Below are 288358 nucleotides of genomic sequence, written 5' to 3' on the forward strand. Positions count from 1 at the left end.
CCGAACGATGACAGTTAGGGAGGGAGGAGCCTCTGTCTTCAGGCTGGCCCCTGATGGTACTGGGTCAGCCTTCTCTCTCCCCCAGAGGCCGAAAAATGACAGTTAGGGAGGGAGGAGCCTCTGTCTTCAGGCTGGCCCCTGATGGTACTGGGCCAGCCTTCTCTCTCCCTCAGAGGCCGAAAGATGACAGTTAGGGAGGGAGGAGCCTCTGTCTTCAGGCTGGCCCCTGATGGTACTGGGCCAGCCTTCTCTCTCCCTCAGAGGCCGAAAGATGACAGTTAGGGAGGGAGGAGCCTCTGTCTTCAGGCTGGCCCCTGATGGTACTGGGCCAGCCTTCTCTCTCCCTCAGAGGCCGAAAGATGACAGTTAGGGAGGGAGGAGCCTCTGTCTTCAGGCTGGCCCCTGATGGTACTGGGTCAGCCTTCTCTCTCCCTCAGAGGCCGAAAGATGACAGTTAGGGAGGGAGGAGCCTCTGTCTTCAGGCTGGCCTCTGATGGTACTGGGCCAGCCTTCTCTCTCCCTCAGAGGCCGAAAGATGACAGTTAGGGAGGGAGGAGCCTCTGTCTTCAGGCTAGCCCCTGATGGTACTGGGCCAGCCTTCTCTCTCCCTCAGAGGCCGAAAGATGACAGTTAGGGAGGGAGGAGCCTCCTTCTTCAGGCCAGCCCCTGATGGAACTGGGCCAGCCTTCTCTCTCCCTCAGAGGCCGAACGATGACAGTTAGGGAGGGAGGAGCCTCCTTCTTCAGGCTAGCCCCTGATGGTGCTGATAAAGCTCCTAAAGGAATGATGAAAACAATGCTCAATGGAAATGGAACAGATGGGGGAAATAGAACAGATAATGTATTAGAGGAAATGCGGCACAGAATAAGTAGAGAGAGTATAAGGTGTAGTAACCCTCCTTCAAGATGGTGGGGGCATGACCTGGAGTTTTTGCTCCACTGTGCAAAGTTTCTTCGCTCTCATTCAACGCCAGTTCACCTCCTCCTCATCCCCCAGCTGTTGTTGTGTTGAGCCTGTGTTCAATGGTGTGTGTGTGTGTGTTCTGGGAGTGGTGCAAAGGATGCCCGAAGCTGTCACCCGGTGCCATAACTCATGGTGGCACCCTTCCATCCCAAACCATACAGAATCCTCAGTCATATTTTATTAGTACTAACATTACCCATAAATCATAATCCCCATCTATCACCAAAAGTAATGGTAATTGGTTGTGACATAAATAAAGAGCACGATTGAAATGACTTGATCACAGCTGACAACAACAATGTCACTGATGGGGCTAATTAGTGGATGGTGGCAACTGGCTAGCATTCATTGGTGCCCTCTGCCACTCAAGAGCAGGCGAATGGCTCAGAAGCCATTACAATCAGACGACCTCCTTTTGCCATCGCTCCGGGCCGCTTAAGGCGCCAGGGCTGTCTTAGCGTCTCCGTGACAACCGCCTGAATGAGGACACTTCTCCTCCCCCCAAAAAGGATTGACGTCCGTTTCCACCAATGGGAGAACGGAGCTCTGGAGAAGCAGCCAATCAGTGGGCGCAGAGCAAATAGAAGGAGCCAGAGGGTTCTTTCGCTCCCCTCATTTCATGGCGACTGTCGCGCGTGAGTGTGACGTCATCCCTGCGCGCCTACAGGGAGAGAGGCGGGAGGGGAGAAGGAAGATGGCGGCGGCGGCGGCTCTGGGGAAGAAGGCCCTCGTCGTGTGTGGTACGAAGGGCTTCTTCCTCCCTTCTCCAGAGCCTCTGCCTGGTCCCTTTTACCTCCCTCAGCCATGGTTTGCCGTCCTACTTCGCAGGGTTGTTGTAGGACCAGGGCTGCTGGAGGAAGGGATGAGGGTGCAAGGGATGCCAGTCTGTGTTGGGATATGGGAAGGAGCTCTGCGCATGCTCAGTTTGCCTTTTCATGCTTATAGGCTCTTAGGGTCATAGAGTTGGAAGAGACCCCAAGGATGGCCACGAAGTCCAAATCCATTTTGCCATGCAGGAACTCTCAGCCAAAGCATCCAGAAGCAGAAAATGAGATGGCTCCATCCTCAGTATAACCTCACTTGAGGTCCATGGTCTTCAATATTCACGGAGGGGCCACCTCCATAATTTTCAATGGGGCATGCCCCCGTGGTGCACTCCCCATTCAAGCCTTTAATATTGGGGAGTCTCCATTTTCAGGGGGGCAGAATGGATCTCCGCGAAAACAGAAGTCCAACTGTAGATAGCACTTTCCCTTCTTCCTTGTTTAATCCCCCAGTATCCCCATGAGGTTGGTTAGACTCAAAGATGGGGACTACTCCAAGATCACTAAGTATGGTTACTATTTGTGCTGTTCTGAACCTGAGTCTCCTCACCTCCTGCTCTGACAGTCTGACATGCCATTGCAACGCTGGCTTACTTGATTCCACAGTTAACCCTGGCACTGAAAATAGCCAATGATGCCTGGCCTTTAAATTGTGCGGAGTAGAAGGTGTTGCCTGGTGCTGCTCTTTTTTCCCTTTATGTCACAAATCTCATATTTTGCAATGCTCAAGAAGTTGCTACGCATCAGGAAAGGACCATTTGTCCATAATGTTCCCTCTGACTGGCAGCTGCCTTTCCTGCCACACGCAACTTGATCTTTTGAAACTTCAGATGCCAAGGGTTAAACATGACATTTTGCATGAACAAGCTAATAAGCTTCAAGGCTTAGGGCTTCATCCTTTATATATATGCAGGGGAGGGCATCCAAAACAGTGAAATGTATGGAAACCATGCCCTATATGAGGAGCTGTGTATGTTAAAGCAGGAGAAGATGTTGATATGATAGCCCTTTTGAAAAACATTGGAAAGGATGTCATACTGAGGAGGAACATGTTTGCTTTCTGCTGCTCCAGAGAATAGGACATGGAACAATGGATTCAAACTACAGGAAAAGAGATTCCATTTCGACATTAGGAACAACTTTCTGATAGTAAAAGGTGTCCAACAGTGAAACACACTCCCTTGGTGTGTAGTGTCTCCTCCTTTGGAGGCTTTTAAACAGAGGCTAGATGGCCATCTGTCAGGGGTGCTTTGATTGTGAGTTCCTGCATGGCAGAAGGGGGTTGGACTGGATGGCCCTTGGGGCCTCTTCCAACTCTATATTAATTGATCAGGAGCATCCTGACTGCCTTTCATCCTCTTCTGCCGTATTCCAGGGTCCCCCTTAAACAGCCTACTGATGATTAATACTGCTATTACAAAGGCTGCTTTCCAGCTAAAGAAATCTTCCTTGGTTTATAACCTTGAATTAATTCATTGGTTTCATCCCTGAGTAAAGACAATAATTCTAAACTGGAAAACTTAACTTCAATGTTTTGTTTTTTTGGGGTTATGACGTACATGTATGTCATATCGTGCATCACTTTAGAAGAGGCATTTCCATTTCTTTTCACCCAGCAGCAAGTGCTTCTTTTAAGAACAAGCTTTCCATTTGCATAATGTATTATTACTGTATATAATGTGGTAATCATATTTAACATTTTAAAGATATGCCGCCTCATTCAAAGAAGCTCAACACTTTTGTTGTTGATCAAAATTGTTTTTATAAACAATTTCCAGTCATAATCATTCCTTCTATTAGTGCTGTTTTAAGTGTGATTGCAAGCTTTGTGTGCTAAAGCAGCACAACCCAGGCATAAGTAGGTATTAGTCTTGATGAAGCACTTTTTCAAAGGTTTAGCAAAAACAGATTTTATCAAAATCTGTTGATAAAAATTTGTGAGCAGCCCAGAGAGGACAGAGTTCTTGTTCTATTTCTCTGTTAATCAAAAGAGTGTGTTTTTGACAGGTGCAGGAGGAAGATGGGTGTTGCAGTCCATCTACTCACCTGTCAGATTTTGTGGTACTGGAATGATCATGGATAACATCAATAAGCCAGTTCTTGACCGCATAATCAGAGTGGATCATGCAGGCGAATATGGAGCAAATCGCATTTACGCTGGGCAAATGGCCGTGTTAGGTCGAACTTCAGTAGGACCGGTTATTCAGGTGCTTATTTACATGTTTATTTTCTGTGTATCTGATTTTTCTCATACATTTCATAGTCAACTTTTTCATAAAAGTAGGGGATGTAGGAAGCTGTGAAATAACTTGCCGGGCTCATGTGCTTGAGGCTTCCTTCAGAGGGAACATTCCTGTTCCCACAAACCATAACTTGAAAAACTCATGCTCATGAACTTCATGTTCCTCCCTCTCTTGCCATGCATTTGGTAATTTTATGGTTCAATCTAAACCATTGCTACTCAGCGGTGGTCCATGAACTGGTGCTTATCTGCAAGCCATTGGCTACTAGTTCATGGCATGTTTTCAAGAAAGAAAAAAAGCAGCTGTAGTCAATGGGCACAAATAATGTGCCAGTCCATCGTGTATTGGGAGGCAACACCCTGCTGAAAGCTTAAGAAGCACTGATCTAAACCATACTTTGTAGGTATATGTGAAATAGAAAAATATAGTTTGAAGAAGCCATCCAAAAGTGGTCTTAAATTTCCATTTGAACCTGATTTGCAGTCCAAATTATGCTCTACCCAAATTTTCTGATTCAGATGTAACTACAAATCTGGAAGGTAGAGCCTGATTGTGAGGCCATAGTCACTCTTGCGCAGCATCTGAAGCCAGCACCCCCACCACTTCGGAGCTGGGCTGTGGTGAACTGATTTGTTCTCCGTCTTCCAAAATTGCTGTTTACTTTCTAATGACAGTGTAAACATTGCAATCTAATTTGAGATTGTTGAAGGATAGGAGCATAGAAAGTGTGTTTGTGCACATGTACACGGTATAAGCCCCCAGCTGACACCAGATGGGAGGCAGGTCCACGCATACTGTACATCATGGTGTGGCCATGCCAGATAGTAATTTGTTAAGCTGGGCATTCAAGCATGGAATTTGTGATTGTTTGGAAGTTCAAAAGCGGTGTGTTGAAGTGTAGTGATAATAAAATAATGTTCAGACACATATATTTGTGTTAGTGTGTGACTGTGAGTGAGGCTGAAGAATTTAGCACCGTAATTATTCTCCTCCTAAGCCACCATACCTGTCATGCAGAATGCCATTTTATTTGACTACGTATGTTGTTTTTAAACAGCAAATGTGGAATCAGGAAAAGGAACATTTGAAAAAATTCAAGGAGTTAATGGTCATGTACAGAGTCCGGCCAACTGTTCTGTTGCCCTTTTGGAACATTACAGGATTTATGTTAGGTGAATTTCCCACTTTTTTCCTTCATTTTTAATCCAAATCTATATATGAGACACACGTTTGATTTTTCAAATGTACTTATTGCAGGAGCGGGCACTGCCTTACTTGGAAAAGAAAGTGCAATGGCTTGTACTGTAGCTGTAGAAGAGAGCATATCTGTGCATTATAACAATCAGATCAGGACACTCATGGAAGAAGATCCAGAAAAATACAGAGAATTGCTAGAGGTAACTCTTAAATTTGTTGTTAGGCGTTTTCAAGTTGTTTCTGACTTACGGTGGCCCTAAGGTGAACCTATCACTGCATTTTCTTGGCAAGATCTGTTCATAGGGGTTTTTGCCATTGCCTTCTTGTGAGGTTGAGAGTGTGTGACTTGTGCAAGGTCATCCAGTGGATTTCCATGGTAAGGTGGGATTTGAACCCGGGTCTCCCAGAGTCCTAGCCAAGGCTCAAACCACTACATGGTAATTTGTTTGTGGGAGGGCTTACTTATTTTTATTTCTACTCCAAAGGCTTGGAAAAAGGCAATGGGAATTCTTATCTGTAAGGTCTGTTTTTAAAAGGCTATAACCCTTTGAAGAAGCTTAATGTAGGATTTTCTTTTTAAAATGTGAAGCCATGTTTTTCCTCGACTATTTGAAGTACATATCATTCATAGAATCCTAGAGTTGGAAGAGACCACAAGGGCTATCCAACCCCTGCCATGCAGGAACTCTTAATCAAAGCATACCCAACAGATGGCCATCCAGCCTTTGTTTAAAGACCCCCAAAGAAGGAGACTTCACCAATCTGAGGGAGTGTGTTCCACTGTCGAACAGCCCTTACTGTCAGGAAGTTCCTTCTAATGTTGAGGTGGACTCTCTTTTCCTGTGGATTGCATCCATTATTCTGGGTCCTGTTCTCTGGAGCATCAGAAAACAAGCTTGCTCCCTCCTCAATATGACATCCCTTCAAATATTTAAACAGAGCTATCATATCACCTCTTAAATGTCTCTTCTCAAAGCTAAACATCCCCAGTTTCCTAGGTCATTCCTCATAGGGCATGGTTTCCAGATCCTTCAGTTTTTGTCACCCTCCTTTGGACATGCTCCAGTTTCAAATAATTCCATTGTCTTGCATCCAGTATAAACACTTATTCCTCTTTGTTTTTAAACCAGACAATAAAGAAATTCAGAGATGAAGAATTGGAGCATCATGACACTGGACTTGACCATGATGCAGCACTGGTAGGTATACAGCATGAACTTTGCTAGCTAGTAATGAGGGTACTCATTAGATATTAACACCCACCATTATTGGGCAATGAGCCCTCTTGCAGGGCCACCACTGAGGCAGACCCTGAGCCCTTCAGAGAGAACTATGTAAAAGCTGTTCACCATTTTGATTACCCACAATACTCCCAGTGTTGTGTCACTCCAGCTGTCTGGGGCATTGTTGGCAATTCACAATAGATCTGCAAGGTTTTCTGACTCCCACTTGCTAAGCAGCAGCTGCAGCAGAAAGCTCCTGCTGTAAATTGGGCTGCTGATAAAAGTGCTCCAGTTGGAGGGATTTTTGTGTGAGAAGTCATCAGACGTTGTTCTAAAACTGAGAATAAATTTGTGATTTGGCATCTGTGCTCAGGATTGTGTCTGCCATGACTTCGCCCCAGAGGATTTATGTTTGAGGGGTGGGGGAAGTAGATCACAGAAACTTGTCCTCCTCTCTCTACATTTATACGTATGCAGGGGCCCTGTCTACAGCCCATTGGGCCTTGCTGTCCTCTCCCCTCTTTTCCCCTAATAACCCAAACCCTGAGGCTGAGAGAGACTGATTGGCCCACAGTTTCTTGGCTCAATAGGGACTAGAACCTGGATCTCCCAAGTCCCAGTCCAACACTCTAACTATTATACTACATTGGAAACACATATGTTTTGCATACGGAAGGTTCCAGCTTTGATCCTCAGTTAAAAGTTGACCCTGAAACACCATGGCCCATCAGTTTTTACAGTACTGCCTATGTCATCCTGCAATTCAAGGAAACATTTGTGTGTTCTTCTTATGCCATGAATGATACACATGTAGTCCTGAGATTTTGGGCTGCATCTCCTGTCATGCCTCCCCTTTGGCTAGATGCCTAGAGCTGATGGGAGTTGCGTTCCAACAATACCTGGAAACGCACATGTTCCCCACCTTTGCTGTTCATCATTCTTCACATCCCAGCATTTATCTTTTTATGCATCAAATTAAGTTGTGACATATACTAAACATTGTGTCTTTGTCTTCTTTTTTTTAAAAACAGGCTCCAGCATATTCAATTCTGAAAAATGCAATACAGATAGGATGTAAAGCTGCAATATATTTATCAGAAAGAATATAGTGAACATTCTGGCAATAATATAATAACAAGTGTGAAGTGTGAATTAAGGAATTATCAGTTCATTTTAATAATATAAAATAAAAGTTATAGTTGTACAGTAATCAGTCTCTCTTTCCATTCTGTCCATATGAATTGTATTATATTGTGCATATTGTAGCACCAGAGAAGCCTAAGATTGAAGGAATGGCATGCTACTTAATATGACAAATAATAATGCTATCTTAGCACATCCATTCAGATGTTTAAAATTGTTAATACTAATTACATTTACACATAAGGCAGCTGATTGAGTTTGAATTCCAGCAAATATCAGGATAGTTGGAGTCACTCATCACTACTACATCTCTCCTTTCTGAGTGTGTGGTCATCTGTTCTAGAAAGGCATCATCCAATTCCTCCATCTGACTTGGAGAGCTGTAGGAGACTCCCACAATAACATCCCTGTTGTTTTCCTCCCCTTTAATTTTTATCCATATGCTCTCCGCCCGGCTTCCAGTTTTGATGTCCTGGATCTCTTCACTGGTGTAAAGATCCCTGACATATTATGCTATTCCTCCTCCTTTCCTATTTGGCCTGTTTCTCTTGAAAAGGTTATACCCTTCTATTTCTACATTCCAATTATGAGACTCATCCCACTAGATTTCAGTGATGCCTATTATATTTGCTTTGTTGTACTAGGAGTTCAAGTTCATCTTGCTTATTTCCCAGGCTCTGTGCATTAGTGTAGAGACATCGAAGACCACGTGTCCTCTTTACTTGCTGCCTGTGCAAGATTTTTTGCCTCCCACTTTTGGGTCCTTGCACTATTTGCCTTGTTCCCTCTATGACAGTTTGGCTATTTTCTCCAGCCCTTTTGCTTTCCCGAATATGGTCTCCCACCCCCACATAAATCAGTTTAAAGCCTTCCTAACCAAATTCTTGAGACTGTTGGCAAAAAACGTTTCTGTCAACTGGCGTGAGATGCAACCCATCCCTTGCCAGAAGTCCCTCCTCATGGAACCGCAGACCATGACCATAACAGAGCCAGTTATTCACCTCGGCTATTTCCCTCTCCCTTCCTGGACCATGGCCTTCAACTGGCAGAAGAGACGAGATGACAATCTGTTTATCCATCTCTTCCAACTTCCTACCCAGAGCCTTGTAATCCTTTATGATATTCTGAAGGCTGTGCCTTCAGTATCATTGGTTCCCACATGAACCAAAAGAAAGGGGTGACAGTCAGTGGACTTGACAAGTCTTGTCAGCCTCTCTGTCACATCACGGATCTTTGCCCCAGGGAGATAGCACACCTCCCGAGACATCTTGTCAGGCCCACAAACCACTGCTTTGGTACCCCTCAGCAAGGAGTCCCCACGAACACCACACGCCTCCTCCGAGGCTTAGCAGCAGCTGTTCTCTCTGGTGGAACTCTCAGGGTCCCTTGCTCTGTCCCCTAAGTCAGTCCCTGCTGCTGTTCCTCATCATCCTTGATAACAGAGAGAGATTCAAATCAATTCTGCAGCTTCCCTGGTTTCCCTACTTCTGTGTGTGACATTCCTCCAACTATCTACTTCTGTTGTGTGTGAAGTGACCTCCTTCTTCCCAGCAACTTTCTCAGTCCGGCCAGAGAGAGGAGAAGGAGAGGAGCTGCTTGGCAGCCATTTTGAGACCGTGTGCTTGAGACCGTGTGCTCGTTGCTGAAGGGGTGGAGCTTCTGTGAGTCACATCTGTGAGTCACAAGGGGGCGGAGCTAGCAGACTAGCTTTATATACCACCTTCCAGAGCCTTCCAGAACAGTCTGGCCAGAGAGAGGAGAAGGAGAGGAGCTGCTTGGCAGCCATTTTGAGACCGTGTGCTTGAGACCGTGTGCTCGTTGCTGAAGGGGCGGAGCTTCTGTGAGTCACATCTGTGAGTCACAAGGGGGCGGAGCTAGCAGACTAGCTTTATATACCACCTTCCAGAGCCTTCCAGAACAGTCCGGCCAGAGAGAGGAGAAGGAGAGGAGCTGCTTGGCAGCCATTTTGAGACCGTGTGCTTGAGACCGTGTGCTCGTTGCTGAAGGGGCGGAGCTTCTGTGAGTCACATATGTGAGTCACAAAGGGGCGGAGCTAGCAGACTAGCTTTATATACCACCTTCCAGAGCCTTCCAGAACAGTCCAGCCAGAGAGAGGAGAAGGAGAATTTTCATTTTCTTTAACTCAACAACTCTGCTCAAGTGGCATCAAGTTAGAATCAGATATTGAAACAGAACCTTCCCTTTAAGTGTAAGATAGCAGCCAGTACTTACCTTTAAAGAAGTATTCCCAGTAGATTGACTGTTATATTTATTACTAAAGACTTTGCAGTATGGACAACGAGGGATCTGCCGCAGTCACCTGCAACTCTTGTGGGATGTTTCTTTTCTTGCCTAGAGAAGTGGAGAACTTCACATGCACCAAGTGCAAGTTGGTAGCACTCTTGGAGGAGAAAGTGCAGCAGCTGGAGTCCAGAGTAGCTACTGTGGTGGAAATATTCCTTGTTGAAATAAAAAGCTATAGAAAGATGGAGTCACCTTTGTCAGCCAGAGAGATGGTTTTTGAAATAAAGGCTTGGAGTTTAGAAAAACTAGAGCAAAGGAATAATGAGTGCATCTTGACCTGGATGGAAGCTGGCACCAGTAAAAAGACATAACATAAACTACTGAGATAAGGACATTCAGAAGCAAGGTTAGGAGGAAAGCCACTGAATTCCTACAGGAGGGGGTAAGGAGTGATGATGCAGTTTTAATGTATGCATGTATTTCTGTTCTGATTGTAAGAATTCTGTATGTTTAAATTGTAATTAGCCAACCAGGTGTATTGAAGAAGCTTCTTTGTCTTGAATAATATAAAAAGAGCCATTTTGTCTTGTTCAGGGTCTCAGCTTTTGGAACTTGAATTCCACTGAGTTCATTGTTTTCCTTTGTCGACAATTGGAAATAAACTTATGGATTTTTAATTACTAGGTCCTCTTGCCAATCCTATTGCTCTGCCAATCCTAGAAATTTAAGTTTCCTGAAATTTCTGTTACACTACACTTCAGCATATTAAGGAACAAGAGGATTTCCTGGACACAATAGAACTAACCATCTTGGATGAGTACCACGCAGAGGAAGATGCTAGGGTGGAAGAGGTCACTTGCCAAACAGAGGAGGCAGACAGCTGGAGGAATGTCACAAAGAGAAGTAAGCCAAGAAGGAATTGTTCGGGGAGCTTGCAGCTAGAGAATCGATTCGAAGCTCTTTCCCTTATCAAGGAGGATGAAGAAGAGCAGCATGGACAGACTTCAGGGACAGAGCAGGGGAGCCTGAGAGTCCCACCCGAGGGAACAGTCGCTGCTAAGTCTCGGAGGAGGCGTGTGGTTGTAGTGGGGGACTCCTTGCTGAGGGGTACAGAAGCAGTGATTTGTAGGCCTGACAAGATGTCTCGAGAGGTGTGTTGTCTTCCAGGTGCAAAGATCCGTGATGTGACAGAGAGACTGACAAGACTGGTCAAGCCTACTGACCAATACCCCTTCCTTTTGGTCCACGTGGGAACTAATGATACTGCAAGACACAGCATTCGGAACATCAAAAGGGATTACGAGGCGCTTGGTAGGAAGCTGAAAGGAATGGATGTACAGGTTGTCATCTCGTCTCTTCTGCCAGTTGAAGGGCATGGTCCAGGAAGGGAGAGGAAAATAGCAGATGTGAACAACTGGCTTCGCAGATGGTGCCACCGAAAAGGATTTGGATTCTTCGATCATGGGCTGCGGTTCCATGAGGAGGGACTTCTTGCAACAGACGGGTTGCATCTCACGCCAGTTGGAAGAAATGTTTTTGCCAACAGTCTCAAGAACTTGATCAGGAGAGCTTTAAACTGAGTTCTGAGGGGAAGGGAGACAATATTAAGGAAGGCGAAAGGGATGGCGAAAATAGTCAAACTGACATAGAGGAAACAAGGCAAACAGTGCAAGGACCCAGCAGTGGGAGGCAAAAAAACTTGCACAGGCAGCAAGTAAAAGGGACCCATGGTCTGCGATGTCTCTACACTAATGCACAGAGCATGGGAAATAAGCAAGATGAACTCGAACTCCTAGTACAACAAAGCAAATATGATATAATAGGCATCACTGAAACCTGGTGGGATGAGTCTCATGATTGGAATGTGGAAATAGAGGGGTATAACCTTATTAAGAGAAATAGGCCAAACAGGAAAGGAGGAGGAATAGCACTATATGTCAGAGATATTTACACCAGTGAAGAGATCCTGGACATCAATCATGAAAGCCAGGTGGAGAGCATCTGGATAAGAATCAAAGGGGAGGGAAACAACAAGGGTGTTACGGTGGGAGTCTACTACAGACCCCCAAGTCAGACTGAGGAATTGGATGATATCTTTCTAGAACAGATGACCACACAGTCAGAAAGGAGAGATGTAGTAGTGATGGGCGACTTCAACTATCCTGATATTTGCTGGAAGTCAAACTCAGCAAAATCCTCAAGGTCTAGCAAATTCCTCACTTGCCTGGAAGACAATTTCATGGTCCAAAAGGTGGAAGAGGCAACAAGGGGATCAGCTATTTTAGATCTGATCCTAACCAACAAGGATGACTTGGTTAAGGAGGTGCAAGTGGTGGGATCATTAGGTGGAAGTGACCATGTTCTACTGGAGTTTGTAATACAGTGGAAAGGAGAAGCCAGGCAGAGTCAGACACGCATCCTAGACTTCAGGAGAGTGGATTTCAGTAAACTTAGAGAAGTATTGAGGGCGATTCCATGGTCAGAAATACTAAAAGATAAAGGAGTTCAGGACGGATGGGACTTTCTCAAAAGGGAGATACTGAAGGCACAATTTCAAACAGTTCCAGTGAGAAAGAAAAATGGGAGGTGTCTCAAGAAACCAGGATGGATGACTAAGGAACTTTCAACCGAGCTAAGTTTGAAACGGAACATGTATAAGAAATGGAAAAAGGGGGAAATCACGAAAAAGGAATTCAAAGAAATAGCAGGCATGTGTAGGGGTAAAGTCAGAAAAGTTAAAGCGCAGAATGAACTCAGGCTTGCTAGAGATGTTAAGACCAATAAAAAGGGCTTTTTTGGATATGTCCGCAGCAAGAGGAAGAAGAAGGAAACGGTAGGGCCACTGCGTGGAGAAGATGGCAAAATGCTAACAGGAGATAGAGAAAAGGCAGAATTACTCAACACCTTCTTTGCCTCAGTCTTCTCAGAAAAGGCAAAGGGTGCTCAACCTGAGGATAATGGAGCAGAGGACAGAATAGGGGAATTTCAGCACAGAATAAGTAAAGAGATAGTAGAGGAACACCTTGTTAATCTAAGTGAATTTAAGTCTTCGGGACCAGATGAACTCCATCCAAGGGTATTAAAAGAACTGGCAAATGTAATATCGGAGCCATTGGTAATCATATTTGAAAACTCCTGGAGAACAGGAGAGATCCCAGCAGACTGGCGAAGGGCAAACGTTGTCCCCATCTTCAAAAAGGGGAAAAAAGAGGATCCCAACAATTATCGTCCAGTTAGTCTGACATCAGTTCTAGGAAAGATTCTGGAGCAGATCATTAAACAGAGAGTCTGTGAACATCTAGAAGGCAATGCCATAATCACAAAAAGTCAACATGGGTTTCAGAGAAACAAGTCATGCCAGACAAATCTAATCTCTTTCTTTGATAAAATTACCAGCTTGGTAGATGAAGGGAATGCTGTGCATATAGTATATCTTGATTTCAGTAAGGCCTTTGACAAGGTTTCCCATGACATTCTTGCAAACAAGCTTGTAAAATGTGGGCTAGACAAAGGAACTGTTAAATGGATCTGTAATTGGTTGACCGGCCGAACCCAAAGGGTGCTCAACAATGGCTCCTTTTCATCCTGGAGAGAAGTGACCAGTGGGGTCCCACAGGGCTCTGTCCTGGGCCCAGTGCTATTCAACATCTTTATCAATGACCTGGATGACAGAATTGGGAGCATACTTATCAAATTTGCAGATGACACCAAATTAGGGGGAATAGCTAATACCCCAGAGGACAGGATCAAGATTCAAAATGACCTGAATAGACTAGAAAGCTGGGCCAAAGCTAACAAAATGAAATTCAACACAGAGAAATGTAAGGTATTGCACTTAGGGTGGAAAAATAAAATGCACAGATATAGGATGGGTGACACCTGGCTGAATGAAACTACGTGTGAAAGGGATCTAGGAGTCCAAGTAGACCACAAGTTGAACATGAGTGAACAGTGTGATGCGGCAGCTAAAAAGGCCAATGCTATTTTAGGCTGCATCAATAGAAGTATAGTGTCTAGATCAAGAGAAGTAATAGTGCCACTGTATTCTGCTTTGGTCAGGCCCCACCTAGAATATTGTGTCCAGTTCTGGGCGCCACAATTCAAAAAGGACATTGAGAAACTGGAGCGTGTCCAAAGGAGGGCGACAAAAATGGTGAAGGGTCTGGAAACCATGCCCTATGAGGAACGACTTAGGGAGCTGGGGATGTTTAGCCTGGAGAAAAGAAGGTTAAGAGGTGATATGATAGCCCTGTTTAAATATTTGAAAGGATGTCATATTGAGGAGGGAGCAAGCTTGTTTTCTGCTGCTCCAGAGAACAGAACCCGGAACAATGGATGCAAGCTACAGGAAAAGAGATTCCACCTGAACATTAGGAGGAACTTCCTGACAGTAAGGGCTGTTCGACAGTGGAATGCACTTCCTCGGAGTGTAGTGGAGTCTCCTTCCTTGGAGGTCTTTAAACAGAGGCTGGATGGCCATCTGTCAGGGATGCTTTGATTTGGATTTCCTGCATGGCAGGGGGTTGGACTGGATGGCCCTAGTGGTCTCTTCCAACTCTACGATTCTATGATTCTATGATTCCCGTCCAAGACCGTCTGGTCCGTTCTGGTCAGAAAAACCTCTTGTTCCCTATGATGCTGAAGTGTAGCAACCTGTGCCTCCAGCTGCTGTACTTTCTCTTCTAAGAGAACTTGCACTTGGTGCAGGTGAAGTTCTCCACATCTGTGGGCAAGAAGACAAACATCTCACAAGTGTTGCAGCTGACTGCAGCAGGTCCCTCAGTGTCCATACTGAAAAGTCTTAAGAAGGCACTGAACAAGACTGTAGGCTTCCTCTGTTAAACACCGATGCAAAGAACCTCTGTGGGCCTGGCCTTTGTCCCCAAACGCTGTTAGTGAGCTCAACCAACTGGAACTCTAGTTATGTACAGAGCTCCTGGCTACTAGCTCCTTCCAGAGGCAAGTCTCTGGCTCACTTCCTCTGAGCAAGTCCCCACAAGCCCCTTAAGGGAGTAGTGAAAAGTAAAGTGTAAAACTGAAGGAGATGTCCTCCAGCACAGCAGCCCAGGTGACCTTCTCCTCTGTACTCCAAACCCTCCTTGACTATAAAAAATAAACATGAATGCGAAAAGAAAAATTTGCACGCTGTTAGGCCTGTGCCTCTAGCAGCAGTTCTGTAGAATGAGGCTTCTAGCTCCTCCTCCTCCCAGTGACCAAAAGAAATGGCTCCCACTTTAAAATTTTAAGCTGTTACCCAAGCAAAGTGGACACAGAAAACCAGTGTTGACTGGAGAAATCTGGAAGCTGCAGTTCAAAAAGATAATCTTTCCAGTATTTAGCTAGAGCATATTAAGTATCAGATAGTTTGCTTCCAGTGTTCTTCTGTTACGAATGCAGCACATCTCTTTATTGGATTGGATGCAACTGAATACCAACTGTGTGGTACATAGAATTGCATTGACCTGGTCATTCTCCATATATTTTGTGAGAATTTGTGCAAGGGCAATTGTTCTCATTTGGTTTTTAATAAGTGCCCCCCCCCCCATTCTATCTCTTCAGTCTCTTGCATTGGCTCTCCCATGTGTTGCTCTTTGGCAAGCTTTCCTGCCGACAGACAGATGGATGCTGCCGCTTCCAGGAGATGCTTCCTCCAGATAACATCACTGAGGATTTAAACTGATTATTTTTTTAAAAAAAGCATATTTCAAGCAAACATGTACTGAGAGAAAAGGATCCAAGAAACTAACAATGCACATGGTGCTGTTGATATCTTCCACGTAACTAAGATGGGAGAATGTACTGCTTGCCAAATATAAGAAAAAACATTTTGGTATATGTGTGTGTATTCAGAAATCACATGGCAAGTGACAGGCTGAAAAATAATCCCTCTCTTCCAGAAGAGAGAGCCATCTATACAGCCTTCTGGGTTGGCATGCAATGAAAATAGGAGGAATGGACCTCAATGCTGGCACAGGGCTCACCATACTCCACACACAGTCTGCTCTCTAACATCTTGCTGCCACCACTTGGCCTTTGCCACAGAAAGCAACCATTCCTTCTGCCTCAATGTAGAACTGGCCCTGGTGATGTCCATACACACACACACATAGTTCTGACTTTGGAGAGCTGTGAGGAGGAACCCAGGAAATGCAGTGGAGTTGCTGGCCCTCTCCTGTTCTTGCATGTTTCTGTATGAGGACTTGTCTGAAACATGCATACCCTTCTATGTGTGAGAGAGAAAGGCAAGGCATGAGCATGCTCAGTTACACAAAAAGCATTCAGCCAAATCAGAGAAGCATGCTTATTTTGTGCCTCCGCCTTGGCTTCTGGGACAGAGATCTCTAGATGTCTTCTGTGCTTGAAAGAACTGGCATTGTGAGTACTCACTCTGACCTAGAACTGTGGCAAATTGTTTCTAATGTGTGTTTCTAGAGAGTGGAAGGAGAGGGGGAATTGCAACACTTGTGTCTTTGGAGAAGGAAAGGGGGTAAAGGAAAGGGTATATTTGTCTTTGTTTTGCCTCACTTTATTGTTGCTCTTATTCCCACAAAGACCCAACTTCATCTTTCCCAAAACATAGCTGCCTGGTGGGAATGAGAGACATTCTGCTCATGCTCAGAGGTTATATCTATGTGAGTAAATTACAGCATTCAAATCAGAATCTGGGATTAGGCTTTGGGGAACTGAGCTGAAAGCCTCTTCTTGCGTTAGCCAAAAACAGCACCTTATAAGAGTTTGCCATTGTTTTGAGAACTAACTATAGCTCAGGGGTAGAGTGCTTTGCATGCAGAGGATCCAGAGTTCAGTATTTGGCATCTCCAGGTAGAACTAGGAAGAACGTGATTGAGGAAAGAAATAGAGATCTTTTGCCACCAATGCTCTACCTGGAGCCCTCCCTAGGTGTTAGTAGTAGGTGGGTTGGATGGGAGTAATGAAAGCTTTAGGAATCAGCTTACAGGAGGGTAATGTAAACAATCCTAAGCTTTTGGTCTAAATACCATCATGGGATTCCTGCCACACACTTCCCTATGAGTAAGCTGTATTGCAATGAATAGGACTCACTACTGAGTAGGCATACATATGTAGGGCTTTGAGAAATTGCAGTACAAATTATTGGGAAGGAGAAGTCAAAGATTCTGTTGAGTTAGAGAACAGTTACAACATGAAAGATACTGTTTATTTTGTGGCTTTTTCCTGCCTGAAAAAGCACGGGATAATAACTAGGGGAACTTCTGCACGAGATAATTTTCTAGGGGAACTACAGATCGAAGAATCTCCCAGCTACCATGGCCACTGGACTTGACAGAAATGATCACTGAAGTGAGGTAAAGATTGAACTGATGGACAAGATGGATGGAGGAGGTTATGTCCAAGCATGCATGGGAAGAGTAATGCCCATTTTTCTCCAAACAAGTCCTGCTTGAAAAAACAAAACCTAAACTCAGCCATGGAGAAATCATAGCATTTTGAAGGTTTTTTTTTAAAAAAAAAAAAAGGAAAGAGTGAATTTACATATTATTTCTATCACTTAACACCTTGCTTGTTATTCTTTTTGTAGTCTAGAAAAGTAATTCAAAAGTTACCCATTACTAATGCATAAAGTTGAACTGTTGTTACAGCTGCCCCTCCGTTTTCACGGACTCGAAGTCCATGGTCCCAATTTTTCATGGAGGGGTGAGCCCCATTGGCTAAAATGGCATGAGTGCCCATGGCGCACGCACCGGAGCACACAGCCATTCAAGCCAATGGGTCTTGAATATATGCGAGTTTTCATTTTTTCAGGGTGTGTGTGTGTCTGGAACAGACCCCCTGCAAAAGCAGAGGGGCGACGGTTTTGTGCCATTGGAAAATGCAGCAAAATGATATCCCCCAAGTGGCCAACACAAATGTTGTACCCTAGGAACTCTGAGAAAAATGCAAAAGACATTGCAAAGCCATCCTTCCCTAGCACTTTCTTCCAAGGTGCTATGCAGTATTATTTACGTATTATTTTTAACAGTTTCTATCCTACCATTTTTCATGGTATTCCTGGGCAACATAGAAATAAAGAAACAACTGAAAACAATTAAAATAGCTTACACAGGATTGTTGTTGCGTGCCTTCAGGTTGCTTCTGACATACGTACATATTACACTTGACAACAAGTTAAAGCAGCTTAATGGATTACGATAATTAAAAACCATGTGCTTGCGCATGTAATATAATTTAAGTTCCAAACCTTGATGTTAATTGGGGTTCCAAGGGGAGGGCATGCCATAGTCAGGGTGCCACAGCTCCCTCACACATTGTATTGTTCCCACGACAGAACTCAAACTTCAGGTATGCACATCTATGGAAAGGTATGCCTTCAGTTATTGAGATCCTTTGCAATAAATGTTAGTTATTATTTTATTTTACCAGACCAGTAGTAGCAAATTGGCAGCCAGTGCAGCTTTTTAATACTTTGTTATGTGTTGTCTATATGATATGCCAGTCAGCAATAGTAGGATCATAGAATCATAGGACTTTTTCACACAGGGACCACGTGCTTCCATCCCAAAAATGGTTAAAGTGCTGGCATCCTGGAAAAGCAAGCCCATTTGCTAATGGTTATCACACACAGAGCCCAACAAGGAGTTAAAAGCACATTAAAGCGGGTCCAATGCAAAGTTAGGTATCAAACGGGGGAGGGGGCTGTCATTTCCACAAGCCCCCCCCCCCACATGCTCCAGGGAGGGCAGGGTGGCTGAAGCGGGGCTCCTGAACTTACCTTCCTCTCTGCTGCCGGACCCCCCTTTGGGGAAAGCTCAGCCAGTGGGGAAATAGATAGGGGCCACTGACCTGGTGCAGCCCTGAGGAAGACCCTGTGTGCCACCACACTCCCAGTCTGTTGACAAACTAAACCTTGCCAGTTTGATGGCAGCGGCAGGAGGCAGCCCACAATCTTGCGGGTGCCCAAAAGAATCGGGAGGGCGGACCGAGTTTCTGGGAGTGGAGGGTCTCCATCCCCATCCTCCTCCTCCTCCTCCTCCTCTGGATCTCTATGACCACCAGACATGCTATTTCCCTCCACTTTCTTCACTTCCCAATCCAATTTTAAGACCTTTTCTCTTCCTCCTCCTCCTCCTCTAGATTTCCCCTGACCACCAAACACCCCATATCCCTCCAGTTCCCAATCCAAAATTAAAACCTTTTCTCCTCTTCCTCTGGATTTTCCCTGACTACCCCCATCATCCTCCACTTCCCAATCCGATGATAAAAACCTCTACTCATCCGCCTCCTCCTCCTCCTCCTCCTCTGGATCTCTCTGACCACCAAACAACCCCATTCCCCCCCCCCCCCGCACTTCCTTCCTTCTCAATCCAATGTTAAAACCCTCTCTTCCACTACATTTTACCCTTGGCTTATCCATGAGTCACATCAAAATCTATGGTTTTAGTCCTAAAACCTTCCCTTGACTTATACATGAGGTCAGTTTATACACAGGTATATACTGTAGTTGATCTTCTCATTGCCTCAGATGCATTTGGAGGAGTGGAAAGCCAGGGACAGACGTGTGTGTGTGTGTGTGTGTGAGTGAGTGTGTGAGGGTGCCATTGGTGTGTGAGGATGCCGATACAAAGTGTAAGTCCTTTGTGTATGGAAATGGAATCGCAGGTCCATTTTTAATGATGATTGTTAATTCAAAAAAGACATAGTCCACTGGTTTTTGCACTTATGTTACTCGTAAATTGTAGTTCCCATACATATACTGCTGAATGTCATGCTAATATTTGTGACATAAACAACCAGCAAAATTATTATTATTATTATTATTATTATTATTATTAACCTTTATTTATGAAGCGCTGTAAATTTACACAGCGCTGTACATACAATCTTTTTAGTTAGACGGTTCCCTTCCCTCGGGCTTACAATCTAAAAAGACACGACACAAAAGGAGAAGGGAGTGGAGGAGGGAAAGGGTAAGAGGTCCAGCAGTTCCTCTCTACCTCCAAGGCCTGGACCAAGGCAGATGGACTGGAGGGAGGGATAATTAAAATTATACCTTCAAATGACAATATCATATGCACAACTTAAATGTATTTATGTATACATAGAATCATAGAAGAATAGAGTTGGAAGAGACCACAAGGGCCATCCAGTCCAACCCCATTCTGCCATGCAGGAAATCCAAATCAAAGCATCCCCGACAGATGGCCATCCAGCCTCTGCTTAAAGACCTCCAAGGAGGGAGATTCCATTACACTCTGAGGAAGGAGTGTGTTCCACTGTTGTGATGTTTTTAAAAGGGCTGGAGCATTCACCTGCTTCCCTTTAGAATGCTTGAAGAAATGGTGGGAGTGGGATCAATCTCAGTGGGAGGAGAAAGGAGAGGCCCCAGGATTGTTTCACATTGCAAATTGCATATTTCAAATTTCAAAATTTGATATTTTTTTTGGGGGGGGGAGGGAGGGAAATATTAAACATTTGATTTAAAATATATCATCATCATCATCATCATCATCATCATCATCATCATCATCATCATCATCATTATCTTTTAAAAATATCACATTTCAACCAAATGTTCACTATGTATGAATTCAAAGAAACACCTCAGAGTCTGGTGGGGTTCTCCTGGTGAAGGGTCTGGAATCCATGAATCCCTATGAAGAACTTCTTAGGGAGCTGGGGGTGTTCAGGCTGGAGAAGAGAAGGTTAAGAAGTGATAGATAGCCCTGTTTAAATACTTGAAGGGATGTCATATTGAAGAGGGAGCAAGCTTGTTTTCTGCTGCTTCAGAGAATAAGACACAACAATGGATGCAAACTGCAGGAAAACAAATTCCACCTCAACATTAGGAGTAAGGGCTGTTCGACAGTGGAACAAACTCCCTCGGAGTGTAGTAGAGTCTCCTTCCTTGGAGGTCTTCAGAGGCTGGATGGCCATCTGTTGGGAATGCTTTGATGGAGAGTTTCTGCATGGCAGGAGGTCGGACTCGACGGACCTTGAGGTCTCATCCAACTCTATGATTCTATGATTCCTTCCTTGGAGATCTTTAAGCAGAGGCTGGCTAGCCATCTGTTGGGGGAGCTTTGATGGTGAGTTCCTGCATGGTGGAATGGGGTTGGACTGGGTGGCCATTGGAGAGCGATGGGATCTGAGGGTCGGCTCATCCATATAGGCGAACTAGCCAGCTGCCTAGGGCAGCAAAATTTAGGGGCGGTTTGGCAGCTTTTTTGTATATACATTTTTTTCCATAATTAAACAATATTAAAGTGAAAACTCATTACAGCAAGTGCCATAAAAGCAAGCTACGGTATGATGGTTTCTTTGTACAATGGCCAAAACGTAAATGTGCGCTCTCCCCGTGTCTGTGGTACGGTCACATGTTACATCATCCACCTTCCGCATGCGCCTTGAATGTAACCTCAAGGTCAACAGCCCCCTCTCCTCTGGCCGCTCCTAAACCCACCTTACCCTTAGTACCACAACACACAATGCCAGTCGCCAGTCGTCTTTCGCTTACTGATTACAACAAAGAAACTGATTTGATTTTGAATGTTTGCCTGGTACGTTTAATACTGTGTTGCATTCTTACAACAAGTTTTAAATAAAGAGGAAGTTTTACTTGTTTAGGTGAGTACTGTATTATTACATTCCTATGTCTTTTATCATTTCGTAATCAGAAATCAGAAATAATAGCCACCTGTTGATATATTGTTTTTTTATGGTTTTGCATTAAAAATACTAGTTTCCTGCATTTCTGTGTTGTTGTTTTTTAATGGAAACTGCATTCCAAACAGTGGTAAAAAAGTCTTTAACCTGTAAAAACCGAAGTGGCTTTTTGACTAACTCTCAATACTATGACGAGAGATTGGAACCTAAGTTTTATGTCATGGTTAGCGTCAACAAACGAAACAGTGGAAATCATGGGGTGAAAGTAATTATGAGGGACGACAGGGGTGCCAAAATATTTCTCGTCTGGAGTGGCAAATGCCCCACCTGGAATACTGTGTCCAGTTCTGGGCAACACAATTCAAAAAGGATGTTGAGAAACTGGAGCCATGTGTCCAAAGGAGGGCAACTAAAATGGTGAAGGGTCTGGAAACCATGCCCTATGAGGAACAACTTAGGGAGCTGAGGATGTTTAGCCTGGAGAAAAGAAGGTTAAGAGGTAATATGAAAGCCCTGTTTAGATATTTGAAGGGATGTCATATTGAGGAGGGAGCAAGCTTGTTTTCTGCTGCTCCAGAGATTAGGACCCAATGGAGCAATGGATGCAAGGTCCAGGAAAAGAGATTCCACCTCAACATTAGGAGGAACTTCCTGACAGTAAGGGCTGTTCAACAGTGGAACACACTCCTTCCTCGGAGACTGCGGTGGAGTCTCCTTCCTTGGAGGTCTTTAAACAGAGGCTGGATGGCCATATCATGTCAATGGGGATCCTTTGACTGAGAGTTCCTGCATGGCAGAATGGGGTTGGACTGGATGGCCCTTGTGGTCTCTTCCAACTCTACGATTCTATGATTCTATGAGATAGAATTATAGAATCATAGAATCATAGAGTTGGAAGAGACCGCAAGATAGATAGATGATAGATAGATAGACAGATAGCTAGATAGATGACAGAGATAGATAGGTACGGTAGGTGGATAGATAGATGATGGAGATAAATAGGTGGATAGATAGATAGATAGACAGACAGACAGACGGCCCTTGAGGTCTCTCCCAGTTCTAGGATTCCTTCCTTGGAGGTCTTTAAACAGGGGCTGGATGGCCATCTGTTGGGGGAGCTTTGATGGAGAGTTTCTGCATGGCGGAAGGGGGGTTGGACTGGATGGCCCTTGGGGGTCCCTTCCAAGTCTAGTGGGACCCTATGGACTTTATCCCGGGGGGGGGGTTAGGGCCAGGGGGTGTCCCTGGTGCAGACCACAGCCTCCAAACCGAGGGTAGGGCTGGGCTGGCAGAGGGCGAGGGGCGCTGAGGCCTCTTGACCAGTCCTCCCTCCTTGCCTTGCCTTGCCTTCCAGCCCCGCGGGGGAGGCGTCTCCTTCTTCAGTCCGGGGAAGAGGGCGGGAGAGCCGGCCTGGGTCCTCCTTGGGCAAGCTGGGCAGCAGGTCGCCCTCCCCCTCCGGCGCCCTCCATGCCCTGGCTGCAGGAGGAAGAGGAAGGGGAAGAGGAAGATGGCGTATCTACAGGTAGGGAGGGCCCTGTGGGGCTTCGAGAGAACCAGACTCCCCCCCAGGAGGGATGCATCTACATTGGAGATATGACCCGCTTTGGCCCCGCTTTAAGTTGTTGTCTGGCTCAAAGGCTATGGAATTCTGGGAGATGGAGTTTGTTGTGGGGCCCAGAGCATCCAGCCCAAGTAGCCATAAAGTGGGATGCTGGAATAAGAGGGCTGGGTCAGGAGGGGTCTGGCTGGGAAAAGCAAGCGGAGCAGGATTCGCACTCAAGAGCCTGGACCGCCCAGGCTTCCCTTTTGCTTCTGGTTCTGGTTCTCCCTCTGAAGACTGAAGCCCTCCCTCCACTTTGGCTGGGGTCAGGGGCACAGGACCCTCATGAATGTGGGAAAACCCCAAATGATAAAAGCACCATGTTTTTACCTGAGAGGACCCCTCTCTGAGCATCTCCAGGTCCTCCAGGGCGACTCTGTGATCAACATTTGCCAGACATTGACCATAGAGTTGCGCTGGAGGAGCTACAAAGGCCTAGCGGAGGGTCCTCTCTAGGCATCTCTAGGTCCCTCAGGGAGACTTTTGGCTCAACTTGACCATAGAGTTGCACTGGAGGACCTAGAGATTCCCAGAGAGAACATATTAACCAAAGCCACTTTTCACTTTTCCCTTCTCCTCTGCAGTTCTGATTTGTAATATATATATGTAATATATATATATATATATATATATATATATTGCTTTGTCTATTTACTTTGGATATTTTATTTACATTGTCATATGAAAATGCAGACGCACTCTTCCTTTTCCTCTAACACGGTTTTCTCATTGCAACTTCCTGATCCTAGAATCCTAGAGCTGGAAGACAGACCCCAAAAAGGGCCCTGATCCAATCCAACCATGCAGGAACTCTCCATCAAAGCATAGAATCATAGAATCATAGAATCTGCTCTAGAATCTTTCCTGGTATTGATGTCAGACTAACTGGACGATAATTATTGGGATCCTCTTTCTTCCCCTTTTTGAAGATGGGGACAACGTTTGCCCTCCTCCAGTCAGCTGGGATCTCTCCTGTTCTCCAGGAGTTTTCAAATATGATTGCCAATGGCTCCGATATTACATTTGCCAGTTCTTTTAATACCCTTGGATGGAGTTCATCTGGTCCCGAAGACTTAAATTCACTTAGATTAACAAGGTGTTCCTCTACTATCTCTTTACTTATTCTGTGCTGAAATTCCCCTATTCTGTCCTCTGCTCCATTATCCTCAGGTTGAGCACCCTTTGCCTTTTCTGAGAAGACTGAGGCAAAGAAGGTGTTGAGTAATTCTGCCTTTTCTCTGTCTTCTGTTAGCATTTTGCCATCTTCTCCATGCAGTGACCCTACCGTTTCCTTCTTCTTCCTTTTGCTGCGGACATATCCAAAAAAAGCCCTTTTTATTGTTCTTAACATCTCTAGCAAGCCTGAGCTCATTCTGCGCTTTAGCTTTTCTGACTTTACCCCTACAAATGCCTGCTATTTCTTTGACTTCCTTTTTCGTGATTTCCCCCTTTTTCCATTTCTTATACATGTTCCGTTTCAAACTCAGCTCAGTTGAAAGTTCTTTAGTCATCCATCCTGGTTTCTTGAGATACCTCCGATTTTTCTTTCTCACTGGAACTGTTTGAAATTGTGCCTTCAGTATCTCTCTTTTGAGAAACTTCCATCCGTCCTGAACTCCCTTCACTTTTAGTATTTCTGACCACGGGATCACCCTCAATACTTCTCTAAGTTTACTGAAATCGGCTTTCCTAAAGTCTAGAATGCGTGTTTGACTATGGCTTCTCCTTTCCACTGTATTACAAACTCCAAGAGAACATGATCACTCCCACCTAATGATGCTACCACTTGCACCCTATTGACCAGGTATTCCCTGTTGTTTAGGATCAGATCTAAAATAGCTGACCCCCTGATTGCCTCGCCTACTTTTTGCACAATGAAATTGTCTTCCAGGCAAGTGAAGAATTTGCTAGACCTTGAGGATTTGGCTGAGTTTGACTTCCAGCAAATATCAGGATAGTTGAAGTCGCCCATCACTACTACATCTCTCCTTTCTGAGTGTGTGGTCATCTGTTCTAGAAAGACATCATCCAATTCCTCAGTCTTGGATGGCATCCCTAACAGACAGCCATCCAGCCTCTGTGTGTATGTGTATAATGTATACGTGACTTTACAAAAGTCACGCTCTCTCAGCCTTAGGGGAAGGCCATGGCAATGCCACCCCCAAGAACCCTTGCCAAGAAAACCCCAGGATAGGGTTGCCATTGGACTGAAACAACTTGAAGGCACACAACACACACACACACACACACATATCCTGCTGCGTATTGCCATGAAACCCACTGGGTGAGCTTGGGCAAGAAGTCACACTCTGTGAAGTCGAAGGCTTTCGTTGCCAGCATCCATAGTTTTTTGTGGGTTTTTCAGGCTTTGTGGCCATGTTCTAGAAGATTTTCTTCCTGACGTTTCGCCAGCATCTGTGGCTGGCATCTTCAGAGAATGCTGGCATGGAAGAGGGTCACACAGTGTGCGTGTGTATGTGTGTGTGTGTGTGTATATATATATATATATATATGTATACACACACACACACACACACACACACACCCCACTCTCTTCCATGCCAGCATTCTCTGAAGATGCCAGATGCCACAGATGCTGGCGAAACGTCAGGAAGAAACTCTTCTAGAACATGGCCACAAAGCCAAAAAAAAAAAAAAAAAAAAACACACACAAAAACTAAGTCACACTCTCTGAGCCTCAGAGGAAGGCAATGGCAAACCTATTGGGTGAGCTTGGGCTCCCAGCCTCAAGGGAAGGCCATGGCAAACCCCCTCTGAACAAATCTTGCCAAGAAACCCCCATGATAGGCTTGCCTTAGGGTCACCATAAGTCAGAAAAGACTTGAAGGTACACAATACACACAAACATACACAACACATCCTTCTGTGTATGGCCATGAAACCCACTGGGTGGCCTTGGGCAAGAAGTCACACTCTCTCAACCTCAGAGGAAGGCAAAACCTGCTCTAAAGAGACCCAAGAAAACCCCCATGATAGACTTAAGCCATATATATATAGCATTATATTTGTTTGTTGACAATATCTCAGATTCTCTACAGTGTTTGTTTTTATACTTCAATCCCCCTTTTACTATTATTACTTAATGTTACAATAAAATGATGTCTCACATATGCAAGCACTGTTCTTTCTATGTTACTCCGTGTTTCAGCTGAATCTTGTGCCCAACTGTCTTATAAACGCCTTTATTCTTCTTATTATTTCTTGCTTTGGGTATTGTATGCTTTCTTTTCATTGTAAGCTGCCTCGATGGTCTTTCTGACAGAGAGGCAAGGTAAAAATAAAGCTATTATTTGTTCTTATTATCTCTTGCTGAGCGCCTATATCTTAAGATTGCTTTTTTCTTCTTTGTCCATTATGAGGTTTTGTTTTTTATTTCTGTTGCCCTTGCCCTCTCTTATTTAACCCATGCTTTTCTATTTTTAAAAAAAGATACAATGGGGATTGCTGTTTAAAACAAAAGCAGGTCTGCAATTCTGAGCAGAACTGTTGGGGAGTAGAGGTCTTTGGGCCCCATACAGACTGCCAAAATAAAGCTGCTTTGGGTCACTTTGGAGGTATGATATTTAAATGATGCATGCGTCTGAAGAAAGTCCGGAAGCTGCACCAAAGCTGCGCTCCAGTCCTTAGGACTAGATTATGGCTTCGGTGCGGCTTCCATACTCTTAGGACGCATGCAACATTTAAACAGCATACCTCCAAAGTGACCCGAAGCAGCTTTATTTTGGGCTTTCTGTAATGGTCCGATACCCAGAAAGAGTGTGAACAGGGCTTCTGCATTGGGCTGGCAAAGGCAGATGAGGGAAACAAGAACAGCAGCTTAAAGGTGATGATCTTCACATTGCACCCTCTGCTTTTGGTTGCCATTGCCTTGGAGCGTCTGCCAAGGACCCTGCTTGCTTGTCTGTATTTGACATCAGCACCTTGCCTTGGTCTAGTGAGCTTAAGGACATTATCAGACAAGGGAAATTGGAAGTATAATCCAATGGCAATCCGAACACAATCATGGGGTTTAACGTTATTGCGTGATAGCCTACCACACGCAATTTCGGGCAAAGGGAAGTCAGTCCGAACGCAATCATGGGGTTTCATGTTATTGCGTGAGGGGGGATCACATGCAATTTTGGGCAACGGCAAGCTATTTTCGGGCAATGGGAAGTCAGTTATAATGCAATTCGAATTCACGTAAATTGGCTGAACTAGCGAATTCACGTGAATGCGTTCTGGCCCCACTTTCTTTTCATTCGGAATTAAGAGAAACTCCTCCTGTGTGATAAGCTCTTAAGGCAGTGGGCCTAGTCCCCTGCACTGCTGAGCCTCACAAGAGGAGGGCTTATGTTGGGAGAAGAGCGACTGCTTTAGGCAAAGGTAGGTGGAAAGTGGATTGTCTTCTGCTGGTAAATTTAAAGATAAGTTGAAGTTGAGCAGGGAAGCATTTCTAATTTTTGTGTGTGGGTTTTTCAGGCTATATGAGGCCATGTTCTAGAAGAGAGAAAAAGAAAGGGAAGAAAAAACCTCTTCTAGAACATAGCCACAGAGCCTGAAAAACCCACAAAAAATTCTAAATTGTTGCTGTTGCTTGTCTTCATGTCATTTTTGACTTGCTGATTGGTACCCAAGTTCTTTCTTTAGTTAGTTTCAAGGGTGCTACAAGAGCTCCTACATACTGATTCTACAGGCTAACGTGGCTATGTCTTCGAATGCTAATCCAAAGTAGGTATTGCAAGCCTGAAGTCTACTTCTGCAGGTTTAAAGACCCCAGAGATATGAAACTGTGGGTCTCACCAGTCCTATTCTGACATTTTAACCACTGGCCATGCTGTCTTTCCAATACTGAAAGCCAGGCTACAAAAAGAGGTGACTTGAGTCTTTCCAGTACGCGATACAAGGTCCTGATGGGTAGAAAGTACACATTCTGAGATAGCTAAGGAGGTTACAAGTTGAAAAACCTCTATTGTGGTTCACAGGAAAGCTAAAAAGGAATGCAGATTTGCTAGATCAATATCCAGTATAGTGTATTTTAACTGTAACATAGTTGTTGTATCTCTCTCTTTTTAAAGAAAAATGTCAGAGAAATGGAATAAAAAGTGTCCTAGAAATAGAATTATTGGTCATTGTAATCTAGATCAGATATGATTCTCTCCCCTTCCTCTTTTTTCTTCCCCTTTGCTTTGTCACGGATATCTAAAAGGACAGTTGGAACCAATAAATGAGGTGAGTTAATCTGATGATTCATTCCTTCTCCTCTTGCCTCACTCTGTGCAGAAAATGGTAGCGCTTTTCAGTCTGCTTGCCTTGCTTCATCTGCCTTTGATTTTCTGAGTTTTGTAAAAGGCATGGCCGGCCTCTTTGTTACTGAATTGCATTGGTTTATTAAAGGTCATTTTTGTTAAGAAAAAAGCAGATCACACACTTTGTCTTTGCCAACAAATCTGTGACTGGCTAGTTTTGATCATTTTGACTCCAGGTAATTAACAACAACAACAGCGATTAGATTGCAAATCTCACCTTTCACTTTCTGAAAAATTTTTCTAGCCTTTGGGTTTTGGGGGAGAATTTGGATGAACATCTTGGTGCATGTAAATCTCTTGCAAATCAAAAGAAGTATAGTGTCTAGATCAAGGGAAGTAATAGTCCCACTCTATTCTGCTCTGGTCAGGCCCCACCTGGAATATTGTGTCCAGTTCTGGGCACCACAGTTTAAAAAGGAAGTGGAGAAACTGGAGCCATTGTTAGGGAAGCACCCTCAAAAGTTCATTTGAAAGGGGAATCCTTAAGTGAAGACACAGAAGACCAAAGAAGTCCGAAGCAAAAACGCAGTTTATTCAGCTGAGGCGACAGCACACCAAAATAGTGTTAAACAAACTGTCGCGCCCTTTGGCACAGGCACAAGCATTTTATAGTCTTTTTGTTTCACAATGCCTACAGTAGGACCCGGGACAATGGATGTAAGGTAGAGGAAAAGAGATTCCACCTCAACATTAGGAAGGAACCTCCTGAGAGTAAGGGCTGTTCAACAGTGGAACAAACTCCCTTGGAATGTAGTGGAGACTCCTTCCTTGGAGGTCTTTAAACAGAGGCTGGATGGCCATCTGTCGGGGATGCTTTGATTTAGATTTCCTGCATGGCATAAGGGGGTTGGACTGGATGGCCCTTGGGGTCTCTTCCAACTCTATTGTTCTATGATTCTATGAATAAAATAGAAACATTCCATTACCTCTTTAGGGCATCCCCCAGAACAACAGAAGGTGGGAGATTGGCAGGGCTTGGTCCAACTCCATATCTTGAAAGAGGGGGGGACCATGGCTTCATAAGACGGGATCAGAAAGCTAAAGGGATGTCTGCTTTGTTTTCTCTGTTTCCTTTTACTTTCCATCCTTTTCCTACACAAGCTTAACATGCATGTTGCTGTTAAGACGGATCTCTTTCGGAAGGCCTTTCCTGAATAGACACCCGGACACCAAAATGAAAAACTACTTGTTGACCCCTGATTTTGCTATAGTCACTGTTTATTGTTTATTGTTGTTATTAATTTAAGTATGTTTTTAATAGTAAATGGTTTAATTGTATTTTAAGGTGGGTTGGATTGGATGTTGTTATTATTATTATTAGTAGTAGTTTTTTGTGGGTTTTTTGGGCTATGTGGCCATGTTCTAGAAGAGTTTATTCCTGATGTTTCACCAGCATCTGTGGCTGGCATCTTCAGTGTGTGTGTGTGTGTGTGTGTGTGTGTGATCCTGAGTATTATTATTATTCACATTATTCTCTTAAATGAATGCATTTTTCTTGCATTTCTCCCCGACCAATGCCTTTTTTTGAACAAAGGATAGCATTTCTTTTGAACATCAGATAACATGTTTGAGGATTTCTAATATAAAAAAGGGAGGGAGGGGTAAAGAAAAAAACGAACGAAGGATAGCATTTCAAAATTCAGAGAAGAATGAAAACCAAAAGGATGTTCCTCTTTGCATGTTACTGTGAATTAATTTGATTTGTGCTAAAATGTAAATTAAAGGAAATTCCTTGCAAAACGATGGAGCTCAGGAAAGTTACTTTAATGGCTTAATTCTCCTTGCATTCTCCTGGCTGGCAAACAGTAACTTGTGAAGCACTGAGAAGGAACTGCCCACAGACCCAACCTTTAATGTTCCCATTGCCCTGAAAATTCAAGCACAAGGGTAATCCAGATTTCCAGCATCTTTCCCATTCCAAGGATTCTGGTCTGAGAGGTTTCTCTAGCATTATGTAAGTCGGTGTTTGTTGAAGAGAAAGGTAAGCTAGCAATCCGTATTGTTCTGGAGCTCTATGTGAATACGAGTTGCCTGTTGCTGAAGCAGCATTTCCCTCTTGCTTCCCTGAATGTATCCACTGTGCAGAAATAAAGCAGTTCGACACTACTTTAACTGCCATGACTTTACAGTATGCTGGGATATGTAGTTTGGAGACAAGGCTGAACACCTCACCAAACTACAAATCTCAGAATCCAACGGGATTAAGCCATGACAGTTAAAATGACATCAAACTGCTTTATTTTTTTGCGCTGTGGATTCAGTCTCTGAACCTCTGGGTTGAGCTCCTTTTGGAGCTGTCCAAAGTGCTGCATCCCGAACTTCTGCTCTGCCATACTTTACTTTGATCGACTTTGCTTTGCAGTCATTCACACTTCATTTTGCCCTGCTTCATCTTCCTTCATTCCTTCTGTTTATAGTCCCAATTTTCTCCCAAGGCACTTCACATAATTAACAAATAAAGGTAAAGTACAACAAGTTATAATATCATCAGCTAGTTAATTGCCAAATGCTTGCCTGGATAGAAAGATCTTTGCCTGTTAGTGGAAGGAATGGGAACAAGCATCCTAAGCCGTCCTGGGAAGAAGGTTTTGCAATCTGTAAAAGTGGCAGGACAAAGAGAACAACCTCCCCAATGATTTTAAAACCCAAGCAGGCTCATACTCATATCTGTTAATTAAATTATGTGCAACCTGCTCTATATTAGAAAATTTGCGAGTCACTTAATAAATCAGTTCAAGCCATTTAAATTTAGAACAATAAAGGTAATATAAATCTTCTAAAAATATATTGAATAATCAAATAATTTAAAGATTGAATAATTTAGAATATTAACAGAGTTTAAAACCTAGACCATGTACAAATTAGGAGGACTGGGGTGAAAGAACCATGGTGAAAAGGCAGCACATAATCCAGAGATTCCTGTCTATTAATTCACAAAACACCATACTCTGGTGTGAATTTGAAGGCTTTCATGGCCGGCGTCCATAGTTTTTTGTGGGTTTTTCAGACTATGTGGCCATGTTCTAGAAGATTTTCTTCCTGATGTTTTGCCAGCATCTGTGGCTGGCATCTTCAGAGAATGCTGGCATGGAAGAGGGTCACACAGTATACACACACACACACACACACACACACACACACCCCACTCTCTTCCATGCCAGCATTTTCTGAAGATGCCAGCCACAGATGCTGGCAAAACGTCAAGAATAAACTCTTCTAGAACATGGCCACATAGCCCAAAAAACCCACAAAAATACACAACTCACAAAGTGGATTATTTCCCCCCTTTCCAGCTTCAAGTGGGAGTGTGCTAATGACTACCTTGTAATTTCATCTTTTATATCACTGGAAAAAATAGAATTCCAGATCTATTGAAATATAAATTAGTAGAAACACTTCTACCTTTTCTCTTTCCTCCCTCCCTCTCTCTCTTTCTCCCTCTCCACCTCAACACTTGCAATCTGAGCTGTACATATAATTTACAAGTGTGTTTATTTCTGCCTTTATTCAATTGGTTGTAATTTTTGCTTTCTGTTTTCCAACGGCCCCAGGGCCTTTTGTCTAGAATCTCCGATCTCTTACTGTGCAGATGGACTTGCCGGAATTGTTGTCAGAAGTGTTACGATTGCAGTTGTTGCCAGTCCAATGAAGATGAAGTGGAAATCCTGGGGCCTTTCCCAGCACAGGTGCCTCCCTGGTTGTAAGTTTGGATGCTGCTCTTAGGATCCTGTCTCTTTCATTTCGCAAGGAACACTTTGAGGATATGGAAGTCTTGTTTGTTTACCAGTCATAGCTGACTTTTCAGCAAGCAAACTTTTCATGATCTTCTACCCTGCTTTTCTAGGAAAGCTATTTCAGTTTCGTTTTGGGGGGGGGGGGGCAGGAGGGATGGTTCCTAGCATAATTAAGGTTCTACACTCACAAGTTAATTGCAAAAAGCAATTCATTTTTAAAGTACTTGCTTGGCTATTACTTAATTTTATAATACAGGAATAAATAAAAACAAAACCATCATTTAAATAAATACAGTGGGCCCTTCCCTTACGTGGGGGATCCATTCTGGATCCCCCCACGTAAAGGGAATTCCACATATGCTCAAGCCCCATTCAAAAGAAAGGGGGTTGTGCCCATGGCGCAGTGCCGCACATGTGCCATTACCCCTTCCAGGGTGCGCCGAGGCTTCTTCCAGTGCAGCTTTCAGCATACGCTGAAGGCCACGTAAGTCGCACTCACTTATAATGCGGGTGTACTGTAATTCCATAAATATAAGGTTATGGTGGAAACTACGAAAGATGAAAGAAATCTGCTCTCTCCAGTATCTAGAAATCACGTTGGAGCAGGATGTAGATTCTGAACATGTTGAACCTCTTCCCTTTTTATGCATGTCAGAAAATGTTGGGGACTTGTGTAACTCAGTCTTCTGCATTTTAACAGCAAGCTTTATTTCAGTAACCAAAGAAGTTAAAAGCATGACTTCTGCAGACAGGACTACCATAATCCCCATATATCCATGTAGTGTTACCAATCTGCCTCCCCTGTACATTTATGAGCTTTGCATCCATTTGTCCACAAACCGAAAAATATGTACATTTTATTTCATTTCTGTGACACCTTTCTCCCCAAAAAGAATCTCAAGGTGGCTCACAAGATAAAACATTAATAAAACATCACAATAAAAATATTAAAACAATTAAAATTATCTAGATAAAATAGTGTAAACTTAATAAAAACATACAAAGTAAAAAACATCACTAAAACGTCCTAACCAAGCGAGCCTACAATGGTGGCGGGACTGAGAGAAAGCCTTCCCCAGAAGGTCATAGGGCTCTAGCAAGTTTATATTGGGAGATGCAGTCTCTCAAATAGTCTGGAGCTTTACCTTTTCCTTTTAAGCCACACAAGGCTTTATAGGTCATGACCAGCACTTACAATTGTGTCCAGAAATGAACCAGTAGCCAGTGAAGCTGTTTCAACAAGGGAGTTACATGCTCCCTATAACTGGCCCCAGTGAGCCTTCTAACTGCAGCGTTTTGCACCCGCTGGAGTTTCTAAACAGTTTCCAAAGGCAGCCCCACATAGAGTGCATTATAGTAGTACCGATGTTTTGTTTTATTTATTTATTTACTGTATTTATACCCCACCCTTCAGCCCTAAAGACTCTCAGAGTGGCTTACAATTATTATTATTTTTAACTAGACAGTTCCCTGCCTGCAGGCTTACAACCTAAAAAGACATGACACAAAAAGAGAAGGGAATGCTGGTGGGGATGAGGATCAGGTCCAGCAGTTCTTCTCTTCCTCTGAGGCCTGAACCATGGCAGAAGGACTGGAGGGAAAGCTTTTCCTCTTAGTTCAGCCAGGCCCGATTGAGCTGGGCCTGTATCTCTCCCTCCATGGCCAGATTGGGCTGTAATCAAGGCATGTGTCACCATAGCCAGATCTGACATCTCAAGGAACAGGTGCATCTGGTGCACTAGTTTTAACTGTGCAAATATACTCCTGGTTACTGATGGACTCTGGGCATCCTGCCTAAAATGGTGAAGGGACTGGAAACCATGCCCTATGAGGAACGACATAGGGAGCTGATATGATAGCCTTGTTTAAATATTTGAAGGGATGCCATATTGAGGAGGGAGCAAGCTTGTTTTCTGCTGCTTCAGAGAACAGGACCTGGAACAATGGATGCAAGCTGCAGGAAAAGAAATTCCACCTCAACATTAGGAGGAATGTCCTGACAGTAAGGAGTGTAGTGGAATCTCCTTCCTTAGAGGTCTTTAAACAGAGGCAGGCTGGCCAGGAAATCTCAATCAAAGCATCTGTTGGGGATGCTTTGATTGAGATTTCCTGCATGGCAGGGGTTGGACTGGATGGCCCTTGCGGTCTCTTCTAACTCTGTGATTCAGGCTCAGAGTAGAGTCCAGAAATACACCCAAGCTGCAAGCCTGAGATTTCAGGGGAAGTGTAACCCTATCCGGCACAGGTAAAGTCCTTTTCCCTGATCTGGCTTACAACTGACCAGGAGCAGCTCTGCTTTTTCCTGCCCATCTGTCTGCTCAGACCCTTGGAGGGATGGAGTTGACTACTTGTCAGCCTTCATAAAGAATCTGTTGGTTTTTGCTTCCTGCTGGGACAACCTCCTCCCATTGTCCTTGTACCAGAGAGTCATAACCAGCTAGCAAGGTGTATTTGGACCTGTCTAAGCTTGTGATTTCTTCTGCTTTTTAATTAATTGCCATGCTTAATTAGCCTGCTTTGACCAGACTATTTATTCAAAAAGCCTTTCTTATTTAGACCAACTCCAACATCTATTCCTCTAACGTCAAACAGAATTTGTATGTTGTATTCTGTGTAACTGTGTTGTATTGTGTCAGTTTTACATTGTATTGATGTTAGGCCCTTTGAAGTTTTTGGATATAAGTGGTAAATAAATATTTGCAAACAGGTAAATAAACAATAGATCCGGCCACAAAAAAGGAAAGTTGTTTTTGCAACTATGAGTTGCTCAAAAACCCTGTCCCTCCCAGGAAAATGTTTTAAAATGTAAAAGAGGACTCTAGGGCTGCCAGGGTTGTAATTTAAAAAGGATGGAGAGACCTAGCCATTATCAGAAATCGGAGAGAGAGAGAGGGGGGGGGCGGGCTTTATGTATTCTTTTTATTTTTTTCTAGTCTTTTTCAACCAATTGATCCAGATGCACTTTATTTCTCACCTGGATGATAACTTTCATCTCCAGCATCAGAGAAGAATATAAGGATTGCATTGTACAACACTGGCACTTTGTCTGTCTTACTGCGACAAATCTAAATGTGTTGACTTAGCACACATGGCAACCACACCTTCCTGTCATTTCCTCTCTAATGTTTGCTTTCTTGCCTTGTTGAGTAAAAAATTCTTATTAATTTTCTTTTTACAAAGACTAGCAGGGGCTTTTCCATTCTACAGATTACAGTTGTACAAAATGTCCAATGCGGGCATGGCAAAAAGCAAATGATTCATGCTCTGTGAAAATACACCTTGATTTTTTTCTTTCACATTACAAGCAAACAAAAGGTCCAGGGTGTTTATCTAAACAGAACCAAAATTTAGAAGAGGAAAATAACTATAAGTCTTGATGAAAGGAAATCTCTTGTTCCCTTGCTTTAACTTGCTGTCCTCTTTGCGAGCTGACATCTTTTAAATGATTCCTCTTGGATCCCGTTTAGTCTTTCCACTCAACAGGAGTTTTTCTTTTTAAGATGGCTGTCATTTTAGCATACTGTGCAGGAATTTAAGCCAAAAAACAGTAAATCCTGTGAAAGGAGACACAGTTGAAAATGTTGGAGATTGTATTTTGCCTTACTGAGGTCCTGCAGCTGCAGGATCACACACTAGACTTCTACATACGTCTTTCTCTGCTATTTGTTTTAAGAACTCCCAAGACTGTCACTTTCCCCACTTTTCCTTAAACAAAGTGATTATTGTACATACAAATATGTCAGAATTGATGGCACAGACTGATTAATAAAGGTGTAACTTAAGGGAGCCTTTAGTAGAGAAGTACAGTACTGTACTCTTTCTCTGTGCATGAAAGGGTATTGGGCAGTGGAGTTTCATATAAAAAGGGTTAAAGTTCTGTAAAGAAGAAGAAATGTTTATTGATTAGCCCTTAGGCCATTTCAAAACAACACAAAATAACACTCAAGCAGGTAAAACACACTATAAAATCTTATAGAAATTCTATAGCAATGAGGACAGAACTAAAATGTAATAACACAGAATCTGAAATGTATATAGAGTACTGTATGGGTGTCATAAGTACATTAGAAGTACAGTACCTAAAAATGTGACATAATCATAAAACTGATCATAAAAATCTATGATACAAAAATGGGTAAAAAAAATAAAAACGAATGTATTACAGCATTAAGATGATAATACATAAAGTAATAAAATTGAACATGAAGCATCACACATCAGGATTCTTCATCACCTCTGCAATTTATCCCAATTGACCCCATGTATCTAACTCTTGACTGTATGGCTTTACGTAAAAATCGAGCTGTGATAATAGATATTTTTGAATCTTGGCCACTCATGAAGTAAGAGATTCTGACATGTTCTGCAAATGTAATTTATTGTTTTCTCTTTCATTTCAACTTTCAAATGTATCCTGCTTTAACTGTGAAAGCAAAAATGGCTCTTGTGGGGAAGGCAGACAGATTTGCAAAATGAGTAGTATTAATATTTATTAGAACTAGGGCGCTCACATTGAGAAAATAAAACAAAGCACCTGCCTCCAGATTTTCAGTGTAAATAAGAAGGTACAGGGAAAGTTCCAGAGTAGACAGGCATTTGTATGCATCTAGATTAATCTGTTGTTGGAAATTGATGTTATACACTTTTGTTTAAAAAAAAGTTGTATTTATTAGAGAAATTAAGGTAAAGTATGGTTATGTATGTGACATACAGTATATGTAATATGGTAAGTACTTTGTTGGGAGAAAAGGAGAACATGGGGTGATGGACTGATTGTTTAAGTGCAATTTTAAGACTGAGATAGGAATTAGACTTGGAGACTGTGAAGTTTACCACACCGTGCATAAAACATTCCCCAATGCGTTCTAACGTGCATGAGCAGGGCCGCGCACGGAGCGTGATGGGAACCCGATGGGGCCCAGAACACTAGTTTACCGCACAGGGAATGCTGCCGCCACCGTCGAGCATTCCTATCGCGTTCCCATCAGGTTCCAGAGGGCACCATTCGACGCCATTTCTGGGAACTGTTTCGAAACCGTTCTCAGAAATGGCACCCTCTGGAACCCGACGGGAACGCTTCATAGCCATGTTAGTCTAGAGGTTCTCAACCTTCCTAATGCCGCGACCCTTTAATACTGTTCCCCACGTTGTAGTGACCCCCAACCATAATATTATTTTCATTGTTACATGCAAATAAATATGTGTTTTTCAGTGATTTTAGGCGACCCCTGTGAAAGGGTCATTCGACCCCCAAAGGGGTCCCGACCCACAGGTTCGGAACCATTAGTATCATTATGCAAAAGGATTATATAGAGATATAAATTAGGGTTACTGAATATACCCATGAATAAGTCTAGAAATTTTAGTTAAAAAATTGACCCCCAAAACTGAGTCATGACAAAATGCATATAGTCGAATACATGAACATTGGTTAGATAAGAGACAGCAAAGAGCAGAGTGAGAGATGAGATAGTGAAGGGAAGGAATGTATGTTTTGGTTCAGTTAGGATAGTTAGTTTCCACTGTGATTATGAAGAGAGATGGAAAGAGTCAGTCACCTGTGTTTGAGTCAGGATTTAGATGAATTAAATAACAATGAAGCCTTGAAATTCTGTAATCATGAGTCTGTACACCAAGTACTCTTTAACTGTATGTTGGACTTCTGTTTAATAAATTATTCCTGTGATTCACTAACATAACTTTGGGAATGTTGTGATAGTCCTGTTGGAGTGGTTGAGTTGAGATAGATGGTGTTGTAGTGGCAGCAGGTATTCAAGGCTGGGGGTCACTTTGGTGCCATAGTGTTGTGTAAGTTAAAGTCCGCACAGGAGACAGTAACAGATGCCTGTGATAATCTTCCTAGCTGACTCTGAAATACAAAGTCAATTTCATTTCAACAGAATAAGCAACAGAAATGAGGACAAAGATGGTGACTCTGACAACATGACAGCAAGTGAGCCTCCTCCAACTCCTCAGGATGTTTCACCAAGTAGAAGACGATCCTCTACAGATACATCTCGATCCACTTACAGCCTGACAAGACGAATCTCAAGTATGTTATATAGCATCATAGAGTTGTTTTGTATTCATATTTTTCCCCAGGGCCATTGCCACACGGTGGGTGTATACACATCTTAAATAAATGAACAAATGTAATGTTGTGCTATCTGTAACATTTGTCCTTTGTTTCTCTTGAATAGGTCTTGAGCTGAGGCGGCCAAGTTCTCCTCTTGTTGACCTCAAACCTATTGAGTTTGGCATTATAGGAGCCAAAAAGGAAATTGTTCAGCCAAGCATCCTTAGGAAAACGCATACTCCTGATGACTATTTTAGGAAATTTGAACCAAGATTGTATTCCCTTGACTCAAATAGTGACGACATGGACTCCTTGACAGATGAGGAGATCTTGATGAAGTACCAGCTGGGTATGCTGCACTTTAGCACGCAGTATGACCTTTTACACAATTGCCTCACAGTCAGGGTAATTGAGGCAAAGGACCTGCCTCCCCCAATCTCCTATGATGGTTCAAGACAGGACATGGCACATTCAAATCCATATGTCAAAATTTGTCTGTTGCCAGACCAGAAAAACTCCAAGCAGACTGGGGTGAAGCGGAAAACCCAAACCCCAGTGTTCGAGGAGAGGTACACCTTTGACATCCCGTTTTTAGAAGCCCAGAGGAGGACTTTGCTCTTGACCATAGTAGATTTTGACAAGTTTTCACGCCACTGCGTCATTGGGAAAGTATCCATGCCCTTGAGCGATGTGGATCTTGTCAAAGGTGGGCATTGGTGGAAGGCTCTGGTCCCTAGTTCTCAGGTAATGTTTTGTTCATATGTCAGTGGACTCCCTAGGGGTCCCAGTTGTTTTGTTTTATTTCCTTTCACATATGTGGTATGATTTGACATTAACTGACGTCCAGCGGGTGGGTACCAAAAATAAGGGCTTTCAGGTTGTTGCCTTGAAGTTCTGGAATGTCCTCCTTAAGGACACTTATATGGACCTTTGGAGTTTGTTGTTGTTGTTTGCTTCATCATAGGTGGCCCTATAAATGAGAGACCTCCAAGAGCCTTGTCATCACCTGCCCTGCTCAGGTCTTACAAACTCAGGACAATGACTTCCTTGATTGAGTCAATCCACTTGTATTCTGATCTTCCTCTTTTTCTATGCCTTCCACCTTACCGTTATGGTATTTTCCAATTAGTAGTTTCACCTGACGATACTTCCAAAATATGACAGCCTCAGTTTAGTCATCATAGGCGCATTACAGACTACCCGTTTGGGGCGGCCTGTAAGTGGCCCTTTCCCCGCTGTATTGGGGCCTCAGTTGCCACAACGGCAGCCTCCGAGGACCCGATCTGCTGCTTTCCAGGCCGCGGGGAAGCGGCCTTTTGCCTGGAAAGGGGTGTCCTTGGGTCTTCAAGCCCCAAGGACACCTGGCGATGGCGGGGAGGAGGGGAAAGGGGCCGCTCAGCCCCTTTCTCCTCTGCTTCGCTGGTGCAGCTGTCTAAAGGCTGCGCCAGCAACACAAACCTCAGAAGGAGCTCCGTTTCAGAGCTCCTTCTCGCGCCGCGGAAAGGGCACTCTAGGCGCCCTTGCATGGCATGATGACGTCATGTCCACACTACCTCGTTTGGAGGCGGTGCATTCGTGACGTCATAATGGCGGCCCCCGTGTGGAATGGGCACCGCCATTTTGTACGGACTGGGTCCGTACTAGGGTTAGGGGCGTCAGGAAGTGACGCCCCTTTCTAACCCTAGTACGTCCCCAGGACGTACTTTTATGCCCGTTTGTAATGGGCCTTTGCTTCTGATGAGAGTTCTAATGGCCTTTGGGGACCTGGTAAATATCTGTTTAAGGAGGCTTCTTGCAGGGACAAGTCAATATGAACCAGCAATGCAATGAGTTCTGGTGTAGTGGCTGAGATGTAAAGCTGCAAACCACCCAGTTCAAAGCACATCTCTCCCAGTCGGAATATCCAGGCAGGCTGCTCTTTCTTAGGATGTTACCAGACAAGGGAAATTGGAAGTACTGTATAATCCAATGGCAATCCGAACACAATTATGGGGTTTAACGTTATTGCGTGATAGACTACCACATGCAAATTCGGGCAATGGGAAGTCAGTCCGAACGTAATTCGAATTCATGTAAATTCGCTGAACTAGCAAATTCACGTAAATGCGTTCTGGCCCCACGTTCTTTTCATTCGAAATTAAGAGAAATTCCTCCCGTGTGATAATGTCCTTAGTTTCATTCTCCTTATCTACATTGCAGGGATAGATAATATAGAGCTTGGAGAAGTTTTCTGTGACCACAACTCTCAGATTACTTAGCCAATATGGCCAGTAGTGATCCTGAAGTTGGTAATTTGACACAGAAAGGCACCCTGGGAAACAAAGTCATCTGAGGCTTGCTTTCTAAATGGCTGGCATTGCTTGAAGGGAGTCAATTCGGAAGCAAAATGGACACGTAAATCCAGTAGTTTTGCTAATTTACTTATTTCCTGATTGACCTCACATTCTCCCTGGATTCTCTTCTGATTGCATGCAGCGTCATGCGAAAAGCAGCTGCGAATTTGTCCCTAAACCCTGGATGACCTTGCATTGGCCCCACTTTAAACTTCCAATTTTGCCCCATGTGATAACATCCATAGAGAGTTGGAAGAGACTCTTAGGACTCTTTCACACGAGGGAAAATTGGAGAGTTAAAGTGGTCCCAATGCAGGGTCCTCCAATAGCAAATGGGCTTGCTTTTGTGGGATTCCAGCACTTTAACCATTTTTGGGATCGAAGCACATAGGTTGACGTGTGATAAAGTCCTTAGAGAATCCTAGAGTTGGAAGGCTGCCATGCGGCACATTGATTAAATGCCTATACTGCAACCACTCACTCACAAACCACAAGGTTGTGAGTTCAATACCAGCCAGGGCTCAACCTGGCATCCTTCTGAGGTTGCTAAAATGAGTACCCATCCTGTTGGGGGAAATTAGCTTACACATTGTAAAACGCTTAGGGATTGCTTAAGTGCATTGTTAAGAGGTACAGAAAAGCTATTACTATTTCATTCACATCTAACCCCTTGCCATGCAGGAACAAGCAATCAAAGCACTCCCAACAGATGGCCATCCAGCCTCTGTTTAAAAACCTTCAAAGAAAGAGACTGCATCACACTCTAGGACAGCATGCTTCATTGTTCTTACTGTCAGGAGGTTCTTCCTAACGTTCAGGTGGAATCTCTTTTCCTGTAGTTTGAATCCATTGCTCCATGTCCTAGTCTCTAACTCACAGGGCATAGTTTCCAGACCTTTCACCATTTTGGTTACCCTGCTCTCCAGAGGGTAACTAGCTTGTCCTGCTTGTCAATATCCCTCTTGAATTGCAGTGCCCAGTACTTGACTCAGTATTCCAGGTGAGATCTGACCAAAGCAGAATAGAGTGGTACTATTACTTCCCTCAATCTAGACACCACACTCCCACTACACTTCAGATTCAGCTGCTGCATCACACTGTTAATTCACGTTTGGCTTGTAGTCTACTAAGACTCCCAGAACCCCTTTGTATGTACTATTGTCAAGCCTCCATATATGTGCCTTTCATTTTTCCTGCCTAAGTCTAGTGCCTTACATTTCTCCCTGTTGAAATTCATTTTGTTAGTTTTGACCAAACTCTCTAATCTATTAATGTTATTATGAATTCTGATCCTGTCCTCTTGATTATTAGCTATATTTCCTAGTTTGGTATCATCTGATTTATCTTGCATGTTTCTCTTGCAGAATGAAGTTGAGCTGGGAGAACTCCTGCTGTCATTGAATTACCTTCCTAGTGCAGGAAGACTGAATGTAGACATCATTAGAGCAAAACAGCTGCTTCAGACAGATATGAGTCAAGGTTCAGGTACAGGCCTATGCTTTGTTCTGAATGATCAGCATCCATTATTGGTGGTGCACTGTGCATAGTTACATGTGTACAGCATACAGCTGGCAGATTCCACAATTTCAGCTCCATACTTTGGAAGCCCATGTTATTAGAAGGGTGCTGATTTTAGATACGGTTAGGCATAGTTGGTGGTATAGTAAGCATGCCTTCTATGCCTGCACTAAGATCATGGAGTATTTGGAAGATGTGGAAGCTTTAACAAGGACTGGAGCTTGATATTTAAGGAACTGAAGTCTCTAAAATACAGTACAGTGGGCCCTTCCCTTGCATGGGGGATCTGTTCCAGATCCCCCCGCATAAGGGAAAATCAGTGTATGCTCACAATGGGGCATGTGCTCACGGCGGTGCATGCGCCATTTCTTTTACCGCTGTGTGGCTTCCGCGTAAGCTGTAAGCTGCGTATAGTGTGCCCGCGTATGGTACAGGCGCACTGTATTTTGAAGATCTTTGATTTCAATTATATGGGTAGCCTTGTCCACTGATGCAGATGGCAACTATTCCATGGCTACTTGTTGTGGTCACATTTGTCACTTGGTGGCCATCCTGGTGCTGAGCCTTTGTACTTAGCCTGTACACACTACCTACTTCCAGGGCTATATTGAAAGCCTTACCAGCTTTATAGAACTTACCAGAATATATGTTTCACTGGTATAGCCTTTAAGAACCTTGCTCTGTCATGACACCATGATGAGGCAGCATGTTAGGATTTAGTGGAGTCTCTAAAGTAGTTCTGAGGAAAAGCCTCAACCCTAAAGATGTATCTATTCATGTCCTGATTTGACCCAAGGCTTAACCTTATGCATCTACAGATGATGTCTTTTCCTCACCACTCTTCTTGAAGGAAGGGAAACAGAGCAGCCAGAATGGAAAGATCAGGTTTCCAGGAAGGTTTCAGCATCTGCTGTGGAGACATTATTTATTTTTATTTATTTAGGTATTTATATCCCACCCTTCAGCCCTAATGGCTATCAGGGCGGCTTACATTTATTATTTTTTAACCAGACAGTTCCCTGCCCACAGGCTTACAATCTAAAAGACACGACACAAAAGGAGAAGGGAATGGTGAGGGGGGAGGGGATCAGGTCCAGCATTCTTCTCTCCCTTTGAGGCCTGGACCAAGGCAGATGGACTGGAGGGAGGGCTCTGCTTCTTCCAGGCAGGACTGGTGGAGCTAGCCTGCCTCTCTCCCCTTCAAGATGGTGGCTGAAGGGAGGGCTTGTCTTCTTCCAGGCAAGGCAGTTGGTGCTCGCCTGCCCCTCTCTCCCTTCAAGATGGTGGCTGAAGGGAGGGCTTATCTTCTTTCAGGCAAGGCAGTTGGTGCTCGCCTGCCCCTCTCATTGACGACTCTGCATTTATTATGAAAGAAAAATACCATTAGCAAATCATTTCTGTGGGTATTGATGGTTGTTTTAGTCTTTTGATTTTTTTAAAATGCACATATCTTACTAATAAGACAATGGAAAGGTAAAGAGTAAAATGCTTATTTAAAATATGATCAGATAAATATAAATATGGAGGAGTTTTAAAGATGTTTTGGGTGGTTGGCTTAAAGAAAAGAAGGGAACCAGGTGGATTTCCCCAGAGACATTGAATAGAGGTAAAGTGTGCAAGGTAGGTGTGATTGGCCGCCTATCATCAAGGTGGCACCTTTCCATTTAGGAATTAACCAGGGTGAACAGGTATGCTATGTTCCAAGCAAGGTATGCTCCTTTAATACTTGAAGTTCTCCATTGAGATAATTGAAGCCTTCAGTTCAAGATTCCATTCAGTCTGGTTGCTCATTCAGAGCTCTCCAGAGTGCTTGCCGTGTCTCATTGTGTGCAGTGGGCTTCTGATCAAATTCAGGATTATTCTGCACATGTTATATTATGTAGCATGTAAATCATTCCTCAGAGTGTACCTACACTGCACTGTTAAACCATGTTGATACTAGTTTTAACTGTTCTGTCTCCATCCTGTGGGATCCTGTGATTTGTAGTTGGTAAGATCCTTGGAATTCTCTATTGGAGAGTTCTGATGCTTTTGCTCAAGGGCACTAGAGCTCTCAAGCAGGGAAGTCATAAAATCATAGTATAATAGAGCTGGAAGAGACTGCAAGGGCCATCCAGTCCAACCTCCTACTATGTAGGAAGACACAACCAAAGCACTCTGAACAGATGGCCATGAAGCCTCTGTTTAAACATTTCTATAGAAGAAGACTCCACTACTCTCTGAGGCAGCATGTTCCACTGTCAAACAGCTCTTACATGTGGGTTTGGCTCGTCAACCAATTATAAACTCACCTAACAGTAGCATTGTCTAGGTCACATTTTACTGCCTTTTTTGCAAGGGCAAAATGAGGAAAATTGTCAAAGGCCATACTGAAATCAAGATACACTACTTCCATTAGCATTTCCTTCATCTACCGAGTTTGTGACTCTCAAATATATATATTTCACTTTTACAAGATGAGGACAACATATGACCTCCTCCAGTCTGCTGGCACTTCTCCTGTTCTCCAGGAATTCACAAAGATTATTAACAGCGCTTCTGAAATTACTTCTGCCAGTTTTTTTAATGCCTTAGATGTAATTCATCTGGCCCTGGATACTTTAATTTGTTTAGAGTAGTTAGAGAAGTCTAAAGGCCTCACTAAACTACAAATCACAGGATTCCATAGAATGAAGCCATGATGGTTAAAAAGGTATCAAATTGCTGTAATTGTCATGCAGACTCCCTGCCAGTCTGTCTCCTTTCATTGTAATAGTATTTCCTGCTCTCTTCAGCTGTTGTTTCTGTTGAGCAAATTCCTCACTTGCCTGGAAGACAATTTCATGGTCCAAAAGGTGGAAGAGGCAACAAGGGGGTCAGCTATTTTAGATCTGATCCTAACCAACAAGGATGACTTGGTTAATGGGGTGCAAGTGGTGGGATCCTTAGGTGGAAGCGACCATGTTCTCCTGGAGTTTGTTATACAATGGAGAGGAGAAGCCAGGCAGAGTCAGACACGCATCCTAGACTTTAGGAGAGCGGATTTCAGTAAACTTAGAGAAGTAATGAGGGCGATTCCATGGTCAGAAATACTAAAAGATAAAGGAGTTCAGGACGGATGGGACTTTCTCAAAAGGGAGATACTGAAGGCACAATTTCAAACAGTTCCAGTGAGAAAGAAAAACGGGAGGTGTCTCAAGAAACCAGGATGGATGACTAAGGAACTTTCAACCGAGCTAAGTTTGAAACAGAACATGTATAAGAAATGGAAAAAGGGGGAAATCATGAAAAAGGAATTCAAAGAAATAGCAGGCATGTGTAGGGGTAAAGTCAGAAAAGCTAAAGCGCAGAATGAACTCAGGCTTGCTAAAGAGGTTAAGAACAATAAAAAGGGCTTTTTTGGATATGTCCGCAGCAAAAGGAAGAAGAAGGAAACGGTAGGGCCACTGCGTGGAGAAGATGGCAAAATGCTAACAGGAGACAGAGAAAAGGCAGAATTACTCAACACCTTCTTTGCCTCAGTCTTCTCAGAAAAGGCAAAGGGTGCTCAACCTGAGGATAATGGAGCAGAGGACAGAATAGGGGAATTTCAGCACAGAATAAGTAAAGAGATAGTAGAGGAACACCTTGTTAATCTAAATGAATTTAAGTCACCGGGACCAGATGAACTCCATCCAAGGGTATTAAAAGAACTGGCAAAAGTAATATCGGAGCCATTGGCAATCATATTTGAAAACTCCTGGAGAACAGGAGAGATCCCAGCAGACTGGAGGAGGGCAAACGTTGTCCCCATCTTCAAAAAGGGGAAAAAAGAGGATCCCAACAATTATCGTCCAGTTAGTCTGACATCAGTTCTAGGAAAGATTCTGGAGCAGATCATTAAACAGAGAGTCTGTGAACATCTAGAAGGCAATGCCATAATCACAAAAAGTCAACATGGGTTTCAGAGAAACAAGTCATGCCAGACAAATCTAATCTCTTTCTTTGACAAAATTACCAGCTTGGTAGATGAAGGGAATGCTGTGGATATAGTACATCTTGATTTCAGTAAGGCCTTTGACAAGGTTTCCCATGACATTCTTGCAAACAAGCTTGTAAAATGTGGGCTAGACAAAGGAACTGTTAAATGGATCTGTAATTGGTTGACCGGCCGAACCCAAAGGGTGCTCAACAATGGCTCCTTTTCATCCTGGAGAGAAGTGACCAGTGGGGTCCCACAGGGCTCTGTCCTGGGCCCAGTGCTATTCAATATCTTTATCAATGACCTGGATGACAGAATTGGGAGCATACTTATCAAATTTGCAGATGACACCAAATTAGGGGGAATAGCTAATACCCCAGAGGACAGGATCAAGATTCAAAATGGCCTGAATAGACTAGAAAGCTGGGCCAAAGCTAACAAAATGAAATTCAACACAGAGAAATGTAAGGTATTGCACTTAGGGCGGAAAAATAAAATGCACAGATATAGGATGGGTGACACCTGGCTGAATGAAACTACGTGTGAAAGGGATCTAGGAGTCCAAGTAGACCACAAGTTGAACATGAGTGAACAGTGTGATGCGGCAGCTAAAAAGGCCAATGCTATTTTAGGCTGCATCAATAGAAGTATAGTGTCTAGATCAAGAGAAGTAATAGTGCCACTGTATTCTGCTTTGGTCAGGCCCCACCTAGAATATTGTGTCCAGTTCTGGGCGCCACAATTCAAAAAGGACATTGAGAAACTGGAGCGTGTCCAAAGGAGGGCGATAAAAATGGTGAAGGGTCTGGAGACCATGCCCTATGAGGAACGACTTAGGGAGCTGGGGATGTTTAGCCTGGAGAAAAGAAGGTTAAGAGGTGACATGATAGCCCTGTTTAAATATTTGAAAGGATGTTATATTGAGGAGGGAGCAAGCTTGTTTTCTGCTGCTCCAGAGAACAGGACCCGGAACAATGGATGCAAGCTACAGGAAAAGAGATTCCACCTGAACATTAGGAGGAACTTCCTGACAGTAAGGGCTGTTCGACAGTGGAATGCACTTCCTCGGAAGGTGATAGAGTCTCCTTCCTTGGAGGTCTTTAAACAGAGGCTGGATGGCCATCTGTCAGGGATGCTTTGATTTGGATTTCCTGCATGGCAGGGGGTTGGACTGGATGGCCCTAGTGGTCTCTTCCAACTCTACGATTCTATGATTCTATGATTCTATGATTCTATGAGTAGTATTTGCTTTCTGTCCAAAAGATCAATGTGTGGCTTTCCCTCAAGCAAGCTGGCATTTTAATTTGTTCCTCCACTGAAGGTAAACAGCATACATTTTGACCTCTGCTGATGAGGAACAGGAGTGAGTCATTGAATGCTTCCAGGAAGGTATGGAACATGGCAGCTTTCAAATACCAAACAGAGTTGAGCTGTTTCTGAGAACATATGCTTTTCTTGAGAACGTTTCTCTCTCGATTCCGTCTCCTCGCCCCCAAGCAGAAAGAAGACCTCTGCGCAGGATTATATCTTAATATTATCCATAATTTCTCCCAGTTTTCCCCAACCATGCCTCATCCCCTGGTAGGACTGCTGGAAATAAGGAGGGTGTTACTGGAGAAGAGAATTTGTAAGACAAAGGAAGGCTTTGGGCCTGGGGAGAGGCTGTAGTGTTCTCCCAGGACCAGACAAGGAGCCTAGATGGAGAAAGCTTTCCTTCCAAGCCCCCACCTCTATAAATGGAGATGGCAGTGGGATTTCCCCAACACTCACCTTCCCAGTTAGAAAAGCAAGCAAGACAGGTTGGGATTATTAGGATCTTAGGCTTCAGGAATGGGGTGGAATTTGAGGAGTGGCATGTGCTGAAGCCCCCACTAGCCAGTTGGGTTCACCTGTAGCCAATACTATGAACACAGGATGAAGGTTCTTCTCGTGTGCCTTATAGAATCATAGAGTTGGAAGAGACTGCAAGGGCCATTCAGTCCAACCCCCTGCCATGCAGGAAATCTAAATCAAAGCATCCCTGACAGATGGCCATCCAGCCTCTGTTTAAAGACCTCCAAAGGAGACTCCACTACACTCCGAAGGAGTTTGTTCCACTGTCAAACAGCTTTTACTGTCAGAAAGTTCCTCCTAATATTGAGGTGGAATCTCTTTTCCTGCAGCTTGCATCCATTGCTCCGGGTCCTAGTCTCTGGAGCAGCAGAAAGCAAGCTTGCTCCCTCCTCAATATAACATCCCTTCAAATATTTAAAAAGGGCTCTCATATCACCGCTTAACCATCTCTTCTCCAGGCTAAACATCCCTAGATCCCTAGGTCCTTCCTCGTAGGGCATGGTTTCCAGACCCTTCACCATTTTAGTTGCCCTCCTTTGGACCTGCTCCAGTTTCTCAATGTCCTTTTTAAATTGTGGTGCCCAGAACTGGACACAATTAAATTAAATTAAACTTTATTACAGCCATTTGACCAGCACAATTACAAAATTCTAATTTGAAACATAACTTAGTTTTATACCATAGGTTCATATACAGGCAGATTGGAGAATATAAACAAATGATAGTTTATAAAAAGTAAGGATAAAAAGTAAGGATAGGACTGCACGATCAGGTAAACACACAACAATGAGTAGGCTGCCATCACCTCACAAACAACTCTATCATATTGTGTAATAGAGCACCACATTCAAGACATATTAGTTCAAAACCAGTCATATCCCCTGTCCAAGCAAGTGTTAAACTACAAAGTGCCATTAATCAGATGCAACTGGTTCATTAGACTTTAGTCCCCAACTAGGTTAGTTTGATGGCATGGTAAAATACAGCCATACCATTTACAAATTTTACCGTTAAATCAAAGATAAATCCTCTTTGATAACAACTCCAATCTCGAAAAGTGACAGGGATATCATGTACAGATCTGCAATAAGCTCAAAGAAGGGTCGCAAAAGGAAAAACTCAAAGGTGGAAGGGTCTGGAGCTCCAAAAAAAGCTTTGTAAAACAGGGAGAAATATAACATCAGAAAATGGTAGGAGATCTGATGGGGAAATTAATCATGAAGAATCTAATACAGCTCAAACATCTAGATTAATACAAATTACATTAGATACTGAAAAGTCCAATCTCAAAACTAATAAACACTTAGGGAACTGGACACAATTTGAAGCAGACATCCAGCTAATGAAAATCCATTTGCACATTTGGAATTGTGCTCATCTTTCTTCCAGATCCCTTTGTAAAAATCCAGCTTGTTCATGGGTTAAAACTGGCAAAAACCAAGAAGACCTCTTGCAAGAAGGCCACAATTGATCCATTCTACAATGAGTCCTTCAGCTTCAAGGTGCCACAGGAAGAACTTGAAAATGCCAGCCTGGTCTTCACAGGTAGGTTCTTCAGTCTCTTTCAAATGTGGTCCTCAGATTTATGAAGAAGTCTTGATTACATAGCTGATTAAAGACATCTTAATGAATATATTGATAAAGTACATCTTGTGATTGGTTTGCTGTAGGGTCGCCATAAGTCAGAAACGACTTGAAGGGACACAACAGCAATATCTTCATACAGTTGCATGTTAAAAAAAACATCTCAAAGGAACAATTAGGCTTCCTCTTTTAGGTGATAAGAGGGAAGATCTCTTTTTAGAAGGCACTTGTAATCTGTATTGCATTAAAAAGTTTAAACACTATACTACTGTTGATGCACCCTAGAATTACATTGGTTATTAAAGCTGCCTCATTACATTGTTGATTCATGTTCAGCCTGTGGCCCAGGACACAATCCTGTGGCACCCCTCCAGTCACTTTTTTCCATGATGAGGAGCCATGAGGTCCAGGCATCAGAGGGAGAGAAGATCTGCTAGATTTCCCCCTTCCCCACTGCCGTTCCTTTTGTGTCTTGTCTCATTAGATTGTAAGCCTGAGGGCAGGGAAATGTCTAATTAACAATTTGTAAGCTGCTCTGATAGCCTTTTGGCTGAAGAGCCAAGTATAGACAAACAAACAAAAATCGTTGAGTACCCTTTGGGTTTGGTTGGTCAACCAATTACAATTCCACCTGCCCATGCATCCAGACCCTTCAGCTTCCTATCCAGAGCCTCATAATCCCATTTCTTTTGCTAAAGTCTATTTTACTTGCTGCAGACGTTGCCTGCCCTTAGTTTAATATGAAGTTTTAATCTGCAAACCATAGTTGCATGGTACTTTCCCACAAACATGCATCAAAAACCATAGTTTGAGTATGTTTTGATGTGTGTGTGAATTGATAAACCATAGTACAGGCACTGATCCTGTGGCTGCTCCTTCATGGAAATGGGGGAAGAAAGTTTAGGATGGAAAGTAGGAGCAGGTAAGTACGTAGTTTGAAACCAGTTGTATCTTTGGGAGATCAAACTGTGGTTTGGAATCTGAATGAAGGACAGTGGAAAATGTAACTGAGGCCCAAAACACACAGTCCAAATAAAGAGCTTTCTGGGTACTTTGGCAGTATGACATTCAAACAACGCATGCTCCAAGACCACCTGGAAGCTGTCCCAAAAAGGAGTGGCAAAAGTGTATCCATTTAAAAGCAAATGGAAGGGTGGGAAATGATGTTGTGGCTTTCAATACATGAGAGAAACAGATGTTATGCTTGAGATGGGAAAGTAAAATTTATCCATTAGGTTGTTTCCAAACATTTCATAGTCAATGTTGCTTATCAGCAATTCAAATCTCAACCTTCATGCACAGAAATTTTCCTCTTCTGAAAGGCAGTAATTAATTGAAACACTCTATGCACCTTCTTGAATATACAGTGTCAGGTGTGATTTGCCATCCACTGAATGGCTTTATTATGCACAAGAGAAAATTGAAACCTCCCCAAGTGACTTTCTTCCCCTTCTGACTCTCAATGGAGAAAAATCACGAGCTGCCTGCTACCAGCTGCCTATTTATTAAAAAGGATTGCTTCAGATGCACTTGGTTGCATTTGTTTGTTTGCTTAGAGCAGAGGATGAGGAACCATGTCCAAATTCCAGTTCTGAAAGGGTCTTGCAGGCACATTCAGGAAACAAACCAAAGTGTGTGTGTGGGAAGATCAGATGTACTTCTTACACATTTGGACATTTTATGCAAAACACAGCTCAGTTCTGTGTATGTCTATTTTAAGAGTAGGCTTCAGTACATCAGTTCCTATGCACCAAAAATACAGTTCAAGTCTATGCATGTCTTCTCAGGGGTAAGCCTCAGCACCATTCCCCAGGATACTAACTAGAGCTCATTGCTGTACCACAGTTTCCTAGGTGTCAAATAGCCCGTTTCCAGTTACTGATAAAAGGTAATAGCAAAAGAGCTTGCAGTCTGGATTCAGACCCCTGTAGTCTCCAGACATCCTGAAGGGAGAAGATTCTCCACCCATTACTTAGAGAATTTCAGGACCCCAAAACATGGAAGCCCAGACTACCTAGTGCAGAATCTGATCCCAGATTCAAAAATCTTCTGTATCAACACAGACTTGTTGCATCCCCTCTCTTTCCCATTGCATTCCTGTTACACCTGATTCTCATGTGAGTGTGCATGTATAGTCTGTTTCTTTTGACGTACTGCCTGGCCTGCAGTGTACTGTGTCACAGTGTTCTGACTTAGAAGAGTAGTTCTCAGACTAGGCCTTTGGAGGTTTTGGATTTCAACTCCCCAAAGTCTCAGCCAATGTGGCCAGTGCTCAATAATTCTGGGAAGTGAAGTGCCAAACATACAGAAGACCAAAGTTTTGAAAACCATGACTAGAAGACGGGAAACTGCAGCCAGTCAGCCAAGGTGGAATCAGGAGACTTGAGCAGTCAGTGAGGTCACTGTGACTGTGAATCTATGCCTACCTGCTCCAGAAATTGACCACTGACCTCTCCAGGCCATGAAATTTTCTTCTCATCCCAGTAGGCCCTAACATAATGAGCTGCGTACCAGTTCCAGTGGGTTATTTCTATATACATGCAGGCAGCATTCCCCATTACTCTATTACCTGATTCCTGTCAGTTTTAGTCAGTCGCGTAGCAGAAATTTTGAAGTAAAGGCACTTAGCAGGAAAGTCCCAAAAGTCATACTGAGCAAAGGGAGTCCAAAAATTCACGCAGTTGTGTTGATCTGTATCTACTAAATGTGTATCTACCATTCCCATGGACAGCTTGGGATCTTTACATGGCCTCTGCAGCAAGTTTTCAATATCCAAAGATATTCCAAAAATCACCAAATGAAGAAAGTATATAATTGTCAGAACCAAGGTTAATTGGATGGTTCTGTCGAGAAGTGACCAGTGGGGTCCCACAGGGCTCTGTCCTGGGCCGAGTGCGATTCAACATCTTTATCAATGACTTGGATGACAGAATCGGGGGCATGCTTATCAAATTTGCAGATGACACTGAACTAGGAGGAGTAGCTAATACTCCAGAGGACAGGATCAAAATTCAAAGTGACCTTGATAGATTGGAAAGCTGGGCCAAGGCTAACAAAATGAACTTCAACACAGAGAAATGCAAGGTACACTTAGGGCGGAAAAATGAAATGCACAGATATAGGATGGGTGTCACCTGGCTGAATGAAACTATGTGTGAAAGGGATCTAGGAGTCCAAGTAGAGCACAAGTTGAACATGAGGCCAATGCAATTTTAGGCTGCATCAATAGAAGTATAGTGTCTAGATCAAGGGAAGTAATTGTTCCACTCTATTCTGCTTTGGTCAGGCCCCACCTGGACTATTGTGTCCAGTTCTGGGAACCACAATTAAAAAAGGATGTGGAGAAAGTGGAGTATGTCCAAAGAAGGGCGACTAAAATGGTGAAGGTCTGGAAACCATGCCCTATGAGGAATGACTTAGGGAGCTGGGGATGTTTAGCCTGGAGAAGAGAAGGTTAAGAGGTGATATGATAGCCCTGTTTAAATACTTGAAGGGATGTCATATTGAGGAGAGAGCAAGCTTGTTTTCTGCTGTTTCAGAGATTAGGACCCGGAGCAATGGATGCAAGCTCCAGGAAAAGAGATTCCAGCTCAACATTAGGAGGAACTTCCTGAGAGTAAGGGCTGTTCGACAGTGGAACACACTCCTTCCTCGGAGTGTAGTGGAGTCTCCTTCCTTAGAGGTCTTTAAACTGGTTGGATGGTCATCTGTCAGGGATGCTTTGATTGGGAGTTCCTGCATGGCAGAATGGGGTTGGACTGCATGCTCCTTGTGGTCTTTTCCAACTCTATGATTCTATAAACCAGGGAGCCAGTGTGGTGTAGTGGTTTGTGTATCGGATTACAACTCTGGAGACCAAGGTTCAATTCCATGCATTACCATGAAATCCACTGGGCAACATTCTCTCACCCTCAGGGGAAAGTAATGGCCTGCCCTGAACAAATGCTCCCACGCCTTAGGATCTACATAAGTTGGAAATGACTTAAAGATGCACAAAAACAACAGCAAGCCTTCAGACAATTATTCAGTAGTATTGCTCTGAGAGGAGAATATTATCTATTTCAAAAGTCCACACCAGGAGGTTGGCAACCCAGTACTCTAGATATTTTGGACTAAAATCCTGGCTGGGGCTTGTAGAATCATAGAGTTGGAAGAGACCTCAAGGGCCATCCAGTCCAACCCTCTGCCATGCAGGAAATCTCAATAAAAGCATCCCTGACAGATGGCCATCCAGGCTCTGTTTATAGACCTCCAAAGAAGGAGACTCCACCACTCACAATTACAATTATGGAAATTGTAGTCCAAAATACCTGAGTACAAGGTTGTGTCCCACTTGATCTACCTGATATTTCTTGTCCATGTTTCAGTATAATCTTATCTGGTGCTGGTTTCAATTTCTTTTAGATTTAGTAGGAATGTATTCACTTTCTGTGTGCTGGCAGGATTTCTGCAGATCTGTTTGTTCTGTTCATTTAAATCTACCATCTTAGTTTTCTTCAAAACAGCAGGAAACTCTCCTTGCAGTTGATGACCAATTGCTGAGTACAAACCGATTTTGCACTAAGTTTGTCACCTATTTTTAATTTTATTTTTTATTATCTTTAGTTTATGGCCACAACATGAAAAGCAGCAACGACTTCATTGGAAGAATCGTGATCGGCCAGTACTCGACGGGCTCTCCAGAATCCAAACACTGGAGAAGGATGCTCAGCTCCCATCGCACTGCTGTGGAGCAATGGCACAGTCTCCGGTCACGGGCTGAATGTGACCGTGTCTCTCCAGCTTCTCTGGAGGTGACATGAGGATGGCAGTGACAATGCTGCCAACATGCTCCTGAGCAGATATATATACAACTACACTTGTATATGATCACTATGGAATAGACAGCAACTGTTGTGACTACTGGTAACAAAACAGTTGCATTAGCCTCTGTGCCTCAACTGTCCTTCACTCATTTTTATTTGTTTCACGCTCATGGACCATTCATCACATGTGGCTTCCTACTACTCATGTCAGCCACTGCATTCACATTTGTGTAGCCAACTGTTTGGAACTGTTCCAAAAGTAATTCATTTTAAAATTCATTTTAAGAATTTCTTTGCTGCCTGTTATGTTATTGTCTAGTGCAGATCACAGACTAAAAATGCCGAGTTACCTGGAAGCTTTTCATTTGCCTTTTCTAAACTTTTAACTCTACAACTCTGTGAGCCAATGTATTGGAAGATGTCTGTTCCCGTGCATTCTTGTTGATGAATGTTCAGTAAATAGGATAGAATGTAGGACATTATTTTAGCAGTAGAACATATGGTACTATCAGTCATGTCTCAATTCAGTCCTTTGTCCATGTACAAGCTTAACGTATATACTATGTGTTTATGTCTCTGGAATTGAGTGTGCAGATGGAAAGCAACCATCTCTCTTCTCTTCATCTTGTGTGTTAACATTTTATTACATGAATCCAACCTTATAGTACTGAAGACCTTCTTGGCCACTGCTGTTAAAAGTATCATTCTGCAACTAGCCTACACTTATGTAAGCCTGTTAAAGCCAAAATTTGAGGTGGGAGGTTCTGGATTACAGCCTGGCTCTGGAATGCCATAGATCAGTGGTGGTGACACTCAGAGTCCTCTCTGTGGGCACACACACCATCACCCCAGCAGAGTTTGCCAGAGTTCATTACTAGAAAGCCAGAGGGATGTGGCACTTTGCGATAAATAAGTGGGTTTTGGAGGGCAGTTTGGGCACTCGGCCTCTAAAATGTTCACCGTCACTGCCATAGATCCACAGCAGCTTGATATACATGAGCTGTGTCATTTGCTTCCACCTCAGCAAATGTGAGGTGAATGGGGTATGTCCCTCTCCACTTAGTGGTGGAGGACATCCATGTATAGCAGGAGGTGCAGAGGGAGACCTCTGGCCCTCACAGTATTCTGATTTCAACTCCCTAAAGAGCCAGCCAGTATGGCCAAATGATACTGGACTGTGGGGAATGAAGTCAATAACATCTAGAGGGCCAAAGGTTTCCCATCCCTAATGTATGAATTGGAGCTCCTGTTCCGACAGCACACCATTTGAATGGGACATTTAGAGACCATGACCAAACTGGAAACTGAAAGAATCTGGGACTTTGAGAGGGCCATTTGTGTATTGTGTTAAATAATCTTTTTTGGAGCCTTTGGGGGGCAGCATTCACCCAGAAGCTGATGCCAACTAATTTCAGTTATTTGTGATATTAGCATAAGATGACTCTTCCCCTCCCCTTTGGACTATCATGTGTTGAACTGTTCTTGTGTGTGAACCAGCAAATGATCTGCTTTTTTGTCTTACCATATTAAACAAAAATGCAATTTAAGTCTGTATCAATATTCTTCTAGCAAATCCAGGTTGAGCCAAATGAATTCCACATTCAGTGATGACTGCTGGAGCTATTTGCTTAATGTTCATTGGAGGGATCCTGTTGTTGTTTCCTTCTGAGTATCAGTTTTGAGTAACATATTAAAGACATAACAGGATTCTGCCCAGAGTTTGGAAAAGTTAAGGGGCTTTGTATTAGAGTTCCTAGAAAAAAGTGAAAAGAAAACCATTTTGTCTGTTCTAAGTTCTGATTTTGGACCATTAATAATAGTCTTTTTTAAAAAAATAGTTGTGTTGAAAGACTTTAAAATGCACAAGCGGTTTTAGATGTGGGAAAACATTAAGATACTACCAATATAGATATAAAGAGTTTGGAAGGTGGAACTTATGGTAAAACCGTGTGTGTGTGTCTGTATCTGTATCTGTTTGTGCTTTCAAATCACCTGTCAACCTATGGCAACCCCATGAATACCATAGGTTTACTATAGGGAATATTCAGAGGTGGTTTTGCTACTTCCTTCTTCTTAAATATAGCCTAAAGCATGTGGTATTCCTTGAGGTCTAATCAGGTCTGATCCTGCTTAGCTTCCAAGATCAGACAGGATCTTGTGCCAAACTAACCAATGTTGAATACCACACCAGATGTAACGATTTTATGAATGGAGGTTCTTGATATGTAATGACTGATACTTCGCATACTTTTATCTGTGGTTAGCCAGCCCTGGGCCCTTTCACAGTTCACAATTCTAGCAGTGGGATTCCACTTTAACTGCTATGCTTCAATCCAATTGAATGTTAGAATTTGCAGCCTTGAAGGGTATTCAGGGATATTTCCAATCTTCAGCCAGAGAGCTCTTGTTGTGTTCCACCAGACTAGAGCACAGAATATAACAGATGGGCTTAAACATTTAGAAAGGGATGCTATAATCACTAAAGGTCAACATGGGTTTCTCAAAAACAGGTAAAGCCAGATTAATGTGATATCTTGTTATAATAAAATTACCAGCTTGGTGGATGAAAGGAATGCTGTTGACAAATCAGTTTACAAAAAAGTCAGACAGAACACTCATAAAATAAAGACACTGAAATTGTTGATCAATATGAAGAAAACACATACTGTACATACTTAAAACCAGTGCCCTGGTTTTGAAGACTTCCTGCACTACTCTGTCTATGATCTCCTATTATTTTATGCCTCTATAGCTAAGCCATCTTTTACAAAACCAACTTTTCTAAATCTTTGCAACTTAATGAACAATAACAATCATTATATAACCAACATTCTTCTGTTTAGAAAAGCCTTCCTATCTAGACATCAAAACCTACAATCACATCATCTCTGGTTCTTTTTCTTTTGATATAATTCACAAAGGTTGCCATGTTTTCAAATCTGTCTGTATTGGATGTCCCTTCAACAGATTGGTCAGCTTGTCTGATGTAGCCAGGTTCCATAATTTTTCTATCCACCAGGATATCAATATTTAGTATACAATATTCTTGCTGCTGTAGTCATATAACAAATGGATGTGTTTAATGTGTTCATTCTCTGTTTTCTCACTAAAATCCACCATATTTAAAATAGTTCCGGTCTAATTTCTGCTTCTGACTGAAAAATCGTAATTATCTGTTTCCCTATAAAACAATGCCAAAAAACCTACAATATTATGACAGGCATAACCATTCTGGCTCACACTAAAGGCTGGATGAAAGAGAGAGTAGAGGGAAGTCAGTGCTTTCAGGACAGATTGCACTCTTGCCTTTCACCAGGGGATGGTTCCCTTCTTTTTAATAAGAGTTAAAGTATAGTATTTACATTGACCTGTGGATAAGTTGACCTAGGTTTTGGGGGTCAATTTTTGGACTAAAATTTCTGGACTTATACATGAGTATATACAGTACTTCAGTCTCCTTCCTCAGGTGCATATAGTGGGGTAGAAACCAGGGACCTGGTACTTAATTTCCACACACAAAGGATTTTGAATTTGAATTGACATTCTCACACACCAATGGCATATATATGACTGTCCATGGTTTCTACTTCCTCCGATATATATATATATGTATCGGAGGAAGTAGACAGAAGACCATGAAAGCTCATGCTTTCAGTTAGTCTCAAAGGCACTATAAGATCTGTTTACATACTGATTCTATATCTTCGAATATCCAAAGGCAGTTCACTGAAATCCAGCCTGAAAGAACATAGTCTGACATCACCACTTGATGACAATTCATGCCAGTTGGTCTTGGGTACAACAGAAGGGTTTCTTTAAATCCTTCCCTTGAGATTTACATGTCTTCAGTGTATTTTAAAACCATGGTATTTTTTCCAAAGTGGCAAACAGAACATACCAGTCCTTAAACCATTGGTTCTGCTAGATGATTCTGTGCAAAATTCCACATGTACAACAAAATAAGGAGATATATTTAAGGAAAATACATATATGTATATTTGTGTGAAGAATCAAGTGTGTGGGGTTTGTATACATGTTTCCTAACAAATTATCAGCATTTTTATCTTCTTACAATAACAGTCTGAGATAAAATAATAAGTGAATAGCCCTAAACTACCCAAGATTATATCTACAGATTGCACATAGCACGTCTTAGATGGAATATGTCAACCTGAAGGACCCTACAGGCCAACAGCTAAGGAATGTCCAATCGGCCCTTCTTATAAACTGATTTTTTATACACAGATTCAAGCATCCACGGTTTGAAAATGTTCAAAAAAGGTATAAATTCCAAATATCAAACCTTGATTTTCCATTTTTTATCAGGGCCACCATTTTGCTATGTCATTATATTTAATGGGACTTGAGCATACATGGATTTTGGTATCCACGGGGGATCTTGGGACCAAACCTCAGCGTATAAAAAGGGTCTGCTGTACTTGCTATAGTGTACCTGTTATAATGTACTTGTGCATGCTATAATGGAACAGGAATCTCCCATCACCACCTTCTGAGCTCCAGGATGGATCAAAGACAGTAAAGAACAGTGCCTCCAAATCCCATTCTAGAGAACTGTTCCAGAAGAATACCAGGGTTGGTTCAAGGGTGGGATCCCTGCAGAATCTCTTGAGTCCCAGCGAGTATAAGCTCCACATGACACTGACCTGGAACTATAAAAAGTACATCCACTCAAAAAGCAGTACACCGAGAGAATCCCTGTTCTTTCCCAGACCAGATTTCTTCTGTGCATGACAGAAAACCCTGTCAGCCAAAATTGGAAGAGATTAACAGCCCTGGCTTCATCCAGCCAGTCTTTGGGCATTATCAGACAAGGGAAATTGGAAGTATAATCCAATGGCAATCCGAACCCAATCATGGCGTTTCACGTTATTGCGTGAGAGGTGATCACATGCAATTTCGGGCAAAGGCAAGCTATTTTCGGGAAATGGGAAGTCAGTTCGAACGCAATTCGAATTCACCTAAATTTGCTGAACTAGCGAATTCACATGGGTGCATTCTGGCCCCACTTTCTTTTCATTCGAAATTAAGAGAAATTCTTCCCATGTGATAAGCTCCTTTGTGATACATGCCAAGTCAACATGATTATCTGGAATCAAATCCTGGATAGCTGTTTTCCTCTTCACTTTCCTGGCATCCAACAGCAGCATTTGCAACCCAGTGAACTGTCACCAGTGCTATCCAGGGTATATAGACTGGAGGTTGGTTCAAAGTTGTAGGCTGGAGTCTTTATTTTTGTGGAGGAGCAAGCAGCATCCTGATGAACCCCCCTTTTTCCATGATAACACAGCTGTATTTCCCCTCCCTATCTTCCTTTGCCCTCCACAACTCCACCAGCAATGTACCATTGTGGCCTGTCAGGGGTGCTCAAGGTCCAAAATTGGCACGCCCCTAATGTAACACATGGATGAGCAATTAGACTACAGTTGTAATCAGCCCTAACCAACTTTTTTTTAAAGACAAGATGGTATCCCAACTTTCTTCTGCATTGGTTGTCAGTCTTAGTATGATGAACTGGTAATACTGCTAGACAAAGGACGTTATCAGACAAGGGAAAGTGGAAGTATGATCCAATGGCAATCCGAACACAATCATGGGGTTTAATGTTATTGCGTGATAGATCACCACACGCAATTTCGAGCAATGGGAAGTCAGTCTGAACACAGTCATGGGGTTTAACGTTATTGCGTGATAGAGCTCCCTCACCTCCAACTACCACTGTTCTTACATCCAACTTTAGACTGAGGAGTTTATCAGACAAGGAGAATTGGAAGTCTAATCCAATGGCAATCCAAATGCAATCATGGGGTTTCACGTTATTGCGTGATAGACCACCACACGCAATTTCGGACAATGGGAAGTCAGTCCGAATGCAATCATGGGGTTTCACGTTATTGTGTGAGAGGTGATCACATGCAATTTTGGGCAATGGCAAGCTATTTTCAGGCAGTGGGAAGTCAGTTTGAACGCAACTCGAATTCACGTAAATCCGCTGAACTAGCGAATTCATGTGAATACGTTCTGGCCCCACTTTCTTTTCATTCGAAATTAAGAGAAATTCCTCCCGTGTGATAAACTCCAAAGTGAGATGGCTGTCTTGGGGCTGGCGCTGAGAGAAACCTCGAAGGAAATTGGTGTAGCTTGCCTTGCAGTCCGTAAAACTTATTTCTGTCCTTAGGTGGAATGAAGGATGCTGTTCTATCTCCAGTGTTGAATGAGATTCATTACTTTGTTTCATTTTCTCCAGTGAGCTCAAGGGAGCATAGATGGCTTTCTTCTTCCTCGGTTTATTTTTCTTCACATCTATCCGATCAAGTAGGACTTTATCTGTCATGTGGCAACTCAGGGCAGACTTTACCTGGCTCAGTGCAGACGAACCTGGATCTCTCAAATCCCTGTCCAGTCTGCAAACTACTGGATCATGCTTGGTCATGTTGTTGCATGAGAATAAGTACAGATATCTCGCTGAGAACCAGCAGGAAACATGACGGAGAGAAAGATCCAGATGTAGACTTGAACAAGGATGAGACTGAAGAAGAAAATGAAGAATTAATGGGAGTGACGGCAAGCAAGTTAATCATTAGACAAAATGATGAAGATGACTCGTCAGTGGAAGAAGATCAGGAAGAGACGGAGGAAAGGAAGAAATGAGACAAGACTTGAGTGACCTTTTATTTAATATAGAAGACCAATTATTAGACCCAGAAGAGTTGGAGGTTGGAATAGACTGGAAGACTGGTCAGGAAGAAAAGAGGGATGAAGCACTGTTTGGAGAGTACTTTGACAACTAGCATAGAAATAGCAGAGGAGTGGGACTCTTAGATTAAATATTTGGCAAGGACATAATGGGTTCACACATTAAGTTAAAAATTTGTACATGGAACGTACAGGGGTTGAACACTCCCCAAAAGAGAAAGAAAATATTTCATTATCTTCAGAAATTGAAATTAGATATTTATTGTATACAAGAGACCAGAATTAAAGAAAAAGATAAGCAATATCTTAGATGTTATAAGTTAGGACAGGAATTCATCTCAGCTGCTAAAGTGAAAAAGAAAGGAATCGCAATGTATGTAAATGAGAAATATGAAGCAAAGGAGATTTGTAATGATCCAAATGGCCATTTTTTAGCAGTGGAAATTCTATTCAATTCGCAAAAAATTTTAATAATAGGTATTTACGGCCCGCATTCAAATAAAGCCAGTTTTTATAAAAAAATTCGTGAGAAGTTAACTGACTGGGACTATGATTCTCATATTCTGTTAGGGGATTGGAATGGGGTGGTGGAACCGAATTTAGATAGACATTCCAGTAAACCATTAAAAAAAAATCAAGGGAAACTACCAAGAGAATTTTTTGAGTTGACAGACGAATTAACTGTATATGATGTGTGGAGAGCTAAGTATGGAGAAACTAAAGAATATACTTTTTTTTTCGAATCATCACAAATCCTGGAGTAGAATTGATATGATCTGGGCTTCGGTACACCTGATTCCAAAAATTAATAATGTAAAAACACATCCAAAAATTTGGTCAGATCATAACCCAGTAAGTGTAGAATTTAAATTTGGAGAAAAGAAATATAACTGGTACCTAAATCAAAATTTACTAAAAGACGATAAAATTGTGGAGGAAATTAAAAAAGACATTGAGAATTATTTTGTGAACAACCTCAATGGAGAAACACCAATGTAGATAATCTGGGATGCAATGAAAGCAGTAATAAGGGGCAGTTTGATTAAGAAAGGGGCAGAGTGCAAAAGAAAAAAAGAAGAAAAGTTGGTAGAATTGAATAGACTTCTAAAGAAGTGGGAAGATAAATTAAAGGTTAATGGGAATGATTGTGAAGCTAAGCAAGAAATTAAATATACACAAAAACAAATAGACATAATAATGATGGAAGAAGTGAATAAAAAAAAGAAATTTATGAGACATAAATATTATGAGTTAGCTAACAAACCGGGGAAAGTTTTAGCACACTACCTGAAAAAAGAGAGAGCTAAGAGAACAGTGCTGAAGTTAAGAGAGGAAGGGAGGATCATAACAACAAAAGAAGGAATTAAAAAAGCTTTTCACAAATTTTATTCGGAATTGTTTAGAGAGGGGAAATACAAAAAAAGCAAAGTGGAGAAATATCTGGATCGGGCAGAGGTGCAAGAAATAACAGAAGAACAAAGGATATTATTGAACAACCCTATCACAGGGGAGGAGGTTTCGCAAGCAATTAAAAGTAGTAAATTGAATAAATCGGCGGGGCCAGATGGGTTCACAAATGAATTTTATAAAACATTTGAATTGACATTACGACACCACTTAGTGGAGACCATGAATCAAATAAAGGGAGGGAGACTACCTCAAATATGGAATCAAGCCAATTTAATTCTAATTCCTAAAGAGGATAGGGATAAATTAGATATTAAAATTATAGACCAATCACTTTATTAAATGCAGATTATAAAATATTAGCATCAATTTTGGCAAATAGATTTAAAAAAATATTAATAAATTGGATACACTCGGACCAAAATGGCTTTCACCCTGGTAGAAAAATTAAAGATAACATGAGGATTTTAATTAATTTAATTGAATTGCATGAAAAAAATATAGATAGGAAATTGGCACTAATTTTTCTAGACGCGGAGAAGGCTTTTGATAACATACGATGGGACTTCATGTTTGGGGTATTAAAGAAAATGAAAGTGGGAGACAACTTTTTAGCTTTGATTCAAAGTATTTACTCAAATCAAGAAGCGTATATTTTAATTAACGGTGAAAAAACGGAAAAATTGGCCATAAGTAAAGGGGTTAGACAGGGATGTCCCCTCTCTCCTTTATTATTTATAATAGCCTTAGAAATACTTCTAAATTCAATAAGAAAGGAGAAATCAATTGAAGGGGTGAGAGTTGGTAAGGAAACTTTTAAACTAAGAGCCTATGCCGATGATTTGGTGTTGACAATCGCTAACCCTAACGAAAATGCGGACTCGCTAATGAGAATATTGAGAAATTATGGAAAGGTAACAGGTTATAAAATCAACCCCACTAAAACTACATTAATGACTATGAATTTAACTAAAAAGGAAGAAGAGGAACTCAAAAGGAGGACAGGTTTCCAAATCAAAAAAGAAGTGAAATATTTAGGAATTAAGTTGACAACTAACAACAAAAATTTATTTCAAAATAATTATGATAAACTTTGGAAAGAAATAAAAGGAGATCTGGAGAAATGGAATAAATTAAAATTATCTTGGATTGGTAGGATAGCTACGATTAAAATGATGTTATTACCCAAAATGATTTTCCTTTTCCTAAATCTACCGATAATTATGAACAACGCAGTATTTAATAGGTGGAATAAAGATATAGGGAACTTTATTTGGAAGAAGAAAAAAGCGAGAATACAAAGCAAAAATATGTATGATAAAATAGAAAGAGGGGGATTAGCATTACCAAATTTAATGTGGTATTATGAAGCATGTGTATTAGAGTGGTTACATGATTGGTTTGTATTAGAAAATAAAAGATTAATTACATTGGAATCACAGGAATTAAGATTTGGAATTCACGCATATTTGTTTTATGGGAAATTAAAAGTTGATAGAAACTTCAATAACCACATAATTCGAAGATCTCTCCTCAGGATTTGGACAAAATATAAATGGAAATGGTGCAATAAAATACCACTTTGGGCATCTCCGGCAGAGGCACTGTTTAGAAGAGAAGAATATAGGCAAAATAATTGGATTAGGTATGCAGATATTACGAAAAAGAAGCAAAATAAAATTATCATTAAAACACAAGAGGAGTTAAAAAAGGAAGGGATCGAATGTAACTGGTTTTCGTATAGACAGTTAGTAGAAAGATTTAAGATGGATGACAAATTAGTTGGAATAGGGAAGAGCAATCAAGAATTTGAAGAGGTAATTAGAATAGATGAAAAGAAAAGAATTTTGAAATTTTATAACTTAATTTTAAATTGGGAAATGGAAGATAAAATAATAAAAGATTATATGATAAAATGGGCCCAAGATATAAACCAAACAATAGATTTAAGTCAATGGGAAAAAATTTGGAAGGTTAGAATCAAATACTCAACCAGTATGGAGATCAGAGAGAATATTTATAAAAGTATGTACAGGTGGTATTTAACCCCATTAAGAATTTCAAAGATGTTTAAAAACACCAACGGAAATTGCTGGAAATGCCGAAAACAGTTGGGATCTTATATGCACGTTTGGTGGAACTGCGATCCAGTAAATAAATTTTGGAGGTCGATTCATAAAGAATTAAAAAAGATAATTTGCATAAAAGATGGTGTGAACCCAAAGATGTACTTGCTAAATATTATTGAAGAAGAAAATTTGGAGAAGAACGGAGAGAAAGTAATTTTTTTTGCCATTATTGCGGCTAGAACAGTATTGGCGAAATATTGGAAGAAGAAGGAAGTTCCGTCAATAGAAGAATGGAGATTAAAAATGTATGAATTTTTTAGTCTAGAAAAAATATCATGTTTAACTAAAGGGCACTCCCTCCAATCCTTTTATAAGGATTGGGAACTATGGGTGAACTATATTAAGGGAGAGGGGATAAGTTCAAGATGGATAGCTCTAGTGGAATAAAGTGGGAAATTGGAGTATTTATAAAGATATTTAAGCAATGGGGAGAAAAGGTAACCGATTACATTAAAAGGGAGGAATTTTAATTATCACTACTGTATTGAAAGATTTAACAGCTAATTTTATAGAAACACGGTAAGACTCATAAAAACTGCATCTCTAGTAAGTTCAGCATAAGATAAGATAAGGTAAAATATAGCACCCTTTAGAAGCTTATTAAGTTAAGATAAGAGAATGTTGTAAGTAATTAGCTAACTCATCTAGCAGAGCAAATTATGATAGGAAGTTGTTTTATTTTGTACTTGTATGTATACTTGTATGTATGTTATGTGATGGTGGTTGTTTCTTTTAATTCGAAATAAAAAATTAATAAAAAAAAGAATAAGTACAGATATCTCATAGGTCAGTCTTGCTCTGCGGTAATGAGAGTGCTTGTTTGCTACAGAAAGTCATGCCTCAATAAAGAAGGTAAGTGCCATATTTTGTCATCCCGCTGTTCTGGAATTCTGCTTCTTTCAGCTAAGCCCTTTTTATCATGAGTCTGCCTGAGGGCCCCAAAATATGAATTGGATGTGCTTCTCTGATGGTTGCAAGGTGAAAGAGCTTTGACCCATCTGTTATTCCCAGTCACCCTTGTAATCCTCTTCTAATAATCACTGACCTCCTAAACTTAGCTGACCAGTCTTGTAACCCAAAAGAAGGTAAAGGTGTTTGGCTGTAAAGGAAACAGGTTTTATTCACAAATCTGTTTTAACTAGGATCGGAAAAGAAATCAACTAGATTTGAATTACCATACAAAAATATTTAGTCTGTCCCCTTGCCTTGCAAATCATTTCCTGGGGGAAAACCTGCACAAAACCACGTTGTAAATTTCAAAAATGTGCATCACTCAACGCATACATTTTAAAACGTGCACAAAGTCAATGCAAAAACAAGTTGTTTGAAAAATGCATACAATCATACAATTATTTGGGGAAAATTTGGGAAAGATTTTTGGGGGGAAACGATACAAACTGCACAATATTTGAGTGTGGGGGGAAAGAGCCAGAAAAAGGGAGAAACAGCGATGTATTTGTGTACATGTGTATCCAAAGTGTTTGTGTGTGAAAGTGAGAGCATTGTATATTTATGTGTCCCTTTATGTCTATGTGAGAATGAGAGAAATGGGTGTATGGAGGGATTCTCTATGTGTGTGCTTGGCAGAAATGTTTGTATGGGTATGTGAGTCTCACTGTGTATGGAAGGGGATGAGAGAGGTATTTGTGCATGAGGGAAAAGAGAGAATGGTGCATGTGAGAGATGGGGGGCAGTGATGCGATGTGATGTGAGGTGATGTGAGGTTATGATGTGAGGAGCCAACAGTTATTGTTGAAAGCTTTCCGTTCAGAGGAGGGAGTTGTCCACCAAGCCTCTCGGCAGCTGCTCCTCTAACTTCAGTGGCACTACAAAGGGACAGGGAGCTGCGGGAAGGCATTGGAAAGCCTGCTCTCGGCTTCTCTGGACTTGGAGAGACTTCTCAATCAACAATGATATTCAATTGGAATATTTATGCTACCCTCTCTGGGGTTTTCCTCATCACTCAGGCTTTCCCACACACCAATATTAAAATCAGTCAAGGTAAGTTAAAGTTTCTGATTTAAGTATCTCCAAACTGGGTCACCATAAGCTACGTTTCATTGCTTTTGTAATCAAGCTACACACTCCTTCCTCAGAGTGTAGTGGAGTCTCCTTCCTTAGAGGTTTTTAAGCAGAGGCTGGAAGGCCATCTGTCGGGGATGCTTGGATTAAGAGTTCCTGCCTGGCAGAAGGGGTTGGACTGGATGGCCCTTGTGGCCTTTTCCAACTCTATGATTCTATGGTGCGTTAAAGACCGCCTGTTTGGGGTGGCCTGTAAGCGGCCCTTTCCCCGCTGTATCAGGCTTCAGCTGCCACAACGGCAGCTTCCGAGGCCCCGATCCGCCGCTTTTCAGGCTGTGGGGAAGCGGTAAAAGGCCGCTGCCCCGCGGCCTGGAAAGGGATGTCCTTGGGGCTTCATGCCCCAAGGACACCCGATGGCGGAGGGGAGAATGAGAAAGGGGCCGCTCGGCCCCTTTCTCCCTTGCGTCCCTGGCGCAGCCGTCTAAAGTCTGCGCCAGGGATGCAAACCTGAGAAGGACCTCCATTTCGGAGCTCCTTCTCACGCCGCAGAAAGGGCGCTCTAGACGCCCTTGCACGGTGCGACGACATCATGTCCGCGCCGCCTCGTTTGGAGGCAGCGCGTTCGTGACTTAATGGCGGCCCCCATGTGGAACGGGTGCTGCCATTTTGTATGGACTGGGTCCATACTAGGGCTAGGGGTGTCAGGAAGTGACGCCCCTTTCTAACCCTAGAATGTCCCCAGGACGTACTTTTATGCCCGTCTGTAACGGGCCTCAGATTCTAAACTGAAATTTAAATTTAATCCTGCACATCAGCTCCTGCTTTTCCTTCCTTCCTTTTGTACTGGATTATTAAATGATAACTGTTGGTATTAACTGGTGGCTAGGTAGAAATCAATAAATGTTGATAAAAGAAAATTTTGAAAGTTGATTTAGGCCTGGAAGCTCTGTGTCGGCACCAAAATTAGGGTGCAGTCGAAGGCGTGGCAATCGCACACTCTGCAACCCTAATACATATGGACGGTGCCATCTCTACATGGCGCTGTCCATACATGGCATACGTTGATGATGTTACGTGTGCACCGCGTCCAAACAGCGTGGCGGATGCATGACATCTCCAATCCAGTGTGGAAAGGAGCGGCTGCAGGCCTGGTCTGTACTGCCTCTTAGAAACTTTATCCAACTTTTTAACTAATTTCAATTCTTATGGCACGTACACCAATTGTGCACGTTCTCCCATTTAAAAAGATGAGAGGTTCCTGTAATTGACATCATAGGTAGACCTCAACTATGAGAGACAAAATGAGAATACAAATCTAGAGAATCATTTTGTCTTGATTTGGAAAGAATTTATTTGCAAATGATGGTGGAAAATAAGTATTTGGTCACCGTCAAACAAGCAAGATTTCTGGCTCTCACAGACCTGTAACTTCTTCTTTAAAAGGCTCCTCTGTCCTCCACTCATTACCTGTATTAATGGCACCCGTCTGAACCCTTTATCAGTATAAAAGACCCCTGTCCACAACCTCAAACAGTCACACTCCAAACTCCATTATGGTGAAGACCAAATAGCTGTCGAAGGACACCAGAAACAACATTGTAGACCTGCACCAGGCTGGGAAGACTGAATCTGCAATAGGCGAGCAGCTTGGTGTGAAGAAATCAACTGTGGGAGCAATAATTAGAAAGTGGAAGACATACAAGACCACTGATCAACACCCTCGATCTAGGGCTCCACACAAGATCTCACCCCGTGGATTCAAAATGATCACAAGAACGGTGAGCAAAAATCCCAGAACCACACGGGGGGACCTAGTGAATGACCTGCAGAGAGCTGGGACCAACGTAACAAAGGCTACCATCAGTAACACACTACACCGCCAGGGACTCAGATCCTGCAGTGCCAGACGTGTCCCCCTGCTTAAGCCAGAACATGTCCAGGGACATCTAAAGTTTGCTAGAGAGCATGTGGATGATCCAGAAGAGGACTGGGAGAATGTCATATGGTCAGATGAAACCAAAGTAGAACTGTTTGGTAGAAACACAACTCGTCGTGTTTGGAGGAGAGAGAATGCTGAGTTGCATCCAAAGAACACCATAGCTACTGTGAAGCATGGGGGTGGCAACATCATGCTTTGGGGCTGTTTCTCTGCAAAGGGACCAGGACAACTGATCCGTGTACAGGAAAGAATGAATGGGGCCATGTCTTGTGAGATTTTGAGTGCAAACCTCCTTCCATCAGCAAGGGCATTGAAGATGAAACATGGCTGGGACTTTCAGCATGACAACGATCCCAAGCACACTGCTCGGGCAATGAAGGAGTGGCTTTGTAAGAAGCATTTCAAGGTCCTGGAGCGGCCTAGCCTGTCTCCAGATCTCAACCCCATAGAAAACCTTAGGAGAGAGTTGAAAGTCTGTGTTGCCCAGCAACAGCCCCAAAACATCACTACTCTAGAGGAGATCTGCATGGAGGAATGGGCCAACATACCAATAACAGTGTGTACCAACCTTGTGAAGATTTACAGGAAACATTTGACCTCTGTCATGGCCAACAAAGGATATATAACAAAGTATTGCGATGAACTTTTGACATTGACCAAATACTGATTTTCCACCATAATTTGCAAATAAATTATTTCCAAATCAAGACAAAGTGATTGTCTGATTTGTTTTCTCATTTTGACTCTCATAGTTGAGGTCTACCTATGATGTCAATTACAGGCCCCTCTCATCTTTTTAAGTGGGAGAACTTGCAAAATTGGTGGCTGACTAAATATTTTTTGGCCCCACTGTACATAGATATATAGATATATCTGTATATAGATATAATCTAGATTTTTGTTTAGTACAAAAAAGCTATAAATAAATATTGGCTGCAGTCTAGGAAAAGTATGTGTCTGAGCTGCACTTCAGTAAATCTTACTTTGGAAGCTGTCTTGAAAAAGTATATCTATTTATTAGTTATTTTTTTATCCTGCCATTCTCCATTGAATTCAATAGTCAAGTCGAGAGAGAGGGGATTATAACCTAGATCTCCCACATCCAAGTTCAACATTTGATCTATATCCCATTTGATATCCATCTCAGAATAGCATTATTTTCACCTCCATTTTGCACATTTATTTACAGATTATAATGAGTGCAATCTAGGGAATGCAAAATGCTTCTGATTCCTGTTGAAATACAACTTAATAAAAATGAATTTGGATGTAGCCTAGGGAAAGTATGTGGATAGTTTCACACTAAAGACATCACAGATCCCCTCTTTTTCCATAACTGCAATATCTGTAGTTTATTTCTGCATGGTGAGGGTTCTGAAAGAAGAATATAGGTCCAAAACACATTGCAAATATAATCCCATTTGAGACCACTTTAACTGCCCTGGCACAGTGCTGAGAATGGTAGTTTATTGTGGCACCAGAGCTCTTTGACAGACTAGACAAAACGACAGTTCTCAGAATTCCCTAGCACTTAGCCAGTTAATTCCCTAGCACTTAGCCAGTTAAAATGGTCTCAAACTGGATTATTTCTGCAGTATGTTTTGGATCAAAGATCCCTCACTTTAACTGCCATGGTTCAATGCTATGGAATCCTGGGCTGTGTAGTTGGTTTGTGGCTTCAGAGCTCTCTGACAGAGAAGGGACGTTATCAGACAAGGGAAATTGGAAGTATAATCCAATGGCAATCCAAATGCAATCATGGGGTTTAACATTATTGTGTGATAGACTACCACACGCAATTTCAGGCAATGGGAAGTCAGTCCAGACGCAATCATGGGGTTTCACGTTATTGCGTGAGATGTGATCACACACAGTTTTGGGCAATGGCAAGCTATTTTTGGGCAATGGGAAGTCAGTTCGAACGCAATTTGCATTCACATAAATTCGCCGAACTAGCAAATTCACGTGAATGCCTTCTGGCCCCACTTTCTTTTCATTAGAAATTAAGAGAAATTCCTCATGTGTGATAAACTCCAAGGCTAAATAACCTCAGAATCCCATTGCACTGAGTCATGGCAGTTAAAGCGGTGTTAAACTGCATTATTTCTACAGCGCATGGGCAGCCTCTGATCTGACTCCTACTGACCCTCCGTTTTCATTTTAGAATAGAAATAGCAAATAATAGCAAAACCCAGGGACAATTAAAACACCTTTGATCATTGTCAGTTAAAAGCCTAATGACTGTTTTCCCAAAGAATAGGCTGAAGCCTGCCACTAGCAACTTAACAAGAAAGGTGCTAATGAGGGATTGGCCTGTTCTCCCTTTTTTCTCTGTCACGTTTAACCTCAGAATTCCTGGCGTCACCTCTTGCGCACTGGAGCTAATCAGATTAATGTTACCTGCTGGGATAACTGGGTACAGCATACCAAAAAGCTGAGTAGCTCTGATTATTTCATTTTTCCATGAGACGTAGACTTTAGAGGCCATTTGCTGAAGAGTTATTTAGGCCCGGTACACACAGGCAGGAAGCAGTGTGGCAGCGCTGATTCTAGGGTTCTAGAGTGCATTGTAACTGAACGCTCCGGAACCCTAGAATGTGCCACCGTCATCATTGTGCTGGCCTCCCATCCATACGAGGGCTGCCATGATGACGTACGCAACATGTAGCATCCACACGTCACACACAGGAAGCGGCATCATAGGGCTGTGTATCATTTGCACACGGTTTGGCTGCTCCGGGTATGATACGCAGCAAACAGGGGTGGCATTTCGCCACCCCTATGTACAGCCGGAACTCATGGACACATAGCAAGGAATTATACTACCATATCTCATCACCAAACTTACCAAATTGTCACCCCCAAATTTCTTATTCTTTCCATACATGAACAGACACAGGTGCCAAACCTTGGCTCATCTATTCAAACCACCTTCTCATCATGTCTATTCCAGAGCTTGCAGAATCCTCCAGTCACAATAGGAATGACAGCTTGACAAATCAGGTACCTACAAATCCTACAAATAGGATTATTTGGTAACTTACATATGTATATGTTCCATAGGGCTGCCAGACGGAAAACTGAAAAGAGCTCCTTGAATGGTTGTGCAGAAGAAGGAATTTCGGCAAACTTATATGAGAAAGCTTTAAAATTCTGCAGTTAGTCTTTTGCAATTTGTCTGCTCTCTCAAAAGTTTTCTTGAGCATAATATAGATTGTTCTCTAAGGGACAGTTAGCACTGCCTTGCAGCCTGTTATGAATGTTTGTATCAAAAGTGAAACGGTTTATATTAATGTTTTGTATGGAAAGGAAAATGGTTTCCTACGTAATGGATTGGCACAGCTGGTTAAAGCAAACATATATGGCAGGTTATATATTGCTTTAATGATTTCTTTAAAATGCCATGCAAATTTGTGGTGCTATATAAATAAACATTAATAATAATAATAATAGGTAATCCTTGTCACACAACTCGGTAACAAGGAACACCTACTAAAATTCATTCTTCCAGACAACAAGAGCCCTTCTAGTTTTCACTCTGGCACTAGGAAACAGTTGGACACTTTTATCTGATGTAAAATGACCACATTCCCTTCAAATTTGCGGAAGAGGAGTGCCATTGTACATGCAGACACATATGTCTCTGTGTGCACATGTACATATTTTTTCAATTGCACATTTGGGTGTGCATTCAGCTGTACAGCTTCACCATTTAACACAAGGGTGGAATAGCACTGTTAATAGATATCTAACTCCACATGCGGAGATTTACACTACATAATCCCAAAGCAATGTGTGTTGCATATCAACAGCATGAATTAGGTCTCAAACTAGATTTTCCTTTTTAAAAAAATAATAATTATGATATTTATTGATTTTACATCACATTAAAAACATAAAATAACACTTAAACAATACAAAATAAAACCAACACATAATAAATGTACTTATTATACAATAATATCCATACATAACATATTATATACTTGAACACATAGATTAAAACAGACTTCCAAGTATCTATCTCATTAAATATTTTTAATTATTGACTGGCTGGTGTTTGTGGTTTCTTCCAACTCTATTCTGTGATTCTATTAATATGGGAGAAAGGAATCAAATAAATACATAAATAAATGAAATGCTTCCAATAGCAATTGACTGTACTTGTTATAGGGTCGTCATTGCTGCCCTGAAGATGCACATGAATTTTAACTATCTAAAAAGGCTTTATCTAATCTATAGTGTAGAGGATTGGTGTTGGTGTTTCCATTTGCTTCTCCTTCTCCCTTTCCCATATGTTGGCCATAACCAGGGGTGTCAAGACACAAGGGTATGACAGCTGCTGCATTGACAACAGGACTGGCTGTGGTTGAGGCCTCTATGCCTCTTGACCCTTGTAACCTTCTGGTCTCCCAGGACTGATAGTAAATTAATCTAACAGCTACTCCAAGTGAGAGGTTTTGAGTTAGTACATACCTCTAACCAGTTTCTGTTTTCCCTCCAGCTTTGCCAGAACCAATCATGTCCTACTCCTGTCCTCTCTTCTGGACTGAATATGAAGGGTATTGCTACAGATACTTTCCCATCAATAAAACATGGGCAGAGGCTGACTTATACTGTGCAGAGTTTTCCATTGGCCTCAAATCAGCCAAATTAGCATCCATTCACAGGTAAGAAACAAACAACAGATATTTCAATCCATTTTCTCCAGTCTGACATCTTCCTCATTTCTATGGTATCTGAGTTGATGTTTGTGGTGGTACCTGTCCTGAAGTGATGCTCTTGCTTTCCTCCTCTTCTCACTACTCTGATTTAGGCCCCATACAGACAGGCCAAAATAAAGCTGCTTCGGGTCACTTTGGAGGTATGCTGTTTAAATAATGCATGCGTACTAAGAGCCCGGAAGCCGCACCAAAGCCATGATCCAGTCCTAAGGACTGGTGCACAGCTTTGGTGCAGCTTCTGGACTCTTAGGACGCATGCATCATGTAAACAGCATACCTCCAAAGTGACCCGAAGGAAGCAGCTTTATTTTGGCCTGTCTGTATAGGGCCATTCAGAAGAGCTGTACTGTATCAGCCCAAACATCTCTCTGGTCTAGCATTCTGTTTCCACAATAGTCAACCAGATTCCTATGGGAAAGCCAAGAGTGGGGTGTAAATACAATAGTGTTTATTTGCTCCTGTTCTACAGCCATCCTAAACAAAAGCATGTTCCTGGGCTTTACATATAGATGTTGTGAGCAATAGCCATTACTCCCCTTATGAATTTGCTTGTCTGTTTCCCTTATGTGGGCATCACAAGGGGGTATGGGCCATACAATGATACCACTGCTCCCCAAACATCTGCCTTTTGGCAGAAATAGGCTGTGGCATTTACCTGCATCCCTTTACTGAGCTCCAGGTCAGTAAAAAAAATGTCAGTGTTGGTGGGATGGGAAGAGAAAGGAAAAGTGCCAGGTTTTTTTAAAATTAATTTTTAATCTAAAAATTATTATTTTTAAATTTTGTTTAAAAACATCACATCTTACCAAATTTTTACTTTAGCCACGTGAAACTATATACATGTAAAAACATTTAGGCTGTCACTCCATAATTTAATTTTAATTTTGGTAGTTCTTTATGTCAAGACCGTTGCCATTCCAATATGATTTATTGGTAACATTTGTACAAAAAACATTACTAAGAATTGTGTATGGCGTGGTATAGGAGGAGGTCAATGGGGACTGACACCATGAGTTACCACACTGGGTGACACTAACCCTTGGGATGCCACTATTCCCTTATAAAGCAGTCCAGGTTCAAGGCCACCATTATTTATTCCAGCATGGATCTGTGAAAACCTAACCAGTTCTGTCTTCTATATTTTAATGGGAATGAGGAGGAGTGACATGCAGGGCAATCCTGTGCTTATCTGTTGTTGAGGATAATTTTAAAATTAAAAACAAAAGAAAATAAACAAAGTACAACATCCAGGCCTGATCAGGAGAAGGGTGACTTATATTATGGTTAGATGGTGGTGGTGATCATGATGATGATGATGATTATGATTGTTCTTGTAAAATACTGAATGCTGTGGACATAATATATCTTGTTTTCAATAAGGCCTTTGACAAGGTTCCCCATGACATTCTTGCAAACAGGCTAGTGAAATGTGGGCTTGACAAAGTAACTGTTACATGGATTTGTAATCGGTTGACTGGCCGAACCCAAAGGTTGCTCAACAATAGCTTATTTTCATCTTGGAGAGAAGTGACCAGTGGGGTCCTGACTTGGATGACAGAATTGGGGGCATACTTATCAAATTTGCAGATGACACCAAACTAGGAGGAGTAGCTAATACTCCAGAGGACAGGATTAAAATTTAAAATGACCAGAATAGACTAGAAAGTTGAGCCAAAGTTAACAAAATGAAATTCAACATGGAGAAATGTAAGGTACTGCACTTAGGGCGGAAAAATGAAATGCACAGATATAGGATGGGGGACACCTGGCTTAACGAGATTTATTTGTGTGAAAGGCATCTGGGAGTCCAAATAGACCACAAATTGAACATGAGTCAACATTGCGATGCGGTAGCTAACAAGGCCAATGCAATTTTAGGCTACATCAATAGAAGTATAAGTGTCTAGATCAAAGGAAGGAATAGTACCACTCTATTCTGCTTTGGTCAGGCCCCACCTGGAATATTGTGTCCAGTTCTGGGCACCACAATTTAAAAAGGATGTGGCGAAACTGGAGCATGTTCAAAGGAGAGCAACAAAAATGGTGAAGGGTCTGGAAACCATGAAGCCCTTTGAGGAACGCCTTAGGGAGCTGGGGATGTTTAGCCTGGAGAAGAGAAGGTTAAGAGGTGATATGATAGCCCTGTTTAAATACTTGAAGGTATGTCATACTGAGGAGAGAGCAAGCTTGTTTTCTGCTACTTCGGAGACTAGGACCCGGAGCAATGGATGCAAGCTCCAGGAAAAGAGATTCCAGCTCAACATTAGGAGGAACTTCCTGACAGTAAGGGCTTTTCAACAGTGGAACACACTCCTTCACCGGAGTGTAGTGGAATCTCCTTCCTTAGAGGTCTTTAAGCAGAGGCTGGATGCTTTGACTGAGAGTTCCTGCATGGCAGAATGGGGTTGGAGTGGATGGCCCTTGGGGTCTCTACGATTCTATGACTGTATGATTCTATTATTTACCCCAAGGGTGAGGATTCTTTTCAACCCAAGGACCAAATTAAATATCTGAGAAGTCTCTACAGAGCATATTCCAAAAACAAATGGGTGGGTTCAAAGATAAAAAATTGTAATGGGATTCAAAATATAGTGGGACCAAAGATAGCCGTGTATTTTACTGGCAAAGAGGCAAAACGGGGACTCCAGGAAGGCCAGATTCAGCCCTGGGGCCTGAGTTTCCTCACCCTAGAATTTATCCCTGGTGAAGTTGTGAATATGAATTTTTACAGCTGGGAAGAGAACGTATTTGTATATGACCTGGTGAACAGCCGAGTACCTGGAATACCTACTGATATCTGGACAGGTCTTAATGATCTAAGACAGGTGAGAAAGCCTCTTTTTGATTACTTTCCAAATCACACAGAAAACCAAAAGAGCTATTGGCTATTAGAAAAAATCCAAAAATGCTTACCTTTCTGAAGCAAACCCAAAGATCACAAAAGAGCGTGCAAAGTTTTGCATTTTAGACAATGCTTTGTCAAACTAGAGGACAAAAAAAGCAAAAATGTGGGATGATACTAATGGTGAAGACACAGAGTTTAATAAAGAGCTGCCTATTGATCTCGGACTATCTGTTGCTTCTTTTCCCACTGGATGATATATAAAGACAGCAAATGTTTAATGTCAGGTCAGATGTTTTGCTTAGCAATTGCCATCAAACTCAGACAGCATGAAGTATAGTTAGGGATCTGGAAACTACAGTTCAAAATACCCAGAGAGCCAAAGCTTTCCCACACCTGATTTAATGCATACCATTTATCATATATTCTGCTAACATGAGGCTGGAGAATCTTAGGTCTTCTAGATATTTTTAGACTGCAGTTCCCATACTACTGACCATCTTTGCTGGGTCTGGCAGACATTGTAAAGCTAAACGTGCTTTCTGAGATCCAAACATTCCCTTGCTTGCCATGATACTCATCTCTCAGTGATGCCTTTGGCAGGAAAGCAATTTTGAATGGACAGATGGCTCTTCCTATGACTATAACTACTGGGATGGTAATCAGCCAGATGATGGGGTCCACTCTAAACCCGAGGATGAAGACTGTGTTCAAATCTGGTACAGATACAGCAGTGGTAAGTGGAGTGTGTGGGTCCAAGACTGCCTATCCTCCATGGAATTTCTTTCCTTTCGAAATAAATTGAGGATTATTTTCTCATGATCCTGCTTCCTCAGAATTCCTCTTTTAAGGGCAAGGTGGGAACAACGACCCTGTGTTGGAAAAGTAAAAGACAAGGAGACCTTGCAGAGTATAATTCTACCACATGGTTCTACCATGTATTTTGGTAGTTGATGCATGGTAAAAATATCTGCACATTTTGCAATGAGAATACTTTTTAAAATTGGTTCAGAGTAAATGTCTAAGTAAAGGGGAGGGATGTGTGCAGATCATGCCAGCTGCCATTGGGACCCCAGCTGCTTTCACCTGCAGCCATTAATGCTTGCTGGGGAACCAAGCTGCAAGCCTTGTTCAACAGTATCTGGAGGATCCTATGTGCCCCAGGCCATTCTGACTTGCAGTTGAGGTGACATGAACACATCGTCTATGTGTTCTCCAGAGGTTGGAGACCCACATTGCTATTTTTAACCCACTTTCATCCATTGAATTCTGAAATTCAGTGACATGGTATGGCAACAGAAAGAAAAGGCTCCGGTGTTGCCATTTATGAAGGCCCATTCCTCCCTAAAACAACTTGCATGAAGAATATGTGCTCCATTGAGGAGCCAATTAGTTCTTCAGGAGGAATCTGGAAGTACTCTGTGGCTCCCAGATAAGGCCTGTGCTCCTCACATGAGTTATGTAACGAGAAAGTGCATTTCTAATGTTCTTGGCAGCACAGTGCCAGTTGTAATGGTATTTGGGTTCCCTCCATAAGCTTGTTTTGAGATACTTCAGACTTCAAACTCCACAAGGTTGGCTACAGTCAATAGAGAATGCTACTTTTCTGTGTGCAGAGCTTTTTTTAATCATATGGTGAAACACAAAGGATGCCTACACTGACAGTTAACATGCAATTTCTTTCTATTTTTGTCAATTAGCTTTCCTCTAACAGTGCTTAAAATTCCACCCAACTGTTCCTCTATCACTCCATCCTTTTTTCTTCTCCCCATCTTTTTCTCTTTTTTTAGCATTACGGTCCTGGAATGACAATAGCTGCAGCAGAGAATTCCCATTTGTGTGTAAGATCCCATCCCTGGCAGCTGACTAGCTCTTGCTCCTGGAACAGAAGAGACAACCAGCATTTTCAAACACAGGCATCAAGGGAAATGAATGCATACTTTTCTCTTAGACATCATTCTCACAACTAATAAATCTCGTTCTAGATCTGACTCATCAAATCCTCTGGCTAGCCATCCCCCAACTATTGTCTGTGTATATTCTAAATGTCTGTGACTGAATCTCATCTGTGTGTTGGGTTGTCTAAGAGTAAAACACTGGGTTATACATGTACAACTCTTTTTAAAAATGATGAATATCCACTCAAAAGGATGGGGTCAAATCCAACAATTTATGAAAAACTTATTGGGAATCTAGCTTAGCCATGTTTTTTTCAAAAATCCATAAGGGAAGGTGGCTCCAGATGTCTCATGGTGATGAAGAACTGCATACACACCGCATAGAATCTCAGGTGTTTATCACACGGAGGTTTTTGCAGCTTTTTGCAGCTCAGATCCAACATGACTGCAGGTCCAACGATGCGAATTCACGCTATAACATGATGTGTTATCACATGTGATTCCTTTCTATGGGGGCCCCTTCCGTGGCGCTTCTGCAGTGATTCCAAAGTGACCCCTCATTTTGGTGAAATCGGTAACAAGCAAATTCACAGAAATCGCTTCCAAGCTCACTTCGATTTCACCCCGAATTGGTCTGGTGTGGAATGCAACTTTGCTTCTGCTCTGGTACACCACCGCAAACCCCCGGTTTGCAAATTTCCACATCATGCGGCGCTGCAATTTCTCCCCATTTCCTTTCGGTGCTTCTTTCACTTTCAGGGCAACTCATTTTATGGGAATATATATACAATATGTGTGTATGTGCGTGAATGTGAATATACAGATATGTATGTATATCTACAGTATCTATATATGTGTGTGTTGAAATTGCTGAAATGGAAGGGAAAATAAAAAGGGGGGTGAAGAAGACACAGAAATATTCACAAGGCAAATATTCATGAAATCACGCAATTACGCGAAACAGGGAAAAAGAACTTGCGCCCCTTTTCACCCCAGAAACGTACAAGGTCACGATGCGTTCAGATCCCCACTGAGCATGCGCAAGGGTGCTGATTCAAATAGTTGAATCCCACCTGTGTGGTAATACAATTTGCACTCACTCCGCTTTGCTTGAATCCGCATCATGTGACTTGCCTTGGATTTGATTCCCCCTCGATTCGGAAGGGCAACGGAAGGACAACCAGGTGTGATAAAGCATTCAAGTTGCAACGTGAATTCGCATAGCTGAACCAGGAGTCACCCCGGATCTGAGCTTCAAAAACCTCAGTGTGATAAACACCATAGAACTGTAGAGTTGGAAGAGACCACAAGGGCCATCCAGTCCAAACCCCCTGCCTTGCAGGAACTCTCAATCAATGCACGCGTGGACCAAGCAGTGATCATCATTCATAGTACTAAAACATTTGGGCTTGACTACTGAAATACACTTGTTATTATTGACATTTGTATACCATAGTTCATCTTTTGCAAGGGCTGAATCATCTGGTGACACTTTGGGGGTGGCTCTTCTCTGCCTGCCCTAATTCATCAAGCACAGTTGGCTCCAGTGTCAGTTCAGTTGTGAATTTGCTCTGGGCTTTGATCTGGACTTTGAAGAAGTTTTGGTGATTCAGCGCCTTGTATAGTTACTTTAATGTTCAGACTAAAATCTGTAGTGGGTTCATCACACTGTTGACATGGGGCTGGCAACTTGGAATATCACAAAGAGATCATGGTATCCATAGACATATGGCAGCATTTAAGTCACGGAGAAATTGGATGAATGCTCCCCTTCTGTATCGAAATGTGGTTGATGCAACTTTTAAATTAGTGTAGTCTTATTATTGGCCTAAAGAAGGTGGCATTTATTAGAAGCAGTGTACAGTTACTGTACACTTAATTAGCACTCCTTGAAAATGACTTCTCCTTCTATGCGCTTATTAATGCGTTCAGTATGTTATTTATTTCCCAATGGTTTTGGAAATATCACGTCATTTGCGAACTTGTACTTTTTGAAAGGAAAAAAAAAAGGTCTTTAGTAAGAAGAAAACATTATTTTAGCACCTTGTTTTATTTCGTGCACACGTGTGTGTGTGTAGAATCATAGAGTTGGAAGAGACCACAAGGACCATCCAGTCCAACCTCATTCTGCCATGCAGGAACTCTCAATCAAAGCATCTCAGACAGATGACTATCTAGCTTCTGTTTAAAGACCTCCGGGGAATAAGACTCCACTACACTCCGAGGGAGTTTGTTCCACTGTTGAACAGCCCTTACTGTCAGGAGGTTCCTCCAAATGTTGAGGTGGAATCTCTTTTCCTGGAGCTTGCATCCATTGCTTCAGGTCCTGTTCTTTGCTTTCAAGTCAATTGCAATTTATGGCAACCCTAAGGTGAACCTATCATGGGGTTTTCTTTGTAAGATTTGTTCAGAGGAGGTTTGTGATTGCCTTCTCCGCAGGTATAGAGCTTATAGCTTGCCCAAGTATCCAGATCCCTGGTCTAACACTTATACCTCTAAATAACACTGATTGAAGTGTATTATAACTAGGATAACTGTTAAAAATGCCACAAGGCTAGTTAATATGTTTGGACTTTCCTACAAAATATAAAAACCTTATTCAGTTGAAATAGCCATTCCGAAGAGAAGTTGAGGATCTTATCTTTTGATATACTGCCTTTGAAAAAATTGAGATGGTTCAGACATATGAGCCATCCCCTTCAGTTCAATGTGAAGTGTAATGCTCAGGCATAGCCCAATTTCCTATATCTTCTTCTCTGTGTTGTTTATTTCTAAGCACCAAGTGGCTGAGATCAGTTCAGGCCAGTAGCCAGTCTATTTTGCTGAAATCACTTTAGAATAATACAAGGATGAGATAATGCTCTGAAATAAACACCTGCAGGCTTGTTTTGAAACTGAACAGCAACTCCAGATGGATGAAATCATGGCATTTCAATCATGATCTGTGAGATCATCGAGCCAAAATGGAGATCTGGGAATATATTTTTCTCAGATCTGAGCTTTATTTTTATGTTTTGCAACTCAAAGATATATGTTTGTTAGCTAATCCAGCCTACAATGACAACGAGAATACATATGGAAGGAAAAAAAGTATTAGTAATAGCTAGAGATGTGAGTAAATGAGACAAAGCCTCAAATATCTTTAAATGCTTGTTTCCTTTAATGGGTTTATTGAGTCCTGAAAGTGATCTCACCAACACTCTCAGAGACAGAGGTTCTGAGGGAAGGGCACTCTCTGCCTTTGGCACCTGCATGGTCTGCATTCAGTTTCTCCAGCTGAGGCTTCATTTCTGTTTGTCGATTTCAATTTTTAGTTATATGTATATCTTCATGTTTAGGAGAAGCAAAATCAGCTATAGACTCTTTGGTTGTCAGCAAGTAGTACAGCAATGCAGTTCCTCAAGGCAGTCTGTTAGTCAGGAGTTTATCACACAGGAGGAATTTCTCTTAATTTCAAATGAAAAGAAAGTGGGGCCAGAATGCATTCATGTGAATTCGCTAGTTCAGCGAATTTATGTGAATTTGAATTGCATTCAAACTGACTTCCCACTGCCTGAAAATAGCTTGCCATTGCCCGAAATTGTGTGTGGTGGTCTATCACGCAATAACATGAAACACCATGATTGCGTTCGGATTGTCATTGGATTAGACTTCCAATTCCCCTTGTCTGATAAACTCCTCAGTCTAAAGTTGGATGTAAGAACAGTGGTAGTTGGAGGTGAGGGAGCTCTCAGCCCAAGCCGGCCCCAGACACAATTGATGCTGTCTATGTCTGATTGCTGCTTTCTCTTTGAGTGTCTTTTCTAGTTTATTATGAAATAATATGTTAGGGCCAACCCCCCAAATCTTGCTGTGTGAAGCAGCATACCAAATGGCATCCTGGCATCCCCACCCATGCCAAGGCACATTGTACCCAAAGCCAAAAATGTGGTCCAAAAACCCCTCTTGCTATCTTTGGTAGTATTACACTAAATAACTAACAATGTATATTATTTTATACATTTCAACCGGCTGCCTGAGGCAGCTGCCTCTCTCTACATAATGATAAAGCTGGCCACAGTCTCAAGGTGTGTACTCTAGTTACTCCTTTCCTTCCTGCTTCCTGACTTACAGTATCTTTCACTGGACCTTAAGTGTTCTGTTGCACTCAATGTTCAAATCACTTGACTTCAAAGGAGACATGCTGTTAAAGCCATGCACCCAAACAACAAAAACTCTAATTGCTTATTTTCTATTATGGCATGCTTCTGTGCACAGGACATCATTAGCAAATATTAGCTTGACAAACTTCTCAAGTGGAAACCAATGATTTAGTGTCCCACATTAAAACAAGAACTTCATACAAATTAATGAAATTACCACCAGTCTGCCTTACTTTATTTACCATCTACCCCTGGCTATAAGTCAACCTCATGGATATGTTGAAGGGAACTAAATCCCACTACTGTCTCTCATCTTAATACTGAGAAGCAAAGTAACAGGTCATGGGGGAAACTATCCATGCATGGTTACCACATAGATTACTCCTAAAATGAAGCTAGGAAAGGATTTGCTTTTAAAACTTCCCATACTCAAGGGGTTCGCAATACAAAATGATGATTTCTTTCTGCTCCCTGGCACTTTCTGCTCTCTGGCATTTAAAACAACTACCCAAAAGGTTTTGCTTCCTGACTGCTCTGCAGGTTGCCATGCCCTAGATGTTTTCCATCAGCTTTGCTTTCCCTCAGGTTCATGCACATTTCCAGTTGGGGATAAGGAGGAACTGGATTATTTCTGCAGTGTGTTTTGAATTTTATGGATACTATAGAGGTACTATAGGTACTATAGAGCAATGTTCCATATTGTCATAGCATAATGAAGTATACTAAGGAACATCAGAAACATTTCTTTGCTACTTTCATTTATATTTCTGTTGCTATTGATTCTATCTACAGAAATAGATTATGGGGAAAACTACAGAGCTTTGGGATTGATTATACATTGTTAAGACTGATACAGGATACAGCCCCACAGAAATGTGGATTAGAATTGGCTTTAATAGAATCATAGAGTTGGAAGAGACCACAGGGGCCATCCAGTCCAATCCCGTCATGCAGGAACTCTCCATCAAAGTATCCCCGACAGATGGCCATCCGGCCTCTGTTTAAAGACCTCCAAGGAAGGAGACTCCACCACTCTCTGAGGAAGGAGTGTGTTCCACTGTCGAACAGTCCTTACTGTCAGGAAGTTCCTTTTAATGTTGAAGTGGAATCTCTTTTCCTTTAGCTTGCATCCATCGTTCCATGTTCTAGTCTCTGGAGCAACAGAAAATAAGCTTGCTCCGTCCTCAATGTGACACCCCTTTAAATACTTAAACAGGGCTATCATATCACCTAAACATACCCAGTTCTCTAAGTCGTTCCTCATAGGGCATGGTTTCCAGATCCTTCACCATTTTATTTGCCCTGCTTTGGACATGCTCCAATTTGTCAGCATTCTTTTTGAATTGTGGTGCCCAGAACTGGGCACAGTATTCCAGGTGGGGCCTAACCAAAGCATAATACAGTGACACTATTACTTCCCTGGATCTAGACACTATAGGCATTGGCGTTTTTAGCTGCGGCATCACACTGTTGACTGATGTTCAACTTGTGGTCTGCTAGGACTCCTAGATCCCTTTCACACGTAGTCTCCTTAAGCCAGGTGTCCCCCATCCTACACAGTGTGCCCTTGCCTTATGTGGAGGATCTGTTCCAGCCCCCACCGTGTAAGGCAAATAGTGCATATGCTTGAGCCCCATTGAAAATAATGGGGCTCATGCATGACGTGTGGCATAGTGCATGCATGCTATTGCAACACTATTGCGTGGCTTTCAGCTGAAAGCTGCGTAAAAGGCGCCCGCATATGACACAGGTGCACTGTATCTATGCATTTCAATTTTTTTGCCCTACGTGCAGTACCTTGCCAGTTTTGGCCCAGCTTTCTAATCTATTCAGGTCATTTTGAATTTTGATCCTCTCCTCTGGGTTATTAGTTACTCCTCCTTTGGTGTCATCTGCAAATTTCATAAGCATGCCCTCTGTTCCTTCATCCCAGTCACTGTTAAATATGTTGAATAGCACTAGGCCCAGGACAGAACCCTGAGGTGCCCCTCTAGTCACTTCTCTCCAGGATGAAGAGGAGCCATTGCTCAGCACCCTTTGGGTTCGGCCGATTCGGCCGATAAGCCAATTACTATTCCACCTAACAGTTCCATTGTCCAGCCCACATTTTACTAGCTTGTTTCCAAGCTGCAAGAATACCATGGGGGATCTTGTTAAAGGCCTTACTGAAATCAAGATATATTATATCCACAGCATTCCCTTCATCTACCAAGCTGGTAATTTTATCAAAGAAAGAGATCAGATTTGTATGGCATGACTTCTTTCTCTGAAACCCATGTTGACTTTTTGTGATTATGGCATTGCTTTCTAGATTCTAGATGTTCACAGACTCTCTGTTTAATGATCTGCTCTAGAATCTTTTCTGGTATTGATGGACGATAATTGTTGGGATCCTCTTTTTTCCACTGTTTGAAAATGGGGAAACCAATTGCCCTTTTCCAGTCTGCTGGGACTGTTCTCCTGAGATTCTCAAAGATTATTGCCAATGACTCTGAGATTACATTTGCCAGTTCTTTTAATACTCTTGGATGTAGTTCATCTGGGTCCGGAGACTTAAATTCATTTAGATTTCCCAGGTATTCCTGTAGTACCTCTTTACTAAGTCTGTGCTGCATTTCCCCTATTGTGTCCTCTGTTCCATTTTCCTCAGGTAGAGCAGTGTTTTCCTTTTGTGAGAAGACCGAGGAAAAGAAATGTTGAATAGTTCTGCCTTTTCTCTGTCCCCTGTTAGCATTTTACCATCTTCTCCATGCAGTGGCCCTATTTCCTTCTTCTTCCTTTTGCTACGAACATATCCAAAAGGCCCATTTTATTGCCAGGTGTCCCCCATCCTATACAGTGGGATGTCTTTTGTCCTTTTGCACTATTGTATTTTTGCCTTAAATGTTTTACATAATTTAAAACCTTTTGTCATGGCCTTTGGCTAGCACAATAAATGATGATGATGACGACGACACTGGATTCTAACTGAGACTTTGGGCAATAAACCACCTGGATCACTGGGCTGTTTAACAATCTGAAATGGCAAAACAACGAGAACATGTTCCTCCACAATGTATTTCTCATTCGTTATAAACAAGGAAATAAGTATCTGCCAAAAGAAAATGGGAAAAAGCTGGGGGGAAATTCCATTACACTAGCTCTGAATGAAAGTGGGAGAGAAACTCCTCAATAAACCTAGAGCTGTCTGGAGAGTCTTTATTCCACAAGGAGTGAGAACAGCTGCACTTCACTTGGAGGTAATTTGGATTCTACTGAGCTTTAACTTCCCTTTCCTTTGGATGCCTTCACTCTCTTTGAAATCCAGCACAATCTTTAGCTAAGATTTCCTCATGGCAGAAGATCCATTTGGCATGACAAGAGAACTATGATGAGACTTAAGGGGCCACCAAAGCCAATTTCTGTGTCCCAAACATCCAAACTGTAAAAATGCAAAAGCAGAGAACAGAAAGTATTAGGAGAGCTGAGGGTTTGGTGGTGGGGGGGGAGGGGGAGATACCTTCTGATTCTTTCACTGGGACATGTTTTATAATTTGTATACATGCAGTTTTGAGGTTTAGAGATAATTGAGACAATTGCATTACATTTTGGATAAGTCTTGGCTTTTGGCAAAGCTGAAATTGGGAAGCCTTGTCAAATAGGAAGTGACTAATTGCATCCTGGTTGAGGTAAAGGCCTCTCCTGGGCTTAAAACAGGGCAGACAGGTCCCAAAATATGGCAAAATAAATTGGACTCTTTGGGCCCATACAGACGGACCAAAATAAAGCTGCTTTGGGTCACTTTGGAGATACAGTGTGCCCGCGTTATACGTGAGTGTGTTTTACGTGGCTTGCAGCATATGCTGGAAACCACGACAGAAAGAAGGGAGCCACATGCCAGAAAGAAACAATAGCATGCGCTCCCGTGGTGGGCGTCCCGGGCGCTGCTGTGGGCATGAGCCCATTCATTTGAATGGGGCTTGAACATCAGCGTTTTTTCCCTTCTGAAATCAAATGCAGTTTTAGCAAAATTCAAACTCAGCCCTCAGTCCAGAGAGAACCAAGTCATCATAGTGGTTGGGGTGCTGGACGTCCAAGTGCCAAGTGAGCCATTAATTTCACTGCTTAACCTTGGGCAAGACAGTTTTTCAGTAAGCCTGATTTACCTCATAGGGTTGTTGTTGTAAGATAAATAGTGAGGAAGGGAATGTGTCAAAACCTAGCAGTCTGCCTTTCCCCTTACTCAATAAACAGCCCCTGGATTTAACAGGACAGTGCTTTATTGAAGGATTGAAAGACTAGAACGTACCAAGAATGTGTTTCAGACAGATCTGAGTTCAAACCCAAAAGTACAGATAGATACAGTTACAGCTCCACCCTCATAGTCAAAAGCCATTACAATTGGTTTATTTCCACCCAAGAGTTCCCACTCAAACATTTCCCCCAAACAGTATTGTTTATCACACAGGTTTCTAAGCATCCAGACTTTCCCACCAGATCATTTCACATCTCCCATAGACTTAGAATAACAAAGGCTATTTTCCCTCTTTAGTTCTGGCAGCTAACAACCTTGAAATACCTCCAGACTATATACAACTCTATTCTTCCCAGCCTGGTTGCACCTAATTTTAACAGTGAAATGGATTTTATTTTCACACATATACCAGCTCTCATACTTGAATGCCCAGCATTGAATTCCCAACAAGAGATCAGTACAAAGTAACATTTGATTTCCTTAATACATTTAACACAATCCCTTTCAGTTAAACATATAGGTGCTTTCTAATACATTTAAATGCTAGTCAGTATATTCATAAAGCTGAGGCCCTGTATAGACCACCCAAAAAGGGCAGTCTGCCGGCGCCCTGGTTTGCTCCGTGACGAAACCGCAGCGGACAAACTGCGTGGCTTCCTTGCGGAGCAAAAAGAACCCACGAAAAGAGGGTTCTTTTTGCGGCGCCATAATGATGCCACAGTGCGCCAATGGTGCACTCACAATGTCATTATGGTGCTGCGACGTGCAGATGCTAGGCGTCTGTCGCGTCAAAATGGCGGTGCCCATCTGTACAGGGTGCCACCATTTTGATGTACAGAAGACGTGCTAGGATTGCGGGGCGTCTGTAAGCGACGCCCCGAGGCAACCCTAGCATGTCATCAAGATGTGCCACAAGGCCCATCTGTACCCCACCTCAGTTTCTAGTAATGTAACAGTTTAACTGATCTTAACATCTTTATCCTCAACTGTATGTCATTAACTCTATATTCCACCCATCTTGTAACAATGTAACCCCCCCAACACATCATTACTTCAACCCATTACATGAACGTAGGGACTGTACATCTCTCTCTACACCAGATTGGGGCCGCAATAACTGCACACCGCAGCTCTGATCTCGCCTTTATGTGGGGCAAAAAGGAATCACAAAAAGCATCTCCTTTCTGTGCTGTGGAAAGGACAATGTAGCCACCAGCGCTGCAGCTTTTTGGTGCTCGTTGGCCACTGTGTCATCTAGACACAGCTCCAGAGGAGTGTGCGGTGCAGTGTGCAGCATCACACCAGCCTATGGGAATAGTCAGGGCATCTTATGGACCCCATGCCCCGACTCCACCCCCAGGCCAGCTTTAATGGCCGGTCTGTACAGCCTCTTAGGAACTTAGGCCCAGTACATGGGGCCCATTTTAGGGTTTTTTAGGACTGGGCATGTGCCCAGCCCTACTATTGCCATGTGGGCACCATGGTTACCGTGCCACACGGATGTCATCATTGCGTGCGAGCATGCCAATGGCACCTCACGCATGGCAGAAAAAGAACCTGCTTGTTTGTCTGCTGCGGCCTCCATCCGGGGGAGAAAGGGGCAGCGTTTTCCCGCCCCTTTCTGCCCATCTGTATCCCCCCCCCAAATTGCTTAGATATCTAAAATCTTCAAATATTAAAACTTTAATAACAGTTAAACCAAACTTAACTTGTAACAGTATGAAAGATAACAGGCTTAGCCACCTCTTAACCTAACCACATCATAACAGTAAAAGAAACTTATAATTATGTAATTCAATAACACATAACATATGATCCATGTTTATAACATCTAACATACAACTTTATAACCTTATAGCTGCTTTAATGGAAGGGCTGGCCCTGTTTCTGTGCAAAGCAAGCCTAGAAATACTTCATTATAGTCTCTTGTGCTCACGTGATTCTTTCGCAATCTATTTTCACTCATGGATCTCCCTCTTCCCCCTCCCCTCCCCTCCATCAGTATATTAGTCATCCAATGATGTCAGTGCTTGAGTCTGTACATGTTTAAGCCCCAAAAAGTAGTTTTCTACGTACAAATACAAATTATGTACAGCTACCAAAAAGAACCTTAAAACCCCTACGCTCCCATTTTGGATGACTCATTTTCTGGTTGCCTGGTCTATTTTAAGCTATATCTCCCATCTAAATCTTCTCCAGGGTTCAGTTGCTTAGCAGCCACCTTTTCACTCCTGATTAGTTTGGGAGCATAATGCTCACTCCCTGGGAAATTACCTGCAGGACCTATTGAATGACTGATACTTGAGGGGTAATGGGGTACTTTTCAAGTGCCCCTTGTGATGAAGTTTTTTAAAGCATTTTTTTTTTGGCGGCACAAGGAATACAGTCAAGGAAACACCAGGACTGACTATTTATCTGCAGATGGTGCTTCAGTGCGATATGAAAGTGGCACTTGTCACTTCCACTGCTATATGGAAGTGCTGGGAAAATTTCCTTGTTTAGACTACAGCTCCTAGGCTCCCCTGGCCAGAAGGGCTCCAGCGGCTGGAGAATTCCAGAAGCTGTACTCTAAAAAAGGAGCATTCCAAAACTCTGCAATATCAGATTGTAGGTTACAGATAATTCATTCTAAATACAGTGCGCCTGCGTCATACATGGGCACCTTTTTATGCGGCTTCCAGCTAATGCTGGACACCTCGCATCATTTAACGAATGGTGCGTGCCACCGCACCACCATATGCACGAGCCCCATTACCCTCAATAGGACTCAAGCATAGGCGGAACGGATCCCCAGCATAAGGCAAGGGACCACTGTACTACTGGAAATGATTGTAGTCTAACTAGAACTCCCTTTTTAGAGACTCATTTTGTCCCTGCCTTTTGTTTCTTCCACTGCAGTATTACCTCTCCTTTTGTTCAGAATACCCTCTGGAGACATGACAGTACCACTGTACCTTAGCTAGGATGAAATTAATCTAGTTTTCAATGGTCTTTTATTGATGTATGCTTCAAGTAGTGTGACCCTGTTGGTGCTCCTAGACCTCTCAGCGGCTTTCAACACGATAGATCACGGCATCCTCTTGGACCGCCTGAGGGGGTTAGGTGTCGGAGGCACTGCACTGCAGTGGTTCCAGTCCTTCCTCTCAGGCAGGTCCCAGAGGGTGCTGCTCAGGGACAGCTGATCCAGTATAAGGGAGCTCACCGGATTCCACAGGATGCTATACTGTCCCCGATGTTATTTAACATTTATATGAAGCCGCTGGGTGAGATTATTCGGAATTATGGAGCTGGTGTTATCAGTACACTAATGACACCCAGATCTATTTCTCTGTGTCTCGTTCGTCGGCCTCGAATTCTAATGGCATCTCCTCTCTCAATTAATGTCTCCGGGCAGTAATGGGCTGGGTGAGGAAAAACAGATTGAAACTGAATCCGGACAAGACGGAGGAGCTCACGGTAGCGGCCCCGAAACCAAGAATTGGGTTGCAACCTCCAGTCCTGGATGGGGTCACACTCTCCTCTAGTGACTGTGTTCGCAGTCTGGGGGTGCTCCTTGACTCATCGCTCCTGATGACAAATCAGGTAAATGCGACAGTCAGGAGCGCCTTTTATCAGCTTCAGCTGATACGCCAACTGCGCCCTCTTCTGGAAGTAAGGGATCTCGAGACTGTTGTACACGCGCTGGTAACCTCACGTCTAGATTTCTGTAATGTGCGCTACATGGGGCTACCCTTGTGCATTCGGAAACTGCAATTAGTGCAGAACATGGCGGCCAGAGTAGTGTCAGGAACATCGAGGAGGGACCATATTACTCTGGTATTAAAGTCCCTCCACTGGCTGCCTATTAGTTTCCGGGCCCAGTACAAGGTGTTGGTTATCAACTTTAAAGCCCTAAATGGCTTGGGTCCAAACTATCTCAGGGACCGCCTCCTCCCATATAATCCTCCCCGCACACTCCGGTCCTCTGGGAGGAATTTGCTGCAGCCTCAAAGATCTAGGCTTTCGGCTACCTCCCAGAGGGCTTTTTCTGTTGTCGCCCCCAGATTATGGAACGACCTGCCGGACGAGATCCGTCAATTGACATCTTTAGACAGCTTTAAAAAGGCTGTCAAGACGGATCTCTTCCGGCAGGCCTTTCCTGGATAGATAATCCCAGCCTCAGGAACCCTCTTCTCATGAGAGTCCCCAAGGTCCTCCCTGGAAATTTAAGTAGAATGCTACCGCAGTTTACTGTTTTGTCTTGTTTTGTTTTGTAATAATGTGTATGTGTTGATGTTGTTTTAATTTGTTGGTTTTAATTATAATTAATTTAATAACTTTTTAAGGGGAAGAGGGAAGTAGATTTTGATGTATAATGTATTGTATTTTATTACTGTTAGCTACCTCGATTGACCTCAAAGGGACGAGATATAAATAAATTATTTATTATTATTATTATTATTATTATTATTATTATTATTAAGTACAGCGCGCCCTTCCCTTATGCGGGGATCCATTCCGTACACACACACCCCATGTTAGGGGGGAAATGCATATGCTTGAGCCCCATTAGAGGTATTGGGGTCGTGCACACGCCGTGACACGGGTTGTGCCCCACAGGTGCGCGCCATGGTCACGTGCCCCATTATTCCTCCTGGGACGCGAGGGGGTTTTACGGTGTGGCTTCCAGCATATGCTGGAAGCCGCATATGGCATGCCCACCTATAACACAGGCACGCTGTAATATCTGCCTGATGGTGGCCCTCTCACAGGGTTTTCTTGGCAAGATTTATTAAGATAGATGGGGCTGACATTTACAGGGTTGTTAATGTGGTTCTGAAAGAAATACCATTCAAAAATTACAAGCCAGGAGTTTATTCTCAATCCACCAAATGAACAGAGATCCCAACATTCCTCAGCATTGGCTACATCAGTTAGGGGATGCTGGGGCTTATAGTCCAACAACAGCTGGCCTACCATTTCCTCCTTCTTCCTTTTGCTATGGACATACCCAAAAAGCCCTTTTTATTGTTCTTAACCTCTCTAGCAAGCTTGAGCTCATTCTGTGCTTTTCTGACTTTATCCCTACATGTGCTTGCTATTTCTTTGAATCGCCCTTTGGTGATTTTCTCCATTTTTCCTTTTCTTATACATGTTCCATTTAAAACCTAACTCAGTTGAAAGTTCATTAGTTATCCATCCTGGTTTCTTGAGACACCTCCCATTTTTCCTGTTCATTGGAACTGTTCAAAACTGTGCCTTCAGTAGTATCTCCCTTTTGAGAAACTCCCATCTGTCCTAAACTCCATTCTCTTTTAGTATTCTTGGTCACAGGATCACCCCCAGTATTTCCCTATGTTTTCTGAAATCAGCTTTCCTAAAGTCTAGAATGTATGTCTGACTGTGCCTGGCTTCTCCTTTCCATTGTATAACAAACTCCAAGAGAACATGATCACTCCCACCTAATGATGCTACCACTTGCACCCTATTGACCAGGTATTCCCTGTTGTTTAGGATCAGATCTAAAATAGCTGACCCCCTGATTGCCTCGCCTACTTTTTGCACAATGAAATTGTCTTCCAGGCAAGTGAAGAATTTGCTAGACCTTGAGAATTTGGCTGAGTTTGTCTTCCAGCAAATATCAGGATAGTTGAAGTCGCCCATCACTACTACATCTCTCCTTTCTGTGTGGTCATCTGTTCTAGAAAGGCATCATCCAATTCCTCAGTCTCACTTGGGAGTCTGTAGTAGACTCCCACCATAACATCCTTGTTGTTTCCCTCCCCTTTAATTTTTATCTGGATACTTTCCAGCTGGCTTCCAGCATTTGGGTCCTGGATGTCTTCACAGGTGTAAACATTCCTGACATATAATGCTATTCTTACTTCTTTCTTGTTTGGTTTCTCTTAAAAAGGTTATTCCTACACATCAATCATGAGCCCTGGTGGCGCAGTGGTTAAATGCCTGTACTGCAGCCATTCACTCAAAACCACAAGGTTGCGAGTTCAAGACCAGCAAAAGGGCCCAAGCTCGACTCAGGCTTGCATCCTTCCAAGGTCGCTAAAATGAGTACCCAGACTGTTGGGGGCAAATTAGCTTACTTGCTAATTAGCTTACTTGCTGTTCACCGCTATGATCTTTGGAATAGCGGTATATAAATAAAACAAATTATTATTATTATGAGACTCATCCGACCAGGTTTCAGTGATAATTATTGTATCATATTTGCTTTGTTGTGCTAAGAGTTTAAGTTCATCTTGTTTATTTCCCATGCTCTGTGCATTAGTGTAGAGACACCTAAGACAGAGCATGGGAAATAAACAAGATGAACCAGTTGGCAAAAATGTTATTTCCAGTAGTCTGAAAAATTTGATCAGGAGGGCTTTAAACTGAGTTATCTGGGGGAGGGAGACAGTATTTTGGAAGGCAGGAGTACATCAAGGGCTGGAAATAATAGTCAAACTGTCATAGAGGGAACAAGGCAAATAGTGCAAGGATCCTACAGTGGGAGGCAAAAAACTTTACACAGGCAGCAAGTAGTGCCAACTGGCATGAGACACAACTCATCTCTTGCCAGAAGTCCCCCTTCATGGAACTGCAGCCCATGATCCAAGAATCCAAATAGTTCTTGGTGGCACCATCTGCAGAGCCTTATTGGTCCATGCCCTTCAACTGAGAGAAGAGATGAAATGACAATCTGTGCATCCACCTGTTTCAACTTCCTACCTAAAGCCTCATAATCCCTTCTGATATTCTGAAGGTTGTGCCTTGCAGTATCATTGGTTCCCACATGACCAAAAGGAAAGAGTAATGGTCACTAGGCTTGACAAGTTTTGTCAACCTGTCTGTCACATCATGGATTTTTGCCCTAGGGAGACAACACACCTCTTGAGATGTCTTGTCAGGCCCACAAACCACTGTTTCTGTACCCCTCAGCAAGGCGTCCCCACCTTTTTGACCCTGGGACAAAAAGTGGTCCCTATGCCTCCTCCTCGGCTTAGCAGTGGCTGTTCCCTGCACTGTCCCTGAGGACTGTCCTTGATGCTCTTCCTCATCATCCCTGATAAGGGAGAGAGCTTCAAATTGATTCTGAATTTGCAAGCTCTCAGTCAACAGTGTGATGCGGCAGCTAAAAAGGCTAATGTGATTATAGGCTGCATCAACAAAAGTATAGTGTCTAGATTAAGGGAAATATTAGTGCCACTGTATTCTGCTTTGGTCAGGCTTCACCTGGAATACTGTGTCCAGTTCTGGGCACCCAAATTCAAAAAGGCTGTTGACAAGCTGGAGCGTGTTCAAAGGCGGGCGACTAAAATGGTGAAGGGTCTGTTTAAATGACGCATGCATCCTAATAGTCTGGAAGCCATGCCAAAGCCACTGCCCAGCCCTAAGTACTGAAACACAGCTTTGGTGCAGCTTCTGGCCTCTTCAGATGCGTGTGTGATTTAAAAAGCATTTAAAGCATTTAAAAAGCAAAATGACCTGAAGCAGCTTTATTTTGGCCTGTCTGTTCAGGCCCTATATTTTATATATGTAGGGAAATGTAGCCATCTACTGGTGAATGTAGGAACAGAATCAGAAAGAGTTGCAAGCTATTTCCTGTTGTGCTTATCCCTTACATCAAAAAGATACAAAGGCAGTAAACAATAAGACATATTCACTAAGGGACGCCCTTTCGTAACCCTAGTATGTGCTGAGTACGTACTTTTTGCCCATGTGGAACGGGCCATAGTTTCAATTGACTAATTAAAGTTTGGTTCAGGAAATGACGAATTAAAGGGGCAAAACTGGCCATTCTCACTGTTTGCACTTCCTGATGTTTTTAGGCTTCAGCTCCCAGAATTCATGCTTGGGTTTTGGGATGTGAAGTCCAATGCATTTAGAGGACCAAAGATGGTGAGCTATTGCTTTGAATGGATTTGGACCTGGTATCTAAAGAACTTGTTGCTTCCCCATGAACCTGGCTGCTACAGTAGTCAACAGAGGTGTAGTTTCAAGACTACATTCAAAGAGCCTCTGGCATTCTTTGAGGCAGTGATCAGGGACATTGTTTTTACATTTTCTCTGCTAAGATTTTTGTCTCAAATTATGCAAACTGTTGTCAAGGAGACATGTCTCTGCTAGCCTGTACATTCTCATGTGCTTAGTATCGAGACACTATTATCACCATGGTGACCATCAGAAAAGCATATAGGCTGTGCTATACAAAAGGCAGGCAAACCATCTGGGCTTCTGAATCACATGGCTAGAAATATGGCAACCTGCTGCATAGCTGTATCTATTTTTAAACAGGGCATATTACTGGGGTAGGCTATGTGCTCTATCTATGCTACAGAGTGCAGTTCTCTAGCTGAATGGCTCTCAAAGGGGAGTCCTCAGTTTGAAGACATCATCTATTTCAGTTGTGGTCAACTCCAGCTGTTGTTGGATTGTGCTTCTCACCATGTATCACCACTAGGTATTCTGGGTAAGGCTGAAGTTCAGCTTAGAGACTGAGAACCCTAATAGGAAAAGAAAGCCTTAATGAGCCTATCTGTCATTATCACCTGTTAAAACAGTAAGAAAATCATCATCACTATGGTGATGTGTATTATATTTCTATTCAAATTACAGTAACAAGCTCTTAATGTGCATCTAGATATATATGCATCAGCATTTGCCCATGTGTAAATCTGTGACCTCCTTTTTGGCAAGAGGTACAATGGAAATTGTACAAATTCTTGGCAAAGATAACATTAACATTACATTTCTCGCTGTGTTTAACTAAGCTTGGAAAGTAATGTATTACAAGTAAGTGACTTAGGGGTCTTGTTGTTGTTGTGTGCCTTCAAGTTGTTTCTGACTTTTGGTGACTCTAAGGTGAGCCTATCACAGGGTTTTCTGGGGCTGAGAGTGTGACTCCCCCAAAATCAAAGGGAATCCAAACCTGATTTCCAGAGTGACAGTCTGACACTCAAATCACTATGGACCTTACCACACAGGGCACAGAAGTAGGGTCAGTTCGCATTGGTTGATGCGTATTCGCATTATAATGCATCGTTCATTCACACTCGCACTCTCTGAATACGCTTTGCCGATTCGTATTCGCGTCATATCGCATCATTCATTCACATCTGGGCAGCCTTCCGCATCGACGTTTTGCGAATCGGCCAATGCGTATTCAGGCAAAGTGAGGCAAGTGCAGATTGGATAACCACACCAACCCAATACAATGTGGATTGGCCGATGCGCATCGGCAGCTTTGCGCATGCTCTGTGGGGCTCTGAACGGGGGCAACATTTTTAACTTCCGGGGTGAAGAATGAGGTCACTGTTTAGCGCGTAATTTCGCGAGAATTGCTGCCTTTAGCAACTTACGAAAGGGGTATGCACCATCTGTATATGTGTGTGTGTGTATATATATATATATATATGCACACACATAAATACATACATACATACTTATATATATACATACATACTTATATATATACACATAGTGGTACAGCCAAAAGTGTGATGCCTTTTTTATGTGTACACACACATTTGTCTGTATGAGTGTTAATATATATATATATATATATATATATACACACACACACAAACACACACATATATATACAAAAACACACTTGCCACAGCCAAAAGTGTGATGCCGTATTTATATGTGTACACACACATCTGTCTGCTTGAGTGTTTATATATGTGTGTGTATACATACATATATACACACACACACATATACACACACACACAAGCTGTGGAGCAGCCGAAAGTGTAATGCTGCATGTATATGCTTACATACACATCTTTGTGTGTGTGTGTATATATATAGATATAGATATATATAGATATAGATATAGATACATATACATCCCCCCTCCAACACAAAAGGTTTCCACTTTATCTCGTTCAGTGGAAAAATCGCTCCCCAGCCCCGGCAGTTGTCCTGAAAGGGGAAAGGGCCAACGGAAGGAGAAGGGGGAAATTCCAGCACAGCATCATGGGAAATTTGTAACCCGGTGGTCTTCAGGAGAACCAGCAGATTGGATGTACACACCAGCCAAAGCAGCAGAGGTTTCGCACTGGCCATCAATACGGATCCCCTAATGTTGAGGTGGAATCTCTTTTCCTGGCGCTTACATCCATTGCTCTGGGTCCTAGTCTCCGGAGCAGCAGAAAACAAGCTTGCTCCCTCCTCAATATGACACCCCTTCAAGTATTTAAATAGGGCTATCATATCACCTCTTAACCTTCTCTTCTCCAGGCTAAACATCCCCAAATCCCTAAGCCTCTCCTCAAAGGGCTTCATGGTTTCTAGACCCTTCACATTTTAGTCTCCCTCCTTTGGACACATGGCTCCAGCTTCCCCACATCCTTTCTGAATTGTGGGGCCTGGAACTGGACTCAGGTGGGGCCTGAACCGAGCAGAGTGGGAGTTCCTGCATGGCAGAATGGGGCTGGAGTGGACCGGGGCCCTTGTGGCCTCTCCCGACTCTATGGTCCTTCTGTGGGACCAGAGCGGCGGCGTGACTTCCTTTGATGGAGGACGGAGGCACTACTAGACTTTGGGTTTTGAACCAAACCCGCGGCAGCGAAGCAGAGCCCTGGCTGCGCAGAGGGCGCTTCGTACTTGCGCCGTGGCTGCTTGGCCAGTCCTTGGGGGGCGGAGAGGGAGAGAGAGAGGCCTGGTCTGGGCCCGGTGGCACTAGGCCTCACCCGCGGCCCTCCCATGATGCCCCGCGCGGCGCCTCTTCCTCGCCGCCGCCGCCGCCGTCCTTTTTCCCGTGATGCCGCGCGGCCTCGCTCTGCCTGAGCCTGAGTCTGACTGGAGTCAGCAGCTGGGCCTCAGTCGGTGGCCGCCAGGAGGAGCCGGAGGAGCGCCAGGCGGGGCCTCCGCTGCCGTCGCCCTTCTCTTCCGCGTGAGGCGCCGGAGCAGCGCCCCAGGAGACGCCCGTTGCCGCGCCTCTCTCCGCTCCTGCGATTATTATCACCGTCATCATCCTCATCCTCGCCAGCCCTCCTCCTCCTCCTTCCTGGCGCCCCCCGGCCGGCCATGCCGTCTCGGGCAAGGTAATGAGCCGCAGAGGCCCGGGGTCTCGGCTGAGCGGCGGCGCCTCCTCCTCCTCCTCCTCCTCCTCCTCGGGGCCCAGGCAGCACTATCACCCGCGGAGCTGGAATGACTGGCAAGCCAGGTGAGCCAGGCCTACAAGCGGGGGCAGGGCGAAGGGGAAGAAGGGCCCCGCGGGGCCTAGCAGCGGCGGCGGCCCAGGCCCTCCCTGGCTGCTCCTGCGGCTGGGCTCTGAGGCCTAGACAGGGAGAGGCTCGCTCTTCTTCTTGAGCCCTCCCTCCCTCCATTTTAATCACACTCTCCTTCCCTGGAGGCCTTTAAACAGAGGCTGGATGGCCATCTCTTTTGGGCGCTTTGATGGGGAGTTCCTGCATGGCTGCACTGGAAGGCCCTTTTTGGGGTCTCTTCCAACTCTAGGATTCTATTATTCTATGATCCCTCCTTAAAACAAATCGACATCATAATAATGTGAAGTCGAAGGCTTTCGTGGCCGGCCTCCATACTTTTTGGTGGGATTTTCGGGGGGCTCTGTGGCCAGGTCCTAGAAGAGGTTCTTCCTGACGTTTCGCCAGCAGATGCTCTTCTAGGACATGGCCACAGAGCCCCCCGAAAATCCCACCAAAAAGTATGTTGTTAATGTTTTCTAAAACCCTCTCTCTTTCTTCCATCCGCCCCTTCCTTGCAGATGGGTCAAATTGGCTGTGGCTTTCTCCTGGGTGTGTCCCCTTGCTTTGCCTCTCCTCCTTTTCCAGGTGGTTGAGAGAAAATGGGGTCTTGAGGAAGGAGTAGAGCCTTTGAAATATGCTGCCAGTAGGTATAGAGGAGAGGAGAGCATGTGAGATACGTCCCAGGAGTTGTGGGCGTGGGTGAGGAGATAAGAGGCCGAACCAGATGGCCTCCCCGGATACAGCGGCCCCTCCACGTTCGCAAGGTTTAGGGGCGAAGGGCCCCTGCGAATATGGGGGAATTGCAAATAAAAAATACCATTGTTTTTGGTGGGGTTTTGGGGCTCTGCGGCCGTGTTCTAGAAGAGTTTCTTCCTGATGCTTCTCTGAAGATGCCAGCCACAGATGCTGGCGAAACATCAGGAAGGAACTCTTCTAGAACACAGCCACAGAGCCTGAAAAACCCACAAAAAACTATGGATGCCGACCATGAAAGCCTTCGACTTCGCACTTAGAGAAGTGTTTTCTCTAGGAACTTTTAGCTTCTCCAGTACAACTCTATGGTCAGCGTCTGGCAGAGTTGCGCTGGAGGAATGGGAGGTTCCTAGAGAACATATTAATCAAAACGACAAATAATCACATCCACAAAGTCAAAACTGCAAATGTGGAGGGATAACTGTATTTCCATCTTGATAGGATGCAAAATCTGTGTGTGTGTGTGTGTGTGTGTTTTTATGAAGTGCATGTATATTTGACAGTCTTTGATAGTACTTAATGCCTTTCATAAAGTACACAGACTCTAGACCACAGTCTTGTAGCATTAGAGGTGTCCTTCTTTACAGTGTCACAAGATTCTTTGTTGTTGCAACAGAGAAATGTGTGAAATGTTTGTACGTGCAGCACACTGCCACTAAACGTAAATACCTCCACGTTCTTTTCTCTTCTGAATTCATTCCCATCTCTTGGGATTTTTTGTATTCATTTTCGTTGTATGTTTTCATCCACTGTAGAAAGATTTTTGAATGGTAACTTTTGTTGCCTAGCTGGTAACTTGTTAATGCTTTTCAAGAAGGGAGAAAGTCATGGATGGTTTATTTGAGGTTGGGTCTGTGGCTATAGATTCATTAAGTTAACTTCATCACAGTTGAGCCTCCATAGCCACGAATTCTGGATCTGTGGCATGAAAATATTCCACACACACACAATCCCCAAAAGCAAACCTTGATATTGTCTTTTTATATAAGGGATACCATTTTACTGAGCCATATACTAGGACTGAGCAGCTATAGATGTTTGTGTCCATGGGAGGTCCTGGAGCCAAACCCCAGCAGATACTGTATTTGTAAATTTGCCAGTTAATAGAAAGAGGAGTATTTGAAGTTGTAAACCCTTAAATTTGATGCTTCTGGGTTACTTAAGATTGAATTCCATGAATTATTTAAGCCTTCATGTATTTCTTTATGCTTGGTAAGACTCACTTCACCTCAGATTTAATGGGCTTTCTTTTCTGACAACAATTGTACCCATACTGTGGCTTTATACATGACAGAGTTCATGTATGATAAAGCTCTAAGATTACACTTAACATCCCAGGACAGTATTCATGCCTCATGATAAGCCATGGTTTGTGTTAACCATGTTTTGCTGATGAGTAGGAGATGACCAAACTCTGGCTTTTCTTCCCGCATTTTGTGTGTGCTTTTGCCCTTTCCCTTTTGGCAGCACCTGTTTGAGGGTGGGCAAATGGGCAAACAGAGTTTATGAGCCAGAGCTGATAAGCCATCAATAAGCCATGGGTTTAGATTGTGGTTTGTGAAGCTTAGCAAATAATTGCAGAGGCAAATTTGCATACCAACAACATATGTCCTGAAAATATAATCATTGTGTCCATGCAAGTGTGCATAGCACGATAGTTGTAAAGAACAGAGTTCCTGGATATGAAAATGTTCTCAAATCGTGGGAATTTGTATCTGTATGTAGTGCAATGATATGAGGCTGCTCTTAAAACCAGCATTAAACCATAATAGGCTCAGTTCTGTTAGTTTGAAAGTCAGCTTTGCTAAAGAGGGTGGTGTTAAAAACTTTTTGAGAAATAGAAGGCATCTTACTTGTTCCTGTAAATTAATGATGAAAGATTAAACCACAAGCATTGTATCAACATTATTTATTTATTGCAGTTATATCCTGCCATTCCCCCAAAATGTGATCCCAGGCAGTTTACAATAGTTGAAAAAACAATGCCAGCGAAAACGTTGTTGAGTGCCTTATGGCAACCCTAAAACGGGGTTATCATGGGATTTTCCGGGCAAGATTGGTTCAGAGGAGGTTTGCCATTGACTTCCCTTGAGACTGAGAGCCTGTGACTTGCTCAGGGTCACTCAGTGGGTTTCATGGCCGAGTTGGGACTCGAACCCTGGTCCATGTTCAGCATTCAAATCACTGGCACAAAACATTGATTATAAAAGTTATAAGAGAATTAAATAACAGTGTTACTAAAAACATGATTAAAAACACTTAACGTTATGACTCCATCAGCATAATCTGGAAAGCAGCTGATCAGTTATATGATTGAAAACAAAAAGCAAATGCTTTAGACAAACTTATGTCATCAGTACTTGAGAACCAACTTTATCTTTCAGATACCTAGATAATATTGGTATGAAATTCACAGTTTACTTTGAAAGTTTTATAAAACATGCCTTCCCTTTCAGTAAATGTGGTGCAAACTGATGTCCAGTCCATTGCGTTTTCCCTGAGACAACACCATTTAGTTGCACAGACTTGAGTGCATAAAAGGGTAGGGCTATAGGTCAGTGACGAAGGAACTGTTTTGTGTATAGGAAGTCCCAAGTTCAGTTCCCAGCATCTCTACACAGAAGCTCCTTTTTGAAACCCTGAACTGCTTCTCATAAATATCAGTGAACTAATTGGATTAATGGTTTCATTTGCTGTAAGGCAGCTTCTGATATATTGGAGAATATATTGATAACCAGCCCATCTGATATGGATGAACTCAATGTCTATTTGATAGCAACATCTACAATTGATCTTGTAAATAATTTGGCAATAGCCAACCCTTAACAACTGTAATGTAATTATATGCTGTGACCATCTCTGCCTGAATTCTAACTCCTTTCTGACACCAGGTGTTGTTTGGTTTGTTACTTTTTTGTAACTCCTGCTACTGTAGCAGCAGCCTTACACAGGCTATAACCCAGGGGTAGGCAACCTTTTTGAGCCGGGGGCCGGGTTGCTGGCCTTCAAACAACTGGGGGGCTGAAGCCAAAAAATAAATAATTAAATAATTTTTTAATATTTAAAAAAAAATTAAATAAATAAATAAACCAGGACAAATGTGGGACAAAAATTTCAAATGGAGGATACTTTTTTTAAAAAAAAATGGAGGACACGCTAAAAATTTGCTGATTTTTTAAAAAAATGTTAATATATAGACAATTGCCCCCCTTGCCCACCGCTTGCCCCCCTTGCCTGCCGCTTCCCCCCCCGCCCACCCGCCTCCTCCTGATAGGCCAAAGGCCCCACACCCTCATGCGAGAGGCCAAAGGCTCCGTCGGCAATCGGCGGCCGGACCGGGCTGCCTACCCCTGCTATAACCTTTCTTAGGTTCAAAACACACTGCAGAAATAATCCAGTTTGAGACCGTTTTAATAGCCCCGGCTCAGTGCTAGGGAATCCTGGGAATTGTAGTTAGAATGGAGTAATTAAGGAAGGAAGTCTTGCTGAAGAAAACCCTATGAAATTCATGGGGTCACCTTAAGTTGACAAACAACTTGAAGGTACTTACATAAGCAGATGAAGCTTTCTCCAAAAATTGTCAATGATAGCGCAATAACAGCTCCAGATGTTGGCTGTTTACACCCAGAATTTGGGGCCACGTTTTCTGACCTTCATCTCTCATATCCAGTTTTGTCATACAATATTTACTTCACTTTTTGAGTCCCCCATTTTAGCCTTACACTTCTCAACAGCTGCAGGCAAATTAGGTTTGTGTCTGTTGGCTCTATGCAAATACAGTCCAGATTATTAAAAGTGTGCTTGATATGGAAACCTCATCTATCTCCTTTTTAGAGACCTTCTACCCACATGTAGAGGATTATTGTAGAGGATTATTTTAATTATTTTTATTTAGATGATTATTTTAATTAATTTTTGCTATTTACATTTTTTAAAAATGTTTTGTTAAAATAATAAAAGTAAGTTTCTACTTTGTTTTATATATTTTTACAGTAATCTTAGAGAGACCAAATCAATCTCCACCCAGGTTACAGTCTTTTAAAAAAGTATACTTCTGGGTCATCTTATGCCATCTGATAGTATGAAGCATGCTCACATCTTCATTTAGGAAAGGAGAAAGGTGTATCACGTGTGTGTTAGATTTAAGACAGCAGTTTTCAAAGATTATGGTCATGTACTCTTTTGTCTTTGAAAATATGCTGTGTCCTGGTTTCTTGAGGGCATAAAATGACTGCTCTTGAAGAATAGAATCACAAGTGTTGGAAGAGATCACAAGGACCATCCCTCCATACAAGAATACACAATCAAAGCACTCCCGACAGATGGCAATCCAGCCTCTATTTAAAAACTTCCAAAGAAGGAAACTCCACCACACTCTGAGTCAGCATATGCCACTGTCTTAATAGCTCTTACCATCAGAAAAGTCTTCTTAATGTTTAAGTGTAATCTCTTTTCCTGTAGTTTGCATCATAGAAGAGTTGCAAGAGGCCTCAAGGGCCATCCACTCCAACCCCCTGCCATGCAGGAACTCATAATCAAAGCACCCCCAACAGAAGGCCATCCAGCCTCTGTTTAAAAATCTCCAAAAAAGGAGACTCCACCACATTCCAAGGCAGCATATTCCCCTGTCAAACAGCTCTTACTGTCAGGATCTTCTTCCTGATGTTGAGGTAGATTCTCTTTTCCTGTAGGTTGAACTCATTGCTCTGGGTCCAATTCTCTGGCGCTGCAGAACAAATTTGCTCTGTCTTCAGTATGACATCCCTTCAGATATTTAAACAGGGTTATCATATTACCTCTTAACCTTCTCTTCTCCAAGCGAAATATACCTAGCTCCCTAAGTCGTTCCTTGTACGGCATGGTTTCCAGACCTTTCTTTGGGGTAATTTAAGGTTCCTTTTGCTAAGGAAACAAAAAATATTTAAATATTAAAAATAACAAAGCCAAGCCTGTTAGGATCTAGCTTTAAATCAGCAGAGTAGCAGAGGATGATTCTTTGTCTAACTATGGGGCTAAACAGGCAGGCAAAAAGAGGTTTAGGCTGACTTGAAGGTGTGGCGTTTGGATGACACATGCCTTGAAGACAGCAGGAAAGTGCCCTCTAGGCGCCTTATACATAGAAAAGCCATTTCAAAAAGAAGCAGCTTTTTCCACTTCTTCCTGGCTTGAAGCCATTCATGTGGTCATGACTTGAGCACTCCAGTTGCCTTGGGAGCCGGTGATGTGGTTGGTGGGGTTTCCATGTGGCTTCAGAAAAGGCAGCTTCAAGCCACATTTTCCTGCCCATCTGTTTCGCCCTGTGATTCCCTAAGAACTGAGACTGACTCAAACAACATGTAGCTTGTAGTTTAAAACAAAAGTTTACTAATGGCTTTAATCTATATTTACATAGAACCTAATCCTAAACTAGTGAATAATTCAGGTAAAAATAAATCTTTATCTCACTATCTTATTTATCAGAACTTCTTTCTCCTCACCTTCCCACTCAGGCCCTCCGCTCTGCTAGTCAAGGTCGGCTGTCCCAGCCCAGGATTTCCTCTGCCCCATCTCGGATTTGCCCCCTTTCACTTACTGCCCCTCACTCCTAGAGCCTTCTTCCCCCACGAGCAAGAGCCATCACTTCTTTAACCAGCTTCAAAACGGAGTTGAAGACCATCCTGTTCAGAGAAGCGTTCCCAGGCATTGCGTGATTGTCACTTGCTATTTGATGTTCTTTTGTTGCCTGTTTTATTGAACCCTTTCCTGTATTGCTATGTATTTTATATATATTATCCTATTATTTCTTAGATTGTACGCCATAGGCAGGTTTACTCTTTTATATTTATTGTTTTTATGTATAGCGCTGTGCAAATTACAGTGCTATATAAATAAATAAATTATAATAATAATAATAAAGTTGGGAGAGCAGGAAGGTGTAAACACAACAGCTCTCTGTGTCCTAGTCTCTGGAGCAGTAGAAAACAAGCTTTCTCCATTCTCAGTATCCCTTCAAACAGTGGTTCCAAACTTTTTTGGGCAACCATCACTTGCTCTTAGGCAATAATCCTAGTGCCACCAAACACATATTTTTTTGATATTAGCTCTACTCTTTTGTACAGCAGCAACCCAGCGAGCATCGTCTGTTTCAGCCATGCCCAGATCTCCACCACCTCCTCTTCTTCCTCAGCCTCTTGTGTGTGAATATAGCTGCTGTGGCAGTAGAAGCCCAGATCTGCTCCTCTCTCTTGTCTGCACCAGCCTTACAGCAAATGGAAGGCCAGCTGCTTGGCTTCAAAAGAAGCGGTGACTGTGCAACTGACTGAACAGTGACCAAGAAGCCTATCGCTAGGTGAGAGCCACTGCTTGACCAGCTGCTCACTCACTGTGGCCTTTGCATTTGGTCACCTTGAGAGTAGCAACTGAGCAGCTGGCTGAGCAGCAACCAAGAAGCCTCTCATCCACATTGGCCTTGTAGCAAAGGCTAGCATGAGTGAGAGGCTTCTTGGCTGCTGTTTGATCAGCTGCTCCCCAGGTGACCGGGTGCAGAGGGAGAAGCTTCTTCCTGATGAGGAAGGACTCTCAATCAGAGAGGTGAAGAATCGACCCTGGATACTCCTTGTTCTTCCCCAGAGCTGTTCCTTCTCCACACAGCTTTACATCATCCCCCCCCCCCCCGACCAGTATTGTTTCTTCTGCTATCTCTTTTCTCAGCCTGTCCAATGCAAGAAATCAGGAGCAGCAGTGCAGCTCCAACCTGCCAGCCAAGTCTTGGCAAAACTCAGAGATCTTAAGCAGGGTCCCATATGTGAAAGCTTCTTTTTGCCACCACTTCTAACCTGTGCCTCATTCCTCACCATTGTTCTAAATTCTTGGACTGCCTGAAGGAAGAGGCCCCTCCCTCCTCAACTGTCATCTCGGCCTCAGAGGGAGCGATCAGGCAGACCCAGCAACATCTTGGACTGCCTGAAGGAAGAGGCCCCTCCCTCCTCAACTGTCATCTCGGCCTCAGAGGGAGCCATCAGGCAGACCAGCAACATCTTGGACTGCCTGAAGGATGAGACTTCTCCCTCCTTTAACTGTATTTTTATTGTATTAATGATTTTACTGTACACCGCTATGATCATCGCGGAATAGCGGTCTATAAATAAAACATATTATTATTATTATTATTAAAGGCCAGTGGTCCCTTTCTTGAGCTCCAGTACTTTGACCAAAGACCCTCCTTTTTTCCTCATCACCACCTACTGTCCCATTTCCCCTCCCATCTCCCCATTATCTTTCCAACACCTCCATCAGGGGCATACCACCTTCTTTGGGGATCATTACCTTCAAATATTTAAGCTTGGTTATCATGTCACCCCTTAACCTTTTCTTCTGCTGGTCCATATACTGCACCATATTGCCTGTTTTATATTTTAAAGCATTGTCCATCCATGCACCAATTCTAAATTTCTATTCTTTTCATTTTAAACAAGCAGAGACCCTCTGGAACATTTGTTATCTGTCCCACAACCATCACACTCATGGATAAGAGAGTGGGGAAAAAAATCTCTTCCCTGAATTTGGAATCTAGGACAAATTTGAAGCTACAGTATACTATAAGTTGACCTCGTATATAAATTGAGGGTAGATTATGGGGCCAAAATTAGGGATTTTGTTGTGACCCATGAATAAGTTGAGGGATGGCTTTACAGACCACCCCACCTTACAATCCACCTCCCTGCCACTTCCTCCATTCTTCCTGCAGCGATGTGGTCTTCAGAGGAGCTGTTGAGGCTGCTGAGAGTCACGGGTGGGTTTGTGGCCATACTGTCCAAGGATGCCTTCCAGGATCCAGAACTGGAAAGGGTGCTTGGGAGCCAGGCGAGGGCAGCCTGGAGGCTTTGGCAGGGTGTTTGTGTGTGTGTGCGGGGGGGGGGGGGGGCAAGGCAACCCTGGGCCAAGCATCTTCGGTGCCTGAGCCACTGCTGCTGGGAAGTCTTTCTGTCTTTTCTTTCTTTCTTTCTTTCTTTCTTTCTTTCTTTCTTTCTTTCTAAATTTAAAAAATAGAGCCAAGCAAATGGTGAAGGGTAGGGATCCTCTCCCCTGCACTATCCACTTTTGCTGCCCTCAGTCTGGAGCTTGGCCGCCATTAGCTGGGGGAGATCCAGCTAGCGCCTAGCTACTCTTGGCATTCCTTCTTCCCTCCACAATTTTTACGAGTGTCCTTAGCTTTGCACATCCATCTAGAAGCAGGCAGTGCCCCCTCTCCCCTGGGCATCATTGGCATTTTTAGTTTTGGGTAAAGTACTTCTTCCAACTGCAGCAGTATAGTTATTCTGGCCAACAGGAACTCAGCCTGAGTTTCCTGCCTCCTCTGTCAAACCACCACTAAGAATTTTAGTTTCTGATAGTTTGATGTGAACCTGTAAAACATATTTCACCATTGATCAGGTGCTTTAGGGTTGAAGAGAATTGGTGTTCAAATTTGAAAGAAGAGCCACAGGATACTCAGTGAAGAAAGTAACCCTCCAGCCCCCAATTGAAGAGTGACTAACTGGAAGACTTGATATAGTAGTTGTTATATTTGGAGGAGAGGTAATTCCTCTTAGCTTTTCCTCTTATACTTGTTTTGCTGTTTCAGGTTCTTCAGTTTCCTTCTGCTGCTTCTGAAACAAGACTTTGCATGTTTCACTTGTATTATATGATGTCTGTTAAGCCTCTTCTAAACAGACAGGATATATGGTAGGTTGTGTTGTCACTGAGTAACATACTGCCAAGTTGGCAAATTAAGCTAGGTGCTGCAAAACATAAAGCATGGAGCTGAGAAATGGGAGGAGGTTTAATCTGATAGATTTCAGTGTGTGTTTAGAATTTGGAACAGTGGCAATTAATTTTTTTAAAGTTTATTAAATGAATGAGGGTACTGCAGGATTGATATTTTATGATGGTTTATTTCATAGAATCATAGAGTTGGAAGAGACCCCAAGGGCCATCCAGTCCAACCCCCTGCCATGCAGGAATACACAATCAAAGCACCCCAAACAGGTAGCCATCCAGCCTCTGTTTAAAAACCTCCAAAGAAGGAGACTCCACCACACTTCAAGGGAGTGTGTCCCACTTTCAAACAGCTCTTACTGTCAGGAATTTCCTTTTAATGGGGCTTTCTACACGGACATTTGGGACGTCCTCCGGACGTCCCATTTTAAAAAAGGGGCGTCTCTTTTAGACGCCCCATGGTCTAGTACGGACTCCGTCCGTACAAGATGGCGGCGCCCCTTCTACATGGGCGCCGCCATCTTTACGCATCGGACGCACAGCGTCCAGACGCGTCGCGCCGCTGCTGACGTAGCGAGCGCGCCCCTGGCGCCTCGCTACGTCGCAAACGCGACGCAAAAAGAAGCTCCATTTTGGAGCTTCTTTTTTCGGTCCGCGCGGGAGTCGGGCCGTTTGAAGGCTCCGGCTCCCCCGCGGACCTTCTGGCGGCGGTGCCAGACCGCTGCAAAGCGGCGGTCTGTACCCCGCCATAGTTTAGATGGAATCTCTTCTTTCCCATTTCCTTCTTTGTCTATATTGTTTCCTGAAAAGAGGATTTCATAAAGTTTGCAGAGCTTATAGTCTCATATGTTTGTTTTAATTTACCTGCTTTGGGATCTGGAATAAAAAAAAGTATGATAAATTTAAAAAATAAAGTTCCCATTTTGCTTTATTTAGTTTGGTGAAGGCTCACAACTGCATTTCTTTGTTTTACTTTCGGTAATTGAAAATTTTCAGGCTTTTGCAGACCTAAATGCGTAAAAGTTTTGCAGTCAGCAATATTATGTGTGAGCATGTGTTACTGTGAGAAGAATTTCCCAGTTTTAAATTACTACAGGATGTCACGAATTATATTGCTCTTATTATATGACAGTTATTAGAAAACTTTGATAATCCTTTGCATACCGTATATACTGGACTATAAGTCAAGAAATTTATGCCCAAAAATTGACCCAGAAATCTGGGGGTCAATTTATATATGGGTCAACACAGTCACCATGGGTTGAGATCAACTGGAGGGCAGTTAACAACAACCAGTAATATTGCTCATAAAGGTCTTTTAAAAAGCAGCCCCGATGCCCAATTCTCTGTGCCACGGCAGTGATTTCTGAAAGCGCTGCCAAGGCAGGAGTGTGAGTGTGTGTGTGATGTGTATTGATTCCCTTCGCAATCTGATCTCCAAACCTTTCCTTCTCCTTGCATTTTCCCATTTTCCCTCCACTTTAACCTGATCTTAAAATCTTTGCTCCTCCTCCTCCTTGCTCCTCCTGATGACCAAACTTCTCTTTTTCCCCCTCCACTTCCAATCCGATCATAAAACCTTCCGTCTCCTAAATTCTACCCTTGACTTATCCATGAGCCATATCAAAATAAATGATTTTGGCCCTAAAAACGTTGCTTGATTTATACATGAGGTCATTTTGTACATGAGTATACAATATTTGGTTGCAGCCACTTGATCATGTGTAAGATTAAGGTACCAAGTGTAAATCCACTTTTCTGGGTGTAAGCATCATAGAGCTAAGTGGGTCTCAACACTGAGAAGTGTTTTGATACTATTTATATACTATTTTATATTTATGTATAAAATAGTATGTAAAATACAGTATTTTATACTATACTGTTCTGCACCCTCTTTTCTTTATGTAAGCGCCATAGATCAAAGTGGGCCTTATAACATAAGCATTACTCAGAAGTGTTTTTATACTATTTAATGCATTTGTTAACTTCCTTATACAATGTGTACACCTTGGTCGCAGTTAGTTTGAGACATGCTGTTTTCACATTTCCACTCAACTTCCCAAACAGATTCAAGTTTATGATGTTGCCTTTTCCCGCTGTTCTTACTGTGTTTGTATAGAATCCAAAGGCACAGCTCTGTTGGTCTAGAAAATCAGTATTTAAAGGGATCTTGAAGCATCTTTGAGACTAAGGAGATTATCGCACTACACTCCTGTAGAGTTGCTTTTCCACGTTTACTGCTCTGGCTGTCTCCTGTTGCATTCTAGGTTTTGTAGTTCAGTGAGGCCTAAGAGCTCTCTGTCTGAATCTAAATGCCCCTCCCTAAACTGCAAATCCCAGAATGCAACAGGTAGCAGCTAGAGCAGTTAAAAGTGGAATAGCAACGCTATAAGAGTATAGAGCAAGAATCTCCTAACTGAAAGAAAGAGGCTGGTAGCGTGAGCTTTTGTAGACTTGAGTCTACTTCTACTCTCCATCACTTCTACTCTCCACTGCCTCCGCTGGCTCCAGTGTGGTCTCTCTCCTTGGTGCTTATGCATCTCATCAGACCTCCCTTTGAGCCCCTGGGCTCATCCTCTCTGAGGTTGCTTACACTTGGAAAGTGTCATTTCTCGTGGCCATCACATCGGCCAGGCGGGCCTCTGAGATGACTGCATTGTGCTTGGATGAGCCCTTCACCATTTTCCACGAAGAAGAATGTCCTCAGATTGGACATTTCATTTCTTCCTGAGGTTGTATCCCCCTTCCACCTTTGTCAAGACATGTTCTACCCAATATTTATCCAGACCCTTCTTTGCATTTGGAAAAGACTATGCACATGCTTGATGTTTTATGTTCAATGTTCTGCTGAGTTCAGGTTGACCAACAAGTTGTTTGTTTGTTATGGTGGATCCAGAAAAGGCCACCCAGTTTCCGTTCAGAGATTCTCAAATGGATTGCCTAGACCATTGTACTGGCTTATGAGCTGGCCAAACACTCTCTTCCTCTTGGTGTGCACCCACACTCAAGCAGGGCTGTTTCCTCATCTGCTGCCTTCCTTAGAGGCATCCTTCTTCCTGATGATTGCAAGGCAGCTATGTGGTCCCAACCTTCCACGTTTGTCCAGCATTACCGGCTTGATTCCAGGTCTCATCGAGATGCCAGTTTCAGCCGTGCTGTGCTTTCTTCAATTCTGCAGTGACCTTCCTGTCATCCTACTGTGTGAGGCACAGAGACCAAGAAGAAGTAGAAGAGTTTGCTTACCTGTAACTGTGGTTCTTCGAGTAGTCTTCTGTGCCTTCACACAAACCCGCCCTACCTCCCCTCAGTCAGGTCCCTGCTGTTTTTTGCGACGGACTTTGAAGGAGGAGCTAGATTGGCAGGATTGGACATGCTCAGTGCCTGGAAGTGAGCGGGGCTTTTGCCAATCTGTTCAGCTTTTCAGCTATCCAAATGGAGTCTCTGTGCAGGCGCAAAACCCTATTGTATGAGGGCACAGATGACCACTTGAAAAACCACAGTTACAGGTAAGCAACCTGTTTTTATTGTGGCATAAGAGCTCTCTGACAAGAAAAGGCTAAATGTCTCACAAAACTACAATTCCCAGAACTTCGCAGCACAGTGTCATGCAAGGGTGGCTTTATTTGGGAGAGTTGTTTTAGATTTTTAAACGTTTCTATGATTTAAAGTTTAACTTGAATCATAGAATCGTAGAGTTGGAAGAGATCACAAGGGCTATCCAGTCCAGCCCCCTGCCATGCAGGCACTCTCAATCAAATCATCTCAGAAAGATAGCCATCCAGCCACTGTGGAATGGCGCCATTTGGCGGCTGAGGCTTCCCTCTGGTGGAAAAACAGGCGTCGGCAGTCCGCCTTTTTTGGGCGGTCTGTACTGCGCCTTTGTTTCTCAATTGCTGAGTCCTCAGCCTAATTGATACATGTTTGCACCTGTCATTTGCTAAGCCATGGTTATATCATACGGCCACCTGTCCTATGTGATACAAATGTGTGACACAGATGGAATAATCTACAATTGGAAAAAAACCTCAATGGCTTTACACATTGGAAAAACATCCCTATTGTTATTCAAAAACTATTGTCTAATTATTCCAAGTGTGCCTCCCATATTTATTGGTAACAGCAAAGGCCAAATTTGAATTCTTGAGTAGAACACAATTTTTTCTCTTGCAGAACTGACAATCCATCAACAGACCAAGAGAATTTAAAATACACTGCATCCCGAGATAGGAGTAGTTCTTCATCCTATGGATTACAACCTTCAAATTCAACGGTGGTGTCTCGACATAGACATGATGATATCAGAGTCCCCACTGACATACAGAATGAAGAAAAAGGTACATATCTATCTTTCTATGTAAAAAAGAGAAAGCTAGGAGATGGTTTGGAAAGAGTCTGAGCTTCTTTCAGTTCTGGTAAAAAAAGCAAAGTTGATTCCACAAACCTGAGGTCTGTCCATTCCTATTATGCTTGCAGTGCATGGCTTTGCAGAGAAACTTAACATGACTCTTCCTTTATTTCCAGGTGGCTACAGTGTCAATGGAGGATCTGGGGAAAATACTTATGGTCGGAAGTCGTTGGGGCAAGAGCTGAGAATTAACAATGTGACCAATCCTGATTTTACCAGTGTTCAGCATGGCAATCGTGCTTTAATCACAAAAGACATGAGGAAAGCACAGGGTAAGAATTGTGTTGAGTGTTTTAATGGCAATGATTTTCCTGTTATTATAGTAGGTCCAAGGGGTACCTATGAGAATTTTAGAGTCCAGTTTAGTATTTGAACATTGAAATATTTTAACATTAGGTACAATTACACTGTAGTTTATGAATAATTGAATATGCTGACTATTGTAAAATCAGAGGCTTTTCAGTGGAAAGGTTGGATCTTGGTCAATTACTGGGTATTTGATCTGTTTCAGAGCAAAAATGTTTGTAGCAAAGATCCTACAGATCAGTCTTTAGTTTTTTTAAAGAAAACAAAACAATTGGATTGGTCTGTACTTGTCAATTTAGGTGTTAAAACTGCTTTGTTTTTGAATAATTTTAAGAGCCACCTTAACTCCCAGGATATGTCAGATAGAAGGATTTAAAAAATCTATTATGTGTATTTTGCTTCAGAGTAATTTATTGATCATTTTTTACTGCTATATGGATTTAAACCTGATATTTGGAGGAGGAAAAAGTATGCACACATGTTAATAATGTCTTCCTTTATAGATCGTTCATTGTCTTACTCTGATGAGTCTCGACTGTCAAATCTTCTTCGGAGGATTACTCGGGAAGATGACAGAGACCGAAGACTGGCGACTGTAAAGCAGCTGAAAGAATTCATTCAGCAACCAGAGAACAAACTGGTGAAGTATCATGTGTCTTCTGTTAGCATCGTATTAATACAGGTTCCTTGTTGTGACCTAGGAAGAATATGGGACACCCTGTTGGGGAAAGGAATGGCAGTTTGCCAGATTATGGTCAATGGCAGAGCAGTTGCAGGATTGCTCTGGCATAAAATCAGTCCTCTATATAACTTCACCTCGTGTTAAAAATACAAAGGAAGGAGCCAGCACATTCCCACCCAATATCTTTACCCTGTTAGTGATTATCACTTCTACAGCAGATGACAAAAATGCGGACGGTCCACCTCATATTATGTGTGCATGTCAGTGCATCCAGATGCATGCACCATCATGGAATAACATGGCGTATGGCGATCCATGAACAATCAAAGCCATGAATCACCAGGTCACCACTAGGAAGGGTCCATTGTACTACAAACTAGAAAAGTGTTGATGAGTGTGCTGCTGTATTCAGCCTGATGTGGCTGATGTGGCATTTGGGAGATGTGGATAAATATCTTCAACATTACAGCTAAATGAAAATTTGCAGACTAGCTAATCATTAGTATTACTGATCTTTGAAAAAGATCAGTATCGCAGCTAAAGAAAGGAGAAAATCTGCTGACTGTTCTATCTCCCCTTTTGCGATTAGCAGCTCTGCTGAGAATAACCTTACTGTAGGTGGTTGCAGTGGGGAAAGTACTCTTTATAAGCAGGTGTCAGGCCAGTCTTTCAAGTATTCTTTAACTTTTACTGACAACTGAAGTCATAATTAAGAAACATTCTCCATTCTTCCAGGTTCCAGATAGTCCCAAAAGGTGGGGAAGCTAACTTTCTTGTAATTGCTTATTGAGACTATTTAATCTTAATGTTAACTGTGCCAAGTGTGACTACTTCATAAATCCCAATAAAATAAACGTGAGCCTCTGAACCAGCCCTAAAGTTGTCATCTTAAAATTATTGATGTATTTCTAAGTTTCTTTAGCCTGAGGGACTGGATCCTCCCAAACAAGACGTTCTTTCTTTATCTCACTGCCCCCTCCATCACATTAGCCATGAGGCCCTGCCCTAATCCCTACTGATGAACCATCGTAGGAGTAAATAATAGAGTGCCCCAAAGGTTTCCTTGACATTGTAGGTGGCATCTATGGTGATTTATGTATTAAATTCCTGCCTGTATGTGAAACTGGATTATTTCTGCAGTGCAGGTGCATCCTTTGTTGCTTGCATAGCAGTCTTGTTTCATTGGCAGATGAAGGCAGCCAGAATGTTCTTCTTCTTGCTTCTGCAGTCTATAAAGAGATGTTGTGGATGACCAAAAATAACATCTAGTTCAATTAACAGAATGACTTAAAGTTACACATAACTGATGTGTTGTTTATTGATGGCATATGCTTTCTGTTCAGTCTTTCATAGGGTTAATAAAGGAATTCTTAATGTATTTGCTGTACACCTAGATTTTGAAATACATGTAGTCCAGAACCTTCTGATAGACAGAATGTATTGAAGCATTTAAATGCGATTGCTACAAATGCCTCACAAGGGTATGCAAAACTGTCCATAGTGTCACGAAACTAATAAGAAATACTTTGAGGTGGGCGCAAGCATGTTTACACTTTTAATGATAAGGCAGCTTGTACTTAAATTGTGACAGCATTTTTTAAAAAAATGTATATGTCAACTGTTTCAGGTACTGGTTAAGCAACTGGATAATATCCTGACTGCAATACATGATGTGCTTAATGAAAGGTAAGTTGGAATGAGAAAAGTTTTCAGAGGCCACCAAGTTGCCAGAAAGCATCTTCAGCCTGGGAGTTGAAGACAGCGGACAAGTTAACATCTAGTCTACAGGAGGATCAGCAAAGCATAGCCAGAGTTTTTCAATCACTGGAAATCTAGGTTACAATGAGAGGTCGTTAGAGGTCCTACAATAGATTGTGATTGGGGACCCCCACCTTTTTTTTTTTTTTTTTTTTTTTTTTTTGAACTGTGGATATAATAAATTTTATTCAGGGGTTTCCTAAGACCTGAAAACTATTTCAAGGGTTCCTCCAGGGTAAAAAGGTTGAGAAAGGCAATAGGGAGCAGGAAATATACTATAGTCAGCCCTCCACATTTGGAGGTTTGACATTTGTGAGTTTGACTATTCACGTTTGTAGCTGCTGCTTAGCTAACTTGACCTCTTCCCTTTCTCCTCCTCTCAGTCTTCCATCCGTCCAAAAGTGGATTGGAAAGAACAGGAATGAGATGAGAGTTTGATAGGGTGGAAGGTGTTTTAAAACCTGATTGGCTTTTTTCAAAGGATGGGCAATTAAGAGGAAGTGGATTTGGGGTGAACAAGAGTTGGGCAAGGAGATTGATGGGCTGGAAAGGGGTTTAAAATCTAGTTTACTTGTAGGCATGCTGGTGGCCAGATGGGAAATGGAATGATGGGCTATTGTTGTTGACAGGAGTCAGTAGCATGCATGTTTGGGGACCTAGAGATACTTGCGATTTTTTACTGTTGAATGTTTCTAGTCCCAGAAGTAATCACTAGGGGTTTTATTTGGATTTTGGGTCTTCCCAATCTCTAGGACAGATCTGTATCACTAGCGACTTGCCTTCAGGATTTGACTTGTATTTGAAGGAGTGCTTTGTTGTATGCTTTCTTCAAAGTCAAGCTCAGTAAATGCTTTTGGAAGTCAGGGTATGCAGAACATGATTAATTGCCCCTGCCCTTCATTCATTATGCACTGGGTTGTTAGAATGCAGTAACAAATGTGGGTCACAGCCTAAACCAAGCTGATGGATGCAATCAAAACAAAGCAGAGACTATAAGAAGGCCTCACTTGGAATTGAAGGGAGACCATTCAGCTTCTCTAGAGTGTGGGAAGCCTTGCTGATGGCAACCTAGTTTCCTCAGATAGTTTTGAGCTGACTACAATGGCAAGAATAGTAAGAAAATTGAGGCCTGTTACAGACAGCCAAAATAAAGCTGCTTCGAGTCACAGTGGAGGTATGGTGTTTCAATGATGCATGCGTCCTAAGAGTCCAGAAGCCACACCAAAGCCACGCTCCAGTCTGGAGCATGGCTTTGGTGCGACTTCTGGACTCCTAGGACGCATGCATCATTGAAACACCATACCTCCACTGTGACTCGAAGCAGCTTTATTTTGGCTGTCTGTAACAGGCCTGAATGTAGTAGGACAAGTTGGACAGAATGCAAAAGGTGAAATTTTCTCTCTTGCTTACCATTCAGCACTTGCTGTATAGTGCTAACAGAAAATGGTTTCAGAAGTCCCTCTCTTTACTAAACTGGTTCCCATTAGCTAACATGCAAGTGCAGAAAAAAGATATAAAGGAACCCTGTATCACTTTAGGGACCTAACTAAGCAAAAGAAATTTCTACCATAAGCTTTTGTGAACTGTATTCCACTTCATCAGATGCAACTGCTTATGAAGTTTGGGGTGTCCGCAGGTATGTTGGCAGGGATCCCTCGATAAGTACAAGAATATAAATAAAAATGTTTCTATAAAAATGGATGTACATTTGTCTGTTATCTCTTGATTTGTGCGTATGTGAGAGAGTGTGCTTATAATAAACTGAAGGACAGAAGAGCACAGCTGGAGAGAGGAGACTTTTTGGTATGCATTTTTAGGCAAACAGAAATTCTATAGGCTTCCCCATGTGGGTTCTTGGAGGCAAGTTTTAAAGGACTGCTGTGGCTTTGGTTTGTTGTGACTTGATGAAACTAGCCCCACTGCACATTATGTTTCTGCTTTTTTCTCTCAAAATAATGTTATTAATAGAGAGTGATAGCCAGAGCATAGCTTTTGTTTGTTTTTGTTTTTGTCAATAACTAAAAATTGTTAACACTTTTTTCCTCCATAAATGCAGTAGCAAATTGCTTCAGGAACTGAGACAGGAGGGAGCTTGCTGTCTTGGCCTTCTTTGTGCTTCTTTGAGCTATGAAGCGGAGAAGATCTTTAAATGGATTTTTAACAAATTTAGTTCATCCACTAAAGATGAAGTCAAACTTCTTTATTTATGTGCAACTTACAAAGCGTTGGAAACTGTGGGAGAGAAGAAAGCCTTTTCATCTGTGATGCAAGTAAGAATAAAAGTTGGAGCATTATGACTTATACACTAAATATTTTTAATTAGCATGCTGTAGTGTAAACAGTGTAACATACACTGTTAGAAATACTAAGTGTTTCTAACACTGATTAGATTATTTTCTAACATTAACAAGATTAGAAATACTTTTTTTCTGAATGCATTCTTTTTTCTGAAAGGCATTTTATTCTGCCAAAAATATATTGTAATAACCCACTAGAATTCAAATAGATTTTCTGAATCAAATAGTCTGTACAATTTTGCACTGTTAGAAACACAAAATAGTAGAATTTTAATCTGGTTATGGAAGGTTACAGTTTTCTTTTTGCGACAAAGGAGCCATCCACCAATGGGTTAATTCTTATTGCTGTCCAGGCAGGACATGTGTCTTATGACTTACATACTTTTTTGCATACCTGGACTGTTCTTCAGTTTTCCTCCCTGGCTTACCCCAGGTCAAGTAGTCTATTTTTCTCTTCTGTTTTTCCTGGCTCTTCCTATTTATTTTCTCTTGTCTCTACTATTAAAACAACCAACGTTGGTTGTTCTTTTCTCATCTCAGTGTGCCTTTTCCTTGTCCTGACTGTGGATCTGGTACGGAAATCCAAACAAATTGGCAAGGGTTCCAAAGCCTTTGGCTGAAATCTGGAATCTCATACAAACATGTCTGACATAATCCTTATTCTTTCCTCTGGGAGATGTCGGGCAGTGTGCCAAATCTTCTCAGCAATAAAAACTTTGTGACTGCTGCTCAGACAGAACTTATCACAGAAAGCACAGTTTGTTGCTTCTGAAGACTTGTTGATACATTGATTTAACCCCAAGCAGTTAGATCCTCAGTGAATGGTGATTTTGTAGCTCTTCTGTTAAATTTTAATGGCAGTTTGCTGGTACCTGCTAATGAAGTGTCAGTACTTGCGGAAGAAGAATAGGGAAACCTGGAGTCACCCATAGCTCAAGAGACAGCAGTTTGGAGGAGGGTGCCAGGTAATATAGGCCCCATACAGACAGACCAAAATAAAGCTGCTTCAGGTCACTTTGGAGGTATGCTCTTTAAATGATGCATGTGTCCAGAAGCCACACCAAAGTCACAATCCAGTCCTAAGGACTGGAACGCACCTTTGGTGCAGCTTCCAGACTCTCAGAACACGTGCATCATTTAAACAGCATACCTCCAAAGTGACCCGAAGCAGCTTTATTTTGGCCTGTCTGTATGGGGCCATAGTCTGCCCCTCCCCATACACAGGGGATCTGTTGGTTATATTATGTATGTTGGTTATATCAAATATAACCAAGTAAATATTCTTTTGAACAATTCAAATAGCACTAAATATGAAGTTTTTAAAAGTTTTTGCTCAGTATGGCTTTCAGCTGTGTGTGTTTTTCCCTCTTAAAGCTCGTCATGACTAGCTTGCAGTCTATTCTAGAGAACGTAGATACACCAGAATTGCTATGTAAATGTGTCAAGTGCATCCTTCTTGTGTCCCGATGTTATCCTCACATTTTCAGCACTAACTTTAGGGTAAGAGAGTTTTTTTTCCTGTTTTCTTTAGATCAGTATAGATACATCATCAATTATAAGTGGATTAATTTTTTGTTTTGCTTTCCAAGGACACAGTTGACATATTAGTTGGGTGGCATATTGATCACACACAGAAGCCTTCTCTGACACAGCAAGTGTCAGGTAAGTCTGAAAAAAATAAAGTAATGTGATGGCTGTGTCTAATGTCTCCTTTGCTTGGATCATGACTAAGAACATCTGTTATTCCCAGGGCATCATTTAACAGAACTGCACTATGTAACAAGTAAAGAATGTCTTGCTACTCTAAAATATAATGCTGTTATCAGGATCTCGCCTGCTTTACAAGGGAAAAAGACTTTCAATAACAATTGGATGGGAGACACCCAATAACCTATTCTTCACAGTGAATCACAGGGAGATTTTTCTTTTCTCCTTGTTCCTTCTGACTTTCTGTTTCCTCTTCTGTCCTTTCCCTCCTTCCCGGGGGCTTCTTCTCAGTGGCAGCTTAGCCCCGGAGCCATGGACTCACTCAGGGGGACCAGAGATTTTCTTTCATGTGAATCTCCCAGTCACGTGCATGTGGCTTCAGGGGAAGTCTCCTTGTCCCTAATGGTGGCACTGCCACATGCATGCAACACCATTGGGGATAATGGAACTTGAGCATCCACGGATTTTGGTATCTGCCAAAGGGGGGTCCGGAACGGATCCCCCATGGAAACCAAGGGCTGACTGTAGCACTCTGAATTCTGGTCTTTGTGTAGTGAAAATCACATTGTGCGTACAACTGGAAGAAATAAGCATGCTGGGAGAAAGTACAAAATATAGAAGTGTCCCAGAACAGGCTAAGAAAAACTGATTCTGCATCCACACTGCAGAAATAATCTAGTTTAACTGCCATGGCTCAATTCTGTGGAATTCTGGAATTTGTTGTTGTGGCACCAGAGCTCTCTGACAGAAAAGGCTAAACACAAACACTTCCCAGAATTCCATAGCATTAAACCATGACAGTTAAAGTGGTGTCAAACTAGTAAGTATTTCCCAATGCTTGTGGACATTCTTCAGTAGAATCCAGAAGTCTAATAAATTTTGCTTTTTTATTTCTTAGTCCAGAATTTTAGCATTGTTTAGTAGAACAAAATTTGTGCCATGACCCCAAGTCTAAAATAACTCTTTTAGAAACTCTTTTATTTATCAATCTTATTTAGTTTCTTAAGATAATTAGTACTGCTGTGTGTTGCTACTTGATTTTTACATTTTCAGATAGGTGCCATACAGTATTACAGGTTCACTGTTTAAAACAAAAGCTGATTGCTTTTATGCATGAAGAGTTGATGCAATTAAATCTCCACATTTTAAACTCTGTTTTTGCTGGTTGTTCACTGTGTTTAGGTTTTTGTGTCAGGCAAACAAAGCAATATTTTGCTCTCAAGGTTTTCATTGTTCTGACACTTTATACAGGTTGGTTACAGAGTCTGGAACCATTTTGGGTAGCCGACCTTGCATTTTCTACCACACTTCTTGGTCAGTTTTTGGAGGACATGGAAGCTTATGCGGAGGTAACAAAACATTAAGCATGATAAAAGTTCAGAAATAATTGGGATATTTGGTGTGCCATATATTGTTTCTTCTTTGTGGTCTCTCTGAATCACACGAATGGGTTATCGTGTGTCTGCATAGCGCTATCAGCTCGCTTTTTGCCGACACCCTCAGTTCCCTTTTATCCACCTCAGCAGCAGCGTCTTCATAGTTTATTTTCCTGTCATACTTTAATTCTGTGCTTGACAGGATCTGTCTGCATTTTGGTGGTTGTTTCTTCATTCCACTTCATTCTTCATTCACCTTGGTTAGTTTAAAGGAGCACTGCAATTTCTGGTGAAGTATCAGAGTTACGTAGCCACTCTTCTTGCCTTTTATGCTTAGTATAGGCTGATGGTGATACTGAGGTGAGGTTAACAGCTCTACTGTATGAGCAGGGCCTATCAGAAGTTTCTCAGGCAATTGAAAAATACATTATTAATGGTGTGTTTTTCATGGAGACATTTTCTGTATGTAGAAAAATAAACAGACAAATATATAATAGGCACATGAAGATATAAAAATGACAATATATTTCTATTGTTCACTAATACAATTGGCCCTCCGCATCCATGGATTCTTTATGCAGAGATTCAACCATCCACGGCTTGAAAATATTAAAAAACCACTAACATAGTCTAGCTTTTTCTTCTTTTTTAAAAAGAATTCATAACACAATTAATTCCCATCCTGTTATCTCTACCACACTGATGTTTCCTGGCATTTATAAAAGGGGCTTGTGCAAGATGCAAGTTCTGAAGACACATCTAAGGAGTTTATCAGACGCGAGTTTTTGGCGATTTTTCCTGCCTATCGTGCAATGTTAGCGTCACCAATGTTGCGCAATAACGTGAAAGCGCGATGTTCTTCCAGACGCCATTCATTTCTATGGGAGCCCGTTGCACAACGCTCCCGTAGTTTTAGCATCATTCCTCCCCTTTTGGGGCATTACGGAAAAAAAGGGAAGTCAGGTTTTTGTCTCCCGTTATCCTTGCTAATGTGTTGTGAAATGGTTTGGTGTGGTAGGCAGCAACGCAACGCAAAACTTACTGATTGCAAAGTTCCCATGATGCTGGGCTGCTTTTTCACCCCATTCCCTTCCGGTGGCCTTCCTTTTTCAGGATAACCCCGGGGGAGGGGGGGTTGCTCTGTCCTGCATGAACACCTAGGAGGCTGCAAATATAAGGGACCCCAAAGGGTCATCCATTCCAGCCCCATTCCTCTGCCCCGCATGAACTCTGAGGAGGCTAGGAATTGAAGGGTCCCCTAGGGGTCATCCATTCCAGCCCCATTCTTCTGCCCCGCATGAACACCTAGGAGGCTGCAAATGTGAGGGTCCCCTAAGGGTCATCCATTCCAGCCCCATTCCTCTGCCCTGCAAGAACACCTAGGAGGCTGCAAATTTAAGGGACCCCAGGGGCCATCCATTCCAGCCCCATTCCTCTGCCCTGCATGAACACCTAGGAGGCTGCAAATGTAAGGGACTCCTAGGGGTCATCCATTCCAGCCCCATTCTTCTGCCCCACATGAACTCCGGGGAGGCTAGGAATTGAAGGGGCCCCCAGGGGTCATCCATTCCAGCCCCATTCTTCTGCCCCGCATGAACTCCGAGGAGGCTAGGAATTGAAGGATCCCCCAGGGGTCATCCATTCCAGCCCCATTCTTCTGCCCCGCATGAACTCCGCGGAGGCTAGAAATTGAAGGAGCCCCTAGGGGTCATCCATCCCAGCCCCATTCTTCTGCCCCGCATGAAACAGGAAACTGGAAGGGGCTTCTCCCCTTTCCCCTCTCCCTCCTGGAAGCACAAAGGTCAGGATGCCACCAAAACCTCCAAGGAGCATGCGCAAATATGTTGATGCGAAATGTTCAAAACAAAATGAAGGCACTGGTGTAGTAAAATGTTCCGCTATGCATGGTTTCGCATCACGCAAATCGCAACTTTTGCTCAATTGTAGTGCTAACATAACATTACGGGGGAATGACGGAAAAGCAAGCAATGTGGTAGAACATCGCGTTATAGGGTCATTGCGCAACGTTTGTTTCACTTCCTTAGCGAAATTGAGGGTCCAAAATCTCGCGTCTGATAAACTCCTAAGTTTTATATGTTTCTACGACTGTAGAATGCCTCATGTTGTTATGTGAAAACTCATTAAGTAGTTGTGAATTTGGATTCAGTACACACCACTATATTTCTTCTTGTAGGACCTTGGTCACGTAGCATCTGGAGAATCAGTTGATGAAGATATCCCCCCTCCTTCTGTTTCATTGCCCAAATTGGCAGCGCTACTTCGCGTTTTCAGTACAGTGGTGAGGAGCATTGGGGAGCGATTCAGCCCCATTAGAGGACCACCAATTACTGAAGCCTATGTAACTGATGTAAGCCTCATCTTTTGTTTCATACTGGTTATGTCTTTGACTGGCAAATTAATGGTAGTTAATGTAAACATTTATTTACAGTGAGCCAATAATTTAACATGAAAATGCTATATTCTTTCTACTTGTCATCCATTGTGAGAGCAAGTGCTGCTTACCCTTCATCCTTTGCCTTAAGGGGCAATTTATTTTAAGACAAGCTTAACTAGAGCCAGGAATTATGACTGCAGTGTTTCCATTTTGTCCATTTTCAGCTGTTCTGAAGAAGGAGTTCCTATCTCTTTGAGTGCTCAAGATTTCTGTTGGGTGCCAAAACATTGTATATCAGCCCTTGAGAGAACATTCATCTTGCAATTGGCCTCTAAACACACTATTGTGTATGAAAAATAAAATGGGATGTCCCCCAGGACCCCCTCAAAGTGAATTCTGTATCTACTATATAGTCTGTATTTTTAGTCAGGCCATCCCAAACAGGCCCTCCAAGTTGGATGAAAATCTTTTTTTTTTTTTTTGCATTATGTAGTAATGAAAATCCAGACAATTATTTTATTTATATAACTCTTTTCCTGTTGGAAGTGTGAGCACAATAAACCTAAAGAGGCTCTGTGACATGTGAAATTGAAAAAATTAAAGAGTCACTGTTCTTTCTTTCTGTCACAGCAGAGAAAACAAAACAGTATGTCCCCTGTGGGACATAATTCCAAACAGAATTAAGCTTTTAATCCCATTACTTTCAATAGGGGTCCATTGGTGTAGTTCTAATGGGCCCCACTGCTTCTATCAGAATTGGCAACTCCTCTTGAAAACTTCTTCGTGTTACATGAAAGCTTGTGAGGAAAGTGGGGAAGAAAACTCTCACTTCTGCTAGTGTTGGATACTGAAGTACACTGTTGAGATCTTATCCAAGTTACAGATGTGCTTAAATCTTTTCCGCTTAAAACCAATGGGAAATGTAATTAATTATCTCTGACTAATTATCTCTGATTCTGGTTACATCGTATCTCCAAAGTTCTCTGGACTTGATTCTTCTAGACTTCAAATTTTTCTGTTTGTTCCACTGAATGGTGTTATTATTAGCTGAGATCCTACAGAGTGTAACATTCTGCCTGCACAATTCTGTATTGTCCCCCTCCTTGGTCCCAGTGGATGGTGATGCCCTGGGAGTATTCCCTACTGTCCTGGGAAGGGGAAAGGTGGGATGTAAATGAAGAGGCAGCTAGGTCTCAGCTTGGGAGGAGGGCAAAAAATTAAAGTGCACTCCTTTTCTTTCCCTCTGAAGTTAAGAGCAGCCACATATTGATAGTTTGAATTGCCTTTCCGCTCTCTCCCATCCCTACTGGTAGGCAGCAGCAGTGACCAATCCAGGAGGGGTTGACAGCTCCTTGGAAGGGGGAGGTTTTGGACAGGACATAATAGGCTCTGTCCAAAAAGAGACATTTGTTCTGTTAAAATAGTAACCTATGTTTCTTCTTCGTGGTCTCTGCGAATCACACAAATGGTTTATTCTGCGCCTGCGCAGCAATACTCGGAAACTTCTAGAATCTCTGGGCAGAAAATAGTTTGCAACTTTTTGGCGGTAGCTCCGCCCACCCCTATATATGGCCCCTAGTGGTCCCGCTCTCTCCAGTTCCTTCATTCCACCGCGCAAAGCAGCTCGAGGAACTTCGCTTGCATTTGCTGCAATTTACTGTGTTAGGATCTCTGGACATTGACCAACGGTACGACTGACCTTTCTTAACGGACTCTGTTTTAACTAGGACCACTCGGTACGGCCTCGCTAATGGTCTCTTTAAAGAGGTGTACCAATTGTGGGGTGAAGATTCCCATGGCCGACGGCCACGACAAGTGCGTGCTCTGTTTGGGGGAAACCCACATCCCAAGCACTTGCCCCCACTGCAAGGCCATGTCCACCCAGGCCCTTAAGAACCGGGACCGGACCTTGAAGGCCACCTTGTACGACAAGGTTTTGGGCCAACCTTCTACTTCGGTGGCCTCTGGAGAAGGAGAAGATAAGTCCTCTAAAGTCTCCAAAAAGAAGTAGGGGGACAAACAAAAAGCTCCCAAGTCTTCTTACCCCGACTGGGGTTCCAAGCGAGCTCGTTCGGCCTCACCTCCCGCTAAGGTACGGCGTAAAGGACCACCGAGCACAGTCTCAGTGGCCCCACCGGACTCTAGACCGACGACCATCCCTTCCCCTGACCCTAGACCAGCGGCAGCTCCCACGCCGTTAGTGGCCCCGGCATCGGTCCCAGTCCCGCTGGAACTGAGGATTTTCATATCTAGCCATCTGTCTGTCCCGGCTGATGACCTCCAGATCGTGAACCTGGACCACTCTTCTGAATCCTAAGGAGAGATCCCAGACTCAGATGTTCCACTTTCTCCACAAAGACCGAGGCTTAGGTCTCGCTCTCCATTACAAGGCAGGCCTCGGACTCACTCTCCTCCTCGCAAGGACAGAGCCGCCCTCGGTATGGAGGCAGATGAAGCATCGGCCTATGACTTGCCAGACAAGGGCATGCCAGACCGGGACCTTTTTGATTCCTACCCGGACCTGGTCTATGATCACCATTCTGGTCAATACCTGCTGTCAGTTGCGGCCTCACACCTTCGCCGCAACATCCCTGGACCAACAAGAGTCAAGCTGGCGTCATCACACCATCTCGATGCAGCCCTTGCCACTGATACCAACCGACCCTCGACACCTCACAGGGACACTTCCCCGGCTGGTGGACGTGTGAGCCGATCCCGATCCAGATCCTACTCACGATTTCGGTCTTGCTCTGAATCTCCGCTTTCGGGCATGGAGTCCCCATTGACCTTCGTGGAGCCCGCGGTGCCTTCTCCCACCGATGATGTGAGGGCCTTTGCGGATCACATTATCAGGATGGCTGACGCCCTCAAGCTAGAGGTTGCCCATCCCAACGAGGATGCTCTTGATCCGGTCGAGAGAAGGATCCACGGTTCAGCACCAGCACCACCTGCTTTGGCCTATCTCTCTTCATTGGAGAAAATTGCTAAGCGGTCGTGGGACACACCTCCCACCATAGTGTCCACATCCCGCAAAATTGAGAACCTTTACAAAGTGACGCCATCAGCTCCATCATGGCTATCCAATCATCCTAAACCGAACTCAGCTATTGTGGAAGGTGCTCAGGCGACATTTGCTCTTCGCCCATCTTCATCACCTATGGACAAGGATAGCAAGAAGCTGGACGGCCTTGCTAAAAAGTTCTATGCTTCCGCGGCGCTGGATATGAAAATCACCAACTATGCTGCTTGCATGGGGGCTTACATCCAGCTGTTGATTGAGAAGATGGACCCCACCATCAACAAGCTCCCAAAGGATAGGAGACGGATGATGATCGTTCTTTGCAATGAAGTCCATCTCATGGCAGGCCAACAGATCATCTCCGCCAGGCCCTCGACAGACTGTGCTTATAAAGTGCTCTCTGGATCCATAGCCCTCCGACATTATGCTTGGTTGCGTGCGTCTGAGCTCACCCCTCAGGCTAGAGCGGCGATTGAGGACATGTCCTTTGACAACTCAGGGCTGGTCAATAAGGACACCGACGAAAAGCTGAGCTTCCAGTACTGCATGAAGACTGCTGCCAAGAAGCATGGTATGTCAGCCACTTCAACCAAGTCCCCGCGCTAGAAATATGGTACCCAGTGGCCTTGGTATCTCTCAACCCAGTACCGCTACCAATCGCAGAAGCAGCCATACCAGGTCCCAGACAGGACGCCTCAGGCCCGTCCATCTCATTCACCTTCTGCTCCTCCAGACCAACGCCAGTTCTCCCAACCCAGATACCAGCAGAGTTATAAAAAGGACTCTCGAGGCAAGAGGAGGTTCTGAGGCTCCCCCACGCACCTCGTCACTACCTTTGGGGATAGATTAAGACCCTTCCTTGACACCTGGGCATCTATCACTGCAGACTCTTGGGCACTTAACATTGTCCGCAGGGGTTACGCCCTTGAGTTTTGCGAGCTCCCACCCACCGGAGCTCTTATTTCCACCGTCCCCTTGGACATCCTTCTCGACGAAGTGCGCACCCTTTTAGTCAAAGGCGCCATCAAACCCGTAGACCCTTCTCAGGCCCGATACTGCTTTTTCCCCAGATACTTCACTGTTACTAAGAGAGACTCAGGCCTTAGACCCATAATGGACCTGCGCTGTCTAAATTCCTTTATTGTGTGCAAAAGTTTTAGGATGGTAACCCTTGCTTCTATCTTACCACTCTTGCAGAAGGACGCCTGGTTTGCGACGCTGGACTTAAAAGATGCGTATTTTCATATCTCTATCAGAGAAGATCACCACAGATTCCTCGCCTTCGCCATCGGGACCGAAATCTTCCAGTACAAGGTCCTTACTTTCAGCCTTTCCACAGCTCCAAGGGTCTTCACAAAGTGCAGAGGGATAACAGTCTTCCCATATCTAGACGACTGGCTCTTCACAGCACCATCCCAAGAGACCCTTCTCTGAGACGTTCAGTTCTCTCTTTCCCTTCTCGATGCCTTAGGGCTCCAAGTCAACTTCGACAAGTCCAACCTGACCCCTGACAAACGTATGGACTTTATAGGAACCACATTGGGCTCTGTCGTGCTAAAAGCGTTCCTTCCCCAGACGAGGTTTCAAACCCTATGCACGACGATGAGGTCCTGCCTCCGCCAAAGGCACCTACAGACCCGACTCGTTCAGGTCGCGATGGGACATCTGGCTTCCACCACCTTTGTTACCCCATGGGCGAGACTGCGTTTCAGACCTCTTCAATCTTGGTTCCTCTCCGTGTTCGATCCCGTGCAGGACCCCTCCCTCCAAGATCGCCGCCCCGGCCCTTTGGAATACGCTGCCCATAGAGCTCCGCTCAGCTACCTCCCTGGCCCAATTCAGACGGGATCTGAAGACCTACCTGTTTCAGAGAGCATTCCCCGAATAAGGCCCATAGCCCCCCCCCCCCCCCCCCGCCGCACAGGCAATGGATTGGCTAACCCGGGGGCTTTTTGTTTTTGTTTCTATTTTTGCTTGTTTTATTGTATGACTTATGTAATTTTTCTGGGGTTTTAATGAATATTGTGTATTTTAAATGTTGTAAACCGCCCTGATCTTATGGAAGGGCGGTATATAAATAAAATTTTTATTTATTTATTATTTAAGATGCTCACCATCCCGAGACACGTACAAAGGTCCTTACGATGGTGGCTCCAGTCCGACAATGTCTGCTTGGGCATGCCCTTCTCTCCGCCTCAGCCAGACCTCACTCTCACCACAGACGCATCCCTCCAAGGTTGGGGCGCCCATACCCTGGACCTCACTATAAAAGACAAATGGACATCCACAGAGGCTGCGCTCCACATCAATGTATTGGAGATGCTATCCGTAGAGAAGGCGCTCAGGGCCTTTCAAACAGTTCTCACCAACAAGGTAGTTCTTCTACTCACGGACAACACCACCGTGATGTACTACTTAAACAAACAAGGCGGCACAAAGTCAAGGACATTATTGACTGTTACTCTCCGGATTTGGGAATGGTGCATTCTTCACAAGATATTACTGCAGTGCATCCATCTCCCTGGAGACCAGAACGACTTAGCAGACCAGCTCAGCAGGTCGTCCACCACTTGCCATGAGTGGAGGCTGCATCCGGACGTGGTCAACCACTTGTTCTCCCGATGGGGAATGCCGCAAATGGACCTATTCACCTCCACATCAAATACCCACACCCCAACTTTTTGCTCACGAACTCGAGCACTGGGCTCGAGAGGAGACACCTTCCAATTCATATGGTCACAAGGACTAGTGTACGCCTTCCCTCCATTCCCACTCATCACGAGAGTGCTCTTGAAGATGCTGGCGGACCGCTCGGATGCGATCCTGATCACCCCATGGTGACCCAGACAGCCCTGGTTCGCCCTGCTTCTCCAGCTCACCCAGGATCATCTCCGGCTCGAGTACCGCCCCGATCTCCTGTCATTACACGCCAGACAGGTTCTCCATCCCGAGATGCGCTCCCTCCTATTGGTGGCATGGAGGATTCGATGTTGACAGCGCTACCTGCCAACGTCCACGCTGTGTTACTAGCGGCACAAAAACCTGCCACACAGAAGTCCTATAGATACAAGTGGGACAAGTTTCTTGCCTTTTTGCAGGACAAAGATATCCTCCCATCCCAGGTTTCCATCCCAACAGTTCTAGACTTTCTCATGACCCTGGCTGACACGGGTCTTTCTTTAAGTTCTATAAAATGTTATCTCTCTGCCATTTCTTCCCATTACCTGTTTGATGGCAAGCCTTCTTTGTTTGGGGACCCCCTCGTACGGAGGTTCCTTAAGGAGTTCAACAACCTGCATCCACCGGCTTCCTTTCCGACACCGGCTTGGAATCTGGACATAGTTCTGGCTCGATTAGCCTCCAAGCCCTTTGAACCCATGGCTACCACGGACTTAAGACTGTTGACGTGGAAGACGGCGTTTTTAGTGGCTATCACTTCTGCCCGCCGTGTGGGCGAGTTATGCGCTCTGCGAGTTGACCAGCCCTTTTTGCGCTTCCATAAAGATAAGGTGGTTCTCCATACCGACATTACCTTCCTGCTGAAGGTAGTGTCTGCTTTTCATATGAACCAGGACATTGTTTTGCCTACCTTGGCTCCGAACCCAACCACGGACTCTGAACGCCAGATCCATACTTTGGACGTCCACAGGGTCCTAGCCTTCTACCTGGATAGAACAGCTGATGGAAGGCGTTCTGAGAGACTGTTTGTCTGTTATTCTAAGGCCAAGAAAGGATTACCGGTCTCAGCTCAGAGGTTCTCTAAATGGGTAGTTAATACTATACGCCTTTGTTACGAGCTGTCTGGTAGACCGGTTCCAGGTCGGGTTCGAGCCCATGCAACATGGGCGATTTTCTGACTGGGGTCCCGTTGGAGGATGTTTGTAAGGCTGCTGTCTGGTCTCAGCCACTGACTTTCATAAGACATTACAGGTTGGACGCTAGAGCCAGACAGGAAGCAGCCTTTGGGAGGGCAGTGTTACTTTCTGCTATACACTAATCCTGTTCGAGTGTTAATAGACAGTACGTCTATTTTATTTAACCTTTTATTGTTATTGATCATTGAAATTGGTGCTTTCAACCACTATGTTATGACACTCCCTCCTCCACTGACTTTAGCTTGCTAATCTAAACCCATTTGTGTGATTCGCAGAGACCACGAAGAAGAAAGACAGGTTGCTCACCTGTAACTGTGTTTCTTCGAGTGGTCATATGCGAATTCACACAAACCCGTCCATCTTCCCCACAGTGTCTTGCTCTGCTAAACTCGCTGCCGCGCTTTGCGACTCATTCAGAACTGGAGAGAGCGGGACCGCTAGGGGCCATATATAGGGGTGGGCGGAGCTACCGCCAAAAAGTTGCAGAAAGTTGCAAACTATTTTCTGCCCAGAGATTCTAGAAGTTTCCGAGTATTGCTGCGCAGGCGCAGAATAAACCCATTTGTGTGAATTCGCAGATGACCACTCGAAGAAACACAGTTACAGGTGAGCAACCTGTTCATTTGCAACCCACACTTGACATCCATGAGTATGCCACTAACAGTTTACCGCCCACTTTTTAAATATTGGTGTGATCAGACTGATGGCAAATGAGTTTCTAGTTTTTGGCTGAATTGAGAGGGATGTAACACACCAGTGTTTACGCTGAATGAGATCTCACCCTCCATCCCCCTCACTTTTGTTTCAGGTTTTGTACAGAGTAATCAGATGTGTGACAGCAGCGAACCAAGTTTTCTTTTCTGAAGCTGTATTGACAGCTGCCAATGAGTGTGTTGGTGTCCTGCTTGGTAGTCTGGATCCCAGTATGACTATACACTGTGACATGGTTATCACCTATGGATTAGAACAACTGGAAAATTGTCAGATTTGTGGTACTGATTATATCATCTCGGTGTTGAACTTATTGATGCTGGTAATACAACCCTCATAATATGCAGATTTACTTATACAATTCTGTGTGTTTATTACTAAAAAAAACTAAGGTTAGGTTCTATTTTGAAAGATTAAATTCTGAATTAGGCTAGATTAAATACTTTAGGTTATATTCCCAAAATCTAAGAATTGCTAAAAGTGGACTGGAGGAACATATGTAGATACTCTAGCTTCATTTTGAGTTATAGAGTTATTTATAATCTTGAACAAATTGCTGTACGCTTCTAGTCCCAATTTTATTTGAATAAAAAGCGGGGAAAGGTAACTTGCCTATAAGAGTTGTTCTGGGGAGGAGGAAAGGTTAAGTAGCCCTTCTAAACTACGTGCCTTCTAAATGGGATTTCTAAAAATTTAAAAAGTAATTGAGATTTTTCATGTAAAAATAGTAGTAAAGCTTATGCTAAATTGCTTTGGTAAAAGTTGCGGAGTGGTACAGAGATTTACTATCAGATTATATGTTTGACATGTCTTTGATTATTTAGGATTATTTAGTTCACTGTATATTTTTCTAAAAAGTTACATACTAATATATGCTTAATGGAACAGTTATTTTATATACATCTTTGAACCAAATATTTTACAAATCAAAATATACTGACACACGTGTGTTTTTTTTAGATTGTTGAACAAATAAACACAAAGCTTCCATCATCCTTTATAGAGAAATTGTTTGTACCGGAGTCTAAATTACTTGTGCTCCGCTATCACAAGGAAAAAGAGGTAAGCAGTTAATTATTAATTCTGATACTACATTAATTTAGAACAGTGATTCCTAAACTTTGCTCCTCCAGGTGTTTTAGACCTCAACTCACAGAAGCTCCGGACAAGTCAGGAATCCTGGGAGCTGAAGTCCAAAATAAGGAGAATTCATACATATCTTTTTGATTGTTGTGCTAATTTATTATAATTATAATCTGAACGGGACCCTTCATCTTGTCCCTGAATTGATGCTCTTAAGCATCTTCTTTAGAATCTGTAGAATCATAGAAATGGAGGAGATCTCAAGGGCCATCATGTCCAACCCCCCCCCCCCCCCGGGTCATGCAAGAATACACTGTGGAAGCACATTTAACACATGACCATCCAGCCTCTTTTTAAAAACCTCCAAAGGAGACTCCACCACAGTGCTAATAAATAAAGCAAACCCCCTCTTTTTAATTTTAGCAGCCTAAGGATGGAAAGATACCCTTCAATCTTATGGTTAATGACATATGACATTGACTTTTCTGTTTTCAAGGTTGTTGCAGCAGCACATGGTGTGTATCAAGCAGTGTTGAGCTTAAAGAACATTCCTGTTTTGGAAACAGCCTATAAATTGATTCTTGGAGAAATGGCATGTGCCTTGAACAGTCTTCTTTGCAGCCTACAGCTTCCAGAGGCGTGTTCTGAAATCTTACATGATGCTTTCAAAAACCATATATTTGATGTGGCAAATGCAAAATTTGTGGTTATATTTGACCTTAGTGCTCTAACTACAATTGGAAATGCAAAAAACTCATTGATTGGAGTGAGTATCTCTACAATATTAATTTGAATGGATGTTGTTTTTGGCTCTTGGTATCTGTTAATTTTATACAAGAAAAAGTTGAAACATTTCATTTGCCTGTGGATTCTTTTGGAGAGGGCCAGCTTTTTGCACTCCATGTATGACAGCATTGAGGGAAGGGGCAAATGTGTTGTAACAGTGCATTCCCCACTTAACCAACAAATACATATAGCTTTGAATGGCTGCGAACGGAAAATAGGTATTTTTACCCTAAAATGTCTCTCTTAATCTCCTGTCCCACTTCTTTGTCCTTGTACTGTACTTTACAAGATATTTTCACATACGTCACATGCTTTAGCACTTTATGTCTAGTAATTGTCACAGTAATAACAATAATAATAATTTATTTCTATTCCACTTTTTTCTTGTGAAATCAAAGCAGATTACAACATTGAACAGCATTTGTAAGAAGTCATAACAGTTTTGTTTTCCAGTTGCTAAAATGAGATAAGATAGCTAGGAGAGCAATGTCCATAATGTTTTGTTCTTTACATTTGCTTTCTTTGACAGATGTGGGCTCTGTCTCCAACGGTGTTTGCATTGCTCAGCAAGAACTTGATGGTTGCACACAATGATATAGCTGTTCACTTTCCTGCTGTCCAGTATGCAGTGCTCTACACACTCTATTCACATTGCACCAGGTGTGAAGGTGTTCATTATATGTAATGCAAATGAGAAAATAATAGATGTATGTGTCAGGAACCATTGCTTTTTTTTTTCTAGTTGAATTACTTGCTTATGTGATAAAAGATGATGTAGGTCAATTTAAAAGTTAGCATGTTGACAAGTGTTTACTGTATTTGCAACACAGCCAGTACTGTTATTTCCATCATTTTTGGTAGGCTTTCACATATTTCACATATTAACCACTATCTAATGTGGGAAGCTACACAGTGAAATAGGTTGTAATGTGCTAAAAAGCAGTTCTTAATCTGTTCATTACCATTTTATTAAATATCTTTTGTTGCTGCAGACTACCAAGACTTAACTCAAGATTTAAAACCCCAAAATGCATCAGATATTTATTTAAAGTTGCTCATCAAAGCTCTTCAGACTTTGAGAGAAGGGAGAATTAACTAAATGCACACACTCCTCTTATAATAGTTTTGCTTGCTGAGTGTATGTTTGTGTACACATGAGATGTGGCGGGATCAAGCTGGCTTCTCATTCCTCCATTCCATGTGCTGATTTGAAGAGTGTGTGTGTGTGTGTGTCAGAGAGAGGGGCGTGGGTTCCTGAAGGCAGAGCCACACACATGCCAGCGAGTTCAGGTGCGCATACACACAAGCAATGGATGTAACAGACATCCAGAGCACATCTCCCTCTGCTGTGGAACTCCTGCTGCTGTTCCTCCCATTGCTGCTGGTTGCACAATCTAGCCTGCTGGCCCTCCTTCCTTCCTGCCTCTTGTTGTCTCCCTGTCATTCTGCAAAACACAAGTTTTTGGCTCTAACAAAAGGAGATGGGCAGGAGGGAAGCCAGAGAGTGAGGAGGGACCCTAGGCCGGGGCAGCAGTGATTTCTTTGGCCAAGACGTTTTTGCCACAGGGTGTCACCTTGCCCTTATTTTTCAGAGTTGCTGGAGGAATCAGCCAAGGCAAAACGAGCTAGGAAGATGGAGGTGAGAGAGAGAGAGCACCTTGCTGGTTGTGCTGACAGGAAGGATGGAGCTCTCTCTCCTCTTCTTCCTCCTCTCTCTCTTTCACTTTCCATTTTTCAGCATGAGTATGAGCCCTACAGGCCTTGGGAGGTTAAAAGGAGGAGTGTTGGCCTTCATGGATCTCCTGTGAGGACATCACAGGTTAAAAGCTACTATACTAAAGTAGTTTTTTTTTGGCAGGAGTATTAACAAAACGTCTGCAGACAGAGAATATGTTAATAACTGTGTATTATTCTATAGGCATGACCACTTCATATCAAGCAGCCTTAGCTCCTCATCTCCTTCCTTGTTTGATGGAGCTGTCATTAGCACTGTAACTACAGCTACAAAGAAACATTTCTCTATCATATTGAATCTCTTAGGCCTTCTGCTTAAGAAGGATAACCTGACACATGACACCAGGTAATTAGTGTTTTCTTCTTGTCAAAAAAGATTATCTAACAGGATGATGAGTAAATTTATATATGGAACTTCATGTGCCTGTTTCTCATAACAGAATATGCGATTAGTTGTATCTTATACGAAGGCAATTTCTAAAAAATAATCATTTATAGATAGATACCTAGGAAAAGACATGTAGTGTAGTGGATTGAGGTGTTGGACAAGAACTCTTAGAGATCAGTGTGTGAATCACTATTCAGTCAAAGAAACCCATTGGATAATCTTAAGCAAACCACATACTGTCTGCTCCAGAATCACATATTTCCTTAAAAATGAGCCATAAAGTCTAATGGAGTGAAGTCGAAGGCTTTCATAGGCAGCATCCATAGTTTTTTGTGGGTTTTTCAGGCTATGTGACCATGTTCTAGAAGAGTTTGTTTCTGACATTTCACCAGCATCTGTGGCTGGTATCTGCAGAGAATGTATTCTCTAAAGATGCCAGCCACAGATGCTGGTGAAATGTCAGAAACAAACTCTTCTAGAACATGGTCACATAGCCCACAAAACCCACAAAAAACTAAGTGGAATGGAGTTTGCATCCAAATATATGTGCATAACATTGTAGCCTTAATTGATAGGTAACGTGACTGTTAATTTCTGCTGTTACAAGTGTGGGGGGTTTGTATTTCAAGGTGAAGTTGCCTCACTCCTGAATATTTCTGATATTTATGTATTGTGTTAAACAAATCTTGACTACTGTACATAAACTTAAAGAGACTTTGGAGAATAGGTGGATGTATAGTTTGTAATGTGAATAAATGTAAATAACATAACTGTATAATTGAAATTTACATTTCTAGGAAGCTGCTAATGGCCTGGGCTTTGGAAGTGGCTGTACTAATGAAAAAATCAGAGACCTATGCGCCATTGTTCTCTCTCCCATCTTTTCATAAATTTTGCAAAGGACTTCTAGCAAACAGTAAGTTTTATCCTTCTCTCTATCAAGTGATTAATTGAAATTCTTCCAGTTTCATTGTCTCTGCTTTGATTAGAAGTATACTGACTTCTTGTTACCCAGCCTTAAATCCGATTGTTTTAAGTAACAAAATCTAGAATGGGAGCCATCTTTATTACAGCAAAAACAACAGAGACTCCACTGTGCCACCTTAAAGAATATTATATATGATTGTGCTTTAGTAAACATATTAAATCTTAAGGTGTCACACAGAAGTCTTTCAGGTTTAAATAAATGTGCTTATAGGAAGTAGCTTAAATTTTAAAATTAACTGTGTAGTGTAATGAGGACTTGAGACATAGCATGGCACCGGAAAGACAGACAGTGCTAAATTATAGTGAATTATTGTCCTGTATGTAGACATATTAACATGTAGAGGAAAGTGAAATAGAAAGTTGAAAGAAAATTAGGGCTGAAACAGATGGCCCTGAAGGGCTGGCTTGATGCCGTTCCTTTGATTGAAAGCCACTTCTTTTTGAGCCGGTAAAAAGCTGGCTTTTCCGCCACGACTTTGTGGTGCTCCTGCAGCCTGCTGCCTATAAATGCTGGAGCTCTGCAAAGCTGTTCACGGCAGCTTCCTGCTGGCTTGGGGGTATGTGTTGTCAAAACAACATGCCCTCAAACTGCCGGGAAGCCGCCACAAAGGGGCCATCTGTTTCGCCCCTTCATGCCCTAAACCTTATAGGATTTTTTGATTGTTTGAATTCCATCCCATTCCATACTGTATAAAAATATTCTGTTTCAAAAAGAGTTGGTGACACAATATGGGGGTACATTCAAATGATAAAATGGAATTCTTCTGACTTTGAGCAAGTTACTAGAGTCTCAGACTGAATGTATATTAGTAGTATATTAGATTGGTATGTTTAACCTGGAGAAGAGATGGGTAAGAGGTGATATGATAGCCCCGTTTAAGTATTTGAAGGGCTGTCAAACTGAGGATGGAGCAAGCTTGTTTTCTGCTGCTCCAGAGAGTAGAACACGGAACAGTGGATGCAAGTTACAAGAAAAGGGATTCCAGCTCAACATTAGGAGGAACATCCTGACAGTAAGAGCTGTTTGACAGTGGAACACACTCCCTAGGAATGGGGTAAAATCTCCTTCTTTGGAGGCCTTTAAACAGAGGCTGGATGGCCATCTGTTGGGGATGCTTTGATTGTGAGTTTCTGTGTGGCAGGAGGCTAGATTGGATGACCCTTGTGGTATCTTCCAACTCTATGATTCTATGATTCTGTAAATTATAGATACTATTTATACTGGAGAATGTGTGAAACTAAATGGTAGGGATTCTACTCTTAGAGCAGAATTCCTCAGCTTCATATTAAAACAGTCTAAGTTACTTTATTCCAGTGGAAAATAACATTCCTTCCTTGTTATCCAATTCACAGCTCTTCTGGAAGATGTTAATATTTGTCTTCAGGCATGTAGTAGTCTACATGCTTTGTCACCTTCTCTACCAGATGACTTGTTACAGAGGTATGCTGTTAATTCACTCTGTTTTGAAGTCAAATGTCACATTCAAATTTATGTGTGTTCCTTGTTTATTTATTTTCTTTACTTTTTACAGATGTGTGGATGTGTGTCGTGTTCAGCTAGTTCACAGTGGTGCTCGTATAAGGCAAGCTTTTGGGAAACTGTTGAAGTCTGTTCCTTTAGATGTAGTATTAAGGTAAGAACCTTGGTTGAATTATAGAGAATGAAGTAAATTAAAAACCAAAAACTTTATCTAATTCAGTGTGAAGTCGAAGGCTTTCACAGCCGGCATCCATAGTTTTTTGTAGGTTTTTGGACTATGAAGAGTTTATTCCTGATGTTTTTCCAGTAGCTGTGGCAAAGATGGCAGCCACAGCTGCTGGCGAAACATCAGGAATAAAGTCTTATAGAACACAGCCTCATAGCTCGAAAAACGCATAAAAACTATTTATCTAATTCACTTACAGCATTGTAAGTGGTTCTCAAATGATGTGGGGACTTCCAGTGAAGTTGCTCAAGGAGGGAGCATGAGACTTGGAGCCTCTGATTCCTCCTTTTCCTCTTCTTCCCAAACTTTTTTATTTGTACACATATGTTGAGTTAAATATAGAATTTAGTTAAATAAAACTTGAACAATGTTATTTTCTTATAAAATGCTAAAATATCAATATATATGAATGCGCAAATGAACATATGGAAACTAAATAAAATATTTTTATTCATATACTATATAAGGTTGGGGATGCAACATCCTTATGTAGCTGTAAACAGGCATCCCAAGTTTCAGTACCATTGCTGTAAACAAATTCTTTCATGTACCATATCCTATCATTTACGTACCATATCCTGTTTCAGAAAGTTAGTCTCCCGTGTTGACATATCTAACTAGAAATTGGGGCATTATAGTCAACAGGACAGTGGGCCTACTGATGGAAAAATAACAAGGAACTGAGTGACACACTACCTCCTTTTACATTGCAGTACAAATATCTAATAGTGCATTAATCTTGCTCTGAGGTGGGATGCTTTAGGATGTTGTCCTGTCACCCACCTCCTGAGTACAGGGAAAGTCTGGTGATGGCATCATGTCCCTGTTGGCTTCATAGGCTGTAGGCTATAGAGCTGTGTCAGGTTATTAGTGCTCTTGATGCCTACTGGTCAAAAGGAATGCAGTGATTTCCCTGCATCCTTCTCCCTGATGGCTCAATAGAGTAGAAAAGTAGCGGTTTGTTGGAAACCACTATGATCTACACAGGAATAGTATTATTATTATTATTATTAAATACCAGGCTAGGCTGCTACCAGATTCAATCCCCTCTCCTTTTTCAAAAGTACAGACAAACCCAAACGTAAGCAACTTGTATTTATAGTATGCTTGCCATCCATGGGACTTGCTAAAGCCACTACCATAACATAAAATTAGCCACAGGCTGTTCAACTCCTCACTCCTGGTAATATCCCCATGGGTCCATGCTTTTCCTTTCTCTGTTCTAAGATTTCTGAAGATGTGATGGGAAGAAGAGGGGGAAGGAATTCCCTTTTACCTGTGAGAAATGTATGACAACACAAGACAATAGGACAGGATTCCTTTCCCTTTGCACTGCCTCTATTGTGAGTTATGCATTGCGTTATGGATATCGATTAAGAGTATGCTGAACTGGGATGCCACTCATGAGTGAAGAAAGGGCTGGAGAGTTGTTGGATTTGTTGTAAGCTTGTAAATGGATTATAGCTGGTAGGAGGTTTCAGCCAAAACCACATATTCCTCTCTTTTGGTAGTAACAACCACCACACAGAAATACAAGAAATTTCTTTAGCCATAAGAAGTCATATGAGCAAAGCTCCAAGCAATACATTTCACCCGCAAGACTTTTCTGATATCATCAGTTTCATCTTGTATGGAACCTCTCACAGAACAGGGTAAGGACATTTATGGATTTTAAAGAGTGAATAGTAATGTAGAAGATTGCTTTTAAAATATAGATATGCTTGTTTGGCTGTCGATTCCCTAGAGAAGAGTTGGGAAAGCTGTACGCTTCAGATGGTCTGTGCCCCCAGCTCCTCCACCATTTTGAGTGGGGAAAGGGGAATTTTCCTGAAAATGTTCCCAAACAACCCCAGAAGCTATGGGGAATGTTTGCAATTTGCCCCAGGTCCCCACATGTGGTGAAATTGATCTTTATGCCCTTGAGGAGAAATTTTGAGGCAGAAATGGGTGAGGGTGAGTAGATAGATGTGAGCTCTCCATGGTTTCCTGGGGACTCAGTTAAGCCTCCTTACCCTGACATTTGCCCACCTGTGGCATAGAGACTTTTAAAAATAATGTTAAATAATTTAACCCATTCAATGCACACTTTGATGCCTCCTAGGGAGCCTGGGAATTTCCTCTGTCAGTTTTCCCCTGCTGCTAATCATATTAACCTCTAGTTGTTTATTATTATTATTATTAACCTTTATTTATGAAGCGCTGTAAATTTACACAGCGCTGTACATGCAATCTTTTTAGTTAGACGGTTCCCTGCCCTCGGGCTTACAATCTAAAAAGACATGACACAGAAGGAGAAGGGAGTGGTGGAGGGAAAGGGTAAGAGGTCCAGCAGTTCCTCTCTACCTCCAAGGCCTGGACCAAGGCAGATGGACTGGAGGGAGGGCTTGTCTTCATAATGGATGGTTAATCATTTTCCAGGGAAAATACATACTCTCAAGTAGGATAATGCATATACAGTACATAGCAATACAGGAAATGGTTTGATAAACAGGCACCAAAAGAACATCAAGTAGTAAGCGACAATTATGCAATGCCTGGGAAGGCTTCTCTGAACAGGATGGTTTTCAACTCCGTTTTGAAGCTGGTTAAAGAAGTGATGGCTCTTTACTTTTACTTCATGATTGAAAAAACACCTCTTCTGGGACTAAACCAACTTGTAGCAGCTCCAGAACCTATCAAACCAGCTCTTGATGTAGGTGGCCTGATCAATCAAAAAAATAAATCTGGCAATATTTTGGTGTGGGTATAGCCCTCAAGGATTCCAAGGGAGGCCAGCCTGGCCCCCAACCTTCAGCAGACACCTACCCCTTCTGTAAGGCATGTAGGGGGCATTTTAGTTTAAAAAATAGTGGAGGGCATAATGGGGCATGCATGTGACTCCATGCTCTGGCAATTCCTTGCTAAACCATAGTTACAGTTATACTTCAGTGCAGCCAGGTGTATATAGACCATAGATTAATTGTCTACATAAGTAATAGTTTATAAGTTATTCTTACATTATTACTCCATGATTCCAAGTGGAATTGAGAGAGAGAGAGATTAACAGTTATGCCTGGTTTTTGTTTCAGGAAGGAGAGTTGGTTAGAAAGGCTATTTTACAGTTGTCAAAGACTGGATAAACGAGACCACTCAAGTATTCCACGCAATTTGTTGAAAACTGAAGCAGTTCTGTGGCAGTGGGCTATCTGGGAAGCAGCTCAGTTTACTGTCCTGTCAAAGCTGAGGACACCACTAGGCAGAGCTCAGGACACATTCCAGACGATTGAAGGTAATATTAAAGATTCTGGTGCTTGTGTTAAAAAGTATTTTGCTTGTAGGAGTTCTTGCAGTATTTCCCTAAAAGAAGCAAGTTTTTGTGGGGCAGGGGTGCTAGACAATATTTCCATCATCCCATCTCCTTTTTTTCTTTTGAGCATTTACATTCCTTGGAATAAGCCTCCTCTTGCTGCTTGTCAAAATATAAAGATGTACTTATAAAATTAATAAAGATTTGTGTAAATATGGTTACTTTCATTAACATGAGCATGCATTGAATTGAGTCTAGTTTAAGGACATATTACTTAAGATACACATTAAAATGATGAATGCAGATAACTTGTTACTCTGTTTGAAATTTAGGGATTATATTTTAGAAGGTATTAGTTTTCAGGGATTTGGGGAGGTGTTAGTCTGATCTACTGTACTTTGAAATGTTCTGCTGAATGGATATTTTCAGGCATCATCAGAAGTCTTGCAGCCCACACATTAAACCCTGATCAAGATGTCAGCCAGTGGACTACAGCAGACAATGATGAAGGACATAGTAGCAACCAGCTGAGATTGATTCTGCTTCTGCAATACTTAGAGAACTTGGAAAAACTGATGTATAATGCTTATGAAGGATGTGCGAATGCACTCACATCTCCACCCAAGGTTTGTAGAATTGTATAGTAATAGAGAATTGCATAATGATTCTGTTATCTCACACAACTCATGCTAATTCTTGTGGAACATATCTGTTGGCTGAAATCTTGTTGGTTAGTACTGTGTAGAGTAGACCTAATGAACCATAATAAGTCAACTGATAGATAAATGCAGTTGGTTTAATGGGTTTACTCTTCTGTTGTTGTTGTGTGCCTCCAAGTCAGTTCTTATGGCAACCTTAAAGTTACCATGTCATTGAGCTTTCTTGGCAAGAGTTGTTCAGAAGAGGTTTGCCATTACCTTCCCCTGTGGCTGAGAGCATGTGACTTGCCCAAGGTAAAAAAAGATTAACCAGGAAAGTCTGGTACTTGTGAATGTTTAATAATGCAAGATTTTTGCTGTTTTATTATTTTCTAGATGGTTTATATCAGGGGTAGGCAACCTTTTTGAGCCGGGGGCTGGGCTGCTGTCCCTCAGACAACTCGGGGGGGGGGGGGGCAAAGGCGCGGGGGTGGAGCTTCCATCCTCCGGGGGCGGGGCCGCACGCCAGGGGCGGAGCTTCCACCCTCTGGGAGCAGGGCCGCACGCCGGGGGCGGAGCTTCCACCAAAGCCCCACGGGGAGGAGGAGGCGTGTGCCCGCCCTCTCCTGCTCGGTCCCTTTCTGGCCAAACACCCCCAACCTGCATTCCAAAACACACACAACAGCACATTTGTGCATTTCACATGGCTTTACTTAACATGGCCTCTTGCATATTTCAGAGGCTTATTCCATAACCAAATCCCTTGGGTTTAACACTTAGCATGGTTTAACATGGCTATGCATATTGAACATGTCAAGGTGGTTTCACCGTTCTTGCACCAAGTGTACTTCTCAAAAGGGTGTACTTGGTCAAGGGACTTTGGTTTTTCTTCACTGCGCATGAGTTTGTAAAAATCACAGCAATTTACATTGGCCTTGCCTCAGAGGCTTTCTGATATCAATATCACCATTAAAGAACCAAAAACACACAGAAAAGGCACTTTGGAAAGTCACACTCTCTTGGCTTCAGAAACAGTGCATGCATGCCTCTCAAGCTGACTCATATAATCATCATCATCACCACCACCACCACACTATCACTGTCAATGCAAGGGAGACTTGTTGGCATTAAAAGCACACAAAACACACTTTGGAAGGTGACACTCTCTCGGCTTCTGAAACAGTGCTTGCATGCCTCTGAAGCTGAGTCATATCATCATCATCACCACACTATCACTGTCAAAGCAAGGGAGACTTGTTAGCATTAAAAGCACCCAAAACACACTTTGGAAGGTGACACTCTCTCGGCTTCTGAAACAGTGCTTGCATACCTCTGAAGCTGACTCATATCATCATCATCACACTATCATTGTCAAAGCAAGGGAGACTTGTTAGCATTAAAAGCACACAAAATAAAATTTAAAAAAACCTTGAGGCCTCTGGCCACTCACCACCTCTTCCTTCCTCCTCTTCCTCCTCCTGCTGCCCCCTCCTCCTCTTCCTCCCTCCTCTTCCTCCTCCTGCTGCCTCCACCTCCTTTTCTTCCTCTTCCTCCTTCTGCTGCCCCCTCCTCCTCTTCCTCCCTCCTCTTCCTCCTTCTGCTGCCCCCTCCTCCTCTTCCTCCCTCCTCTTCCTCCTTCTGCTGCCCCCTCCTCCTCTTCCTCCCTCCTCTTCCTCCCTCTGCTGCCCCCTCCGCCTTTTCTTCCTCTTCCTCCTCTTCCTCCTTCTGCTGCCCCTCCTCCTTTTCTTGCTCTTCCGCCTCTTCCTCCTTCTGCTGCCCCCACCTCCTTTTCTTCCTCTTCCTCCTCTTCCTCCTTCTGCTGCCCCCTCCTCCTTTTCTTGCTCTTCTTCCTCTTCCTCCTTCTGCTGCCCCCACCTCCTTTTCTTCCTCTTCCTCCTCTTTCTCCTTCTGCTGCCCCCTCCTCCTTTTCTTGCTCTTCCTCCTTCTGCTGCCCCACCTCCTTTTCTTCCTCTTCCTCCTTCTGCTGCCCCCTCCTCCTTTTCTTCCTCTTCCTCCTCTTCCTCCTTCTGCTACCCCTCCTCCTTTTCTTCCTCTTCCTCCTTCTGCTGCCCCTTCCTTCTCTTCCTCCCTCCTCTTCCTCCTCCTCAACCTCTCCCCTCCTCCATGCACCGCGCAGCCTGGGGAGGCAGGGAGAAGGCAGAGGAGAAGGAGGTGGGCGGCGCTGGGAGGCAGGGAGGGCGGCGCGGGGCCCCACGGGGCTTCCCCCTTTGCCTCCTCTTCCTTCTCCTCCTTTTCCTGCGCGGCCTGGGGGCGGGGCGGAGGAGGCAGAGGAGAAGGAGGTGGGCAGCGCTGGGAGGCAGGGAGGGCGGCGCGGGGCTTCCCCCTTTGCCTCCTCTGCCCCAGGCCGCGCGGCCCTCCTCTTCCTCCCCCACGTGGTGGAGGAGGAGGAGGGCCGCGTGGCCTGGGGAGGAGGAGGTGGTGGCGGCGGCAGAACCGGGCTGGGACCGGTCCTGCCGCCTCCGCGGGCCGCATCAGGCCCACGGGCCGGGGATTGCCGACGCCTGGTTTATATAGTTTCATTATTTCATTGGATGTTTTAATTGTATTATTGTAGCAAACACGTGTAATTTATGAATTCAATAAATTTTTGCATTGTTAAATTCACAAGTAACCAGAGTTTTGTGTTTAGTCCTTTTTGTCACTCTGTTTAGAAACCTTCTCTTTGTAGGGATATATTGCCCTATACCTTTGACTGGTCATCCAGTGGGTTTTATGGCAGAGCTGGGAATTGAACCCTGGTCACCAGAGTAGTAGTCCAACATCAAACTACAACATTACACCAGCTCTGAGTTTACTCTAGTTAAGGGTTTACTTTAGTTAAGAGTAACAATAAGATTTTGGTGATCACCTGTATCCCATTGATATTTAGTATCTGGTCCTTCTATTTTCAATCTTCATTTTTTTCCCCATTTCAGACCTACTTCTAGCATAAGAATCTGACTTATATTGAATTTGTTTGTTGTTGCAGTGCTTCATAACTAAAGCAATGGAAACTGAAGTAACTTTTTAAATTGAAAAATATTTAGTTGGAAAACCTGCTTTCAGTTTAGCTTTATGGCCAAACTCAAAATATTTAAAATTAAAACAAGTTTATTTTCCAATTTATCTCCTTTTTTAAACATTGCTGTGTTATGCTAGCATACCAAAAAGGTTTTAGTGTATGAATATGGTCTGCATAGTGTTGGTGTTTCAGGATTTTTGCCCTTGAAGGGGGGGGGGGGGGAATTGAAGAGTTAAAAATAATTTTAAAATTGATGTTTTGCAAATCATTTTGTGGCTTTGTTCCACTGAATTAATAAAACAATCATGCTGTTTTTCTCTCTCCATTTATTAAGGTTATCAGGACATTCTTTTATACTAACCGACAAACTTGCCAAGATTGGTTAACCCGAATTCGACTTTCCATCATGCGTGTGGGTTTATTGGCTGGTCAGCCAGCTGTGACTGTCAGGCATGGCTTTGATTTACTAACAGAAATGAAGACCAATAGTATATCTCAGGTATTGTATTTCCATATAAAATTATTTTCATAATATTAATTAACCTCAGTAAATAAGAGTGGGTTTAATCTTAACAAACCCATTGTTTACTTATATCCTCCTAGTTTATTTTATTAAAGTGAAGTACAGTGGGACCTTGGTAACAGCTGTGATTTGATTCCAGGATACCAAAATTGGCTTTCAGTTCATTGTTATTGTGTTAATTCCAAATAACAATAATTTATTGTTTCCATATTGGAGCCAGTTGCTTCAGTCTTAAATGTTTCCTGTAAGGGGTTGCTGTAATGAGGAAATCTGATGTCTGCAGTTCAGGGATGTCTATAAGTAGCCTTGCTGAGTACATACATACTAATATATTCTTGAGTATAAAAGGGGGTCGTGAGGTTAAAGTCAGGTTCTTTTTATCCTAAGCTGTAAATTGAATTATTATTTCCCCCCTTTCTACTAACAGGGAAATGAATTAGAAGTAACAATCATGATGGTTGTAGAAGCACTATGTGAGCTGCACTGTCCTGAAGCAATTCAAGGAATAGCTATCTGGTCCTCTGCTGTAGTTGGAAGGAATCTCACCTGGATTAATTCTGTAGCTCAGCAGGCTGAAGGACGGTAAGGTACTCCATATATGTGACTTCTTTAGGAACCTGTTTGTTTGGTGTGTTTTTTTTAAAGGAGGAATATGTTTTTAATTATAGTTACAATGGGTCAATAAAAGCAGTCAATTTATTTGAATTGATTTGAAGTTTCCTTTAACCATTGACACTTAAATCTTCTAAGGTTTGAAAAAGCAGCTGCTGAGTACCAGGAGCATCTTTGTGCCATGACAGGAGTGGATTGCTTCATCACAGGGTTTGATAAATCTGTCTTGAAATTGGCTAATTCAAACAGTGGCAATAATGCAAGCCCAAAGCACACTCTAAATGGTGAGTATTACTGAAGATACATTGAATTTTTTAAAAATATGGGACAACTAACTAAAAGCCCATGTATTTTCCTTTGCACACCCGTGCCAGACTGAGTAAATGAGGTCTCACACTGTTTGCTTAGCAGGCCCCCTGTCAAGGGGTGACTTCAAAATAGAAAGGGATACTGCTTCTCCAGTTCCATTTCTCATCTTGGAGGTATTTGTCTTCCTGTCCCCTCTAGAGCCTAAGGGAAGGGGTAAATTCTCACTGAGACCTAGCATGGCAGTTCAGAAAATGACATTAAGACTAGATGAGAGATGAGTTAGACTCCTGAGCAGTTTGGTTGGGCACTGTGAGTTTTTTTTATAATGCAAACAATAGATGGTTTAAAAATTCTAAATTCTTACATGCATGCCTATGTGTGCAGGTAAAACGGGCTTAATTGAATGGACAAAATTTGCCAGAAGCACTAATATTTGAACCTGTATTCCCATAGGGGATGCCCGAAAAACAGTACTGGCTAAGCCAAGTGACTCTTCACCTGAAGTCATAAATTATTTGGGTAATAAAGCTTGCGAGTGCTATGTCTCCATTGCTGACTGGGCTGCTGTGCAAGAATGGCAGAATGCAGTCCATGATCTGAAAAAAAACACAAGCACAGCTTCAGTCAATTTAAAAGCGGACCTCAACTACATCAAGTAAGTGTCACTGATTACTATAGTGATAGGTTGCTGCAAAAACCTGTTTCAGTCTGTTAAAAATGCTTGAGGAGGAAAGAGAAACAGGCGTAAGGAAAGCAGTCTTACAGAGTTAGCTGTTCTTAACTGGAAGGCAGATAGTTGGACAGTTCTAAATTAGACTGAAGCATGCAGGACAGTACACAGAGAAACTAGCTCAAATATTGTTTGTCATGTCCTGGAAGGAATGTTGAGTTGGGAGAACGCAGCTGTTTCTGCAGGTTGGTTGTTGGTCTTGAGTTGTTCTCTGCAAATGGGGAGAGATTGTGAGTTTCATTTATAATTGCTTCCAGGAGAATATATCAATAATAATAATAATATGATTTATTTGTATACCGCTTTTCCTACGATCAAAGCGGTTTACAGCATACATATACATATACAAAACAAAGCAAGTAACAAAAAAAAAAACTCTGCTTCTCTCCCCTCAAGATGGTGGTCGGGGGGAGGGCTCTTCAACTTGGCAGGCGGAGGCCTGTTGTTTCTTGCCTGCTTCTCTCCCCTCAAGATGGTGGTCGGGGGGAGGGCTCTTCAACTTGGCAGGCGGAGGCCTGTTGTTTCTTGCCTGCTTCTCTCCCCTCAAGATGGAGGTCGGGGGGAGGGCTCTTCAACTTGGCAGGCGGAGGCCTGTTGTTTCTTGCCTGCTTCTCTCCCCTCAAGATGGTGGTCGGGGGGAGGGCTCATCAACTTGGCAGGCGGAGGCCTGTTGTTTCTTGCCTGCTTCTCTCCCCTCAAGATGGAGGTCGGGGGGAGGGCTCTTCAACTTGGCAGGCGGAGGCCTGTTGTTTCTTGCCTGCTTCTCTCCCCTCAAGATGGTGGTCGGGGGGGAGGGCTCTTCAACTTGGCAGGCGGAGGCCTGTTGTTTCTTGCCTGCTTCTCTTCCCTCAAGATGGAGGTCGGGGGGAGGGCTCTTCAACTTATATCAACCTGCATAGAATCATAGAGTTGATAAAATAAGAAATGTATTAAAACTGTATTGCAGGTCTCTAAGCAGTTTTGGATCTGGAGAGCTTACAGAATGCACAGAACAACTAGAATTGCTTCCAGGAGAAGATATCAACCTGCTTATTGGAGGAGCCAAAGAAAAAATAGGTATAAATAGAAAATTGCTAGGCATACAGACATTTGCAAGTCTTTACTTTTGATTTTCATCCTTGCGTATATATGGTGTTAGCTATGCATATTGCACGGGAACAGAACTGAATGATAATGAAATGTCAGCAACTACTGTTATATGTTGGTAATACTTACAGATATGAAGAAGCTTCTTCCTAATATGCTATCTCCTGATCCAAGAGAACTTCAGAAAGCAATTGAAGTTCAGTTACTGCGAAGTTCAGTATGTCTGGCAACAGCAATTAACCATATTGAACAGGAACAAAAATGGCAACCAATTACTGAGTAAGTTTTTAAAATGCTAATTTCTCATGTCTGTCTGTTAGAAGAGAAGGTAAGAGATTGTAGTATGCTTCTTTATTGAAGCAACAATAGGTAAGGACTAGTTATTTGATCTCTTTTCTCTCCTAGCCCCCACCTCAAAGTAGTCAGTGCTGTCTGCTCTGCCCATTAGAACATATACTGTATTTATATTTCACTGCTACACTAGTATTCAAGGTAGAGTAGAACCTTGTACTGTTCTTACTTCTATAAACTAAAGTAGATTTATATTGCATCATTAAACCTACTTGAATATCACCATAATTCAACAACCACAGAGGCAGAACAGGAAGAAATTGAAAGATTCTGTGAAGGAGTACAGGAAGAAATTGACGGCATTTCAAACAAAGGACCAAGGCACTATCACAATAAAAAAAAAATGATAATTCAAGACCAGAAAGGAATAAAAAGATGCTAGATGCAATATACAAAAGAATTATATAAAAGAGATGACAAAATGAAGGACACATGGAATGAAGAGCCATATGAAGATGAACTCCCAAGCTTCAATAAGGGAAATGGCGAAAAACAAATCCCCAGGAACAGATGATATTCCAGTTGAACTGCTGCAATCCATTTGGATAAAGCCAACTATAATGCTAACTAGCATATGTCAACAGATATGGAAAACAAAACAATGGCCAACAGATTGGAAACAATCAATATACATCCCCATCAACAAAAATCGAGGCACGGAATACTTCAGCATCTATAGGACCATAGCACTAATCTCCCATGCAAGCAAAATTATACTCAACATTCTGCAACATAGACTGCAACCATACATGGAAAGAGAAATCCCAGAGGTCCAACCGGGGTTTAGGAAAGAAAGAGGCACTAGGGACTACATTACAAACATACGATGGCTAATGGATTGCACCAAGGAATTCCAAAAGAAAACTAACATAGGCTACTGTCAGAACAGAACACAGAGAAACAAACTGGTTCCCAGTTGGCAAAGGGGTCAGACAAGGATGCATCTTATCACCCTACCTGTTCAACTTATATGCAGGACATATTGTCAGAAAAGCAGGCTTAGGCATGGGAGGAGGAGGAATGAAAATAGGAGGAAGGGATATCAGCAATCTGAGATACACAGGTGAGAGCGTACTGCTAGCATAAAACCTCACATATCTGGAACTAAGGAAGACCAAAGAAGAAAAGACAATGAAGGAATAGAAGTATAGAAATTGGGACTGTAGTCAGGAAATGAGAAAAAGATTAAGAATGGGGAGGGTGGTTATGAAAGAACTGTAAAAGATTCTAAAATGCAAACATAGAACTGAACACAAAAGTCAGAATCCTACAAGCTATTTTCTTTGTTACCATGTATGGATGTCAGAGCTGGACAGTTCTGAAAAAAGATAAGAAGAAAATCAATCCATCTGAGGTCTGGTGCTGGAGAAGAAAGTATTCTGAGGATTCTGTGGACAGCCAAAAAGACAAACAAATGGGTCCTAGAGCAGATAAAGCCAGAAATCTGCATGGAAGCCAAGATGACAAAACTGAGGCTGTCGTACTTCGGACACATCATGAGAAGGCACAACTCATTGGAAAAAACATTGGAAAGGTGTAGGGAAGCAGAAAGAGAGGAAGGTTGCATGCTAGATGGATGGACTCTATTAAGGTGGTCATGGGTATGACTTTGCAGGAACTAAGCAGAACAGTGTAGGACAGAGAGTCTTGGAGATGTCTCATCCACAGGTTTGCTATGAGCTGAGATCGACTCGAGGGCAGTTAACAATAACAAAAATATCGTCTATTTGTAAATCTTATGTTTTATAGTAAAAATACTTTCTTTATTGTACACATAGATTTATTTGCTGTTGATAATACAATATAAACTTTTATTTCAGAAACCTTATAAAATACTTGAAACAGACTTCACGAATTGCCATTGGACCTCTAAAACTTGCCACCCTGACAGTGTCTCAGTCTTTGCCAGTACTGAGTACACTACAGCTGTATTGTTCATCTGCCTTGGAAAATACAGTGTCAAATAGGCTTTCTTCAGAGGTATATTTCTCTGCATTCTCAAAAAGCATTTTATGAATTCACATAGTAAGTGTGTGTGTGTGTGTGTGTGAGAGAGAGAGAGAGAGAGAGAGAGAGTTGCCTCACATGGAAAGTGACACATCTGAAGTGGAGAAGTTCCTGTTTTTGTGGAATCTTTCCACCTGAGCAAGAAAAAATTTATTTCCATAGAAAGGTTCTAAAAGAACAGGACAATTTCTATGGATGGATCAGTTTACCTGAGAGGCAAGTGATGGTTGTAGGGGGTAAGGTGAATTAACTAGGTACTCCTGTCAAAAATGTAGTGAGCAATGGCTGAACAAGTTGTTTGCTCTCTCTCTGCATGTGTGCATGCATTTTTTCAGAGCAGTTGATGGAAAGATTTCTTACTATAATCAAATATTTGTTTTGTTAGTTTGATCTAATGAGAGAGGGAGAGGGTGTGTATATGTACATACATGTTCACACATGGAATGCTCTTGCAAACTGCATGAACTGGTACTTTGAACTCAAGATCCCCTCTTGACATATTTTATCAGGTTAGAATAAGTCAACCGCCTCAGTATAATATATCAGAAGGGAAATTAACTTAATACCCAATAGAATTATTATTTGAGACAGCAGTTAGGATGATTGTATCTTCATTAATTCTTCAAGTAGGACTGTTGTGAAATGGTCACTGTGTTTCTTCTTCGTGGTCTCTGCGAATCATACAAATGGGTTTTACTGCACCTGCGCAGTGCTGCTCGGAACCTACTGGAATCACTGGGCAAAGTTTACTTTGCAACATACAGTGGTGCCTCGGGTTACGAAATTAATTCGTTCCGCTGTCAATTTCGTAACCCGAAAGGCTTTCGCAAGCCGAATCCCCATAGGCGCTAATGGGGAAAAGCCGCGATTCCGTGTGAAATCGCGCCGAAAAGCACCAAAAGTTTTTTCGTAACCCGAAAAAACTTTCTTAACCCGGAAATTTTTTTTTAAATTATTTTTTTTCGTATCCTGAAAATTTCGTAACCTGGGTATTTCGTATCCCGAGGTACCACTGTATAGAAACTTTTGGGCGGTAACTCCGCCCACCCGTTATAAGGCCCCTGCCTTCCCACTCTTTCCCCAGTTCCTTTTTTCCGCCGCGCTAGCTGCTTCAAGGAACTTTCGCTCGCTCTTGCTTGCTTGGAATCACTTTCGCTTTTGACCTCGGACTGTTTTTGACCATTCTCTTTCTCCCGCCCCGGTAACTTCGGACTTCTCGACTTGTTTGACTTCGCTTGTGGATTCTCCCCTGAACGTGTCGACTTTGGAAGGATGCCTGCGCCCTTCAAAAAATGCGACGTCTGCGGGGGCAAGGTGCCCGTCCAAGACCTGCACTCTTCCTGCCTCCTGTGTCTGGGCAAGGACCATGATGCCAGAGCCTGCCCTCTCTGCAAGTCTCTGTCTTCCCAGGCCAGGAAAAACCGTGAGTCCCAGTTGACTTCGGCTATTGCCTTGGGCAAGGTTCAAGAGGGACGTCCCCGCTCGTCGTCGGTTCCCCCGATCGCGCCACCTGCGTCGTCGTCCCGGGCTAGTGTTTCGAGTGTGGTGTCTGTCCCGGCCGGGACACGATCTCCCGCCACCTCCGATGTGACCCGTGGTCCCCCAAGACCCAGTGTCACCGACGAACCCTCCAAGCGCCCCAGAAGACCCCGGGGACTGAGGGTTCCGAGCCCAAGGATAGATCCAGGAGGAAGCCATCCCCGGAGGGCTTGCGCGCAAAGGAGCGCGTGGAGGCGGAGGTCCGGCTCGCTTCGCCTCCGTCCTCCAAGGTGGCGTCGAAGGCATCCCGACACGCATCCAAGTTGCCCGAGACGGAGGCATCTTCTTCTGGGAAGGCTGCACCAACGGAGAAGGTTAAGCCGGCCAAGGCTCACTCCAAGGCGGCTGCTGTCCTGCACGACCTGCCGGACAACCCCTTCTTCCCCCCCGAAGAACAGGCTGAGACGCCGAGATCTTCCAAGAAGAGGCGTCATAAGGAGGCAGCCGATGCTCCCGCACCCAAGAGGTCCAAGTCCACCAAGGACCATACCGGGTCGGAGCGTCAGCCCAAGGCGAAGGAGCGCGCCCCACCTAAGCAATGCTCCCCTTCTAAGAAGGCCTCGAGGTCAGCCCCCTCGCACCCGGAGACCTCTGCCTCTTCGCACGCGGCCTCCGTGCTGGTCACACCGCTACCGCCGGCACAGGACCCCTCTGCCATCGGTGACGACGCTCCAGCTTCTCCCCAGAGGGAGCCATCCCCTCTCTCCTTCCACTCTGACGTTGAGGAGGTTGAGCCTGGTTCTGACATGGACGAGCCGCAGGAGCCAGACACTGACATGTTCTTCGATACCGAGACCCAAAGGTACTACATGTCAGTCCTGAAGGAGACGGCCTTCAGGGAGTTCACGAGGCTGAACCTGCGCCCGGTGGCTTTCCAGGGAGACAAACCCTCTTCCTCCCATGCAGTGGCTTCGACTTCTATACCCCGTCGCCCGCCGTCAGAGCCCCGTCGCCCGCCTTCAGAGCCAGTGGTCCCTCGGATTCCAGCTCGCTCTCCATCCCGAGCCAAGGTCCCAGACATCCCCGTGTCTTTTGACTCTGACTCCGACCGGGATCCCTTGCAGCCATCGCGGGAACCGTCGGACGAAGACGAGGGCCCATCCGACCCGCCTTCACCTCAGGGGATGCATCATCCGGGCCCTTCATCTCCGACTGATGATGTCCGCTCCTTCAGCGAGCACATCATTAAGATGTGCCAAACCTTGAACATCGAGCTTTCCCCTCCCGAGGAGGAGGCTCGTGATCCTGTGGAGCGCCGAGTCCTCGGTCGAGTCCCTACGCCACCCTGCATCCCTATGTTGCCATCTCTGCAGTCCATTGTCTAGAGGTCATGGGATGCTCCAGCTTCGCTCGCCGCGTCCTCCTGGAAGGTCGAGATGCTGTACCGGATCTCCCCGCCGAGTTGCCCATGGTTGACCGACCACCCCAAGCAAAACTCGGCAATTGTTGAGGGGGCCCAACAGACCTTCGTACCGAAGCAGGCGACTTCCCCGGCGGATCAAGAGGCCAAAAAGATCGATGGCCTCGCTAAAAAGGCCTACTCTTCAGCTGCCCTCATCGTTAAGGCCATAAACTACAACGCCTGTATGGGGGCATACATCCAGGCCTTGATGGAAGGGATCTCGCCCATCGTCCCCGATGTCCCAGACGAGGTCCAACGCCGCCTGGTTGAGATCCGCGATGAGGCCCACTCGATTGAGAGCTGGCTCATCACCGCCTCCACGAATGTCGCCGACTGTGCGGGACGAGCCATGGCAGCATCGATGGCCCTGCGCCAACATGCTTGGCTGAGGGGGTCGAACCTCAATGCCAACGTCAAATCGGCGATCGAGGACATGCCCCTGGATGGTACCGGCCTCTTCCACGCCGACACCGACGAGCGTCTGAACCGCAAGTTCAGAATGAAGGCGGCGGCGAAAAAACACGGGATGTCGTCGACTTCCATCTCACCCTTCAGAAGGAGGCATCGTCCTTGGCCACCGCAAGGTCAGTCCCAGGGTACCTTCCCACAAGACCGGCAGCCTCAGCAGCAGGGCTCCCAGAGGCGCCGCTACCCCTCACAGTCTTCCTCCTCCTCTGGCCGTCGCAACTTCCCGCCTCGGTACCGCAAGTCCCGTCGGCAGGATACCGACCAGGGGAAGAAGAGAGCCTGAAGGGACGCAGCGCGCTTCGTCTCTCCTCCACCCCTCTTCTTTTTGGACATCTTGAAGCCCTTTGTTAACACCTGGGCCTCAATAACATCGGACTTGTAGGTTCTCAACATCGTCCGTAGGGGATATGCCCTCGAGTTTCAAGAGCTCCCTCCGACCGGAGCCTTCATGTCCACCCTCCCCTCGGACACCCTTCTCAAGGTGCGTACTCTGCTTGAAAAGGGGGCAATCTCCCCTTTACCGCCCGAACAATGCTCCAGGGCCTTCTTCTCCAGGTACTTCACGGTACCGAAGGCGGATGGTGGCATCAGGCCCATCCTGGACTTCAGACAACTTAACTTGTTCCTCGAATACCGTCGCTTCCGAATGGTAACCTTGGCCTCCATTCTGCCTCTGCTCCACCAGGGCCTGTGGTTTGCAACTGTCGACCTGAAGGACGCCTACTTCCACATCGGGATCCGGGAGTCCCACCGGAGATTCCTCGCCTTTGCCGTGGGTGCCGCCTCGTACCACTACAACGTGCTCCCCTTTGGCCTTGCCACGGCTCCAAGGGTCTTCACGAAGTGCATGGCACCGGTAGTGGCATACCTCCATCAAAAAGGTTTCATGGTCTTCCCGTATCTGGACGACTGGCTGTTTGCCGCCGAATCGCAGGTAGAGTTGCAGGAAGCAGTCTCATTCGCCTTGCACCTTTTGGACTCTCTCGGACTGGTCATCAATCGAGAGAAATCCCACTTCATGCCGTCCAGACAGGTCAAGTTCATCGGGGCCATCCTCGACTACGAAACATGCTCCGCCTTTCTCCCTCTGGACCGTTTCCAGGCACTGATGACATCGATCAAGCCCTGCATCTCCCACAGAAGGGTGAGAGCCAGAGATGTCCAAGTCGCCCTGGGCCACATGGCATCGACGACGTTTGTCACGCCATGGTCAAGGCTTCGCCTTCGACCTCTGCAGTCCTGGTTCCTCTCGGTCTTCTCCCCGATGGAGGACCCCCCGTCCAAGTGGCTCACGGTACCGACACCGGTAGCGGCTTCCCTGAGATGGTGGTTGGATTGCCGCAACGTGTGCACCGGGATGCCCTTCCATCAACCGCAGCCCCAACTGACTCTGACAACAGATGCTTCCCTAGAGGGATGGGGCGCCCACCTGCTCGACCTGGTCGTCAAGGACAAGTGGTCTGCCCAGGACAAGCTTCTCCACATCAACGCTCTCGAGATGCTGGCAGTGGAAAAGGCGCTGAGGGCATTCGAATCCGCTGTTGCAGGCAAGGTGGTCCTCCTGAGGACGGACAACACCACCATGATGTACTACATCAACAAACAAGGAGGCACCAGATCCAGGACCCTGCTCAACCTCACTCTCCGCATCTGGGACTGGTGCATCCAGCGACAGTTCCTCCTCCAGGCGATTCGTCTTCCCGGAGAGGACCACGAGTTGGCAGATCGCTTCAGCAGATCTCCGTCAGTGTGCCACGAATGGAGGCTCCATCCCGAGACGGTCAGCGACCTCTTCGACCGGTGGGGAACTCCCCGGATCGACCTCTTCGCGACCAGATGGAACAGCCACTGTCCCCAGTTCTGCTCCAGGAAGCGAATGGATGGATCCCTCGGAGACGCCTTCGCCTTCCTTTGGACGGGAGAGCTCCTCTATGCCTTCCCTCCGTTCCCTCTCATCATCAGGGTGGTGTCCAAGATGACAACGGACCGTCCGCATGCGATCCTGATCACCCCGTGGTGGCCGAGACAGCCTTGGTTCACATCCCTCCTCCATCTCTCCAGGAGATGCTTCCTCCGCCTCGATCCCCGCCCGGACCTGCTGTCGATCCAGGACGGACGGATTCTCCACCCGGACATCAAGAGCCTACCGCTGGTGGCCTGGAGGATACAGCCCTAACCGCCTTGCCGGAGGCGGTGAGGACGGTGATCCTGGCTGCGAGGAAACCTTCCACCCAGCGGTCCTACGTCCTGAAATGGAGGAGGTTTAGCCTCTTCCTTGATCGAAAGGGCTTGTCTCCTGCTCAAGTGTCCACTCCAGTCGTTCTGGAGTTTTTGATGGCGCTTTTGGATGAGGGGTTGTGCCTCGCATCCATCAAGTGCTAGTTGTCTGCCATTTGTGCTAAGTACCAATTCAGGGGGAGGGCTTCCTTTTTCAGGGATCCCTTGGTGAAAGGGTTCCTTAAGGGATGTGCCAACTTGCATCCTCCTGTGTCGGTACCAGCGCCGTCTTGGAGCTTGGAGGCAGTACTGTCCGCACTCCAATCCAAGCCCTTTGAACCGATGGCCACAGCGGACTTGAGACTTTTGACTTGGAAAACCGCCTTTCTTGTGGCCATCACCTCTGCCCGCCGTGCGGGCGAACTCTGTGCCTTGCGGAGGGACCAGCCCTTCCTGAGGTTTCACAAGGACAAGGTGGTCCTTCGGACAGACATTACTTTCTTGCCTAAGGTTGTGTCTGCTTTCCACATGTGTCAGGACATTGTGTTGCCTACTCTCGCTTCCAATCTGACTTCGGATGCAGAGCGAAGCCTGCACTCTCTTGATGTCAGGAGAGCGCTGGCGTTTTACCTGGACAGAACTGCTGCCTCCAGTCGGTCCGAGAGACTTTTCCAATGCTACTCGGAGCCGAAGAAGGGGTTGCCTGTCTCTGCGCAGAGGTTTTCCAAATGGGTGGCCGGTACCATCCACCTCTGCTATGAACTGTTGGGCAAACCTCTAACTGGCAGGGTTCGGTCCCACTCCACAAGGGCAATGTCAGCATCCTCTGCATTCCTGTCGGGGATTCCCTTGGAGGATGTCTGCAAGGCTGCTGTCTGGTCCCAACCTCTGACTTTTATTAAGCATTATAGGTTGGACACCAGAGCCATCCGAGACGCAGCTTTCGGGAGGGCTGTGTTGGTTTCAGGGTTGCATTGATTGCACTACTGATGGTTTGTTTTTCAGCATTTATGTACTTAATGCCTCTCACTGTTTTACATTCTGTTGAATGTTGTTTGCACAATTCGATGGGACTGGTCTTGCACGACCCTTGCTCCCTTCTCAGGTTTACCAAGGTTATTGCTATGTTTGGTTTGTGCATGAACAAAAAGACTGACTCTTTTATGGTTCAAGGTGTTTATTGTTGCAATAAATATACCTTTGGTTTACCATAACTTGGTTTCAGGACACTCCCTCCGCCGCATACCTAAGCTTGTCAGTCTAAACCCATTTGTATGATTCGCAGAGACCACGAAGAAGAAGGACAGGTTGCTTACCTGTAACAGTATTTCTTCGAATGGTCATCTGCGAATACATACAAATCCCACCCGTCCATCCCCTCAGTGTCCTGCTCTTATTGGCTCTTCCATCGCCTGCTTGGCGGAAAAATTGCGTTACTGGGGAAAGAGCGGGAAGGCAGGGGCCTTACAACGGGTGGGCGGAGTTACTGCCAAAAAGTTTCTATATGTTGCAAAGTAAACTTTGCCCAGTGATTCCAGTAGGTTCCGAGCAGCACTGCGCAGGCGCAGTAAAACCCATTTGTATGTATTCGCAGATGACCACTCGAAGAAATACTGTTACAGGTAAGCAACCTGTCCTTATCTGGTACAAGGCTCCATCCATTGTCTTGTGATGGGACTTTCACTTGGTGACTTATTCTTCTCCCTGTTGTACTCCCACGTCCTCCAAATTGTTTTTAGATAGTCTTCTAGTAAGGTACTCAGAGATGGCTGCAAGGAGAGTAGGAAAAAAAATATTTTTTTTCATTTTCCATTTGAACAGACACCATTGGTTACATCTGTAAGCTTTCCATAAAATTATTGCATATTGTAATGCCTCTTTTTTGTCAGTTTGCCCCTTTTTTGCCAGTGCAGCTCAGTATCTATAGCGAAACATATGGATCTGCTAATTACGGTAACATTTTACATTCAAAAATATGGACTCAAGGCAGAGCTTCTTAGACAGCTTAGAGACCTAGCAAGCACTCATCATTTGTGTTTTTACAGGATTGTCTCATTCCTCTCTTCAGTGAAGCACTGCGTTCATGCAAGCAGCATGATGTAAGACCATGGATGCATGCTCTAAGATATACCACATATCAGAATCAATTGCTGGAGAAACTTAAAGGTAATATATGTTAAAGTGAATTACCTGTATCCATTACAGGTTTAATGGATAATCAGCTTTAGATTTCTGTTTCTTGTTCATCCATATAATATGATTTCTTAACTTTTCTGTTTTTAATCACTTGTTTGTAAGCTAATTTTCCACAGACTAGTAAAATAAAACAAAACTCAGTCTTGATTTAGATTTTACTTCTTCCAATTAGAATGGAAAAGCAGATTCCATCAGTTCCAGATATTTTAGATTTAAGGAGGCGTTTTCACATTGGCATAAAGGAATAGTATATATAAATTGAGTCCAAAGCAATCTGTGTAGAATATACATGGTTTGTCAAAAGTGAATGCTTTTTGTTTGATTGAATATTTCTCACTCTGTGTACTTTCAGAGCAAAGTATTCCAGTTAGAAGCCATTTAATGGAATTGGGACTTACTGCTGCAAAATTTGCTAGAAAACGCGGGAACATTGCACTGGCTACACGGCTCCTCGCACAGTGCAGTGAAATTCAGCTTGGAAAAACCACAACAGCCCAAGATTTAGTCCATCATTTTAAGAAAGTGTCAACACCTGTTCAGATGGATGAAAAATGGGGTCCTGAGCTAGAAATTGAAAAAACAAAATTGTTATATACAGCAGGTAAGTGCCATTTATTTCACTAAAATCTCCTTTACCTTTAGTCATGTCATCTTAATGCCATTTTTAGATCAAAAAAATGGAACCTGCTTCTTTAAAAGTCTGTGTATCTGCTAATGTGTTATATGCAGCTTCAAAACATGTCTTTCTAATGCAATTTCTTTAGATTAAAAGGATGGAACCTGCCTTTGGTCTGTGTACCTGCTAGTTTTTTATATGGAGCTTCAGAACAGAATGAAAATTAAAAATTTAAGCCTGAATAAGCTGAGAAGATTGTGTACCGGGTATCTCTAGAGCAGTGATGGTGAACCTTTTCGAGGCCGAGTGCCCAAACTGCAACCCAAAACCCACTTATTTATTGCCAAGTGCCATGTCCCTCTGGCTTTCTAGTAACAAACTCTGTGCTGGGGCAATGATGGCACATGTGCCCACAGAGAGGGCTCCGAGTGCCACCCCTGGCACGCGTGCCATAGGTTTGCCATCACTGCTCTAGAGCCTCTCCCTATACCATGTTACAATCCAGGTTTCTAAAATCTCTGCAGTTGGTAATAATAATAATAATAATAATAAGAATAATAATAATAGGTTTGGTAATAGCTGGGAACAAAAATAAGAATTATTTGAGAAAAAAGTTGAAATCTGTTTGTTCTTATGGGACTAGTAATGCAGTTTTTGGGCTTAGTAACTCAGACACAATATAAATAAAAGCATAAAAACATTTATTATTAAAATATAATTAAACTATAAGTAACATTTTAAAAAATCATAACTACAAAAATAAAAATTAAAGAAGTTAAAAACAATATAGCATACTATCAAAGCACTTTCTTTTAAAATAGTTTCCGAGATCCTGTCAAATCTTTTTTAAAAGCCTTTGCCTACTTTTGTGGGGATAGAAATGTGGAGGTCACTCTGCTCTGAGAAGAGAGTTCCAGAGCCTACAGTAGGAGCAACTCACTGAGAAAGCTCTTTCTTGCATTCCTATTATGCATGTATGTGAAGGTAATGGGAATGAAATAAAGATCTCTCCTGAAGATGTCAGGGGTTAGATAGGCTCATGTGGGAGAATACAGTCCTTAAGATAGCCTTGACATGATCTATATAGGGGTGAACCTGGAAACAGGCTGATAGCCAATGGAATTGCTGTAAGAAGGGAGACGTATCCATCCAACAATCAGCCCTAGTTAACAGTATGGCTGTGGCTCTTTGGACCCACTAAAGTTTCCAAACACTCACATGGTAGTCCAAAAAGAATGTGACTAAAGCATTTGTCTCTGTGACAAGAGCTGCTACTTTGATGTGCAGTTAGTTTTCTAGTTTTAACCGTGCAGATACATTCCCAGATGCTACAGAAACTTAGCCATTCTCAATTCAGGAGCACCCCAGACTGAAAACGCATTTCTTCAGGGGAAATGTAGTCCCATCCACAGGTGACAGTTTTCCTATTTAGTTGCCTGTTGTTTGCTTGACCAGGACTATTTCTGTCTTATTTTGGACTAAGCTTCAGTTTTTTCAGTCTGACACAGTTACTGATGCCAAACATTGGTTTAGAACCTGAATAGCTTATTGAGAATTTACTCAAAAGGAGTTTGAGTTGGGTGTCATCAGCATACTGGTCAAATGCATCAAATGAAAGCCAATTTTTGGTATACCTTCTATTTCAAAAGGCTTTTCCTAGGTCTAAAATGCCTCAGGAGAGGACATGGTAAACCCTCCTCCCGCTTTCAAGTGGATTGTGGGGAGTTATTGGGGTGGCTGGGTTCTGAAACTGGATGAATGTTTCAAGCTAATCCATCTTATCTGAGAGCCCCTGAAGTTGGAATGCTACCATATGGTTTAATATCCTCCACAGAAATGATATATTGGACACTATCTGGATCAATCAGCCTCTGTGATGAAACATCTCCATCAGCTCCCCATCTCTCCAGAGGTTCATGTACTAGTGAATTTAAATCCCACTCGCTAGTGATCAGTTTATGACAATGGAGCTATAGAATATCCTTCCACTCCAAGATAACCATCATCCCAGTAAGCACGGAAAACAAGGCCCCGAGTGTGCCATGCAGTATGAATGGGCCAGAAACCATTAATATGAGCCACTTACAACAAGGCATCCTCATTGTGAATGTTGATGTCTCAAAGCAAAACAAGCTGCTTCATAGACAATTCCAGCTAGTTCAGGATGGAGAAAGTTGAGCAACAGGGTGTGTAACCAGTAGAATTCCTATACTTTCCAGGCTACCCACCTTCAAATACACGTTCTCAAATCCTAGAAACTGTGAGATAGGGCACCTAATGAGTGAGATAGATCATAGATCACTACAATCTTGCCTTCCTACCCTCCAGGTCTTGTCTGTAGCTATGCTTGTGAGCAAAACTGAGAAAGTTTATCCCTGGCCCAATGCTTCATCTAGCCAATTGTGATAAAAGCCAGGTCTGCATGCTCATCTGAAAACATCCCCTGGATAGCTACTGTTTTCTCATTTGTTGACGCAGCATTCAGCAGCAGCATTTTCAGCAGTGGGTCTGTCACCAGTGCTGTCAGCGCTGGGGGACAGTTTAAGACCAAGTAGCAAAATAGCCAGCAAAATGGCAGCCAGCAGCAGACACTTCCTTTCTTTGCCTTTTGGATAATATTATCTATGGTTCTACCTGTCTCCACAGGATGCTGCCGGTAAACTTTTGCTCAGTATACAGTAGAAATTGTTTTAAAAGATTTTTTTCTCTCTCTGAAACATGCTGAAATAAAACACAAGCGTTAAATAAAAAACTAATTACACTACTAAAATGGTAACTTTCCCTTTCAGGCCAGTCAACCCATGCATTGGAAATGCTGAGCTCATGTGCCATATGCTTCTGCAAATCTGCCAAAGCTGAATATGCTGTAGCTAAGTCTATTCTTACGTTAGCCAAATGGATTCAAGCTGAATGGAAAGAGATTTCAGGACAGCTGAAGCAAGTATTCAGAGCACGGCAGCAACAAAATCTTGCTGGTCTTTCGACATTATCTAAAAACATCTATAGTTTGATTGACTTGCCATCTGTTAATACCATTGAAGAGGACTATCCCAGAATTGAAAGTGAATCCACAGGTATTGGGGGGGGGGGGGTCCCATGCTGATTTTGTGTTTGTTTACATATATATTTGACATGGTAGCTCTAAAAATCTGAGTAACAAGCAGTATTAATACCGTACAGAAGCTTAATATTGGAGAACTACATTACTGAACCAGAGAGATCATTCCAAATGTAATCATATTTCCACTACACATGTTACAGTTCATAGTGCTTAAGATAAATTGAGCTAACAAGTCCAATTGATATCAGTGAGTTTACTGTATGAAGTCTTGTGTCAATCCAATATGTTTAAATGGAGGAGATTGACTTCAGGGTCATTTCTGAGACAATAAATATTGCCTGTAAAAAGGGACTAGACTTCACCATTGAGTGACCACTCATGCTCTGCTCTATAGCAGAAACACTGCAAGAAGAAAGGCATGTAAAAATCTAGTCAGTTAGGCTTATTCTAAGTACAGTGGGCCCTTGGTATCCGCTGGAGTGTGGTTCCAGGATTCCCCAGTGGATACCAAAATCCATGGATCATCAAGTCCCATTAAATACTATGGATAATAAAATGGTGTAGCATATATAAAGTGGCAAAATCAAGGTTTGGTTTTTAGAATTTATGTATTTTTTGAGTATTTTCAAACCACAGATGCTTGAATCCATGAATAAGGAGAACCAACTATATCTTCATAGCAATTACCTTTTTAATATAACCACTCCATATTTTATTCATCATTCTAGTAAACATTGGTGTTGGAGAACCTGACTTCATTTTGGGACAGCTCTACCGCCTGTCTTCAGCCCAAGCTCCTGAAGTAGCTAAATCATGGGCTGCACTTGCTAGCTGGGCTTACAGGTGGGGCCGAAAAGTAGTTGATAATGCCAGGTAAATCTTATTCTTGAAAACCAAATGAATTCCAAATATGTTTCAAGAGAATAACTTCAAACAGGTGTCTTTCAGATTGAATCACTATGTCGCTTTCCTATTAACCTTTGAACTTGTCTTGAGAAAGCCATATTTGTTCACTAATGTCTTTGGAGAGCAATACAGCAAGAAAATTAGTGAGTTTGTCTTCATGAGCCAAGAGGAGAAGAGTGCCCCAACGATTCCTTTTACTCTCAGCTCAGGCAGTATAAATATGCATGACTATAGTGGTTGAGAGAACAAGGCACCGTCATCTTCATCCTGTTGGCTGATAAATCAGAATTCCTCAGATGAAAATGATAAGATCTCTTTAAAAATGGTTCTGACCCAGTGTATGTCTTTCTACATGAAACAGAGTTTATTTACCCAAATACTATATTTTTCTCTATCCTAATATATCAGGATGTTGAAAAATTTGTTAAACAGGTCAAACATAAAATCAGTTGAAAGCATGAAAGGGCTTATAAAGTTGTTTAAGAATCAGAACTTGATTATTAAGCCAAGAAATAAGGGACAAAAGACAGAATAGGTATTTTATGACAAGCTGATTTGGCAAGTGAAAGGATTTCTATAGGGTTGTCATCTGACTCTTGAAATAATACTCAGTATTCATGGTATCTGGTCTGGACCCCCTCATGGATACTAAAATCTGTGGATGCTCAAGTCCCGTCCCCAATGATGGTGGGGCCACACGGCCGTGGCCCCATTGGGGACAATGGGACTTCACCAGCCTTCACATGGGGATGTCTTCTTTCCTCCTTCACCTGCGACAGATGTTTGGCAGGGGGCCACCACTGTTTCCTCCTCCTTCTTTTCTTCTCTCCTCACCAGTGGCAGGTGGGCTGCTGGAGGCATGGGGCCACTGCTGCCATTTCCACCTCTTCCTTCCCCTCCTCTTCCTCCCTCCCGGCTCTCGGGGGGTGGGCAGGTGGCTGGCGGTATGGGACCATTGCTGCCACCGCTGCTTCCTCCTCCTCCTCCTCATCTTCCTCTGCCACTGGTGCTACCTCGACACAGGCTTGCCGCAGACAGCAAGTCTGTGGATACCGAGACTGGACTGTATATCGGACAGTTTGTAACTTTTAGTCTGTCACACTTTGAGAAGCAATAATTGGTATTATTATTATTATTATTATTATTATTATTATTATTTGCAGAAAAGATCATTTTACTTAATGTAGCAAGTAATTTGAATACTAAATTGTAAGGAGATAAAATATGTGTTTTACAGTCAGGGAGGTGTTCGCCTGCTGCCAAGGGAGAAAGCTGAAGTTCATAGCCTGCTTCCAGAAAATATTACAGAAGAAGACAGAGAGAAAATCTATGGAATTCTGGGGCAAGCAGTGTGTCGGCCAGCTGGGATTCAGGTTAGTATAAACAATTCAGATTATTTGCTGATGAGCTTGTAGAAATTGCTGGGTAGGTTAAAAAAGGTTGACTGTTCAGAAATTAAAAAAAAAAGATGTTGAAGAAGTAAATTCCTTGGTGGAGAGGAGAGTATGATATAAGCTAAAAGAAGAAAATGGAAAAGAATTCCAAGATATAGCCATGTTCGTCTGTGGGAATCAGTATGGAGAGAAATGTTGTAGTACCTTTGAGATTAACTGAAAGAAAGAAGTTGGCAACGTGAATTTTCGTAGACTTCAGTCTACTTCCTCAGATCCAGAGGAATGGGGAGAAGAGCAGAAGCAGGATGTATTCATTGCTTGTTTTACATATTAAAAAAAACCCTCCCTGAAATCTTTGCACCCTCTTTCATATATAAACGCTTTTAAGAAAACAAGTCAGAAATCAGGGAACACAAGGGGACAAAGTGGTGCCCTATGAGCAGAAACTGATAGAGAGGTAAGGTTAAAGTTCACATTAATCTGAAATAGATGATAGCTGCACTCTTCTTGTTGATGGTATATACTTGTTGATGGTGTACAGTGAAGCTAAACATTTGGTCATATCTTCTATTATATGTACTTGCATTGTCATTTTGATTATTTGTATCATGTTTTTTAAGTTTTAGCCATCAGTAATCAGTATCAGTATCCTTGGAAATAAAATATATGGTAGGCAAGAAATAATAAGTGTCTGTTTATTTTTGATTTGTATTTAGGATGAAGACATAACCCTTCAAATTGCTGAAAACGATGATAATGAGGAAGATGATATGGTTGATGTCATCTTGCGTCAGTTGTTGACAAGCTGCCCCTGGCTTTCAGACCTTGATGAAAATTCAACTGAGGGCCTAATCAAAGTTTGGAGAAAAGTTGTAGACAGAATCTTCAGTCTTTATAAACTCTCATGCAGTGCCTATTTTACCTTCCTTAAGTTGAATGCTGGTCAGGTATGATGAATGTTTTGACTCCTATTGTTTTTGTTGCATTTTAAATCTAGGAGAAAAGCCATGCAGAATTGTTCTTTTTTTAATGTGCAGGTTCCTCTGGATGAAGATGATCCCAGGCTGCATCTAAGAAACATTTCAGAACAGAGCACTGATGATGTAATTGTGATGGCAACATTGAGGTTATTGAGGCTGCTGGTGAAACACGCTGGAGAACTTAGACAGTATTTAGAACACGGATTAGAAACCACTCCTACTGCTCCATGGCGAGGTATGAAAATCTTTAGCAGTTTAGAATTATGTGGTGGTGTCAGGTTTATCTAATATGTAAACATTTCCCCTAGATAATAAACAGCTCCTGGAGTTCCACAGGGCAGTTTTACTGAAAGTTTTAAAAAGTAGAATGTATTAGCACTGCGTCCCTGCGTGTATTGAAATCAACTTTTCTAAAGTCTAAAATGTATATCTGATTATGGCTGACTTCTCCTTTCCACTGTATAACAAACTCCAGGAGAACATGGTCACTCCCACCTAAGGATCCCACCACTTGCACTCCATTAACCAGGTCATCCCTGCTGGTTAGGATCAGATCTACAATGGCTGATCCCTTTGTTAGCTCTTCCACCTTTTGGACAATGAAATTTTCTTCCAGGCAAGTGAGGAATTTGCTAGACCTTGAGGTTTTGGATGAGTTTGCTCTCCAACTAATATCAGGATGGTTGAAATCTCTCATCACTGCTACATCTCCTCTATCTGAGTGATCATTTGTTCTAGCATCCTCCAATTCCTCCATCTGACTTGGGGGTCTGTAGTCGACTCCCACAATAACATATTCTTTGTTTCCCTCCCCTTTAATTTATATCTAGATGCTCTCCACCTGGCTTCCAGGATTTAAGTCCTGGATCTTGTCATAGGTGTAAACATCCCTGACATATAATGCCACTCCTTCTTTCCTGTTTGGCCTATTTCTCTTTAAAAGGTTATGCCCGTCTATTACTATAGTCCTCCCTCCGTTCTCGCTGTCTTTACATGATACTACTCCAAAAACAGACTGCTGCCATTGCTTCATTGTCGGCAGGAGCCCCCTGCAAGAGTCTGCTTCGTGTGCCACTGCTTCTGCTGAGCTGATAATGGGTTGTCTCACCATGTGCTCAATGAGGGAGCCATTATACCTCCTTGCCGATTGTAGGGGCATCCTGTTCTGACTTCACAAAAGTGACAGTGTGCTGGGCAGACTGTCACAGCAAGCAAAGAAGTAGTGGTGGCAGGGTTGAAGCAGCATCAGACCAGCTAGCCTGTGTGTACAATACACAGTATCGGACTGGATCAGAATGGTCATATGATTGCCATTTTAGCCAGTCTGGAGCCATAATACTTTGGACTGGCCTTGGATTAAGCGGCCAGTATAGATATGCCCTAGGTAAGCACAAACCAGGTCAGTGCCCTTATCTGTGGGCATGTTCTGAATGGCTGTTATTTACCTGCTCACTGACTTTGCTTGTAAGAGCCATATTTTCAACCTGGGGATGATTATCAACACTATATATGCTATTTGAATTGGGGGACAGTTTGGGAGCAACCAACACCCCGTTGCACTCTTTCTGTCATATCACTATAGTTTTCACCCTATTACTGATCTCCTCCTGTCACACACACACACACACATATATATATAATATTTTGTTCATGGGTAGAAGTGCAATCCGCATTCTGTTTGGTTATGCACCATTCTCTAGGTTGTCAAGAGCAGCTTTTTAGTTCTGCATCGCAGAATGTTAGGTAGGAAAGCCCATTACTTGAACAGAATTCTGCTGTCAGTTGTCAGGGTTCAGTTTAGCTGTTGAAGAATATGAAAATAGTTTCATGTTACATGGGATTGTCCGAGATAACAATTATACTCCTTACTTAAATGGAGTAACAGAAAATTGCATTTGACACTGTAAAATAGAAATGTGGGAGTAGTGTTATAGTGTCTAATTTTAATTCTGGGCATTATCCACGTTTATCTTTGTAAAGGTATCATTCCTCAACTCTTTTCACGACTGAATCACCCTGAAGTATATGTTCGTCAGAGTATTTGTAACCTTCTCTGTCGTGTAGCACAAGATTCTCCTCATCTTATACTGTATCCGGCAATTGTGGGTACTATTTCACTTAGCAGTGAGTCTCAAGCTTCAGGTATGTATATTGGCTGCTTTTTCAAGTGTTTCATTCCCTAGGCTAGTAGCTGTTTTTGTTAATTAGTATATCCACTTTATTCGTGACAGAGCTATTTAAGTGCCTCATGTCTTGATTGTAGTTTTTAAAATTCTATATGCAAGGATGGAACTATGGCTAATTTGTACAGGTGGGGTGTCGTCATAAGGACATTATACTTAGGTTTCTCCATATTGAATTACGTAGCTTGGGTTCAAAGGAGATAGTGAGTGCTTATTATGTAGTGATTCTGCCCCATTTCAGATAGTCATCCAGTTTGTAGCTCTCCAGTGTAATCATAGGTTCTTCTATCTTTCGCTCTTTTTTAAGCAGAAAATATATTTTGCGCGGGGCATCAGGAGAAGATGATGAAATAGCTACCATATGTCTTTGAGTGATAGCATTAGGATCTCTCCATCTAGAATCATCCAGTGTGAGCAGAAGGGAGGGGAAACTAAAAAATGTGTTTTCCTTCCCACTGCATCCCCATGTTACATTCCACTCCTTTCTAAAGAGTCCACCAACCCTCAGATATAGATTATCCAGGAATACAGTGGGAGGCAGAAAGGCTACATTGATCAAGTGGAATTTCACTCTGAGGCTGAATCCAAGCCAAGAGGAAGCCATGAACGTATGAGGATTTTGCCTTGTGATACGATTTCCTCCATTTCTGATGTTCAACCTTAAATCTTGTTACTTTATGTAGCCAAAGCAGCACAACCCACAAACAAGAGGAAGATTTCCGCATTTTGGGAAGATGCCCCAACATTTAAAGAAGCCGGGGGGAAACTGTAGAACAAAAACTAAAGGAATCCTCTGAATAGCCCAGTGAGGACTGAGAATATTCAGTTTCCATGGAATTTTACTCAACTTTGTTGTGGTTTTGGTGGCTGGAAAGCTTTGTGGGGGAAGGGAACAGAGTATTGTGGAGAAGGACATGTCTGACTGACTACAGCAGTGGTCCCCAAATTGTGCTCTTTAAGGGATTTTGGGCTTCAGCTCCCAGAGTCCCAGACTATTGGCCAACATGGCTGAGGTTTCTGGGAACTGAAGTCCAAAATCTCTTAAATGGCACAGTTTGGGGACCACTGGTCTAGAGGAATACACAGAAGCATGCAGCACCACAATCCCCTTCCCCACCACCATTCCCTTCTCTTTTTGTGTCATGTTTTTGTCCGATTGTAAGCCTGAGGGCAGGGAACTGTCTTAATTAAAAAGTGTATGTACAGCACTGTGTAAATTTACAGCACTATATAAATAAAGCTTAATAATAATAATAATAATAATAATAATAATAATAATAAGTTAGAAGTCTCACCTCTAAAATACATAGGCAGATAAAAGCATTAGCTTAAACATTTTTTTGAAAAAAAATGCTTTACTTTAATATGTTTATAATTTAGAATTTGTAGTAGCTGCAACTCAACTATCTTAACCATGGATCTGCCGCTTCGTTGATTTTTGACTCATACCTGAATTGAATTTCCAGCAGTGAACTGGTGTCACAAAATCTATGGCTCCCAGATTCAGCTCAGCATAGTATACCATCTGACATATATAGAAGTGTTACTGTTGTAGCATTCATATATTTGTGTCATTATAAGAATGTAAAGGTATTATAATTAGCAAAAATGAATTTTGAGCTAGCAGAAATAAACATCTTTTCCCTTTAAAACCTAGGGAGCAAGTTCCCATCAGCAATACCTACCTTTTTGGGTAACATTCAAGGTGAAGAATTACTGGGCAGTGAATGTGATGGAGGAAGCCCACCAGCTTCTCAAGAGAGCCTAAAGGATGAACCAAAAATGGGTTTAAATGAGGACCAGGCAATGATGCAAGACTGCTACAGCAAAATTGTAGAGAAGTTATCAACTGCAAATCCAACAATGGTTTTGCAGGTATAATTGGAACTGTAGTTTTATTTATGCTATGTATGTTTGCAAACGGATGCACAATTAAGTATTTAATGCATTATCAGTTTATGCAGGAGGGAATTACTTTTACTTATTTTGGGAATGCATCCCGAGGTATTTGAAACAACTACTGTACAGTCATAATTTATACAACATAGTAAGTTTTTGTATTGATGTCCATCCAGGTTCAGATGCTTGTTGCTGAGTTGCGCAGAGTCACTGTTCTTTGGGATGAACTTTGGCTAGGAGTCCTTTTGCAACAGCATATGTATGTCCTTAGACGGATTCAGCAGCTAGAAGATGAAGTAAAGAGAGTCCAGAATAACAACACTTTACGCAAGTATGATTTGCATAGTGATTTGTGCTGTACATGAGAGTTCTTTATTCTGAGAAACCAGGATTATAAAACTGGGAGGGTCATTTAGCCCAATTCATTACTAATATATCAATTACTAATGTAATTACTAATTGCTAATCTATCAGCATCCTTGTTAGGCAATAAACAAGTTGCTACATAAAAAAACTTCTAACAAAGAGGGTCTGCCCCATTCCAAGGTGCTACTGTTTAAGTACAGTTTTGTTTCCCTTTCGTTTTCTTTGGGATTGTTACATTATAGTTGGAGTCACCTTGTGCCTTTATGGTAAATGGAAACCTAATTCACAAATTAAATAAATCATTAGTTATTAGCTATAACATTGCATCTTGTGAAACATTAGTACTGATTCTGCTAGTATTCCTGAAACCCAAGTGATATTTTCACAATACCTCCATATTTTTAGAGAGGAGAAAATAGCAATCATGCGAGAAAAGCACACCGCCCTGATGAAACCCATAGTATTTGCTTTAGAACATGTGCAAAGCATTACGGCAGCTCCTGCTGAAACACCTCATGAGAAGTGGTTTCAAGACAACTATGGTGATGCAATTGAAAATGCCCTGGAGAAACTGAAGAACCCATCTAATCCTGCAAAGCCAGGAAGCAGCTGGATTCCTTTTAAAGAGGTAGAGTATTTCTAGCTTGTGAAGGTTTCTGTCACCTGTATATGGATTTAAAAAATAGTGTCAGCTTTCTAGTTGAGAATATTGGCAAATTCATTCTGACTTGTAAAGTCTTTAAAGTTAGTGTCTCTAACTTTAAAGGGTTGTAGAGAACTCAGAGAAAAAGCGATAGGAGAATGGGCTAGAAATATCCCTACACTTTTCCAATTCTTATTATATTTATATACATGTAAAAAAAGTGTGTGTGTATGTTTGAATCTGTAAGATTAAAAAAAAGTCCAACAAGTTCTTGGAGTTGCTTTATAATTTCACAATAATAAATTAGGTAGTTGACCCTTCTGAAATGACTTGTCTTTTTGTTATTAACCATTGCAAATATACAGAATGTTGATCTTCATCTGAAACTTTGTGTCTTTGAAAACAGGTAATGCTCAATCTTCAGCAGAGAGCCCAGAAGCGTGCCAGTTATATTTTACGTCTTGAGGAAATCAGCCCCTGGCTTTCTGCCATGACAAATACTGAAATAGCTCTCCCTGGAGAAGTGTCTGCCAGAGACACAGTCACAATTCATAGTGTGGGGAGCACAATTACAATTCTTCCTACAAAGACAAAGCCCAAAAAACTCCTTTTCCTGGGTTCAGATGGGAAAAACTATCCATACCTTTTCAAAGGTAAGAATGACACACCTTCTCATGGATTGAAACACTATACTTGAGTGGGAGATCATTATTGGACATCCTAAGTTCCTTTCTAGTTACACAATAGCCATACATTCATAGGGTCAGAGCAAAGCAGACAGGCATCCAGCAGTGGCCAGAAGCTGCTCCTGGGTTGATTGCCACAGCCCTAAGGATGCCTCCTGTCATGGTTCCAAATGGACCATGTCAAGGAGTGGGAAAGATTGGCTTCTTTTGGGGATGGTTTGGGTCCCTTAAGCAGCCCTGGGGTGGATTTCGGGCACTCTGAGGGCATGCGTTGTCTACACGCCACACCCCTGGAGCAGCCAGAAACCATCTCTGTCTGCTCATCTGTTTTGGGGTTTTGTCTCCTATTAGAACTGCTTTCTAAGGCTAGCATGGGCAAGTGCTCTGGGTGCCAATTTAGTGGCCACAGCTCTGGATTTGGGCTGAACATTTTTAGGAAGTTGGCTGTTTTTTGTGATTTTTAAGGAGGTTCGTAAAGAGTCAGAGAGGGTGCTAAAAGCCAAACCAAAGATGTTGGTGACATTTAGGATCTATCTAGGGAGCCTTTTTGCCTAGTCTTTTAAAGAAAAATTGTAGATTGGCTTGGAGACCTAAAATAATTTTGAGGGGCTGCCTCTGGGCCACACTTACACCTTCTAAGGTCTTATCCATTGAAATAGCATTCGTGTGATTAGACATTGTTACATTTTACCCAGAGGAATCTAGTAGCCCAAGTTATATGTGATCATGTGAATCTGTTTTCCAAGTGAATCTCTTTAATTTTGAAAGAAAAGATGTTTCTGTTAATTAGTTCATAATTGTGTGCATCTACCCTTGCATTTAGGACTAGAAGACCTACATCTTGATGAGCGGATCATGCAGTTCTTATCAATTGTTAATACAATGTTTGCTACCATAAATCGTCAAGAGACACCTCGATTTCATGCCAGACATTACTCTGTTACACCATTGGGAACAAGATCAGGCCTCATTCAGTGGGTGGATGGAGCCACTCCTTTATTTGGACTTTATAAAAGGTGGCAGCAGCGAGAAGCTGCTTTACAAGCACAAAAGGTAAAAACGTTTGTACAGCCTGACACTAACTATGAATCTTTCTATCTATAGTTTCACATTAAAGTGCATCAAAATGTACTAAGGCAGAATCAGAAATCTGATCTAAAAGGATATGGTCAGGACTGTAATGATTAATATGAATTGTTTTGTGTTCCAATGCTAATTGAATATAGCATAATAAGTTTATTACAATCATAGACCAGCCTCAGAATTGAATGTTTGTTTATCCATTGCAAATCTTTTTCTAGCCAAGCTCTAAATATATGGAATAATAATTCTAATCCACTGTCAGAAACATACCTCAGATTTACTTGTGTATTTTTAGGCTCAAGATTCCTATCAGACTCCTCAAAATCCTGGAATAGTACCTAGACCCAGTGAATTGTACTACAGTAAAATTGGGCCAGCTTTGAAGGCAGTTGGACTCAGTTTGGATGTATCTCGCCGAGATTGGCCTCTAAATGTAATGAAGTCTGTTTTGGAAGAATTGATGGAAGCAACACCACCCAATCTTCTTGCGAAAGAACTTTGGTCATCATGTACTACACCTGATGAGTGGTGGAGAGTGACACAGGTAGGTGGAAATCTTCTTTGAGAAATAGATACAGCAATATATATAGCCAAGTCCATTCCAGGCAAACATTCTCTGAAGATGCCAGCCACAGATGCTGGCGAAACGTCAGGATGAAACTCTGCTAAAACATGGTCACATAGCCTGAAAAGCCCACAAAAAACTATAGATACAGCAAGTGTTTTGAATAAGCACAGTCACTCAGAAATACGTATGTACATTTGCTTCCTAGATATATCAGGTAAAAGAAGTGGCTTTTCTCAAGCACTTCTGACTGCCACAAAATATATATAATTTCATTGTCTTGTACTAAGATTGTGGATGTCATTTAAGTAGTAAGATTAGAGGCTATACTAAGTGACAGACTGGTTTGGAGGGCTTAGAGTAGGGTCATATGCATTGGTCCGCATATCATCTATTCTCTGTATAGGATGAAGAAGCAGTCCACAAAGTTGCAGGAGTCATGAACCCAAAATTATTTTCAGTTAGTAACTGTTGTCTCCTGTATCATCATCTCAGATTTTTAATTTCCTGCCATGCCGTAAGACATGTTTTTTTAAACTCTTCACCACATATAAATTAAAATAACAAGTAGTTCTCCAAAGAAAGGTTTAGTTTTGTGTGTAGAAGATGGCTCAGAGAAGCATTTCACCCTCAACCTTAGTTTGGCTGAAATTTAGGACCTTCCTGTGAAAATGGAAATTTGCACATATATCAAACCCCATTGGCTGAAATTTAGGAAATTAAATAAATACAGCCCTACCTCCATTTTCGCGGACTTTGAGGCGGTGGTCATGGTCCTTCGTGGACCGGCAAGCAGGGAGGCTTAAAATGGCATGCGTGGCCATTCAGCCAATGGGGCTTGATATATGTGCAAATTTCCATTTTCACAGGAAGGTCCGGAATGGATCCCCCGCAAAAATGGATGGACGACTGTATATTATTATATAGAACATTAATAAGATTTAAATAGTTAACTTCCAATTAGGATAAGATAAGATAGGACTAAGACAGGCTTTGGAGAAAAAACTGTGGTGAAGGTACAGAGGTCAGTGGTTACTAACTGAAAAGACTAACTGGGCTTTGTGACTCCTGCAGTGTTTTGGCATGTAGGGAATAACCCAACTTTGTGGACTGCTTATCTGATCATTTCATGAATCTTTGGCCCGTTACAGACCGCCCAAGGGGGGTGGTCTCGGGCCGCTGCCGGTTGCAGCGCGGAGGAGTCGCAGCAGCCAAACCACGCGACTCCTCCGCGCTGCAAAAAAGGAGCACAAAAATCGCGCTCCTTCCGGCAACCCGGAAGAGACGCCACAAGTGCCAACACGTGCACTCGCGGCGTCTCTTCCGGGGCGCGACGTCAGGACGCTACGCGTCCACGACGTCAAAATGGCGGCGCCCATCTGTATAGGGCACTGCCATTTTGACGCACTCATTACGCGCAAGGGGCAAGACGCGTCAGGAAGCACCGCCCCTCGCGTGTAATCACGGCGCGGCGACGACGCCTCTTGGGCCCGTCTATAACGCGCCTTTAATACTTAAAATGGTGCTGGGGAAATATGGCAAAAAAGGCCCCCTGCCTCCTAGAAGGCATTTGGGGCAAAGACATCTTTTGTCTGAGGGGCATATGTGTTACAGGGACTCGGTACACTTGTTGACATTATTGCTTTTTAAGCAAGGTTTTAGAGTTAGATTGCATTTTTCTTAAGTAGTAGAAAACCAGATTTATAAACATGGAACATTTTTCTTCTCCCAAGTCTTATGCAAGATCCACTGCAGTTATGTCCATGGTTGGCTACATAATTGGTCTTGGAGACAGACATCTGGATAACGTTCTCATAGATATGACTACTGGAGAAGTTGTTCACATAGATTATAACGTTTGCTTTGAAAAAGGGAAGAGCCTTCGAGTGCCAGAGAAAGTCCCTTTCCGAATGACACAAAATATTGAAACAGCATTTGGAGTAACAGGAGTTGAAGGAGTTTTCAGACTTTCTTGTGAGCAGGTAGGTAATGTGACACTGACTGTTTTGAATCTGAATGCCTGTGAGCTTTGCTTTCTAGCAGAGGATTTGTAGAAGTAAAGGTAACTTGTAAATATACTTGCTAAGGAGATCTACTTGGTCCCAGTGTTGAATGTCTTCAGACACTGGACAAAATATTTAAAAAACACTTATAAGCGTTGATCAAGGTTTGTTTACAGTAAGTATATAATTTGAGCAATAAACCTGTTTTACAAACAGGTTCTACACATTATGAGGCGAGGGCGAGAAACCCTTCTGACATTACTTGAAGCTTTTGTTTATGACCCACTTGTGGACTGGACCGCAGGAGGGGAAGCCGGATTTGCTGGAGCTGTATACGGTGGAGGTGGGCAGCAAGCTGAAAATAAGCAAAGCAAGCGAGAGATGGAAAGAGACATCACACGCAGCCTTTTCTCATCCAGAGTAGCTGAAATAAAGGTATATTCAGTCTCTTTCAGAATGTTTATGTTCAGCTATCTTAAATTGGTTATTTATTGTGAGAGTAATATTTAATTTTTGTTGACATTAATCATTTAAATAACTTAAATTGTAACATTTCAAACTTTTATTTCTGTCAATATTGTATTTTTAAAATTTGTTCTTGAGATATACAGAAATACAGGCATTTAAATTATGTTTATTGCTGTTAAAATACATGCCATCTTCCAGAGGGCATGGAGACATAAACTACTGGGGACAATAGCCTCCATGATATAGGATTATTTGGGCCAATGATTCAAGAACTTAAAAGCAGGCAGAAAAAAACAAGAAAACAGCCAGTGAGAATGACCCAGATCTCTACAGAGCATGGGAAATAAGATGAATGTGAACTCAGAAAGCCAAGTATGATTTAATAGGCATCACTAAAACCTGGTGGGATGAGTTTCATTATTGGAATGTAGTAATGGAAGAATATAACCTATTCCAAAGAAATGAGCAAACAGGAAAGGAGAAGCATTATATATCAGGAATTTGTACACCCGGGAGAAGATCCATGACTTACAGCATAGAAAACAGGTTGAAAGTCTGGTTAAAAATTAAAGTGTTGAGGGCAAAGAAAAAACAGTGCCTTCATTGTGCGTATCTACTATAGGGCCCACAGCCAAACTGAAGATTTGGATTATGTCTCCCTAAAACAAATAACCGAAAAGGAAAGTTATACTAGTAATGGGAGACTTTCAACCAACCTGATATTTGTTAGAAGTGAAACTTGACCAAGAATGTAACAAATACTTCACTAGCTCTGCTGAAGATGGAGGAGGCAACAAAGAGGATCAGCTATTTTGGATTGAACCTAAAAGATGAACTGATCAATAGGGTGGAATTCATGAGATCCATGGGCAAGAGTGACTGTGACTTCTGGGATTTTGAAATAGGGAAGAAAAGGCAAGCCAAAGGTAGTCAGACATGCACTGCTGGCTCAGGGCTGTGGCATCCCCAGTTGAGTCTAACCATCTAGCTTGTGGTCTTTCTCTCTTTCCACAGCACTCTAAGAATACCTAGCTACTCTAAATGAATTCAGGTTTCCAGAGCAGATAAACCATATCCAAGAGTATAGAATCATAGAATCATTGAGTTGGAAGAGACCGCAAGGGCCATCCAGTCCAACCCCATTCTGCCATGCAGGAAATCACAATCAAAGCATCCCCGACAGATGGCCATCCAGCCTCTGTTTAAAGACCTCTAAGGAAGGAGACTCCTCTACACTGCAAGGAAGGAGTGTGTTCCACTGTCAAACAGCTCTTACTGTCAGGAAATTCCTCCTAATGTTGAGGTGGAATCTCTTTTCCTGGAGCTTGCATCCATTGTTCCGGGTCTTGTTCTCTGGAGCAGCAGAAACAAGCTTGCTCCCTCCTCAGTATGACACTCCTTCAAGTATTTAAACAGGGCTGTCATATCACCTCTTAACCTTTTCTTCTCCAGACTAAACATCCCCGGCACCCTAAAGTCTCTCTGTCATCATCCTCCCAAAGAAAGTGCGTGGCGGGGGGAGGCATCTTCCAGAAGACAAGAAAAGGGGGAGCTGGTCTGAGCTCCAATAAAAAGACTGTAGAAAGAAGCTTCTTAATCAGAGGCTGTGTTAAATGAAGAATGCTTATAGATGGCCCTTGTGGCCCCTTCCAATTCCAAGATTCTGTGATTCTGTGTCATTAAAACGGTTTATTCATTCTTAACTACAGTATATGCTCAGTAAATATTAAAAAGAGATGGCAACTGCACCTTTTTATTTTAATAATGCTGAATTTAGTTTACTTATAATGTAATAATTGTTTACAGGTCAACTGGTTTAAGAACAGAGATGAAATGATGGCCATACTTCCTAAACTGGATAGCAGTTTAGGGGAATATTTAAATTTGCAAGAGCAGTTGACGGATGTTGAGAAATTGCAAGGCAAATTATTAGAAGAAAGTGACTATCTGGAAGGAGCAGAAGGAGTGGATCATCCTTCTCACACGCTGCAGCACAGGTATAATCATTTTTGCTTTTTATTATTTTATCCTGGTGAATATCAGAATGATTTATTGACAAACTGTTTTGAATCCTAAAGAAATTAAGGGGCTGTACAGATGGGCAGCATGCATTAGAATGCAGTTGTGTTATCCTTTGTCAATATGTTTGTTTGTTTGTAATATTATTCCCAGTGGTTTACAAAAATTAAATTACTATGTATGAAATATGCTGATATAAGCATAGCTAAAAATCTAACATCAGAATACTTCAGATAGAGAAGTATATTAAACATTATTGCGGGTGGATCATAGTACATTTTCAATCTGGAATACTTTGTTTCAAAGTGCAGTGCAGTGCACTTCTTCATATATCAAGCAAGGTACTGAAATGAGTAAAATAAAAGTTGAATAAATACAACTGAATAAAAGTAAAGTTATTTCCTTTTAATGCAGGTATTCTGAACATACTCAGCTGCAATCTCAGCAAAGAGCCATACAGGAAGCAATCCAGGTGAAACTGAATGAATTTGAGCAGTGGATATCTCATTATCAAGCTGCTTTCAGTAATTTGGAAGCTACTCAGCTTGCAAGTCTACTACAGGAAATCAGTACACAGATGGATCTAGGTATGAAATAAACCCTTTTGAAACTTGGCTTAATATGTGCCTGAGGGAGGTGGTGGTATCAGGACAGGATTAAAAGGAGTAATTTATTGAATCCTTTAATGGTTTGGTGCTTTTTTCCATGTGATTTTGTATCATTTGGAGCTTGGACTTAGGTTTGGGCCATGATTTCAATATATTGGCCAAGATGCTTCTCCTTAAAGACTAAGGACTTTATCACACCAGTGTGTTTTGTTGCAACATTCACACTGTTAAAGAAAACAAAAACATACCCGTATGGAAACAATCACTATCACACCTTCTCTACAATAGCACTTTGGTGATGTATGGTCCCACTATCAGTCTTGTACACTGCTTTGTTGAACCCACCTTCCTACTTGTGCCTGCCCCACACAGTGCACACTGTTTATTTTGATTTTCAAAAATATTTGGCCACAATCGCTCCATTATGGTGAAACAGATTTTATACTACATACATACATACCAGGGAATGGAATAAAAGCAATCTTGTTCGTATCTACCATGAAGATTATAAAGGTAACAGTGGTTTAGACCATAGTCGCAATTTGGAAGATCAGGGTTGTATCCTGGACAGTCCCAGTGAAGAGGTGATGATTTAGTCCCTAAAAAGGGTAAATCACAGCATTGAAAAAAGGAAGGCACCAGTTGGAGGAAGAATGTTGCTTTGTCAAGATCTATGGTTGAGAATAACGAGAGATCGGTGGGTAAATCAAATAGTGACACCAGGATACAAGAGCTTATTTGACAGAAAGCTGAAAAGCAGATATCTTCCTTTACCAGTGGCAAAATATGTAATCAAATGAGAAATAGTGATGGCCAAGAGACATCATCTGTTGGAATTAGGGGTGATAGAAGAAATCCCAATAGCCCATCGGAGTTTATTCTGTTTTCTTTACTGTGCCAAAAAGCAGTGGGATTCATCATCCTGTTTTGAATCTCAGATATCTGAATGTTTTCGTGAGATACATGAGATTCAAAACGGAGATGCTGTCAACAATTAAAGACAATCTGCGAATAGGGGACCTGATAGTGTTCATGGATTTAGGTTCTGTAATCAAGGAAACCATTACCAATTCAGGGCACTACCATTCAGCCTGGCATCAGTACAAAGGGTGTTTACAAAGGTTCTTATTCCCTTGATGGTGTTTCTAAGACAAAAAGCGATACAACTCTATCTGTATCTCCACAACATCATGTTGAAGGCAAATTCCAAACAAAATTTCAGAGTTTTACCGTTAACAGTACAGACATTTGTAAAATATGGATTCATAGTAAATTATGAGAAAAGTTATTTAATACTAACAACTTTGCTGATACATTTAGGGGCATAGATAGATAGCAAATTGGATTGTTTGCTTCTATCAAAAGACAAGAAAGTCAAATTAAAGCAGGAAATAGTACAGGTGATTTCTGCAAGTACAATAGATGTAATGGTGTACTGGCTAGAGAGTAACAAGGCTGTTGATCTCAACAGCACAGTTGGTTCCATGGGGAATGTATATCATTTGGAAGGTTACAATTACAAAGACTCCTAATTCTGCACCAGGCAGCAATTGGGAACAGGGACCATTACAATTGGCCCTTGTTATCTGCTGGGGTTTGATTCCAGGATCCTCCATTGATACCAAAATGTGTGGATGCTCAAGTCCCTGCTGCCGAAACATTTTCAGAATCTTTAAGCCAGTATAGCTACTGGGGGTTATCCCAGAAGTAACTTTTACACTTTCTGAACCTACCTTAATCACTTGGTGTTATGCCAGTGCCTGTGGAATGCAATGCACATTTCCTTACAGCGTTCAGGTGATGATAGTACTGTGGTACGCTCTGGTCTAGTAGATCAGTTTCTGAAAAAAATTGCTGTATCAGATATTAATTTTCTATTTCCTTAATGGTTCATTTCAAAGGTCCTCCAAGTTATGTACCTGCAACAACCTTCCTTCAGAATGCTGGCCAGGCTCACTTAATCAGTCAATGTGAGCAGCTTGAGGGGGAGGTTGGCGCATTGCTTCAGCAGAGACGATCAGTACTACGTGGGTGTCTTGAACAGCTGCACAACTATGCTACTGTTGCTCTTCAGTACCCTAAAACAGTATTTCAGAAGCACCGTGTTGAGCAGTGGAAAACCTGGATGGAAGAACTCATTGTTAACATGACAATAGAACACTGTCAGGATGTCTACCGGAAGTAAGTTATTCACTGAAACAACCAAAAGAGAGAACTAAAATGCATAGTTCAGTTTCTGCATAAAATAATTCTTTTAGGGATAATATTCTAATATAATTTTATTCTAGTAGCAATGAAAGATTTTTGTCTTTATTTTTTCCGTTTCAAATTTGACTGAATTCTTTATATTCTCTTTCTGCTGTATCCTTTGTATGTTCCAACAGAACTGAACATAGGGCAGATGCCTTAGCAAGGACTTAAATTACAGAAAAGATTATAATGTTTTGCAACTTTACCATTACTCAGGTATGAAATTCAGTATGCTCCACAACCACCTCCAGCTGCATGCCAGTTCATAACTAGTACAGAAATGACTTTACAGCGATATGCAGCAGATATAAACACCAGGCTTATCCGACAAGTGGAACGGCTGAAGCAAGAAGCAGTCACAGTTCCAGTGTGTGAGGAGCAGTTAAAAGAAATCGAGCGTTGCATTAAGGTCTTCCTTCATGAAAATGGAGAAGAGGGTTCACTAAGCTTAGCAAGTGTTATCATTTCTGCTCTGTGTACACTTACCAGGTAAGAGACTTCTTAAAACTTTTACAGAGTCAGTTAATTGTTTCTAATTTGCATCGTAAAGTGCAGTACTGGATCTAAGCCAAATATCTGAAGTGCATTAATTGGAACATAAATTTTGTATTAATTAACACATTTCTTCATTTAGGCGAAATCTGATGATGGAAGGTGCTGCTTCTAGTGCTGGAGAACAACTGGTAGATCTGACTTCAAGAGATGGAGCCTGGTTCTTGGAGGAGCTGTGTAGTATGAGTGGGAATGTTACTTGTCTTGTGCAGTTACTGAAACAGTGTCACCTGGTCCCACAGGATTTAGATATTCCTAACCCAGCGGAAGCATCAGAAGCAATTCATCTAGCTAATGGAGTTTACATCTCACTTCAGGTGAAATATGTCTTCAGTGTGTGTTTTTAAAAGCTCTTGTGTATGTACAAACCCTCCTTGTGATGATACAGAATACTAAACCCACTGAGATATTAGTTGTTCTTTTTATCACAAGATTATAGCAAATGGATGGTCCCCCCCTCACCATTCCCTTCTCCTTTTGTGTCGTGTCTTTTAGATTGTAAGCCTGAGGGCAGGGAACCGTCTATTATCCCCTCTGTTGTAAACCGCTTGGATTCCCAGCGATTGGGCGGTATATAAATAAATCCTATAGTAATAAATACAAATAAGATTTCTAAACCTATGACTGAAAACAGTGAGAACTTACAAGACTAAATATGCATAGGCCTGCACTGTAAGGGTTTCATGTTTTCACAACTGCCAGTAAAGATACCTTACTCTGAGAGTATGCAGTGTGAAATATTTTGATTGTATTCATTTTATTCCATACTCAAAATAATGTAATAGTTCCTGTATTCACTTGTGATTTCAAAAGGAATTTATTGCCTGTAGTGTGCATGCATCCTGCTGAAAAATCCAATGCAGATATGATATCTGTGTGTGTGTGTGAGAGAAAAATTAGTCAAGCATGCCCCTAGGAGGCATGCTTGGTCATTTATTTAATTCTTTTTACGATTAATCATTTAAAGGTAATTTTGCTCTCCCCCATTAGGCTCCTTTTCACATCACTTCTGGTTTTAAAAAGGGAATGAGAGTAGTTCATCCAGGTCCTTTGGTGGATTCCCATCCCCATTCCTTCCTTTTCTTGTGGATTTCCTGTTCATGTGGTTGGTTGAAATAGAGAGACACCTAATGCGTTCTTCTGGACTGTGTTTTCTTTTAGTTTTTCTAAGGAACATTCCAGTACTTACTTAAGGGGAAGATATAAATTTACTTAGCAACACACCAGTTCCTCCACAGATTGGGTTCACCTTTAACATTTATGGTTGTGACATTTCTACCCAGAATAATGTGAATCTGAATCTGGACAGCAGACTGCCACCCTCCCCTGCCATCACCTTTTGAGAACACACAACCCAGGCTCTTCTAATAGTTTTTATTGCTGGAAAGAATATCAGCTGCCAGTATATCTACATAAAACAACATTTTTAAAATCATCTTTTCATCTTCAGAAAATCATGCAAATTATTGCAGGAATTGGGTTTTTTTCCCTAGGTGTTAAATTTCATACCTGCAAGGGCTTCATTGCTGTTTTAAACATAATGCTATTTATTATATTTTGGTTTCAAATTTAAAGTGCGTTTGTAAACACTTCTAGGAACATTCCTGAATGGCAGGATATAAATCATTTAAATAAACAAAACAGACATAATTATATGGAAATAGCCTATCTATGGCATTGTACATTGGTTCTGTACCTAATAAAACAACACTTTTTAAAAATCTCAGTTAAAGTGAGGAGGCCTTCAATGCACCTTTGGTACCTTTTTACTAATCATCAGCTTACTATCCTTTGAAAAGTCATAATGGCAGCATGATAGCAAAGAAAATCCTGTCTATTTTCTCTTTTGATGTTTATATGTATGTTTGTTTATTCTTCTATTAGGAACTGAATTCAAATTTCCGTCAAATCATATTTCCAGAAGCTCTCAGATGCTTAATGAAAGGAGAATACACTTTGGAAAGCATGCTTAATGAAATGGATAGCCTCATTGAACAAATTACAGATGTTCCTTTACAAACTCTGGTTGAGTCTCTTCAAGCTTACTTAAGAAATGCAGCCATGGGACTTGAAGAAGATGTGCATACTCATTATATTGATATTGCAAGGTAAATAATCAGCAGGGATTTTTTCATTTTGCCTTTGTCTCACTGTGCCTAAATCAATGAAGTTTTCCCCTTTGATGCAGGTTTTATGTGGCAGTTTCATGTAGTTTTTAAAGGCAGAGTTTCATGTAGACTTTAAAAGGTAGAGTGGACAAGATTACCCTTTGAGACTCCATAATCAAAAGACCATGGGTTCAAAGCAGCAGTTGCAGCCAATGGACACAAATATAGTGCCAGTCACTGATACAGTGGAAAACAAAAATTACTAATCTCACACATTAACTGAGAAGCACTGTTTCAGATTATCAAGGAGGTTGTTTATCTACAAGAATAATTGGCTTCCATTGATCTGAGAGAAGCATATGTTAATGCTCCAGTTCATCCAGATTAGCAAAAATCCTTAAGGTTTTATTTTCTCAATTTACTTTTCCAGTTTAAACCTCTCCTGTTTGAGTTAGCTTGCTCCCCCAGAATTTTTACAAAGCTCATGGTGTTCCTGGTAACTTGTCTCAAGTTTCAAGTCCTTAGGGATCTACTTAGTTCTCTGTCATTGTCTAGAGTCAGATGCTCAGTAAATTGAACCAGTGTATTTGAAACCATACTCCTGATTGATTTAAAGACACTCAATCTTTTCCTGTCTAAGGGGCTGGTCTATTTCAGGGCTCTCATAGACTTTCAGATAAGCCAAGCCCCCTGTGTACAGAAATTATATTTGATGTGTCAGTGAAGACAGTCTTGTTCCACAAGAGGATGGTGAACCGGATGTCCTTGGTCCACCTCCTGTGGTGGATGATACAGATCCTACCTTGGACCCATTTCCCATCTTGCCCCTTTCTTTGACTTCTGCTTCCTTTTCAGACTTAAATAGGAGTCACTAACATGTCTGAATGGCTTTGTCTCTGAAGGCCTGTATGTCTTCAGTATATGAAGGCCACAGACAGCTTCAAGAAATAACAGCCACAAGCTTGAGAGCCACTGGGGCTATCTGTTTGGGCCAAATAGCTCAGAGCACCTAGTCAACTCAGGAAGCTCAGAACATCATAAACTGGGTAAAACTCAGGACCATTCACCTGTCTCTTTGTCATTTTCAGAGTCTATTTCAAAATTAGTATGATATGTTACGTATTTTAGCAGTCTTGTGAACAAACAAGGATTCCCTGCTTCAGTCCCTATATAGGTAGGCAATACTTCTTTTGGGCAGAGAAACACATTCTGTCTCTGAATTCTCAGCGTGTCTAGGGAGCACAAAAGAAGGGAGCAGATTTTCTCAAAAGAAATAGCAATAGCAAGTACATTTCTATAATGCTTACCAGTGCACTTTGACATATAAGTGCTCAGTGTACCAGTCTAACTACCCTTCCCTCTTATTTCTTTAGGTTGCTTCATGCCCAGTATGGTGAATTGATTCAACCAAGAAATGGCTCAGTTGATGAAACACCCAAAATGTCAGCAGGCCAAATGCTATTAGTAGCATTTGATGGAATGTTTGCTCAAGTGGAAACAGCATTTGGATTATTAGTTGAAAAGGTATAGACTTGCTACTAAAATGGACTTTGTAAAGCAAGATATGTAAAAGGCAAGCAAGCTCATTTTTTGTTTAATTTTTATTCAGCTTAACAAGATGGAGATACCTGTTGCATGGCGCAAGATTGACATAATCAGAGAAGCCCGCAGCACCCAAGTTAACTTTTTTGATGATGATAACAATAGACAAGTTCTAGAAGAGATTTTCTTTTTGAAAAGGCTGCAGACGATAAAGGAATTTTTCAGACTCTGTGGTACTTTTTCCAAAACTCTTTCAGGTAAAAACATAAAATGATCCTATTTTCTTCACTATTTTTTTTCAAGTATTATTTCACACCCTGGGCCTTTGTCTAAAAGGCAAGTACAATTCCTTAGCAGTTCTGTGTGAAATAATGAAGACATAAGTTCAGAGAGTCTTCGAACTCTATCTTTAGACAAAAACCATCAATTGCAGGAAATTCATTCTATGATTGCACATACCTCCTTTCCTGATTCCCCCAAACCCCCCCCCCAAAAAAATCTTAGGATTTCCATAACTTATTATTGAACTACATATACAAAGTATATTGACTAACTGTTATGCAATTTTGAAAAGAATAGAACTTGGTCAACACAGTCATTGTGTGAGAATTTCAAAGCTTAGACATGCAGATCCCAGGTCCCGATAAAGTCCATGTATCTGAGGAAGTAGACCAAGGGCCAGTATAGACCAGCATAATAACACCTGGTTTCCCAGTGGTATCTGTTCATCTATTTCCACTTTTACATGTTTTTGAACTGCTAGGTTGGCAGAAGCTGGGACCAGTGACAGTAAAATAGTTTTTATGCTAACTGACTTGACCCATTTGCCTTTCACAGAATACCACATTCTGTTATATTCCCAGTGTGTTCTAGATTTTTAGATGAAATCAATATTTATGAGGATTTTAGATACCTGCTCTAATTCTGTGTAATCCTTTCTCTCTCTAAGGTATTAGTTCAGCTGAAGATCAAAACACTGTGAATGGACCAGTGCCTATGGTCAATGTGAAAACTTTGTATCGGAACTGTTGCTTTAATGAAGATCAAATGGCCAAACCAATTAAAGCTTTCACAGCTGATTTTGTCCGACAGCTTTTAATTGGCCTTCCAAATCAGGCTTTGGGGCTTACACTGTGCAGTTTCATTAGTGCTTTAGGTGTTGATATAATTGCTCAAGTAGAGGCAAAGGATTTTGGGGCCGAAAGCAAAGTATCAGTGGATGACCTGTGTAAAAAAGCAGTAGAACACAACATCCATATTGGCAAATACTCACAGTTGGTTATGAACAGAGCAACTGTGTTGGCTAGTTCATATGATACTGCATGGAAGAAGCACGACCTGGTGCGGAGGCTTGAGACCAGTATTTCTTCTTGTAAGACAAGCCTTCAGAGAGTGCAACTGCACATTGCTATGTTCCAGGTAGGTCAGCAGTTCATTCCAACATAATTCCTATAGATATTGGAAAGCACCATAACTGTTTCGAGGCATACATAATGAACTTTAGTATTCAGTTATATATATCTTTACACTTCAGGATCTTATCTAGTTCCTTCATAATTGCCCTTCCAAGTCCTAGTCTTGTTCTGGTTTCTTGACTGCAGTCTCTGTTCTGCTTATTTATTGAGCTAAAGTGTGGAAAATCTTGAACTATTTCATTGTCTTCATTGTCTACTTTAAAGTTATGTAAATCATCTTTGGTCATTATTTTTGGCCAGTCTGAACAGGGCCTTAGTGGCCATCACCTCTGCCAGGAGAACTTCCAGGCTGGGAGCCTTAACAGTTTGCATAGGATATTCTTTTGAAATGGGTTTGATCAACACTAGATCCCAATTTCCTACCTAAATTCAATTGTATTTTTCATGGCACACTCTTTATGTCCTTGACATCCTTCTGTCCTTGCCCTTCTAAGTGGCTTTGGCCATTTAGCTGCATATTAGGGGGGGGGGGGGGGCTGTAAAGATTTCTATTTGTTGAACCATCTCATTCAGGTTCTTCAAGGTCTTGTTTCTTTTATTTCTTCACACCTATCTGGGAAGAAAAGTCAAAACTGTTTCCCTGGCCAGCTGGCTCAAGGCCGGTATTTTTATAAATGAAACTTTGCACCTTGTCATTGCTCATTCAATCAGGTCAGCATAATAATAATAATAATAATAATAATAATAATAATAATGTTTATTTATATACCGCTTTTCCAAATTAGATCAAAGCGGTGTACAACAGGAAGTACAATACAAAGTCAAAAAAAACAAAACATAACAGGCCTCTCTCCCCCTCAAGATGGTGGCTGAAGGGGGGCATCCATTGGTACAGCTTTTAACTCAGGGGTAGGCAACCTGCGGCCCGCGGGCCGGATGCGGCCCGGCGAGGCCTTGGGACTGGCCCCAGCCCAGTCCTGCCGCCGATTGCTGCCGGGGCCTTTGGCTTCTCGCGCGCAGGGGCAAGGGGGGCAATTGTCTATAGACGCCTCAGAAACATGCATTTATATTAACATTTTTTTAAAAATCAGCAAATTTTTTTGCGTGTCCTCCACTTTTTTTTAAAAAAAGTGTCCACCATTTGAAAATGTTGTCCTACATTTGTCCCAGTTTATTTATTTATTTAAATTTTAAAAAAAATATTTAATTATTTATTTTTTTGCTTCGGCCCCCCAATTGTCTGAGGGACAGCAACCCGGCCCCCGGCTCAAAAAGGTTGCCTACTCCTGTTTTAACTAAAGTCCCTAGCATTGCCTAAGTTGTGACAGGAGATAACCAAGCCCAAGATATCTCTATCGACATTCAGGAATGTGCTTTGTCAGTAAATATTCAACATGCCAGTTTGTTCATTTAGAGCATATTATCATAACTTTTTACTACATTTCTGTTTTGGTTTCAAAAGTGGCAGCATGAAGATCTCCTCATTAATCGTCCACAAGCCATGACAGTCACTCCTCCACCTCGTTCTGCAATTTTAGCCAGTATGAAAAAGAAACTTCACACACTTGGCCAGATTGAAGCTTCAATTACAGCAGTTCAGGTAACAATTTTCACTGTTCCATAGAGGATTGACCAGTGAGCATTACTGAAAAAAAATGTGGCAAGAAAATAGTATAATTAAATCTTGAAGAGATTGAGTGCATAGTCACTGAATAAAGTAGTCTATGAGAACCTATGCAGGCAAATGTTGTCCCCATCTTTAAAAGGGGGGGGGGGGGGGAGATCCCAACAATTATCACCTAAATCAGACATCAATATCAGGAAAGATTCTAGAGCAGCTCATTAAACAGAGAATATGAATAATCACACAAAGTCAATATGGGTTTCTGAGAAACAAGTCATGCCAGCCTAAACTGCTCTCTCTCTCTCTTTGATAAAATTACCAGCTTGGTAGATGAAAATGCTGTGGATATAGCAGATCTTGATTTCAGTAAGGCCTTTGACAAGGTCCCCTATGCGATTCTACACAATGCAACCTTTTGGTATATTTGTAATTGGTTGACCAGCTGAACCCAAAGGATGCTCAGCAATGGCTCCTCTTCATCTTAGAGAGAAAGGATTAGTGGGATGTAACAAGGTTCTGTCCTTTATTAATGATTATTTATTAATGATTTGGATGACAGAATAGAGGGCATGCGTTTTCAAATTTGCAGATTATGCCAAATTGGGAGGATTACCTAATACCCCAGAGGCAGGACAAAAATCAAAATGATATTAATAGATTAGAAAGCTGGGCCAAAACTAACAAACTGAATTTCAGGGAGAAAATGTATAGCACTGCACTTAGGCAGAAAAATGAAATGCATAGATATAGGATGGGGGACTCCTGTCTTAACAACATCTAGGAGTCGTAGTAGACCACAAGTTGAACATGAGACTACAGTGTGATGCAGCAGCTTAAAAAGGTTGATGTGATTCAAGGCTGCATCGATAGAAGTATAGTGTCTAGAAGATCAAGAGATGTAATAGTACCACTCTATTCAACTTCGATCAGGCCTTACCTGGAATACAGTGTCCAGTTCTGGGCACCCCAGTTCAAAAAGGATATTGACAAGCTGGAGCGTGTTCAGAGGAGGGTGACTAAAATGGTGAAGGGTTTGGAAACCATGCCCTTTAAGGAGCAACGTAGGGAGCTGGGTATGTTTAGCTTGGAGAAGAAATGGTTTAGAGGTGATATGATCACCCAGTTTAAAAATTTGAAGGGCTGCCATATCGAGGATGGAGCAAGCTTATTTTCTGCTGCCCCAGAGAATAGAACGCGGAGCAATAGATTCAAACTACAGGAAAAGAGATTCTACATTAGAAAGTACGTCCTGACAGTAAGAGCTGTTAGTGGAACGCACTCCCTCAGAGTGTGGTGAAGTCTTCTTTGGAGGTTTTTAAACAGAGGTTGGATGGATATCTGTTGGGTGTGCTTTGATTATGTGCTCCTTCATTGCAGGGGGTGGGACTGGATGGTGGTCCCTTCCAACTCTGTGATTCTATGAACTTCGAAATGATCAGAGGTTCAGACTACTTTTCTTGGACATTGATTTTTTCAAAGGGTGCAGACCAGCCATTACGACGCATGGCCTGACTCTGCCCCCATGATGGTGTGACGCCACGCGCTGCACCACACGGCACATGGCCACTTTTTGTGCCATGGAAAGGCCGACCAGGGTCATGATGTGCGGTTGCCGCAGTCCCAATCTGGCAAAGGTGGAAGCAGCTGCAGGCAGCCCCTTAGGGGCAGTCTGGACAGCCCCAAAGTCTCCAAATTTAAAAGTTTAGGTATCTAGCATTTTTGTGGGCTCAGCCCTGCATTTTTCAATTTGTAACATGTACTGCATACTAGCACAAACTGCTGCCTGTGACAGTTTTGAAACGGAGTCTCTGTTTTCCTAAATAATGGATGCTTTTCAGAATGCAGTGAGATGCCCTGCCAATTTCTAGTAAACTGCCACTGATATCATAGTCCTAAAATCAGTTCTGCATTGGTATAAAAAATGGTAGGATTTAATGCTTTTCAATTTCATACTCTTCCGCCAACTCAGGAAAAACTGGCAGCACTTGAGGCAAGTATTGAGCAACGTTTGAAATGGGCAGGAGGGGCTAATCCAGCCTTAGCACCAGTTCTTCAAGATTTTGATGCCACAATAGCTGAAAGAAGAAATCTTGTCCTTAAAGAAAGTCAAAGAGCCAACCAGGTATTATCAGTTATGTTTGAGTTGATTTTCAGTAACATATTCTTTCAGTAAGAGAGAAATTGGATATTTAGCATTTTCCCCCAAATACGTAGTAGCAAGTTATAGGCCATACCTGTGCAGCTCTTGTGGATGTTCATTTTATAGTTTTTGTGGGTTTTTTGGGGTATGTGGCCATGTTCTAGAAGAGTTTATTCCTGATGTTTCACCAGCATCTGTGGCTTCATTTACATGCCACCTTTCTTGTGTCACTTTTTGTGCTATTTACATGCCACCTTATGATCCTTAAATAATGTATTTGTAAGGACTATAACTGCAGCATATCTTTGTATACAGGGTTCAAGCAGTGTCAATGACCCCTTGAGAGCTACTGTCACTCAGAATAGATTGACAAATAGTTTGATGTGGTATAAGATAGTTTCTTGTAATTTAGGACGTACTTTATGTCCAAATGTTCTACATTTGATAGTTTACAGTGCATCCCCCCCCCCAAATAGATGTAACTTAATATTAACTTTTATGTGTGATTGGCAGAATTTTTTTCACCCTCCTTTCTTTTGCAGGTTACTTTCCTTTGTAGCAATATCATTCATTTTGAAAGCTTACGTACTAGAACAGCAGAAGCTTTAAACCTTGATGCTGCCTTGTTTGAACTTGTCAAACGTTGTCAACAAATGTGTTCATTTGCATCACAGTTTAACAGCTCAGTTTCTGAATTAGAACTTCATTTAATTCACAGAGTGGTAAGTAAAGGAGGGAGAGACAGAATATGATGCTTTTAAATATAAATGCTAAGCTGTTAGAATGGTGTCTTCAGTTTAACTTGCTCCTTCCTCCCCTTCTGTGCTCTAATTTCCTCTCCTGCTATCTGTTTTAAGCAAGCTTTTGTTTCTGGAAACAAAAAAGCCCTACAAATAAGATTGGGAATGCCACATTCATTCAACAGACCATGGTTTTCCTGAATCAAGAAGTCAGAGACATAGCTGAGAAGGCACAAAGGGAGTGCATGAGCATTCAAAAGAACAAAAAATGTGATATTATTATGCTTCAACTAAAGCATTTGGCTCAGTTTGGATATTGCATCAAGCTATGTTTTCAGTAATTGCTTAGCATCCAAATCATGGTTTACACTTGCAAATGCATAATGAAACCCTAGTTTGTTGTTAACTTACATGTACAGTCCTTGATATTCTCATTTCTTAGCACTGTAGATTGAGGTTATGATTGACAGCTATAGTTTGTTAATTCAGACAATAAACTAACACAAAAGACACCATGGGCCTGTTACAGACAGCCAAAATAAAGCTGCTTCGAGTCACAGTGGAGGTATGGTGTTTCAATGATGCATGCGTCCTAAGAGTCCAGAAGTCGCACCAAAGCCACGCTGCAGCCCTAAGGACTGGAGTGTGGCTTTGGTGCGGCTTCTGGACTCTTAGAACGCATGCATCATTGAAACACCATACCTCCACTGTGACTCGAAGCAGCTTTATTTTGGCTGTCTGTAACAGGCCATGGTTTGCAAATATAGTTCACATTAATTTGTGATTCATATGTTCTGATTGCAAAGCACATCTTGTCAAGTCAGCCTTTGTTACATGTAATAGTTAAGCTTCCTTTATAATCATGGTTTGTCGTGATGTCTGAATTATATCACTGCAAGTTACAGTAGCAACCAGTAGTTTAAAATGTCTGAAATTTGTTTCAGATTTATTTGGGCTTGGGGTATTTGTAATGTTTATATTATCTGACTTTAAATATATTTGTTGATTTTATTTACTGAAGAGATTAAGATGCCATATGCTGTTACATTAATAAGAACTCTATTTAAAAAGTTAGACTGAAGAGAAGTAACTTGCCAACAGTGACTGAGCTTGGTGGCTGAGTGAGGAGACTAAATTTGTCTTGCTTGTAGATGTGCGTAACATTTGGACTGATACTCGAAAACCTTCTTCCATCTAGGGCACCAATCTTGATAATCCAATTGGTAGTTCTGAGTGGCTTATCTCTGCTCACAAGCATCTGTCCCAGGACACATCTACTCAGAGGACTGTGCAAACAGAGAAAGAGCAGCAAATAGAAACTGTGTGTGAAACCATTCAGAATCTTGTTGATAATATTAAAAGTGTACTAACTGGACACAACAGACAACTTGGAGATGTCAAGCACCTACTGAAAGCCATGGCAAAGGTAATATCCAAAGTATTCATAGGCATGGAAATAGAGAGTTAAACACTTGATGTTAATGGTAGAATATCTAAAGTTATAAGGTTATAATAGTAACTTCACCCAAATGTTTTGTAATTCGATGGAACATTTTGAATTTTAAACTTCAAATATTGTATAACTACAAAGATCTGTGCACATAATGTTGAATCCCTTCATTTGCTGCACTAAGTAAAATGTGTCCATGTCTAGGTGTGTCAAACCTACCATAATAAAAGAACACCAGAGTTAATGCTTTGTTAATAGGTGAGAGTCTACCATGAAGCAATTTACTTGGTCTCAGGCAAAGGTTGTAAAAATATTGCCTGTACAGGTCAGTGATACTCAAAGTGGTCTGTGGATTGGTGCCAGTCCCAAGCAATCTACTGTCATTTCCTGCAGAGCTTACAGAGAAGAAAGGAGCAATTGTACAGCTGGCCCTCCTTATCCACCAATTTTGCACCCACAGATGCAATTATCCATGGCTTGAAAATGTTTCTTTAAACATTCAAGAAAACAAATCTTGATTTTATGATTTTATAAGGAGTTTTACTACACCTTTGTGTAGTAAATAGGTCTTTAGCATCCATGGATTTTGGTAGCCATGTGGGATCCTGGAACCAAACCCCAGCAGATACCAGCAGTCCATTGTAGTCAGTGGGCACAAATATGGTGCTGGTCGCTGGAACGTGTAAGGAGCAGAATTTTTGATCAAATCTAGTAGCCTATGAAGCACCTTGAAGAAATATTTGATACGACCTATGGATTAGTCAAAGATAAAACGTAGGGGCATATAACAAAGGATGTAAAGGACAAAGCAAAGGAAGACAGTGCCAAAGAACATACAGTATCCTGGCAGGCATAACTGTTTGTGCTCACCCTAAAGGCTTGGTGGATGAGGCGGGAACTTTGATAAATGGTGGCTGTGCGATGTTTGGGGAGGCAATCGGGTGTGGGCAGGGCTAAGAAAATATCAAATGCCAAATGTCAAAAAGGATGTAATGGCAAGTGTTCAGGTACAGTATTCATTCTTATTTAAAAAGAACCATCCTCTTCTCCGAGTAAAGTGATGAAAAGCAAGAGCTTGGTTCATCCTGGGAGAACCTAAAAGAAGCACCAGTCCCATCTTCTACTCCTCCTTTGTGAAAGGGCTATCGGCGCCACTGTTTTCCCACCCAGACATTCAAAAAGACCAGAAGCAGCTCCACAGCTGAGAGAGCTGAGCTGATCAGTCCTTCTTTTAAGGTTCTCCTGAAGCAGTCTAAGCTCTCGCCTTTCAAGAGAAAGGGATGGTTCCGTGTGTGTGTGTGTGTGTGTGTGTGTGTGAAAGTACAGTACTTATATTGACCTGTGGAGCAGCCCAGGGTTTTTTGGTTGATTTTTTAACTAGAATTTCTAGACATATGTAAGGTTAAGCCAGGAATATTTGCCCATAAAGAGCCTTTCTAAAACAAAGATCCCAATAGTATGTGAAATGAGAAATGAATTCTTGTACTGAACATGAAGAGCTGAAGAATAGTGCACTGGTATGTTTGGGTGGGAGTGGGTGCGGGTGCTTTATTATATAAGCTCTGGTCTGGGAAAGGAATGTCCTGTTCACATAAGACTTGCTCTTTCACAGTCACTTCTGAAACATAATGAGTGTTCTTTATTACAGGATGAAGAAGCAGCTTTGGCTGATGGTGAAGATGTTCCGTATGAGAATAGTGTTAGACAGTTCTTAGGAGAATATAAGTTATGGCAAGACAATATTCAAACAGTTCTGTTTACATTAGTTCAGGCAATGGGTCAGGTCCGCAGTCAGGAACATATTGAAATGCTGCAAGAAATTACTCCAACACTGAAAGAACTGAGAACCCAGAGTCAAAGGTAGGCAGACATTTTTACTTATTTGCATATTTGACTAAAATGAACCTATACCTATTTTAAAGCAATTATTCTAGTGAATAGAGTCACGGAAACTGACAGAGTCCTTAGTACCAATGAGAGGAAATTAATGTTCAGGAGTTTTGAGACATATTAGATACGGATGTGTGGTAACAGTCTTGACTACCTCCTCACTTCCTCCAGATGTACCAAATGTATATTTTGTATAACATTCTGATATAGAATTTTCTCTTGGCAACTTGAAGTGTATAAGTTTACTTATTAATTTTGTTAATTTCCTAGTATCTACAACAATCTCGTAAACTTTGCATCACCTTTAATCACGGATACACCAAATGAATGCTCAAGTCCAACATCTGCTGCTACATGTCAACCAACATTTGCTGCAGGTAAAATGTGGGCTACCGTAAACCTTTCAAAAAGGGGCAAGGGATCTACAGCTCCCAAAATACAGATAGTTACAATAGTTGGATGGGGTATTTTAGGAATTGTCATCTAAAAATTTTTCCATCTCTGTGGGGCCTTCCTGTTATTCACCTCTGAATAGAAATAATATTTGCATCATTACCCATGCCCAAAAGGATTCTGAGTCATCATCGGTTTAAGGCATTTAATCTGGATTCCACACATCCTTCTCCTAACTTGGTTCATTTTAATAGCATTTTTAATATTTCCCTATTTAAAATTTATGTTCATAGCAGTCCGTAGCAATACAGGGCAGAAAACTCAGCCGGAAGTCATGTCACAGAATACAAGAAAGCTAATTCAGAAAAACCTTGCACCGTCAGCAGATACTCCTCCAGGTGCAGTTGCAGGAGCTGGAAAGAGTGTGGTGTCTAGCCCTAAAAAGGCCATCAGGGACCCTAAAACAGGAAAAGGTAAGTTGGAAAATAAAATAACCTAGAGCATTTTCAAAGACCAGAATTCATCTACATCAGATAGATTTAAACAACCTTTTCCCCCCCTTTTTGAAGCTGTGCAAGAGCGGAATTCGTATGCAGTAAGTGTGTGGAAACGTGTCAAAGCCAAGTTAGAGGGCCGGGACTTGGATCCCAACAGGAGAATGTCTGTTGCTGAACAGGTAATTCCATGACTACCATCACACACGCTCTCTCTTTCTCTTCTCATATGTTCCCAAAGTAAAGTTTACTTCAGATAATCTCATAATTTCAATTTTGTATGGTGAACATTTTAAAAATATTATCTCATTTGGTACTGGCTGTTTCCTTAACTAGTGTATTCTTACAAACATCTTATTTCCTTGAATAATCTCCCAAGTGCCATAGAAAATATGATAGGCCAGCATGGTCCTGTTGCTTCCTTTCTGCTTTGATTTGCTTGTTCAAGCCAATTGATGGTGATAACCATATATAGGGTCCAGATTTTATCTGTGTTGCCATTAAGTAAAATATTTACCTGCAAAGTCTTTTATGTTTCTTAAAAGAATTTTGATTTCACCCCCATTTTAGGGAAATCCGTTAACCTTGTTTACACATAACAAAAAAGTGGTTTCTTAAGATAATTTAATCATCACTTGCTTCTAAAGAAGCCATGGAAAAATTACACATTAAACTTTTTTTTGTTACCAGTGTATTTACATTGTCTTCAACTGGAAGCATTTTGGTTTTGCCAGTTTAAGAAGCAGACAAATGAACAAAAACTAAGTAGATAGAAGAAAGTGACTACATTAGTAAAACAGAGGGAATTATTTTGTCTCCACTATTGTCTCAGTAATGTCAAGCAGATATAATACCCCATTTTCCTAAAAAATGGAAAAAGGAAACCAAGAACTGCAGTGGTCTTATTCTGTAAAAAATCTTCCTCTACCATCATTTTTAGAAATGATTTATGTGAAGTAAATATGTGAACGCTTTGTCTTATTTATTCATCATTCTTAAAGAAAATATCCCACCATCCTTCCCCGCCTTCCCCCCCTTTTCTGGAAGTTGATATTTTCTCCATTGCTTCTGGTTTTTCTTAGTCCTTTCTATCTCTAACTTCATCTGAACTTCGCAAGTAGTTTGTTTAAACTAGTGTTATTCACAGTGATGGTCCCTGGCCAGTTCCTGGCATGTTTTCAGGAAAGGAAGAAACAGTTGCATCCAAGGGACACTGAAAAGCAATAACTGCAGTCTCTCACATTGGAAGTATCACTGGTTTAAACAAAAGTCAAAACTACTGGTTTAAGCAAAAATTTTAACAAGATAGAATATGATCCTGGTTCGTTATCAAATAGTGCTTTGAAGTACACTTCTTATTAAATTCAGACACTGTGAGCTTGTTACTGTAAGAACAAAAATAGCAGATTGCTAGGTTTAAACTTGGCCAACGTTGCATAGTTGAGTAGCTTATTCTGTGAATATTGCATGTAAAGATATGCAGGGTGAATTTTGGTTTGTCTGAAATTGTTTCTAATCCAGGCTTCTCATGTCGTACAGGCATGCTATTCACCTTTCTGTTTAGGGTGGTCTTAAAAATTCTCTGCGTAAACAGAAGCTGAAGCTCTAATTTTTTTAAAATTGCACTTTCGTAGGTTGACTATGTGATTAAGGAGGCAACTAATCTAGATAACTTGGCTCAGCTCTATGAAGGTTGGACAGCCTGGGTATGAACAGGAAGAGAAGAGGTCAATATGGTTCAGCGAGGTCAGACATCCAGCAGAATCAACTCGGCCTCAGGCATCCATAGCAGCACCACAGTCGGTGGTGATGCCTTTCTGGGGCTTAATGTGAGGAAACCTAGGCAATCTCGGTGCACTGGGAAAGTAAGTCCTGCAGAGTAGCTGCACTCAGGGATACGCTAAACACAATGGCCTGGCATCCCCCAGGGTCACAGGTGAAAGCTCACTGCCTGAACAACGCGGCTGTCTTTCTGCTACAGAAGAACTGCAAATGTGTCGGGGTGGGGGGGGGGGAATAGCTGCAGAAAGGAAACTGGGGATGCTCCAGAGACCGACGACCGCAGAGCGATTTGGAACTCAGTTCCACCTGAACCCTGTGAACAATCCAGGAACAAAAAATGAACACAAATAAGGGGGCCGTGAAGAAATTGCAGCGGAGGAAGATTTGAGAGATTGAGTTTCTTGAGTCGCTCTTGCCGCTCGGCAACAGCGCTGGTTGAGTTGACCAGTTTAGTGCAAATGTTTAAAACAAAACAAAAAATGAAAAATGCTACATGAGATGAACTTCAGATATGGACTGAAATGGAAAGAGTATGTTGGAAGAACCCTCTGAGAAGAGAGAGCTTTTGTCTTAATTTTTTAAGTTCTTTCCCAACTTCTGGTTTTTTCTTGTAGCTTAGGTATATTTACAATATGTTTTAATTTCAGTCCTTGCGTTTCCACTGTTTAGTCAAATCGACAATTTTTTTTTTAGTTGCAAAATCATAATTTCAAAAGCACAGGGAATGCTGAACATTTAAGCAGTTACCTTTTGAGTTGTGATCAAATGCAAATTGGCTTTTGGTTTGTTTCAAAGTGATTTGTGTGTGTGTGTGTGTGATTCTATCATGTACAGTTTCCCCAAATTCGCTGTGCATTTCAAGGTAAATCGTAACACGCATTTGGTTTAATGTGCACCTCCCTCTGCTTCCATTGTATCCTCAGTTTTGTAAGTCCCAACTTTATCCTCCAAAAGCTCATTCTATTGTGATTTGCTGTAATTTCTTTTGTGAAACATAGCTACTCCAATGTAACGTTTATCTTTTACCAAAAAGGCCCCAAGATTACAGTATCTTAAGTGCATTGTTGATGACAGAAAAATCAATAAAGTGAAGTTCTAGTGGAGGTAGTTTTATGCTGTTTGATTCACTTTGAAATTTTGATTTATACTTGAAAATATATAGTGTTTCAGTTCAAGCTGGGGATTTAAAAACAAAACGTATAAAACTAAACATCTCTTTGGAGGTGTTTTTGTTTGGCTTAAGTGAAATATATGTATAAAGATATGTGCGAAGTTCATTTTCAATATGACTTCCTATAAGGTGGTGTTCAGTAATACATTCATGGTTTATCATATATTTTTACTGAATTTACCTTGCACTTTTGAATAGTGGATGTGAGACAAGTTGCTATTAAAATGGCACTTTAAACCAGTCGGTTTCCATATGTATTCAGTATTTTACTTGCTTGTCAATTAAAATGTTCAGTAACTTATGTGTCTGTTTTGGCTTTGCCATTGGAAAGAACAGACTGCTCCTAACTCATGCAAAATACAGCTATCACCTGTTGGAGTTGAGTCCCATTTGAACTCAAATTTTGAGATTGAAACTGTGGTGTTAAGGGCCTCTCCCCCCAATAGTCATGCAGCATTGTACACTTGCTATATGAACCATTAAAGGAACAAAACAGGATTTCTATCATGTTCATTTGACTGTTTCTGAACATTTAAACCTCTTTTCAAATAATGAGGCATTCACCTTTAAGTAACTTTTAAGCCTGTTTCTTTAAGAGGAAGCTTAAGCCCTTTTGCTTAGAAGAATGCTATCAAATGCATATTGAGGCTTAGCACAAGGAACAGAAACTAGTTATCTGTACTCCAGTTCTTTTCAATGTTGGAGGAGAAAACCTCTTGGCTTCCTCTGAGTATCTCCTAAAGGAGTGGTCACCAATCTTCCACACAGGTGTCAGTTATCCTTCATTTTATTGATCCTAAATGTGCGTGCACTGCCTATATATTTAGTTACACTTATGAGTAAATGCATTCCAGTCAAAACACCTTTTACTCCTTTGCCATGTATGACAAGAATGAGAGTAGATTGCTTTTCACTGAAATTGAGATAAGCCCCATGGAATTGGTGACTGTACTTTCGTTTTTCCTTCTGTGTGAAACTTCCTCAGCGAACAACAGTCTGTATCCAATAATCCAAATCCAATCAGGATGAGATATCATTACCAGTTTTATTTCTTGGAAGTTATGGATGGGGGCCATGGCTACTCCTGTGCTTCATGTATCATTATATTTTTATCCAGAAATGAAATGTGTATGGAGATGGGATCTTTACTGCATAATGTAATAAAGTTCAAAAAATCTACTTGCATTCTTAATTCCTTGTATCACATTCATGTTTTTTTTCATTGCAACCAAGTTCTCCAACATAACTCTGAAGCAAAGCGACCTTAATATTAGAACCCAAATCGCATCCGCTTGATTTAAACAAACTGGAAATAAAGTGCTGGTTTGAGGTTGCTTCCTCTTCATTCATTTGCTTGATTTCACCTCCATTTTCCTGCTTAGTTCGAATTCAAGTCTAGTATTGCACCAAAGACAGACAAATACGAAGGCCCCATACCTTTCCAACTAGAATTAGAAAGCGGCATCAATCAAACCATGATTTGCCATTCTGGTTTTAAGGCCATATGCAAAACCAGTTGGCTGACAGGGATATCACAGAAAATTGTGGAAATAAAAGTGCAGCTGAGTACAAGAGCAGGACTATTCCACAGCCTGTTTTGCTTGAACCCCAATGATGATCATTTGAACCAGGGACGGACACATCATTGTAAAAACATATATATAAATTGATGTATTTGGGTTAACAAGTTAGGTAGGGGACAAGAATAATAACCACTGCAGTTTCATCCACCGTCCAGTTTAGAAGTAGTGTTACCAGACAGCAGATATAGCCCTGAGTCTCTAGTTTTCATAGATCAGCTGCGGTCAAGGGGAAATGGCTGGGAGCAGATCCCCTGCTTGCCGAGGGGTCCTGCTTCAATTTGGAAGGCTTCATTAATATAATTATCTGCCACCATTTTATGGTTGAAACATTTAGGTCCACAGTTCTTTGGCGTGACCCTTCTTAGCACTCGGAAATTCAAATTACTTCAATCCTTAGTTTTTTGTGGGTTTTTCGCGCTATGTGGCCATGTTCTAGAAGAGTTTCTTCCTGACGTTTCGCCAGCATCTGTGGCTTTGGCATTTTCATTCTCTGAACTATGGATGCCGGCCATGAAAGCCTTCGACTTCACATACTCCGATCCTGTTTTTCAACTGGGACCCCAAAGTTGGCTAGGCGGAGACTCAAACCCTGGTCCCTGGGGTCACAATCCAGTGCTCTAACTGTAAGGGAAACTCCCCAAAAGTTCATTTGAAAGGAGCGCCCAGAAGTGAAGACACGGGAAACCGAAGTGTCCATAGCAAAATGCAGTTTATTTGGCCAAGACGACAGCACACCAGCAGATGGTGATAAAATTGCTGTCGCAACTCCTTTCCATTTTTCAGTGTCATTTATACACCAGTATACATTGTTACAAAGTTATTCAGATGCAACTCTCATAACTTCATTGGCTTATTAAATGGCAGCAGTTAATTGGTTGGATGCAAGTTACACGCGCTGATCACACCACTTTCTCATGGCTCTCTGCATCTCAGAGCACACTCACTCTGGTTTCTTGCTACCTTGTTTGGTCTGTTAACCTCTAGGCCAGTGATGCCGAACCTTTTTAAGGACGCGTGCCGGGGGCAGGGCTTCTACCCCCAGGATGGGGGCTGGGTGCCAGGGCGGGGCTTCTGCCCTCCAGGGGGTGGGGCTTCTGCCCCTTTTCAGAGGGAGGGAGCCTCTGGCTCCTCCCCCAGCATTTGCCGGTCCCTGAGGCTCCCTCCTGGGGCCGTCAAAAGGGCTGTGGACGGCGCGCTGTCCTCCGGCCTTTGCTGGCCCCTGAGGGTCCCTTCTGGGGCCGTCAGAGGATGGCAAAAGGACCCTCGCCCTTCCTTCACTTGCTGCGAAAGGGCTCCACGGGGCCCTTTCGCGGTGAGCGAAGGGGTGCCGGAAGGAGGAGGAGGCTGGGCACGTGTCCCAGCCCCCTGCTCCTCAGCCTTCGCTTGCCGAGAAAGGGCTCCGTGGAGCCCTTTCGCAGCGAGCGAAGGGGAGCTGGGATGAGGAGGAGGCTGGGCACGCGTCCCAGCCCCCTTCTCCTCGGCCTTCACTCCGCGCGAAAGGGCTCCATGGAGCCCTTTCAAGTGGAGCGAAGGGAAGCCGGGAGGGAAGAGGGTTGGGAGGAGACAGACGCACACGTGCCTCTGTCTCCTCCTCCCAGGCTCCATTTTCTGGCTTCCTGCTGTCTCAGAAAGACAGCGGGAGGCCTGAAAATGGTAGGGAGGAGGCGGAATGGGCACCCGCCCATTCCGCCTTCTCCCTCATCCCGTGCCTGGCGAAATCGCACCGTGTGCCACCCGTGGCATGCGTGCAACGCGTTCGCCATCACGGCTCTAGGCCTTGAAGCAAGCAGGTTACAGAAGCGGAAAGCAATAGTTACTCCATTTTCACTCCTCTCACTAACCACTACACCACACTGCCGCTCTCTCTGTTTTTAGTTCTGCCTTCTTCAGCAACAACAAAATAGGCACTGCCAAGATATTTCAAGGCCCAGTGCCTAGTTCAAAAGTTGGCTTCATCCTGAGGAGGACCTGGCCCGTCTCCCTCCTTCAAGGCTGGCATTCCAGTCTAGTCTGGTGTTGTTTCCCTTTTGTAGTGGCATCACTGGGGGGTGTCACACCAGAGGACCCCCCTTATCCTCAAACACCTCCCTTTTGGAAGAAAGGGGCGCTTGCATTCACCTGTTTCCCTTTAAAATGGTGGGAGTAGGGTCAGGCTCAGTGGGAGGAGAAAGGAGAGGCCCCAGGGCTTTGTTAGAAATTAAAATTTCAATTATTTTTATTTTATTTTTAAATTTTCTTGTTAAAACATCACATTTTAACCAAATCTTCACTATGTACACTTGTTCTTTCGCATTCGCTGTGATTGGGGGCACAAGACCCCCGTGAACATGGAAAAATGGCACATAACAAAAACTCCATGTTTTTGCCTGAGAGGACGCCTCTCTAGGAGTCTCTAGGTCTTCCAGTGCAACTCTGTGGTCAACATCTACCAGACATTGACCATAGAGTTGTACTGGAGGAGCTACAAAGACCTAGCAGAGTGTCCTCTAGGAATCTCTAGGTCTTTCAGTGTGACCTTTAGTTAAAATTGACCATAGAGTTGCACTGGAGGACCTGGATATTCCTAGAGAGGACATTAAATCCGTGAATAACCAAAGCCGCAAATACGGAGGGATGAGTGTGTATGTGAATAGTTACGTTGTGCATTTGATATTGCCATTTGAAGGTATAAGCTCAGTTGTTTATGTCACAGATATTAACGGCTGAGGAGTAGCGAAAAAAGCCTTGCCGAGGAGGCACCCTCCCACCTCCAAGTGCTGAGTTGGCAAGAAGCCTTGGTACTTTGTGGCTGCTTCCACACTGGAGAAATAACCCAGTTTGGCACCGCTTTAACTCTCTTTCTGGCTCAGGGGATTCTGGGAGTTGGAGTTCGTCGTGGGGCCGAGAGCGGAGAATTCCACAGCCTTGAGCCAGAAAGAGAGTTGAAACCCGGAAGACGAGGAGAACGAGGGCGGAGCCACACAGAGGTCTAAGGAGCCGCGCCATTGGTCCGAAATCGAACGAGGGCGGCCCCAGAGAGGAGAGCGGTGATTGGCGCTGGAGAGGCGCAAAGGGCACGTTGAGAGGGAGGGGTTGCTTCAAGTTCTGACCAATGGGAGTCGAGGGGAGGCGGGGCTGGGCTTGGTGGCGGTTGGAAGAAGCGGAGAGAAAGGGGGCGGGGCGAGGGGGCCGTCGCTGCTGTTGTCCAGGGCACACAAAATGGCGGACGGCGACAACAGGAGCAGCAACCAGCTGGTGGGTGAGAGGCAGGCTTGGCGGGAAGGGCCTCCGAGGGTCCGGGGGAGGGTGCTTCCCCTCCTTCGGCCTCAGAGCTCAGTCTCCAGGGCTGTTCCCGGGGAAGGGGCTGCCTCCTGCCCTGTCGGAAGTGGAGGGAGGGCTGCGGGCCCGACGCAGAGAGAGCTCCCTGGGACCGGAGGCCTCCCTAGGGATGGCCATTCGGCCTCAGGAGCCCCGTTGACCTCCTCCCCCTCCGTCCCATTTCACCCCTGAGTTATGGTTCCTTGCACTCATAGAATCCTAGAGTTGGAAGAGACCGCAAGGGCCCTGATCCAGTCCAACCCCATTCTGCCATGCAGGAACTCTCCATCAAAGCATCCCCAATGACAGATGGCCATCCAGCCTCTGCTTAAAGACCTCCAGTGAAGGAGACTCCATTACACTCCATTAAGAGAGTTTGTTCCACTGTTGAACAGCCCTTACTCTCAGGAGGTTCCTCTTAATGTTGAGGTGGGATCTCTTTTCCTGCAGCTTGCATCCATTGCTCCATTGGGTCCTGTTCTCTGGAGCAGCAGAAAACAAGCTTGTTCCCTCCTCAATATGACATCCCTTCAAGTATTTAAACAGGGCTATCATATCACCTCTTAACCTTCTCTTCTCCAGGCTAAACATCCCCAGCTCCTTAACTCGTTCCTCATAGGGATTCATGGTTTCCAGACCCTTCACCATTTTAGTTGCCCTCCTTTGGACACATGGCTCCAGTTTCTCAATGTCCTTTTTGAATTGTTTTGCCCAGAACTGAACACAGTACTCCAGTTGGGGCCTGACCAGAGCAGAATAGAGTGGCACTATGACTTCCCTTCATCTAGACTCTATCCTTCTATTGCAGAAATCTAGAGAGATGAGCATCCAACCTCTTTAAAAGAAAACAAACTCTAGTCGTGGAAAGCCCGTCAGCAACTGAGGCAGTCGCCTCCACTGTTCAGCAGCCCATAGGAGGTTGTAAAACCCTTTAGTCTTTAATGTAGCACAGGATTTTTATTGTGTATGTATTGGTATCTGCATTTATATCTCTAGATTTGCATAATCAGTTAGAGATGTTGACTCAGAATTAAGGCCTGCTGGATGGAAATGCATTTCATGTGTGTCTTTTGAAAACGGGAATGCTCTAAAATAGAGAAGAAGCCATTATATTGTGTTGATGCACAAAGTGACAGAAGACGGAGATGCAGCACTTGTATAGGAAAAGGGGTTTTGCAAAGCCAGCCTCCAACAAATGAGCAAAGGTCCTGTGGGTTAAGGATCCCCTGACTGCCCACACTCCTGTTCCTGAGTATAAAATATGCACCATAATCTTTTCCTCAATCTCTTGCCATAAAGCTGGGCCAAAGCTAACAAAATGAAATTCAACACAGAGAAATGTAAGGTACTGCACTTGGGGCGGAAAAATGAAATGCACAGATATAGGATGGGAGACACATTGCTGAATGAAAGTACACGTGAAAGGGATCTAGGAGTCCAAGTAGACGATAAGTTCAACATGAGTCAACAGTGCGATGCGGCAGCTAAAAAGGCCAATGCAATTTTAGGCTGCATCAATAAAAGTATAGTGTCTAGATCAAGGGAAGTAATAGTGCCACTCTATTCTGCTCTGGTCAGGTCCCACCTGGATTACTGTGTCCAGTTCTGGGTATCACAGTTCAAAAAGGATGTGGAGAAACTGGAGCATGTCCAAAGGAGAGCAGCTAAAATGGTGAAGGGTCTGGAAGCGATGCCCTATGAGGAACGCCTTAGGAAGCTGGGGATGTTTAGCCTGGAGAAGAGAAGGTTAAGGGATCATATGATAGCCCTGTTTAAATGCTTGAAGGGATGTCCTATTGAGAGAGCAAGCTTGTTTTCTGCTGCTCCAGAGAACAGGATCCAGAACAATGGATGCAAGCTGCAGTAAACGAGATTCCACCTCAACATTAGGAGGAACGTCCTGACAGTGAGGGCTGTTCAACAGTGGAATAAACTCTCTCGGAGTATAGTGGAGTCTCCTTCTTTGGAGGTCTTTAAACAGAGGCTGGATGGCCATCTGTCAATGAGGATGCTTTGATTCGGATTTCCTGCATGGCGGAATGGGGTTGGACTGGATGGCCCTTGCGGTCTGTTCCAATTCTTTGATTCTATGATTCTATGATTTTGGTTCTTCCCGCTATCAAAAATGCATCAAAGGTTTTCTAACCAGAAGCCTTACCAGAGGAAAAAATGGTGTGTTTCCTTGTTTCTTCAACAGAATTCTGCCTTGTCACCTTCCTCCTTGGAAACACTTGGCTATCCTGTTTGCTTGTCACAATAATAGGAGCAGAAGCATCCAGGGATCCTTGTTTAGACTTTAGAAAAGTTAGAGGGGGTCAGCAGATGAAGCTGAACTTACAGCATTAAGCAAGATGGTTACCAAACAAGGCTGTATACATTATAGCACACTTGTGCCGTGTAAGTTTTTCTTGATTTTGAAAAGCAAATCATCGCTGCCTGCTCTGAGGTCTCCCAGATTTCTTACTGCCTTCACCTACCATATATATGTTCAACCATATATAAGTAAAAGGCAGATTTTGGGGCCAAAATTATGGATTTTGATATGACCCGTGGATAAGTTGAGGGTAAAACCTAGGGGCATTTAATAAAGGACGACGAAAGGAAAACAGTGCCGAAGAACTTACAAAATCCCAGCAGCCATAACTATTTGTGTTTATACTGAAGGCTAGATGGATGAAAGAGTAGAAGAGGGTCAGTGCTTCCAGAGCAGATTAAACTCTTGCTTTTCACCATATGAGTACATAGAGAGATCTGTGTGCTGATTCTACAGACTAACACAGCTATATCTTTACATTGTACCAATATATATATGAGTTAAAATACAGTACTTACATTGACCATGAATAGATCGACTCAGGTTTTTGGAGTCAATTTTTTAACCTAAATTTCTAGACTTATACAGCAGTGACATAGCCAGGAGGGGTGTCCGTCACAATGAGTGGTGCATGTGCCTGTGGTGTGCGCATGCTGGTGCCACACCCAAGCCCCCCCTTCCCAAAATCCTGGCTACATCTCTGTATACAATAGAATCATAGAGTTGGAAGAGACCACTAGGGCCATCCAGTCCAACCCCCTGCCATGCAGGAAATCCAAATCAAAGCATCCCTGACAAATGGCCATCCAGCCTCTGTTTAAAGACCTCCAAGGAAGGAGACTCCACCACACTCTGAGGAAGTGTGTTCCACTGTCGAACAGCCCTTACTGTCAGGAAGTTCCTCCTAATGTTGAGGTGGAATCTCTTTTCCTGTAGCTTGCATCCATTGTTCCGGGTCCTATTCTCTGGAGCAGCAGAAAACAAGCTTGCTCCCTCCTCAACATGACATCCCTTCAAATATTTAAACAGGGCTATCATATCACCTCTTAACCTTCTTTTCTCCAGGCTAAACATCTCCAGCTCCCTAAGTCGTTCTTCATATGACATGGTTTCCAGACACTTCACCATTTTAGTTGCCCTCCTTTGGACACGCTCCAGTTTTTCAATGTCCTTTCTGAATTGTGGCACCCAGAACTGGACACAATATTCCAGTTGGGGCCTGACCAAAGCAGAATACAGTGGCACTATTACTTCTCTTGATCTAGACACTATACCTTTATTGATGCAGCCTAAAATTGCATTGGCCTTTTTAGCCGCCGCATCACACTGTTCACTCATGTTCAACTTGTGGTCTACTTGGACTCCTAGATCCCTTTCACACGTAGTTTCATTCAGGCAGGTGTCCCCAATCCTATATTTGTCTGACTGTTGACTATAACCTGCTTTCAGATAGTAGTATTATTGCTTATACATAGTCTCTTAAATCATAATAGATATAGATAACTTCCTCCAAGGAATGGAGGAAAACCCTAGAAGCTCTGTAGTTGGTGCCTTGTTTGGGGGATGTCCCAGCCAACTATGTCTTGGACCTTCATGGGGTCCATTTCTACCCTCCATTCAAGATCTGGTACCCCAGGTAATCCAACTTGTCTTGCTGAAATTCACATTTCAAAAGTTTGACATAAACTTGATTGTCCAGCAATTTTCTAAACACCTTTTGCACCAATCATCTAAATACACCCTTTGATATAATAGTGCATGGCGCACTTCATTGATCAGGTGCAAAAGCACTCTTGGAGCAGCACTCAAAGGATTTAAAGGACTCTTGTTGGAAATAAAAAGCAGTTTTGCACTCATGTCCTTTCTTGAGTCCATGGTCTCATTGGCTAAGATTAATTGGGTTCTTCCTCCAAAGACATGATTACTCCGAGAAAGCCCTTACACTTGTTTCAGATCTGGCAGTCTATAATGCCCTGTCTCTGTCTAACTCAAATGAACATACTTCATGGATGACACCAGTAAGACTTTATCGAAAGTTAGGATCAGTGTGGAAGAAAGTAATTGCCAGATCTGAATTAACAACCTAAGCTTCACTTCTGTGACCCCATCAAACTCTCTCCCCTCCTACATTTAACATTCTTTCCCACATAGTTTTTTTGGGGGTGGTGTGTCCCACACCAAGTGACAGGCCAGAAGATGGAAGATACCCAGATGGGCTCTCCTCCTGCTGTGCCCCTTACGGGTTTGCCACAGTGGCAGCAGCCTCCTTACAAGGAGACCTTCCCTACCACAACTATGGAGATGGCTGAACAACCGCTGTGGACTTGCCATGGCTGTGAAGGCCTCCTCACGAGGAGACCATTATCTGATAGACCATAATCAGATTAACAAGAAAGTAAAATGATTAAAACTATAGTTACTTAGCTAAAGACCTCACTCTTTCCTTTAATACCCATTTTTGCAGCTATGGGAGAAGCAGGTTGAAGGAAATAAAAAAATTAATCCATACTTGATTGGAAGGATTTCACATTTATTATCCCATTTATGTACAATTCTGTTTGCAACTTTTCTCAGTTCCATTTTTTTGGTTAGGGGAATAAGGCATTTAAACATTTTTTTCTCATATGGTAGTTCTGCTTCAGATTAAAAGAAACACTTCTGTAGAAGCCTAAAAACAACAGTTGTGAAGATTCAAGCATCAAGCAACAGCTGTAGTATTTATAGAAAGTCAGTATTGATTCTACTGCCTATATATATGGTTTCCTTACTTGCAGAAAAAAAATAGCCTGTGTGCTCCATAAGGTAAGTGCATTGTATCAGCACTTTCTACCTGTGGCAAATACTTAAACTTTAATTCTTCTATTTGTAGGCTGCTGAAACGGCTGGCTTAGAGGAACAGTTGCAAGGATGGGGTGAAGTGATTTTGGTGACTGACAAAATTCTTCGCTGGGAAAAAAGGTGGTTTCCACCTGCTATTGTTGCTGTAATTTCCTTTGTTTTTCTGTAAGTTATTTTGAAGTGAGCTACCATAACACTTTCTTCTAGCAAGTTCTTGTAAAGGAATTAGTGTCCAACTGTCCAAAAGTAACTAGCAGTGTCTCGCTGTATGAAATATACCCGGGTTTTTAAAAAAATATAGATGGAAAGACATGGTTGGTTCAGAAACCACTATGTTCAGATATTGAGTGCTAGTCTTAATCATCATGTTCATCTAAAACAAGAGTTCCCAACCTTGGATGTCTGCACCCCCAGGAGGTGCGAGATGAAATTTCAGGGGGGTGACAAAGCTTTCTTTTGTCAGACAAGACAACATTTTGGAATTGCCTGAATCCATAGGCAGACTTGTGGATCGTAACTAACAAGAAAGTTTCATGTTTTGACAAAATCATGAATGAGAAGCAGGAGTAAAGAAGTAATTGAATTTTATATTGACAATTGGGGTTGATTTTACTGTTTACATTTTTTCAGAATAAATTAGAATCTAATTGGTCAATTTTAGATTTGCATTTTATGCATCGAGTTAAAAGCTTGGGTTTTTTTTTTTTTTTTTTTAAGTTCAGTTTTAAAAATTGGAAGATCTAAAAAAAAAAACCTGTAAGAACAAACTGACCTGGCATGTATAACAGAGACCTGGTTGGATGAGGCTGGAGGAGTTAATCTCTCTCCGCGTTGCCCACCAGGTTTCTCTGTGCAGCAGCAGGCGAGGCCTGGGGGGGCAAGGAGGTGGAGTCACGGTAGTCTATCGTGATTCCATCACCCTGACCAGATGCCCCCTCACACAATCTACAGGTTTTGAGTATGTTTGTTTATCTAAAGGTGGGTAGCCAGGACAGAATAGGGATTCTGTTGGTGTACCGCCCAACCCGCTGCACAACAGTCTCCCTTCCTGAGCTAGCTGGGATGGTCTTGGGGTTGGTGTTGGAGTCTCCACATCTATTAGTGCTGGGGGACTTCAACATCCATGCTGGGACTGCCCTTTCAGAGTGGCTCAGGACTTTATGGCCTCCATGACAACCATGGGTCTGTCCATGTAGTATCTGGCCCTACTCATGCTGCTGGGCAAACTCTGAACCTTGTTTTCTGTGCTGTGTGGAGTGATGATGATCTTGGTGTGGTGGAACTCTCCACAGTTCCATTGTCATGGACAGATCACTTTCTGGTCAGGTTTACACTCACTGGGACTCAGAACCTACAAAAAGACTCCCAGAATGGCTTAAAAATGACAAGACAGTCTCACCCTTCAGGCATACACAGCCTATAAAGCAGGGGTAGGCAACCTTTTTGAGCCGGGGGCCGGGTTGCTGTCCCTCAAACAACTGGGGGGCCGAAGCCGGGGGGTGGAGCTTCCACCCTCTGGGGGCGGGGCCGTGTGCTGGGGGTGGAGCTTCCACCGTCCAGGGACCAGGCCTCCTCTTTGCCGGCCCCTGACGGGGCCCCAGGCCCTGTCAGAGGCCAGGAAAGAGCCGGCGGGGGCTGCCAGCACTGGAGGCCTCCTCCTCTTTGCCCCTTTGCTGTCGCCGAGGCCCTCTTGAAGGGCCCCAGAGGTCCGCTGCCGCCACCAGAGCCCTCTTGGAGGGCCCCAGCGACAGCAACAGGCCTCCCAGAGGCCCGCTGCTGTCGCCGGAACCCTCTTGGAAGGCCCCAGCGACAGCATTGGGCCTCCCAGAGGCCCCACTGCTGCCACCGGAGCCCTCTTGGAGGGCCCCGGCCACCGCAACGGGCCTCCGGCGAAGTCTCACGCAACCTTTCCTATGGTCGCGCGAGACTTCGCCTCTAGGCAGCCGCCATTTTGTTTCTCAAATTGGCGGCGAAGTCTCACATGACCACGTGAAAGGTCGCGTGAGACTTCGCCGCCATTTTGAGAAATAAAATGGCGGCGCCCAGAGCGGCAAAATGCTACAATCGGTGGCGACAGCAGGAGAGAGCAGGGGCTGGCCGAAAGGCCGACCCCTGCTATAAAGGATGGAACAGGAGGAGGGAAAGGAGCTCATGCAGTATTTGTTAAAAAATTACAGTTGTTATCACAACCAGCTGGTATGGAAAGAGCTCAGGCAGCTCACTTGGAAGAGATGTCACTGCTGGCAGTTGAAGGAGAAGTGATATGGGTCTGTTTCTCTCTGCTTTGCAGTCTAATGGAATGAATGTTCTTGTTGACTAAATGATATAGTATGTAGTATAAGATAGCTCTTAAATGCATTCTTATTTGTAACTAGAACTGATGTTTTTTATGCTGAAATGTCTCATATTTTAATTATAATATTTTAGAAATGATGTGTGAATTGACAGTCATCAGTTCTTTTCTTTCTTTTTTTTTACTTATTGGTGGCTGATTTTGTTGATTTTTTGTCCTTTTCTTTCTGGTAACATGACACAGGTTATCAGACTACTAATTGTTCTTTTAAATGTTTGAATTTAAATGCTAACTGGATAAAAAATATATATTTTTCTTAACAGAATGATCTACTACTTGGATCCATCTGTTCTTTCAGGTGTTTCTTGTTTTGTTATGTTGCTTTGTTTGGCTGACTATCTTGTGCCTACTCTTGCTCCTCGGATTTTTGGTTCCAGTAAATGGTAAGTTGTTTGAAGATACATTTTTATTTTACAGTTTTCGCAGACTTGGAGTCTGCGTCCCTTGCTCATTCGTGGGTGGCAAATGGAGGGGGATAAAATGGGGCATGTGACCATAGCCCACGCCCACAGGTGCCTCCAGGTGTGTGCAGCCATTCAAACCAGTGGGGCTTGAATATTGACCATTTTTCTTTTTCATGGTGGGAGTCCAGAACGGATCCTCTGTGAAATGGAGAGGCAATTGTAGTCCCATAAGTATAAAGTCTAGTAAGAATAGAAGTAGGTTCTAAAAATGGCCACGAAGTTACAGTTTATCATCGTGCACAGAGATGTCTTCCTTCTCACCTTTCTCAGTAATGCTGCCAGCAAGATCTTTGTTATGTGCCTTCAAGTCATTTCTGACCTATGGCAAACATAAGGTGACCCTGTCACAGGATTTTCTGGTGCTGGAAGTGTGTGATCCACCCAAGATCACCCAGTGGGTTTCCATGCCTGAACAGGGAATCGAACTGTGTTCTTAGGTCATAGTCTAGTGCTCAACCCACTACACCATTCTGGCTGTCACCAGGAGAGAATCAATTCTCTCTATATGAGGTCTTAATACAGTGCAACCACTTCATACGCATGCACCCTATACGTGGCTTTCAGCTTATACTGAAAGCCGCGTGACAAGGAGGAAATGGCGTGCACGCTGTGCCACTACACTCAAGCCCCATTAGTTTCAGTGGGGCTCATGCATATGCGGAATTTGTCTTACATGAGGGGGACGAGTGTTCGGAATGGATCCCCTGCGCAAGACAAGGGCACACTGTATGATTCTTTGCGAGAATTTGTTATGGCAGTAGCCAGATAGTAGATGTGGTTATACAGTCACATATTCTTTCGTTAATGTTGTATATCTATGTCTCCTTACCACCTATAATATGTAAACACTGATTACAGTTCCATTGTGTCAACACTATTCAACTACAGATCTGTGTACTAAACACTGAAATACACTGTTCTCTGTTAGAAGGAGACATCCAGGCACAGGATGAATTATTTAAACTAGACCCCCTCATAACCTCCTCCCATAGTCCCCCCTTAACTAGGCCTCATGCTTTAAACCAGGGGTAGGCAACCTTTTTGAGCCAGGGGCCAGGTTGCTGTCCCTCAGACAACTGGGGGGCCGAAGCTGGGGGGGAGCTTCCACCCTCCTGGGGCGGAGCTGCATGCTGGGGCGGAGCTTCCACCCTCCGGGGCGGGGCCAGCACTGGAGGCCTCCCCCTCTTCGCCAGCCCCTGACGGGGCCCCAGGCCCCATCAGAGGCCGGCAAAAGAGCCGGCGGAGGCCGCCAGCACTGGAGGCCTCCGCCTCTTTCTCGGCCCCGCGGGCTCCTTCCCGGAGGCCGAGAAGGAGGGAGGAGGCCGGTGGCCCCCCAAAGGCCCCACGCGCTTGCGCTAGAGACCTTTGGCCTCTCGTGCGAGCGGCTGGAGGGTGGTGGCCTCTCCAAAGGGCTCGCGCGAGCGAGCTTTGGCCTCTCGCGAGAGGGCATAGGGCCTTTGGCCTCTCGCACGAACGGCCCCCCCCCCAAAGGCCCCGCACGAGTGGCCCGGTCCTGCCGCCGATTGCCACCGGCACGGCAGGACCGGGCTCATGTGGCCCGCAGGCTGAGGGTTGCCGACCCCTGCTTTAAACCTCACTGCTTTAATGGCTTGCTATTCAGTCACTCCTGCAACATGCCAGAAAGCAGCCAGATTTGCAGTTCATGATATCTGAATTCAAAACATATGTGCCAAATTCAAATGAATGCATATTTAGCTCACTGAAACATATATGAGCCATCTACTTGATTTATTGATATCAACAGCAAGTAGTTAAATGTAGTTTAAAGTAATTAAGATGATTAGGAATGTATCTATTTTGTTTGTGTCTGTGGGTGACAAACCATCAAATGTTTAACTGATGACACGTTATAGATCTTTTTTGCTTATATTAAAGGACCACTGAACAACAGCAACGATTCCATGAAATCTGTAGCAACCTGGTAAAAACACGGCGTAAAATTGTTGGTTGGTGGAAACGTCTTTTCACATTTAAAGAGGAGAAACCTAAAATGGTAATTTGTGCTTTCCTGGAGATTTTTCAGCCTTATTACAAATACATTGCTCCATTAAATTATTTTGTTTTATGTTTATTGAAACAAAGCTTTTCCATTTGTTGATCAGAAGCTACATTCTTTCAAATGAGATTTTTTTTTATATGTAAAGGTTAACTTCCAATTGAAAATGAGAAAATATTTCCAGTTTCAAAATGTAGACATTTGCTGTGTTCAAAGTCAGGATACCAATCGGTCGTTGCCTGAAACAGCAGCAGTAGGAAATACCTAGGGAATCAGTTGATAGTATCTTTAGAAGGTGTTTTAAGAACTACTAACTTTATGGTCTATTTTCTAGTACTTCATGACAATGCTGTGTTCTCTGGCTGTGATTGCTTGGATAGGACAACAAGTTCATAATCTCTTCCTCACCTACCTTATTGGTAAGCCGTGCACAAGACGACGATTTAAAAAAGAAGGCATTGCCTTATTTTCCATACTAGTGGATATGGGGACTATGGTCCCATACAGACAGGCCAAAATAAGGCTGCTTCGGGTCACTTTGGAGGTATGCTGTTTAAATTATGCATGCGTCCTAAGAGTCCGGAAGCCACACCAAAGCCACGCTCCAGTCCTAAGGACTAGAGCACAGTTTTGGTGCATCTTTCAGACTCTTAGTATGCATGCATCATTTAAACAGCATACTTCCAAAGTGACCTGAAGCAGCTTTATTTTGGCCTGTCTGTATGGGGCCAATGTTTGTCATTTGGAAACCTGAAGTAATTTAAATAGAACATGAATCAAAATGAACAAATGTGGGGGACAAACTTGTCAAAGATCACAGCTGATGGTAACTTTCTCTCTCTCTTTTTAAAAAGTGACCTGCTTCTTGTTGTTTCCTGGATTAAACAAACACGGAATAATTTCAAAATATGCTGGGATGGCAAAAAGGGAGGTCAACAAACTCCTCAAGCACAAAGAGAAGAAAAACGAATGAAGCTTGGTCTGCTGATTAACTCGATAGTATAATTTGTGTTCTAGGAGCAATTTAAAGAATTAATTGTGTGCTTAATAGTATAGAAGTGCTTATTTCAGTCATCGCCTCTTAACCTTAAACAGGGTCCCTTCTGCAGTTAATAGGAACTGTGTGGCCCTTTAGTCACACACTAAGACAGTCTGGTTAGCATGAACAGTCATTCTTACAGTAAGTGTGGCTAAGCAACATAATGTGATAAGGTTGTTCATCAGTAATAATGGGTGGTGGTATTTGTGTGAAGATATCCTTTAGTCCTGTTTTGGGTGGGAGAATACCAACTAAAAGTTTGAATTCCTTTTAAGCATTTTGAGGATTCAAGGGGCTGTCCATAGATTTCTTTTATGATAAAACAGATTTAATTGAAAAACGTACAACATTGTGGGCCATGGACAATTTAAATAAATAGGGCTCCTAAATCCGATTGCCCAAGTTGTCACTAGTTCCATATACAACTTAATGCACTGAAACTGTATGGGAACGGAAGTTAGGATGCATGGACAGTCCACTTTCTTGCTTGTTATTTAAATTGTGATAGTTTTGATATTGTGCAACATGTCTTTGAGGCTTTTTAATATATAGTCTGTACACAACATCATGTTGAAAATACTTGATGTATCTATGTTGTCAACAAGTCTGTCTTTAGAGTTACTTGTGTTTTCTTAATGCTTTTTTTTTTGTTTTTACTGATAATTCACTTTTCTTAAGTAAAACATTTATAACCTGTTAAAATTGATAAGCATCTTAAGCCTGTGCTTAAAAGACAAATTTCTGTCTTAATTGTAAATGGATAAACAGTGTTAATGTCAGTTTGAAGAAATACAGAAACCTTGGGAAACCTTGAAGCTTTGGGGTTATTATTATTATTATTATTATTATTATTACCTTGTAAGCATTGTAAGCATTCGTACTTGTTGAAAAAAGCGTAACAGGAGATCTGGTGCTTACATTATTTGCCTTATGGGTGATAGCTGTGTCTTATTCTAAGATGGCAACATAAGGTCATTGTAGGGTTTGTTTGGGGTTTTCCTTTCTCTATCGGCTTGTACTAACTTCCAGCTATATCTACCTAGAACCAACGTGGAAGTGTAGTACAAAATGAGTGATCAGAAATAAGTAGTCCCACAGCAGTAAGAATTGTTCCCCTCTGCTTATTTTTCTTGTGGTGAATAGGAAACAGCACCTTTTATTTGGAGGAAATTGGCTGAGAAAAATAAATCATATTAGTATATATAAGATTCCCCAGGTATTCTTGATTTATTACACCAACACAAATCACTTCCTGTGCACATAGCATCAGTTAAATACACAGAATGGCTTGGAAGACGTGAACAATTCTGGCTGCAACACATAGAAAAGTTTCTCAAGGCACATTATCTACTTAATGATAATAGTTTTCAATGCTTTGAGATGCCTATATAGGATTGATAGAAACCTGTATCACAATGTCTGCTTCAACCCCTACTGGTTATTAGAACAGCTGGTGAAAGAGTGATTCCTTGTGAAAACTTGCTATTGGCAATGTGGTTGAACTCCCATTCATTGCCGTTTGGATCAAAAAGATTCAATATGCCAACTTGAATGCCATTGCGGATAGTACACTCACCTTCATGAATGCCTTCTTTCAAGCTTTAGGTGTGGCTGGCACACAAATGCTGCAATAGTTGCTAAGACAATTCTGGATCATTTGAATTCTGTAGCAGTTATTGATGTGCATGATATGCAGACTACCAAGAAAGGAGCATAGTATTAAAGGGAAATTAGAAACCTTCAGTAAAATACAGACAAGAGGGATTTAAATCAGTTTCTTTGAAAAACGTTGTCTTTTTCTTCTGTATCTCCCTGCCTTTCCCTTACTTTGCATATTTATTTTATACAATATACATAAAGCATGAGTAAGAATGCAGTGTCTTAGCTGAAGAAAAATGCTGTAATAAGGAGGTTGCATATGAGGTAGGAAGGTAGTGAAGGGGAAAAAATCAGTATCGTGTATTGTGTTTTTGGGGGGTTCGGTATTGTACCTTTGACTGCATTGATGTGTAATGTAGACTGATGATAAATGTATACCTAAAAATTAAAAAAATGAAGAGGAAAAAAACAGCGACGTCCGTGTTTTCTCAGTACAGTGCCCAGGAAAGGAAAGGCTTAGAAACATAGTTCACCAGCGATTCCTTAATGTTTTAGGTTATTTTTGTTGTGTTCTCTGAGTTGACAGCCAAAAGAAATGTCACGAATCAGCCCTGAAACCTGAAACGGTTGCATATCTGCTTCTCTATTCATTTCTAAAGATGTAGGTTGCTGTCTCCTCATGTTTTTTTGGCAGAGTTATAGGCCTGTTACAGACTGCCAAAATAAAGCTGCTTCGGGTCTCTTTGGAGGTATGTTATTTAAATGATGCATGGGTCCTAAGAGTCTGGAAGTCGCACCAAAGCCACACTCCATTCCTAAGCACTGGAGTGCAGCTTTGGTGCAGTTTCCGGATTCTTAGGATGCATGCATCATTTAAACAGCATACCTCCAAAGAGACCCGAAGCAGCTTTATTTTGGCAGTCTGTAACAGACCAAAGTTAAGATTCTCTTAAAAGAATTATAAGGTCTAATATTTTCCAGTGAGGTGATTCCTTCTATAATCTTTTCTATCCATAATTTGGGCATAAGATTAGCATAAAGTGGGTGTGTTCTTACAATATCCATTGTCTGAGTGAGAAACTGCATTAGTGCCATATGGCCAGATAAGGTGACTGAAAAGGTTCTGAAACTCGATGATACAGAGGAAGTGACTATTAAAAACAACTCAGTGTTGAAGTTTCTAAACTGAGAGTGTCACAATGAATACACAAAAATCCCAATTATAATTTGCACATATGGCATAAAGGGCCTTTGTAGTGTACTGTATAACTGGTCTCCCCAGAAGTAGTACATGTACTGTGCAGAGTACAATCTTACTTGTTCATCTTCCATTGAGCCTGAGCCCTACAAATTTTGTGAGACCTTAATCCAGACCTAAAATCACTACCAATCCCTTATATGTTCTGATACCTGTTATAAAACTGCACCTGCAACAGTAGAGAAAATATTTTCAAAAAATACCAGCTTTTCCTGGGCAATGTATTGAAATGGGATGTAGGATATGTGCTAGTCGTTGTTAACTACTGTCAAGATGACTTCAGTTTAAGGCAACCCTATGAAAGAGACCATCCAAGTCACCCTGCCATCAACATCCCTGCTCAGAACTTGCAGATTCAGGGGCATCACTGTACATTTTCCTACTGCCTTCTATCTTACCAAGCATTATTGTCTTTTGTAGTGAGTCGTGCCTTCTCATGAAACATTGTGTCCATGCAGATTTGAGCTTGCGCAGATGACAAACACCAGCGTTTTAAATGGGCACATGTGCACCATTAAAAACGACGGACTTGAACATCTGTGTGTGTGTGTCTGGAATGGATTCCCCGCAGATGCAGTAGTGGCGAACCTATGGCACGCGTGCCAGAGGTGGCACTCAGAGCCCTCTCTGTGGGCACACGCACCATCGTCCCAACACAGAGTTCACTAGAGTTTGTCACTCGAAAGCCAGAGGGATGCAGCACTTTGTGATAAATAAGTGGGTTTTGGGTTGTAGTTTGGGCACTCAGTCTCTAAAAGGTTCGCCATCACTGGACTAGTGTATGTGCAAAATACAATAGTCTCAGTTTAGTCATCTAGGCTTAGTTCTGGAGTAATAGGGGAATGTAGCTCCTGCCAAAAAGCAATTTACAGCTTTTTAATAACCTGTCAAGAATGACTGAGGCCTATCAAATTGATGGGCATGCCTCCTCCACCTGGAAGTACTAGGTTGGGACATCCAGAGTGAGTCATGTTACCCCTCCTGGAAGTCACCCCTGACCAACAGGAACTGGTTTTGGACTCAAATAGACCACCTGTGGTAGATTTCCCATGCACATTGCAATTGGCCACAGTGGGGTCATGTGCCCCCTCTAGGGACGCCTCACCACCCCCAACTGCTGGGAATCTGTTTCAGACCACAAAATCATGTAGTCCAAGGGAAGGCACCCAGCAGAGGTATATTCCTAGAGATGGAATAGAGTTTGAAGAGACCTCAAGGGCCATCCAGTCCAATGCCCCAGCATGCAGGAATGCACAATAAAAGCACACCTGAGAGATGGCCATCCGGCCTATATGTAAAAATCTCCAAAGAAGAAAATCACCACACTTTGAGGGAGTGTGTCCCACTGTTGAACAACACTTCTTGTCAGGTGGTTTTTCCTAATGTTGAGATGCTCTGAATCCTAATCTGGAGCAACAGTAAACAAGCTTGCTCCAGCCTCAATATGACACCCCTTCACCTATTTATAAAGGGCTGTCATGTCACCTCTTAACCTTCTCTTCTCCAGGCTAAACATACCTAGCTCCCTAGGTCTCTCTTCATAGGGCATGGTTTCCAGACCCATCACCATTTTGGTCACCCTTCTCTCGACACGCTCCAGCTTCTCAACATCCTTGTTGAATTGTGGTGCCCAGAACTGCAGGCCATATTCCAAAGCAGAATAGAGTAGCACTATTACTTCCTTTGATCTAGACACTATACTTCCATTGATGCACATTGGCTTTTTTAACTGCTGCATCACACTGTTGACTCATGCTCAGTTTGTGGCCATCTAAGACTCCTAGCTCCTTTTCACATGTACTGTTATAAAGCCAGGTGTCCCACATACTATATCTATGCATTTCATTTATTGTTTTTGGCCTAAGTGCAGTATCTTACATTTCTCCATGTTAAAATTCATTTTGTTAGTTTTGGCCCAGCTTTCTAAAATGATCATTTTGAATCTTGATCCTGGCCTCTGGGGTATTAGCTACTCCTCCTAATTTGGTGTCCTCTGCAAATTTGATCAGCATGCCCTCTATTCTTTCATCCAAGTCATTGATAAAGCTGTTGAATAGCCCTGGACCCAGGACAGAGCCCTGTGGGACCCCACTGGTCACTTCTCTCCAGGATGAAGAGGAGCCATTACTGAGCACCCTTTGGGTTCAGTCAGTCAACCAATTACAAATCCACCTAACCCAGGATGCCAAGAGGCTTTTGAACACCTCAAATCACTATTCCCCTCTGGACCTATCCTAAAATAGCCTGTTTTAGTGATTCAAGTGGATGCATCAGATGAGTCGATCAAGGTGTTTTGTTACAAAAAGACACAGCGAATCAGCTGAGGCCACATGCCTATGTATCAAGACATTTTTAGACATGGAATGAAAGGGGCCGATTTGGGAGAAGGAATCCGAAGCCATCTGTCAGACAATGTTAGCCTGGCAGCATTTGCTGGAAGGGGCTTCTGTGTCCTTTGAAGTGGGGATGGAGCACAAAAATTGGGAGGCTCAAAAAACAAAACCCAAAACAAACAAAAAGCAGAGTTCTTTTTACAAGTTAAAGAACCTGCAAAAGGGGGGGGGGGGGCTTTTTAAATGACGCTTTATCTGGATTACCACAGTCAAAGACAGTATATGGTGGGCATAATGTTCACACCAGTTCAGACTGGCAGTATTCACACAAAGCCAAGCGAAAGCCCAACCCCGGAGCCCTGGCATCCCAGAGTCTATGTGCCCAAGGCACTAAGAAGGCAAACTTTCGAACGCTGTCTCGGTGCCAAGATGTGCCCAGCGTATGCCACGTCCAACCAGATGGGTGAAAAGCCATGTGAACTGCTACATCTTTTGCCCACAGACTGGAACAAGCATGGATTTCATAGCCGATCGCCCTGAACACCACACAAACGCAGTGGTTTGCATGGGAATGGAACAGTGCTTGAGGTTTTATATGGATTTCCAGCCTAAAGCTTGGATTGCTTTCCTGTCCTTCATAGAGGGCTGTCTAGAATACTGCTGTGATCCTCAGAGTACTTTGAAAGGACCCAAAGAAAAGTTTCCAGAGGAACGGTTGAAGAAGTTGGGTACTAAAATTAGTAGTTAAATGAAATCGGTTATTTCATTCAAATGTTGTTATACACACTATACACTATACACTTGGCACTATACACACACAAGTCCAGACACACACACGTATGAATGTGTGTTTGTGTATATAGATGTGTGTTTGTGTATAAAACCATGCTGAAACAGCAATGTTTTAAAACAACGTAAAATCTACTTAAAGCTATGATGAGGACCATTACAAAAACACTGTAACACACACACACACCACTGTGGCCCCACAGGGTTTGTAGTTTGGTGGGGAACCAGAGCTCCCACAGGGACAAGCTAAACATCTCACAAAACTACATTCCCAGGATTCCATAGCACTGAGCCAAGGCACTTAAAGCGCAGCCCAGTGCCTTGTGAAGCCCCGCCTTGAGAGGAGGATGAAATGGAGGGAGGGGCAAAAAAAGAGGCTTTTTGGAAGCGGGAAGAGGAAATCTCGCGAGAGTCCCCGCTGCTCCCCTGCCGCCTCGGTTTCCCACAATACCCCGCGCGCGGCCCACTGCCTTCCTTTTTCCGCCATCTTGCTGCGCTGGTGAGTAGTGAAGGCCTCCCTCTCCCCGGCACCATCCGCCTCGCATCGGAGCCATCCTCGCGTTTGGCCCCGCTCCTCCGGCGGCTCTTGGAAGCCGGGACTCTGCTCCATCCGCGGGGGTGGTTCGTGGCCGAGGGCGCTGCTCCAGGGCCTCGCAGGGCGCCTCGGAAGGGAGGCCGAGGGCCTGGAGGGATGGATAGATGGCTAGGAGGAGCGGGTTGGGTCCTCTGGCTCAAGGCTCGCTTTCTGGGCCTGCAGCTACTTGAGACCTTGCCTCAGTGCTAGGGAACCCTGGGAATTGTAGTTTGTTGTGGCACCAGAGCCAAGGCTAAGGCTGCATCCACACTGGAGACATAACCCGGTTTGGCACCGCTTTAACTTGTTGTCTGGCCTAAGGCTGTGGAATTCTGGGAGTTGGAGTATGTTGTGGGGCCCAGAGCGCTCGCTCTGGGCCCCACAACATACTCCCAACTCCCAGAATTCCACAGCCTTAGGCCAGACAACAAGTTAAAGCGGTGCCAAACCGGGTTATTCCTGCAATGCGGATGCAGCCCTAGATTCCTTCTGGATCAGGCCTGCTCCAGCCCAAAATGGGGACTCCAAGTTGCTTTGTGATTAACGTTGATAGCTTTTGTAGCCATTGAGGATGCTACACTCATCCCTCCCTATTTGCAGCTTTGACACTTGTGGCTTTGGTTATCCATGGGTTTTATTAATCTGTCCTCTCTAGGAATCTCTAGGTCAGGAGTAGGCAATCTTTTTGAGCCGGGGGCCGGGTTGCTGTCCCTCAGACAACTGGGGGGCCGAAGCCAAAAAATAAATAATTAAAGAATTTTTCAAAATAAATAAATAAACCGGGACAAATGTAGGACAACATTTTCAAATGGAGGACACTTTTAAAAAAAAGTGGAGGACACGCGAAAAAACTTGCTGATTTTTTAAAAAATGTTAATATAAATGCATGTTTCTGAGGCGTCTATAGACAATTGCCCCTGCGCGCGAGAGGCCAAAGGCCCTGGCAGCAGTCAGCAGCAGGACCAGGCTGGGGCCGGTCCAGCCCGTGGGCCACAGGTTGCCTACCCCTGCTCTAGGTCCTCCAGCGCAACTCTATGGTCAGCTTTAACTAAAAGTCTCACTGAAAGACCTATAGATTCCTAGAGAGGACACTCCTCTAGGCCTTTGTAGCTCCTCCAGTGCAACTCTATGGTCAGTGTCTGTTGGACATTGACCATAAGAGTCGTGGTGGAGAATCTAGAGATTCCTAGAGAGGTGTCCTTTCAGGTAAAAAAAATGTGTTTGTGTTTTTTCCATATTCACGGGGGTCCTGTGCCCCTAACCCTAGTGAATATGGAGGGACAAGTGTACTATGGCCTGTTACAGACAGCCAAAATAAAGCTGCTTCGAGTCACAGTGGAGGTATGGTGTTTCAATGATGCATGCATCCTAAGAGTCCAGAAGCCACACCAAAGCCACGTTTAGTTATTGTGTTGTCACAAGTTGTAGTCCTTTAGGCTCAAGTTCCTCTCTGTTAAGTGAACTTGAAGTAAATGGCTGAAGTCTCCCTTGGAGGTCTTTAAACAGGCTGCATGGCCATCTCTTGGGGGTACTTTGGCTGTGTATTCCTGCATGGCAGAAGGGGTTGGACTGGATGGCCCTTGGGGTCTCTTTCAACTCTCTGAATTGGGTACGAAGCTTGTTTGAGTTTGTGTTTCACGTTACCTGAAGACACACAATAACAGTTATTGGGTCCTGAGTGTCTAGAGTTGGCAGTACACTTTCAGGGGGATCCTTCACTCCAAACCCTACCGAATGTGAAGGGACTACTACTACTGTACATAATGCCTCCCACTCTTCATAGTTAACAAATAGCTGTTAAGATGAAGGCCTTGGTAGGGGAAGTTACACTCTCATGAGAACAGCTTTCACGCAAGCAGTGGATGGGTCTTATATGAATCAATTCCCCTTAACCCCAGCAAATGTGGAGCCTGCGCTGTATTCACAGACATAAACCTACAGAGTTGTCCAGTCATTCAGAAGGTGCATACTCGCAAACATTTTAATTAAACACACTGGCGGGATACAGACGGGCAAAAAGGGGCGTATTCATGACGTCATGAAGGTAGAGCCTTCAGACGGGCCTTACCTGAATGCCGCCATGAACATGCCCCCCGCACGCCCCAAGCGGGAAGAAGCGGCATTAAAAAGGTGCTGCTTTTCTCCGCTTCTTTTCCGTTTGATGCGCAGCTGCGCAGCTTCGTCTGTAAGCTGCTGCACCGGTACGCCAGAATTGCTACGCCGCTAATTTAAGTTGCCCATTTAAAAGTTCCGTGTCTGCTGCGTCGCATAATGAGTCGGGGTCCTGGAACATGCGCAGTTTGCAGTCAGGCTTTAATTGCAGCGTCAGCTGCCATGCAGGTGTGGAAGCTGCAGCACAGCTGCAGCGCATTTTAAGACCCCTAACCCTAACCCTAGAGCAACATGTACGCATGCGCTGCTTGGAAAGTTTGGACTTTAAAGTAAACCCCTACACACATTCCTGTGCCATTTTCACCTAACAATAAAAAACGCTAAAACTAAATATTTACATATATACAAGGGAGGTGATGGGGGATGGCAGGGGGACAGCGGTGGCATCGGAGACAGCTGTAGTTGTGCATTGCAGATTCAGCAAGAGCGCAGGGACCAAAGGAGAGGAGGCATCTATGATGCTGGTGACACTGGCAAAGTGCAAGCGGACAAGGATGCCAACACCAGCTGATCACCAGCTGGCAGGAGACCACCATTGTTCTTGGGCAGAGCGGGGGGAAAAGTTTTAAAGGGGCTTGGGCACTTTAAATGTGCCCATAGGCTTTCTGCCGCCGCTGCTTAGCGCTGCAGCTGCGCATCCACCAGCCGGCAAAGGAAAAAAAAAAGCCCCGTTTTTGGCCGCCCGTGAGGAAGCTGCCTCTCTGCAGCGTCCTCCGAGGCGGCAGTTTGGAAACTGCGGGTCCGAAATGGACCCAGGTGAGGCGTCTTCACTGCCCCCCATGTGGAAGCCCCATCTCCTGAGCCACGCCCCCAGGGCGGGCAGTCTGGAGGCTCCGTATTCAGCAGAATACACCTCCAAGACGTCTTCCCCTGCCCGTCTGTATCCCGCCACTGTTTTATGCTGCTTCCATGGTTCATGCCACTTCTGGGAGACCTCTCACACATTAAGAACTCTAACTCTCTGCTAAACACGTGCCTTTTTATCCACACAGGCATCATGGTGCGCATGAACGTTTTGGCAGATGCTCTTAAGAGCATCAATAATGCAGAGAAGCGTGGAAAGCGTCAAGTTCTCATTAGACCGTGTTCTAAAGTAATCGTCCGGTTCTTAACTGTGATGATGAAGCATGGTAAGTTAGCAGAATGGATAGGAAAATGTGTGTGTAATAGCTTGGAAAACATCTTGACTATGTAAGTTCAGCCTTTCCTATGCAGAAGAAAATGCTGGTCAGCATAGAACATTGAGAGCAGTTAATCACAGTCCTGGGTAGATATAATTCAAAAGCAACTTCTTGCATTTTTCTGACCTTATTTTTTGCCTACTTACATCAATGGAAGGGAGAAGTAGGAGCAAGTTTTATGTACTAACCCAGTTGTGGTACTTCAGGTATGTTTTATTAAAGCGAGATTTCAAATCCACTGATGTCCAGACACAACCAGTGAATAGCCAAAGAGTAAGATAGATGGCACAATAGAGATTATACCCATTTCAATCCAGTGCTGGCTTTTCCAAGTGGAAAAAAACATTGACCTGAAAATGTAGTGCCCTCAGTGAATTAGCTTAGTGTTCATGATGAGAAATGGATATCTTTAGGTCTGAATAGTTTGTGATGTTTTGCTTCTAAGCGTTATTGTATTTAAACAGTAGAAAGGTTTGCATCTAATTCTGCTCTTTAAATTGCAGGTTACATAGGCGAATTTGAGATTATTGATGACCACAGAGCTGGGAAGATTGTTGTTAATCTCACTGGCAGGCTCAACAAGGTAGGATTTGACTTGCGTTTAAACCACCGTATTCTTCATTGGGCCACATGTGCCACTCCAGGTCCCTCCAACCCATACCTGATTTTGTTGCTGCAGTTGGGGGTGTTTCCTGGGGAGGGGGGGTTACCTATTTTAGGCCTAAACAAACTATTTTAGCCTTAAAAGGCTATAGAGGTATGAAAAAGATGTACCTCCCCCATGCTTCCATATTCAGCAGAAATTCCAATAGAACTGTGGTGGATTTAAGGGTACCTCATAAGTATTTCAAAGGGCCAGGTAAGGTGTATGCATTGTGTTTCTAGAGCTGTAAATCACCAAGATCCAGGGATGGCCATATTGGTCATTTAGCAAATCCAATAAAAAATCCCCCAAGCTGTGCAGGCTGGTAGTGGCACTTCTTCCTCCTGGTCATGTGTCAACTGGGAGATTCCCTGGACTTCGAGAATCTCCCAGTTGCCTCATGGCCCGAATGAGGAGGTGCCTGCAAGATATGACCCTCCATACCATCTTAACTGAGAAGATAACAGCAAAATGCAGGCCTGACAACATCTTTAATTTTTTTTATTATTTATTTATTTATTTTTGTCCTGTTTGGTTTGTAACACCTTGCCTGATGAAGAAGCCAGTGAAGCTTCAATAGCTTGCAACATGTATATTGTGCATTTTGGTTGGCCAAAAAGCGTTATCACAGTTTGGTGCATTTTTGATCGGATCATAGAGTGAGTGAGGGCATCTGTCTTTGGTGATTTCTTAACAAAACTGCTTTTTGAGGAAGATGGAACAAACACGTGGAGAGCACTTTTGAAATGGGAAGGCAAATTTCTTGATTCTGAAATTATTTTTTACTGACGTTCTTTGCCTCATGGGTCTTTTTTCTTTCTGTGAATGACTGCATAATTTTACTCTGTCTACTGTACTACTGTTTCTCAAGCGTTGGTCTTATTCCCTGTCAAAACATAATCAGTTTGTTGCAGTCTCTTCAAAGGAAGTAACAAACCAGTTATCCCAGAAATTTCCAGTTGACAGTGTGAAATTTCCCAGCAGAGAGGGTCCTGTCCTCCTGTAATCTGGGTTTAGCTCCTCCTATTTGCTCCTGTAGGCAGGGACAATAAACAAAAGACCGGCCCCTACATAGGGAGGAGCTAGCCCCCCTGAGCCTCAGCCTTGTTCCTGCCTATGCTCCTAGCAGGATGTGTCTCTTCGAGCCAGCAAGGTTTTTCCTTCTCCGAAAGCGGTTTGAGAGTTTTATTGGCCTTCCCTTCTCCTCCTCTCTCCTGCCTTTCCCCCCTTCCTTGGTGGTGGCTATGGCAGAGGACCCCAAGAGCACTGGCTAAGGGTCATCCTTAGCTCAGGGTCTGCCTGCTCAACAGAAGAAGCTGGCTTCAGAGAGAGACCCATTGGGATGTGTTTGCTGTTGCTCTGCAGCTTCTTCACTACTGCCACTTCAGTCCCTTTCTTCTCTTTGTTTCTCTTGCTGCCTTGGGAGCATGAAGAAGGACTTAATATGGCAGGGGTTCCCAGGATTGTAGAAAGGTCTTGGCTTTGCCAATGACTCTCCCCCTCCTCCAGAGCTGCCCCCTATCATGGTGGGAGCACAGGAGATTTCTGCAACAGCATTGCAGCACATGGGAGCCGTGGGAACAGATGATGAGGGGTATCCCCTCCATATCTCTGTTTCTCCACATCACCTCTGCCCAGCCTGCTTAAGGCCAGGGATCAGTGAGGAAACTGGCCAGAAGTCATGGAAACTTCCCTTCTCAGCATCTCTGCTCAGCCCATTGGGGCCTGAGTTCAGAAGACAGGCCAGCCAAAAGCCATGGCAAAGGATTTCTCTGCATCACCTCTGCCCAGCCTGTTTAAGGCCAGGGATCAGTGAGGAAACTGGCCAGAAGTTATGGAAACTTCCCTTCTCAGCATCTGCTCAGCCCATTTGCGGCCAGAGTTCAGAGGACAGGCCAGCCAAAAGCCATGGCAAGAGATTTCTCTGCATCACCTCTGCACAGCCTGAAACAGGGCCAAGGTCAGAGAGGCAAGCCAGCCAGAAGACACAGGAGAAGGGTGAGTACCAGGGGCCCTCTCTCTCCAGCCATCAAATAGCCTTTGCCAGATCTAATGCCCTCTCTCGGGGCAGGCATTGCCATGAGGCCTCTGCCAGGGCCATTGCAGGCACTATGCCTAGCATAAGGTTTGGGACTCTGCCAGGAGGGCAGATGGGGGCATAAACCCTTGGTCTCCCCCTTCGTTCCCATCTCTGGCCCCAATGGCACCCAGGACCCTATAGGTGTGGGGGATCCTTTTGCAGACTGGGAAACACATGGTGGTGTTGCCAGGGCTCCTGCACTTTCCTTTTGAATTCTTATAATGAGATGGTGTATAAGGAGGCAGAGGACTCCTCCTCTATGTGGTACAGCCGCATGGCTGTAAATGAAGCTGGACTTGGCCCAGCAGGAACTGAAGCTTCCAACTCTTAAAATGGTCCTTTTTGGCTGCCACAGAGCATCCCACAAAAAAGCACAAAATGGCTTCATGTCCTCCCCAGAGAGAGCATGGCCTCTGCCACCCACTTCTAAACAGGGGTTGGAGGGCCATCTATCGGGTTGCTTTGATTGAGAGTTCCTGCAGGGCAGAATGGGGTTGGACTGGATGGCCCTTGGGGTCTCTTCCAACCCAAGAATTCTATGAGAGAGCACATGGATACAAATCCTCCTGTGTTCCCTTCCCAAAAATTACAACAATAAAAAGGGGGAAGCCACTTGTGGATATCATGGGTGGAGAGTTCCCTTCACTCCCAATTGTGTTTGGCTGCCCCAATCTATGGCAGCGGGCCTCTCCTTTCCATCAGAGATTATCCTTGTCAGCACGCAGACATGCCTCAGGTAAATGTAGAGCCATGTCCCACAGCAGCCCCTCTGCCCTTCCCAGCTACTTATGCAAGTTGGAAGGGAGCTGAGGACCAAGCCATCTTCTATAATGCAGCCAGGTTACTATAAAGCCTGTCTGAGATTAAAAGGGCTAAGCTTCTAAACCCCAACTTAAAGTTGGGGCTGTTTTAAACATAAATAAAACAAAATGCCCTGTGAATATCAAGGCTACGCTACCGGCCATATACAGCTATCTACCCATGATTAGCAATGGTCTTCAGTCACTGCTAACCCAGGAGCAGTTTCCTCAGTGCCTGGAAGAAGCTACTGCCCAGGCAGCCTCCCTTGATGGAGCAAATAAAGGAGGGGAGAGCCCCCCCCCCCCATAGCAACAGGTCTAGGGGCTCCGATTTACAAGAGATACTGGTTAACTTTTTCTGGTGTTCATTTTATTACTGTTAGCCCATGAAGTTTGGGTTGTGCTGTTTCTGCTCACCCACTCTCCTTTTTCCAGGCCAGAGAAGATGCCGGGAAACTAATTCAACAAGGGAAGGGGCTAGCCATAAGCCAACATGATGATTTTTCTTCCTTCCTCATGGGCATCCATCTCTGTCTCCATTAGGGCCACAGCCTTTTTGCCTTAGCTGAACAGCCTAAGACATAAGATGAGCACATGGTTCTACCTCCTTTGTGCAAACTGTTATTCAGCCATAGCACTTCTCATTAAGAGCATAAGCTTTAACAATACAGATTCATTTAAATGCTAATAAACAGGGTAACAAGCAAGGACAAGGCCTCTGGTCACTCAGCAGACCTCTAATGCTTACAAACATTGAGGATCTTTGGTAAAAACATCTCATATTAGATGATAGATATATTTGATTAAGGTGACCAAGCAAGTTCCACTTTATTGGCAAAAGGGTTATGTTCCTGTTATAAAACACAGGGAACCTCAGTCAACTAGCCTCAGGAAAGGTGGCTCCCCTTGCCTTCCCTTCTTTCTTGGAGAGATGTCTGCTAAAGGGAAGAAACTAAAAAATACAGTTTCTTCCATGAGATGGTTCTCACTAATACAGGGGGTTAAAAAAATTATATAAAAAACAAACAGACAAACAGACTCCTCTCCATGGGGAGAGAATCTCCCCTTCCTCCTGGAGTGTTTTAAAACAATATAATCAGGTTTTTCTGCTAAGGGGTTGCTTCAAATCCCATTCAGACATCCTGCACAGCCCTGAAGAGTCTGCCACAAAAATCACAATTACCTCTTACCTTGGCTAGATAGTTTACATGTTAAATAAGAATGCCTGCTGATGGGCTTGCCATTCAGCTGCTGCCCGGTTTGGAAGGCCCATTGTAACAAGGTATGCATATGATGAGTTGGGCTCAAGGCCATGAAGGTTCATGCTGCCAATCTCTTTTATTGGTCTCAGGGTGCTACAAGATTCCTTTTCATATTGTTGGGCATGCTTTGATTGTGATTTCCTGCATGGCAGGGGGTTGGACTTGATGGCCCTTGTGGTCTCATCCAACTCCCATGATTCTATGATTTTATTGTTATAGGTTAGCTGCTGTGTGGGGGAGTGTCTAATCTAGGTTTTCATGCCAAGGTCTGGCCCAAACAACACCATTGTCCACTGCCATCTGAGGCTGGGAAAATGGACTTCCTAGTGCCTATGTCTTGTTTTTCTGCTAGCACAGCTTGTGTATGTGTGTATGTGTGTGTGTGTGTGTGTGTGTGTGTGTGTGTGTGTATATTCATTCCAAAAACAAATTGTGATTTTACTATTTTATACAGGAGACTCCATTTTTACTATACCATTATATTTTCTGTGACTTCAACTTCCATGGATCTGGTATCCATGCAAAGTCCTAAATTCAACTCCAGTACATATCGAGGGCCCACTATACTATTTTAAATTTAGGTTTGTGTTCCTTTGACAGATCCCTTTTGTGGAGAAAATTTAGCCGGGAGACCCCTCAGCCTTCATACAGGTTGATGATAGTCTGCTACATGGAGTTGGGGTGATTTTTGAAGTCTCTAGACAAGTTCATCCTCAAAGAAATCAGACTTAATTCTGACCACATGTCCTGTTAACACAGAGCGCATCTATGCTTCTGCATGGACTCACCAATGTCTGCGAGATAAAGGTTAATCCAGTGTCTTCTTTGCCTAACCATGGGATTAGTCTTATTTTACACATGTTCACAGATGTTCCAGTAAAGAACTGCACATTGTTTTGAAATTTTAATTGGAGGTCAGACATTAACATTCCTCTTTCAGAGTGGTAAGTCTTAATTACTGCAAATGAAATCACCTTAATATCACCTTCATTGCTATAACCAGTTGACAAGGTGATCAGTGATAGGCTGGAAGCTGCCATAGGTCCAGATTAGATCAGGTTCTATTCTGATTGATCACATAATCCACTGCTTAGGCAAGTTCTCATCAACTGCTTCAGGTTTTCAGTGGCTGACCTGCTATAGTCCATCCAAGATGACATTAAGAAGGGACTTGACCCAACATGGTTATAAGGCAGGTGTCTGCCATCACGTCGTTTCTGCTCCATACAAGAACAGCTAGAATGGCAGCCATCCTCACATTAAGAGGCTGTTGAGGGAAGTTTTCCAACAAGGCCTGCCCACCAGACATCGTTTTCCATCTTGGGATGTGAACACGGTCTTAAAGGCTCTGACGGTTGGACCGATCAAGTCCCTTTGGGAGGCCTTCCTCAAACACCTCTCCCTCAAGGTCATCTTCCTCACGGCCATTCCCTCCGCCAGATGGGTGTCAGAGCTGGGGCCCTGTCGGTACATAAAGACTTGTGTATTTTTAGGCCTGTTTCAGTGTGCCTTCGTCCAGACCCTACCTTCGTGCCTAGGGTCAACTCAGCCTTTCAGGTGTCACAAGACATTCTCCTGCCTTCATTCTGCCCCAATCCTAAGAAGGACTTGGAAAAGACCTGGCACACATTGGATGTGTGCAGAGCCCTCAAAATCTACATCAAGAGGACTTCAACCTTAAGGTCATCTGAGATGTTCTTTTCCTTTCGCCTGGGCTCTTTGGGGTGCAAGGTACCAGTCTCGACTCTGAGTAGGTGAATCAGGTCTTGTATTCAAAAGAGCTACTGAACTCTTGATCTCACTCCACCCGAGGGGTTGATGGTGCACTCAACCAGGAGTGCATCTACCTCTGCGGCCTTGACCACTAGCGCCTCCCTGTCAGATATTTGCAGGTTGGCCACATGGAAGTCGCCTTCGACCTTCATAAGACATTACAAACTGGACGTGTCTCAGTCCGCAGAGGCGTCATTTGAAAGGAGGTTCCTCCAACAGATTGTGTCGGGGGCCACAGTCTCCTAGCAGCACCTCCCTCCCAGTTCGAGAGGGCTTTTGTAAATCCCAGATTACAGGAGGACAGGACCCTCTCTGCTGGGAAAAGGAATGTTGGGTACTTACCGTGACACGTTCATTTCCTACAGAGAAGGGTCCTGGCATCCTGCCCACCCGGGTGCTGCCTGCGGCCTCCGACCCTGCCTGCCTGTTGGTGGACCTGCCTTGTTCTTCTTCTTGTTGCTGGATTGGTTTTTCTGAGTTCTTGTTTGTTCTTGGACTAGTTTTTTTTTCCTAAGGTGTTCTAGTTAACCCTTAGCTGATGTTACTAAAGTTCAGTTCCTTGATTACCTTACTAGTCGCTTGGCTTGTTATTGACTGAGGCTCAGGGGGGCTAGCTCCTCCCTATATAGGGGCCAGTCTTTTGTTTATTGTCCCTGCCTACAGGAGCAAATAGGAGGAGCTAAACCCAGATTACAGGATGCCAGGACCCTTCTCTGCAGGAAATGAACGTGTCACGGTAAGTACCCAACGTTCTTTTTTATACACTCATACTAAAGTTGTGAACCGTTTCTTACTGACATAATAATGGAAATACAAGTAGCTGTATGAATTGGCTCAGAAAGAATCCCTGCTGCAGTAAGCAAAATGCTTTTATGAGACCGTGAAGCCTTGGAGTCTCACAGAATTCTTACTTATTGCATGATGTTAACCAGGAAAAAAAATGGCTAGCCCTGTAGCAGCAACATCTAACTTCCTGTTTTGTTTCATATCCTTAGAGGAGAAGTTCCATGAAACTCCAAAAGCTTATTGTTCTGTGGGTATTGCCTGGTCCTAATAAAAGTGTTGTGGTACTTCAAAGATGCAGGAAAATGTCTTCTAATACAGATTTTAAAAAATAACGGTAAAAAGGTAACAAGTTTTGCCAAAGACTACGTTTTGTCTAGTCATGTCCTTGGTTACTAAGCCTAGGGAGCCAGTGTTGTCAAAGATGGCTCTGTGGTTCTCTGGCCAGCATGACTGCATGGAGCACTGTTACCTTCCCACCTAAGTGATGCCTTTCCTAGAAGTCTTTAAACTGAGGCTGGATGGCCATCTGTCACAGGGGATGCTTTGATTGTGATTTCCTGTATGGCGGAGGGGGTTGGACTGGATGGCGCTTGTGGTCTCTTCCAGTTCTCTGATTCTAAGAAGTAGCCAGAAGTCTGCTGTCGCTTTTTTAAAAACTCTTTGGAGGGCACAACAAAATGTGGGAAGCTCTGCCTTGTTTTAAATAGGGATGGCTCATCCTATAGGTGTCTTTTTATTGCAAGAAATGCTTGAGAGGAAGAGAACCTACAAAGGTGAATAGGTGAACATATGGTCTGTCTGTTGCCTAACGCTGATTTATCACTTTTTTATCCTGTCTTCCATCATGGAAATCAAAAGGGCTTCCCTTTTGGGCTTCCAGAGTTGTCTGTTATTCAGGTACTGAACAGACCGAGCCTTGCATAGCTTCAACAAGACCTGCGTCACATATCTTCTGACCATTCCTTTGATAATTTTTGCAAAAAATTACATGAATTCCATAAATACCAGTCCCTGAATGCACAACTATTTCTTATGCAGCGTGCCCTTCCCTTACGTGGGGGATCCGTTCCAGATCCCCTGGCATAAGGGGAAATCTGCGTATGCTCACACCCTATTGCAAACAATGGGGTGCATGCTCGTTGTACAAAGCAGTGCGCACACCATGGGTGCATGCGCTGTGTCTTTAATTGTCATATGGCTTCAGCGTAAACTTGAAGCCGTGTATAGTGTGCCTACATATGGCGTGGGCTCACTGTATCTGTATTAACTTGGTTAACACTACAGTGTTCCTTGACTTTATTTTATCTAAAAGGTTTGTTGTCACACTCTTCCTTTCAAGTGTAGAGTAGCATAAGAGTAATATAGAGATGACTAAGTAATTGCTGTGTGAGAAAAAACAATGTTCACTTCTCACCTTATTTGACAGTGTGGTGTGATCAGCCCCAGATTTGATGTCCAGCTGAAGGATTTGGAAAAGTGGCAGAACAACCTGCTGCCTTCGCGTCAGTTTGGGTGAGTGTTAACAGAACTGAATTGCTGTAAGGATCAGTGTTAATTAATTTTATCAAATTATGATAAAAATTATGATCATCGCGGAATAGCGGTCTATAAATAAAACATATTATTATTATTATTATTATTATTAATGTATCATAATAAATGTCAGAGAGGTGGTACAGACCGGCACTTTCTGCTGGCCTGACTGCATACTAGGGCTGCAGTAAGGCTAAGCGTTCACACACTCCAAGCCCTTGCTCCACTGCCTGTGTGCCATTATGGTACACGCCCGTCCACATGGGGCACAGCATGCTGCCTCACAGGCAGCGCCGCACGCAAATGGCACTGGACAGAAGGGCTGCCATCATGGCGAGCCAGCATGCCTGTGACGCCCTTTCTGGCAACTTCTTTTTTGCGTCCTGGGGAGACTGGATCGCAGCCGCAATGTCTGGTTGCCATGGCAACAATCTACGGATGTCACCCATGTATTTCAGCTTTTGACCTAGTATCTTTTCTTAGTATGTGTTGCCTGTTCAAACAACGCTAAATTCCTCTTTCTGAATTGACAAATACTGTTTGGGTTTGTTACTGACAAATTGTTTTCCTTCTTCTTTCATAGATTCATTGTGCTGACAACTTCAGCTGGCATCATGGACCACGAGGAAGCTAGGCGAAAACACACAGGAGGAAAAATCCTGGGATTCTTTTTCTAAACTTGCAACAAACAGGCATACTAATAAATTGTTCAAATGGACTCTGCAGCTACTGTCTTAAAAGTTAGCCCATGTTCATTGGACATCTTTCATGTGTATCCAATTCTTACATATTTTCCTAGTGTCCATAACCATAGCCATCGCACAATGAGCTCTTGGTAAGCCTCCCTTGTGGATATCTAGAATCAGAACTAGAGAGGTGGAAAGAATCCCAAGGGTCGTCTTGTCTCATTTCCTTCCGTGCAGGAACCCAAAGCCAAGAACCTTTAAGATTTAACCATTCAACCTATGTTTAAAAACATCACACGAAGGAGATTTGACTACCTTGAGTTTGCCTTACCGTGCTACTGTTTCTCTTTTGAGTAGATCAGATTTCATTAGTGTTTTGATGAGCCTTGCAAAATGAATCTGCCTAGCAAAAGACAGGATAAAAATGCATAAGTAATCCATATACAGATACTTGGACTAGTTTGTATGCTGGCCTATTGTGTAGAATATGCATGGGTTGGAATGCAAATCTTGGACTGGTGCACAGCTCCCTGCTACATTGAGTTAGCCATGTCTAGGCTTAAATATTCTGCTTATATCTGCTAAAGAGCATAAGGAGATGGTGGTTTGGCATGGAGCAGGCTCATTTGGGAAGGAATTAAACCAAGAATTGCCTCCAATTGCACCTTGAGTGTCCAGTCTACTCCACATCTGGGGAATTTGTCACCATCTAGAAGCTGGAGCGCAGATGGCTTACCTAGGGATGTTGGGTGGTACAGTCTAAAACATCTGCCTACCCAGACTTTGGCCCTATACAGACAGGCCAAAATAAAGCTGCTTTGGGTCACTTTGGAGGTATGCTGTTTAAATGATGCATTTAAGAGTCCAAAAGCTGCACTCTGGTCCTAAGGACTGGATTGTGGCTTCCAGACTCTTAGGACGCATGCATCATTTAAACAGCATACCTCCAAAGTGACCCGAAGCAGCCTTATTTTGGTCTGTCTGTATGGGGCCTTTGTCTGCAGACTGGGGTGCGTTATACAGTCAGCCCTTCATATTTGTGGATTCTTTAGCCACAGATTCAACCATTCACAGCTTCAATTTTTTAAAAGAAATCCAAAAAGCCAACCTTGATTTTGCCATAAGGGATACTGTTTTATTAGGCTATTGTATATAAATGGGACTTCAGCAGCCATGGGTCATGTGTAACAAAACCAAAAATCAAGTTGCGTCAAGTGATTTTGTTTTTTATTGCATTATATGGAAGGTTATGTACTTTCTGTCAGATGTTTGGGTTAGGAAGACCTAACCTTCAAGTATGATTTCTCTTTCTACCAGTTATGTTAACAGTGTTAGAATCCAACATCTCTTGTAGTTCAGACAAAATGTATCTCTCCAGTCAAATAAGCTCTAGTGGCATTTATCATTGGCATCTCTCAAACCTTTTTATCTTAACTTTTGATGTCAACTGAGCTTTGAATTTTTAATTGTTTATTTTGCAGTACAGTTCCCAGAATCCGCCAACCAACAGGCCTAGCATCCATGATGTCGGGAGGATTCAGGAATTTTCATTGTAAAAAAATACTAGTATATCATCAGGATTCTAGATGTGGTTCTAAGTTCACCCCATGAGCTTGAGATGAACATGGAACTGATTCAAGGTATTGCTGCTCAAAAGTCTACACACTGATCTCCTATATCACATTAGTTTACTTTGCAGGAATAATGTCCAGCCTCCATCCCTGTCTTGAAAATAAGGCACAAGGACTATTGCAGCTGGCTGTGTGTTGCTGCCAGTGTCCCTTAGAAGCTTCTGGTCCCATTTTATGGAACAGTGACCACAAATGGAACATGAGTCAACAGTGCGATGCAGCAGCTAAAAAGGCCAATTCAATTTTAGGCTGCATCAATAGAAGTATAGTGTCTAAATTAAAGGAAATAATAGTGCCACTATATTCTGCTGTAGTCAGTCCCTACCTGGAATACTGTATCCAGTTCTGGGTATCACAATTCAAAAAGGATGTGGAGAAAGTGGAGCATGTCCAAAGGAGAGCGACTAAAATGGTGAAGGGTCTGGAAACCATTCCCTATTAGGAATGACTTGGGATGCTGGGAATGTTTAATATGGAGAAGAGAAGGTTAAGAGGTGATATGATAGCCCTGTTTAAATACTTGAAGGGATGTCATATTGAGGAGAGAGCAAGCTTGTTTTCTGCTGCTCCAGAGAATAGGACCCGGAACAATGGATGCAAGCTACAGGAAAAGAGATTCCACCTCAACATTAGGAGGAACTTCCTGACAGTAAGGGCTGTTTGACAGTGGAACACACTTCCTCAGAGTGTGGTGGAGTCTCCTTCCGTGGAGGTCTTTAAACAGAGGCTGGATGGCCATCTGTCGGGGATGCTTTGGTTGAGAGTTCCTACTTGGCAGAATGGGGTTGGACTGGATGGCCCTTGGCGTCTCTTCCAACTATGATTCATCTGCTTTCTTGTCGCTTTCCCATTTTGATTTCCCCCTCCGATTGATTCTGGCAGTGGTGGTGTAAAATGGAGAAGCAGGACTGGCTTTGTTGGGGGGGTTCTAGACCTCTCAAAGCAGCTGACTTAGAAACACCATCCCAGCTCTGAGTACAAGGTTCTAACCTTGGGTTCAGAGGACTGAGATTTTGCTGGCCTGTCAGCTGCAACCACTTTCATTGTGCACGAAACAACAGTGGTGCCTTTTCTGGCAGCTCTGGATAGACTGCCATTGGAGTAGCCAACTCTGAGCTTGAATCCTCACTTCCCCTGCCTTTTATAGAAGGGCAGATTCTACCTTCTGGCCCCATTTTTTTTCTTTTTTCCTTTCCTCCTCTTTCTTTTATTGAAGATTTCTGGAATTCTTCCTAGAATTTGTGTCCTTGCTCTTGGGTCTGCATTTAGCAATGAAACCAATGAGGGGGATTTTAGAGACTACAAAATGCCTTCTAACAAAAATGGACAGAGACCAGGAGTCTAGGAACTAAAAGCACAAGCCCAAATAAATATGTATATGTATATAAATATATGCATGCATGTATGCATAAATAAAACTTACTTATATCCCGCTTTTTGTTAAAACAACCAAACAGCATACATCATTTAACATATGCTATTTATGTATTTATACATATATACATTTATATATGTGTAGTGATAGAGGTATATACTGTATATATATGCACACAAATATCTATAGATACATACCCATATAGATAAGTATACATGTGTGTATGTGTGCGTATGTATTATCACATATATATGGAGCTAGTTATATATATAACTAGCTCCATATATATGTAATAATACATACGCACACATGTGCACATGTATATTTATCTATATGGGTATGTATCTATAGATATTTGTGTACGTATATATGCATATATATACATGTGGGGTACACACAAATACAGGGTTACAATAGTAAAAACAAATAGGAGGCATGCTAACTGCACAACCACAGCAATGGAACAAATGCTGCCCTGGGTTGTGGGTTCTTAGGGCTTTGTGTTATTATAACAATAAAACCTGAAACCGTTTTAGATTTGGATCAGGACAATAATTTTAAAGGAATAAACCAGTTGAAAGCTTAAAACAAGGGAAAAGGTTTAAACAGTTTATTAATCGGTATTTTATTAGAATGGCAGTAAAGCATCATTTAAAGCATTAAACAAAACCCAGAACAGATCTTGAGAGGGAGCTGTTGGCTTGTTTTAAAAAACAGAGGTTTTAGTCTTTTAGTTTGTTCAAGTCATTTCTAACAAGAACAAAAAACAAATCCATTCTCCAAATGCGGATTCAAGATTTGAAGCAGTAAATATATATCTATATTAAAAATAAAAAACCCACAACCCAGTGGGTTTCCATGGTCAAGTGAGGATTTGAACCCAAAACGGGGTCTCGTGCCATGGAGTTGAGTTTATTTAATGCCTTTATTGATTTCCTCTACTCTGTTTTAGGTGGCTTGTTTATGATGCATGTGTCCTAAGAGTCCAGAGGTTGCACCAAAGCTGCACTCCAGTCCTTAGGACTGGATCGTGGCTTTGGCATGGCTTCCGGCCTCTTTGGATGCATGCATCATTTAAACAGCATATGTCCAAAGTGACCTGAAATAGCTTTATTTTGGCCTGTCTGTATGGGGCCCAAGTTTTCTTCCTTCTGGAAAAGACAACAGAGTTCAAATTAAACCACTGCCTCTATGGAATGCTCTTGAACTTTGTTTCCCCCCAATAAGTTTACATTTGTCTCCATTCAAGCAAATCTGGAAATCTTGTTACTGTTTCTCTCCAATTGACTTTGCATTAAACTTTTAAACAACATGGAAATTATTTGAACGGAGAGACCTTACTTCCCCTTCCGCAGCCAGTCTGATCAAATCCATCCTGAATAAATGGGGAAGAGCTTCCAACTCACCTCATAGGTTCATAGGTCACAGTGGACAAAGGACCTTCCAAATCCACCTTGTCAAAACGACCATAGTTAGGGTTACTCCTCTTCCCACATTTAGTCTGGTTTTTATGTCCCATGAGAGAGATGGCGTCGCTTGCACAATCTTTGGGTATGTTCAGACTAAGTAACAGGAGCAGACAGTCCCAAATTTTTTTCCTGTTCTTTCTGATTATAGTTTGGAGATCCATACACTGTGTTTATCCCATTTTCTATCAGCTATTGGTATAATGATTTTTTATAAATATATACCAGCTCTCAAGGTCAGTTTATTTTAACCCAGTATAAAATTGGAAAGAACAGGAACAAAATCTGGGGCTTGGCTGGAGGGAGCTAACAAAATGAGCTGGGGATGTTTAGCTTGGAGAAGAGAAGGTTAAGAGGTGATATGGCAGCCCTGTTTAAATACTTGAGGGGATGTCATATTGAGGGAGCAAGCTTGTTTTCTGCTGCTCCAGAGAATAGGATCCAATGGAGCAATGGATGCCAGCTCCAGGAAAAGAGATTCCACCTCAGTGTTAGGAAGAACTTCCTGATAGCAAGGGCTGTTCGACGGTGGAACAAACTCCTTCCTCGGAGTGTAGTGGAGTCTCCTTCCTTAGAGGTCTTTAAGCAGAGGCTGGATGGACATCTGTCAGGGATGCTTTGACTGAGATTTCCTGCATGGCAGAATTGGGTTGGACTGGATGGCCCTTGGGGTCTCTTCCAACTCTATGGCCTGTTACAGACTGCCAAAATAAAGCTGCTTTGGGTCTCTTTGGAGGTATGCTATTTAAATGATGCATGGGTCCTAAGAGTCCGGAGGTCGCGCCAAAGCCACACTCCATTCCTAAGCACTTGAGTGCAGCTTTGGTGCAGCTTCCGGATTCTTAGGATGCATACATCATTTAAATAGCATACCTCCAAAGAGACCCGAAGCAGCTTTATTTTGCCAGTCTGTAACAGGCCTATGATACTTTACATATACTTTACCTAACATCTATTTCATAACTGTTTGATGATTTGTTGTTTTATTCTTGTTGTACACCACTTCAAAATTATGAGATCTGAACAGTTTATAGATATTTTAAGCAAGTAAAAAACAAGAAAAGATGCTGACCAAGAGGCCTCAAAACCTGGTCCTGGCAGCTGAATGGCCATTGCTTAAATTGGGAGAGATAGTGGCAACCAGTCAATAACCAGAGGGTAAATGTTATAGAAAACATCTATTCAGGCCACTAGCCTCACCAGCGTGAACTGCCAAAGAAAGATTAGGAACTTGACCTTTGGCCCCATTGAAGTTAATGACAACGGCTGCCATTGATTTGCACAACAGAGGATTAAAGCCTTGGAGAGTCAAGACATCAAGATGAAAAGCACTGTCAGCATCATCTTTATTCTCCAGTACATTAAAGCTTCCTTTGTAGCTTTGTTTTATTTTTACCCCTTCTGGTTCAGAAGATGCCAATTACAAAATCATTTCAAATCTTTTTTTATATTTAACATGAGATTTCTTTTTTGTGCGAACAAAAGATATATGTGTTAGATGGTGACAGGATGAATCGTCTTGACTTTAAAGGCCAGAGTGGCTCCATCAGAGGAATCACAGAGACATTGGTTCTTAGATGTGGCATCCAGGGAGTTCTCAGTTTTTCTTCTGGACTATGTAACCCCCTTAAAATATTGCATCACCAGATATGAGGGAGGGTTCTAGAGAAACCTCTTTTAGCTTTGACATCTTCCAGGCGATGAAGAAGACGTGAGTCAAGTAATGATGAGAACCAACCAGTCTCAACATTGCTCCTTAAGGCCCTCCTAAGTCTCAGGTTGACATTGGTTGTCACGGACAGTAGCCACTTCTAAGACCTGTGGAATGCTTAGCAGTGAATGGCCTTCTTAGGCAAAATGAGGGCACTGCCTAAGGTGGCAGATGCTATGGGGAGCAGTGAAATTCCCCTAGTCCTTCCTCTAGAGCAGTCGTTCCCAACCTTCCTAATGCCGTGACCCTTTAATACAGTTATTGTGGTGACCCCCAACCATACAATTGTTTTTCATTGCTACATGCAAATATGTGTTTTCCGATGGTCTTAGGAGACCCCTGTGAAAAGTTCGTTCAACCCCCAAAGGGGTCCCGACCCACAAGTTGGGAACCATTGCTCTAGACCATCACAATCTCTCTTTTGTGTTTGTGTGTCATGATCTCTCTTGCACCTCTTGACAAATGCTGCTTGAACAGGAAGGTATTTGCCGTCCAGCGCAAAGTGGCCAAAGAGAATGCCAGCTTCTCAGGGCAAGGAATTCCACCTTTTGGGTGGAGGCACTGAGGAAGATCTTCCTATTTTCCTCATCATCTGCAGGTCTACAAGAGATGGATTTTTGAAGTTAACTTTTCTTTTTGGATTGTCGATGCAGACTGGGGGAATCCTTGGAGACATTTCCACTTTCAAGCTGGGAGACAGAATGGCCTTTCTGATAGAGTTTATGGGGTTGGGACAATGCTGAATCCCTGCCAAATTTGTATCCAAGAAAAAACTGACATTTTCTTGGCTGTCCCTCTGTCACCTGTTGCACTTTTTGTATCTTCAAGCTATGGATGTTCTTCCAATACGCTCTCACTCCTGTTTACTTGCAAATGCAATTAGCTCCAGTATTCTTCTAGTTTCAGGTCAGTTGATGGCCAGATCTGAACCCATTTATTCTAGTGCATGTGACAAGGAAGCCCTGGGTCAAGCAACGAGCCATAAACATCTCTTTCTAATTCACTGTGGTTCTTAATACAGTGATCTCTGTGCTGCCAGCCATCCACCATATTGACACAATTAGCTGGTAATTAAAAACTCAGCCAAGCCATGCAGAAGGGGAGATGACTCAATTAGTCGAATGTCACTGAATCTAATTTACTTTGCTTACCACAGATTTACTCTCTAATGAATTAGAAAAGAAGAGCAGGACGCCTTCAGAGGGAGATCTATGGGCTTAAAGGCTTAACTACTTTCCAACGTATTTATACAGCATGGTTTGCTTGTCAGGAAGCATACTGATGTAACCTGATCTCACAGAAAAGGGTGACTGTTGATAAAAAAAAAAAGTACACAGAGATGTAGCAGAAAGTTTCAATTTAGATTAGGTCTTTCTGTGAGAGCTGGCCCTACCTTTGGAAATAGTGAGGTAGGAAGGCAGCAGGGAGTCAAGCAAGAATAGTGTGTGGACGTCATCAGACAAGGGAAATTGGAAGTCTAATCCAATGGCAATCCAAATGCAATCATAGGGTTTAACGTTATTGTGTGATAGACTACCACACGCAATTTCGGGCAATGGGAAGTCAGTCCGAACACAATCATGGGGTTTCATGTTATTGCGTAAGAGGTGATCACACGCAATTTTGGGCAATGGCAAGCTATTTTCGGGCAATGGGAAGTCAGTTCGGACGCAATTCAAATTCAAGTAAATTCGCTGAACTAGTGAATTCACGTGAATGCGTTCTGGCCCCACTTTCTTTTAATTCGAAATTAAGAGAAATTCCTCCCATGTGATAAACTCTCGTGTCAAACCACATGTTCCAGTCCCTCTGAAATAGCTCAGATTCACAGTTGCCCATCCCTGCCTTCCAGCCACCATCCCCTGCACTTTGAAAAACCAACCCTCATCCAAGAGACTGGCCTCTGAATATTTCGCTGGTGAAGACCAGTTCTGAGAATGGTGGTGAGAGGAAAGCGTTGTTGACTTTGTAGGTGAAAAGGGGCTAGATGAGCTCAGGATCTTCAAACAGCCCTGTTCAGAAAAGCAAAGAAACTCAGTGCTGTGCACCATCATCATTAAAAGACAGGATGCTGTCAAGACTGGTTCCAGTGGGTGGAAAACCAAGTCAGGAAACAAATGTGGAAAGGCTGATCGGAGCTAAATGAGTGTGGAGAAACCCATAAAACAGATCGGAAGTTCCCATAAACATGCTGTGCCTAAATTACTAGAGTGATGGGTAATCTAGCTACCAGTAAGTTGTTGTTGTTGTCATGTGCCTTCAAGTCATTTCTGACTTATGTACTGCCATGTCACACAGTGTCCATAGTGTCTTGAACACTATGGAGTTTGACTATTCAGTCAGCATTGCTGATTATGACAATATTGTCCTCTTTCAGGGAACACGTTATACATTTGGTATGTTCTGAAGCTTTCAGCTCTGCAACTAAGTTTTAAAGCATTAAGAAAATTACCATGGTGATAAGCTGTTTCATAAAGAGAATTTTTAGAGAAAAAGAGGGAGTTGTGGCATCAGGTTGAATATATGCAATCTTCTTGACAAAGCGGGTAGCAAAATAATCAGCTATTTCTGCAGCTTTGGTGATGAGGGGGTGGAGGGGGCTGGTGAAGGAAGAATGCACATGTGGCTAAAATATTGTCAAAGGAGAGTTGGAAGAAGGGAGAATCATGATTGGTCAGTGAGAGAGAAGGGGAAGAGTTGGGTGCATACAAGAATCTTGGAGGGAAGGAAAACTGCCTCCCATCATCAGCATCACATTTTTGCCCATCAGTACACTGCAGTATTCCCTTTGGGGATTCCACAGCAGGCAACGCCAGCCCTGGTTTCCCATATAATGTTGGACTTCATCTTCCAGGATCCCTGTCAACCAGGCTGGCAAGGGATGATGGGAGATGTATTCCAACAACATCTGAGGACCCAAGGTGGACCACCGTTCTACAGTAAACCACACGGTCCCCGCCTTCTCTGGCTCCATCTAATGGGAACGACAAGCATTTCCAGCAAAAAAAGCGATTCCACAAAAGGTCCCTTTTCCCAGTGAGAATGAAGGACCTTTGGGAATCGCTTAGAAAGTGGAGTGGATCCAGATTGGAATGCGGATTATACCCCAAATGGAAATGACCCTAAAGTCATAGGGCAGGGAGGAGGAATGTATGGCCTTCCACATTTTCCCCACCCTTCATAAGTCATAGAATCGGGGGGAATACAACTCCCAGATCCAAAACAGAACAAAAGGGAATGGGTGCTGCTGATTCTGTAGTAATTATACAGTGTTTTCCATTCACCAAATGGAAATATCAGTTCATCTTTTGGAGTCTTATCATTGTGTTGTCTTGAAAAGGATATTGTAATTCTACTTTCTTCAACACAGATTAAAACTTGAGTGTCTCTTGTTTGCTTGCTTTGCTTTAGAGCACAACAATGATCCAACAAAGCCTTGTTATAGTTTTGCTTGATGAAGACAATCTAACCCACCCCAAACATCTGAGCAATTTTCAGTCACACAGTTAAGACAGGAACTAAAACAAAAAGCCATCAAGCATTTCAAAGTCCCATTGTTCTTTGAGACAAATGCTTCTGATAGAATTAATAGGCTTGTTTTGGTCTTTTCCCTTTTCTTCTGCTTGCTGTACTCAGACAGTTTTATTTATTTATATGTTTTTTCTTACAATATTCATCCCTCATCTTTCCTCAAAAATAATCCCCCATTTATTTAAACATTGTTTGTTTTCTTTTCTTCCAGTGGTTTTAATCTTTTATTGTAAAAGAAAAAACATTACAGCTTACACAAAGTGGGATTTTTGGTCTGACCAAGCAGGGCTCTGATCTTCTGTTTCTGTGTTTGTATCATCCATAGTTTAAGGCTAACCAACGTAATTCATGGTCCCTAGACAAATAGTTGGATTAAAACATGGTTAGCTTTTAAACTGCACACTTCTCCAATTTTTTCAATGCTAAAAGATGCATTGAAAGACTGACATTGTTGGCCCAGCTACCTGCAAAAGTGGCTGTGTTAGGGAAAATATGTATGAAAATCAATTCACATTTTCAGATATTTTAGCAGAAATGCAGAAAATTCACTTATGTGGAAACTGGATTTATGACATAATACATACAATTCTTTTCAACCCTTTCCAGGATTAGGTTGAATCATGCATCTCTAATCTGCAAGCCTGAACAGACCCATCTGTTTACAGTAGTGCTTAGATCAATAAAGGATCCTGCCCTTTGCAAAGCTTAATAATCAGCTTTATTTTGAGAAGAGGGGATCAGGAAAAAAAATAGTCAGTCTTTCTTGAAGGTTGGCCAGGAAATTTGCAGAGGCATTTTGGCACATGCTACTTACACACTCTCCAGATGAAAACTGGGATGTACAGTATGTGACCAAGGCTGCTGACACACTGCAGAATTAATGCAACTTGACAGTGCTTTAACTGTCATGGCTACATCCCTATGGACTCCTGGGGCTTGGAGTTGGTTGTGGCACCAGGGCTCTCTGATGGAGAAGGCTAAATGTTTCACAAAAATACAAATCCCAGAATTCCATAGCATTGAGCCATGACAGTTAAAGCATTGTCAAACTGCCCGGGTTGCGCAGGGGTTAAATTGTCAGGGATGATGGGAGTTGTAGCTCTTCACCTCTGGCTCTAACTCACCACCTTGTTACGCACCGGCGCTGACCAGTTTTGGTCAGTGGTTAAAGCTTTGCTCTAAAGCAGCAGAGTTACAGAGAATAGGCTGAAGACCCTGACAAACTCTCCAAGCCTTCTCACTCTTCTTCCTCAGAAGTCTTCACACTTCTCCAGGATCCTGCTGGCTCTTGTATCTTCACTCAAGACACCAGACAACTCAGTAGTCTTATATAAAAGATCTACTTTATTCTACTATATACACAATACTATATGCCCTATAAATCAGTCTCTACAATCTCCAAACTACTCACAAAACTCCACAACTACCCACAAAATACATTGGCAAACATAGCAATTATTATAGCCATTGTCAAACACCACGCACTTAGTCAGTTTCCACCCAGTGGGCATGTAAATCCATTTTGATTGGTTCTCATAGTTCAACCCATACTTAATGATTTCATCATTTCACCTTGTACACTTAATGATTCTCAGGTGTTTTCAATTATACACTCTACATTTCTGTCCTTGGCATTTAGGACTGCTAAATTACATTAGCTTTTACACCTGTGTGGCTTCTTAATTGCTTTTGCTTAGTCATAGTGACTCTCACATACATGTTTTATTTCTTCAACTGTATATCCCATGTTGCATTTTCCTTAACATAAATGCATGTACTGCAGCCACTCATTCAAAACTATAAGGTTGCAAGTTCAATACTAGCCAGGGCTCAACCTTGACTCAGGCTTGCATCCTTCCGAGGAGTTCGCTAAAATGAGTACCCAGATTGTTGGTGGCAATTAGCTTACAGTTGTAAACCGCTTAGACACAGTTAATTCAGTATGAAGCGGTATATAAATGAAGCTGTTTGTTTTAATTCTGCATTGTAGATGCAGCCCAAGCAACAACTGAGTGTAGTCAAGATGACAAAAATGGTTACTGAGAAGAGCACATCACATGAGAGAGATCAGTATGCAAAGGGATCTTGCAACACGTTTGAGACTAGGCAGAAGTTGGTAGCATGAGATTTCATAGACTTGAGTCAACTTCTGCAGATACATGTGTAAGTAAATGAGTTTATTTGTGCAGCATATGCCATTACAAAAAGAAAGCAATCAGTCAAAACAAATATAACATCAATACATTGTAAAAATCCATAAAAGCATAAAAAATAATAAAATAGAACATCAAACACATCAAATACATTATAAAATAATAAATTGCTTACGAAGTTAAAATCATCTTTAAAACAGAATATCGCAGAGAAAGGCAAAGACAAAAATGAGGGCTCAGATAAATCTAGATAGGCGTAAGAACCAAATACACCGAGACTATATATGGTTGAATTACAACCAATTTGCAAGTAGTTGCTAAACCATACTGTCACTTAATCGGTTCTTTTTGCGGCACCATAATGATGCTGCAGTGCACCAATGGCGCACTCACAACGTCGTTATGCGCCGTGACGTGTGGACGCTAAGCATCTGTTGCATCAAAATGACAGCGCCCATCTGTACAGGGCGCCGCCATTTTGACACCCTCGTCACATGCGAGAGGCGTCTGGAAGCGTCGCCCCTCACACATGACAAAGGAGCCCTATCACGCCCGTCTGTCCCGCGTCGTAGTTAGCACTGGTGATTTATTTCATTTAATTTAATATGCGCTTCATTCATGTTATGCTCCTGTTGTGGTAGACATGGGATTTTGTTTGGCTAAACCAATGTGTAATTTGTTCCTTTCTCTCTCTCCCCCATTCTCCATAGATCTATTTGCTAAAATAAACTGAAGTAGGCCACAGAATATATAATTTGTATTAGATATATGTGCAATTACTAGCTCTGAATTAAACACGTCCCTTTATGAATAATGTAGAAATGGGACAGAGAAAAACCACGATATCTTCAATCCATGTATTTTTAATTGCTTCATTATCTAAAATTTGGTACGGCCAGGAATGCCGTGCGATGTTTAAAACGGAGAGAGAGGAAGAAATCTGAATTTTTGACCAGTTCACCAAAGGCGCTCAGAAATTAATTTTGTGTCCTATGATCATAGAGAATGCAAGTCATTTTGTGGCAGTGGCGCAAAACACACCATTTGTATGCTAATAATAATTTCTATGCTTTTTTATTTTATTTTTTCATTTTGATGAACTTTAGTGAATTCGAAGCTGCTTCTTTTTAATAAGAAAGCAAACGCGGAGGATAAGAGAAGACTGAAAAGAAACGGCTGCAGAATTAAAAATAAGGTGGAACTCAATGTGATTCTGGTTCTGTTGAACTTATTAACAATCTTTGATAGCAGAGGGATCCAAATGCTTTTACTGTTTATACGTTCCCAGAGTCTTCTGCTGTAATTCCCAGATATGCAGCTGAATTATGCTTTGCCTGGAAGTCAAATAAAATTAACTTGATCATTGGTGTGGTAATAAGCTGGCACTGGTTACTTATGATCAGCTTTTTTGCCTAGTCCAAAATTGTCCCTCTTCTATGGCAGAAGCAGAAACTGCCTTAGCTTACATGCAGATGCTGTGGTAGGGTGGGTAGGCAATGTTAGAAACCCCTAAGATATCATTCCCTTTCATTGGAGATAGGGGTGTTTATCACACGGAGGTTTTTGCAGCTCAGATCTGGGGTGACTTCTGGTTCAGCTATGCGAATTCACGTTGTAGCGTGGATGTTTGACCACACCTGGTTGCCCTTCCGTTGCCCTTCCGAATCGAGGGGGAATCGAATCCAAGGCAAGTCACGTGATGTGAATTCATGCAAAGCGGAGTGAGTGTAAATTGTATTACCACACCGGTGCATACCATGCTCAGTGGGGGTCTGAATGCATAGTGACCTTGTACGTTTCCGGGGTGAAAAGGGGCGCAAGTTCTTGTTCCCTGTTTCACGTAATTGCCTCGTGAATATTTCTGTGTCTTCTTCTTCCCCTTTTTTATTTTCCCTTCCATTTCAGCAATTTCAACACACACACATTAGATAGATAGATAGATAGATAGATAGATAGATAGATAGATAGATAGATAGATAGATCTGTATATTCACATTCATGCACATACACACATGCATATATTCCAAAAAAACTTGAACCTAGGGATGGTGTTTTATGAATTAAGTACTAACCACAGTTGCTCCCAGCTTGTCATTCAAACACACCTGCACCCTATATTTTCTTGTTTAGAAATTCAAAGAAATCTATCAAAGCAAAATGGGATTATTCCTTCTCATTTACTTGGGGAAATGGGATAAGGAACACTTAATCTAGCCTACTAACAAAGGTAAATGCAGAGCAGAGGGAGCGAGCCCCGGCGCAATAAGGATTGGCACAAGGAAACTACCCCAATAAATAAATGCATAGACCCTTTAAAGAGTCTTTGCAAGATGCAACAACAAATCAATGAATCCTTGCAATCTGTAGCAAGCTGTTGAGCTTGAGATATACATACAGCTCTTTAAAGTATCTGGATCCCCTTTCTTGAATATTTTGATTAACATATTTTTATAGTGATAACACTAACCTTTTCATATGCAGTCCCCTGCTTGGTCTTTTCTCACTTGTTCCAAATTATCCCCCCTTTTTTTGCCTTCCTTTTAACTCAGTCTTTCTTTTAGAAACCGAATCCTTGCGCATTTAAATCAAAACCCTTATAGTGAAAAATAAAACCTTTCTTAGATTGTTTGCTTAAATCCAACTGACTGTGGAGATCTGGGAATTTTGGAAGACTGTGTGGAAAAGACTATTCTTATGTTATCCCAACTGGCCTTGGATCAACCACCAAGTGGACGGTCTATGATGTCCAGTCCAACAGAAAGGCCAGAGGAGTTGGGATAATCTTCAAAAAAGCATCCGGATGTTTGGAAAGCATTCTAAGGGTTTAACAGGGTCTCTAGACAAAGGGCAATAAAAGGAAACTGTTTGAAGTGTATTTCACATCTTAACCAAATGTTTTGATCTAACCCAAATGTTTCTGCCAGAGTAGGGACCCAAATCGCTACACAAATGCCATTCCTTTGATTCAAATGGTTCCCCCTCAATCACAAAGAGAGACACTTCCTTAAGACATTTGATAGCATCTTTCCTGATAGCACTTAGCAGCTCCTTGCATGATCTCATCAAAGATGAGAAAGGAAATTCGTTTACATATCGAAACCCATGGCTTCCCTTCTTTCAGTGGGAACCTGTTCTTTTCAGATCACATGCTAGGACCATATAGCTGCTCAAGTCAAGATGCACTTTTGATATCAAGATGCAGGCCAGAGATTATAATTTAGATATATTAAAAAGGTGTAGATCAATGCCTATCAGTACAGACCACTGCAAAACGGAGGTCTGCATTTGTCCATTTTAACTCTGGAGGGACGGTGCAGCCCCCAAATGGGACGCCTTCTCTCCGGAATAAAAAGAACCCTGTGTTTCCAGGTTCTTTTTGTGGTGCTGGAGTGGCGATGTGCGGATGCTGCACATCGCTTACCTCAAAATGGCAGTGCCCATATGGATGGGACACTGCTATTACTCTGCTGCCATGCGTCCCTAACCCTAGAATTGGCACCAGCACAGGGCATTTGGCCCATCTATTTCGGACCTATAGTGTGTTTAATACTCTCTACCACCTCACTCTTTAGATGGTAATGTTTAGATCAGGGTTGATCACCTGTCAAGGGTTAGGAGCACATGCCCCCCGCAGGATTCTGGAGGCCATACCCCCATTTTTCTCCCATTCTACTCATTCCTCTCCATTTTTTTACCTCCAAATGGCAAATGCCACCCTATACAGGGGCTACTGATCATTTAATTGTGTTTCAGGGCCTTTGTACACTCCCTCCTACTGTTCAAAGCCCAGGTGAGCTTTATTTCCAATCCAGTACTCTACAAGCCAGTCTCAGAGGTCTTGACCACTAAATGTAATGCCTAGAAATCTCCCATGATGCATTCTAGGATCCAGTCTTAGGGCTTGCTCTGGGGGGGGGGGGAATCCTGGCCAGAAATGGCTAGCAGAAACACCACTGTAAGGCTATTTTGTGGATAAAATTAAAATATTTCCTATTTTTCAGAGGGGTTGAGGAACTCTTGGGGAGCCCTAAAATTAACTTGGAGAGCTGCATGTGGTCCCAGGCCACATGTCTGGCACTCTGGTACAGATGTCTTGCATGTAGTCTGTGGGGGCCCCCTGGTTCAGCTGGAACATGTGTGAGGCAGCAGGACCTTTTGGGGGCCCTGGATTGCTGTTGACGGTATTCTTCATTGAGCTGCTCATTATAAGCAATGAACTTCATTCTCCCCTTTCGCCCCTCCATCTTTTTCTTCTCCTTGTCATCTCTTATTTATATTATAAGCCCGAGAGCAGAGGATGTCCTATAGCCTCTCCCTCATAATTTTTGTTCAGCTTTGAACTACAATGCTTCCTTGACTCCAGTGGCATCAGAAACTGCTGTCTTCAAGGTATGTTCAAGTAACTAAACATACGTATTGTTATAGTCTACTATGACAATAGCAAACAACAACAACAAATATCTTACAAGCACACTTCAATACAAATGGTTTGCTCAAAGGAGAGAACTATTCTGCTTTAATATTTCAGAATGTCCGTGAGGCTCCTGGTAGGGGGACTCTGTAGGTTTAAATAAGCAGTCTAACCAAGACACTTTAATACAAATGTGTCATAGAAAAGCATGCTCTCCCTTTCAAATATGCATATTTATGCAACTGACAATGACTGTGTTTTATGCAGTCAGGTCCGGCTATTAATTCCGGCAAAATCAAATGCATGTAACATCGCAAATAGATCACAAGAGCTTTGAAGTTAAATACATTCCTAGGAGCTGATTTTCTTCCTCTCTAATGAAAGATGAAAAAGACAGAGGCCTTGACTTGAGATGCCTTGTTGTGACATGAGCCATGATAAAGAGTAGGATGAGAGAGTGAGAGGGGGATGGATGGAGAGAGGCATACTACAGAGGCAGGCTGTCTTTGAAAAATTTCTTGATCCTAATGTATCATAAAGTCAGTATGATCAGATGAAATGACAACTGTATTTAAGCAAAAATGAAAACCTGAACATTACCTTCTCTACGACATCCATTGCCACAATCTTCTATATGGCTTCTTTCCTCAGGAATTCTCTGATATATCTCACACATGACAAGAGACAGACGAAACAGAGAATCTGAACATTTAGAAGAGAATGCCACAATCACAAAAACATGGGTTTCTCAAAAATAAGTCATGACAAACTAATCTGATCTCTTTTTTTGATAAAATTACCAGCTTGATAGATGAAGGGAATGCTGTGGATATAGCATATCTTGATTTCAGTAAGGCCTTTGACAAGGTTTCCCATGACATTCTTGCAAAGAAGCTTGTAAAATGTGGGCTAGACAACGTAACTGTTAGATGGATTTGACCGGCCGAAGCCAAAGGGTGTTCAACAGTGGCTCCTTTTCATCCTGGAGAGAAGTGACCAGTGGGGTCCCACAAGGGTCTGTCCTGGGCCCAGTGCTATTCAACATCTTTATCAATGACTTCGAGGGCAAAATTGGGGGCATACTCATCAAATTTGCAGAGGACAGCAAATTAGGAGGAATAGCTAATACTCCAGAGGACAGGATCAAAATTCAAAATAACCTGAATAGATTAGGTGGGCCAAAACTAACAAAATGAATATCTACGGGGGGAAATATAATATAAGGTACTACACTTAAGGCCATAAATAAATAAATAAATAAATAAATAAATGCACAGATATAGGATGGGGGACACCCGGCTTAACAAGACTACATGTGAAAGGGATCGAGGAGTCCTAGTTGACCACAAGTTGAACATGAGTCAACAGTGCGATGCAGGAGCTGAAAAGGCCAGTGTGATTTTAAGCTGCATCAAGAGAAGTATAGATCATGGAAAGTAATAGTGTCACTCTATTCTGCTTTGGTCAGGCTTCACCTGTAATGGGAGACGTGTAGCAGTTATGTTACAAGGAATAAAGGATGATGAATAATAGGATCAAAGAGTTCATAGAGTAGTTCCCAACCTGTGGTACACGGACCCAGACGTACAAAACAGGACCTTAAGGGAAATTCAACTTTTTTAAAATAATAGTGGAATAATCAATAATGGAGGAGGTTGAGAAGCCAGAAACTGATCATTGGCACACATATGAGTCATACGGGGGAGAATGGAATGGAGCACTGGCTCAATGGGCAGCCGCCTGCTTTGCTCTAAGAGAGGATATGATAGCCCTGTTTAAGTATTTGAAGGGGTGTCACATTGAGGACGGAGCAAGCTTGTTTTCTGCTGCTCCAGAGTCTAGAACATGGAAAAATAGACACAAGCTACAAGAAAAGAAGTTCCACCTTAACATTAGGAGGACCTTCCTGACAGTAAGAGCTCTTCAACAGTGGAACACATTTCCTCAGAGAGTGGTGGAGTCTCCTTCTTTGGATGTCTTTAAACAGAGGCTGGATGGGCATCTGTCAGAGATGCTTTGATTGTGATTTCCTGCATGTCAGGGGGTTAGACTGCATGCCCTTGTAGTCTCTTCCAGCTCTATGATTCTATGGTTAGCTGCACCATTGACCCATCACATATCCCATGAAGCAAAATAATGACCAACAATGAAATGAATATAATTATAACATAACAGACTGTCCAGTCCAACAGGGTTCATGGAAGAAGGAGGGAAAGGAGGATTTATGGGAGGCGTCCATGATCATAATGTGCCAATGTGCACTGTATGGGCAGTGGGCAGTTGCCAGGCTGATTGCACAGGGCATTGAATGGGCTGACAGGTGGGTGGGAAGAGGGAGGTGATTGGTGGCTGCTGCTAGTGCATCTGTGTGCATGTTTCGGATGGAAGAGAACAAAATAATGGCTCAGTGCAGCTTGTATCTGCAAATGCTCTGTTTTGGCGCGTCTGTCCTTTCAGATGAAGGGGGATAGTGTGGACTGCTTGTAGGCGTTCGGTACATTGTGGGAGGTGGTTTTGCAGTCAGAGGGTTCTCTCTATGAACTGGAAAACCCCAAAGGAGGGTATTTTGAGGAGGTTGAGCTGCCGATGAGGCAAAAAGAATGTCCAGAGGCTCCAGCCCCAATCACTCTCCATTTGACGTGGTCCCAAGACTGGCCATGGTCTGCAACGGACAGTCAGCAAGGAGCGTTTCTTTTCCGCTCCTTTTTGTGCCAGATTTGGGCCACCTTAGGTGGCCATGGCAGAGTTTCAGCCCAATCCGGGGGCATGCATCACCTAAATGCCATGCCTCCAGATCAGACTAAACACAGCACTTTTGGCTCATCTGTTTCAGGCCTTGATTGGGGATGTGCAGACTTAGCTTTAGTGCCTGAAGCCATAGTGACTGCTTTACTTTAAAGTCCATTTAAATCCTCAGTGTAATTTTAAAAACTGCAACAATTCTTCTTAGTCACTGGGTGTTGCTGTAGCATTACTTCCAATACTGGTTAAAAACAGTTTTTCCTCTGGAACTACTTCATTCCACTTTCAGTTTTGAGTATGAGAACAAGGTGGATGCTTCGGGTAGAAAAGTAAGTCAATATTTCTGTCTTCTTAACTCCTTCTGCTCTGAATGTTATTTTAGTTGTTGGAAAGCAAATTTTCCTCTAGTTTAAACCCCAGCCAGCAATCACCGCAAGTAGTGCAGATATCCCCTGAAAGAGCTCTCAAGGATTCTTGCTATACGGTGCCATTTCAACCTGGAAACGCCTGAAAGTGCTGTCAGTCATAGGAGAAACAGGTATTAAGGCATCCTGGGAAAAAGCCAACTGTTCCTGCAATCTGTCAAATATCAGGTGAAGAGGGATGGATCTCTGACTCGCAGAAGGTAGACACAATTGCAAAGCTCCCTACCCCAGTCATTTGCATTCTTTACATTCATTGTTAGGAACTGTGAACGTTTCCAGGGACTTTATAGAGTTCTTTGCAGAAAAGTCAAAGCATCTGTACAGTCTCATAAAGAAAGGATTTGCTTGGGAATGGGATCCTGAACAACAGGACACATTTGCACACTAAAAGTGGATTTGATGCAAGCCTTGTCCTCATTTGAATGCCCCTTCATGATACAGCTGGCCTTTTCTGATTTAGCTGTTGTGGCAAGCCTGTTGCAGCAAAAGGGAAATGGAGACCTGATGCTTATGCTTCCAGGTTGCTAGATAGTACAGAGCAGACTTTCAGCCAATGTGAAAAGGCTTGCATTGCCCTAGTGTTGTCATTGATGCATTGGCAATAAGGAGCTTGGATGGCGGTCCTGTCACCCTAGATTTGAGGACATTGCAGGAAGTGGACAAGGAAGTTGAGGATTTGATTAAGGCAGGAGAGAGTCACTCTGGCAAACAATGCATTGTGGAAAGAGATGGAGTCTGGTGGGCCCAAGAGACAATCTGCATTGGATTGTTCCCAAGAATGTCAGGAATGAAATGATTTAGTTCATTCATGAGCAGCATCACCGTGGGAATGCAGACACCTTGCTTGGCAGGAAAGCAGACAATGATGTGCTAGAATTGTCAATGTAGGGGCATTACAGACTGGCATTCAAACGCCACCCCTTTTTGCTGCGCAGCATTATTGCAGCAACCAAATGGAGCGGTGACGCGCAGCAAAAAAGGAGCTGCCTAGAGCAGTGATGGTGAACCTTTTACAGACTGTGCCCAAACTGCAACCCAGACCATATTTATTTATTGCAAAGTGCCATGTCCCTCTGGCTTTCTAGTAAGAAACTCTGGCAAACTCTATGCTAGGGCGACAGCATGTGTGCCCACGCATGCCATAGGTTCGCCATCACTGGCCTAGAGCCTTATGATGCCACTTCCTTGCTGAGATGTGTGGGCGCTCAGACCTATGCCCTCCATGTGGGCGGTGCCACTGAATATTGGCACCGCTGGCACGTAGTAGGGCTCAGGGCCATGTGGTTGGTGTGCGGTCCTGAGCCCTGCTATTGCTGCCAGGATGCCACATCCTGGGAGTGTGTATCGGGCCATTGACATTTCAGGTTTTTTTCCACTGAATTTATGAAGAAAACTAAACATCTTGGAATTTTTTTAAAAATCAAAACAAGCAACCAAAATTTTCATCTGCTCCCAGCGACAGCATTGCCATGCCCTGTAGTTAGGGCTACAGGAATGTTCAGGGGAAAGTGATAAAGAAGACTTGATTTCACAGTATTGTAAACAGATAGGTATACTCATTGATCTAAAAGCAGGATATAAATCCAATTAATAACTTTTCCAGGAAGGCCACTGTCCATCTTGTTGCTCTAAATTATTTTTTGCCACATCATATTAAGAAGTGGGTTCATTTATGGTTTGGATGAAGAGATGCATGATGCAATGGATGCATTAAGGTATATGATCAACAGTGATTCATATTAACTGTCGTGGTGAAAGCATAGCACAAGTCAAAATGTAGCTTTTGAGCACCCTTAGCGACAGGATGATGTTCCCAACGACAAAAGCTTTCCCCTTCCAGTGTAGAGAAGGATGGAATGCCTCTCCAACTGTATTATCTTGTTTTTATTTATTTATTTATATTTATATATTTTATTTTTTTGTAATAAATTTATTTAGAATAAACATTACACATAAAAGTGAAAGAAAAAGTAAAAAAAAAGAAAGAAAGAAAAACCAACATACAAACACGCATACAAACAAGTTTACAATACCTTATATTACCTTCTAATAACAACAAAATATATACTATTTACAAAAGATATTTGAAATCATTGTCTTTCTAGTCATACTTCCTTTGTGATTGAGTATTCCCACATCATGAAAAAAAATTGTTTACTCCTAATTTTCATATTCTATCTTTATCTGTTCCTGTGTTGACATAACCTTATCACATAACCTTCATTTATTATTTACTATTTATAATTGTCATCTCTTCCTTCAATATTCAATATTCTTAAGACATTTCCATTCCTCTTCTGTCTGATTTTTATCTTTCCCTCTTAATGCAGCTGATATTATATCCATATTTTTTGCCTCATATATTTTAATCATCCAGTCTTCTATCAATGGATTAACAGTATTTTTCCAGTGTTGAGCATATAAAATTCTTGTGCATGTGACCATATACAAAATTATCTTATTGTTGTTTTTTAAAGATTTAAGATTGTGTGTCATATTTAGTAAAAATAATTTTGCATCATATGGAAAATTAATATCTAAGATATTTTGGATAATTCCATGGATTTTTTGCCAATATTCTTTTGCCTTATTACATGTCCACCACATGTGGAAAAAATCTCCCTCTGGTTTTCCGCATTTCCAACATGTGGTATCCCCTGTTTTGTATATATAATGTATTTTTTGAGGAGTTAAATACCATCTGTACAGCATCTTGATATAATTTTCTTTATAATTTTGACACAGGGTAAACTTGTTTCTTTCCATGATTTTTCCCATTCTTCTGTTGTTATTGTTTTCTTAATATCCTGTGCCCATCTTATCATACTACTTTTGATGGTTTCATCCTTAAGATCTCTTTCTTTTAATAATTTGTAATATTTTGATATATGTTTGCCTTTCTTATCCAACATTATTTTGTCTATCTCATTATCATCCATTGTTAATCCAAAAGTTTTAATGTCTGTTTTAAAACGGCTATTTATTTGATTATATAGAAACCAATCTTTAATTTTCCCTTTCTCTTTCAGTTCTTCTATGGATTTCATTTTGTATATACCTTCTGATGTTTTATTTATTATATCTCCATATCTTATCCACGAAGCTTCTTTATCTTTAGTTCTATTGTAGTAAGCTTCTTGTATAGATACCCAGGGAGGGATGTTCTTATAAAATTGGAATCTTATTTTATACCAAACCTTAAGCAAAGATTTTCTTATCACATGATGATTGAATATACTATTGTTTTTAGGTTTCGTGTACCACATATATGCATGTATTCCCAGATTTAAGTTATCTTTTTCAATAGTCAACACATTCTTATTATCCAATTTAAACCATTCTTCTAGCCATTTGATACATACTGCATAATAATATAACTTAAGGTTTGGTAGGTTACATCCCCCTCTTAGTTTATCCTCCGTCAGAAGTTTCCATTTAACCCTTGCTTTTTTCCCTTCCCATAAAAATTTGCTTAGTTCTTTCTGCCACAACACAAAACAGTTCTCGTTGCTTATAATTGGAATATTAGAAAACAAATACATCAGTCTGGGAAGTATATTCATTTTGATTAGAGAAACCCTGCCCAAGAATGATAATTTGTATTTAGTCCATTTTTCTAAGTCTTTCTTAATTTCTAACCATGTTTTATTATAATTATTCTGAAATAATTCGGTGTTTCTTTTTGTAAAGTAGATACCCAGATATTTAACTTTGTTCTCAATGCTGAACCCTGATGTTTCTTTCAGTTCTTTTTCCTCATTTTTTGGAAGATTTTTTGTAAGAATCATAGTTTTTTCTGCATTGATTTTGAATCCTGCTAGTGTTCCATAATCCTTAATCGTCTAGATCAATAATTTTATGCTTTTATTTGGGTCGTCTAAAAAAAATAATTATGTCATCGGCATATACTTTTAATTTATATTCGGTTTCTTTAATTTTAACCCCTCTGATTTCTTCTTCTCCTTTTATTTTATTAATCAAAATTTCTAGAACCAAAATAAACAGTAACGGAGATAGGGGGCATCCTTGCCTTGTCCCCTTTTTGATCTTAAAGCATCTAGATTTCTCCTCGTTGTTAAGTAAATATGCTTTCTGCTCGGTGTATATCCTTTTTATCCAATTCCTGAACTCTTCTCCTAAGTCAATCCTCTTTATCACTTTAAATAAAAATTTCCAATCCACTTGGTCGAAGGCCTTTTCTGCGTCAAGTAGGATACATGCCAACTTTTTTTCACTATGCTGTTCATAGTGTTCCAAAATGTTTATAAATGATCTTATGTTGCTTTGTCCATATCGTCCGGGTATAAATCCATTAATAAATTCTATTAATGTTTTTTTTAGTCTGTTTGCTAGTATGGATGAGAAAATTTTATAGTCCACATTAGTAAGTGAGATAGGTCAGTAGTTCTTTATGTCGGTGTGGTCTTTCCCTCCTTTAGGTATGACTGTTATTATTGCTTCTTTCCATGTTTCCGGTATACCATGTTTATTTATTTCATTAAAAGTTTGTTTTAATGGTTCTAACAGTTCTTGCTTTAATTTTTTATAATAGATTGCTGAAATCCCATCGGGACCTGAAGCTTTCCCCAATTTTTGCTTCTGTATTGCCTCCGTAATCTCTTTGTCCGTAATTTCTGTATTCAAATTCTGTTTTTGACTTTCGTTTATTGTTTTTAAATTCGCTTTGTTTAGATATTGTTTAATTTTCATGCTTTTATTTTCCATATCTGTCTTGTCGTCATATAATTCTTCATAGTACTTTGTAAATTTATCTATGATTTCATTTTGTGTAGTATATCTTTTATCATTATACTTTATTTCATTAATAATCTTTTTTTCTCTCATTTTTTAAATTTTTTGTGCCAATAATTTCCCAGCTTTATTTCCGGATTCAAAATTTCTCTGTTTAATTGTTCTTATTTTGTCTGTGATTTCTTTAATAGATAATGCTTTCAATTTTTCTTGTAATATTTCCACTTCTACCTTTAATTTTTTGTCTCCTTTTTCTTTCCATTCTTTTTCTTTTTGTTTTAATTTATTTTGTAATTGTGTCTCTTCCACTTTCTTTTTCTTTTTCTGTTCAATATTTATCTTAATAAATATTTCTCTGGCTACAGCCTTACTTGCATCCCATATTGTTTTCATTGGCATTCCATCTGTCATATTTTCTTTAAAATACCATTTCATCTCTTCTTTTACACGTTTTGTCAGTTGTTCATCATTTAACAGATCTCCATTTAATCTCCAAGTATAACTCACTTTTTTTTCTTGTAACATCAGAACTATGGGGTTATGGTCTGATACTGGTTTTCCTAAAATTTCAGACGACTGGATATATGGTAATAGAGTTTTTGACACCAAGAATAAATCTATTCTAGCAAAGGAGTTATGCACTTCTGAAAAAAAGGTAAAATCTCTCGCTTGACCATATTTATACCTCCACACATCCAGGAGGTTTAGATCTTCCGTCATATGAAAAAAGGTCTTAGGAAGTTTACCTTGATTTTTCTTAATGTTTCTTCCATCATTTGATTTTCTATCAATATTTGGATTTATTACTGCATTAAAATCTCCTAATATTATAATATTTTCATATTCAAACTCCTGAATTTTTTTATGTAATTTAACAAAATATTTTTCTTTGTTTTCATGTGGCGTGTAAATTCCTACAACTAATGCTGTACAATTCCTTAATTTAACTTCTACTGCGATACATGTTCCATTTTCATCACAAAATATTTCTTTCGAGTTATATTTTTTACTGACATATAATGCTATCCCTTTTTTCTTCTTGTCTAAAGTAGAGGTATAACATTCACCTAATTTTGGATTCCTTAAATATTTTGTTTCATCGGTTTTAATTTTTGTTTCCTGTATACAAATAATATCTCCTTTTAATTTTTCAAGTTGATGAAAAATGATACTCCTTTTGTACTTAGAATTTATTCCTTTCACATTCCACGAGATTAGTTTGGTTGTCATTGTTATTTGTTGTGGTTGTTCCACCCCTTCCACCCCTTTTTTTTTGCTTTTTCTTTAATGAACTTAATTACAGTGATATAAAGTATAGCATTAAGTTTGCCACTTAACTTGTAATATTAGCTATTTAGTCTTAACAATATATTTCTCTATTATGTTGTAGTCTCTTAATTTCAAGATAACAAATCTATTTCCATTCTGTCTAAGGGTGTAAATCTCTCTAGCTCTTTTTCTTCTATCCTTTGATTTCCTGCGTCTTTTTCTTTTTCACTATTTTTCCTCGGTTTCCACTCTCTTGCTGGATATTCTTTTCCTTGTTTTTTTCCTCCGTTCTCTTTGTGTTCTTTTTTCAATTTTATTTCTATTTCATTAGCTTTATCCAGTGTGTCAATTCTATATCTCTTTTGTTGATAATAGAAGGACAATCCTTCAATTCTTTCCCATCTGAAGTCTATATTTAAATTTTTCAAAAGTTGTGTTAATGGCTTGTATTTTTGTCTATTTAGCATTATCTGTGGTGGTATATCTTTAAAAATTTTGATCTCTGATTCCTCAATCCGTAATTTTGTTTGATAATTTTGTTGAATAAATCTATCTCTGGTCTTCGTTCTGGTAAAACAGACTGCTATGTCTCTAGGCGTATTTCTGTCTTTATTTTGATAAGAATTTATTCTAAAGATTTTGTCAACTTCTAGTTCTAATTTCTCTGGGGTAGTTTCGATATATAAAGCCAAGGTGGGTATAAGTCTCTCATAAAGATCTTCCTTATTTCTTTCTGTTAATCCTCTTAGCTTTATACATTTTTCTCTATAACGTAGCTCACTGTTCCATTCCATACGTTTTTGTTCTTCCTGTTGTTGATTAAAATCTTTGGAAGACTTTTCCAAAATCGTAGTCCTTTCCTTTATCTGTTCCACTTCTTTCTGAGTATTACTGAGATCAGTTGTTAATTTGTCTATTTTTTCCCAAAGGAGTCTAGTTCTTTCTTAACGTCTTTCCTTATCTCCGATCGTGTGTCTTTTATTTCTTCTCTTAATTCTGCACATGCAGTTCTTATATCTTCTTTAGTCTCTAGTCTTGCATCTTTTATCTCTTGTTGTAATTTCCGTATTTCATCCAAAATACGGATGTTCGGGTCGATAATCTTAATTGTATCTTCCATGGATCCCCTTCTAGATGATGTTAGTAAAGCTGAGATTGAGTAGATCCTTTGTTTGTTTTTGCCATACTTTCCTTTTTCTCTTCCTATTTAATGAGTATATCGCAAATCACATTTATAATAAGTTGATCTAATTACTCTTCTAAATAATAACAGTTTTTACCAAGTTGTTAATTAATCAAACAAGATCAAGTGTAGAAACATTTTCTTAATATAATCTTAAATTACTATTCTTTTCTATTTCCCCTCCTTTCTTCCCCTGTTTTAAATAATAATAATAACAAAAAGATTTACAGTAATAGCAGCTTACAACCCTTTAGGACAGACAGACACAATCAATAATGAAGAATTTCTTGACAAATTTCAACCTCTGTTATGGCTTAATTTTTAGTATTTTATGAACAATAATATAACAGTCCTCTTACTCTTTCCTTTTCTTTTTCCTTTTCTTTTCTTCTTACAGATTCTCTTGTTTCCATATGAGTCTTTTAATTAACACGTCCCTTCCCAGTAGATTCTTATTCTTCCTTCCAGCCTTATTTGGTTTAAGTGCTTGTTTTAGACTTTAATTTCATTAAGTTCTCCTTTGCAGATCTACACAAAAAATAAAATTAAGCCAACCTGGTAATTTGATATCAAATTCTTATTCTGCTATCATATATTCTTTTTCCTTATATATAATTAATAAGCAATAATAAAGTCCTATTATTTCTTTTCCTTAAATTAAGTGTAGGTCTTCCCCTTTAAAACCCAAAATTCACAACTGTATAATTAATATTCTATATTATATTTGTAAATATACTTATCTTATTTCTCTTATCTTCCTGTGAGTTTATTTTATACTTCCATATTTCTTCCTTTAACTGTTATTTTATTTCTATCAGTTCAGTCTCTTATTGTCCTTATTCCCTCTCTAATTCTCTTCTTTTTCAATCTGTCCTCACCTCTTGGCTCTTCTTTTGCCTCTTGTTATATATTCCTTTCAGCCCTCTCTCTCTTTTTTTCCCCCCCTCCCCTGTATATCCTCTTGATTCTCTTTCCTCCTTGCGTCTTGTTAGTTCCTTCTCAGCCTCTTTCTCTTTCAATCTTCTTGGCTTCTTTTTATCTCCCCATTACACTTGCTCTTTTCCACCTGTGTCCACTTTTGTGCTTTCTGTGCTTTCTCCTCCTCAGTTTTCTGTCACGCGCGCCCTCTTTCCCCTCCGTCTCTCTCCCAGTGCACGCCCCCTTCTGCTTCAGTCCTTTCTCCTCAGCTTTCCGTCGCATGCGTCCTCTTTCCCCTCCGTCTCTCTCCCAGCGCGCGCCCCCGCCTGCTTCAGTCCTTTCTCCTCCTGAGCTTTCCGTCGCACGCGTCCTCTTTCACCTCTGTCTCTCTCCCAGCACGCACCCCGTCTGCTTCAATCCTTTCTCCTCCTCAGCTTTCTGTCGCGCGCACCCTCTTTCACCTCCGTCTATCTCCCAGCGCGCGTCCTCATCTGCTTCTGTTCTTTCTCCTCCTCCTCCTCGGCTCTCCGTCACGCGCGCCCTCCTTTGCCTCTGTCTCTTTCCCAGCACGCGCCCCCGTCTGTTCCTGCTTAGTTTCTCTTGTTTATTTGCCTTCAATTCTCTGGAATTCCATTCCTTATTTTGCCCACTCCATGCCCTACTTTCCTTCTGTCTCTCTGTTCTCCAGTCCCCAGTTTCCACCCTTGCAGCTTTGCCTCTTCTGCCAAAGGTTTCTGGGAGTTGGAGTTTTAAATTCAGCGTTTCAAGCAGTTTGTCTTAGATGACTCAGTCCTCTTTCTTTCCTCCATATAAATTTGCTTCAAAGCTTTCAGTCCAGCTAATTAGCAACACAGGATTTCAGGAGCACTCATATAGGTGGGTAAACCCAAATGACTATTGTTTATTTAAGTAGCTTTGTAGCACAGTAGGTGTCTTCCCCCCCGTACTGACGGTTACAACAACAGGTGTCCACAACTCTTCGGTCCAGTGGGATAACAGACCTCCAGGTCTCTCCTCACGGACCCCCCTCCTAGTTGCCAGGCTATTCTTACCTCCCAGTAAGAATATGGACGGGTAGTTTGCAATCCCGTTCCCCCAAGTACTGTTGTTGTGAAGGCTAGGTTAGAGAGCTCTTCTAACCCGTGTCCTTCTCCTTCGCCTGCTGTGCTGGAAGTCTTATTTATTTATATTTTTAAAAAGTATAACAGCTTTTTCTTTTTCTTTTACATTGATTGTACATTTTCCATTTTTTCCCCCTCAATATGTACAGGTAAGTATACAATCATGTTCTTATTCCCGCTTATCGTTTATACATTCTTCTTTTTCTTAAATAAAACTTTCATCCTCTGGAAACTTACTTTCATATTGACATTTGAATCTGTTAATCTTAAAATTGTAAGTCAATGTTCGACCAGTTCCTTCACCTTTTCTAGTTTATATTAATATCTACTAATTTCTTCCAAATTAAACATGAATTTTTCCATATTTGCCCATTGTTTGGTTCTTTAACTCAAAACTCTTTTGTAGTTCCTGGCCATACATCATTTTTCAACCTAGAGTATTCCTTTCTTATGTTTCTGTTATAATTCATCGTTTCCTAGCTCTGTTTTTTGCAATTTTATCGTATGTTTTCTATATTCAATCAATATTATCTTTGACTATTTACGAGAGTATTCTTCTTTTACATGCTAATATTTTTCATATTAAGGCCTAATTTCTTGTTTACATACCCAGAAATATACTATTATACATTAATATTACATGCTTTTCATAATATACATTTCCATTTAATTTTTAGAAATTAATAAAAAAAATTCCAACATGATTGTACTTCTTCTGTTTTGTCTTTCATCCATGCTGTTAGTCTGTCCATTTCAGCTGTCTCGTAAAGCTTAATAATCCATTTTTCTAAAGATGGTATTTTCGTGTTCTTCCAGAATTTCGCATATGTTATTCTTGCACAAGCTAATGCATAAAATATGAATCTACCATTTGATTTCATCAATTCATTATCTACTATTCCCAACAAAAACACTTCTGAAGTAAACGGGATCTCAAGTTTTAAATCTATTCTCAAGCATTTATATATACCAATCCAATATTGTCTAGCTAACTTACACGTCCACCACATATGGAAATAAGATCCAATTTCTTTTCTGCATTTCCAACAAATGGAATTTGCGTTCTTGTACATATAAGATAGTTTTCTGGGGGTGAGATGCCATCTATATACCATTTTATAGATATTTTCTTTTATTTGTTGTGAAGTTGTATATTTCAGATCTTTCAACCAAACTTTAACCCAATTTTCGTATTTTAGATTATGGCCTACATTCTGAGCCCATTTTACCATAGTGTGTCTGACTACTTCCTCTTCTGTATCCCATTCTTGCAACATTTTATAATAACTGGAGATCAATTTTGTTTTCCCTTTTAGCATAATCTCTTCCCATTGTGTCTTTTGAGTTTCTATCCCCTTTAACTTTTTATCAATTTTCCATCTTTCGTATAGTTGTCTATGTAAATACCAATGGCATATTATACCTGTTTCTCTTAGTTCTGCCTGAGATTTTATTACAGCTTCTCCTTCTGGATTAATTGTTAATAATTCTGAATAATTTAGCCAATTGGGTTTCCCTATCCCTTCTTTACCGAAAAAAGCTTCGTGAGGGGAACAGCATTGTGGTATATTTTTACAGAGTCTTGTTTTTAACTTTTCCCATACTGACAACAAAGCTCTTTTCACAATATGATTTCTGAATTCCTTATGTATCTTATCTTTATTGTAAAAGATATAACCATGCCAGCCATATCTCATGTCCTTTCCTTCCAATGCTAAGGTTTTTTCTTCATTCAACAGTATCCAAATAGATAACCAGTTTAAAACAGATGCAAAATAATACAGTTTCAAGTTCGGTAAACTCAGGCCTCCTCTACTTTTACAGTCACACATAATCTTCTGATTAATTTTGGCTCTCTTCCCTCCCCAGATGAACTTTGAGATATCTGCCTGCCAATCTTTTAGTGGTTTAAGTGAATGCAATATCTGGAATAGAAACATAATTTTGGGTAATACATTCATTTATATTACCGCAATCTTTCCAAGGAAAGATAACTGTAGATTTTCCCATTTCTTTAAGTCTGCTTTAATTTCCTTCCATATTTTGTCGTAATTGTTATGATAGAGATCGTCCAACTGTGTTATCTTGGAGTGTTGTCTGATAATGATGTGATAACCTTGTAGTCAGGATAACAAAAATGCCAAAGGCGGGAAAGAGGTAATTTATATGTGCAAGGACAAAACACAATATACAAATCATATTGGAGATAAAAAGATCTTCAGGCTTGCTGATGACAGTGTGTTCTTGGTGCCTGTGATTTTATCACAAGATACTTAGGGTCGTTTATCATGTGCTGAAGCATATATACACAGAGTGCTCAACCTTAAGCAACTGCTTCCAACCAGATGATCAAGGAGGAATTAATTTTGTGATCAAGGACTATTGTGTTTTAAGTTCACAGGAAGCAGTGAAGAATATATTGTACTGTAGAGAGCATTTTGTAGTCAATGCTGACAAATTTTTACAGGATTATAGTATTACGGATGCTGCCAGTGGGAACCCATTCATTCATATATGAAAAAGGGACTCAATTCATTGAGTTGATGTCAGGAGGTGTTCCCTTGAGGTTGGGTATTTTTACCCCTTCCTTTGGACTATGACATCTCTCAGAATTAAGCAAAGGGGACACAGAATGAATGAATGAATGAAGGTTTATTTATATACCGCCGTTCCAATGATCACGGCGGTTAACAATAATAACAAAACAATAACAATACATTATATAACATAGGAACCCCCCAAGATAAAACCATACAACATCATAAAAGCCATCATTCATTCCTAACTTAAGACCAATAAAAACATCAATAAAACCCCCTAGCTAAAACACGATCAAACATCATTACAGGAGCAGATAATTCAGGACATGGTAGGGAAAGCTTGCCGAAACAAATGGGTCTTCAAATTCTTCTTAAAGGACTCAAGGGAGAGGGCTGAGCGGAGCTCGATAGCGAGAGAGTTCCAGGACTGCGGGGCAGCGACTGAAAAAGCCCTCTGCACTGTTATTACCAATCTCGTCACAGGAACTCGCAAAAGTTGTCTCCCTCCTGACCTAAGAGTGCGGGGCGGATTATATGAGGAGAGGCGGTCCTCCAAGTACTCTGGGCCCAAGCCATTTAGGGCTTTATAGGTCGCGACCAACACCTTGTATTGCGCCCGGAAGCGAATAGGCAGCCAATGCAGATCTTTCAAGATAGGTGTTATGTGGCTGACCCTGGAAGAACCAGTGACCAGCCTGGCTGCCATATTCTGAACCAACTGAAGCTTCCGAGTTTGGTACAAGGGTTGCCCCATGTAGAGCACATTACAGAAATCAAGTTGAGAGGTTACCAGAGCGTGTACCACTGTTTCAAGGCTCCCCCGGTCCAGGTAGGGTCGCAGCTGGCGTATCAGCCGAAGCTGGTAGCAGGTGCCCCTAACTGTCGCATCCACCTGAGGAGTCAAGTGAAGCGACGAGTCAAGAAGCACCCCCAAGCTGCGAACTGTGTCCTTTACGGGGAGCGTGACCCCATCCAGGACAGGTGGACAAACCTCCTTCCCGGGACCAGGGGAACCTATCACTAGTACTTCCGTTTTCTCTGGATTCAGGCTGAGTCTGTTTTCCCTCATCCAGCCCATTACCGACTCCAGAAATAGTTTCTAGCTGGTGTGTAAGGTCTCTCCTTGGTATTTAGATACAGGTTTAGATGCAGTGTGATTTACTTTTGTTAAAGACATTGGAGTTTATCACACAGGAGGAAAGTGGGGCCAGAACGCATTCAAGTGAATTTGCTAGTTCAGCGAATATACATGAATTCAAATTGCGTTCAAACTGGCTTCCCATTGTCGAAAATAGCTTGCCATTGCCCGAAATTGCGTGTGATCACCTCTCACGCAATAGCATGAAACTCCATGACTGCCAAACTGGATTATACTTCCAGTTTCCCTTGTCTGATAACATCCATTGTAAGATCCCTCTGCACCACTAATCTCAACCTTATAGTGCTGCTTCTGGTACGTGCTGCTGTTCAGAAAGCAACCATTCCACCAGGCTGAGGCAATGGGAAGGGGAAGGAAATCAGGGACTATATAAGTGCTCCTGAGAGGCCATCCTCATGGGCCTTTGCCTGTCCTCAGCCATTCCACAAGGCTGAAGAACTTTGTAATGTTCAGAACATGCATCTTGGATTTTCTTTGAGTACCCAATCCAAGTCCAGTAGAAATCCAGATCGGGTATGCGATGCCTCTTAGCTGGGCACTGAGGTGTGTGATAATATCTATTTTTAAGTGGTTTATGCCCATACCCAGTTCATGCCCAGCTTGGGAGAAAAAAGTGTGCAATATCCTCCAGTGTTACTATCATAGGGCTGCTTTTTAAAATTTCATTGTTTCTTCTTCTTCTTCTTCTTCTTCTTCTTCTTCTTCTTCTTCTTCTTCAAGGTAATAGTGTAATAGTGTAATCATGCTGTAATATGAGTACAACTGAAGTAGTGTTTGAATAGGGCAATTTGAAGCGACTGACTAGTGCCATTAGCAGTTTTGCTTTTCACAAGAGAAAAATATTTAAAATGGCTGGGGATGGTGTGGTCTGTTTCTCTTCCTGTGCCATCTTTTGCAATCTGAAATTTGGGCAGTAATGAGACATTCTTCTTCGTGGTCTCTGCGAATCATACAAATGGGTTTCACTGCACCTGCGCAGTGCTGTTCGGAAACTTCTGGAATCACTGGGCAAAGTTTACTTTGCAACATATAGAAACTTTTTGGCGGTAACTCCGCCCACCCGTTATAAGGCCCCTGCCTTCCCGCTCTTTCCCCAGTTCCTTTTTTCCGCCGCGCTAGCTGCTTCAGGGAACTTCGCTCGCTTTAGCTTGCATTTGGAATCACTTTCGCTTTTGAACTCGGACCGTCTCTTGACCATTCTATGTCTCCCGCCCCTGGTAACTTCAAACTCTTGGACTGTTGACCTCGTTTCTGGACTTTCCCTTTCAACTTGTTGACTCGGAAAATGCCTGCTCCATTTAAGAAGTGTGATGTCTGCGGGGGCAAGGTGCCCATCCAGGACCCGCACTCCTCCTGCCTCCTCTGCTTGGGCAAGGAACATGACACGAAGGCTTGCCCGCTCTGCAAGTCCCTCTCATCCCAGGCTCGCAAGAACCGTGAGTCCCGGCTGACCGCGGCCATTGCTCTGGGCAAGGTTCAGGAGGGAGGTTCCCGTCCATCATCGGCTCCTTTGGCTCCGCTGCCTGCCTCATCTTCCTGGGCGAGTGTCTCCAGAGTGGTGTCTGCCCCGCCGATGGCAGGTTCGTCCACCACCACCGATGTGGCTCGTGGTTCACAAAAACCCAGTGCCACCGACAAGCCCTCCAAGCACCCCCACAAGCAATCGGGGTCTGAGGGTACCGAGCCCAGGGCAAAATCCGGGAGAAAGCCGTCCCCGGAGGGCTCGCGTGCGACGGATCACGCGGAGGCCTCGTCGGTCCTGACTCCGTCTTCCAAAGCCTCGTCGAAGTCATCTCGACACGCCTCCAAGCTGCCCGAGACGGGTGCATCCTCTTCAGGAAAGGCTGCACCGGTGGAAAAAGCGAAGACATCTAAGCCTCAATCCACGGGAGCCGTCGTCCTGCTGGACCTGCCGGACAACCCTTTCTTCCCTCCCCGAGGATCGGGTCGAGACACCATGGTCGTCCAAGAAGAGGCACCTCAAGGAGGCAACAGAGGGCTCCGCACCAAAGAGGCCTAGCCCTCCAAGGACCACACCGGGTCGGAGGCTTCCTCCAAGGGAAAGGAGCGCGCTTCCCACAAGCATCGCTCCCCGATGAAGAAGGCTCCAACACCAGCCTCTTCGCGCCCTGATGGCTCGTCCACCTCGCATGCGGCCGCTCTCCTGGACACACTGCTACCGTCGACGGTCGACTTTGCCCGCGCCGATGAGTTAGCAGCTGAGCTCCCTCGGAGATTGTCACCTTCGCCTTCCATCCACTCGGAGGTCGACGAACCGATGGAGAGGGACACTGACATGTTTTTTTACCCCGAATCCGGGAGATACTATATGTCAGTGCCGAGGGAGACTGCCTTCAGGGAGTTCACCCGGCTCAACCTGCGCCCGGTGGCCCCCCAAGATGACGAGCCTGCCCCTTCCCATGCGACGGCCTCAGCCTCTGCACCACGCCGCTCCCCGACGGAGCCACCGCCCTTGCAGATTCCGGTGCGTTCGGCAACTCGAGTCGGGGTCCCGGACATCCCGCTTACCTCTGACACCGACTCCGAGGGGGAGCCCTTGCTGCCGTCGGGGGAGCCCTCGGACGACGACGACACCTCCGTCCAGGCGTCTCCGCAGCGGATGCACCACCCGGAGCCTTCCTCCCCGACGGATGATGTGCGCTCCTTCAACGAGCACATCATTAAGATGGCCCTGGACATTGAGCTCTCCTACCCTGAGGAGGAGGCTCGGGATCCTGTGGAACATCGGGTGCATGGCCGAGTGCCCACGCCTCCCTCCATTCTGCTGCTGCCATCCCTCTAGTCCATCATCCGGAGGTCGTGGGATGCGCCAGCCTCCCTCGTCTCTTCCTCCAGGAAGATCGAGTCCCTCTACCAGATCTCCCCGTCGAGTTGCTCTTGGTTGGCCGAACACCCCAAGCAGAACTCGGCGATCGTAGAGGGGGCTCAGCAGGGCTTCGTCCCCAAGCAGGCAACTTCCCCAGTCGACCGGGAAGCGAAGAAGGTCTGGCCAAGAAGGCCTACTTGGCGGCGGCCCTCGCAGTCAAGGCCATCAACTATAACGCCTGCATGGGGGCGTACATCCAGACCCTCATGGAAGGGATCTCGCCACTCGTCCCGGACGTCCCAGACGAAACCCAGCAACGCCTGGTAGAGATCCGTGATGAGGCCCATTCGATCGGCAGCTGGCTCATCACCGCTTCCAGAAACGTGGCTGACTGTGCGGGATGGGCGATGTCGGCTTTGTTGGCTCTGCGCTGGCATGCGTGGCTGAGAGGCTCGGACCTCAATGCCAACGTCAAGTCAGCCATAGAGGACATGCCCCTGGATGGTAGCGGCCTCTTCCACGCCGAGACCGACGAGTGCCTGAACCGCAAGTTCAGAATGAAGGCGGCAGCCAAGAAGCACAGGATGTCATCGGCTCCCATCTCGCCCTTCAGAAAGAGGCAGCACCCGTGGCAGCTGCAAGGTCAGTCACAGGGGACCTTCCAACAAGACTGGCAACCTCAGCAGCAGGGCTCCCAGAGACGCCGGTACCCCTCTCAGTCCTCCTCCTCTTCTGGCCGTCGCAACTTTCCTTCCCGGTACTGAAAGTCCCACCGGCAGGACACCGACCAGGGGAAGAAGAGAGCCTGAAGGGTTGCAGCGCGCTTCGTCTCTCCTTCCTTTTTCTTTTTGGACATTTTAAGGCCCTTTGACACCACCTGGGCCTCCATTATGACGGACTCATGGGTCCTCAACATCGTCCGTAGGGGTTATGCCCTCGAGTTCCAAGAGCTCCCTCCAACCGGAGCCTTCATGTCCACTCACCCCTCGGACACCCTTCTCGACGAAGTGCGCACTTTGCTGGATAAGGGGGAAATCTCCCCTTTACCACCCGAGCAATGCTCCAGGGCCTTTTTCTCCAGGTACTTCACGGTACCGAAGGCGGATGGAGGCATCAGACCCATTTTGGACTTGAGGGAGCTGAACTTTTTCCTTGAATACCGCCGGTTCCGAATGGTAACCTTGGCTTCTATTCTGCCGCTTCTCCATCAGGGCCTGTGGTTCGCGACGGTTGACTTGAAGGATGCCTACTTCCACATCGGAATTCGGGAGTCCCACCGGAGATTCCTCGCCTTCACCGTCGGCTCCAACGCCTACCACTACAACGTGCTTCCCTTAGGCCTTGCCACGGCACCGAGAGTCTTCACGAAGTGCATGGCACCGGTGGTGGCATACCTCCATCAGAAAGGATTCATAGTCTTCCCATACCTGGACAACTGGTTGTTCGCCACTGATTCCCAACAAGAGCTGCAGGAGGCAGTCTCATTCGCCTTGCCCCTCTTGGACTCCCTCGGACTGGTCATCAACCGGGAAAAGTCCCACTTCACACCGACCAGACAGGCCAAGTTTATCGGATCCATCCTTGACTCCGAAAGAGTTTCTCCCTCCGGACCGTTTCCAGGCGTTGGTGGAGTCGCTGAGGCCTTGCATCTCTCACAGAAGGGTGAGGGCCAGAGACGTCCAAGTGGCTCTGGGACACATGGCGTCAACAACGTTCGTGACACCGTGGGCAAGGCTTCGCCTCCGACCACTACCGTCCTGGTTTCTTTCGGTCTTCTCTCCGATGGAGGACCCTCCGTCCAAGTGGCTCACGGTACCGAGACCGGTGGCCGCTTCACTGAGATGGTGGCTGGACGGCCGCAACGTCTGCATCGGGATGCCCTTCCATCAACCTCAGCCTCAATTGACTTTGACAACCGATGCTTCCCTGGAGGGCTGGGGCGCCCACCTGCTCAACCTGGTGGTCAAGGACAAGTGGTCGACCCAGGACAAGCATCTCCACATCATTGCTTTGGAGATGCTCGCAGTCCAGAAGGCTTTGAGGGCACTCGAATTCGCTGTCGCAGGCAAGGTGGTCCTCCTGAGGACGGACAACACCACCGTGATGTATTACATCAACAAACAGGGAGGCACCAGATCCAAGACTCTGCTCGAGATTACTCTTCGCATTTGGGACTGGTGCATCCAGAGACAGGTGCTCCTCCAGGCCATTCACCTTCCAGGAGAGGACAACGAGTTGGCGGACCGCCTAAGCAGATCCCCTTCGGTGTGCCATGAGTGGAGGCTCCATCCGGAGACGGTCAGCGACCTGTTCGATCGGTGGGGAACCCCCCAAGTCGACCTCTTTGCGACCGAATGGAACAGCCACTGTCCCCAGTTCTGCTCCAGGAGGCGAACGGACGGATCCCTCGGGGACGCGTTCGCCTTCCCTTGGTCGGGAGAGCTGCTCTGCGCCTTCCCTCCCTTCCTTCTCGTCATCAGGGTGGTGTCCAAGATGACAACGGACAGTTCGGATGCGATCCTGGTCACGCCGTGGTGGCCGAGACAGCCCTGGTTCGCATCCCTTCTCCACCTCTCCAGGAGATGCTTCCTCCGCCTCGACTTCCGTCCGGACCTGCTGTCAATCCAGGACAGCTGGATCCTGCACCCGGACATCGAGAGCCTGCCGCTGGTGGCCTGGAGAATCCAGCCCTAACCTCACTGCCGGACGCGGTGAGGACGGTGATCCTGGCTGCGCAGAAGCCATCCACCCAGCGGTCTTATGCCCTGAAGTGGAGGAGGTTTAGCCTCTTCCTTGATCAAAAGGGCTTGTCTCCTGCTCAAGTTTCCACTCCAGTGGTGCTGGAGTTTTTGATGGCGCTGTTGGATGAGGGGTTGTGCCTCACATCCATCAAGTGCTACCTCTCTGCCATTTGTTCCAGGTACCAGTTTGAGGGTAGGGCTTCCTTCTTTAGGGACCCCTTGGTGAAGGGGTTCCTGAAGGGTTGTGCCAACCTGCACCCTCCTGTGTCGGTACCGGCCCCGGCTTGGAGCTTGGAGGCGGTGCTGGCCGTGCTCCAATCCAAGCCCTTTGAACCGATGGCTACAGTGGACTTGAGACTATTGACTTGGAAAGCCACTTTTCTTGTGGCCATCACCTCTGCCCGCCGTGCGGGCGAACTCTGTGCCTTGCGGAGGGACCAGCCCTTCCTGAGGTTTCACAAGGACAAGGTGGTCCTTCGGACAGACATTACTTTCTTGCCTAGGGTTGTGTCTGCTTTCCACATGTGTCAGGACATTGTGTTGCCTACCCTCGCTTCCAACCCAACTTCGGATGCGGAGCGAAGCCTGCACTCTCTTGATGTCAGGAGAGCGCTGGCGTTTTACCTGGACAGAACTGCTGCCTCCAGTCGGTCCAAGAGACTTTTCCAATGCTACTCGGAACCGAAGAAGGGGTTGCCCGTGTCTGCGCAGAGGTTTTCCAAATGGGTGGCTGGTACCATCCACCTCTGCTATGAACTGCTGGGCAAACCTCTCCCTGGCAGGGTTCGGTCCCACTCCACAAGAGCAGTGTCAGCATCCTCTGCATTCCTGTCGGGCATTCCCTTGGAGGATGTCTGTAAGGCTGCTGTCTGGTCCCAGCCATTGACTTTTATAAAGCGCTATAGGCTGGACACCAGAGCCATCCGAGACGCAGCTTTTGGGAGGGCTGTGTTGGTTTCAGGGTTGCATTGATTGCACTACTGATGGTTTGTGTTCCAGTTTTATGTACATAATGCCACTGTTTTATATTCTGTTGAATGTTGGTTTGCACAATTCCAATGGGACTGGTCTTGCACGACCTTTGATCCCCTTCTCAGGTTGTGCAATGTTATTGCTGTGTTGAGTTTGTGCATGAACAAAAAGATTGACTCTTTTTATGGTTCAAGGTGTTTATTGTTGCAATAAATATACCTTGGTTTACCATACCTTTGGTTTCAGGACACTCCCTCCGCCGCTACCTTACCTTGTCAGTCTAAACCCATTTGTATGACTCGCAGAGACCATGAAGAAGAAGGACAGGTTGCTTACCTGTAACGGTATTTCTTCGAGTGGTCATCTGCGAATACATACAAATCCCACCCGTCCATCCCCTCAGTGTCCTGCTCTTATTGGCTCTTTCCATCGCCTGCTTGGCGGAAAAATTGCGGAACTGGGGAAAGAGCGGGAAGGCAGGGGCCTTATAACGGGTGGGCGGAGTTACCGCCAAAAAGTTTCTATATGTTGCAAAGTAAACTTTGCCCAGTGATTCCAGAGGTTTCCGAACAGCACTGCGCAGGCGCAGTGAAACCCATTTGTATGTATTCGCAGATGACCACTCGAAGAAATACCGTTACAGGTAAGCAACCTGTCCTTACCTAGATTCATTTCCTTATCTATAGCTGGGGAACTAAAGATGGTGGTGCACACACTGGTTACCTCACGGTTGGACTTCTGCAATGTGCTGTTCATTGGACTACCTCTGTATCATGTTTAGAAACTTTGGTTAGTTCAAAACATGGCATATTTAGGCGAGTGAGAGAGAGGAACCAAGGAACCCCATAGTTTACAAAAGAGGTTGAAGGGAGAGGGCGGGAAGAATGGTTGAAAGAACATGCTCTATTCACGATAAAATGAGCATATATTCTTTCTTGTCGTGTTAAAACGTGAATATAATGGTTATCCAATACTCCGGGTCCATGCCTCTTAATTAGCAGGCAGCATCCCCCTCAGCAATGCTGAAGGACAAGTGGAAGCAAAATTGAAGCGGAATTGCAACGTGGGAAACCCCCCCCCTTCCAGATGGGCGGGAACCAGGACCAAAGGAGACATGCACATCACACCAAACAACAGCACACTGAGTGTGAAGTTGCCTAGGAGTAGGGTTGTGACTTCACTAGTTCACCGAATTTACTTAACTGTGGATTGATGCCTGATTGCGTTCGGAGTGCGTTCAGACTGCCAGTATTGCGCGTGGTAACCTTTCGTGCAATAATGTGAATATGCATGATTCTGTTCAGGATGACACTGGATTATACTTCCAATTTCAGTTGTGTGATATCGTCCTATATGACAGACAAGTGTACCATTGCTCTTACATTGTTCCTAAATAGTTGTATGGACCCCTCTTTTTTATGACTTTAGCAAAATTTGCCAATTTACTTATGTTTGCATAGAGAGAGATAAGTTCAATGTGGCAAGCATCAAAATTGAAAGATTTTTCCATCTTTCTTCCTGATGGATAGAGAAAAATGGATAGCAGATACTGGCAGTGTTCACAAAGCTCACTGTTCATCCAGTTACGAATAAAATGTATGTGTATGCCTTCAAGTCATTTCTGACTTATGGTGACCCTACCATAGGATTTCCCTGGCAAGATTTATTCAGAGTGTTACCCATGCTGCTTTCCATATAAATTTTGGTATAAATGATAGCCCATGATGACCCCTAGATGAAGTCTAGTTGCCTGTCCGCCATTTAGAGCCAGGCAACGGGACATGTACACACCACCCTAAAGGCACACCCATTGTCATTCTAGATAGTCTAGGGCAGGGGTAGGCAACCTTTTTGAGCCGGGGGCCGGGTTGCTGTCCCTCAGACAACCAAGGGGCCGAAGCCAGGAGGTGGAGCTTCCACCCTCCGTGGGCGGAGCTGCATGCCGGGGGGCGGAGCTTCCACCCTTCGGGGGCCAGGCCTCCTCCTCTTTGCTGGCCCCAGGCCCTGTCAGAGGCCGGGAAAGAGCCGGCGGGGGCTGCCAGCGCTGGAGGCCTCTCCATCTTTGCTGGCCCCTGACAGGGCCCCAGGCCCCATCAGAGGCCAGCAAAAGAGCCGGTGGGGGCTGCCAGCGCTGGAGGCCTCCTCCTGTTTGCCGGTCCTTTTGCCGTTGCTGGGGCCCTCCAAGAGGGCTCCAGCGGCGGCAACGGGCCTCTTGGAGGGCCCCAGCGACGGCATCGGGCCTCCCAGAGGCCCGCTGCCGCCGTTGGAGCCCTGTTCGAGGGCTCCGGCGGCCACAGCGGGCCTCCTGGAGGCTGAAGTCTCGCGCGACCTTTTCTGTGGTCGCGCGAGACTTCACTTCTGGGCACCGCCATTTTTTTACCCAAAATGGCGGCACCCAGAGCAGCGAAAAGCCGCAATTGGCGGTGGCGGCGGCAGCAGCAGCCAGGGGCCAGAACAAAGGCCTCTGCGGGCCGCATCCAGCCCATGGGCCGGAGGTTGCCAACCCCTGGTCTAGGGAGTCGCAAATGGGATTATCATATTGCCCAAGAAGAGCAATGTTTGCCTTCCCCGAGGCGCTTGCCCCCTCCTCAAGTCTGTTGTCTGAACAGATTAAGCCTAAAAGACATCAAGACCTAGTCACCCAGGTGTGAAGCAAGTAATCAAACACCTTTGCCAGAGATGGGCCTTTTGCCCCTATAAAAAACCCAGGCTTTTTTCAGTCTGTGCGCCAATTGAGAGGTCTCTACGCTCCATGCCAGTCAGACCTTTGACTTGGACGCCAGCATTTCCGTTCAAACCAACGCTGCGGAATGGACTTGTCCCATTGCCACTCTTCCCATTTGATTCCCAGAGGGAGTCTACATTCTGGTACTTATCACCCCAGTGATGCCTGAAATCCTATCCAACGCTAACCTCTGAGTTTCCTGAGCCTTGTATGAGTGTGAGGGTGTTAGTGAATTGTTTTTCCCTGCATTAATAATTTACTTTGAAAAGTCTGCTTTCGCTCTATTTATTGGATTCCCTGGTCTTCTCCGTATACACAATGGGAGACGATGTCGCAGGGCTGTTGTAGTAGGCCCATCTTGCAATATTGAGCTAATATTAAAACTCCCCTAATCAGACCCTTGGCTACATCCCCATATTGCTGAGTATTATTAAAGATGCTGAAGCTTTCAACAGCTGAAACAAATTAGCAACAAATATGTGGGTAGCAAGTTCATATATCACCTCCACAAAGTTGACTTTGGGGAAAACACCTGAGAAATATCAATGAAATACATTAACGGAGCCTGACAGTGGGTAATCGTTTAAATAAAATTAGCCTAACAGCCTTCAAAGAGCAATAAATAATCAATGTTTCTCTGCGCTGGAGGCTCATTTTGTTTCTCAAAGATGCCCTGAAATGTTTTCAGTAGCATTTACAATACTGATTTTCTAATGTTTTGAACATATTGTAACAGTGGCACCATTTTGGGAAGTCAAGTGAAGAGATGGCGAACTTCTCTTTAACATCCCTGCTTGTCAGAGGGCTACCAGTACTCCCACTCAATGCCGAGCTAGAAAATGTTGAATTAATAAGCATAACTGGTTAGTTGGAAAATATATTCCAACTGTTTTGGTTGGAGCAAATATAGGGGGTAGAATAACTTGGAGTTACAATACAATTATCAAGCTGAACAGTGTTGCCCCTGATGACAATATAGAACAAAAACAAACCCTTTTGAACTACAAGTCCCAGAATTTTCAAATCTTTTTGGACTATGATTCCTAGAACTCCAATGTTGGCTGGCGGATTCTGGGAACTATAGTTCAAAAAAAGTAACTCCCCTCAAGCTCTGTTTGCTTGTGATGTTGAAATTTATCAGTTTTCCAGCCCGAGGAAAATGTTGCAATTGAAAATAGAAGCTCTGAATGCCAGAAGGGAGAGTGACAAGTAAGAAACACCACTGAGAATAGACTTTGTTCCTGTGAGATGGGTGTGTCAGTGAACAGGTTCTGGATACAATTTGTTTTAAAAATTGATTTTAATAACATCACAGTCAGGTTGGGATGGAAGGCACAAACTGTTAAAGTGAAGAGGAATCCCCTCCCTAATGTTTTATTTATATTGAGTTAATAAGAAAGCAAGAGTGGGTCCTATATGAAATATCAGCTCTGAAATAGATTCAGAAAATTGTTATTGGAGAACTGTTCCACACCAACTCCCTTTGCTTCTATTCAGATTAAATACGCCACTATTTGGGAATCATGATGCTTTTAAATTTAAACTAACAATCTAAGCTCTGGGCTTCAAAACATTCCTGATTTACTTTGCATTTTTGCAGCTGACAAGTTTGGTCCTGGCTTTAAATTAAGGGGAAATATATTTAGGGTGGGGAGCTGGGCTGAATGGGCGCCTTTTTGTATGTTGTGTGCTTCCAAGTTGTTTCTGACTTAAGGCAGCCCTAAGGCAAATCTATCATGAGGTTTTTGTGGCATGATTTGTTCAGAGGGGGTTTGCCTTTGGACATTATCAGACAAGGGAAATTGGAAGTATAATCCAATGGCAATCCGAACGCAAGCATGGGTTTCACGTTATTGCATGATAGCTATTTATTGCATGGCAAGCTATTTTCAGGCAATGGGAAGTCAGTTTGAATGCAATTCGAATTCACATAAATTCGCTGAACCTGCAAATTCACGTGAATGCATTCTGGCCCCACTTTCTTTTCATTCGAAATTAAGAGAAATTCCTCCTGTGTGATAAACTACGAGGTGAAGTTTGACCAAAGCAATACGGTGTGACACTACTGCATACATTGATCTGGAAACTTTACTCCTGTTTGTGCAGTCTATAATTACTTTGGCATTGTCAGCCACAGCCCCACACTGTTGATTCATGTTCAACTTGTAGTCTACTAGGACCCACTGCATCCTTTCCACACATACTGCTTTCAGGCCAGGTGTCAACAATCCTGTATTTGAGCACCCCATTTTTCCTGCCTAGTGTGTTGTGGCACCAGAGGAGAGCTCTGGTCCTACAACAAAATACACTTCCCAGAATTCCACAGCAATGAGCCAGGGCAGTTAAAGTGGTGTCAAATCGAATAATTTCTGCAGTGCAGATGCAGCCATGGAAAGTACCATGAGAATTAGATGGTACACGTCATTTGTTTCATCTTCTTAATCAAGGCACTTTATCTTTTTAGAGTTCCTCCTGACCCATTTTTACTTACACCTTCCCCAATTATACAGACATGATGCATTCGCCTCTCCTTGTAGGCTGTGACAGATTGGCATTAAAATGTCTGTAATTCATGAGTTACACAGAATGAAATTTATGCTAATTACCTTTCAGCAATAAAATATCGAATAATTTTGCTGTGCTTTGTTAATGTAATATAGCAAAACGAGGGTTCCTTCATCCTGCACTGCAGTCATCCATTACCTAAGAATTAATGCCATGACACTGGATTATTCAGAAGGCTGGAGCTGTGTGGAGGAGAAGTGAATCAGGCCTCTCATTGTGTATATAGTTTCCCTCTTTTAAGTGTGGTCTCTCTCTTACACCTTTGAAGGCTATCCAAACATTTACAGGCATAGAGTTTGAAAGATTTCAGTCTTAAATATCACTTTTGCTCAAGAAGTGCATGTAAGTTTTTAGCACGCAGATCGCAATATGTCAAAAGGTTCTATCAAGAGGCAGGCTTTCTTGACTACATGGTCCTATGCTACATCCGTACTGCAGAAATCATCCAGTTTGGTACCACTTTAACTGCCAAGGTTCAATGTTATGGAATTCTGGAAATGGTAAAACCAGCTACAACCAACTACTGTTCCCAGAATTCCATAGCATTGATCCATGGTAGGTAAAGTGGTGTCAAATGAGATTACCCCCCCCCCCTGCAGTGTGGATGCAGTCAATGGAGTTTATCAGACATGGGAAATTGGAAGTATAATCCAGGGGTAGGCAACCTTTTTGAGCCGGGGGCCGGGTTGCTGTCCCTCAGACAACTGGGAGGCCGAAGCCAAATAATTAAATAATTTTTAAAAAATTAAATATATAAATAAACCAGGACAAATGTAGGACAAAATTTTCAAATGGAAGACACTTTTTTAAAAAAGTGGAGGACACGCAAAAAAATTTGCTGATTTTTTTAAAAAAATGTTAATATAAATGCATGTTCGGAAGACAACCTGCTCCCTCGATCCCTGTCCCTCATGGCTAGCGGCTCAGGGGGGACCGGTGGTAACTACGATGTTACACCGGATTATTAATACATCTCTGAGGGATGGGCAATTTCCATCCAGCTTGAAATTGGCCACTATAAAACCGCTGTTAAAAAAGCCCTGATGCATAGCAATTAGCGGCCAGTCTCGCTGATGCCATTTTTGGGGAAGGTGATTGAGAAGGCAGTTGCAATCCAGCTTCAATCGATCTTGGATGAAACGGATTATCTGGACCCATTTCAAACTGGCTTTCGGGCAGTTTACAGGGTTGAGACGGCCATGGTCGCCTTGGTCGATGATCTCCGTCTGGGCATCGACAGGGGAAGCGTATCCCTGTTGGTGCTCTTGGACAGCTCAGCGGCTTTCGATACCATAGACCATGGTATCCTTCTGGAGCGCCTGGCAGAGGTGGGAATCGGGGGCACTGCACTCCAGTGGTTCCGGTCCTACCTCTCCGGGAGGTTCCAGATGGTGCAGCTGGGAGACATGAGCTCTGATAAGAGGGCCCTTACATCTGGGGTCCCTCAAGGAGCCATTCTGTCTCCCATGCTTTTTAACATTTACATGAAACCGCTGGGAGAGATCATCCGGAGACATGGGGCGCGGGGTTATCGGTACGCTGATGACACCCAAATAGTCTTCTCTATGTCTCCGACTGATGCAGTGACCGAGGATGGCATCTCTCCTCTCGTGGCCTGCCTGGAGTCAGTAATGGGCTGGATGAGGGAAAACTGACTCAGTCTGAATCCAAAGAAAATGGAGGTACTTGTGATAGGTTCTCCTGGCCCGGGGATGGTGGTGGTTCCACCTGTCCTGAACGGGTTCACGCTTCCCGTGAAGGACTCGGTACGCAGTCTGGGGGTGCTCCTTGACTCGTCGCTCCACCTTACATCTCAGGTGGATGCGACGGTCAGGAGCACCTGTTATCAGCTTCGGCTTATCCGCCAGCTGCGCCCATACCTGGGCCAGAGGGACCTTGAAACGGTAGTACATGCTCTGGTAACCTCTCGATTGGATTTCTGCAATGCGCTCTACATGGGGCAACCCTTGTACCATACCCAGAAGCTACAAATGGTACAGAACATGGCAGCCAGACTGGTCACTGGTACATCCAGGGCCAGTCATATTACACCTGTACTTAAAGATCTGCACTGGCTGCCTATTCTCTTCCGGGCACAATACAAGGTGTTGGTTATAACCTACAAAGCCCTACATGGCTTGGGCCCAGGATACCTAGAGGACCGCCTCTCCCCATACAATCCGCCCCGCACCCTCAGAACATCTGGGCAGCAGTTACTGAGGGTCCCAGGGGCAAGATTAGCCTCTACATCAAGGAGGATGTTTACCATCACGGCCCCGACCCTCTGGAATACGCTGCCCATAGAGCTCCGCTCAGCCACCTCCCTGGCCCAGTTCAGGAAGGATTTAAAGACCTTCCTGTTCCAGTTAGCATTCCCAGACACAAGTTCCAGTTAGTCTCCCCCCCCCCCCCCCCTGACAGCAGTGGCAAGCTGGCCAGAACGGGTTTTTAATGTGGGTTTTAATTGTATTTTTATTGTATCTGTGATTGTTTGATATGTTGTGCACCGCCCTGATTGCAAGAAGGGCGGTATAAAAATAAAACTTTTATTATTATTATTATTATGTTTCTGAGGCTTCTATAGACAATTGCCCCCCAAAGGCCCCGGCGGCAATCGGCAGCAGGACCGGGCTGGGGCCGGTCCCAAGGCCTTGCCAGTTCACATCCGGCCCGCGGGCCGCAGGTTGCCTACCCCTGGTATAATCCAATGGCAATCCAAATGCAATCATGGGATTTAACGTTATTGCGTGATAGACTAGCACACTCAATTTTGGCCAATGGGAAGTCAGTCTGAACGCAATCATAGGGTTTCACGTTATTGCGTGAAACCCTATGATTGTGATATTGTGATCCCATGCAATTTCGGGCAATGGCAAGCTATTTTTGGGCAATGGGAAGTCAGTTCGTACACAATTTGAATTCATGTAAATTCGCTGAACTAGTCTGGCTTTGGGTACTTGACTTGGGTGGAGTGAGAGTGCCATTTGCTTCTCTGCAGTGATATGTATGAATTGATTTTCTTAATATATAGACATATTTAAGAGCTAGTTCCTTTTACACACTTGTCCTGGAAAGCAGTTTCTTGCAGCTTCTTGTGAGAGAAGACAGCATTTGAAATAGTTTGGGTGCTCTCAAAATAATTTGGTGTGTTTAATTATCCTGTTCTGTTAGTATGTAACTGCATTAAATGCAGCCATTTATTTACTGTCACAGAATTGCATGCTTGGCAGCCATTTTGAGACCATGTGCTCGAGACCGTGTGCTCGTTGCTGAAGGGGCGGAGCTTCTGTGAGTCACATCTGTGAGTCACAAGGGGGCGGAGCTAGCAGACTAGCTTTATATACCAACTTCCAGAGCCTTCCAGAACAGTCCGGCCAGAGAGAGGAGAAGGAGAGGAGCTGCTTGGCAGCCCTTTTGAGACCGAATTTTCGTTTTCTTTAACTCAACAACTCTGCTCAAGTGGCATCAGGTTAGAATCACATATTGAAACAGAACCTTCCCTTTAAGTGTAAAATAGCATCCAGTACTTACCTTTAAAGAAGTATTCCCAGTAGATTGACTGTTATATTTATTACTAAAGACTTTGCAGTATGGACAACGAGGGATCTGCCGCAGTCACCTGCAACTCTTGTGGGATGTTTCTCTTCTTGCCTACAGAAGTGGAGAACTTCACATGCACCAAGTGCAAGTTGGTAGCACTCTTGGAGGAGAAAGTGCAGCAGCTGGAGTCCAGAGTAGCTACACTTCAGCATATTAGGGAACAAGAGGATTTCCTGGACTCAATAGAACTAACCATCTTGGATGAGTACCACGCAGAGGAAGATGCTAGGGTGGAAGAGGTCACTTGCCAAACAGAGGAGGCAGACAGCTGGAGGAATGTCACAAAGAGAAGTAAGCCAAGAAGGAATTGTTCGGGGAGCTTGCAGCTAGAGAATCGATTTGAAGCTCTTTCCCTTATCAAGGAGGATGAAGAAGAGCAGCCTGGACAGACTTCTGGGACAGAGCAGGGGAGCCTGAGAATCCCACCCGAGGGAACAGTCACTGCTAAGCCTCGGAGGAGGCGTGTGGTCGTAGTGGGGGACTCCTTGCTGAGGGGTACAGAAGCAGTGATTTGTAGGCCTGACGTCTCGAGAGGTGTGTTGTCTTCCAGGTGCAAAGATCCATGATGTGACAGAGAGGCTGACAAGACTGGTCAAGCCTACTGACCAATACCCCTTCCTTTTGGTCCACGTGGGAACTAATGATACTGCAAGACACAGCATTCAGAACATCAAAAGGGATTACGAGGCGCTTGGTAGGAAGCTGAAAGGAATGGATGTACAGGTTGTCATCTCGTCTCTTCTGCCAGTTGAAGGGCATGGTCCAGGAAGGGAGAGGAAAATAGCAGATGTGAACAACTGGCTTCGCAGATGGTGCCGCCGAGAAGGATTTGGATTCTTCGATCATGGGCTGCGGTTCCATGAGGAGGGACTTCTTGCAACAGACGGGTTGCATCTCACGCCAGTTGGAAGAAATGTTTTTGCCAACAGTCTCAAGAACTTGATCAGGAGAGCTTTAAACTGAGTTCCGAGGGGAAGGGAGACAATATTAAGGAAGGCGAAAGGGATGGCGAAAATAGTCAAACTGACACAGAGGAAACAAGGCAAACTGTGCAAGGACCCAGCAGTGGGAAGCAAAAAAACTTGCACAGGCAGCAAGTAAAAGGGAACCATGGTCTGCGATGTCTCTACACTAATGCACAGAGCATGGGAAATAAGCAAGATGAACTCGAACTCCTAGTACAACAAAGCAAATATGATATAATAGGCATCACTGAAACCTGGTGGGATGAGTCTCATGATTGGAATGTGGAAATAGAGGGGTATAACCTTATTAAGAGAAATAGGCCAAACAGGAAAGGAGGAGGAATAGCACTATATGTCAGAGATATTTACACCAGTGAAGAGATCCTGGACATCAATCATGGAAGCCAGGTGGAGAGCATCTGGATAAGAATCAAAGGGGAGGGAAACAACAAGGGTGTTACGGTGGGAGTCTACTACAGACCCCCAAGTCAGACTGATGAATTGGATGATATCTTTCTAGAACAGATGACCACACAGTCAGAAAAGAGAGATGTAGTAGTGATGGGCGACTTCAACTATCCTGATATTTGCTGGAAGTCAAACTCAGCAAAATCCTCAAGGTCTAGCAAATTCCTCACTTGCCTGGAAGACAATTTCATGGTCCAAAAGGTGAAAGAGGCAACAAGGGGGTCAGCTATTTTAGATCTGATCCTAACCAACAAGGATGACTTGGTTGATGGGGTGCAAGTGGTGGGATCCTTAGGTGGAAGCGACCATGTTCTCCTGGAGTTTGTTATACAATGGAGAGGAGAAGCCAGGCAGAGTCAGACACGCATCCTAGACTTTAGGAGAGCGGATTTCAGTAAACTTAGAGAAGTATTGAGGGCGATTCCATGGTCAGAAATACTAAAAGATAAAGGAGTTCAGGACGGATGGGACTTTCTCAAAAGGGAGATACTGAAGGCACAATTTCAAACAGTTCCAGTGAGAAAGAAAAACGGGAGGTGTCTCAAGAAACCAGGATGGATGACTAAGGAACTTTCAACCGAGCTAAGTTTGAAACGGAACATGTATAAGAAATGGAAAAAGGGGGAAATCACGAAAAAGGAATTCAAAGAAATAGCAGGCATGTGCAGGGGTAAAGTCAGAAAAGCTAAAGCACAGAATGAACTCAGGCTTGCTAAAGAGGTTAAGAACAATAAAAAGGGCTTTTTTTGGATATGTCCACAGCAAGAGGAAGAAGAAGGAAACGGTAGGGCCACTGCGTGGAGAAGATGGCAAAATGCTAACAGGAGATAGAGAAAAGGCAGAATTACTCAACACCTTCTTTGCCTCAGTCTTCTCAGAAAAGGCAAAGGGTGCTCAACCTGAGGATAATGGAGCAGAGGACAGAATAGGGGAATTTCAGCACAGAATAAGTAAAGAGATAGTAGAGGAACACCTTGTTAATCTAAATGAATTTAAGTCTCCGGGACCAGATGAACTCCATCCAAGGGTATTAAAAGAACTGGCAAAAGTAATATCGGAGCCATTGGCAATCACATTTGAAAACTCCTGGAGAACAGGAGAGATCCCAGCAGACTGGAGGAGGGCAAACGTTGTCCCCATCTTCAAAAAGGGGAAAAAAGAGGATCCCAACAATTATCGTCCAGTTAGTCTGACATCAGTTCTAGGAAAGATTCTGGAGCAGATCATTAAACAGAGAGTTTGTGAACATCTAGAAGGCAATGCCATAATCACAAAAAGTCAACATGGGTTTCAGAGAAACAAGTCATGCCAGACAAATCTAATCTCTTTCTTTGACAAAATTACCAGCTTGGTAGATGAAGGGAATGCTGTGGATATAGTATATCTTGATTTCAGTAAGGCCTTTGACAAGGTTTCCCATGACATTCTTGCAAACAAGCTTGTAAAATGTGGGCTAGACAAAGGAACTGTTAAATGGATCTGTAATTGGTTGACCGGCCGAACCCAAAGGGTGCTCAACAATGGCTCCTTTTCATCCTGGAGAGAAGTGACCAGTAGGGTCCCACAGGGCTCTGTCCTGGGCCCAGTGCTATTCAACATCTTTATCAATGACCTGGATGACAGAATTGGGAGCATACTTATCAAATTTGCAGATGACACCAAATTAGGGGGAATAGCTAATACCCCAGAGGACAGGATCATGATTCAAAATGACCTGAATAGACTAGAAAGCTGGGCCAAAGCTAACAAAATGAAATTCAACACAGAGAAATGTAAGGTATTGCACTTAGGGCGGAAAAATAAAATGCACAGATATAGGATGGGTGACACCTGGCTGAATGAAACTACGTGCGAAAGGGATCTAGGAGTCCAAGTAGACCACAAGTTGAACATGAGTGAACAGTGTGATGCGGCAGCTAAAAAGGCCAATGCTATTTTAGGCTGCATCAATAGAAGTATAGTGTCTAGATCAAGAGAAGTAATAGTGCCACTGTATTCTGCTTTGGTCAGGCCCCACCTAGAATATTGTGTCCAGTTCTGGGCGCCACAATTCAAAAAGGACATTGAGAAACTGGAGCGTGTCCAAAGGAGGGCGACAAAAATGGTGAAGGGTCTGGAGACCATGCCCTATGAGGAACGACTTAGGGAGCTGGGGATGTTTAGCCTGGAGAAAAGAAGGTTAAGAGGTGATATGATAGCCCTGTTTAAATATTTGAAAGGATGTCATATTGAGGAGGGAGCAAGCTTGTTTTCTGCTGCTCCAGAGAACAGGACCCGGAACAATGGATGCAAGCTACAGGAAAAGAGATTCCACCTGAACATTAGGAGGAACTTTCTGACAGTAAGGGCTGTTCGGCAGTGGAATGCACTTCCTCGGAAGGTGATAGAATCTCCTTCCTTGGAGGTCTTTAAACAGAGGCTGGATGGCCATCTGTCAGGGATGCTTTGATTTGGATTTCCTGCATGGCAGGGGGTTGGACTGGATGGCCCTAGTGGTCTCTTCCAACTCTACGATTCTATGATTCTATGATTCTATTTCATGTGGCACTGATTTGCTAAATTGCCGTCGACACTGTACATTTAAATTTGTGATAAAACATATACATGGTTTTTGACTGGTTTCTTTGATTAATCACTTGTCTTAAAAAATACATTGAAAGGACCAAGAACTGCATCTTCAGCTTGTTATCCTGAGTTAAAGGAACATTTCTTATGTTACAAATACTATATTTTTTAAATTTTATTTTACTCCCACTATTTCAATACAATATCTATGGTGTAAACTGTTAAAAAAAGTACGTTTGCATCTAAAAAGAGTCATACTTAGAGTTGACTGCAATGGATTTACTTGAAGATGGCTAAACTGGAATCCAGCCCTTACACAGTAGCTGTGTATATTCAGATATTTCCAATGAGAGTCTGATTAGTGTGTTTTTCCTCCTCTGTCTATCATACAGTTTTGAAGACTAAAAAAACAAAACAAAATGCACATTTGAAAATAACAAAACAGCTAGAAGCCAACAACACACAGGCTTGTTTCCTAAAAGTGACACAACATTCATAGAGAGGCAGACAATGAAATGATGGGCCCAGGAAGAAAATATTAAGGAACAAAACATGAAATATGAAAGAACAAAAGCCCCACAGTTAAATTAAATATCCAATTAAGTTATCTGCTTGGCTGCAAAGTATCTTTTTGACAGACGATTAGTTCTGGGCAAGTCAGAACACTTCAGTTATACATTCACATAAGGCAATTAATTAAAGGATGTAATTTATATCTGATGCAAGGAAGTTGTGAATTAATTAGAAAGTTTTATGGTTAGTGTATTCATACCCATGAAGTTGGTTCCCTGCAATGTGGTGGATAGGTGGTAAGAGATCTATAATGTTATAGAAACTGTTCTCTCTGCATTATTTGTTAATTCCAGGATTATCCTTGGGTTTGGATAAATATGTTTATGATCTGTTTTCTGCACACCTTGTGCTCTACCAAGCCTCAGTGGAAAGGAAAACATACAGCTACCTCACATTTCCAAAATACAAGTTTAAAACAACTATTATTTATAGAGGGGAAAATCCAAATCTCACTGATTGCAAGTCAAGCTTTACTTTCACAATTTGGGAAGCATGATCTTGACATGCATGAATGAAGTGAATTGGCAGTCATTTACGGTTATCTCTCATGAATGCAAAGTTGCAAATAATAATAATAATAATAATAATAATAGTAATAGAGCAACTGGTTAACAATATATCGGCAATGATGTAATGTGTTAAAGGATGAGAGGAGTTGTTATAATTCCATTTTTAATACTGGCTCCAGAGTCCCTTGTGATAGTTCCTAGGACTTGGAAGGATAGCTATGAAGGAAATATACAAGATCATAACTTGTAAAGATATACCATTAAATACAAAAGTTAGAATTGTCCATGCCATCACATTTCTGACCTATGTATTGTTATAAAAAGACCAATGGATGGGTCCTTGAAAAAATTTGGGCTGAACTCTTCCATAAGGAAAGATGACTAAGGGGTGAAACAGACCTCCAAAGGGATAGCTTGAAGTTGAGGTTAGGGCTGTGGCAACCACATGCTGCAGTCCCAATATGGCTTTTTGCTGTCCCAAAAAGAAGTGGCAAAATGCCTCTCCTTTCTGAGCCAGCAAAATCCTCTCTTTCCCCTCCCCACCCCTCCCCATGACGTTACTGTGCCATGCAGCAGGTAAATGCCGTGCCACCTGAGTACTGTGAAGCTGGTTCACGTGTGGCAGCCTTACGGCTTTCAGGCAGCTTTGGGGAGGTGTCAGGGCAATATCGGGTTATGCATCATTCATATGCCATGCCTCCAAGCCACCAGGAAGTTGCCAGGCTGCCCACATGTGAACCAGCTTTATATTTCAAGCTGGTCTATTTCAGCTCTCAATTGAGGTTGTCATATTTTGGTCATATCATGAGAAGAAAGCATTTGCTAGAAAAGACTATAAAGCTTGGTAAGGTTGAGGGCAATAGGAAAAAAGGAAGACCATATTCCAGATGTATAGGTTTAGACAGAGAAGCCATGGCCATGTATCTGTAAATCTCAGCAGGGTGGTTGAGGATAGTGTGACATAGAAGTCTCTCATTCATAGGGTTGCCATACAATTCCACATCGGCCCAGAGTCCAAGTGGGGACTTAGAGTGCAGGGATGAGTATGTGTTTTATTTGACCACTTGTTGCATGTGTGTGTATGTGTGTATATACTTCCAAACCAAATGCTTCTGCCCAGTGTTGTAATTTAAGACAAAGTGTGTGTCAGGATGATGTACGGTGAGGAGTTATGCAACCCAATTCCCATTTGTATTCTTCTGTCTTATCAACCAGTACATTTCCCTGAGGCTTATCAGGACAATTTTAAAATATGCATACTCTTGTAAATGTTGATGAGAAAGTGAAAGAGGAGGTGAAGAAAGGGAGAGGTGGTGAAGAGGGAGAGAAGTTTCTGAATAATTCAATCCCCAGTGGTGGAATCAACGCCAATGAGTGTCATTTTTCATTTCAATGTTTTGAGTGACTGGCTAGTTGCCTCAGATCCTCACCTCAGATGTTGACCTTCCTAAAATGACAGAATGGTCTCTTTCTAGTTTGACAGTAGTCACTTTTCCCCAAGGCAATCACTTTGACACCATGCAAAATAAATGAACTCACTGCCAGACCTTGGAAAAGTTACCCCCTTTGGAATACAACTCCCAGAATCCCCCAGCCAAGATGGCTACTAACTCTGCAACAATCTATGAATATTTTCTAATACAGTTGGACAACTGGCTCCTTTAAGAGTCACAATTTTGCTTAAGCAATTCAGTGTCATGAGGCTAAGGCGGCTTTCTTAGGCCAAGGATAATCAGTGGGTGGATTTCACATGCTTTGCTCTGATCTAGGTGGCACATACAATCCGCCCTTCTGGACCCCTCCGTGTAAGGGAAAAAACACGGATGCTCAAGCCCCATTCAAATGAATGGGGCTCATGCCCATGCAGGCGTGGTGGCAGTGTGGGGGGCACATGCCATGGGAGCGCACACCATTGTTTCATTCTGGCATGCGGCTTACTTCCTTCTGTCGTGGCTTCCAGTGCATGCTGGAAGCCGCGTAAAACACACCCGCGTATAACGCAGGTGCACTGTACTTCTTTGTAAGAATGGAATGTGCAGATTTTCAATATGTTTTGAAATACAAGGAGCCCTCCCTAATTCTGATGCAAGCTTGTATATGGCCTGGTATTAACTGATAGGCTATTCCCCTAGAGATAGCTGAGAATTAGACCAAGAAGGAACACCCAATACATGGAAGCAGGTGTCACGAGGAATGTAATTTGAGAGGGGGGGGCAACATGAGGGCACTGTTTCTTCAAATAAGAATTAAACACCCCCCCCCCCCTTTTCCTTAAGTTTCTAAATTTCTAGCCTGGCAGAGAGTGAAACAATGACAATTCTTCACAACCAAAACTCTTACATTTGCTGTATTTGTATTCCCTTGGTAACTTTGCTAGGTCCTTTTCTTTGGATGCCTATTTCTAAATGCTCAACTGAGACTGTAAGTTGCTGCAGTGCTATTAGCAACTATCCCTGGGTACAGACATACATCATCTTCCTCTCCATCGGCTTCTTTAAGATATTTGCCCAGATACACAGACATCTTCTCAACCTTGTGTCTCAATGGCCATAGTTAAAACTGAACTTGTTACCTCATCACTATACCCACAAGTTTTGCATTTCCACTTATGCTCATACATTCTATAAAGGTGCACCCAGTTAGTCTCAAAGATGCTACAAGATCTCTTTGGATACTGTGGGATTATGTCATGGCAGAAGTGATATGTGGCCTTCCCAACCATTCGTTTCAATTTGGGGGCATAAATTTCTTGACATAGCCAAGAATATACGTTAAGTCCCAGTATCTCCTGCTGTCAGATAAAGACACATGCCCTTAAAAACCACCTACTCCAGAAGGTTGTAAACATTTCAAACAAAGAAGTAATTCTGTATCTCCTTTTAACATGAGGAGAAAAAGAGAGATAACCATGCTGATTTTTTGATAGCTTCACACGGGGTTTTAGGCACAATAATAATCAAAATTTGTTTCCATTGTGGCATCATATTTGGAGAGGAAAAGTTCGTTCGTTTGCTTTGTATCTCAGTTTAATGTGGTCCTCCATTTGTTTGACTTCTCTGTAATCAACCATCCCTGAAATGAATATGAGTGTTGACAGGCTAACAAGCATATTTATTTTAGCAATGAAGCAAGAGCCTGTCCTGTGCATTTCCCCTTCTTGCTCTGAAGTATATTGACGCTCCTTATTCTGTTGGGTTTAGGAATTGTTTGCTCTTCTTTTTTATTCTTCGCATCACTGGCAACGAGGCTTTTAATTCTGCAGCAAGAAAACCGTAAGTAGAAATGTTTAACAGTGTGATACTTGGCATGCACAATGCTTGGCTTTCCTTTGAGAATACATTTATGCAACAGATACAAGCTACATTAACAATCTTTTCCTCACTTTAAATAACCCTTGGAGCTGCAATTCCCTCCTTCTTAAAAAAAAATTCGTAAGAGAATTCAAAGGATCGTTTCTTGGGTGGAATTCCCAAGATATTTCAGAGGAGCTAGTAAGTTTTAAAATGGTTACATTTATCAGCTAGATAGCTCCGGAAAAGTTTCATGTCTCCAGAGCCTGAATAAGAGAAGATTGAGATATTATAGCTGTCTGGACATAGGTGAAGGGCTGTCAAACAAAAGATGAGGCAGATTTGTTCTTTGTTGTGCAAAAGAGCAGGACTAGAAAAGAATGGGTAAAAATGGCAAGGAAGCAGATTTTGGCTAAAGCTTTAGAGCAAGAATGGGAATCTTGCAGGGAGGGCTATAGATTGTCATCCCATTCCCTGCAAAGAACCTCCCCTTTTACCCCTTGTAGGGCATGGGGAGGGCATTTGTGCCATGTTTTTAGCCACTCCTAGCCATTTAAGTTCTAAAAGAAGCCTATTTTAATAACAGGATACATGGAAGCCAGTTCCTGTTCACTTCTTATTGCTTTTCTGAGTCTGCAGACCCTTCCTCTGCTGTACATCTCAAGAAAAGATGCAGACTACACCACATAAAGAACGAGTATCACCGTTTCTCCCCTGCTTGCTTTTTGTAGGATGGCCTTAAGTCAATTCAGTTGTGAAGAACAAGTTTTCCTCTTGTCCATAGTTCCTCTTGAGCACATTGTTCCTCTTGAGATGAAAGGTCAGATGATCCTTTCTAGTCATCAGTATGGACCATTTTCTCCCACTGCTTTCAGTGAAACCCGTGTGACTCATCTGCTGTGCATCCAAGTCAATGCTTGAAAAGAATGTATCAGGCAGCAAAGAAAAAGGATTAAAACAAATGAGATCATGTTTGCAATTATCTCTCTCTTTGCTTCTAAATAAACCACAGTAATCAAATATAGATTTATGAAGAGCAAAAGTAATTCTCAAGCCTTGGGCATACACATCAAGCATCCATTCCAGCCTCAATTTCACAGCAACTTCTGTCGCTTGTTGCATCCCAACTCACCAACGAATAGCTTTCTTGCTAGTTTCAGGTGCATCATTTCAGGAAAATGTCCGTGTGGCTCACAAGTGATTCTGGTTTGGTTTAATATT

At 42.9% G+C, this 288358-nt stretch overlaps 6 protein-coding genes across 10 annotated transcripts; all 6 read left to right on the forward strand.

Moving 5' to 3' along the window:
* The first annotated feature begins 1627 nt into the window (after nt 1-1627).
* On the forward strand, nt 1628-7660 carry LOC149306250 (NADPH-dependent 3-demethoxyubiquinone 3-hydroxylase, mitochondrial-like). The gene is made up of 6 exons (XM_089540230.1): nt 1628-1703; nt 3795-3994; nt 5088-5202; nt 5288-5427; nt 6358-6426; nt 7482-7660. Exons 1-6 carry the CDS (start codon nt 1658-1660, stop codon nt 7557-7559), a joined length of 648 nt encoding a protein of 215 aa, XP_089396356.1. The 5' UTR covers nt 1628-1657; the 3' UTR covers nt 7560-7660.
* Nucleotides 7661-15715: 8055 nt separating this feature from the next.
* LOC149306251 (synaptotagmin-17-like) lies at nt 15716-55756 on the forward strand. 2 transcript variants are annotated; one of them, XM_089539925.1, is made up of 8 exons: nt 15716-16212; nt 28292-28309; nt 31938-32086; nt 38021-38172; nt 38321-38940; nt 41894-42014; nt 49210-49365; nt 54010-55756. In XM_089539925.1, the coding sequence occupies exons 1-8, from the start codon at nt 16183-16185 to the stop codon at nt 54204-54206; spliced, it is 1443 nt and encodes a 480-aa protein (XP_089396051.1). In that variant the 5' UTR covers nt 15716-16182; the 3' UTR covers nt 54207-55756. The 2 variants fall into 2 exon arrangements, with proteins under 2 accessions (XP_089396051.1, XP_089396052.1); XM_089539926.1 differs by lacking the exon at nt 15716-16212 and adding an exon at nt 22950-22999.
* A 10537-nt stretch (nt 55757-66293) lies between these two features.
* LOC149306252 (C-type lectin domain family 19 member A-like) lies at nt 66294-78278 on the forward strand. Its single transcript, XM_089540872.1, has 5 exons — nt 66294-66460; nt 72925-73090; nt 75876-75969; nt 76590-76722; nt 77777-78278. The coding sequence occupies exons 1-5, from the start codon at nt 66370-66372 to the stop codon at nt 77854-77856; spliced, it is 564 nt and encodes a 187-aa protein (XP_089396998.1). The 5' UTR covers nt 66294-66369; the 3' UTR covers nt 77857-78278.
* An 18791-nt stretch (nt 78279-97069) lies between these two features.
* LOC149306253 (serine/threonine-protein kinase SMG1) lies at nt 97070-196755 on the forward strand. Of its 3 annotated transcripts, none has more exons than XM_089540575.1 (62): nt 97070-97412; nt 111115-111278; nt 111466-111621; nt 112159-112295; nt 113965-114023; nt 116152-116365; nt 117767-117892; nt 117982-118054; nt 119351-119448; nt 121670-121843; nt 129573-129797; nt 130436-130537; nt 131055-131324; nt 131874-132004; nt 133263-133424; nt 134264-134382; nt 135807-135894; nt 135986-136087; nt 137671-137811; nt 139228-139427; nt 139875-140071; nt 143440-143604; nt 144056-144210; nt 144379-144524; nt 145003-145204; nt 146226-146335; nt 146497-146644; nt 148537-148696; nt 156395-156515; nt 156898-157146; nt 159951-160235; nt 160951-161095; nt 162366-162501; nt 163239-163469; nt 163560-163737; nt 165483-165644; nt 167343-167560; nt 167761-167915; nt 168356-168578; nt 169000-169246; nt 170103-170332; nt 170658-170906; nt 172661-172909; nt 173147-173365; nt 175205-175395; nt 175832-176004; nt 177927-178206; nt 178492-178764; nt 178910-179144; nt 180712-180935; nt 182309-182459; nt 182545-182734; nt 183427-183896; nt 185355-185492; nt 187486-187638; nt 188199-188378; nt 189595-189822; nt 191495-191706; nt 192007-192113; nt 192426-192602; nt 192699-192805; nt 194258-196755. In XM_089540575.1, exons 1-62 carry the CDS (start codon nt 97294-97296, stop codon nt 194333-194335), a joined length of 11007 nt encoding a protein of 3668 aa, XP_089396701.1. In that variant the 5' UTR covers nt 97070-97293; the 3' UTR covers nt 194336-196755. The 3 variants fall into 3 exon arrangements, with proteins under 3 accessions (XP_089396701.1, XP_089396700.1, XP_089396702.1); XM_089540574.1 differs by having other exon boundaries at nt 97071-97412; nt 192423-192602; XM_089540576.1 differs by lacking the exons at nt 97070-97412; nt 111115-111278; nt 111466-111621; ... (5 more) ...; nt 119351-119448; nt 121670-121843 and adding an exon at nt 128642-128656 and having other exon boundaries at nt 192423-192602.
* A 3539-nt stretch (nt 196756-200294) lies between these two features.
* On the forward strand, nt 200295-212296 carry LOC149306254 (ADP-ribosylation factor-like protein 6-interacting protein 1). Of its 2 annotated transcripts, none has more exons than XM_089540055.1 (6): nt 200295-200393; nt 205640-205773; nt 208225-208344; nt 210322-210439; nt 210777-210861; nt 211297-212296. In XM_089540055.1, the coding sequence occupies exons 1-6, from the start codon at nt 200358-200360 to the stop codon at nt 211413-211415; spliced, it is 612 nt and encodes a 203-aa protein (XP_089396181.1). In that variant the 5' UTR covers nt 200295-200357; the 3' UTR covers nt 211416-212296. The 2 variants fall into 2 exon arrangements, with proteins under 2 accessions (XP_089396181.1, XP_089396182.1); XM_089540056.1 differs by having other exon boundaries at nt 205640-205728.
* Nucleotides 212297-217889: 5593 nt separating this feature from the next.
* LOC149306255 (small ribosomal subunit protein uS8) lies at nt 217890-230982 on the forward strand. The gene is made up of 5 exons (XM_089477074.1): nt 217890-217959; nt 221199-221336; nt 221891-221970; nt 230158-230243; nt 230848-230982. Exons 2-5 carry the CDS (start codon nt 221204-221206, stop codon nt 230939-230941), a joined length of 393 nt encoding a protein of 130 aa, XP_089333200.1. The 5' UTR covers nt 217890-217959; nt 221199-221203; the 3' UTR covers nt 230942-230982.
* The last annotated feature ends 57376 nt before the right edge of the window (nt 230983-288358 follow it).

The sequence above is a fragment of the Sceloporus occidentalis genome, unplaced genomic scaffold, assembly GCF_023333645.1.
Source record: "Sceloporus occidentalis isolate IW3139 unplaced genomic scaffold, rSceOcc1.0.p SCAF_10, whole genome shotgun sequence".
NCBI lineage: Eukaryota > Metazoa > Chordata > Lepidosauria > Squamata > Phrynosomatidae > Sceloporus > Sceloporus occidentalis.

Bases quoted from the DNA above. Each gene is read 5' to 3' on its own strand.
- LOC149306250 (XM_089540230.1), top strand. From the start codon at position 1,658: ATGGCGGCGGCGGCGGCTCTGGGGAAGAAGGCCCTCGTCGTGTGTG. The intron at 1,704-3,794 runs GTACGAAGGGCT...TGTTTTTGACAG, and splicing joins GAAGGCCCTCGTCGTGTGTG to GTGCAGGAGGAAGATGGGTG. The intron at 5,428-6,357 runs GTAACTCTTAAA...TTTTTAAACCAG, and splicing joins AATACAGAGAATTGCTAGAG to ACAATAAAGAAATTCAGAGA.
- LOC149306255 (XM_089477074.1), top strand. From the start codon at position 221,204: ATGGTGCGCATGAACGTTTTGGCAGATGCTCTTAAGAGCATCAATAAT. The intron at 221,337-221,890 runs GTAAGTTAGCAG...TTTAAATTGCAG, and splicing joins AACTGTGATGATGAAGCATG to GTTACATAGGCGAATTTGAG. The intron at 230,244-230,847 runs GTGAGTGTTAAC...CTTCTTTCATAG, and splicing joins CTGCCTTCGCGTCAGTTTGG to ATTCATTGTGCTGACAACTT.
- LOC149306252 (XM_089540872.1), top strand. From the start codon at position 66,370: ATGATATTCAATTGGAATATTTATGCTACCCTCTCTGGGGTTTTCCTC. The intron at 73,091-75,875 runs GTAAGAAACAAA...GAATTTTTACAG, and splicing joins AAATTAGCATCCATTCACAG to CTGGGAAGAGAACGTATTTG. The intron at 75,970-76,589 runs GTGAGAAAGCCT...TGCCTTTGGCAG, and splicing joins GTCTTAATGATCTAAGACAG to GAAAGCAATTTTGAATGGAC.
- LOC149306254 (XM_089540055.1), top strand. From the start codon at position 200,358: ATGGCGGACGGCGACAACAGGAGCAGCAACCAGCTG. The intron at 205,774-208,224 runs GTAAGTTATTTT...TTTTCTTAACAG, and splicing joins GTAATTTCCTTTGTTTTTCT to AATGATCTACTACTTGGATC. The intron at 208,345-210,321 runs GTAAGTTGTTTG...CTTATATTAAAG, and splicing joins ATTTTTGGTTCCAGTAAATG to GACCACTGAACAACAGCAAC.
- LOC149306251 (XM_089539925.1), top strand. From the start codon at position 16,183: ATGTCTTCTGTGCTTGAAAGAACTGGCATT. The intron at 42,015-49,209 runs GTACAGGCCTAT...TCTTTCTTCCAG, and splicing joins AGATATGAGTCAAGGTTCAG to ATCCCTTTGTAAAAATCCAG. The intron at 49,366-54,009 runs GTAGGTTCTTCA...TATTATCTTTAG, and splicing joins TGCCAGCCTGGTCTTCACAG to TTTATGGCCACAACATGAAA.
- LOC149306253 (XM_089540574.1), top strand. From the start codon at position 97,294: ATGAGCCGCAGAGGCCCGGGGTCTCGGCTGAGCGGCGGCGCCTCCTCC. The intron at 111,279-111,465 runs GTACATATCTAT...CTTTATTTCCAG, and splicing joins CATACAGAATGAAGAAAAAG to GTGGCTACAGTGTCAATGGA. The intron at 111,622-112,158 runs GTAAGAATTGTG...CTTCCTTTATAG, and splicing joins AGACATGAGGAAAGCACAGG to ATCGTTCATTGTCTTACTCT.